The sequence below is a fragment of the Thunnus albacares genome, chromosome 22, assembly GCF_914725855.1.
Source record: "Thunnus albacares chromosome 22, fThuAlb1.1, whole genome shotgun sequence".
NCBI lineage: Eukaryota > Metazoa > Chordata > Actinopteri > Scombriformes > Scombridae > Thunnus > Thunnus albacares.
Window position 1 is genome coordinate 13207799 of NC_058127.1, and position 243793 is coordinate 13451591.

Here is a 243793-nt window from a genome sequence, read left to right on the forward strand (position 1 = left end):
TGTTTAAATGGGTAGTTATCTGTTCTAATTGTCACAAATAAAGCAAACACTTTAAGATGCCAGGTTTATGACCAAACCTTTAAGTCCTGCTTTACAATTAACCATCAAGGCTGCAATAAAAATAAAAGTAAGTAATTTGGTTATAAACATCACGCAATCCATTGGAGGTTCTTCCTGATCATTTATAAACAATTAATGAACTTGCCAGTAATAAGTGCCATACATTATTGAAGGGTGGTACCAATCATTTTAATGCTACCTGTTTAATCTGTGAAAACAAGAGAAAGAGTCATGCTGGCAGCTCTTTGATGCAGAACATAGGCACAGCAGGGCTTTGAGCTAAATGCTAACATCAGCATGCTAACATGCACACAATGAGAATGTTAATATGCTGATTTTTAATGTTAGTCACCATCTTAGTTTAATGTGTTAGCATGCTACCTTTTGCTGACGGAAGTGTCATTAATTTTGCAGGTATTTAGTCATAAGCCAAAGTATTCGACACATTAAAGATTTGACCTAGATGAAAAGTTAAGGGGTAGGCAAGATGATGCAATAGTTGTTGAAACAAGAAGAAAAGTCAGCGGTTCATCAAACTCAGTAGGATATATCCTTTTGGCACCATGAATGTGCAGTATGCATTCATCTAGGTAATTTCTTTACAATGGGAAGAGTTTTTTTGGCTTCATGAGCAACTTTCATAGGAATGAACAGAGCCCCGTCCCCAACGCTATATCCAGTTCTTATCGCACATCAATGGTTGCTCCCCACTTCAGCTCTCGCATACTAATCAATGCTGGTTGACGCAAGACGCGTCACCACCGGTGCACCATTGTGGGAATGTCACCGCAAACACCAGCTTTAAAAACTACGGTATACTGCGAAATATAGAGACATTTACCTGGCGTTGATAGGCTTAACCACCATTGTGTGTACTTATTTTGGCAATTTTCATGAAAATTCATACAATAGTTGACATATAAATGATGAACCAACTGACACTGTCATCAATAGAAGCAAAAATTAGAAAAAATCAGAAAAAAGAGCCGCACACTGTACTAGTAGCTCCCAGCAATTTTAATTGAGCAACATCCCGATCTACCAGAGATCTTTGTCAGGTATTGTCAAATCACCATCACAGAGCAAGACAAACAATATGTAGGCACAAACACATTCAGCACTCCGGTGATTGTGATCTGCATGATTGAGAGTCAATCTGCTCCCAAGCTGATCCAATCAGGGCAGAGCTGGACAACACTGTCTGATATTCCCACATGTGGAAGAGAACATGTCTCTATGTTCTGCTCCATGCTAGCATGGCTAAAAATGTCTAGTACAGGAACACTGAAACACCTACATATGATCATATTTTATCAAATATGAATTGCCTCCATGCTCTGTCCCTCCATGCTGCCCCCACACTGAACACATACCCATTGTAGACAGCCTCCCTCTATCTATACACAGTACCACTGCATCCACTCTCAATAAGATTACCTTCTAGATTGCCCCAGTTGAGGAAGATTTCCATCTCAAATTACATTTCCTCATCTCTTTGGGGCCACTCTATTCTAGAGGAGGATTAACATTCAGTGGGACTCAAATCACTAGTGCAATGACTTGGATGCATCAGAGGGTTCCCCCAATGTGCTGTATAAGCTCTGGCTATTTAACAAGATCCTCAGATTGTGAGTGACAGGTTGTTTACTGTTTTGGTACACTATGGACAAATGGGAATACTGCAACATTTTCTCCTAACCTTGCCTGCCTAATCCAGCTGGAGATTGGTCTACTCTTCAAATGCTGGAGTGAATCTCAGGGGAATATATATATTTTTTGTCTTCATTTTAATTCATCAGAAAATTTCAATTTTAATAGTTAATTCACTGCCTTCTTGAATGTTTAGCCCTCAGCAACCTATCAGCCCTTCAGCTCTGGGCCTCACTTTACCTCAAAGATTTGCATCAGCTATTGGTTGTCAGTAACTAATTCTATATTATAGCACTTATAAGCAGTGCACCATTGGCTTTTAGTTCTATAATGATCTGTATAACATAACGTCGGCCACACCAGCAGAATGTGCTTTACGGGGTGAAAACTGACACTATAGCACATGTCTTCATGTCATGAATGATGTTGCCATTTGTAAGCTGTATGTAAGGGTTTCCTCTTTTGATGTCCTCATCAGCCAGGCAACCAGAAAGACAAGTAAGGGTTTATATATGAAGGCCATGGCCACTATTTCAGGAAATACAGTATGCAAGCAACAGGATGCTGACTGCAGTTCACTTAAGGGCCACCGGTGTCACTAATGAGAAGGAATTTCTGAAACTCACATAGAGAACCTTTAATGAGCGTAGAGATTTATAGGATTATAATTCTACTGTTTGTTGGAGTTAACATAAACACATCTCTCTTGATTGTTCGCTTCTGGGGATGATGCCCTTAATCAATTTCTGTGTTTACATTGGGGCTGCCTAGAAATTTATGCAGCTAGTCTCCATTCATGCTGTTGGATGAGGGCTTAAATTGATCCTGGATTCTTATTACACTTTCTATTGATGTACACACAATAAAAGCTCTTGCTATTGCACCTGTGTCTGATTCTGTTCTGTTGACTGCATAATACTGGAAAGAAATTGATCTATCATATCAGAGTCTGGTATGCCTGAGTAATGTCCTGTGATGAGACAATAGCAAGCATGCAGCAGAAGTTTCAGATTATAATTATTGGGCTTTGTGTTTGTATCTCATGAATAATGTCACCACAACAATGTCTCGATGTACACGCTGCTAAATGGCAAATAAGGATAGAGAGGAATTATTACAAACTAGATACAGCAGCTGAGATGTGATATTTAGATGGCTAGAAGTAGTAGTTTTGCAGTGCATTTAAGTAAATGACTACAGAACTGATTAAGCTGTATGGAATGTATAACACTCTGGGCAGATTAAAGTTATCACAGCACACTGCTGAGATGAGGATCATTAAGACAACAATTTGGTCCACTGTAGTGCTAAATTTTGAGTTGTTGAGTCGGTGGCATGTAATTTTAGTTGTTTAGCACAATGTTGCTTCTCAATTTAGCTACACTCAGTGTAAGGGATGTCTGCAGTGATTGTTTCTTGATGCATCTTGTTGTTTGGACTGTGCCAGACTTCAGTTCTACTAGAGAGCTAACAGCTTTTTATGTTTACATTTTACTCACAATATATAGACACACTATATATAGATACACAGGTTATATAATGAGTTTGATTCACTGCACGGACATTAAAGCGTTTTTCTTCACTGTCCAGAATGATGTATGTGCTGAGTCTGATGCTTGAAGGCAGTTTTCACATTCATCTACTGAAAGTTGAAAGTTTCTCCGTTCTCACCTTACTTATTACTATTGTGTTTTGTTTTCAATGTCATACTGTAAAGCACTTAGAGCTGCATTTCATGCATAAAAGGTGCTAGATAGAAATAAAAAGTTATTATTATTATATGAGCAACAACTTCTAACAGGGTAATTGAGCTTTTCAATGGGCCAACCCTATCAGACACAAATTATTATGCAAAGCAGTGTTTTTATTTAAAATGTGTCTGGAGGGGGTCTTTAAGCATTTGAGTTTCCATCTGCGTAATCACTACTATATGCACTTTGACAACACTTGGGTGAATGCTGTCGCCTGTTACCTTGTGGTACCATCAAATGACACTAATAGTTTGGCATCATACTGTGCATGAAAGCAGGTTGACCTTAATGTATGTCTTGAATGCAAATATCACAACAAAATGCACCGTGAATCACACAGGAATCATACAGAAAGCAACCCACAGAAGTAAAGATTTTACACCATGCTAGTTTTATTTTTCTACCATCGTTACACTGTGCCATCAAAATGTATATTAAAAGGCACACAATACAACTGAACTACATTTTCTACAGAAAAGGGCTTTAAAGATGTGTGAGAGACCTTGTTCTTATTTCCAATTATCCATTTGGGAAATATGAGGGAAAACAGTGCATACACAAGCTAATAGGAACCACAGCCCTCTATGAAAAATCGAATCAATAAGCAATAGAAAAAAGTACATCCAGTCGTCACAAAGGATCAAAGTGTGCTGATATCAGTGACTCAGGTCCGATCCATTGCAGTGTCTGCGGTTAATGGGGTTCAATCACTCCAAACTTCCTAAGTAATTTAATGGAAAGGTTAGGCACTATTTTTCCGGCACACTCTTCGCCTGCAGTCTCCACAGCAAATGTTGAAAGCATTATCAGTAAAATACTAAAAGGCCAGGAGGTGCTGATGCAGTGCTGTTAGCAGACTAGTAAAACAATTAACGCAGAGCTATAAATACAAACTCAGCTGATTTGAGCTGAGTAAAAGTCTAATTTCAGTGTTACTGTCAGCTGCACTTTAGCTGAGGCTTCTGCTTTATCACATTAAAATTTGTTAAGCAATATCAGTTTACATCTTTGCTTAAGGTAAAGGCCTGAGTTTACAGGATTATGAAGCAAACTTTAAAAGTCATTTTTAAAAGTCAGACATTTTTAATGCATATCTACTTTTTTTGAGGGAAGAGGACAGGCTTAATGGATCATTATGTGTTTATTTGTTAGGCTTCAATGTTTTCTCCTTGATTCCTGCAAAACTACCCAATCTCCTGGACATGTAACCGCCTATCAGCGCTAATATTACTGGCGAAATGAATGCTCATTTCAAGTCAGGTAGCACCAAATTAGTGGTCATGATCGTGCATGTGTGGGATAATTTTAAATACATACTGGAAAGTGAAAAGTCCATACTCTTCCAGCAAGGCAGTCAGTGCGGTCAGAGCAGTTAACACAGTTAGAGACGAGAGGAGCAGCACTGCTCACATTATTTACTGAATCAATACCTACCAGATTATGTGAAATATCAACCATTAAAGGGTGCTGAGTGACTGAAAATTTAAAATGCCCACAAATGGTTTATCCTCACAGCTTATTTATTTACAATTTTAGGTGTGGAACTTGTGTCTCCCCCTTCTGGCAGTGAGAGTAATTACACAAACACTGTCTATGCGTGCTTATGACATATGTTTCCTAGCTGCCGTATTCTACTCCATCGCTACTGGCTGTAAAACAGTGGATACATTTTTTTGAACGTCACAACCTCTGCAAATTTACTCAAGTTTACAATCACAATTTGATCCATTCAGTCCAAGAACATTTGGAAAGCCTACAAAAGTCGCATGATTGAATAATTTTATCCCCATATAACTTAGCAGAGGGCTAAACCAGAAGTTAGTTGGCTCGGCCGGCGGAAGTCTCTGGTGCACATGCTCTACAGGTGTTTGAGCCCATACAGCATGGGCAGTATGCATTCATCTGGGTAATTTCTTTACAATGGGAAGTGGTTTTCTTGGCTTTATGTGCCACTGAGCAACTTTCATAGGAATGAACGGAGCCCCGTCTCTAATGCTGTATCCAGTTCTTATCATACATCCATGGTTGCTCCCCAATTCAGCTCTGGCGTACCAATCAATGCTGGTTGACATAAAATGCATCACCACCAGTGTGCCAGCACCGGCATGTTGCCACAAACACCTGATTTAAAAACTCCAGTATACTGTGAAATACAGAGAGATTTACGTGGCATTGATAGGCTTTATAACCATTGTGTGTACTCATTTGGCATGTCCCACAATCCAGCTTTTAGTTAAGTTTCTATGGTTTTCTAAAATTAAAACAGAAAGGTCAAGAAAAATACACCAAAGCTTAATTAAATCTGGACATTGTACAGAAATTAAACCCAATATGAAAAAGAAATCGGTAAAAAATGTGACACTAATGGCACTTTTGCTGTATATTAAGTTGTTTATAAAACTGTTTGTACCAACCACTAACTTATCTTGTTATTTTATGGCCATTTAAACACCAGAGCTGACACACAGAAATGTAGTGTAATTAAAACAACAAGCTTGCTCTATAATTTAACAGCCAAATTACAACAGCTGAATGTCAACTGGGCTGTTACATTTCAGAGGGGAATTTCAAATCTCCCTTATGAAAAGGCTAAACATGGCCGCATCCTTACCAAAATACCAAAGAAAGTCATCAAAGTCAACAAGGTCTTGTGAATATACAGCCTGCACACAGTGATTAAGCAGAAGCAGACTATTAAATAAAAACACTGAGCTAATAGGAAATGTGCCTCATAAGCAGACTTCAGTTAGAGCAAATTGTTTGGTGGGGCTGAGCAATTTATGGGGTACTTGACTTGTTGGTTCTCTCTAAGCACTGGGAGACCTGGTCAGTAAATCTGAGGGCTTTACTCTCGTCCAGAGATAAATAATTGTAAGAAAAAAAGGGCCTTTGCTGCACACAGTTTAATTAAGGGCTTCTGGGAATTATAATCAACGCTAAAAGAGATGCCATGGTGATGAAGCATAAATCCATAACTGTGGAGCAGACGGCACGTCCAATCTAATATTGCTCATCGGGTAAACAAGTGAGTGTGAGTGTGTTTGTGCAAGTGTGTGTGCGCATCTCTTAAACTTTCTGAAACTGCATAATGTTGTCTGCTTAATCCTGGTGTCTGTGAGCTGTCTTGTGTGTTGGTTTCTAAATTATTGTTATATGGTCCCTAATACTTCTTTCTGTTTCTCTTTGTGCTGTTTTTTAATTAGCCACACCAGCGGTGGATGGCATTGTTGGGTCTGTCGGTCATGACTGAAATATCTCAACATTTATGGTCCCCAGAAGATAAAGCCGTCTTGCTTTGGTGAAATGTCTTCACAGCTAGTAAATTGTGTTGCCATGAAATTTGGTGCAGACATTCATGCCCCCCCTCCTCCCTCCCTGAGGATTTATCATAATAACTTTGGTGATCCCCTGACTTTTCATTTAATGCCAGCAGAAGGTTAAAATTTTAACAATCCAATACTGGTTTATGAATGATTAAAGACAGAAAAAAATATATAAGATGATTGACAGTAAACACATTACACCTGCTAAATGTCAGCATGTTAGCATTGTCATTGTGAGAATGATAGCATGCTGACATTAGCATTTATTTCAAAACACTGCTGTGCCTAGGTACAGTTTTACAGATCTGCTAGCATGACTGCAGAGTCTTAGTCTTCTTCAGTATAAATGTGTGTAGTATACACAAGAAACAAATCCACCTCTGTTTACTTTTTATTTCAACGGTCATCATAAAGACATGTAAGTTCTTCTAAGGTACAAATGCATAGTGTGAAGCACATTCTAGTTGTGGTTATTCACATCTCAAGTCAAATGCCTCTTAGAAAATTACAAGTAGGCGACATTCAATTTTCTATATGCATACCAAAACCAGACACATCACCATTATTAATTGCATTTTTCTTTTTTGATTAAATTGCATTTTTAAGCAGTTGAAGAGGCTTAAAGTTACCCATCTGACACTAAAGCCTCTCTCAGGTTCCCAAATCCATGCTGACAGGAAGCAAGGCCAGCAGCCAAACCAGGGAGCCAAGGGTTTGTGTGTGGAACCACATTTCCTCATTCATTAAAATGGAGACTGGGCTGGAAATACAAAATACAAAGTGACAGGTATCAGAATTAGGTTGCATTCACTCTGATTCCTCAGGAGAGTCAGAAGTTTGGTGAGCCTGCTTAGCTTGCACAATATTCAGGTATATCAGGAGCAGTCCAATCACGGAAGTGAAGCCAGACTAAAGTGAAAGCTTTGTAGAGTTGCTGACCCAGCAGCATTTTTTAGAAAGGATGTGAGCTTGTTTGGGCTGTGTACTCTTCTGCCAGTAAGAAAGATAATGGTTAAGACAAAATGGACACAATCAATAATAACTTTATTTACCACACTCTCTACATTCACATATGGATTTACACATTTCTCATCAACTTTGTGATATTAATTTGTACAAAACTAAACCATCAACAAAGAACTGGACAAACACAACACACGAGTGAAGGCCAGTCTGCTTGTATTTCTTACCTGGACACATATTTAACATTTTGAATCCATTTATTATTAAGCCTCTACATGCATTGAACCTCATCACACTGATTTTATTCTGTAGATTTGTAGTTCAAGGTGTAGTGAAAATAGAGAGAAAATTATGTAATATAGTAAGTAATATGGTAAGCACTGCTACTCTCTATTCCACCAAATTAGTGTATACTATATATAGTATAAAAACAAACCACCATTGTGAATGAAACCATGTTTCCAGGATAACTACTGGCAGTTTAAAATACATCACAAGTAAAAAAAGGTTTACAGCTAAAGAGCCAGGAGCCAAATGGGCTTGAGTGCAATGGTGAAAAAATAAACATTATATATTAGATGGAAGCTCTTAGTGAGATCTGAAATGATGACCTACTACTGTAAATTTAACCAACACTGAAAGACCTCACAGTTAATGCAAAGCTTTGCTCGATGCAAAAAGGCCTTAAGTGCATTTGCGCACTCTTGGAAGGGGAGGAAAAGTATGGTCACACACTAAAATGAATGCTGTGTAACTACAGAGAAGGTTTTAATCAGCTGATGTAAGATGAACCAAATAACACATTGTACACTGCATACAATATTGATGCCAATCATTCATGAGGATGCTGGGACATATTGATTGCAATATTACCCGCAGTTGTGTTATGTTTACTGCCAGTGGATGTCTGGAGTGATTACTTTTATCATTCATCATTGATCAAGAAATATATATGAATTCCATATGCAAGAAAAACAGAATCATTTAGTTTGTATCATTGTAATGTAGAAAATAATTAAAAATGGTAAAAAAAAAAAACTTAATTATTTTCAGAGTGACTTTCATTGTAATCAGAAAGATTCTTTTCATTGTATATTACTTTGATATTCCATTGAACACCACCCAGAGAAAATATTGCCTTGAGCAAGTGTGATGTTAGTGCTGTTCTTTTTTTCCTCAGATGTCTCTAATCAACTCCTTCAGCATATATTGAATGCCGCCAGTGCTAAATATGAAGGAAAGAAATCATTTGTGGCCACAAATGGATTTACTAATGAAACAGTGAAGAAGCATACATACCTTCCCCAAGACAATTACTGCAGAGATTGAAATATTATTATGTTCTAAAGTTAGAAGACTGTTTCTTACATTTGCTGCATATTGTAAAATCACTGTGTATTAACTCTTCTCATGCATTAAGGGGTTTTTCAGTTACAGTATAAGACACATACGTAAGGTCTAATGCATAATGCCACTTGTGGTACAAATTCTCTAATCCAAGCTTATCAACATGGTTAAAAAAATAAAGACTTCAGTTGTGAAACTTGTTTTTTCTGTATAAATGATATGATGTTAAATTTTATTCTATATGAATTTTTATTCTCTATGATTAAAAGCCATGTACCTAATTCTAAAGGGCCGAAAAAGTTAGAGCCTGTATAGTTCATGGCTCTACTGAGGACACTTAATGAGCACACACTAAAGTGGTCCAGAATAGCTTGCAATTTACCTTGCTGTCCACACATGTTCTCTGCCTACTCGGGGAAACTTCACCAGTATTAAATCAGAATATGATCATTTTAATGGAATAATTCATTCCTTTAGTTGGTTATTTATGAACATCCTGGAACCACATGTCTAATCACTGATTTCTTGCTGATATACAGCCTGGAGCTGCTCCAGTGATGATTATTACCAGGGGATTGAACACATACAATATTATTTTGAACTTTACCATCCAGCTGGGTTCTTTATATTATCATAATTCATATACTCTTATCTCCATAAAATCACCCCGTGCACCATCACACCTATTCTGCCTCCCATTTTCTCCACTGCAATCTACATAATGGTGCAGCATCAGGTCAGGGGAGGGTAAAACTCATCATCTTTATTTGTGGATACAAGAGACAAAACTCTAACGCAGAGCTGATGCATGTAAAGGAATGAATTCTTGTTTCATGATCAGTGAGCCAGATTGTCTAAACTGGGCTTTTAATGTCACTTCCATGCTAGTTTGTGTGGGCAAGCCAGCATACTTAGCTTTCCTGCTGGTTCCTTGTGCCTCCGATGAAAGAACATGAAAAGAAAGACCAGCCAAGTACTGTGACACATGGCTTTGCCATTCTCTCAAATCAGTCTGTGAAACTTCAAGGTAAACCCAAGATATAATGGACTTTTTTTTTTTTCTTCAAAACAGCAACCTTCAACAAGTCAATATGTGTGTTAGCTTTACTCACAGAAGTTACTCCATTTTGGTTTACAATGGAAGAAAGAAGCATTGCATGGTTCTGATGACTCATATGACAGGTGGTCTTTAGTGGGGCAGGTGAAAATAGAAAAAACAAGATCCAGGAGGTCTTGCTTGATATTTGTCCTTAAGTGGTGCAGACAACCATGAAAAAAAAGAAAAAACTAAGACACACCGTCTTCAGATGGTTTAATCAATCAATTTTTAATTGGTCTTCAGACCAACGCATATCGACTCAATACACGTTGGTCTGCTTGGTTGCCTATATGCTTGAAGAATAAATTCACAATATTATTTCACCTGAAGATGGAGTGCCTTAGTTTTTTTTCCATGGTTGTCTGCACCACTTAAGGACAATTAATCCATTTTGCTCCGAATGTATCAGACATTTTCTCCTGTGCAAGAAATAAGCTGACAGAGCTCAAATGTGGTATCGAAAAAGTCTATACATTCTGGGGAATGTATTGTTCTCTGCACAGCTGTGAGAGATTGCACTAAAGCACAAAAGACTGATTCTAGTTTTCTTTTTTTTCTCTCTCCCTCCTGCAGCTGTACAAATGCACGTTTCCAGTTTGAAATAATCTCTCATTTTTCCATATGCATACAACAGGAGGAAATTATTTGTCAAAGTGAATGTCATCTCATTTAGTCCGGCGTAATCCTGCAGGCTGATACCATCTTCTCAGCTGGTCTGAGCTTCTGCCCAGATATATTGTTCAGCAGCTCCCCTTTTTAAGATCTCAATCTACAGAAAGCGCGTTGCCTTTTTTTCCCCACTCTCTTCCCTTCCACTGCATTTTATTACACTGAGGGCATCTGACTAATGCAATGCACTGTTGGCCTGCTGCCACATGCCAATTTATAACACGATAGCTTTGGCTGCTCCATGCATACCAAGTAATGCTGATTTGTTGTATTGGCTGTACTGCCTCTTACTCTGCTACTGTTTTTTTTCCATCCCTCCCTCACTTACCCCTTTCTAAAATGGTAATAAGTGTGGTAAAACACAGCACTTAGAAATGGTGGAGAGGTGATGAAGTGGATGATGGGTAGAAAACACTATAAACACAATGCAATCGTAGCACTTGAGTAAAATAGGAAGAAGCTGTTGATAGACGAATGCAATTGAGTCAATGTGGCATAAGTCTGAGTAAAAAAGGTTTGGGTTTATGTGTATGTAATGTGTAATATTATGGCTACAGTACAGTAAGTAATGTTTATTTTTATATATACGGTATAATGAAACAGAGTGGTTTCCTTTCAGATCTCATGCTAGCGTTTTTTTCCAGAACTTGCATATTGTAGCTTAGCTTGTTTTTTGTGTGTTCCTCACATGTACATGTGAATATGTCCATGTCGGCTAGCTTTTGGACAGCTAGAGGTGTATTCCTACTGGTTGTTGTTCTTGCTAATTTCAGTGTGGCTTGTACAATATTCCTTGGTTACTACTCTAGCGACATGTGCTATTAAATCTAAATGAACCTCGGAAAGTATGGTTTAGAATGCAACCCTAGTTCTATGAGTACATGCAGAACCCTCTTACATGTTCTCGCTCAAACACAGTGAAGATAATTTGATCTATTATGGCTAACAATCATACATTTGCATCAAAGATCTTTACAATATGCAACATACAACATATGATTGACTATCACCTCTGCAGAAAACTGCACTGCAAATTGCATGTCCTTGCTCAGCCAGTGAGGATGACTCTTGTCTTACAACAAATGCAACCAACAACAACAATACTATTCTGCTACTGTGGTATGGTGCAGTACAGTTAAAAGTTAGTGATAAGCCTGTGATAAAAGATCAGTATGAAACACAGGTTTTAAAATGTCACCCATTCTCGTTCGTTTGCATCTGCCTGAGCTATAGTGGTTCAATGAACGTCAAGCACCTATTTTTACATCGTCTGCTTTCTCTTCCTGTGAAAATGTCAGCAGCTCACAATGTGCCTTTTTGGAACACAACTGCCTCCTCTGAACAGATGCATTTAAATACCGGTCTATTAGTTAAATGGATCATCCACAAACGCAGCTGTCATGAGGCAAAAGGCATCTGGATTCGGAGCAAGCCAGGGAAAATTGCTGCATCACCAGGACTTTGCAGCAGGAACATCCACCTGACTGTTTTGCTCAGTACACTAGAAATGGTTTCTGGCTAATCTCTGTGTTACACTTTAAAGATCTGTGTAACGCTCAAAGATATGTAACTTACAATTTCTCAGATAACCATCACCAAAGAATGCTAAACTATGGTTAATAAGGATGCACTGCTCAAAATTTACAGTATCAGTCCTGTTGCACAAAATAATAATTAAGCATAGCATATCTTGCCATTTCTGAGGTCTTTTTTTTTTTGGACCTTAATGCATCACAGAATGATGCACCACTTCATGACTGCAGGTGCTGTTGTAAAGGTCCTTTAGACCTAGCTAAGCATGAAACATAGCATGATGAAAGGTAATTCACTCTTGAAGCTAGGCTTTGGCAGTCATATTCATTGGCCACCTGAAATGAGAATGTGGCCCCCGTCGGGTCAACAGTAGGGATTCTGAAGTGAAGAGTCGGCATAATTATCACTTCCAGTTCCAGACTAGAAGGGATGTGGCGATCTGGAGGCCACTCAGTGACAGAGCTGGAGAGAGAGTGCTTGGATGGGGGCCCAGTAACAAAAGGTTAGCCCACTATAAATAGCACTGATAGAGGTAGTGGTGATGGCAGGAATGGTTGGAAGAGGACCATGCTGGTTTGTCGCGGTGTTTAGTCGAGGAGTGCCCTGATTACTCTGTACTCAGCACTGTCTACAGCAGTGGTTCCCAAACTGTTTTAGACCACAGCACCCCTTCAAAGGAATTTTTTTGTCATGGCACCCTGAGCCACCCAAACCCCAATATAACCAATATAACATAGCCTGTATGTACACAAAAGCTTATTTTAACAATTTCATATATATTATATTAGGCTATAATATATCAATATTAAGTTAAGTAATATAGTCTCATTCTTAATCAGTCAGAAAAAGCCAACAGGTGCTGTGCATATTTACAGATAAGTAATTTTACTTAACAGTGAATACAATTAAATACAGTACCAGTTAAAAGTGTGGACACACCTTCCCATTCACTTCAATGAGAAAGTGAAAGTTAATATGTTTAATGTATTTCTTTCGGGGACAGTGATGGATATTGTTCTTCCACAAGCAGCTAAAACCTGTCTGTTTTTAAAAATCACAATAGATGAATAATGATATGATTAATCTTGTGACTCCCACTTTAGGAACCACAGCTCTGTATTGACTTTATTATTTTATTATTGCTATTTTCTAAACTGGGACCTGAGTTCCTAATTTTGTTCCCTTCATGTACCAACATGTTCTTGAATGACAATAAACTTCCTTGAATCCTTGAATCTAGAGTCCAGACTTGCTATTTCTGTTTGTTTTTGCCGTCTGTATATCAGTGTCTTACCTATCGACATTTGCTATTTGGTGTAATTGGCTGTCTTCGCGGTGAGGAAAAGTCTGCAAAAGATGACTAAATAATATAATGTTGGCACGTTGCCTTGATGTAAAAAATACTTTTTTGCAGTTTGAATTACATATCTAGGATGAATGTTTCTCAAACTCACTGGCAGCAAACTGAAAATATAGACAGAAAAGATTGTATGTGTGAAAGCTGAGAGTCCTTGAGCACTATATGCCTGTCTTCTCTAGGGGTAAAGAGATGATGGGTGCGCCTCACTCTTGAAAAGCACATCACAGTGTCAGTGTTTTTCTACTTCATATGCATAGATCTCTACATATAAGTTCTGCAGATACCTTAGTATCAATACAACATTGAAATATGCACGCAGTATCACTCAAAAATCATTCATTTTCTGTCTCAAACATAGTTATACTAAAACAAAAGTGTGTGTTTCCTTGAAGCCATTAAAGGACGGTCAAGGACAATGGTCAGATGCCCATATGAACACTGACACGTTTTTCCTGCTGTACTCATTCCTTCTTTTCATAATGACCAAATATGCAGTCCTCGCTTTGGGCAAAAATTTATTTAAAAGTTTATCTGAAGATAATATGAAGCTTCAGCAGTCTGAGTTAGTCAAATAAAGTGGATCTCTTCCACAATTACAGTCTTTTTAGTAAAAAAACTCCCTCTTTGTGTCTCGACAGACAGTGTTTTCCTGTTCAGCTGCAGTGAAAGGATTGTAACAAAAAGAGGGAATATGGGACTAAAAAGACTGTAACTGTGGAAGAGATTGAACAGATACATTGAAAGATATTGACTTGATTTGATTAATTTGGATGACTGAACCTTCATAATAGCTTCAAATAAATCTTTGAATACATTTTTGTATGGAAGGAGGGCTATGGATTTTGTCCCCTATCACTTGCATTGAAAGTGCATTATGAATGTATCTTTTAATGACCAGTATGAACAGGAGGAATGATTACAGCAAGAAAAACATGGGTGAATGTTCATTTTAGCACCTGACTGTTATTTTCGGACAGACTTGAAACATTGTGAATTTATCCAACAATTCCTCAGTTCTACCCAAAATAAAGACAGAATAGAGAGAATGACAATGTGTTACAGGTGAAATGCATTTTTAAAATATGCCATTATATGCAATACGAGAATATCTGGTGTAGGGCTGAGATTCAGTCATATTTTACCTTTATGTAGTTTGAACCGAAATAATCTCATTAGATTTTGCATGGCTCATTAGGGTGTCTACCCCTGATTACACCCACTGTTACCCATCAGGACTGTTTACTGCATCAGTTTGCTAATGTGAACATCACTGGCACAGACACACATGCACAAACACACAGGCAAAGGGAGCGAGAGAGCTATGAATCAGGAAATCTTGGATACCCTGACTGTAATGAACCTCCTATAAGGGCTCCTGGGTAATTCAATCTCCATTTAGAAACGTCTCTCTCTCTGCATAACGCGCATTTCATCTGGCTTGCATCAAGATCCGTCTCCCTGTCAGCGAATGAGCGGTCTCTGAAAGTGGCAGTAGCATTAGATATTGCACGGGCATTGGGCCTAACTGCGCGGATAACCTTTCAGCCATGCTAACACTGGGACTTTGGTGAGAGCATCCTAGCGTTAATTGGATGGTGAAGCAGACTTTATATCAAAAGTATGCCTCCTCAGTTTGGTAATTGTTACCATTATGACTTGAGAACACCACTCACTGCATTTCAAGTGATTCCAAGCCCTTGCTCAGTGGCATGAATATTCCACCTCGCTGTTCTCACCAAGCTGTCTCCAGAGAGCCAGTGCTCATCAGCCCTGAATGGGTGTGTGTGCTCAGCCATTGTAGCTGATGCCCATCATGCTGCAATGTGCAAGTGCTAAGCTTGAAACTGGGTAGATATTCCCTTAAAGAATAAACTGTTGTAGCATGAAAGAAGCTCTTTAAACCACCAGCACTGAGTGGCAAGAACTGCTTGTGGAAGGGTCACTTAAGTCTTGTCATTTTTATTTAATGTATAGTATTCAAGTATATGCAGCCCAAGCTAGGTGACATATTTTCCTTACTCAATGAATGCTTCATGAGGAACTATATATTCTGAGTCTATTAATAATTTCAAAATTAAATCAGCAGCCATAACTGACTTAAATATTAATTTATAATTACTTTGCACAAAAATAAATGTTTTATAGAGTCTTGTTAGATATAAGACTTGTAATGATAACGAATGTTAAACAATAAAATAATATTAAAAATATATACTTTTTAATTAACCACTTAAACCAACCAAACAGGCCATATTTTAATACCCTCCTCATAGGTTATGGTAACTGGAGGGGCACTGAAGTGATTTTAATCAACTGTTTATTACCATAGCATTAACATAATTCCAGCTTGTGTGCAATTACATGTACATGTGCACTTGATCACTGTGCATTCATGCATGTGCTTCTGTATTTACACTGTATTTATTGCACACATATTTGTTATGTGTGGTCACATTGCATGCTGTATGTAGTTTCTTGTGATGATGATGGTTCTCAACAGTTAAATTGCTTTATGTATGGAGAATTAAAGAACAAGAGAAATTGAGATGAAGAGGTGTTAAAAGTATGTATTTTCATCAAATTTTCCTCTCAGTTTTTGATATTTTTGTAAATCCACCTATTTTGGGGGCCCAACTAATGTTTTGTGAAGTGGAGTGACAGTTATCCAATGCCCACTCCATACCTTGACTTGGTTTTGATCTGTGCACTTCACTGTGCTCATGCGTGCAAGCTTAAGCAGCCTCCCGCAAGGTAATAAGCTAATGAGCTAATGAATAAGTAAAAATTCACATTCAGTACAGAGGAGTATTTTGTGCTTCTTTACTTATGCACTGAAAACCCTACAATATGTCTCGAGAGAAATGTTCATAAAGTCATACATCTCACATAAGCTGATAAGTTTTCGAAGCATGTTTTCAGAGGTGATTGTGAAACTGACTATAGCGCTATGTGTTAGCTCACAGAGGATGAAATAATTTAATCATTGCTAATTAGTGTCACGCCTGTTTACAAAAATAGTAAAAGACAACGAATTAATTTCCCAAGGCCAAATCACCAATTTATCTGGGTGCACCACTGATCTTGCCACAACTGAATTAAAGGTGGATGGGTTTTAAAGTTAAAAACACATGAAAAGGAGAAATGCCCTTGGCCTGGTTTTTTTCTCAACACCCAGTGGCAAGGACGTAGAAGGCAATTTGTGAATTTGCCTTTGATACTTGTCTTGTTTTTGAACAAAAAAATAGGAAAAACTTCATCCAGATCAGAAATAAATATATTTGCCATGACCTACATATTGTAATTCATGTGATATTGTTAATATATGAAAAATCCGTGGACAACATTTTAATAAATACATTACTCAAATCTACAAAAGATAAGTGAACAAGATAAGTGGGCATGAGAACATGGTTAAATTGATGGATTATAAATAAACAAGGCAGGTTTGTCAAGTGCCTCAAAACAAGCCTATAGGCGGTGATTCCAATTAGCAGTTATTGTGTAGGATATTGAGGTTTTTCATTGACTTACAGGGAATTCTGTACTTCTGACAGTTATGTTCCCTCTATGCCCTGCATGCTAATTGGCTTTTCCAACAACATCAGCTGAAGGAAATTATGCATTAGCTGACATTATAATACACAGCTCTAGCTTCAAACCAAGAGCTACAGAGAGTTGGCCGCATGAAGTACAGGTGAGTTAATGTGCTGCTTATTCTACAGAATTTATTATGTCGTAAAGTAGTTGCCACACTGTGAATTAAGCGCAAAATTTCATGTGCTGAGAGGGAAAGTTTCCTCAGGAAAATTAAACCTCATCCAGGATGCCGGAGATGCACTCTCTCTCACCTGCGTTAATAACAAGGTTTGAACCGTGCTCCCATGTCCACTAATGGCCCATCCATCTGCTGACGCGGGAGCACAAAGAGCACCATTTTCCCTGTTCTCTCTACTTGTTTCTAGAGCTCTCTCTCCTCTTTACACTGTGAATGATAGCACCCCAGTGGCATTGTGGGTGATAAATAAATCCTGCAGGAAATAGGAACTGGATCTTGAAGGGGAGGGTCCATGCAATGGGAAAAGAGATCAATGCGTCTTTTAATTATCAGTGTGGCTAAAGCGCACTATTGGGTTCAATGTCAGCTGCTACAGGCACTAGATCTATTACACCGACTTTACCAGCTAGATATTACAATGTACATTCAAGTGTATTCATTACAGCCCGGAAATGTGTTTTTCTGAGCTAGAAGCCATCAATTTCAAATTATTAGAGATGTCAACAGAATTTGCTGGTTATTCCAGTAATTCACAGTCGATGATATGTGAGTGGAATTTCAAATAAATTTAGGTCTTCTTTCCAGTTTTCACATGCTTGTCTTAAAGGGTATGTATCATACACATTTGCTGGTCTATATTTTTATTCTAGGACTGTAATGGAATATTTTTGCATGATTTACAGTTAAAAAAATCAATATTTATCTTATACTGGCCCTTTATGCAGCCCCTCAGTTCAGCCTCTGTCTGAAACAGGCTGTTTTAGCTCCTATCTCTTTAAGGAGCCCCTCCTGATGAGCCCACTCTGTTCTGATTGGTTAGCTCCAGAAAGCAAAGCTGTCTCTCGGGAGACTTCCGACAACTTGGGATACAACATGGAACTCATGGAACAACCTTAGCAACAACCTTAGCAACAAAGGCTAAGGAACAGACGTCCATTTATGGGCATGCACAATCTGATGTCATCACAAGGGGGAAGTAGAGGTACCTTTGCAAACAGAGCATTCAGAGCAGGTTGAAGCCTGGCTCTTGACATTCTGGGAGCATTTTACATATGTTCACCTCAAGTTTTGGACCTTTGACTATGTTTAACATAGACATTTGACATTATAACAGCAAAGAAATAACAGAAAACCACAAAAAGAGCTTGAAAACTTTTTTTATGTGACTCAAAGCTGTCTCACTATGACCGAAACATTGATTTTAACTGTTGTACATCCAACTGCTGAAGGGTCTAATAAAAAAGGCCAGTGTCAACTTTACATCTACTTAAATTAAGATGTTGATAAAACATACAAGGGCACAAATACTGTATGCATAAACACACGTTTATCAGATTGAGAGGATGTGAGGTGGTGGGTGAGGATTAGGAGGAGGCTGTAGATTAGCAGTGATGGGTAGCGAGGGAGGGATTTGGGCGCGTCTAACCCCTGACCATTAATCCCTACTGTAACTGAGTGAAGCAGATGGCAGCCAGCAAAATCTAGTGACACTGATGGAATCTCGGCTAATGATGCTCCCAATCCGCAAAGCAAGACAAACAGAGAGAGAGAGAGAGGATAGAAGGCCTGCATGCTCGCTCTGTCCCTAAGTGGAAGTGTCAACATCAGAAATCTTTACTTCCACTTTGTTAGTCCCTGTGTGTACACTGGGTCTTCACAAGTTTTCTCATCTCCCAGCGTGTCATTCGTTTGGAATGTGGCAAAATACAGAATGGCTCGATACGCCAGCTTGGAGACTCAGGAGGGAGAAGGTTGGTTTGGTTGATGACAAGCGACCGCAATTGGCTCTAATGTTTGGTCTAGTGTGTGGTGTGTAAACGTGGTGACTCCACCACTAGGATGAGAGACGTGGGACTGATCTAGAATCATCTAAACTCAAATGAAGCAATTACAGCATGTTGCTGCTGCAAAGTTTTATGGCAAGTCTGTCCTACCAATGACTGTATAATACACAAAACTGCTGCCTTCCACCTTCTCTAATCTAATCTAGTTTAATAGAGCAGATTACAGTTTAAAAGGTACCCTCCAGACATGTTTTAAGACATAAAATAAACTGAATAATGAAAAAAAAAAAAAAATTGATTAACTATTTAAAAAAAATCTTCATTACATCTTTTCTCCCTCAATGAAAAATGCAGAATCTATGAATATGCAAATATTTTTCATTTCAAGTTTAACTACCAGACGCAAGATGTCTCCTACTTCACTGAGGCTTCAAGTTTCCACATAAAACTTGTGTAAATTGAATACGGAACCAGGATTGGCTCCAACCTAGTTGTGATGTCACAAATCATGCTCGTAGGTACTCTGGTCACCTCTGATCAGGTATGACAGGTTTGCATCAACTAATAATTAATGTATGAAAATATCAGTTAATGATTCAAATGAATGAAAAACAGATTTTGTTCATAATTACTCGCCTTTTTGACAGTTTACAATACATTGTGATTCCACTGATGAGTATGTGTTTGTGTGTAAACACCTCATTATCATGTTGATTTTTCATTGGTTAACACCTTCTGGCTTGAAAATAATGTAATGCAATTTGATTGCTTTAATTACCACCATAAGGAATTTGTGAATCTGTGCCATGGTGTGATGATGCTGGATATAAACCTGTACGCTGATTGATATATTAACCTAAAGGCCCAGACATTTACAAAGTTTATCAAAGACGCATAATTAACCAGTGCATGGGTCAATACATTAAATCATTTGATCTTACGTAAGTATACAGTTCTGTCTTCCAGCATCATTGGCATCCTTTTTGTCAGATCCCTTCTTTCTCTTTCTGTCTCTGCAGCTCTCTCCATGTCTCTTACTCTCGCTGGCTCCGCGTGGCTCTTTCAGGGGGAGAGGAATCAGCTCATGTTAAGACCTCACAGTTATGATGAAAAGGGTAATCATCCTGTCACTGTGTGCAGCTAGACGAGCGCTTTTAGATTTTGAGAGTTACAGCTGACACCGCTGACAGGCCGAGTCACTGTGCTACTGTAGTCAGAAGAGGTGAGAGGAAAGATAAGAGAGGAGAGGAGGAGAGGGAAATGGAGTGGAGAGGGGAGGGAAAAGGAAAGGTGCAGGTAAGAGAAAGGAAAGAGAAAGAGTGGAGAGGAGGTTGGAGGAAATCTGTTTTTAGCCATAACAATGAAATGGAAGATCCAGATTTTTTTTTTTTTTCTTCAAGATATCACAATTTTCTCATGAAAAACATATTTCTAAGGATTTCTGAGTCAAACTTACGTATAACAAAGGTGTTACAGACCTGATGAGAGGATAGGATAGACCTTATTCACGGCAGAAATTTCGACTTGTCATGGCTGTTACTGATGACATTAAAGGGGACATATTATGCACATTTACATGGACTCTGGGGCTCCACAAGAATATCTTTGCATGATTAACAGTTCAGAAAACACCTTGACCCTTTACGCAACCCCTCGGTTCAGCCTCTGTCTGAAACCGTTTTAGCTACTGTTTCTTTAAGGTCCCCCTCCATATGGGCCCACTCTGTTCTGATTGGCCAGCTCTTGGAAGCTGCCCCTCGGCAGACATCTGCCAGCTGTGAAGGCTACATCAACAAACCATGCAACAAACTATAATAGTAGGATTTCACTACTTTTTCTTGTTGTTTACTCGAAATATCAACTTCTCAAATTCACCTGTACATGTACGAGCCGAAATCCAATCTGAAATACGCAAGTGGACAACATGAGAAACACATGGATAAACCTTAGTGACACCCTTAGCAACGAAGGCTACAAAACAGACGTTATGCGCGACGATGTGACGTCAGCTAATCGGCAAGGCAAAAAAAACATTGAGAAAGAAGCATTGAGGATGGATTGAAGCCCTGGCTTTTGACTTGCAGGGAGCATTTTCTACATACATTAACTTCAAGTTTTGGACCTATGATAATGTTTAGCATCCAACATCATAACAGTACATTAATAACAGAAAATTACAAAAAATCATTATTTGGCTCCTCTACGGGACTCAGCAGTTATTTTTTTCATTTGTCCTTTGTTGTCAATAAATGGCATTGTATTTCAGTGGCTAGGGGCAGAGTGATGTCACATCAAAGGGGCCCCCTCTGTCTCCAGGTGACAGAGCAAATGGGACGGGTCATTGGGCTGCACCCGGGGAGAGTGGCAGCTAACAGTGTATAGGACAAAATGCTATCAGCTCTCTCTACCGTACACTGATGGCATAAGGCACGGCTGGGCAAATCTCACGGTGTCACGAGGTACACGAGGGACTACGTTTTCCACCTGTGTGAATATTTGGGAGTGTGTGTGTATGTGTGGGAATGCACATGTGCTCACACAGCTGGGGTGAATGGGTCTACCAGTGACCGACTTTTCTCTCGGAGATCGCATCATTTCATTATGTTGCAAAACTTATCGTAAATTGCTCATTTGAACCTGACGAACACCACATGTGCATCAGTAGGAGCGAGTTCATGAGTTGTGATCATTAGCATAATCAGTGTCCTTAAATGACCATATAAGGATACCTGTTCTGCTCAAATTTTAGAATTTCACATAGAGTAGTGGAGCGGTGTCATGCTGTTGGAAATCAGTAGATAAAAACAGAAGTTTGACAGTGTCAATATTGTATTCGGGGACCCAAAACAATTTGAAAATATTAATACAGCTGTCATGAGAGCAGCGCTGTATTTTGACAGAAATAAAGGAGGAAATGCTCTATGTGCAGACAAATATTAATAAACTTGCTAAAGAGGTCCATGACCAGTAGAAGGTGTAGTTAAACCTCTCAGTTATTCATTTTAAAAATTTGATTTCAGCATCATATTTCAAATTAAAAGTCAAAAAGGTGTTTTTCTGTGAAGAAAGGCTGTATGTGACATGTAAGAGACGTGTAGCTACATAACATGTTAGATAGGTTTGGGCCATTTGTGAAATGTGCTGGTAACTAGGAGATAATTGCTAAATATGACAAGTTCTCTTAAGTCACTCATACATTCCAAGAACTAAACTGCTTGTACGAGTGGTTCTTGCATGAGGCCCATTGTTCTGATGCTTTATGCACAGATCACACTGAGAGCAATTTTCATAGGGACTATATATTCAGTAGAAAGTGGTTCCATTCACCTCCATTACATTTGGGTGACTGCAGAAATCTGGATGGATCTGGGCACATAAAACCAAAACTCTCTGGATAATTTGATACTAAAAAAAAAAAAGTAAGTGGTTGTGAACAGACCCTTTAATGCTCCGGCCCATTCATGCCAATTCAATATACTCTAAGAAAGTGTTACTGTATGTGAACTGAATGTTAGTTGGCAGAGCTGTTCTGAATTTTAGACAAAATTCCCTTACTCTGCTGTGGAACACCTTGCCTGAGGAGCTTGTACTTGCATTCAGTAGTATTTTTTTTTTTTTTTTAAATTGCCTCGTAATACTCACTTTTTAAATGTGGCTTTGTGTTTATTTTGTTTTATTTCAATTCGATATAGTTTCATTCCCTGCTCAGCACTTTGCCATTTTTATCTCTACCATCTGCTTTACGGTTGCTATATTTATGCCTTTATGCACTTTTCCAACTGTGCTTTGAAACAGGTGCAACGTGAATATAGTTTATTAATATTATTATGCTTGGTACGACTAGTGTAAATTGCAGTGCCGCTGTGGATACAAGCACACATGCTCATGCGCTATTTCAAACACGTATGAGCACAAGATGTGAGGGATGAGTGTGTAGACTGAGATTATAAACACTGCGCAACTTTGCGTCTTTATGTTTGACCCTGTCTACCACACTTCTGTGTGACAGCACTGCAATGCACGAAGAAACGACATTCACTATTGACTAATGAATACGCCATTGTATGCATATGTCTCCCCTCCTAGACTCCTTTCCAACAGCGCTCTTTGTTATTCATTGCGGGGGTAAAGACAATAATGCAAACGAATATTGAATATGCATACATCTCTGAAGAAATAGAGGAAATAAATTCAGCAAAGATGCGTTTTCCATGTCAAAGCTTGAGGTTAGCACTGATTAAAATGTATGCAATTCCCAGTGGGATATATTGCAATTATTTGTTTGTAAGGATAAGTCATAAACTTCAAAAATGAAATCCGCCCTAATGAAGAAAAATTGCTACAGCGGGGGAGAGGCAAGATTAGAGCGGATTTTTCCACCTTAATTGCACAATTCATAAGAAATGGTTTACACACATTTTAGGTTTTCTCTTGAGAAATCATGTTCATTAAAGAAAAAAAGAATAATAATACTCTCAACCAGAGCCCTATAAGTATTATGCCTATTTTTCACTTATTAGTTCATCAGTAAGGCTCGAAATAAAGCTTGTTTTAAGTTCAGACATGTATGTCTCATTCAAAATTTAAGAAGTTATGCCTTTGGAGTTTTTCGCTTACCTCCCACAAACCAATCCAAATCCAAGACTCTGAAATATGCAATCCTATCTAAATTACACCTGCCAGTGCCAAGAAACATCTACCTTGGAAAAGTGTGTGCACAGCAATGAATATCCTCTCTTCCCTCCATGTCTTTTTTTTTTTTTGTGTGTGTGTGTGTGAGTGTTTTTTTTTTTTTTTTTTCCTGGAGCACAGATGTGCTTTTTTGGCAGCAGCACCCTTCACTGCATCTGCCTGTACCTCAGTGCTCAAGGATTAACTGGGACAACTGAGAATAATTAACCATGCAAAAACCCACCCTGACTCTTCATCCACCTGCCTAACAGGATAGATAAATAAATTGATGACCCTGGCACGCATTAATATTCAAGCCTTTCCACGAGGCAACTGTAAACACTCTCTTCTCTGTTTTCAAAGGCTTTTCCTCTTGTCTGAGGAGCGGCACGCCACTCCTCTACTTTCACTGTCTATACTGAATGTGTAGGTGGAAAACTTCAATGGGGGACCTGTGCGCCTGGAAATGGTAAGTGTTACAACCCCCCCCTCTCCTCCTCCCTACTCCCACTCTACCCCCCGCCCCCCACACTCCTTTTTCTTGCCTTCTCTAAACATAAGCTCGGAGATGAAACGGGTGAAGTGCTGACGGAAGGCCTAATTTTGCAGAGTGACAAGAAATCCTGGCTCACTCGCGCTCTTCCCGTTTCCATCGATCAGTGTCGAATGAAGCCTCGCAAAAAAATTCAACCGCCGCATACAAATGATTGGATACGGCCTGTTGTGATGGAAAGATCTACTTGATTCGTCAGTCGGAGAAGAACCACAAAGGAATCTATCGGCGCTCTGAAGTTTTAAAGTTGCTTTTGAACTTTATCTCGCATGTGTAATCAATGGGGGGACTCAGAGCTACACTTTTTTTTTATTTTATAGGGATGGGAGCGAGAAAAAACACGCATTGATTGGCTGAGCGTGAGAGTTCAGTGCAGTGCATTTCTGCCACATGAAGGCGATGCCGTTAAGAGGATTACGTTCTAAAGATTTCACCATTTTCTTGGTGCAAATGGGATCACTGAAACTACAGTTCACAAGCGTTTGCGGAAGCTGGCGTTATATATGGCGGAGTAATAGGATCATGTTAAAGGTATTAGATGTCATTTAAGTTCACCTCCTCAGCCATTTATGGATGTGTGAAAATAAAAGTACAAGGCAGTTGTCAGGAGGCAGGGGGCGAGAGAGCTTTTTCCCTTAACCAAAAGGTCACACGATCGATTGGCACAAAGTGAGTGTCCATCCATGACAAAGTGTCCTTGAATAAGACACCTAGCTGCTGCAGAAGGGTTACATAAAATGACTCACATCAAAAAGTACAAATCCATGTATTTATTACAGAACATTTCTTACAGATTTACACTCCTTTGTTAGCATTCTAGTCACATATAAGCCCATTAATTAATAGTTATTATTTTCTGACTAAATAATGAAGTCGAGGAGAATACAATGCGCAGAAATGCCACCTAAGGGCCTCAGGGAAGGCAGAGCATTAGGTGCTGGTGAGACGGCTCGCCTTATAACGCCATTTTCAAATGACAAAATAATATGTTATGGATCATTTGACTCCTCTCTCATCCTCTCCCTCTCCCTTCCTCCTGCTCGCATTTCTTGAGACGAAGGCGTGTGTTGCTAGCAGGGTGAACAGCGGTGCCTCCTCCTCTAATGTGGCATCTGGCAACACTGAAATATCAGAGTGTGAGATGCAGCCGGGAGAGGGGGCAGATGTCTGGGGGAACGGGGTAGACGGGAGCCTACAGCCAAATAAAAGTGGCTTTCCGTGGGGTATATGCCATTCAGACCTTCTTCTCCCTGAAGCTGGGGGGGCCTTTAAAGAATCATCTCCTTCCTTTCTGTGGCTGGGAGCTAAAGAAGTGGTATTACAGAAGCTCAAGAGGCTCTGTCACAAAAAATCATTGCATTGTTTGTGCTGTGAGCATTGGGGAAAAAGAGAGTATGTGAGACTCGTCTTGCTGCTGTTTACCCTGACATTTGCCTGAGGTATTGCTACACTGACCTTTCCTATCTCGTTTTTAATTAGTATTTGTGCTAAGATGAAAATAGTAGCGGATTTACAGTTGAATAAAAGGAGAAATAAAGCGCACGTTTGATGTTCTTTCACTTCATTTATCCTCTCTCTGTTGTAACATTTGGTTATGACAGCCTTGTGACTGTCTGTCTACACATTTGAGGCGCCAAAGAAAGGGAGCGAAGCATAAAAAATTCAGACACAGTGGTAGAAAAAAAAGGAAGAAAGAAAGAGAGAAAGTGAGAGGCAAAACTGATAGTGGTGGGATGGGAGAAAAGAAAAAGAGGGAAATTTGCATTAGTAATGCATGCAATGATTAATATCAAGAGAAAAAGAAGAAAATGTACTGTGGCATGAATGGCACCCTGGCACATGTCTGGGATCTACTGTACTGTAGATGCCCAGGGCCATGATTACTCATCTCCTTTCTGCATTAGAACTACGTCTGTTAGCTTCGATAAATAATATACAAGCTTGGCATCTTTTGCTCAAGATACCAGACTAGCACATAATTGACACAAACACTTTTTTCCCCTCTTCCCTCTTTCCTCCCTTTCCTTTATCCTCACTTATTTGCTCACTGGCATTTCATCAAAATCACAGTAAATACATAAAACACTCAAACTAATTAATGATTATGGAAGACTGTAGGGTAATGAAAAGTATATAGATGGTGTAGGAGTGCTAAAACCCATTTAATTTCATTTAGAGACAGGAATTAATTAGGGGAAGGAAACCCAGCCAAAAAGTAGCAGATTTATAAAAGCAAAGGAGTTGAGCCAGTCATCTTTCACTCATTAGGGTGTGACAGTTGCTGGCATGAACAGGAAGTCATCCAAAGGCAGGGCGACACATACATTTTTCAGATGGGCTGTTACAAGTGACCTTTGTGACATGCAGTTCTTTATATCCCAAAATTGGCTTACCAACAATAAAATGTAAGTGAATTTTACAATCTAGGATGCAGTATTAAGGTCAAACTGAAATAAGACTGCTAAAAAAAACAGCATATGCAATATCTTCTGTTTGTTTTGACTTGTGCACCTTTTTTGACATAATTGCATTTACCAAAAAAGAATACATTTTAGCTTTATTGATTTTCTGTAGCGATAGTGCTCTTATTAGTGTTTCCCAGGTCGTATAAATTTGTGATAAATTTCTGACGATGTTTGTGCTGATCATTAATTGGTGCAATTTCTGTGTGGGCAGGGACCAGAAATAGTTTGTAATATCTCTTCAATTCAAACTTCCATACAGGCAGTTAACTAATTTGGGAGCTAATGTTGTTAGCGTTTGCTTTGTTCCAACTGTGGTTTGAGCAGTCACTACATTACTCCATGGCATGGCTTAAATCAAAGTGTAACGTGCAGACTGCTGAGGATAAAGGACTACTTAATAAGTAAAAAGTAACACAGTGGTAACCAGTGATAATGTTAGCAGGCTAGGCTAACTAGCTTCGACTTTTCGAATGGTTAGTTAGCCTAGCTTGCTAGCGTCTATTTTCTGAGTGAAATACAAAGTATGGGTCCCTCCAAATGTGGAATGTTTTAAAGACAGTTTAAATCACAGTATTTTCAGAGCAGGAGTGGGCTAACATTTTAATTAACCTAAGGTGCATTTCAAGGGAGGCATTCACAAGGTTAACACAGTTATTAATAGAGTATATTGGACCCTCACTAGACTTTATGAAGCCGAGATTAAAGATGATCCTACTTGCTGGAGATGTATAGAGGAGGCTCCATTATCCAGGAGATCCTCTATTATGCTCAGCAGATTGCCGGTGCAACAGTGGAAGTCAATGCACACTCCACTCACAATCCTTTCAGATTGGCATATATTGATTACGAGAGGGGCTGCATATGAAAATGTATCCTTTTCCTTGATGGGTAGATTAGACAAGTGCCATATACAATGGGGAACTTTTCTTAACTATGTTGACGGTTCATAAGGATATATTGATACTAAAGGTTTTTTAAATGTATTTGTTTGCTGATCAACCTCTCTAATGTGGGTTGAGAGCCAGGTCTACTGTAAAAACATGGCAGTGCAATATGGCAGGCTCCATAGAAGAGGACCTGCTCCCTATGTAAATATAAAGGGCTCATTCTAAGGTAACGAAAACACAATGATTCTTATTTTCAAGTGATTATACACCACTTAAAACATACTTATGAATATTATATTCCATTTCTGCCAAGTCGATTCCACTAGATACCACTAAATTCTATTCACTGCACCTTCAAATCATTAATGGTTGATAGCTAATCTTGTGCAGACTTGTTAAAAAAGGAGAAAACAATAATTTCTATTAATATTCGCAGCATATACTGTATGATTATGACATTCTCCAGTCAGTAGCACATCAGCATGTCTCCTGGCAACACCTTCTCTCAGATGTCAGTCAATGGCTGCCATGGGAAACATCCACCTTACATTTATAGTATAGTAATAAATACATAAAAGATACACATACAAAAAAATACAGACTTAGCCACTGAAAACTCAATATGCAGAAACAATAAAGTCTGCATCCTCAGATTCAATGTAGAACTCTGTTTGTGTCCAATGTAGCCATAAAGTTGCAAGAAGTCTCATTTTACAGTTTAGAGTTTTTGGACATCGGACACTGCAAAACCTGCAGGAGCCCCATTAGTGGTAGTTTTCTGGGGCTGCTATGTACCGGATATGTACCACTTAGAGTTGACAAGTGTAGGGTTACTTTGAGAGACTTTGAAATTTCTCAGCGCTTTGAGACAAGCGCTGACAACACTTTTTCTTGGGTGTAGTGAAAGTGACACCATTCTTGAGATGGGAGGGCGGTGAGAGAGAGGAGAAAATCAGAAAGAAGGGAGAGACAGAGAGAGAGAGAGAGAGAGAGAGAGAGCAGATTTGGAAGGAAACTTTGCTTTTGCATTTCATCTCTTGAGAGCGCTGACTTCAGCATGGATTAGGCAACGTGTTTGTTCTCACCGCTCTGTTCTCCTGTTCGGAGGAGGATACGAGAGAAACTGTGCTTCATGCGCTGTCAAGGTCAGCAAATGCCTTCAGATAATGATATTCCACTGTAATTTTACCTGTGTGTTGAAGCCAGCCGTCAGCGTGAATGGGTGAGGATCCAAAGTACACTGTGGATGCTACTGGAACAAACAGTCTGGGTGTGTTTTGGGGGTGTAGATGTTTTTAGTTCTGTGTGCTAAAATCCACCTCTGTGTCACTTTCTGCGTATAAATTTGCCTACAAACACATTCTGCTTGAGGGTACACACCAATTTAAAGCAGAGTGTCGATTTTGCTTATTTCCAGTGGTAACTTTCCCTTTAAGATAATGACAAAGTGCCTTGAGAATCTCCCCTGCCATTTGTTAAATGAGCCTAAAGAAGGCAAGCCAAGGCAAGGAAATCCCTTTTGAGTGAAAGATACAGGCAGTTGAATCATTGCCATGATAACTTTCCTCTGGTTCACAATGTGCCGGCTACTGGAGCTCGTGTCTCTATAATGAACCTCATGGGCTTTGCAGAAGACACTGAGCTGCCTGAGCTGTGTGCGGTAGCCCTTTCCCATAGCCTCTGGCAACCTAGCCCGCTAATGATGCTGTACTGGTTCAAAGTGTTCCACTGAGCACACTCTTGTGTGAGCAGGATAATGCACTCCTGTATGTGTGTGTGTGTGTGTGTGTGAGTGAGTATGCATGTATTGGTGCACTCACATTGCAGAGTATTCCAGTGAGTAGCCTCACAGAAGTTATATTGTGTTTTAAAACACACTGTGGATTAGGTTCTAATTAACAAAATTTTGCTTTGAAGGCTACCAAAATAGCTGACCGGCACTTGAAGGAGGAGCTGACCAAGGTACAAATAAGAAAGTCCAGATGCTGCACTGTCCCATGGTACCAAGTTATGAATGCCGTATCAACTGTTGCTGTAGTCATTACAGCCTGGAATAATTACATAACTACCAAGAGGGACGATCCCCTCGACTATACTGTGCCTCTATGCTCAGAAAAATAACATATGGTAGCAACCAGTTTGCTAAAATGTTTTGTTAGCATTTCTAAAGTTCCTTATCTGTTACCCATTATTGCTTTACTAGCTTTTTTTAGCATTTTTTTTTAGCATTTTGTACACATTAATCAGCCACTGCAGATGCACCATTTGAGATTGTTACAATCTTCCTTAGGGAGTGAATAGGAAATGCAAAACATACCCAGAAGAATTTGGATCCTTTACTCAAGAAAAAGGAGTAATACCAAAAAACCAAAAGTTTCACATTTTTACATGAGTAGAATTACAGTACATAAGTATTATTAGCACAATCAATTTAATGTATCATGAGTAAAAGTTGGGTCAGATAAATGTAGTGCAGCAAAAAAGTAAATATAAAATAAGGTGGGGAAAGAGTATACAAGTGCTTTAAAATTTGTAAGTACAGTACTTGAAAGTAAACTGTTAAGTTGCTTTCCGTTATTACAATTATTAGTCACTGATTAGCAATGAGGAAGAACTATAATCAATAAAATACATCAGTGTTTGAATTCATGGTTTCAGTTTGAGGCTGGATAGGTAATACAGCTGACTACATTGTCAAACTAAGAACACTTTCATCAGCAATTTCAGGGAAATGGATGAAAAAAACTTGAAAAATTGAGGGGCAGTCAGATAATAATCATGAAATACAAACACAAGGACAGACAATGCAAGTTTAACAATAGTTTCATCAAGGCTGTGTGAAGTCCATTATTACTTTTGGTGTTAACAATAACTCTTCTCTTTGGTCAGTAGTTTGATATTGGCAAGGACAGTTGACTGTGGAAGAATGGCTTTGATGAAGTCTTTCTTTTTTTTTTTGTCCAATTCAAAGCCATCTCACATGAGCAAAAACAAAAAGCCCACAGTTTTGTGGAGCCGAGCGTTTAAATAGACAGCTCTGTTACATGACTGGTATGTAGTTAGTCAAGGACATGCACAATGCTGCTTTGTCTTGCCCTAGGCTACGAAAACAGAGGGTATCATCTCTCACCAACCCAAATACCTTGCAAGGAGAAGTACAGTCAGATTTGCAAAGATACAGCTTTTGATTTTCTTTTTGTGTGCTCATTTCATTCAATTAATTTATCTTTAAGTGCTGAACCTCAGACTAATATACAGTCACATTAGCAATAAAACCTGACAAAATATCTTTAATATCTTCAAAAATCTTTATATCTCTTTTATAATCTCTTTATAAAATCTGTTATGCAGTCATGGCTAAACATAAGGGGACAAATCATGTACATTTCCAGGTTTATATTTATATTCTGGGGCTCCACTGGTATGTCCTTTTGTGATTTATAGTTTAAAAAACAAACTTACTTATCTCATACTAGTCCTTTGAGTTCAGTCTCTGTCTGAAACAGGCTGTTTTAGCTCAGGTCTCAAAGGGGCATATGTCCCCTTTTACGCTGACACAGTAATATGCTCAAAATATACTTTACTTGTATGATCCTTATATGATCATCCACGATCAACTCTATATGTTATTTACAGTATACTGTGTTTGAAAATAGCCATATAGTGATAATAATGCTATGTTTTGCTCTCAGCCTCCTGCACTTGCACAGTTGGTATCTAACCTTTTTATCTGGTGTGAAAAAGACAGTGTTGGAGCAGTGGAATTATCCCGACCTCTAAGGTCTGGGCTATACACTTAAGAACTTCTGCTGACGCACTCCTCGGCTAAAGGTCTTCATACCACGTCACCTAGCCCCCCTCCGATGCCAGCAGTTTCAGTTTCCTTAATGTCAAGCCACTTTTGTGCATTCAGCAGCAGCCTGTTCCTCAGAGGAAAAGGTTAAGATGCTGTGTTTGAGGGTTTTGGGCAGGATGCCTCCCATGCTTCCACCACAATAAAGTCCCACGGGGCGAGGCCACAGCTGAAACTAGCTGACAAGGCCGCTTTGCCAGTAGGTCATTGTGTAAATGTGAACCAATTAATTTTAGATGGAAGCAAACAACTCTACTGATCTTGATTTTAGACAGCAGTGGCTCACACAAACTGCCACACTGTGTGTTTGTGTCAGGGCAAAAATGCGCTGTGCCAAATGTTGCTGAGTGTCTTGCCCTCAGGGCTGTGGATTCCCAATGGCAGATCCCTAGGGTGACAGTTTGTGACTAACAAGTGGAGCTGCTGCTTTGTGCTGTTTGATCAATGTGAAGCCTATGGACTGTTAACCAAGGATTGCGCCCGATAGTGATGTGAATTTGTCTTGAATGACCAGCTAGAGACAGATTCAGTGTCTGTTTATCAAAATAATGGCTGGTCTTTTGAGAAATTATCCTGTGATTTTTAGAAAGTTTTATTTCCTGAGGGTGGTAAAGAATTTCCCACCCGACCACTTGGTTATATGCGGAGCAGCCCTGCTGCTTCTTTTCTGATCTTTTTGGCAAAATCACAAAAAAAGAAAAAAAAAAACATAACATACAGTATGAGAATTTCTTCTAATCAGGGAGCATGACTGAGGATTTACAGGAACAGAGTTACAAAAGCTCTATGCGCCACAAACAAACAAAACCATGAACAGTAAATTTGTTTCAATTTACCAAAGGAAGAGAGGCATGAATAATTCATTGTTTCTTTAGTTAGATTTTAACAGTAGATGATCCCCCATCTTCCTCCTTTGTGGAAAGTTGTGGCTAGAGATTAAAAAAATATATACTTTTTTGCCAGTGCAACAATTTTCTGAGGGATTCTGCACAAATCAGAACTCATTTTATCATTAGATTTATTTGTTGACTCTTGCCTACTCTGGCACTTTGTTTGATCTTGTCTTTCTAACTGTCTCTCAATGCCAGACCCAAAAAATGTATGATGATAAAAAAAAGAAAGAGATCAGTAAAACTTTGGACGTCCTGCTAGACTACTAAACTATGCAAAGAAATCTGATATGTCTCTTCCTCAATTACAGGGCAGTTTTTACTTGGTGGAATCAAGCAAACGTACTTTCCATTCTGGAGAAGATCAATGACAGACCTAGATGTGGCCCTGCCTTTAACTTTGTAAAGTTTAAAATCCCAGTCATATAATTGCCTCAGGAACCTTTTCAACACCATATGTGTTATATTATGACCTTCTGTCATAAAAGATTGAAGAAAGTTTGGGTAGACCAAGGTGGTCCGCCAACAAATATGTATGCATATATCTATTTTATCTGCTTGCCTTGGAGAGCAATTTACAGGTTTGTAGAAACTGAAGAATCGAGGTGGGAGGTAGAGATCAGAAATCTCCCACATGCCCCCTAAGGAAGGGGCCTCTGGCTGCCCCTGGACCAGCAATGCTTGCAGCAGGCCCTCAGCGCCAATTTTCCACACTCCTCATGTTGCTAGGATCTATACCGCACACCTTGCTGGGGTAAAACCCCCTGGACCCCTGCTGGCAAATAGTACAGTACATTCTGACCTGAAACTATCTATTTCATAACTAATTAATGCTGCATTTAGGCCCAATCTCCCAGTACAGCCTCTTTTATGTTTTTTTCTTACTGTACTTTATCATCACACTGACAGCAGGGATCTGCTTCCTCGAAATCAGCGAGCGCTGGCACACAGCAGGGAGGAGTTTTCAACAATTAATGGATGTATGACTTAAAATGCAACATGGTTGGTAGTGAAAATGAATGCGCTGTCAAGGTTGCTGTACCTCTTATTACTACTAGTCAGAATCCCAGAATCTCAGTTTAAAGCATGGGGACAGATATCCTGGTTTATCTGTGGAGGAGCAAGGCCAAGGGTAAAATTTAAGACACTCCAAATTGAAAAGGAAAATGGAAGCGTAACACTGCCAAATCTTAGCGAATGCTATTACGCTGCCAAATGAGATACACTGTCTATTGGTGCTCGCCATATCAAGCTAGATGGAAACACATTGAGATAAATTAGGGTCAGTCTCAACCTCAGGTTAGGCTAGGTGGTAACGAATATACAGACCAAAAGGGAGAAAATTCTATTTTAGAAGAATCACTGAAAATATGGAATGACATTGTCAAAAAAATACAAATTGGAAGGAGACAGTAAACTCCTGATTTGGCCCTCTCAGACCCCCAGGTTTAGATCTGGAGAGACAGATAATACATGAGTAAGACGGAGAGAAAAAGGAATAACAATTGTATGTACACTCAGAGAGGGAAAAACTTTTAAAACTTTTGAAAAACACAAAGGAGAATTTAATTTAGAAAATGGGGACCTGCTCAAATATATACAGCAAAGACATTTCTATGATACAGAAATTAAAAAAGGAATTTCAGCAGAAGGCAATGAAGTGATTGAAGTGTTGACAGGTGCATACAAAACAAACCCCCCTCAAAGATTGTTTCTAAACTGTACAGTAGTTTACAAAAATGAAACGGAAGAAATCCACCATACGTAAAATTGAAATGGGAACTAGAAATGAACATCAAACTGTCAAAGAGTGATTGGCATTCTGTGTGTAGAACGCAACCAACTTCCACTAGCTCTAAAAGATGGAGGGAATTCAGATGGAAGAATTGTTATTGCACCCCACATAAAAAATAAACAATTGGGTAAACAGCAGCAATGCTGGAGACAGTGCGGGCAGATGAATGCCAATCACTCACATATTTTCTGGTCATGTATAAAAATACAGACATTCTGGGAAAGGGTTATTAAGATTCTTGAGGAGATTTTATGCTACAAGATTTCCAGGGACCCCCAGATTGTGTACATAGAATTGATACCCAGTTACATAATTCAAAAGGAGACATATATCTCTTCAAAATCCTCATATTTGCATGTAAAAAGCCCAAGGAGATGGTGGAAATGTGACCCTCCAAGAACAGGACAGTGGCTGGACATTGTAGAGGAAATATACTTTATGGAAAAACTGACTCATTATCTAAGGACTAAAGCAGGGATCCATGAACAACTCTGGGGAAAATGGACTGCATACAAGGGAAAAGATGGATGCTGCTCTCCGCTGACCTGAAAAGAATGGATCAAAAGTTGTAAAGAGAGAGTATTGCCCCCTTTTGATCTTTATATTTATTTTTCTATTTTTGTCATTATAATGTCATTTTGTTGTGGCTTTTTTTCACTGCAAAATAAATAAATAAAAGGTTTTGTTTTGTTTTTGTTTTTTTAAAAAAAGCAACATAGCAACATGTGCCATCATATTAAAGAACTGATTGGTATGCAAGGTCTTCGTGGTCAAGGATTGATTGCTATTACAAGCTCAGCATGGAGTACGACGGACAACATGCTGAGAAGATAAAGACAAGAAATCAACAGCCGAACTGACAGAATGCTAAGGCAGGGTTACCTCCCTGCTTAAGTTAAAAGACAAGCAGGCACTTGAAGAGAGTTAATGACATGAACATAAACACATTTTTCTATTAAGCAAAACTGCATTGCTCAATACACATTAGTCTGACCTGACAATTAATTCTCACTATGTTCCAGACAGTATTTTCCTGAGTTATTGTTGCACTTGGACAAGTCAGAGCACTGAAGCCCAAATAGGCCAATAATATTAATTTGTGTAAATGATCTTAACACTGACAGCCAGTTCACGGGGTCATCGGCTGAGAGTGTTTTTCTCATTATTTGTCTTTTGTTTGATGAGTGACAAACAGCAAAAAAAGGACCCGAGTCACAGCAGCTGCTTGAAAGTGAAATGGAGAAATATGTTGCCTTTTGTGAGATGCAAATAGGGCATTTAGTCGCCTACTTCCATTTCATAGACTAGATAGTCATCATTATATGTCAGGTTGTTTTGAAGTGCTTGGTATTGGTATGTCTACAGGTTTGGCAGTGAATCAGACTAAAGGATGCTGTCAATGTTGTCTACAACTGTATTTATCCAGTATTAGAGGACCAAATATACTGCACATATGCTCTGCTCTAAAGTTACTACATACTCCTCCTACACATATTGAAGTTGATGTAAAATTTGTATGTATGTTTCAGACCATGCTACTACACAGTTGTATTTCATTTTATCCTGAAAAGAAGGTAGTATCTATGGGACAGTGCGAGTAAACTTGATGACATCGACCAGTCATACTGTGTGCAGTGTGAGGAGCAGCAAAGGGAGGATACTGGAGTGGTTCCGTACATCAGTTTTGGATTGGCCAAAGGTGTCAAGTCAGAGAAGTGGAACAGAGCGAGGAGAGGAAGGTTGTCTTCCTGGTGGCCTTAGATGATGCCTTTGTTCACAAGGAAAGTGAAGTGAGTCACAGCATGACTAAACCTTCTGTGGTTCTTCCCAGTCAGGCAGTGCACCACTCTTTTGATGGCAGCCAAGGTAAAGATGAAGATAAGATAGTCTTTAGCTGTGTCCCAATTCCACACTGCTTTATTAATTTATTTACTGTATTTTCATTGTTATTTCATGTGTCTGTAAACCACCTTGGTTAACATTTACTCTATAAATAAATTGACTTGACTACGTGTTAATTATAAGCAGGTTTTGAGTAGCTGGAAAATGGAAAATGACACAATTTATGTATAATCAAAAAAACTCAAGCACTAAAAAAAATGCTTGATTTTCGAGTGTGCTGTTGATGGACAATATTCTCCCACAACGCAATGCACACAAGTAAATTGAGGCACTTCACAGGGAATTAAAAATATAAATAGATAAAGAAATTGCAGGTGGTGGCAAAGCAGCTACAGACATATCTTGGAAAACATAAAAGGGTATTAAATCTATGGGAAAATATTTAGCTTCGTCATTTTGAAGTGTGCCAGACTTTTTTATGTCGGTTTGACAAGGGTGGGGTATAAGGACATTTTTTTCAAAAACTATGTTATTCTAAAGTTGTAGTGTGTCTGCCATTTCCCGTAGGTATAAAACAATGATGTATGTTGATTTCTTGCTTGTTAACTGCAAAAACAGTTAGAGATGGTATATTCTGTAAACAGTAGCTGGGGCACAGCTTTTGTCTTTGGTTGTCAAGCTACTGGCGCTGTCCATGGTGCTGAATTGTGGTGCAGCAGAGTTCTTATATTCAAAGGATGTGGGGCTTTTTTTTACATGTTATGTTATACAGTCTGTCCAGCTGTTACTCTGATATGTGATTTTTAGTCTGGTAAGCCTTAGTTAATGTTGTGTACTGCTTAACAAACTACAATACAAATCGGTTACATAACAATCCCTGAATTTTATGAGAATACAAGTTGTATATCTTGTTGTATTGTATTTATTGGGACAATGGACAGTTTTAAACATAAATGCTAACATTTGATGTACTGCACTAGAGTTAGCTTAAACTAATTTTCATCTGCAGTCCCTTACATTAAAACATATAACAGCACAATAACAAACAGTACAAAGCAAAAACACACAGGACACATTATACAAAACAATCACAATGTCAACTAGAAATTAATAATGTAAGATTGTCAAATTAAAAGCAAGATTATTTGCTTTCATGAGGAGATTTGTGTTAATGAAAAGAAGTTCTTGAAGCCCATATTTAGATTTTAGAAGATTTTGATATTGTACCTGCTTGCCTGCACTGGCAGAGCGGGACCTGAAAATTCACAGCATGACCAGAGTGTGTTTGTGCAAAGTTGTTGGGGGGGAAATGCCATTTGTTTTTCAAAACTGTGACAAGATCAACTTTTATGAAAGGTGTGTAGGTTGGCTGTGTGGGAGGTCCATCTGGCGCTATGGGATGCCCTTGTCATTGAGGGGGACACAGCATGGACATGCACAAGGAGCAAGGCGACAGATGCCAAAAAAGAAAAAAAAAAATTAACAACAAAAACAAAAGAAAAGTACACTCATCGACAGGCGCTGCAGCTGGCACCCGAGGGTGACGTATCCTTGACATGCACCCTCCGTTCCTTGATAAGGAAGTGAAAGACAAGAGTGTGAAAGCAAAGGAGAGTATATGTGAATGTGTGTTTTAGTGTTTGTGTGTGTGTGTGTGTGTGTGTGTGTGTGTGTATGTGTGTGGTAGACTTTTCCGCTGCCTCAGCTCCTTGGCGGTGTCTGTCTGTCGCCAAGGGGCCCCAGCTCTGGCCCCGAATCAGCCGCAGAGCTGTGTCCACTCAGCACTTCCCCTAGCCGCTGGTAAATTAGTCCCAGCAATATGCCACACCGCTCCTCACACCCCTCTCTCCTGTGTGCTATTGTTCATGCCCTTGAGGAAAGTAGGTGTGTGTATGTGTGTACACTCTGCTGATACCAATGTGTCTGAGTTCAGTGCTGCTGAAATGTTTAAGGACACTGGGTAATTCATACTTGCTTTCTATGGACATAAGCTAAACTACATGATACACAATTATATCTTATCTAATTTATAGATCCCATCAGCGATTTCTGTTATTATTACAGCATTTATCTTGATTGTTACAAAGCTAACAAAGATTGATGAACTTAAAACATCATTAGAAACAATGAGTGGATTCAAAATTTGCCACTGGGATTAATTTTTAATTGACAACATTTCAGTTTAAAAAGTTCTGACAGGCCAGTCTGCCTGCCTTTTCATTGTTCTGTTTGTGCATGGTTAGTTTGAAATTAGAAGTTTGAAAGAGTTTGAGTTTTTGAGTCAGTTGACAAAAAAAGGGGGTTATGGTAAGACATGGAGCAAGGCCTCTGGTGATGTGTACAAGAGAGTTTTGAAGAAACTGTGTATTGTCATTATGTTTGGCTGTGGTCTATCTGAGATTCTAAACCAAGGCTACAAAACCTTTGTTACCAAACAGATGAGAAGCTTTAACCTTCCCACCACATTAACTATGGACATTATTTAATTCGCCAACAAAAACCCACTACTGCAGTCATCTTACAAATTTGGTAACTGGCACACAATGGCAAGTTTAATTGACACAGCACTGGCACTGTAGCTTTTCAAAATACAACAGCTCAAAAATAAGCGTTTTCCACCGCACAATGATATAATCATTTTTTACCACAAGATGAGCTGTTCAGCTGGGTGAAGTGTGGATTGTATAAGTAAAGATATGAGATTTAAAGGGACCCACATTCCTGGCTGTAATGGCACAGAGTCACCCAGTGGGTGGTGGAATTAATGAGGCCACTGCTTCCCAAAGCACATGGGGGGCAACCCCTCTTGCCTACTGAGCCACTGCCAGGGCTGGGCTTGGCTGGCCATACAATCTTATCCACCAGCAGGCCGGAAAGAAACATGGATTCTGTGATCCATGACCCCCGATGGCGCATCAGATCACTGAAGTGGACCCCTAGCCTGAGGCTTCAGGCAGGTATACAGGTTACTGTTCTTACCCCTGTTCAAGGCAAAATCAGCCGGGGTTCATTTGCCACAGCTGGGGCCCTTGAGCTTTATAATGCTTGTGGATAATTACACTGCATTTACTTTAAAGATACAGTAGGTGTGCAGCAGAGGATAAATTTAGCACAACATGGCAAATCAGACTGAAAAATGTATTAGTATTTTTCATCAGCTTTAAATTTACCATTTCACATTTTTAATTTTCGTTTCATTTAGGGATAAACAAGTAGCTAATCACATTATGAGTACGTCATGACATACTGCAGTTTTGTGTCTTCTCTTAATTTTGAGTCATTGCCATATCTTAGATGTTTACTTATATATTCATAGATCATTTTCAAACTTGTAGACTTGTAGCTAAATCACCTTGTGTCACATAAAACACAAGCTTGAAGCTTTTTAGCCATGTTCACACAGTTTCCTTCATTGTTCTGATAAATGTTGCTTTACCATTGACAGGATTCGTATGATAATAACGCATGTAATAATACATGGCCCGCATTGCAAAGAACAATATGGTCAATGTGTGGTCTGGCATCTCCCTTTCCTCAACCACAAAGGAGGAAGAGATTGATCTCCAGATCAAAATTTGCAGCTACTGCAGTGGCAGCAAAGTCGAGCGTCTCTTAAGACATGGATGTAAAACTGATACGGATGTTTTCATGCATGTGTAAATACTGGTGGAGGCATCTGAATCCACCGATGCTGGAATCCAAATGCCCCCTCTCAGCTTTCAAGTGCACACATTAAAAACGGAAACGCAGCCTCCTTCCGAAAAGTGCTGAGTATCTCGAGGTTGTGCTATTGATATATGGCCTGGATCAATTGCCCTGGCTGTCCAACCTCCGCTTAAATCAGACAAAAGAAACATGTGTTAGACGGTAATTTTCTATTGATAGGGACTCTGTCAGGAAAGGTGGGGGCATGGAGGGGAAGTAACATTCAAGATCAAAAAGTGCATCCAATTTCTGGTAAGAACAAGAGGTGACAAAATGCTGCTCTTAGTCAGGCTACAATTTTAACTTGAGGCAATTCTTGCTGGTGTGTATTGGCTTAAATGCAAGAAACAGGTCTTTCTTACATCCAGTCTTCATTTCATTAACTCCCCCAGCACATGGTTGAGGCATAAATATTAGAATCCAAAGGGCATTCGTAGGAACTTGTAAGCGTAGTGAGAACATGCTCTGCTAGCTGTGGTTGCTATAGTCTGGGGAAATGTAATTTTACATTTGTATGCAAACTGCGGTGGAGCAGCCCCTGACGACAGCATGTAGATACTAAAGAGATGAAGTACTGATATCATAGGTTTTGTGGATTCTTGTTAGTTGCATTTGGCTTTATACAATTCCTATGCATGCCATGGCTTCCTTCACCTTTTTCTCTCTGTTACTGAATATTGTTGTTTTCTCAAATCCCTTTTATTCATATGCTGGAAAGCACCTGGCCAAGTTAATACCATTTATCAGGATCCTTTAGCATATCAAATGCCTTCTGTCAAGGGTCGTTTGCATATCCTCTTGTCTTTCTGGTGAGAGTGGTCTCCATTGATAAATGCAGGAATATTAAGGGCGTGTGCTGCATGCTTAAAGCAGAGAGTGTGTAGACGTTATGAACTTGGCCGATCAGTCGAGTCTCTTTGTCCTTGCTTCAATGGGGTTTCTGTACTTGAGCCATTAACCAAAGAGTGAGAGACATGTGAGAGAAATCAGAGTGCATGCCAAGGCGCCTGTCTCGCTGTTGTGCCCAAAGTTGATTCCACAGTGGCTCAGATGGCGATGACACCTCATTAGTGCTGCCCTGTGAATTCAGCTTAACTTTTCTTATTGTCAATAACTGCCATGGAATGTGAGCCGCACTACTATTTAGGCAGACGATCATTTTGCCACACACTGTGCTGATATCTTGTCTCAACCAATTAACTAATATTATGTAAAAAACACTACTATGTTTTACAGATTTCCATTCGAATGTGTGGGAACAGTGCAGACAGTGAAGTGAAGAAGGTAAGGCACTGCTACAGGAGCTGCTATTTTTATTAGGACCAGCTTTTTCATGCAGTAAGGCAGTTCTGCCAAGAGAACGGGTGACTTTTTCCTCTGTCCTATTTTCAGTGTTCATTTCCTTCATCCGCAAGTGGCCATTTTGTGCCATAATCCTGTCACTTTGGCTGCTCTGTTTGAGCTTGATATTTTAATTTACTCGTTGCGTGGCTTTATGGGGCTCGAAGCTTCCCTGCGCAGCTCACCACAAAGAACCCTTCAGATGAATTGTGGGAAGGGGGAGGGGGACAGCAAGGGAGAAAAGTGGAAAGAAGAAAGGTTTGATGCAAGTGCTGAAAATACCCAAACAAAGCGAATGGTGTATAAGGCAGAATGGGGAACAGGTGACACATGACTGCAGCGCAGTATACAGGCATCCTGCCGGGTGTACAGCTGCTTCTGGTGTGATAGCAGGACAGATTTCCCTTTGCAATATCAGCCCATCCTATTGATGTGATTGATAGTCATGTGTCAGTGGGCACGTGACAACATCATTGTTGCTGTAAACCCAATTTTCTAGAATCCTTTCTAAGGTGCTACAAACATTGTTGACTTTAGAAATATAAAATATTCATATGCGGCTTCACCAACCGGATGATAAAACTGCCATGTGACTGCAATCTTGCAGTGGAGGCATAATGTCTGAAATATACATTTGTAGGGTTTGATGACAGTAATAACAATGCCAGCAGAACTGCTAGTTCGGCAGGCACAACAGACGTCGCAGATTGCACTGTGCCATATATTTTATTTTTAATCATGCAAAGCCCTGAGTCTAACGACCAAAACAAAATGCTACATCAACGATAATGATAATGGCGCTCATGATTAAGAAAGCAAAGCGCTAGTAAAGTGTAAAAGAGTTTTGCAGTGACAGAAACCACATTTACTGTCCATATGGTAGCCTGTTGAACCCCATAACTCAGAACAAAGCATGGCAGAGAGAAACCTGGGAGGAACACTAAGCAAGCCAATAGGAGTCAGGAATAAATTAAAAAAAACACCCAAGCAAGGCTTACAATTACCCCTAAATAAATCAACGGAACAACATTCATTTCAAATCAAATATCAATCATAGAAGCACATCTTAGCAGTAAAAGCTGCAGTGCACTCAGAGAGTGATTAGTTCACTTGCAGTTTCACCACTGACAATACACAGAGACACTAAAATAGTATGTCACAAATTAGAGGTGATGATAATCTTTGTCGAAATGTGCTGAAGAGAGGAAAAGCAGGGCAGATGGCAGAGGCTTCATCATTGGCCTGTTCAGCGACAAACCAAGTTGCTTTGCCAGAGCAATATCAGCGCCCATCCCATATGACCAATTATCAGGGTTTCACCTTGGGCTTGGTGATGGTAATGGTGCTGAGGATGGGGGGGAGGGTGGCAATGACAGGAGCACCTGTTACTGAAGCACACAACATTCTATCGTTAGTTGTCTTGAAAAGGTTTCAATTCTCCTGTTACCTGTTAGGTGTTAAACAGCGGCTACAACACATGATTATTCAGCAAGCAGATAAATGAAGCATTAATGTGGGAGGATGGTTAGAGGTTGTTTGTAAAGGGGTTTGATCAGTAGATGCTCGGCCTTTGATGCCCATGGTTTCAACCATTCTTTAAATTCGTCATTTACACGTCCATTGTGTTTGCCCGTTGTTAGGCCTTTGCATGCCACATAAAACCAATTTCTGGCTGTGCTCAACAGGGAATCCCATCTTCAAGAGGCAGTGGGGAACTGTGTTTATTGGATTTGAGAACCTGGCCGGAGATAAGGTGAATTACCCTGTTGTATCATCCCCCAGGAGAGAAAGCGAGTGTAAAATACTTTTTGATTGAGGGAAAGGAAAGCAAATCACGATAGTAGATTAGTGTTTTAAATTGCAGGAATGTGTAAATGCCTCCAGGCATCCTGAAATATTTATCTCCTTACATCACTCAACATACCCAAAAATTACTTTTAATAATCAAAAATATATTCGTTCAAGATCAAATTCAGATTTAGAAAATAACTTACAGTCACCATTATCAATGAGGCAGTTTTATAGTCAGTGCCATATAGTATAGTGTCATGCCAGTGGTCCTCAAACTTGCTAATGTATGTTTTCATTGAAATAAAGTTTAGGTTGGTTTGGTCAACTTTGCATTTGTACTACTACTACTTGGAGAGGCAGAAGCAGCACATTTTAGCCACTTATCCATGGCTTTTAGCTATATTTAAACCTTTCATTACTTTTATCTAACTATTTTAACTGTTTAATACATCTAGAAAAGAATTTCAAACATATACCTGATACTATTTAACTATTTATCCTTTACTTGCAGCTTATTTTAACTGTCTGTCAATTTAGCCATCTATTCCAACCATTTATCTATTACTTTTAGCTAACAATTTCAACAGTTTAACACCTTTAGTGAAGTATTTCAACCATATAACTGAGATATTTGCTATTTCAACTATTTATCCTTTACATGTAGCTTGTCCATTAGTATTTGCCATCTTTATTTTAACCATTTATCCAGTATTTTATGCTATCTATTCCAACAATTTATCTATTACTTTTAGCTAACTATTTCAACCATGTATCCATTACTTTTGGCTAAGTATTTCAACAGGTTAATACTTTTAGCCAACTCTGATACATTTAACAATTTCATGTAGCTTTTCAACTCTGTATTTGTTAATTTCGCCATCTATTTTAACCATTTATCCATTACTTTTAGCTAGTTATTGCAACTGTTTATGCATTACTTTCAGCTAACTGTTTAGACCTTTATGCTCACTTGCTAACTAGTTTTCACTTGCTTTCAATTGCAATACATAGTGTTAAGGTATCAATGTGGATATTTCTCCTAAACAAAATGTAATATCTATATATTTTTAAATCATTTGGCTACTATACAATTTTACCATGTACCCCCTGGAGTATAAGTGCCTCTGGTTGAAAATCACTGGTCTACTGTACTTAGATGGCAACTCCCAAGCTTTTACAAGAAAATACTAAACTATGGAAGAATTGAGGACTCTCTCAAGAAACTGGGAGCTGAACGACCAAAATATTAATGTCCAACAGATAACATTAGTCACTCAGAAATGTAGAATGTTGTGTTCAAATGATGTGTCAGCAGTCAAGAGAATGACATACAGAATTTCTTTCATAAGTTGTATTCTAAGTGGATGTCTGACACTAGTGTCACCGCTCCACCTGGCTTGAACGTCTGCTGTCACCTTTAGGGAGTGAGTTTAGCTTTTGCCAGCGTGTCGATCAGCCAAACTGTCATTAGACCAGAGAATAGTTACGCACTGCCAACTTTATATTGCTGCCAAGACGGTTTTGTATGCAAGCATCTCCTTCACTTCAGCCGCTCCTGCTCCTCTTGCCTCTTTCTTCCGTCTTTCTCTTCTCACCTCCCTCCATCCTCCTCACCACCTGTCCTGCATCCGCTGAGATAGAGTGTGAAGTTTCTCACTTTTGTTACCAAGACAAGGGATTGTGAGTGTACGTGAGTTGTGTACGTGCAATGGCGGCCAATGTCACAGACTTGTGGGGTCTTCAAGCCTGCTGGACCTCCTATTTCCCCCAGCAGTCACCCTGTCGCAGTGCTGAAGTGGGGTCCATCTGCTGAGTGTCTGTGTGTCTGCCTTCCCAACCCACAGAAGGACCTCTCACTATGCCACAAGTTCAGCTAGAGTACAAACCAAATGGAACACATCTTGTGTTAGACAGATGGACTTCCTTCGTTAAAAAAAAATTAGGTTACGACTTATTGGAGTTACTACGTGATTTGGCTGAAGGAAATTTGTTAATGAATGCTCTGCATATAGATGCATGTTTGAATAGGTTTACAGATTTCTGACCTTTGTTCTGCACTGAAGATGTAGAACAAATTACAAGCCAAAAAGTGAACTGTGAAATGACAGACGGCGTTAGTCACCTTTTGCAGTTTAGTCATCTGTTCCAGCTAAACGTGGTGAGTCGTTCACCACGTATTGTGACCTGGAAACTTCGAGTCAGCCTCCATCCAAGTGTTACAGTAGGTGAGAGGTGGAGACAGACAAGGGGAGACCAGCATCTGAACACCATTAACTCTTTGTGTATTGTTATTCAGCACACAGTTTATTCTCTTGTGTCTGGTAGAGGAGCCTGGGGGGAGATAACCAGGAGTTATGTGACTGGACTTTTGATGAGCCCCGGCAGCATCCCCAAGTGAGTGTTTGGTATTAGTTTACTGAAGTCTGGAAAAGGAAAGAAAATAAAGGCTGTGTTATATATGCTACTCTCCACATCATCTGTATACCTGGGTGATAAACTCTGTAGAGTTGTTAAGATTAGTTATTCAAAAGGGAATGCTCTGAAGTTGGACAAAGGGAGGAATAATGCAGCAACTGCTGGTTTATTGTTGGATGGATTGTGTTTACCTAGCAAACAAACCATTAAACGTTTTGTAAAATCATGTCAGTCATGTAAAGTCAGGACAGGGTCAGAGCATCAGTTTTTTGAGTGCTTGAAGAATCTCATATCTGCACTAAATGATTTTTTTTGGCCACTTGGGGGCGGCTCAACAAGCTGTAAACACAACAGTGATGCATTATCACCTAATAAGGTTAATGAATGTGTTATTATAGTGGCTTATTTACACATCCAGCAGACATGGAACATTCATTAGCATTTATTTGGAGTCATGTCTCTGGCTTCCTGGAGAATGCAATGTTGAATATGTCGCTCTCCTTTTAGCTCTGTTTTGATCTCTACTAGCTCAAGAGGATAATATCTGACTCTTTAGCAGCTAAATGCTCCATGATGCTAAAGAGCAGGGAGGAACTGCAAACTGGGGTGGGAAATCTCTTTGAGTTTGTCACTATAAGCAACCCCTTTCACATACTTAGTCATTTGATCCATTGTTAATATAAAAACATTGAACATTGCACCGCAGTGCATTTCAGAAGCTTCCCAGAAGCAGCTCTCTGCTCTGCTCCACTAAAAATATGTGCCCAGTCTATTTTTGACGGAAGCTACATGAAGCTGCACAGAGCAGAGGCAATTGAGCCAGGCAAGAAGTCAGACACAGGAACAACATAGAGCATTCGGTCAATTTTCAAAATAAAACACCCTGTGCAGACTCCCAATCGTATGTCACATCAGTACATCAACATTTCGTTATAACTGTTGGCACCAGGTCAGAAGTTAATCGGTCAGAGGATATTTGTCACCATGGACGATGAGACGTTCATTTTGGAAGTGGAAAATCACAAGATATTATATGACTCCACTGCTGCCATGACTGCCCTCTCTGGTCCTTGGCTTTCTGTCCAGGTAGAGGAGTGGCTATCTTCTCTCTGGCGCTGCCAGAGCAAAACGCTCCACTTCTGAAATGCTTCCAGTAGGGTATGACGCTGTGCAGAGGACGGAACAAAACCACATCGCAGATGGAATGTGATGTAGCCATGCTCGGTGGAATCAAGGGGTAATTATCCTAGGGGTGACTTTGAAAAATAAATAACTGTCCCTTTAAAAGGATCTTAATGGTTATGAGTGGGAGCTTGTTTGGTTAATTCACAGTTGTCTCAAGTTATAACTCCCCATTATGGTTCCTGCTTTATTGCCTCAACTCCACTTCTCCAGTCCCCACCCTGTTGCTTAAATTTCTATCTCAAGGATCAAAACAACCATCAATATCACAGGAGTATGCAGTAAACTAAACTCCAGGCTTTAAAATGGCCCCCTCAGAAATCTCTGGTTATGTTGCAGTCATAACAGTATGTTGATTATTTTTCACCATTTATGACTGGCAAATCAACATAGAGGGACACATCAAATTCATTCAATACTTATATGCATGGAAACAATATTTGCTGCATTAAAGGACTCCACTTTGTTATAAATAATGACCAATGAGTCAAAAACAAGGAAATGGGAAAATGCTTACTGAGGTTTACTGAAGTTCAACCCAACACTCAGCAAAGTGGAAAACACATAAATAAAAGTCTAACTTAAAATACTCAACTGGCTCTATCTTGTGGAAAATGAGAATTACATTCTGTGTCTCAATCCAAAGGAGGGAGCTTGGTTTGCCTTCTCTTCCGCACCTTTTGTTTCCTTTTGAATCACATCAGTCTAAGTTTCAACCCTGAGCCGAACAAAGAAGACGACAATTAATTGAAGGCCTTTTATTAATCATGTTCAATTTCATATCAGTCTCCAGGGAGAGAGATGTTACGATCTCAATGTTTTGTCTCATTACGTTTCCCTCCCATATCTATTCAGCGCATTGGTTAATGTTTATTTATATACCTTGATATGGTCGACAATGGAGGTAATGTGAAGATGAGAATGCATGCTTGAGTGGAGGGATTTGCAAAGCAGGACCTGTCAATTTTGATTAGCGCTGCAGCAGTGAAGGCACCAACAGACAAAGAGAGAGAGGAAACTCAGGGGACTCTGTTTCTTTAACTCCCTAAACCCCCTTTGGAAGAAGTCCTTTGAAACATGGTGATGCAGGATTTATTTATTTATTTTGATGTGTGTTCGTGGATATGTGTGTGATTCAATTCGTCATGGTTTATACTTTTCACAAAATAGTCTAAAAAAAAAGTAACAAATGCTAACCTAAAACCAGTACTGAGCCAGTGAGAGTGTCCTTCTGTGATTACTGTGTGTAGTACCCAAAAAAAAAGCCCTCCAGTGAAAAACAAATGTCCAATTTCCTTCCCAGTTACATTTCTATTACACTTTCTAATAACCTTGAAATATTTTTTTGGTACAAAGATGCAATTATGTGGAAAATATATGGTGCGTTTTTACTGCAAGCTAGGAAACTTAGAACAAGAAATGGTCAGAACTAATGCAGCCGGATCCCCTGCCCCTTCAAGTATACCTATTAAGCTTGATGAATTGAAACTGGAATGACTGGAATCCCTGCAGTGAACGTGTAAATAAGCTTATCGCCAAGGGACAACAACAGAATGGGTTGGAGATTTATTGACAAGTCCAGGAGTGGGGGAACATTTTTGGAAACTAATTTTTAACCTTATGTTTTACAGGCGACTTTACCATACACAGTATGCTGGTGTATGGTATGTTTGAGTGTCTATTAATGAAAGGCAGGAATCTAAACGAAAATGTAATGTAATATTAAGTATTATTAGCCAAAACTGACTGCACTCATGTTATCCAGTTTACTGTGGTGCAACAGTAATTTATTGTTGAAAAAGGTATGTACTTTTTCATAGCACATTCTTTGAAATAATTAATCAATAAAACCTGGAAGAGAGTCAAAGCCCATTTTTTCTTAAATTAATCCCCTGGAGACAATGTTGTGACTGGCAGATTGTTGGATAGCATCACTTACTCTTGCTTAATGAACTGTGAGATGGTGATCAGTGCCCAGTTGCATAAAATATCATTTTACATACCTTGAGTCTCTGTCTTAAGTGTTTTGTTTTCTTCTCCTCAGGGATTCTTTTATGGGTGTCGCATACAGTTTCACAAATATAATCCCTTGCCAGGAGTTTTTCTTTTTTTTACACATTATGTTTCATGATAATTCGGGCCGTAATACTGCAGCTTGTTACTATGGGAACTGCTTGAGATCCAAAAGATTGTCAGCCACTTAATAAATATCCCAATTATTTTAGAACAGCTTAATAACTCATATTTAACATGTGCACGACTTGTTCGACTGATCAGCAGAAGAAGATTCCAGTCCATTGCAGCTTTAGTTAATCAATTACATTTACAAAGACATTTAATTGGGGATATTAGATCACTCTTTTGTACAGGCAATTCTACATTTAACTCAGGTAATGAGTTTGTGGACCTCTGCCACCAGCTGTTGGTCTCAAGTCTACAAAAGAGTTTCGTAAGACTTCCCAAGGTAATCCGACTTAGTTAAAATGCTGGGGACTTTGATTATGAAGAACAAAAAGGGAAAGGGACAGGTGGGGGGGCAGCATTGTTGCATGGTTCCCCTTCAATTAGATTTAGCTGTAATTGAACCCCTGGGGAAGCACTGATCATCACAATAAAGTGCAGCATTACCTCAAACCGGATTTAGTGGCAACATGATCCTCCACTGCTCTAGGTGAGACATTTAATTAAGTCCCATTGCTTTTGCAGAGCAGCCATATAACTGAATTAACAGTGAAGAGACCCACCAGGCATGAGTTCTCTCACTTCATTCAGTGTCCTCATATACAGTACTATCTTACTCTACCAAGCAATAACAACAATAGGATTTTTAAGCATGCATGTGTGTGTGAGAGAAAAGGGCAAAATACAACAACACAAACTTTTAATACAGTGTAATAAAAATGATTGCTCACAGTACATATGAGGTACTCTTACGCCTTAGCAACAATCTCCAACTGTGATTGTCACATCTGACACCTAGTCGAGTGAGTCTGCACCTTTTCTCCAATGTCTAGCCATATTGAAGTTTACTGAGTTTTACTCTTGCAGTAATGAAGGGAAGCTTTGGTTGGGGTTGGTGGCATTGGTGGTTCTGTGTGTGTTTGTTGGTGGGGTGCAAATCAGGGTATGCCTGAGAACACCGCGAGCCTCCGTCTCCTCATTACTGCCAGACAAATAAATGCTGCACATCTCCCTGGAACATTGGCCATGAAGAAGGACCCCAGGACTTCAGCCTGCAGGAGACTCACTCTGAGCTGGGCATTTACAGCTAAACACTGACTCACCAAACACACAAACACACACAAACTTTGTCACTAAGGAGAGGAGAGAGAAATCAGCAAATGTGAGAGCTGGAGATGGGCAATGCCAGCACAACTATATATAAATTTTGGCACAGACATAAAGTTATAAGGAACATCATTTTCCTTACTTAATTTCTTCTTTCTAAATAAGTGTAGACTGCAGTGCAGCGTCACTGTAGTTACAACAGTTATGCAGTAATACAATGGTCATAATGGTCTCTTCATCACATCAAGGTTACACATCATCAAGGCATTATTGTTCCAATGGGAAATTAGTTTTGCATTCAGATTGATACAAAAAAGCTTCATAAGTAGAGTACACCTTTTCTCATGGAAATGTCAATTATGGATTAAAATGTTTGAAAAGTTGAATTAGCAGCTTTTGACTGCAGAGTCTTTTTGGTGTGCCACCTTTGCCCCTCTAACAGCTTTACATGTAAGTGCTCTCTCTTAAAATCTGATTTCTTTTTTATGCTCTCCATTTATAGCTTTTGTCCAAGTTTCTGGTTGTAGAATAAGGCAACTTGGACATTTCCAGAATCCATAATAAACACAAATAGAAAATAGCAATCATGCAAACACTTTTATCTGCTGCCCCTTGGTGTGTGGCAGCTTCATATCCTCCAACCAGGGATATTTTGTTTCTCTTTCACTCCATGTGTGATGTCAGCATATCTAGATTACGAAAAAAGAATTGCATTGATTCATATTTTACCAAAGTCAAATGATTAAACTGCTCAATTCTCAGACAAGCCTTCTTCTCTGTTTATATATCCTTCCTTTTATTTTTGACTGGCTAAAAAAATGACATTTCAGTGTGCCACTAGACAACATCTGTCATAGTAGCCCCCAGGCTTACTCTGACTGAGTCTGTAGGGTCAATAGATCTAAACTGACCCAAATCTCACAGGGCGGCCCAGGCATACTGCAGCAAGGCGAAGATTGGGGCAAGACCGGAATTAGATTATTTTCTTCTATTTCAGGCAAGGGCACGGCCTCTTGCTCACTAGCCTGTCACACATAGATAGACAGATGAGACATGAGAAGTTAATGCCAGTAGAAGCAGACACAGAGTTAGGGTGCATGGGCCTACATACATTTTCACCCAACAATCTTTTCCCTTTGCCTCATTTAACATCACAAGATACCCATTCAAAGCCATTTCCATCAAGACACTTTCACTGGCCCAGTAATCTCCAAAAAGAAGCCTGTGCAAGGCCAGCTGGGGAGAGGCTTTGTGGCCGCTGAGTCTCCTTTTCAATCCCCTCTTAGGGCAGCCAAAGCTCCAGAGATCCCCTAACCAGTGGGCAGATCTGGCCAGTCCCATCCAAACAGGACCTATCGTGCCCCACACCGGATTACCTGCTGAGTCCCATAAGCACCAAATGTCTCCTCTCTAAAGATTTAACAAGACCCAAGGGGAAAACATCTAATTTGTTGGCTGTGTATTCAGTGGAGTTTCCTCTGGCTAATCTCCGGTCAGCACTACTGGGTCTATAGCTAATCTAGATGTCCACTGAGTTTGGATTTAGATCTGGTCCCGAGCCAGTCCTTGAGGTGTATACATGTGCCAGATGGTCATACCCTTTGAAAAAAAAAGAAGGAAAATAGAAATGATACAATGAAGGTTGATATTGGTATTCTGTGTTGTTTAGGTTATAGGAATGGCCTATAAATTACCTATCAGGCTGACATTTAGCTTCAGAGTGTAGAGGATACGCAGGGGAAAAAAGAGCCTGTGTTACTCTTACATAGCTCTCTCCTGACATGTTTCCTACAGCCCACTAAACCAAAGGAAACACATGAGAAACAAAGGATTCTTGTTCAAAGCTATACTGATTGATTTTTGGCCACTAGAGGGCAGGAGAACAGCCGAACAAGCTGACAGAAGTTGTTTTAGCTAACGTGGGGGCAAACATGCCTGCTTACTCATCTAGACAACACGGAGAAACATATCCCATTGGACTGTTTTTGTTTTGGCCTCCTGATCTGTAAATCCAATATTCCCTGTTCTTTGAGCTCTGGTTTAGTCACCACCATCTAAGGAAAAATATATGGCTTTTTAGCTGCTATATGTTCAACTTTAGCAGCTTGTCACAAAATTTACTGCCTGCCATTTGGTGCTGGGCGGGTAGCATATAGTGGTTTATCTGACATTATTTGCTAAAAGAACAGGATTGATAGAAATGTTGAGACTAAACCGTGGGTGCCGTAAAACCATTGAGCTAAATGAGGCTAAATTGTTACTGAATAATTGATCTTAACAAGCAAAACCCTTTGACGTTACACACACAGTAGTCATTCAATGGCAATATGATGGAGATTTAAGCATTCTCACTGAAATAATCCACACACGCTTGCAATGTTTTAAAGAAATGTCACAGTGGGTGCTATCACCTTATAAAGTATTCTCTATGACATAATGTCAGCCCAAGCAGGTCTTATAATGACAATCAAATGGTTCCCTGTCATCCTGAGTTCCAGCATTTGAAGTAGGAACTACATGTTATTACCCTTATTGACATTCACAGCATACATTCTACAGTTTCAAGAAAGACTGGGGCAATTGCCCTTGAGTATAACATTTGAATAAAATTTATATAACTTGCTGCTATTAAGATATCTTCCCACTGGATATATGAGATGTTATCTACAATACTGGTCAGAAGTTTGGACACACTTTCTCATTCAAGTTAATGGGAAGGTGTGTCCAAACCTTTGACTGTATCTGTAATAGATGTGTTATTTATGATCAGTCATGCTTTTAAGTCGGACCATAAACAAGTGACTGAACACAGGAAACAAAAGCGCAAAGGAGATCTCTAGATGCCCTCTGCATTACTGTGGAATTTAAAGGCCGGATTAATCACATAATAACACCCCATAGAATTATATCACCCTCATTATTACAGACAGTTAAAGCTAGAGGAAGATTTTCAAGAAAATGACAATACCTCAGTCCTCACTGCAAACAATGTTGTATTTGAATGGGAAGTTTTCACAAAACATTAAATCTGGATAATAGACTGGTGGTGTAATATCTGCACTGTACAGTGTGGTCATGTGTGGTGCAGAAATGTGCAAACACTAATCACAAGGTACATTGATTGTTATGTTGTGTGTGCCATTTTCATCTCCTAAGATGTAAGAAATAATTGGAATTTCCTCTCAGTTGTCATGCTAATAGCTTGCCTGGAGGTTAAAATCTCAAAAAGGGGGAGGAAAAAGGCCGGAAAGCGTGATCAAGACCCATACCGTAATTAATTGAAAATATTGTCATGAGATTTTTTGTGGGATTCATGTGTATGTGTGAATGTTATGGAGGGGATAAGAACAATTTTGTACACACATATTAGTATTTAATAATTTAAATTATTCAATTTGTGTGCACTAATACTGCGGGTGCTGCTTCTGAGTAGCCATAACAACCTGTACCGGAGGTTATGATATCGTAACCCTAACTCTATAAGCACAGGTGAAGCACCTCCACTGGACTCTATGGGTAATACTCTCGTCCAATCACACACGCACAATCGCCCACTGAAATTTGCATGTACATAGCTGGCTAATCAGGTCACGCCTACTGATTACGTGTGTCCTGCACACTATATAAGCACGCCGTTGGAGTTTCCTGTGTTTCAGCACCACCTCGACATGAAAACAAGCATCTTTTGGGTCTATGATAATTAACCAGTCACCTGGTTGAACCAGTTCCAGCAATCTCCTAATGGTTTGCATGGGGAATGTCTTTCTAGCAATGCACTGGTTCAGAATGCCGAGATCCAAAATGGGTCTGAAACTTCCCATCTTCTTGGGAACCAGGAAGTACGTAGAGTAAAACCCCTTCTGTCTGTTGTGAGTGGGAACAGTCAAGACAGCCTGTTTCAATAACAGGTCCTGGATAGAGAAAATTTATGTCCTCTTAGGAGGATAGATTTATCTCCTTGATGCCCAAGACTCAGTGTTTTGTCCATCCACTCCTATAACACGCAGGTTTGATGCCATTCCTGGTAAAACTGCATCAGAGGACGGGCAGTCAGCTAGGGGGCAGCAACCAGGAAGCTGTGATATTCCAATTTGGCCCACCAAACCTTCTATAAATGGAAGACTGGCCCATGGGCAGCTGGTTTTGAAAGGGCTGGGCTGACTGAGCAGTCTATGAACGCATCACCGTCAGCTGCCTAAACATAGTGTCAGATTTTGTGTTAGTGTGTCTGTCACCCTCCGTATTTCCCACAGAAATAACCAGAGGGGAGTGGAGCAGACTCACTGTCTCTTCTCCCTGGTCCGTGAGCAGGCTGGGGCATAACTGTCAAAGGAGGAAGTAAAACAGGTCCCAAGCAGCCACAATATTTTCTCAAAATAGTCCAACGTGTCTCTGTCCTTGATGGTTCAGGTCAAGGTTTTGGAGATGGGTTTGTCTTTGCTTAAATGTCTTGGCTGGTAACAGAGAACTGCTCGTTCAAAAATGTTTTTGTTCGTGCTACTAGGTTTTAGCTCCATCAAAAGTGGCACTGTATTCATCTAGTTGGCCTTGGTCCCACATGGTTTTTGGTCTGCCCTTTACCTCTTCTTATGCCAACTATAATCTTGTCTTCTCATTAATCTTAAAGATGCTTCCTCCAATACCAAGGTTGTGGACGTCTGAGGCTGGACAAGATGGTGAAACTCGTGGTATAGGTAGTCTTTCTGTGTCAGACATTGGTGGGAGGCGTACTTTGTTTATAGTATTGTGTACATTTTAACCGTTTGGCTAAAAGGGACTAAGAACTCATTGGCTCACTGTGGAATACCAGTTTTAACTGTATTAACCTTGTTTGTTCTAGTTAATTTATTTTTTAGTTATGTACAATAAATCTATTTTTAGTTACAACTCATGTGTTTTCTCCTCTCCTATGTCCAGCCCTGAGTCGGGTTGTGACAAAGGGCTTTGATGTTTTCATAGTCAAATAATTTGATGATATTTTATTCATTCAGTGTTATTAGAACTTCTGCTTCATTTCATGTGATTACCAACATTAACCAGGCCTACAGTCTGCAGTAAAATTACAGCAGTACAGAATTTAGATATGTTTTGCGGCCGAATTGGTCAGTATCAAGAAAATATAACTCGTGCCACAAGTTCCCCATGATATTTTTGAAAGTGTCCGATAGTATTTTGTATACTATCTGTGTTGATCTGTTGTTGCAGGAAGATTTGGACATGATTCTGCTAATACATGATATTTTGTAGCCCTGTGTGAAATAAAATGCTAAAATGCTACTGTGTTTGTTTCTTAGGTGGAAGCTTTATCCATACATTTTTGTGAGACATTTAAACCCTTTATTCCAAAAATTATTTCACTGTATTTTTAATTTTGAAAATGAGTCACAACATGACAGGACAATGGACTAATGTGATTTGTTTCTTTCAATTCATTTTTTTTGTTATTTCTTTAAAAGCACGCTATGATAATCTTACCCCCAAACTAAATCTTCACTTCTGTACATATTGTAAACAACGGTTGCCAGGGATACACTGAAGCATAAGATAATGTAAGTGCAAGATAAACGTTATAATGTGATCAAATGAGATGCTACATTCACTTATCGTAACACTTACCCCTTGGCTGCCCACTCACACAGCCCCTATGGACATTGTCAGTGTCTCTGTCACCAGTTGTATGCCCCCTAAATGTGTGTGCCTACGTTCACTCATGCACACACACACACACACACACACACACACACATTATGGATGGCAGGGAAAATGCGGAGAGAGTCATCCTGTCCGCCATCACTGCAGGGCTTCTGGAAGAGTGGACACCAATTACAGCCAACCAGACCGAGCCAAACACTGCTTCAGTCCACCAGCCACCCCTCCATCCGGCGGCCGCAACCCCCGACACCCCTTTCTCTCTGCCTGGCTCCGTTGCGTTCCCTTTGGTCATAGCTGTACGATGGCCAGTCATGTGTTACAAATGAGATAAACTGCAGCGGTTGGGTGATGTGCGTGTGGGTGGATGTGAGTGGGTAGCCATGGCAGCCAACAGCCAGGGCACGAAAGAGAGGGAAGCAAGGTTGTGGGTGTGAGAGGAAAATGGGTACAATTTTTGGCATGTATGAGAGTGTCTGTTTGCTTTTACCTACATACAGTGTGTGCATTTTGGTTTGTGGAAGTAGACATTTGACAGAAAATATGACTGCAGAGTAAACACCGGGTACACTAAACCTACCTACGCAGGGAAAGAAAGCAAAGCAAAACCGTGAGCCTCTAGTACCTTAAGTGCTCATCAGCCGCGTTTGTTTATCCACAAGGTTTCATTTATTCCCGTGGTCCGGGTGCACTTGGCAGGTGGAGGGGGTGAAAATGACTCGTGCTGGTGCGCGGTGCTGTGCAGCACTGCCAGTCCCTGCCTTGGAAGCACATGGCGGATCGGCAGGCGCACTGGGCCACCACATTGACCTGGCACTGACTGACACATGTCGGGAGAGGGAGGTGTGAGGAAGAGGGGAGGAGGGGTCACCGAGTCGCTCATCTCTGTCATCTAACGCTCCCTGTGGCCCCCCCGCCGGTCGGACAGGAAACATCTGCTACAACGCCCCCTCCCAACCCGAACCCCGCACTACCCCCTGAGGGCATGGCCAGCTTGAATGGCTGCCACTGCCGCACACAGTACAGCCTGTACAAACCTGGAGAACAAACTGAAAACAAACAGTACCGACCCCAGCACTGTTGCTCCCCTCTGGGCAACCCATCCTGTGACAAACAAGCTAAACTACCATTAACCACACCTGACCATTCAAATGATTGATGTGCAAACAAATACAAATCATGTCTGATGTGTACATCTGTTAAAAATCATGTTCATGACTCCAGACAGGGGCTGCAAGCTAGGGTAAACTTGAAACGCCAAATGGAGTCGCTCAAGCAAACGAGCTGCTTGATGAGATTTTGATCTGAATCCATTTGGATCTTTCATCATTTTGTTGTGATTAAAAATCCTCCCCAAACACCTTCCCAGATTCATGCCGAGACTCCATCAAACAATTGGACTGGAATGGAGTGCCTGATGTTGGAATAGGGTCGACTGGGAGGATTGATCTGCTTCGCAGTGATGACAGCTTGCTCATTTCTAGAAAGTGATTCAACTATGGATGCAGGGCTCTAATTAAGCCATCCATCAAGTTGCAGCCGATATTCTGCAGGGAAGTTGAGGCTAAAAAGGACCGATTGAGGCAAAAATCCTCATCCCCATGCATGCTGTTTATGTCAGACAGCACTGTGCGGAGATTAAACCACAACAGAAAATCTTATGTTTTGCATTCACAGCAGTAAAGGTGCTGATTGGTTTTCCATTAGCCATCTGAAATTTATGTTTATATGCAGTTTGTACCTAATTCTGTCCTTATACTAGCTGCATACACATTTACATTTAAACCTGGCATTTTGCTGACACTGTTATCTTGCTGTGAGTGGGCAGGTAGGGGTTTAGCATCTCACTCAGTAACCATTTGACAAGCCAAATAGGCCCTCGGTGGCTATACACTTTAGGTTGTGAGGATCAAGCCTGGATTGTAGGTTAAGATGAGCACTCCAAAGCTTTAAAGAGCGCACAGGCATACGAACAAGCGATGCATGAGGACAAAGTTTATTAGAAGCATTGATTTAATGATTTCCTGTGAACTGCTTGTCTCTCTTTTTGCTTGTTTTTAAATGAGAAAGTATAGTGTTATGCACATACTTGATGTGCCATGCACTGAAAAAGTATGCAACCAGAATAAGATGAGTAATTCCAAGAGAGAGCATGCTATACAAGTAGTCAGTATGTATCAACATTTGTGTCTCTATGCTACAAAATTCATTGTGATTCATAACGCAAACACTGACCGATGGGAGACCACACAACGAAATTCTTGCCTTTATTAGCATGAGAGCTTTCCTTACACCACATCTATTACCATTTAGGTCCTCTACTGCTCGCCCCCTCTCTCCTCATCTAAACCCGTTTTATATTTATGATGCTGATGATGACTTTTAGCCGTAATCTGTTATACTTCCCACAGTTTATGACTATGTATTTTGCTGATGTAGGTGTCTGACAATTTATGATGGGGCACAAACGACGCTTGAAAAAGACGGCAACACACTGAGTCGATGCTCCCATTACGTCTTCATGAGATAGGATTAAATGATATTAATGCAAACAGCTTTGTCGGTGCTGCATGGCTGAATGGTCATAGGGAATACATGAAGCTGCTGAAGTGATTGCAAATAGAAAATGTACTAATCTGTAGCACTAACGGCTTAATACTTATATTTACTAACAATTGAATAGTTATAGAAGAAATGCACTTTCAGTAAATCAATTATTTAAAAGACCTCTGTCTGACACAAAATATAACTTTTGCTACAGGGTATGTGCTTGACTGACCAGTGTGATGGCTCTTGTTCTACCCTCAACCTCTTGATCAGACAACAAACCAGATGCTAGCCTTAGGCAAAGCTCACTGATGTCCAACGTTTTATTGAGATGGCTGCCGATGCAGAGATATATAATCGGAAGGTTTGACATTGAAGGTAGCAGAAGAGCATTGTGTTCACAAAGTACAGAAAACTCAAGGTGGATAAAAACAGTGAACCTCCTCAATTTTCTTCTCACCTCATCTGGAAAGACTAAAATTCAAAACAGAGAGAATGAAAACAGGGATCATGATTTGCATCTTAACTCGGTTCCCATTTAGCTGTGAAGTAGTGAGCCAAATCAGCCTTTATCCTAATTGGTAAATGACAAATTAGACTTTGCCAATACTTAATTGAAATGCTGGGCTAAATGCACCCACGCTGTTGCTGCCGTGCTGTTGTGAGAGTAATTACCAAACTAGTCCACAAATGTACAGAGGGGGTAAGAATTATCATTTGTCTTCATTGCTGGAGTTGTGGGGATATTGCTCTTCGGGTCAAATTAATTCATACTGGCTATCCATGTGGTTAAAGGGTGGATTGTTACACTTGAATACTGATGAAAACCACAGTTTAAATTTTATTTCATTCAACCAATGTTCAAACAAGTCATTTTTTCACCAATTATGTAACCAGGACTTACAGTGACTAAGAAGAAAAGATTTAGATTTATTTTTATTTATTTATTTTAAAAAGGGCGGTGAGATAAAGCTGAAAAATTGCAGTATTATATCAATTTGTATGGTGGAGATGTTTCATAGTCTGTCCACCAGTTTATCAAGGTCCACCTATCTTGATGCCAGTGTGGTGCAATTTCATCATTTCTGTAAATAACGTATTTACTTGAGAGGCCTGAAATTTCTACCTGAGCCTGACATGGTTCTGGCTGCTAAATATTCACCCTGAAGCCAATATTTTAACATCAAAACATTTTCTCAGCCTCATACACACATGCACTGGTCTAGTCTGCTGGTATTAGTCTGTAGCATCCACTCTGTATTTTCCATTACATTAAGTACCAACCTCAACACGTCCATTCTCACACACATAATTTCTTTTTCATTCCCTCAACGCCTGAATATACCTTTACGGTCTGTGACATTGTTACAAAAGTTCCAAATTAAATTGAAATAGTCTTGGGTACTCATAGATTATAGATGGTCTGAACTTTAAAAAAAACATTTGTCTTTTATTTCTCTTTGTACTTCGAAGTTCTAGAACATATAATAAATCTCAAGATGATAAAACCTGGCATACTAATCTTGGTCTATCTCCATCTTCCACTTGAGAACTAAAAGGGTTTTGAGCCATAGGTAATGTTCCTTTCTATCTCCCCTGTTCATCCCTAACCTTTTGTGTTTCTCAGGGATAGCTATTGTCTGGAATATGCACAGGCCATTCCAGGACAAAAGAAGCAGCCTATAAGTGCAGCCCCTGCAGTACTTGAACTCAAAAAATATTGCAAAGTGGAAATCAGTTTTTCACAGTCTTCAGGACATATAATAATTGTTTAAGCTTTCTTGTTATTATTTTTAATTTTTTTTTGCTGCCTTCCTTGTTCTGGTTCAAGGTAGATACAAGGTTTGTATTTTATTGTTACTGACCGACTTCAAGCCCCTGTATTTTACTATAAAGCTTAATGTTCACATCCTCTCACCGCTGATTCCCATTTAGCTTATTACTAATGTTTAAATGTAGTGGTTGTGAGAGTTTACACGGCCTCATCTTGTTTGGAAAGCATCTACTAACTATCTTGGGAGAGCATGATGCATCATTTTTGAAGTATTTCAAGTTAAACTTTGTATCATGGAGAGGTTCTGTATATAAAATTTTTATAAGAGATGTTCTAGATGAAATTCTAACCATTTAACCCTTTTTCAACATGGAACTTGTTAGTAGGGGTTAAGGGCTACAAAAAACAATTTGACCTGACTTATCCAAACGTCAACTTGTCAGGATTAGCCATTGTCCTATATCCCAGCATCAACATGCATTAACACTACAGAAATGCATCAATTTTACAACAAGTATTACCTGTTCAATGAGAGAATACACTGTTTGTATTTTCCCCCAGAAAAACACACAAGTTTTTTTTCTTATCTGACACTCATATTGGCATGACAACATTTGTCAATGCCTGATATCATGTGTTCTGATCTGACAGCTATGGTCAAGGTATGGTTAGGTTTCAGCATTAAAATGACTTGGTTAGGGAAGAATCATGATTGGGGTTGAAATTATTAGTTGGTGAAGGTAATGGAACAATCGTGGTTGAAACCAACATTGACGGCCAATAGGAAATGTAAAGCAAATAGACCTTTTGTTGACCTATCAAACCAGCTTGACCCCTTGTCTGGGGAACACTATTTCCTCCTTTACTCCCCAGAGACCGGAGTCATAATATCTCCGCCACCTAAAGGCCTTTACTTGAGCAGTTACATATGTTGTTGTTAGGTATTTGATAATCAATCGACACACTTGATGCCAATGGGATGCTCCTTGATGTAGCTCCATTATGTGTTGCATTTAAGAGTTACAAGAATTACACCTATAACATACAAAAGGTTCTTCCAAGAGGACAAAGTAAAAAAAAACTGCATTCTGCTTTGAACTTACGTTTTTAAGACAATACTGATAGAGAAAGTGGAGAATGAATATGGTGGAGTGTCTTATTATAATTTCAGCTTCACTTATAGCACAGATGATGTAGGCTCTATATTAAGGAGTTTGTTATTGTTGGAGAGTACTTGAAGCCAAAGAGTGCTTCATGTAATTACTTGAGACACCAACAGTAAAGGCCTCAGTATGCTTTAAACAAAGTGCTTGTGGAATGGTCGAACAGTGCCTGAAACCCCCTGACCCAACACCTCGTTGGAATTTGGTAGGCTGTGTCCAACAATTTGATTGTAATTTTGCAAAACTGACAATCCAACAAGCACACTCACTTCATGCAGTGATTAGACGGGTGTGTGAGAAAGTAAATATGGCTTGAAATTTTCTCTAAACTTTCTTTTTTCATTATTCACACAGTTACTTTGTCACTTTTTGTATGTCAAACTACTTCAAGCAGAGACTGTGTGAAGAGATATATCGACAACACAATGTTTGAACTTATTCATTTCAAGCACAGCCCTGTCTTAACTTTCCCCTCTAGTGCCACTCTTTCATCTCTCCATATATCCATCCATCTGGGTGTGGGTGACTATTCATCAGAAGGTCATCCCTCTCCAATTGGTGAATTTTACTAACATGTGGACTTCACATAAATGTACTCTACATAAACAGCCAGAACGCAAATGTACTTAAACACATAAACAGACGGGCTTAACCACACATCCAACTGCTCATGTTCACTTGTGTCATTGCAGTCGCACTGTCAAAGCAGACCATCTGATGTTTTCTCAGCCTCCCATGCAGGAGGCACACACCAAAAGTTTTACCTCTTCATTTCGTCCTAGTGCCACTGCAGGTGTTTCTGTTGGTATGCCAACGATCTGGCCCACTTGGCCGCACAAATTGAGGAAGCACAAGAAAAGCACACAGTGAAATTATCCTCTTTCATTAATGTCTCCATGTTATTTCAATTTCCTCCTGTAAAGAGGTTATATAGGAATAATTATTGGGGCAAATAGTCCTGCCGATCTACGAGGAAATAATTGGCTTTTAGCTGCAGAAAGAGATTTCCTTGGCTGCCTGAACACAGAGACAGCTCTGGAGTTGCTTGGCGTGCTTACAGCATTAGCAGGGGACCGGCAGTGTGCAGAGGCCCCAATGACAGGGAGAAATAATTATGAACGGAAGCAATGTTCAAGCCAAGAAGCCAATTTGTAAATGTCTCTTGGTTGCTGCTGCTGCTGTTGGTGTGTGTGTCTATGTGCTCTCACGAGTGTTTGTTTATATCTAAGTGCATTTTTTTGTGGTTGTGTGTGTGAGTATGTCCATGTGGGTGTGTTTATTAGTGACCGCTGTTCAGGCAGATGCTGTGATGACTCTCCACTCGTCACCCCTTTCTATGACCTTCAGTCGATGAGCCTGTGCCTTATATACTGTAAACACTGAAGATGCTATGCTGAATTGGACAAACATTGCACGGCAAACATTTACTTGAAAAAAACAAAACAAAACAAAACAACAAAAAAAAAAAACAGTTTCTAAATGAAGACAATCTGAAATGAAATCCTCTGTGGGTGGTATGCTATATTCTATAGGCTTTGTAATGCATAGCAATTACCACAGGGTCTGCATTTTAGATGAAGAATAAATACATTCTGAGCAAGCAATCAAGCATCTTAGGATGAACCCTGTAGCAGTAAGAGAACTAATAAATAAGAGTTATATTTATAATAGCATTTGTTTTTTGGCTTTTTGCGTACCTTCACTAGCATCTGCTAAGGTTTTCAAAATGCTCCCCAAAAACAACTCCAGGATGCCCAGGAAATACTCACTCACCCTCTAGGTCCCCTTTCACACAAAGTCACCTCTCTCTCTCTCTCTCTTTCTCTCTCCATCTCTGTCTCTCTCTCTCTCTCTCAGCCTCAGGGCTCGCCTTGCCAGACATGGAGGTGTCACCTGGTATGGCAGACGGTGTCCCCCTGTCCCCACACCTGTCATATCTGCCACAGTGTCCTCTCACTCTAGTAATCAGCACTATCAGGGGGCCTCTTCTATAACAAGAAGCCTGCATGGAGGCAAGTAGCCTCCCCCCCCCCCCCATACCGGCTTGGCAAGTGATCAAAAATGTTGATATCACCTCCCCGGGTACTGAGTCTCTTTTAAAACAACAACAAAAAAAAGGTTTTTCTTGTCATCTAGTTGTACTTGAAAGCCGTTGACTTTACACTGCGTTGGTTCGACAGACTTGAGTCGCTGGAAGGATCTGCTAAAAATAAGGCAGATTTTATGGTGGAAGGGGATTGGGGGTTTCGGGGGTGGAGAGGTAGGTTGGGGAGAAAATGAATATGTATGTGCATATTTATCCGGAAAATGATTACTTGCTGGAGCATTCATTAATCGTATTTCATAATTCATTCTGTGCATATTCTCCTTTTTATTGAATTTAAACAAACCCATTAACGGGGATTAACTTCCCTGAATGAGACTTTGGTTCTCTTCCCAATTGCTTCCAAAAAGGGCCCCTTGTTCCGTCAAGTGGAATTACTTGCGAGTGTCTGCAATCTCCTCGGAAAAGAATTATAGAACACAAGGGTGTGCTACACCGTCCCTCCTTCCCCATTTTTGCCACTCTCCCTCAAGTCAATTTATAATCACTTTTCAAAGGATATACCCCCTCATTGTTCCTTTCTTTTTTTTTGCAGATGGGTGTGTGGAAATTTTTTGGTAATGAGAACATCATTGCATGTTGTTTTTAATAACTGGTCATTTGTGTTTGACCATCATCACCATCTATCCCATGGTTGTTGTCAAATTATTTTCTAGGTCTTTGTTGCTGCTTATTACATGGAACTAATTATAGCCTGAAGAGAATTGCTTTTCTGGACCCTGACCTATTCCTTCTACTTAAGGCCATGGAGAGGATAAAAAAAAAATGGGTGAGAAATGAATGAAAGAGCTAAAGGAGAGTATAGGGAGCTTTGTAGCTGATTAACCATAAGGCATATATTAATGATAATAGGATGAGAGGATGTGAGTGGAGCCATGAGCAAGAAATGCACTCTTTTTTTTTTTTTTTGCTGTACACTCAAGTTTCTGTTCATCACTGCTCTTTTTCCTCTTAAGAATTAAGGCGAGCCAACAAAGAGTGCCATCAAGTCTGGGTAGAGGATGTAACTACCTTGGGGGCAACACAGAAAGATTGCATTGTATCCCACTGTGTAATGCTGCCCCAGATCTGTAATTACAGCGCACATTGCTTATTACATCGTATAGGTCAATTCATTTGCATTTTCAGTTCAATTCAAAATATATTCTTCTTTTAGATAATAATGTGCATCTATTATAGTTTTGTTTGTATGGTGTGGTAATGTCTTTAGGTTAGAATATATGAATTTCTTGCAAATATGTGAATGCTCATTTTGCATGCTTCAGTGGTTCGATGAATGATCATAAATAAGGTAAAAACAAAAGCTTCAAAACTGAAGATATAACTGTTAGACTGAAAAACAAGATGCTTTTCCTCTGTTTCCACCGAGTAAGGAAAAGTCACCTATAGGAATTGAAGTATTTATAAATTTTGTATTCTTTAGCTGAGCTCAATGGATGTCTAAATGACAATTGCCACCCAAGTAGGGGATGTGTCGCCCAATGGTAAACATGGCCGCCAGCATTATTGCTCAGGGTGATGGGTCTCCCAAGCAGGTGCGCCTCTAGTCACAAAGCTCAAATGAGCACACCAATAAAGCCGCTCTGTGGCTGTACCAACCCAGAGAAACCCCACTCAGGTGCTTACTCACATGTGCGAAAGCACGCTCATTGTAAATAAGTACACGCATGCATAAACACACACATGCAGAACATGCAGTCATGGCTTTAGCTTCAAAGTGTTTACCGATTGTGTACCAGATGAGATTTGCTTGCCCTGTTGGCACAGCTTGAGAACAACATGTAAACGATGCCAGCCAAGCCAATTAGCTTTGATTCAGACATGAGACAGGAGGCCAAATATCAAACAGGATGGCTGGGCATTGCTGTGACAATTTCCAACATGGGTGTATCAAATGTTGTCCCAACTAAAAACAAGACAAACAAAAAGAAAAACATTTCACTGGCTATGTGGTGGAGAGAGAATGTTAGCTTGGCAGACAGGTAAAAAAAATGAGAAAATAAAGAGAAAAATATCTCTCTCGTGGTACAGAAGGGGTTTCTCTGCACCCATTTCTTCGTCACTCACTTCTGTACCTCCCTCCTCGCTCTTTCCATTCCCCCCAGAGCCCTTTGGTGAAAAAATGCCAAATGATCACGCTTCTGTGAGCACCATCTGGCAGCTCGTGCACTTATAGCACCCATCACATCTCTCACTTTCCTGCCAACCTACTACACTACAGTAGTACACTTAACCCTTTGTTCCACAGTCATCAGCAGCCACTCACAGTGGATCCTTTCTTCATTTGACCATGAAAACTTCAACCAAAGTTAATGTCCAGTGGAAATGGGTGACTAAATGAAATTGACAGGCATGTGAACATGTCTCAAATGTAAATGCACATGATGCATGTGACCGTGTGATACGGCCATATCAATTAAGACATGTTTGGTGCCAGATTAATGATGCTATCTTTAGCCTGCAACTTTAATTAGCTACAGAGATTTCACATAATATCTTCATTAATGTGCTAATTTTGAGACTCAGTACTGAAAATGGGAAAAAGTTGGAAAACCAGTAAGACAATCAATGGCGTACATGATGACACGAAAGCAGAAATATTCAGGAAACATCCAGTAGACTCAGCACAGAGGAAAGAAATTCAAATTATTTGGACAGTCTGAGTACAAACAGGCTATTGATTGGAGGCAAACAGTCAGTCAGTGTCACTTCAAACCAAACACACACACTCATTTCTAGCACTCTGTCTCCCATGTTCTACACGCGGTGGCAAATTCTGTATGTATACTTTTTCTTGTTAACAGGGTGTCACGGAATATGTACGTCACCCCATCAAGTGACCTACAAACTGCATGAAGATAAGGCGATGGCACTGCGTTTCCTGTCTGGAGATGGACTTGATTTTCACTGCATATTGTATCAGGCAAAGTGTGTTGTGAAGTTGATAATCTGGTTTTCCGTGGCGACCCATGCCAAAAGCAATTGGAACAAGGCCGAAATGGATCATGTTAGCAGACACAGATAAGATGAATAATTCTGTGGCAACATGGCCTCCAAATATTTATATAACATTGTGTATTAAACAGTTCAATTCTGCCTTGAATGCCTTTGTGGATACTGGACAACAAAAGAGCCAATAGAATGCATTTGGCAAACATTTCCACAGGGCTTTAGTTTATATGCAGCTGACAGGCCAACAGTGTTGTATACAGTAGGTCACATTTTCATCAGGGTTGTCAATTTTTTAATGGAAGTCAAGGGTACATCGTCTCTCATCTCGTCACCTCTAAATCCACCCTGAAATTACAATTTCATTTCTGTCACACTATTTGATGCAATGGCCTTTGACCAGTAGAATGTTTTGACTTTTTTTTTTTTTTCGAAATCTCATTTCCCATTTTCTTTGAGTTCTTTGAACTCATGGTGATGCTGCTATGGGTAAGAAAACAGATTGCGCTATAAACTTGAACATGGTTTTACACTTTGTACAAGGAAAACAATAACCTATGATCACTTTCCATGAAAGCTATGCGTTGTCCAAGTCACATAACTATTTCTTGCCTGCTGATTACATTTTAGGCATTTATCTAATGCTTTTATTCACAACAATTTGCAAAGTGCAAGGTTCAGTTTATATTGTGATGAGTTTATTCCACCAAGCACAACTGCTATTTAAACTACTGGTAACACCACTGAAAAGCAGGAGAAGAAATATATAAATAACGAAAGTGCTTTCTGACACAATTTTGGCAGTTGCAGAGGAATTTGCTCGGCTGACAGGTAGAAGTTGTGTAAGCAAAATCTGGAAAAATGAGAGATGGAAATGGTGGGTATGGATGTAGAAATGAATGGACGTGAGGCAGAGCGAGAAGCAGTGAGAGGCAGAAAAAGTGACAAGTGAGTGAGCGAGCGAGCGAGAGAAATGGAGGGAGAAAGTGAGAAAGAGAGTGCAGCAGACAGAGAAAAAAAGACAACACCTCTAGTTTTTGGACAAGTACCAAAAGACAGAGTTTAATGTTTACCCTGCTGCCATTCAATCGCAGATCATTTCTGGCCACCAGCAATATTCACAGATCAAGACTATAATTTGCATGATTCAGACTTGCTATGACTATTTTTAAAATTACAGATAAAATAATTTTGTACTATTTGTTTTGTTTATTCTTTGTATAACCTTTTTAGCACAGCGAATTATTAAAAATACAGGAACCATAGTAACCAGAAGGCAGGGAATGGAAGATCGAGTAATGGATAAATACAATTTCTTTATTTAAAGTGGCTATATTTTTTATTATTCAGTTTCTGTCATCTCTATGGTGTTTTGTAGCATTTTCAGCTCATTATGGTTACACTGCCAGCAACTCCTGTTATGGTTCACTCTATTCTCAATGGTGTTGTTTCCAGATGTAGCAAGTAGCTGTTTTAAGTGAAAAATCGCTAAAAAACCCCACTGTACAATACTTGCCCAGTACTAAACAGCAAAGAAAATTAGCAATTAACTGGTGAACACAGTAGCGTATTTAGCCGCTAAAGACCAAAATATACAGCTCAGGAAGTGGTGGCAAGCAAAACAGAGCTAAAGGGAGAGTGACTATTGGACATTTGCCAGGTGACCAGAAAAACAAATCGAATTGATTGTTTATGTTGATGCTCTGTGTCTATTGGATGTGTAAAGAAGCAATTGTTTGCTAACGTGTTCACTAACAATACGCCAATTTTGTGTTTACAACTTGTTTCTGCTGCCCCCAAGTGGCTAAAAACGTATTTGCTAAAAGCGCTTTACACCTTGGTCGCACAAAACAACAATGACGTTGAAACTTCTGCTGATGTTTCATTGAGACCACAAGCACTACCAGTTATGTTCAATGGAGACACTGAACAGGGGTGGAGGGCTGCATGGTGCAAGCTAACGTCACAACATGCCTCACAAGCTAGCAAATACCATCTGTTAGAGGAAGAACTTCAAGTTGCCATGAAGATACTTACTGACTGGTAAAATCAAAACATACGCCGAAGCACTATTTGAACAAAGGTAATGAGCCATAGCCAACACATCTGACATTACAGAAAGAACAGCAGTAGCATTAGCTCAAGGCTGCTGCTAAAATTAGCTAAAACACAGACCTGTCTGAATATATGTTCAGGAGTTTTATGAATTTGGAGGCAGAGGATTAGCTCATTGTTTTGCCTCTCATGATATTTTTTTGTTTTGCCTCTCATGATATTTTTTTGTTTTTTTTTGTGGAAGTGGAAGGCATGCTGTGACCAACACATGAACAACGTTGAACAATGTTCAATCTGTCTCAGCAATCCTTGAAAAATCTTTTTTTGTTCGTCAGTAGTTATCATCTAACCCAAGTCAAGCCTGAACTCATTTACCATCACGGCTGTACCACACACACACATCTATATCTACTTTAGGCACCCAGAACATTTACAGTGTATTGTCGCTGTCAAGTTAAAACCATTTATCTCTAAATTTGGACATGTTTAATTTTTCAGGCTAACTGAAGGATTAAGTTGTCCCTTGAGTTGAGAAAATTCCTCCTACTTCTGACAATTGGATTGTCTGAAAATCTGAAAGCTGAGAACGGGCAGTTTTTTCTTAGCTCATTAGAATCTAATGTTTTGGAGATACAGTACATGGTTTGCACAGGACATATGTAGAATATATTTATAGAATATTTATTTATTTACCTTTATTGCTGTAAAAGACATTGATGCATCGCAGTGAATTGATTTCAAAACTGCATCTGCTTCACATTTGAATCAATTAAAATTAATTATATTGCATGAAGGTGTTTCTTTGCATTTAAAGACTGACTGCAGTTTAGACACAAAAAATATACTATGACCCTCTTTTTTTTTTAGTGCTCTTTGCATTCCATGCATTGAATTTTGGGGTTCTCCTTTACCTTATTGATTGTAATCATGTAGTGAACATTAGAGATTAATGCCTAACTGACAAGTTACAGTCAATTCTCACTGCAAAATTATCAGTCCTCTCACAAGCACCCTTTTCCCTCCACAATCTCTATTCAGTGTAATTGATGGGAGCCTGGCTATTGAGTATTTTACTGGAGCTGTCTTCCCTGTAATTTCAATCAAGACTTTAGTGGGACAAATCAATAGGACAGGGTCTAAATGAAAGACTATAATGCTGACGCTGTTCCATATCTGTCACGTGTCCAATGTATTACACCCCAGCTCTTGGAGGCATTCTAATCAAGCAGGCGTGCATGCTCGTGAACACACATACACACAGGCATTGTCAATGACATCACGACTACTGTAGAGATTGAATATGATATTGAACACATAAGGTATAAAGATTTTGAATCGGAACCATGTTTACACACACACTAAAATGACTTTCTCTTAAGAAACATATTTAAATTATTGTTAACATACTTGTATTTATATGCTAATCACATAGAGATGAGACTGGCTGCTCTGCTGTAGACATACCTTTATGAAAAAAATCAAAATATTGGCCATCTAATTTCAGCAGTGTCTTTTTTTAATTTTATCAATGCCTTCATCTTCTTTTAGCATTTTAGTTTACAATTTCAGTGTTGTCGGTGAGCTCTCGGACCTGTGTAGACACGTCGTTAGTGAGAATTCCCTTGTCTTTGCCTCTGTTTGCAGTTTGTCTTTGCAGTTTGTGGACCAACGACACCAACAAGCCTGATGAGTCAGACTCAAGATTCTCTGGCGGTTGAACCCAAGTGGAACGTTGTTTGTCTGGGCCCGCAGCCAAGTCTTCCATTAGGCCTTTGGCCCAGGTGAACAGTAATTAAACAACGCTGCGCTGAGTCAGAACTCCACATCTCCAGTGCCTCTGCATTCACATTATTTTTGTTTATGTTGCTCCCCTGCGGAATTTTTCTCATTCGACGTCTCAGCCATATGTCTCTTTTTGCAAATATTCCACATGTGCGTGCATGGAAATTTCCTTTTAGATTCATAGTAAAGAAGGCTAAAAATAGTGATCGATAATGCATCAAGGATAGCACTGAGTAACAGCAGCTTTGCCCATCAAGTCATCCATGTTTAATAGACACAAATATTTCCACTTAGGGCAGAAAAAGGAAAATGTGCAGGGGGGAGAGAGCACACTAAAGCAGGGGTGGATGGAGAGATTAGGGGCTGAGTGCCAGCCTTTTTTGTTGTTGTTTGATTCTACCTCGCTCTCCTTCCTGTATGCTGGGAATCTGCAATCAATGGTGGGAGGGAGGGAAAGAGAGGTCTGAAGATGAGATAGAGAGAGGTATATGATAGAGACAGGAGTATTTCAACAGGGGAAGAGAGTGATAACAACCAAGAAAGCACATAAACAAACAATAAAGAGATGACAGACGGACACTGCAAAGAGAGAGAGGAAGAAGGTAGCGGGTGGGAGTGACGGCAGAAGATGCTTACCCACCGCCCCCTCTCCGCCGCATCCCCCTCTTTTCACTTATCCTGCTCTCCTCCACTCTCAGCCGCATGGCTATTGGTTAGCGAGCAGCTCCTGCCAGGAGACGGAGAGAAAGACAGAGAGAGACTTAGAGAGAGGGATAGTGCTGAGGCGGCATTCAGAGAAGATTACAGTGCAGGCTCGCTGATCAGGCTCTCCACCATTTTCTCTCCTCTGCGCAGAGATGAGCCTGTCTCCCTTTGATCACGCTCACAACCAATGGGATCACACAGGTAGAGAAAATAATGAAGACCCCCCCCCCCCCCCCCCCCCCCCCCACCTCCACCACACACACACCACTGTAACCAAGCCATACTTGGGAAATCAGATTGTATGTGTGCTGTGGAGGAGCTTAAGGGAGACAATATTCATATCTCATCTAGGGTTGCATGTGAGCGAGGGTGAAAGGAAAAGAGTGAAGATAGGACACCGCCATTGAACTTGAGTGGGTGTGTTTTTTTGTGTATGTGTGTAGCTCATGAGGAAACAGAGCAATATTCAAATCTCCTGATTCACTCCCAGCAGGGATGAGGATCGATAGCTCTTTATGAAGGGACTTAGTGGACTAATTAGGTAACTGAATGGCTGTGCATTTGAAATGAGTCGACCGTGTGCTCAATGAAAATTAAGTTGTTGATGTGCAACAGCAAACTAAAGGTTACCCAATTCATAAAATCACTTGTTACAATCACTCACACGTATTCGCACGACATGAGCTCAGGTGTAGGCGCACAGAGCCGTGTGCATCATCCAGCAAAGTCATTGTTACGTGCAGATGTTGTGCTTGTTAGGTTGATGATTTCTATCAGACTGGTTTATTTAGGACTGCTGCTGATGTGAGTAACAAGTTAAGCATGAAACATCAAAAACTAAAGGCTGGAAAATGGAAGCTAGGAGGTTATGAGACAGGAATTACAATTAAGGCTAATCTCAACATTACTTTCTGCACTCAAGGCAAAAACTGTTCCAGAGCATCTGTATTGTGTGTTCTGATCTCTACAGAGAGCAAAGAATATTTGCTTTCTCACATTTAATTTGTGAGCAAGGCTGTAGATTTGCTTCCTCATGCTTAAGTTTGATAATATAATGTTATATTCCTTGAGGTTTAGCGCTATTTTCATTTGATAAATGTTTTATGCAAATAGTTCCGGGGTGCATCACTCCTGTGCTCGACAATCATACAGCAGCAGGAGTGAGAGACTTTAGCTCCAGTGTTTGTTGTTTTCATAGAGTTTGCCCTTAACCTAACCAATGGTCTAAGCTTGGAGGGTGCTGTATGCTCAACAGATTGTGGGATATATACATAAAACTGATTTGACTGAAGAAGGGGTTAACATGTCATTGCAACACAAGATGAGCATATTGTATATGACCAGGTAGTATCATGCTTGAATTATATGGCCCATAGTAAGTCTTTATAAATTCTTTCATTCACTTTTCAATGCGAGTAACCGTGAAAAGGTTTGCTTCATCTCGTTATTGAATTAGAGGCTATCCATTGCAATCACTCTATTTACGTTCTGTTATTCACTGTGACAGAGAGCAGTGATTGTGGTAAACAGAAGGTTAGCAGTGGAAATGGCTTTGCTATATGTGGGTTAAGCAGCAGATTACTGAGCCTTTTTTTTTCCAATTTGCCTTGTGTTGTTTTCTTTATCAACAATCTCTGCCAGACTCAGGAACTTGTAGGAAAAACAAAAGAAGCCCAAGCTGACCAATCACAGTTCTTGTGGTCCCCATGTGGTGCACGTCACCTACACCATAGGCTCTGTAGCTAAGCTGTAACCCCTTGACTCAGAGCTATAAATTCAGCTTTATATGGTTTCTATGGTTTTTAACCTCCCATTCTTGTGGAGCCACATACTGAAAATTTGCATACGCACTTTCTGGCAGGCAGATAGGGCTGAGTCATTGATTATGAGTGCAATAAAGAAACAGGGTGTGCAATAATGGTGGCTTATGAAAACAATGTGCATGTTCTTTTTTTATTCGGGTGAACTGACCCTTTATGTTTCCATTGTGAAATGTGTAAGCAATTACTGTAGTCCATACAGTAAAACCATATCATCATAGGTTGAAATGCACACTATCTTCTTTGCTCGGAGTGCATCCTCCATCCATACTCCTAGTTGCATTAATTTAAGTTCTATTTCAAAAGCTGTATGTAGATTAGTATTGGAGGCAAAATGAGGCAATTTTCAAACTAAGACAAAATGTTTCCATTTGTCTAAGCAGCATAAGGAATTGGGTCTGAAGCCAAACCAGTGCACATAATGATCAATTTGTTGCCAGTAAAGCCCTACGATTTGGCCCACTGAACATGTGAATACCCTCAATGCACAAGTCGTAAGAATCATTTTAGCACCTTTTACTGAAGGATGATACAAACACAAGCTGATTTGCATTTAAGGCAGCAAATTGCCAAACTGGATGGGGTGTAGCCAGGGATAAATCAAATAATTTGTCAGTGAAAATGACCATTCTGTGGTGGAGCCGTCATTTTATTAAGGAATGTACAGCTGGGCATTCATCAGTGTCAGTTAGGGCTGTTTATGGCAACACTCATAAACTCTCTAAATGCACTGTTTACAGTAATTCCATCTCCCTGCCTGCTGCATTACATTTCCACAATGAGCTCTCCACCAAAGGGAGGCTGCAATTAGCGTTATACCTTGTGGCAGGCACACACTCGACATACTGTACTTATCCCTCTCCTCCACAGCTCAAGAAATGGCCAGTAATTATTGTCTGGAAAGGATATTAGAATGACTTTAGATGGGGTCCATTTCCTTAAAATAGTTAGGGCCTTATGGATCATGTATGCACAATTAAGCAAGAAATGGTCATCACATTGCTCAAGGCCTCTTAGCATAGGCTTCTTGGATCAGTGAAGTGCTATCCTATTTCACTAATTGTTAGTTGAAGAAAGTGAGAGCTGTTGAGTTCAAAAACACTGGCAATAACAAAACTCTCCAGCGTATCTGCATTTTAAGGTGTTAGAGATGGTGGTGGGTGGACTTTTGCTTGTAGAAATGACTCCTAATCTCAAAAGCCTCTAAATATCTGATTTTAAGATAAAGCTAACAAACCTGGCCTACTGTCTGCTATTGTTCTTGTATTTCAAGCATTCAAGTACATTATTCTCTTTTACAAATCCTAGATATGTATGTTTAATGAATATACAGTGCCATGGTGTTGTACGCTCATTTTGGAATAAGCAGTTCTGATGCCAGTTCTATAATAAGGCCTGACATGAAAATCTCCATGGTTAAAGCAAAATAAAAAGCCTTCCTGCAAAACAGAAATCCCTCGCAGCCGACTCCTATCATCAAGCTGTTGCAGAGAGATCGCGCAGATATGGAGTGATTGAAGGGTTCCAGTCGCTTGGCAGGATTACTGGTTTTGAGATGATAGCGAGATTTAATAGACCTCTGAAGCAAAAGGCAATTCACCCACTGAGAGAGAGAGAGAAAGCCTTTGCCCCTCCCATTGACCTGCTCATGCCCTCCTACAGACCTTTTCACCTTCATCTTGAATCGGCCACTTCTATGTCTCTCTGACTGAAAGCCCTCCCACCCATTTTTGAACCTATTGCCTTTTCATATTACATCTGAATCTTCAGGATCTCTCAAATTCCTCAACCCTACTGACCTCCAAAAACCTTTGCCCCATCAAGATTGAATATCGTCCTCATTCCAGAATCACCCCTTCAACCTTCTTTGAACCACTTCCACTCGGAAAAAACAATAAAAGTGTGTTGAAAAAAAGTGTTGTCTGCGTTAAATTTCAGTCAAATCATACTCATAAAGCCTCCATGTACCGTGTTCATAAATTATGCCAACTCTCACTCATCAGCTCATCCCTAGCAATTTACTCACTGAACCAATTCCCACCTTAACCCTTTAATTTAAGCCATCAATTTGAGCTTAATCTTCCCCTCTGACCTTAATCCCTTTAACCCCACCTCACTTCCCTTCAATCTTCCCATCCGTCCTCTCTTTTTTTGCCTTGGCATGTGTTATATATAGCCACAGTGCCCAATAAAAAAGGACAGCAGTCATACCCTCTCTTGACAAATATTTGGACTTGTCAGCTACGAGATTGACTGCTGCTCTCCTCAAGTGATACTAAAAAAATACACTTTTTGTCACACCTACAGTATATTGCACATAATTATCATACTTTTTAAGGTACATTAGCCTCAGTAGACATGATACAATTCCACCACACTGTGTTCCAATGGCTATACTCCCTTTTGTATTCTTATGACCCATTTTCCCTTCCACTGTTCCCCTCTCAGTCTCCTGCAGTCTTCTGCCGCTGTCTGCAGGGTAACAAGCTGTAACTTGTGCCACGACCGTCACACTAGGCAAATTGTTAAAACAGTGGCAGCAAAGCTCCCTGCCTGTATCTCCTGTGCATATCATATCTTAGTTTTCTTCTGCTCCGCCCCTGTCGATCTGTCTCCCACCGTTTCTCTCTCAGAATTTCCAGAGATCTTAGCCAGGCTCTTTTCAAGTCGAAATCTTCCTTAACGAGACCGCATTCATCCATTATTCTGAGTGACAACGGTCCATTTATGTTGAAAACACTGCAACTGCAACCAATCAGCCACACTGTTTGATCTCAGAGCACATCAAACCATAACTCATCATTCATAACTGATGCTTTTTGATGCTGTATTAAATGTCAGAATGCACTGTATTGTAAAAACTGTGGTCACCTCTAGTTACATTTTTATTTCCTCGCCCAACACACACACATACACACACATAGGATGGATGACATTTCCGGTATGGAAATTTGATGACATTTACAACCTCTGCGGTGTCTTATGAAATGTAAGTAATTGGATTGGGGTCAATATGATAATATAAAATTAGATGTGTGCTAAGGCAGCCACTTGAAACTGAGAGGAAATAATGATGATTTGGGGTCCAGGGCAACTGCTTAAATCTTACTTTTTTATACTCAACACAATATTGATCTATGTTTAAAGAACATTAAGAAACCAAGCTGGAGCACCTTATTTATTCCATTTTGTGTGAGCGTATGAATATATCTTCAATCCAGGATTCTTTATCCTTTTATCTATAGATATACATTTTTTAAAGATTTGTACTGTAAAAAATATATCTTACTGTGTCACCAGGAGTCTCCATTGACATCCTTAATAAGTTTATCAAAAAAAAAAGAAAGAAATTGTATTTTTGAAATCTGTACACGTCGTTTTTTCACTTCTCAAAAGCACTCTGTTACCTTCTCATCAGCAGTTTTTCTTTCACTAGATTTTTGTTGTTGTTGTTGATGTTAATACTTTGCCCAGATAAGAGAGTTGTCACAAATCCACAAAATAAAAAAAATAAAAAAAATCAGCTAAGGTCCTCTAATTACTAATCCATTTTAACGCCACATACCTGCAATTAGGGTGAGACTATGACAGCCAATTTCCAATGGCGTTAAGAAACACAGCCTGAAATTCATCTTCTTAATCAGATAAAACTTCAAAACATTAGAAGACTGCCATATCCTCTGGGGGAGGCAGAGATAGAGATCCAGCAAAGGTTTCACATCTCTCTCCCGAGAGAAAATATGTGCACAGCTAAATAAATAAATAAGAGCGGAAACAAATAAGTTTGCACTGCTGGGCAAAACAGGGTACATTCACAATGCGGTGCATGCTATCATCTCAGTTAATTAGCAGACTCATTAAATATGTGAACATGTTGATGTTGGATTCATAGCAGATAGAACCTTTTTTTTTTTTGTAAATTGTCTAAAATGGCAAGGGTGTGATATCTTATTAATTAATCTTATGCTCAGCAGTACCAAATACCCTCAAGCCAAATGCATCTGAATCAAAGTGAATAAGCTGTGTAGTTGATGAATTAGTTAAATTGTAAGATAAATATTTTTGATGAATGGTTTGATGTTTTTTTTTTTTTTCCATACATTCATGCAGACCTACAGAACAAAGGCGTGGGCCCACATACACACACACACACACACACACACACACACACACACACACACACACACACACACACACACACACACACACACACACAACAGCATTTCTAGGCCTTCAAAACTCATTGTTGACTTCAGAGATGTGTTCATATATGAGATCTTGACTTGCAGCAGCTAAACTAGTGTCCCTTTTGTTCATTTTCTGTTTCAGCATCATTCACAAGGACCAAAAACCATCTCCCAGTGAGGCCAGGGCAAAGCTGTAATTAGTCAAATCTTTTCACCTGAAGCTGTTGTAAACAAATCATTTGAAAACTGGCGGTGACCTCGTGGAATTTCAATTAACAAAATGAAAAGCGTGTAGCTTTTAAAGAAACACACTTTAGCAGTAATGGAATATTCACAAGGACGTATTCTTTGTAAAACAAACAATAAAAAATGTGATGCTGCAAAGCTATCTATCACTTAAAGGAACAGTGACATAATTGTCATGTGTGTGTGGACGATAATGTAGAGCATCATCAACTTTGACCAAGCATGTGCAGTAGATTGAAAACGAGTTGGTGCGTGTGCACCACTTGAACATTCATTTTAATCAGACTTGCTCATGAATAGATTGCTAGAGTTTCAGCAGTGCTAATCAGTAGTGATTTATATAATGACTGACAGGTGTGGATGATTAACGATCTGTCATCCATGACACTGAGAAGTGTCAAAAGATTCAGTATGAGCAGTGAGGATTGTTCGATGGTTTTCCCAGGACTAGACCACCAGCAGAAAAGCTGAAAAAGGTGACTCAAATGCAGTAAACTGTTCTTCAGGTACAACAAATGTGGATTTAAAGACTGAAGAGGAGGTGTTTCAGAAAGAGGCAGGTAAGAAAGATGCTTCTTAATACATTCTTGCCTGGTAAATCTTGATTGAAGTTTTCCCTTTTTTTTTGTTCTTTTACAAGTAGCCTTGGCTTTGGTTAAAAGGCTGTAAGTCCTCGGCTGTAAACTGGCTTAACACAACTGAATCACTTTAACAGTGTGAAATATTTTTCTTGCAAAGGTCTTTGTGTTGACTTGCTGTGAGGAAAGACCAGCTCTGCATACTATGGGATTAATTAAGGGGCCTTTATCAGTGTGCAGTAGCAGAAATGTGTTTACTTCATGTTCAGTTAAATCAAAGTATTTTAAATGTTTACTTCTATTTAGGAGAAAAATAGACCACATTATCTAATAACTGTTTACTATATGCATGTATGGTAGCCCCATAATAGGCAGTGCATTTGATTTTTTTTCAAAATTCAAGAAGAAAATACTCCCTATCCTCCTGTCACACCTCAATCCTACTTCCTCCAAAAGTACCGGTGCCCTCAATTCCCCTTTTTGCTAAAACAGAAGGCCCAAGCTCTTAATCCTTTATTGGCAAAGTGTCTTATTGGCACTACTTTATAACCCAGCTAGTCCTGTAGAAAAGCTCAGTGGAGGGTTAGTGTATTCCCATCACCATCAGTTCAGTCAGTAGAATGGTTTAAGGTTTTATGCATCCCAATAAGATTTTTCATATTGAACTTAACCTGATATAGTGCACATTTAGCATATGCACACACAGGCCTGTAACTTGGCATATTTACCAGTAGTAGTAGTATAGTTAGTATTTTTACACCCAAATCATGCCATCATCAACAAATGCTGAGATCTGCCTGCCTGGTATCAGAATATACTATTCAACCTATTTCTATCACCCAGTCACTGGTTTCTCTCTTTCTATCACACAAAAACACTTTTTCACAATTTCACAGTTTAATGGTATGTCACTTCCACATTTTTTTCACTGGTTGATTTGTTGTTAATGCTGGTATGAATACATTGTGTGGATAAAATAATTTTAAAAAACAACAACATGTCTGTTGTTGTATTGATTTTAATAACACCTGCATGGTGGAAATTCTGTTTTGTAGGTTTTAGTGGCTTCTACTAAATATAAAAATCAAACATTACTTGGACTCAGAGAAACCTAAACATCATTTTGAAGTAACAACTTTTGGTTTCTCACAAAACCTTTTTATTTGTTTTCTTAAATGTGATATTTAAGAGAAAAAAAGATATACTCCAGAAATTTCTTCACCAGGACAGTTATTCAGCTGTTGTCAAATCATCTGTGCGCAGGTAGCAGATTGCTAATTGCATTTTTGATTTCTGATATTTTCTCTGCTTCATTTAACTTTGGATAGTGACTTGGAAATTGATTTATCATGATACTACATGTATTGAAAAAAAAAAACATCACATTTCAGCAGATCAGATCTATTTTCACTGTAATAGAAACTCTCGCACAGACAGGCAAAATAATAAAGTCACAGCAGAAAGCTAATACAGTGTCATAAAGGTTTTAAAAAGATTTAAAAACACATTAATAATTAAATAATAAGGTGAAGACACTTTCATTTAAGGAAAACTTTTTTGGAGACTGTTCCTTTTGTTAGGTTTCAGCACCAAGGACAGCTCCATTCATGTTCACAGTAGGAGATAGTGCAAAGTAAAGTACTGGTTTTAGCCTTACATGCTAGCTCACTGACATACCAATATAGAGATATATTTTTACATTGACATTTATGGGTCTTTTTCTGCTAATTAGTGTCAGAAAAGCCACCTTAAATCTTCTTCGATTCAGTGTTGCAAGACAATACAACATGACAACTTTCAACTGGGTGAATACATTTCATAGGCACTGGATCTCCATTCCTCCCACATGCCTTCGACCTGCTGTCACATTGACAGCAGGTTGCTGGTTTGTGAGGCTACAAGTGCATCTTCATAAGCATTCAGGCAGGTTGACATGCAACTCTGGCATTGGAAAATATATAGTTGGCATTTAATGGTCACAGCAAGAACAAATACATTTGTTCTAGACCAATCTCAGACATCATTCCACTTTTTTTCTCTCTCTCTCTCTCTCTCTGCTGTGTCCAAGAGTACCCCTAAGCTGATGGCGCACCCATTTCGCTGACAAATAACCCATATGAAGTCAATGTCTGCAAAACACTGAGTTAGAGTGCCGGTGTCTGAAAATGTCAGGGATAGGTCAGAATTGAACCTGGATAGATTGTGCAGCGTTTTTGTTGACAGCTACCTGGTGGATTGAACTGTCAGCTGTTAAATGTTGCTCATTCTGTTCCACAGCTTCATCATAAAAGCAGACTTTTGCTGCAGGTTTACATGACCTATCATGGACAGATTTCCAATTCACTGCCTGTGAATCAGTGGAGTAAAATATAAGAATCCAGAAATATCTATTTCCAGTCCAAATTTCTGTACTACCAATATATATTTCTAATAATTTCTTGACTGTATCTTATTTTATTTATTTTCACAAGACACAGATTTTTGTGCTTCCTGTAATATTAACCCACATTAAACACTTGATTCATTCACACCATCTACTTTGGGTCCCATCGTTTGACTTATGAAAGGGAGGGGCAGTAAGGTAATTACGCCCATCATGAAACATAATAGGAACAAGCAAGGAGTATGATTTGATGTACTCAGCCTCCATCTCTTGTCCCCATTCACCTCGGAGAAATTAATGAAGTCGAATGGAAGCACTGCTCCAAATTAGCTTTTTTTTTTTTTTTTTGTGAAAAGTTATAGCATCCGGGGCACCTTCGATTAATATTTAAAAAAGGCTCTGGACCATGCAGTTTCAATTACCTAAGAGAATCAAAATGCTGAAAAGGCCTCAAATTGATTTTCTTTCACAGAGCCCCCTGCCTCAAAAATAAAATAGAGGTGGAGACCTTCAAAGATATATGAACATGCCTGTACGATTGGCATGGCGTTCCGTTTAGATACTTGTTCATTTTAAGTTTATTTTATGACCCCTCGGAGGGGTCTTGACCCTGAGGTAGGAAATGATCAGTGGTTTCAGGCCCTCCACAGGTGAATTAAAAGGATATTTCAGCCACACACAATTGTTGGGTTTTTTTTTTAGATCTACCCCTAATCTTTGCTTTTTAATGGTGACTTACTTGATGATTTAATCTCTTTAGACCTTAAAATGTATCCCAAACAAAAAATCACAACATACACATAGAATTAATGTCAAGTGTCATTTTGAGGGGCCACAAGTCAGAAACGCCAGAAACTCCTGACCTGTCATGTTTCAGATTATAAACTGACCATTTAAATTATAGATAGATATAAAATAAAGCACAGTTCAGCAACTGCTTCAGCTATATTGTATTTTCAGATTTTCTTCATGAGTTGTTTGTATCCTGAACCCTTGACAAGTTGTATAGTTATAAAACTTGTTTAGTTATAAAGCTAAGGCCAGTGACAGTCAAAATATAGTGTGTATCCATTCAGTATCCAATGCAGAACTGCTAGTTTTATTTTCTCTATCTTTTCATTCTTGGAAAAACTAACATAAGCCTTTCAGGAACTTATAAAAAAAATCAATCTGATTTGACTACTATGCATTTAGTGTGTCCAAATGTTTCACAAGCTCAAAAAGATGTGAAACTATTCTAATCGCACAGATCATGAAATCCTGCAATTGAACATGAAAATGAGCAAAATTGGAGTTCAGAAGTTTTTATTCCAACAGTGATGCATAAACATTTGGAACAGAACTCTTCTAATCTTAAATTCAAAACTGCATGACCTGAAGCTTTTCCCAGCAAATCTGCTGAATGAATGACCATGATGTCAGTCTCTTTCAGGCCTTTTTGCTTTCTAGTAACAGTGTTTGCTTACAAAAAGAAAATCAATTTATTGAGTCACATCCCTTTATTTTGTACTGCTAACACCAGATGTGCATGTCAATACGTGTGAATCATGGCACCACACATGCATGCCCACACACACACACACACACACACACACTAGACAGAGTCAGTGACTCGCCATAAGGTGGAGCGCAGATAATAGATTTAGGCAACTATAAGCAGATTTGGACGTGCGCCTTACTTAAAGGCAGATCATTCGGTGGCTGTAAACAGGCTTTGGAGAAATCAAACCGTTAAATGGAAAATACATTTATTAATTCAATCCGCTTAGTTCAGGTTCAGCTCCTTTCCCTCAAATTAAGTTTGCTGGATTTCACAGGATATTAGCAGGCAAGAAGAAAAGAGGGGCATCAGGATGGCTGCTGTGTCGCCGCAGTCATGTAGCCGCCTTGATGTCACTTTAACCTGTATCCCACAGCCTGAAAAACAGCAGTGATGACATAAAGAAAATAAAGCAAACTGCGGTGAGAAGATTGAATTTTCTGCAGCTGAGTGAATAGCCTGTATATACTGGATGTAGCAGCTACACTAGAGGCTTGTAGAGAGGGATGTTTTTCTATCACAGTATATAACGGTGGATCATGGCATCATTTACAGTGTAATGCAGACATAAGTCAAACTTACATTATTAAATCTTGGGGGAATTTACATTGTACAATACCTCACTGCGGTATTTTTAGACTAAGTATATTTAAATCTGATTACTACAATGTAAATAATGGATTCAGCATAGAATTGTAATTATGTGGGGAAATAAAATGGTAACGCTTTATTTTACAGGTGTGTAATTTCCTGATGATATCCTAAGCTTTTTTTCTGGAAATGACTGTGGAATTTAGCACAAATTACAAGGGGTTATTATTTCAGTTAGAGTTTTGTTACTTAAGTTTAGAAGCAATAGTCCTCCATTTAAAGTCTAGCAGATGAAGGTGAAAAACACCTCTGCACATACATCATTCTGCACAGTGAAGCTCAAACATCCAACTGAAGGAACAAGCAGAAAAGCACATTTTTGACTGGAGGGGGGACTTAAAATAAAAAAAAATTGCAGAAAATCAGAAGCCTTTGAATAAAAAAAATATAAATATAAGAATATAAGAAATATAAAAAATAAACATTGAGGTAGCTATTTGACTTCAACTGATGACCTCTAGATTAGTAAAATCCTTGCTACGGCCCTGCTTAATTATAAAATAGCTTCAGAAATGACTATGCAAGACAAGATCAGATCCCCGCAAGGAATCACATGGAAATACATCACCTGGACTCCTGATTTTACAAACCAAGAAAAATCCATCGAGCATGCATTGTCTTTTACAGACAAGTGCTACTACACATTCAAACAGCTGCACACATGCACAATAGATGCCAGAGGGAAAAGACTAGATGGTGTTTATCTTTCACTTCAGCTCCCCTGATAGTTGTATTATTGTTAAAGTCCCACCTCAGTTAAAGTCCCACCTGTCTATATGGCGTCATTAGTCTTTTAAATATTGTTCTTGATTTGCACATCGTTTCATTCTTCATCCAGCTGCAGTCATTTCTTATGCCTGAGTGATGGGAGAAAAAAAAAAAAAAAAAAAAAAAGAAAGATGAAAGAGCCTGCTGGTGGATTTAGTCAGCTCACAGCTGGTCTGGATGATGGACAATGGTGAGAAAGTTATCTACAAAAGCCAAGAGTGTGTGAAAATTTTCGCAACTCCTACTGAAAGTTTCAACGCACATCTTCGGAGCTCGCTGTCAGTGTGTGGAGGTCAAGCCTCGAGGCTGAACTTGAAACAGTTGAGGGCCTCATGAAACATGGAGGACACCTCTCCGTGGCTTGCCATTTCTCTTTGGCTGTCTCACTTTCACCCCTGCTGCTCGTCTTTTTGCCTAACATCCCTGTTCTATGACCTTCTCACGTCTCCCGAGTTATAGGGTCCAGCTCATGAAAGCAGTTTTGAAAGCTAACCTGCTTGAGCTTATGTGACAATGAAAAGATTTTTTTCTCTCTCTCTCCATTTGTTAAATGTGGTGTCAGGGACATTTTGTAATTGATAAAATCTGAACTATACAAGATGACAGTTAAAAACCCCAAAATGATTTATGTTGTTGAGTCTGCTAAACCACCCTCGAAAAATAATACATTACTTTTCCATTGGTACAGCTAATCGCTAGCCTAATGGAATGTGTGGCTGCCATATTGATCAGGAGTACAGCAATCACTCATAAACTTTCCCCGAATGATCCAGTGTATAAACACATGATCGGCCCCCCGTACCTGCTCATGACTGGCGATCAATATTCTCAGAAAGAAAAAGCAATTTCTCGAATCAGATGCTGAAAATGTTTTGGTAAGGTCAGAGTTGTGTTTGCAGGATTTCTACAATTTCTTGTTTCGAATTAATCTGTCTGTATTCTCCAAAAGAGTGCCTGACAGATGTTTTGTTTGCAGTTGGCCTCGTGTAGTGTTATCAAAACCAGAGAAAATAGATGAGAGGTGTCCAGAGCTCCAGATTTCAACCCTTAGTAATTCAATATTTATTTAAAAAAACACATTTTTTTGGTCAGCAAAGCTTTCAGCTTCACACCAACAGCTCTTGGACTGGTAGGAATCCAATGCCTTGATCAATGATCAGTCAGATGTTGCTTGGGGAATAAAGGCACCTGAACTCTGGGCCTCTAGAAAAAGGTGCTCTCTCTCCCCAAATACATTCTCGTGCAAATTCAATAGTGGGAGGGTTTAAATGCCCTTAGCTTTGTAGATGACAATGTACAAAGCCACATTAGAGAAACTGATATCTCTCAGATCCCATTTGATCTATTTAAAAACCGATTAAATCTAAATAGTGGTGCAACTGGAAGAAGAAAAAAATAAATAAAAATAAAAATATTATTCCTCACAGACAGAACCTGAAGTGCCCTCATGTTAGAAATAAATGGTTTCATCTACAGTCCCTTAATTGGGACAGAAGCTTGCATTTAAGAAATATTAATAGATTTAATTCATTCCTGTATGTCTCCTTAAAATATATCAACTCGTTCCAATTAAGTTATCAAAGTCAAACGGAAAAGCGGTCATTAAAAATTCAAACTTTGTGAAGGAGAGGTGAAAGCATATCAGCTTTAAACAATGAACGGGTGCATGCAGTATATTGATTGGTAATAAAATTCACACTGATGCAAGCCACAGTCTCAGAGAGGTCTAAAGGTATTTAAAAATGAAAAAGCACAGCAGCACATCTTGAATATAACTCTGGTTGTGTAAATCTCTGTAGCAGTTTAACGAAGCCAATTTAACCTTTTCAAACTCACTTACAGCAATTTGGAACTCAATTAGCACCAAGCATGTGTTAGTTTATTAGAGAAATTACCGGTTCGTTATCATTCAAAATGGCTTTCCTTCCTCTCTGTCTGCCTGGGTCTTTGGAAAAACCCCTCAAGAGTTGTTCAATACCATAATGTTGAGATAACATGAATCAACAAGCACAACAAAACATGCGGTTGTGGAGGCAGGTGTTGAAGGCTGACCTGCTAAACACACCCCGGTGGGTCCTGTGTACCCTGGAGAAGCAGATTAAAGCCCTTCTCAATACACGAAACAGTGCCAGGGGTACTAATGTCCTCCCACAGCAACCCACCACTTCATTAGCACCAGTAGTCCTATGCTGCATGTGCACATTCATTTGCATGTATTTAGATTGCTGCACATACAGTTAATTTATCCTCTGAATAGGCTGACTGTTTAAGAGAAGTCCTCACTTCTATACTTCTATATTTGGAAAGAATGGAAAGAACAGCACTTATAGCCACATATTGTAACGCTATGCAACTGCTCATGTCCTCTTCTCAGGTTGGCATTTTAAAACACACTTGGCAGAGGAAAAAAAGGTAAAAAAGGTCTTTGGTAATGAATACAAATGACCTGCTCAACAAAGCTAGATAAGTGCATGAATGGATAAATCTACAAACTTTTATCAGTGATCATCATACTGCAGTGTTTCTGAGCAACATCTGTTGTGTTCCTGTATTGGATCACATTACTGTTTTCAAATGGACATCTTTTTAAGTGCCTGGATTGGATATTTGATATTATTTTCATGTCAATGTGTGAGCAATATTGACTAAAAGTATTTAAAATCACATTAAAGCTGCATTAATCAACATTTTTTATATCAACAATGGCTTGAATTACTATGTGTAATGCTAAAGAGAACATATACACATTACAAGATCTACTAGAATATCTTTTCATGATTTACAGTTCAAAAAACTCCTTATTTATCTTATACTGGCTCTTTATGCAGCCCCTCAGTTCAACCTCTGTCTGAAAGAGGCCGTTTTAACTCCTGTCTTTTTAAGGCTCCCCTCCCGATGAGCCCACTGTGTTCTGATTGGTTAGCTCCCGGAAGCTGTCTTTCGGCAGATTTCCACCAGGTCAGGAAGGTATGTAAACAGACAGTAGTAATTGGATTTTGCTTCTTTTTCCCGTTGTTTACTGGAAATATAAACTTCTCAGATACATCCATACATATTCAAGCCTGAATTCAATCCGAAATATGCAAGTGGACAACGTGACCAAATGATCTGACATCAGTTTGACGGGGAAATAGAGGTAACTTTGTAAACAGAGCATTTAGAAGTGGCTGAAGTCCTGGCTATTGACTTGAAGCTTTTTTATATACACTCACCTCATGTTTTAGAACTTTGACCATGTTTAACAAAGACATCTGACATTATAACAGTATATAAATGACATAAAATCACAAAAAGAATGTTAAGAGTAACTCAAAGTGATGAACCCCCTGGGAATTATCAGTACTTTAGTGTCTTTCAGCTCAGTGATTTGGTAACATAGCCCACAACTTTAGTCATTTGTTTCAGAGTCTCATAGCTCTCATCAGTGTTGTTTTTAATAGCAGGTGGGCATTTTCAGCAAAAAAAGCTCTGATAAATCTACTGTGTACTATACCTGCCGGGCACCATGTTGAGACAGGCTAAGTTAGCGACTGGCTGTTGAATATCTTGAGGCTTTACGAACCAAATATTTTTCTCAGGAAATGGTGGATATCAAAACCATGCTAGAAGTTGAGTGAAGATCTGACTTAGACTTGTCAGGTAGCCAGAAACATGATTCCAAACGGATGCTAATGCTGCTTCATGTCTGCTAGATGTGTGAATAAGCAACTGTTTGCAATATCAAGTTTAAAATGTGATATGCCAATTTATAGCTTGTTCCATTGCCTCCTAGTGGCTCTAAAAGTTATTTTTATTCCATTTGGATGATTGTTTTATTATTTTCTTCTTCTTTTATTGTGATTTCCTCTGGTTTTTAAAAATGTATGTCCTTAGTCTAGATTTAACATCATATAAAAATGATGACTGTGTACCACCATATTTCAATATGAAATATAATTAACTTAAGGTCAAAATTAGCAAGGAAGAATAGTCTAGTCACTATGATGTGTCACTTGTAATGCACGTCTTCCTCCTCGTTTTTGTTTATCTCATTTACACTCCTCTTTTTCTACTCTGCAGTGAAATGAGAAGTGTACCATGTTATCCCAACAAAGCACTGATGCAGGTTAAGGAAGGTTAGCCTTCCAAATAGCACGCCTAATTAATACTCATTCCCTTGTTCTATCATCTGCATCACAGATGACAAGTGATCAGAGCATTTTGCTCATAATTATCATCTAGCTTTGAGTTGTTTTCCTGCTCTTCGTCTCATCTCACTTTTTTCTGCTCATCGCCATTCTGATTTCGCTCCTAATTGGCCTTTCATGGTTTTTGACACCTCTTTCCTGAGTTCTCACTCGTCCCTGTTTGACCCCGAGAATTTTAGATTGTTTATCTTCATTAAATCTGTCAGGATTAACTCATGGCTACATTTTATAAAACTCTATCTGACTGTCTTGAGGTTGATCTTTTGCTTTTATTCAACCATTTTTTTTTTCAGCTTTGCCCGCTCAGATGTTTGTCTGGATATGCCATCCCATGTTTGTATTCTGCCTCCACCATTTTATTTCCTCTCAACCTCATCCGTCTGCTTCTTTCACTTTTCTGGATAGTGCTGGAAGGCTTTACCAAAACAGAAATCTGTCAAGGCCATAGGTTACATTTTGCCATCTGCTGTAAAATTAAATTAGGGGAGGTTGTGTATTTCTCATTGTTTGGGCTGCCTATGCCCTCCACAATATTTCTTTTCACATCAGGCTTGACATGCTGTGAGAATGTAAGAGATGGAGGAAGAGAGGACAGAGAGGGAGAGATGACCTGGATGGCAACCAAAGTTGAGATGAGCTTTTGTTCTCTGTGTGGGTCTGGTAGTGAGATTAGTTGGCATCTCATCATGCCATTTTTATTTTTTTAACAGCGTCATTGGCGCTTTGGCAAAGTCACAAAAACACACCTCGCCACTGCCCTATTCCTACCTCAATTTGTTCCAACAATGAGTCCTTGGACAGTAAGTACAGTAGTTGCGCTGAGTGCTGGGGGAGTGTGAGGTATAGTGGGTTATTCCTCAGCCACCTCAGAGAGGCACCTAGCCAAATAAAAGCTCCAGGCTTCTGTAGTTTGCAGCTGAATGCTTTCCCAACATCCAGCCCATCAGTCAGACACAGAGACAGAGAGGGAGAGAGGGGGAGAGAGCACGACTGAATGAGAGAGGGAGATACTCCAATGCCCCACGGCAATGTCTGAGAGCAGGGCAGGCCTATTGCTCATAGAGACATACTTATTCCATACAAACCTCCTTACATGAATCGCTAATGCAAGCTGACACACAAACACATCGGGGACAACAAGCGTTGCTAACAAGCATCGCAAAATGGAAAAACAAACTACTCAAGTTTGACTCTCTGTTCTAAACTGGAGACCTTAAAAATTTCAAAAACAAAATCTGGAACATTGTGACTTTGACCTGTGAATCTGCATTGCATGATACAGTTCAACACACTTTACAAAACACTCTCAATTTTAAATAAAAATGTTCTTTAAATCTGTTTAAAGGATGAATCCACATGATGATATTTCAGAACAAAATCATTAATTCAGTAATGGGAGATGTGTTGTGTAACCGAGTCCTTAAACTTGAGCATTAAAAAAAAAAGAAAATGTTTGACTATACAATTATTCTACTGGAGTCTTTATATCAGGACTTCAACTGGTTCGGTTTTGTGGTTCTTACCTCCATGTTTGTGGGATAGTTAAGTTCAAAACAGGCATGTTTGCAGTCGTAGTGGTGTTTTGCGTTCCCACTCTTCATTATGGACACTGTTTCATTGTAAATCAAGCATAATGGTCTTGTTCTTCCCTCAGGCAAAATGAATGCATATTTCTCAGTCCAGTCATGCTGAAATGCATGTTTTTCACTGTCAACCTTTCTTTTTTTGTAACAGCATTTTACTGCGGCGACTAGTGAGCAGCAGAATTATGACAGCTGAGGTGAGGTGCAACAATGCGCCACTCAAAAGCGGTCCGGGTCAGGTTTTGATCCCAGTCTTAATTTTTTATTTGGTCAGGATCCAGACCAGAACCTGCCTAATGAGTATGTATGCTATAGGGTACCCTTAAAAGAGTATTGCAGTTATTCTTCCATAGAGTCAGCAGAGGCAGAGATATGGGTTCAGCTCCAAAAACACAGAGTTCTCATACTGCATACTTCCCACACATGTCTGTAAAACTCCACTCAACAAGTTTGTAATGCAGACTTTCTGTTAAAAATCCATAATATCTCAGATGATCAGTCAATAATTTTGTAACACTTGACAAAGCTGGAAAATGGGGGTGTCCCCCTGTGCATTCCATAAATGTTCCAAGCAAAATTCCTCCCACGTAAAAAACCAAAAAGTTCTCACCAAAATTCCTCCTCCTCCTGTTTGTTCTCGCTATACAGTAGAACAAACAGAAAAACTCTAAAACGCGGATATATGCAAGTAACTTTTCATATCACAGAATGAGAAGGTGAATGATTTCCCAGACAATGTCATCATGCTACTACTGGCATGGGCAAAGTCTGATCTCACACCATACGCTCATTTCAGCAGATGTGTAATGTGGCTCACCTGCTAAATGATGGGGAAACAGGCCTCTGTGAAATGGGCTGGCCAAATGGAGCTTGGACCTCTCCCTGTCTGTCCAGGCAATTAGGGAACAGATTAGCTCAACCACAGAGAACAATACAGTATTCGCTAATAGACCAACATCTCAGCTGCATATAATGACGACGATAAGGACATACGAGCAAGCAGACTAGATGCACATACCCACATACATGCAATGAATACATTTTAATACATGCATACATGAGGGTCAGTGAGACACAATAAAAGTAAGGAAGTCTCCCAATGCCGGAATTTATACTTGCATGAGCACACAATGGAGAGTAGAGATGAAGAGCGAGAGGGTCTGAAAGAGAGAGAGAGAGTGAGGCAGTAAAACCAGACACACACACACACACACACACACACACACAGAGCCCGGCCAACCCTTCCAGTGACATCTGGACAGCAGTAATAACACGGTGCAAAATGCCATCCCAGAGAAACTGCATATTAACACCCGACTAGTGGCATGCTAATGGCAGTTATCACAGGCGCTCTCCTCAGCTGTCCCTCTAACAGGCCAACAGAAAGGGAGAAATAAAGTGAGAGTGAGAGGCAGAACAAATTTATTACATGATAAAGGATACATACCATGGCCATGAGGCTTTTTTTTAGATGGAGGGATGAGTATTTTTTTTAAGCATTTCGAACTGGCTTCACTCTGGTATATATTAGCGAATGGAAAGCACTGTAAAAGCTGTGTTGGTGTTGAAACTCTACTTAGAACATTAAATATTTAACAATTGTGTAGCAATAATGCAACAATGCTTCCAACAGTAGTTCACACTTGACAGAAGCAGAGCAGATTGATGTGTTGATTCCCGCTCTTTTCTTTATTGTATTAATGTTACATGTTGACCCAGTGAGCAGGAACCCTGTGTCCTTCCTCACAGGTCTTTACACAGGTCAGTGCACCACGAGAAAGACATTGTTAAGTGTTACTGTATTTTCTTACTGCATCCAGAATGGCAGTATAAATCATCCTGGCAGAGGCCTGTGATTTTAGGGCGTAGCCCAATCCATCCCATTTCATTCAGGCTGAAACTTGAAGCAAAACAAGAACAAAATTCTGTAGTGTGCATTGTTATTGATATAGATTTTAAGTTTACATCACAATGCTGTGACCACATGATGCAACGCCAAAACTAAGTGCTTAGTTGAGATTGAAAGATAATTACAACAGTGGTTTGCACTTGACACACAGTAAATAGTGCAAAGTGATGTGTTGTTTCCCGCCCTTTTCTTTATTGTATCCATGTTTGCTACACAGCAGGGACACTGGATTTACAATCTTTCACCCTAGTTCGGCACACAGGTCAGTGCACCAGAAGAAAGCCACTGAAAAAATGTTACTTTATTTTCTAATGCATCCAGAGTAGGTTTCATCCTGGCTCATGAACCAGGGATCCTTGTGTGGCTGCACTGCACAGGCCTCTAATTATTGGACATAGCCAGATCTGATCCAATTCATTCATGCTGTAGCCTGGGCTGAAGCATGAGAATTTAATTATCAGCATGTGTTGCAATCCTTATATTATTCTATTATTATTTATACTATATCTACTTATTTATATCTACTATTATTATTCTTTCGCATATTGAAAGTAATATTTAATAGTGATATTTATATTTTAGCCCCAAACCTGTACTATGCACATAAAAATGGGTTCAAATCCAGCCCAGCAGTGTGTTCTGTTACTACCCTCAGGCAGAGTTGTGGACATCTACTTCTGTCTCCTACTGGGTCATTAATTATGATTAATTGAATTCACCTTGCAACCCAGGTGTATAATATACTCTGGAATGAAAATAATAGAAACAAGAGGAGCTGCAGGTCTTAAGGACTGGAACTGAAAACCAGTTTTACAGCAACAAATTTCATGAATAAGCTATTAGCAAGTTGTGAGAAAGAAATGGAAATTAGCATACGTTGGACAAAAATAAATATATAATTTTTTTTAAAAAAAGAGAGAGAAAGAGACAATGGTGTCATTCATATAAAAAAATCCTCTCCAGGCTTTATCTGAACAAAACAGAGAAAGTTAACTTTGTCTTTTTTAGTCTTTGAAATCCCGCTTATTTGTATTTTGGGAAATTAGCCTTTGAACAGCACATTTTTTTGAACTTCAAAAACTCCTTGTCTAGTTTAACATATCAGGAGAAGGGAGGGGGGAAAAAAGACGAGGAACAAAGTCTCCACAGAGGCGGAAAAATCTCTTAATACGCTACAAAGTCCATGTGTTTGATAGATGCATTTGAGGTGCTTATATCGAAATAGCGGCACCATGTCTCATTTCCATTCTTACAGTGTACGAATGTGTGTGTGTGTATCTTTTTTTTTTTTTTTTTTGCCAGACGTGATCGTTAGTGTGAATGGTGTGTGTATCAGTGTGTGTATCGTGAAAGCGGGTGTGGGGGCGTTTCCATTTCTCACGCACTACTGCCTGCTTTAATCTTCAGTTGGTAACAGCCAGGAAAACAGCAGCAGGCCTCCCTATCAACATGGGGTAAATAAATTTCAATCTAAACATGCACACACAGATACACCACATCTCAGCTGCATGCCGTACTGTACACAGTCATAAAGTCTGCATGTGTGTATGTTCACCAATGCACAGGAGGACAATGTCACTGTGGATAACAAGGTCTGCATACGTGATTGATCTCATCAAGCTGAAATGGACCTTATAAAGCACCAGAATGCACTGGTGGAGTAGTTTTACATGAGACCAGGATCAAATTAAACAGAGCCGGTTACTGAATGGTGTAGAAAAATACATTTTAAGCCATGGATTGCCATAAAATATGGTACAGACATCCATGTCCCCCACAGGATGAACTGTTATAACTTTGGTGATCCCTCAACTGACATTCCCAGCAGCCTCAGCTCTACTTTGTGGCTGCTTGTAGAGTGTTAGCATGCTAACATGCTAAACTAAGATGTTGACCATGGTAAATATTAAACCTGCTATACATGAGCATGTTATAATTCTCACTGCAATGATGCTAGTATGCTTGCATTAGCATTTATTGCGAAGCACCACTGTGCCTATGCAGCCTCACAGAGCTGCTAACATGGCTGTGGAATAAGTCTTGTTTTAGACTGTTAGCATAATTTACCATGCCACATGCTTCAACACATGTGAATCTTTAATGGTGACCTAAATCTTCACTCGGGTAGGTGTGAACATACAGTAAATACATTTAGACAGCAGAAAAAATACAAGTGTAAACGGTAAAATGAAGGAAGGCTGAATTCCATTTAGCTGCTTCAGATTCAGGGTCATGATATTGTACATGCTGCCCCACTGTCACTCAACCACAGTTTTCTGGGACACTTGAATAGAACAAAACCATCGTTAGTGTTGTAAGAAACACCTTTGCTTTTCCCACAATGACAAGTCAAAATATCTGTTGTGAAAAAGGCCAATCACACAGCTTTTCTCTCGTTAACTAATTGGTTAATTGGCAACTGATAACTATGTTCCACTGGTCACCATTTCAGTCCTGCTCACACCATCCAACACACTGTTTCAAAATGAACTGCATCATTTTAAAGAAGTAAAGAAGGCTCCTGCACTATATACTACTTCTAAACAAGTTGGGTATTTTTTGTGTTCACAAAAAATAATTGCAGCTGGTTGTGACAGAGTTCTGGAGAGAGGTTGGGAAACCAAAAACTAAAAAGTTTTATTGTAAATCTCGAGACACAAAAAAATTTGCTTTCTCTTCTCAAAACTTCAACTGGCCATGATGTTCTAAAGTCGCAGTTTGATTGATGACTGCGGTGCACATATTGTATCAGTTCCTGTCAGTGTAAGAAAACAACAGAATTCATTGTTTTGTACTAACTGCAAAAACAGAATATAATCAAAATAAGAATATAGTAAATGCTGTATACTATTAGTAGGGATCTGGGACACAGCTATAACTATGTAGGTGTGTATACATACTTATGTGTACCACATTTACTGAAATATACACCTTTAGTTCAGTTTCCTTCTACCTCTCTCCTTTCAAATGAGTTTTATATTCATTCATATTCCCCGTCATCATAGACACTCCATCTCCCAAAAGTCCACATGGAGATTACAATCAGAGGCTTGTCATGTTCAATTTTAGAAGCGATTTGTCCCAATTGCTATCTCTCCATTTCCTTCTCATTTCATTCTCTTATGTCACTGTGATCAAAGGCGTTCACCTTAGTTTCCTTGTTGCAGGGGAAAGGACAGGTATTTACACTGACGCTCACCATAAGGTTCCCCTGACAGGCTTATATCATCATAAACAAACATGTGGAAGAAGCAAAGTGCAAGGAGCAATATCGGACAATATTTCTGGTGTTGTTCTGAATCCTAATAATATTGGAAGTTTATTTATGGGATGGAGGCAAAGCAGGGAAAGGATATGTCTGATATGTCTGTATGATATATCTGGCTGTGAAATTATTAAGAGAAGAGTTCTGAGGTCGACTCAAGAAAGAAAGAAAGACAAAACGAGTCTTTGTTTGATATGTTTAGTGATCATACATTCAGACAAAAGGTCAGCGCATACAGTATATACAGTCCATCGACCCAGAGGCCGAACCTTTGGCTTCATTCAGTCATGTGAAAGGGCCTGAACTGTGATTAGAGATTTCTTGTTGAAACGTGTCTCTTAAGGCACAGCTGAAAGGGCAACGGGGCTCTTCTGGTCAACGGTTGCAGGCCAAGCTTCTGGAACAAATGAAATGTGAATGAATAAAAGAGTTTCTGTCTGGAATAAAATCTCTGAAGCAGTATCAAATGCTCTGTTGCAAATTGGGAAACCAAGAGGTACAAGAAGATATCCTAAGAGTACAAAGAGAGACAGAAATAGGGCAAAAGAGGAAAAGCAGATACAAAAGAGAGACAACTGTCTGAATGAGAAACTGAGATGCTGTTGTACAGATGTATAAAGTAATTTCAGTCAATTCTTGGTGACCTTGTTACTGATGTATTTCCTTATTCTTTGGGACATGCTCACGCTCTCTTAAATACACAGCATGACAAGCAGAACTGCACCAACTGCAGTTCTACTTTGCTGCACGTTGTCTAAACATTAACAAACCTGACGTGGTCACAGTCATAGCCGTGCCCTCTGTAACTGACCTTCTTAAAGAACAGTCGCTTCAAATTACATTTGCTATTGTTTGATTTGCATTTTTGTCATCGCTGCATAACCGCAAACAATTTTCCGTTTTTGTCTACTATCCACCTGTCTATCATCCACCCATCCATTCATCCATACAAGATTATATTAAGCAACTAGCAAGACTGTAAATCCACCCCAGTTCCATGCATACCCTGATGTGAAGTTTCTTTTAAAGCAAATCATTCTTTCTTATCTTTCCATTTTGCGCCAATACTGTATTTAAACAATGAGAGAAACCCATTATAGAAGAAACAATATCTTCATGGACAGAAGCTTCAATAGAACCCGATACACTGTGGCACATGAGGTGGTTCAATTGAAAGAAACAAACTTTCTTGGCAGAAAACTTCTCACTAACAAGGTCTTACCTCCTACAGCCATGAATGGCACATACTGTAGATAAAAGGTAATATGAGGTTATACGTTTTTCGAATTTCCCTTTAATAAACCCAATCCAATATGTTTAGAGCTGAAATTGACCATGAAGAGCACAATGTCACTTGAAGGGAGCACTTCGGTGCCTCCATGTCTCCCATTTCAATTACTTTTGACATATTCCACAATAAAATTCTTACTTGGCTGGCATTCTTTTCCAACTCTTGTTGGTTAAATACTGAAAATTAATATTTTCGTATCATACTAAATAATAATTAAATATGCAACATGAAAGCCTTCATTTTTGTAGCTGGGTAAATGTATGTTTTGGTCTCAGTGCAGTGACAACAGAATATCTCATCATAAAGCCAGAATCTCACTTTCTGCAGCAAGATTCAAGTGTGAAAAACATCCACTGAGAATCGATCGAGCGTCACTGGAGGAGTGTCTGGCCAACCAGGGAACAATGAGGACCGGTTTGATGTTGACATGACTCTCTGCCCTCACATAACTGCCAAGCCTCATAAACATCTGTTTAAACCAGGTGTTATAGATTTTGAAATAATGCATGATTTTGCAACTATAGTACAAAGCCTCTTTTACATCTCAGAAACTGATTCTGGCAGACAATAATGAAGAAATTGGAAGTGGCAAAATTATTTTCAAGTTTCAAAATGAAAAGCAAAGAGTAATCACCAGAGAGTGGTGCGTTTGTGCTGTCAGGTAAAAGAAGAGTTCATTCTGATGTCTGAGTGATGTGAAATTTTCAGCTGCTTTTGCAAGGCTATTCTGGTGTTTCTGTATTTCTGCTTAGTATAATTGCACCAACTCAATACCTCAAACCATGTCTATTGGAAATAAACATTTTATTCTGACTTGTTGCTACAAAAAAGAAACTTAAGTCAGACAGGCGGACAGATAACAGTGAGTGGAAACTCAATTTGTGTCGTCTCCTTTGAAAGTCCAGCAAAAGCTCATGCGGCGATAAGGTATTTTTGTCCCTGACCATTACCGATGTATAAATTTACCTCCCCCCAATGACTAAGACTTTGTTGATGCTCTCACTGGGAACATCAACAACAGATGAGGAGAGGAACAGATGCACATACTCACACTGACTCGCACTCATTTACCTACGCCGATAATAATTGCAATGCAAACAAGACGAAAAGCAAACATTGGCAGGAGAGAAAAGGCAAACAGTGGCATGTGCAAGGAATTAATTGCTTATATGACTGCAACAGCCAACATACAGAGTAGGTAGGGGGGCTCATATTTTTATTATTTCCGGCACTGTGTGGCTTTATAGGAAAAAAAATAAACCTGATCTGAAACAACACTAAAAACAATAACTGATTTGAAATGAATTTAAGACATTTAGAGCACAGGGATCATCTGTTCTGGACTGTTCAGCCCATCCACTAGTAGGGGAATTTGCTCTCACTGTGTTAACAACAAGGTGATTTTTCCATCATGTATACCCCGTAGTTAGTCCATGCAAAGATTGTCAGTGCTCTGGCCCACCTGTACTGATATGTTGACTCCATCTTTGCAGTTTATGGAACAGGAGACAAAAGGACAGATGACTTAAGAGTCAATCCTGCCAAGCTGTTAGTGACAACTGGCTGATTCATTATTTTCAAGTATTCTGTGCATTTTGAAAGTACGTTTGTGCAAGACTGTGTATCACACCCATGTGCACTGCAAATATGCATGTGTGTCCTCATGCACTCATAAAATTTGAAAAAAAATGGGGACCCATTCATCAAAACATTGCTCCATAGTGCTACTAGTGGTCAAAAGCACCACTGGGTATAATGACTTGGTACATAGTGTAATGGCAATTCTGCAAACATTTCTCTTCATTAGTTCCACTTTACAGATCTCACTACTACTAATCATGGCTATAATCATATAACAACTGGTTTAATGTATGCAGTTGGGTGATCTCATGAAGCCAACATAAACAGCACACACACTAGTTTCCTCAAACATATGTTCCAATAATAAACATATTGAGCAGGGAAACTTTTTTTTTTTCAATTTCAATGCAAATACAAATACAATGCAGCAAAGCACCAACTAGAAGAAACACCTAATGGAAATTTTTTCTTTCCAAAGAAAAAAAAAAAAAAAGGTGCTGAAAAATTTCCTGACACATGAAGTTAAGCTATTTATTCCTCAGTACAAACAACTGAGCTAAATCATAAGAACCTTCCAATTCCAATTAAATATTTTTGTGCATTATGTCCATTGGGTAAACCTGTCCATTTGAATAATAAATTATTTTAAAAAAGGCTCAACTGTATGACAGTTCTCATTAGTGACCATATGAACTTACATTAACCACATGTGGAAAGCAATTAGGGCCTTGTCATGAGACAACAGGCTCGAAGACCAGCTGGTTGCATTGATAAGCAGAAAATCAGGTAACAATTTCCAATTATATCCACAGAATGCTGCAATATGTGTTTGCAAACTAATAATTAGCCTTTTATGGGTTTGTATTATCTACTATAGGCAGTCAGCATTTAATGCAAAGAAAACTGACTGTTTAAAGACACAATATATTGTGAGACTGTTGAAGTCTGTACTGTTTTTGCAGTTTGACTTAGAGGGACATGCAGATAGTACATAATTGGCAGGGTTATCTCTGTTTTTGTCTCACTGTGGTCTTGGAAAAAAAGAGAAACCCTAAAATGCCCAGAGAAACAAATGGTGTTGGCACTAAGCTATGTGATCCACTGAAGCATGTCTTGGCAGATATATTAGTTGCACCTTTGCCTAATTTATTATTTGTTTGCCTCACTTTTGTCCACTGAGGCTAGCACCTAATTGGAAATAGACACCTAATGAAAAACTGATGAGAAAAGCTTCAGCCCAAGACATGACAAAAACACTGCAGAATACTTCTTCTTGGCCTCATGCAAACTAGCCACTTGAAATAAAAAAGGAAAAAACAACAACAGCAACAGCAAGAAAATATTGTGAGTTAACTGGTCATATCACTTGGCCCAATTAATTCAGTCAGTTTTTAATTTGTCAGTTATTACTGCAGTGATTCTGATGAATATCATTTTAAATAGTAATTAAACATGTTGGAAAATATGCTATTTACATTCTTGCTGATAGTGAATGAGAAGATTGATAGCACTCATGCAGGGATGCACAATAATATCGGCACATCATCGGTATTGTCTGATAAAGGCTTTAAAATGAAATATCGGCATTAGCCCGAATTGAACATTTCTGCCGATATGACAGGCCGATTTGTTGCCTTCTCCTCTGCCGCCTGGCTGTGGTTCCCGCCACGGACTGTTTCATCCTGACAGTCCCAGTGCTTCCTCCGCAGGCTCTACTTCACTCAGCTGCCCGACAGATCCGCTGCTTCTTCCCACTTTAACCTGAATATTAAACCGGGGGTCGGTGTTCCGGTTGGATCTGCACTGAGAGCTGGGGTTAGCTGAGAGACTAGCGGAGGCTAGCTGGCTGTGCTTCCCTCTGGCCATGCGGCAGCTAATGCCCCGCTAGCCTCAGAGCTAACCCCGGCTCTCCGTGTGGATCCAACTGGAGCACCAAGCCCTGACGCACCGGGACTGTCAGGGTGAAACAGTCCTGGAGGAGCTGCTGTGTTCAGCTGCACAGATAGGAAACACTGAAGCTGACAAGATGTACTCCTCTGTTTGAAAAAACTTCTTTTTGGTTTATAATAGTGGTTGAGAACTAGCGTATTAGGTGCAATACCACTTCTGCTTCAGCATGTGGACCAGAGATTAAATCCGACCCATTAATCCTGTCTGTATAATAAACTCAAAGAAAACTCTACTCCTTGTCACACTTGGCAGGTTCATTAAAGTTTTAATGCTGAGCTCCAGTCTTGCTTTGAGAACTCCAGTCTTCATAAGTTCTTCCTTCATATATTGTCTTTCTTGATCATACTTAGTACAATCTATGATTACATGTGTAATAGTCTCCTCAGCCAGGTGAAAAAAAATGTGTGCATATATCGGTATCGGCATCAGCAATCGGCAAAAATGAGATGGAAAATATCTGCATATCGGATATTGGCAAAAAATCCAATATCGCCATCCCTACACTCATGCTTTTATGGTAAACATGATACAGCCAACAGTTAGCTTGGCTTAGCACAAAGACTGGAAACAGAGGAAAATAGCTAGCATGGCTGCCGATTATAGCACCTCTAATGCTCACTATTAACACATATTGTATCTTGTTTGTTTAGTCCATATAAAAATAGAAGTGTAAGTGGTTCACAGTCAGTACTCGACAAGACTCAACAAGACAAACTTTTTTGTACAGATTAAACCAACAAGATATAACATGTTAATTAGTAAGCTTTAGAGTTGCTGGTAGGTGGACTTTATTACCTTTTAGACAGAGCTCGCTAGCTGTCCAACCCCCCCATCCCACCCCCGTCTCTATTATTAAGTTAATCATCTGCTTGTGCTAGCTTAATATTTATAGTACAATCATGAAATCTTCTCACTCTCAAGACAGCAAATACTCATATTTCCCTAAATAACAAACTATTCCTTTACACTCAACTTAAATCTAATTCTAATATTAATCCTAAAACTAACTCTTGTCCACAAAACAGCCCTTTAAAGAAGCAATGACCGACCAACATGTCAAAATGTCCTAACTCTCAAGATCTAAAACTCATATAGTTCCTCACAAAGATAGAAGTACAGGAGCACACACACTAGTATACACACTCACTGCCCTGTAACCAAAAACCACAACACAAACATTCTGCCCCCCCCCCCACCCCCCTCTTTTTCTTTTCTTTTTTGACGCCCCCAAGAAGGAAAGAAATAAAGAGGCAGAATGTGTAACATGAGTTGACACGCCATTCCTTCCAGCCACTCTTGGGTAGGTTTTTTCCTCTTTTACCAGAGTGCACTAATGAGTAGAAAACAAGCATTTGTTTGTTGACATGGCTGCTCTGTGGCTGTCTGAAGAATCTTGATCGGAGTGTTGTGAAGGAATCACCAGTGACTCCAGGGGCCTCGTCTCCACCAGTGAGCTGGCCATTTTGACACCTCCGCAGCCCTGCTTACACTACAACCATTACTCCCCCACTGCCACAACTGCCTGAGTAGAAACACTGTGACACGCTCTTGACCCAATTTCACGTTCTAATTCTGTAATGGGTTTCAGCCTAATTTAAGCAAGCTGGTACATATAATTACAAGAAAACAGAGTGTTACTTAATTGGAGTTCTTTCTTGAGGCATAGAGGCAGACAATGTTTTCTGACTAGTGTGGGAGATGAATGTTACAACACTTGTGGAACACACTCTAAGTTGAAGATTTCATTTCGAATATGCTCCCAAACAACATGAAAAAGGATGAATGTAGAATATACATGCACAGCACAGTGTAGAAAGTTGCAGAAAACATTTTGTGTTACTGTTGACATGAGATTCTTAGTCAAATAACATTTGTTCAAGGCTGCACCAATCAATATTGTGACAAACCCATTGAAAATGAATTTGTCTCAACTCTGCGGAGCATTTTAGCATCTTTCAGCTCATTATTTTGGTTTTTATGGCCCCAAAACTTAACTGTTTCAGCTCAGCTTTTATCAACCTCATTACCAATACAAGCAGGCAGCTGTTTTCAGTGAAAAAGCTCTGATAAACCCACTGTACACCTGCCCAGAACCAATGGCAGACAGATAGTTATTGAATAACTGGTGAACATAGTGCAGCATTTAGCAGCTAAAGGGCCTGATATTTCCCTCGAGAGTTGGTGAAAATCAAAACAGACCTAAAGGGAGATTGAATATTGGACTTTTATTTGTCATGTTATGGGAAACACAGGTCCAACTGAATGCTAATGTTGATTTGTTTCTCCTGGTTGTGGACAGTAAATAGACTACTCTTTGCAAACATGTTAGCTAAAACAACTAATGCCATTTTATGCCAAACATGTGTTTTTACCTTGTTGAGTTCTGCTCCCCAAGTGGCCAAAATAAAAACAAAACTGCTTTACAATATTAATGTCAATTTGTTTTGCTTACAGCCTCATGAAAAAAAAAACACATTTGTGTAAGACAGAATACTTAAAATGTTTTTGAGTCTGATCAGTAAAGTATTCCAACACAAAAGAAGCAAAATGCGAATTCACTGAGAATACATCTCCAACAGACCTATATGTTCAGCAGTGGTGTCCTTTGATCCATGTTATGTAACATTAATATTACTAACATTACTTCTTATCCAATATTGCTTGGTCATCTTTCTTGAAGTAATTACATTTTGATTAGTTTATATAATACATTACTTCTCCATTGATCCCCCCGAGCAGGGATTTGGACATGGACTGGACAAAATATATGAAAGACCAGACAGCAGAAAAAAAATGTTATGAAACATGCCTGGTTATCATCATGGTCACCATCATAATTTTTAAAAAAATAATTTCTATTTATTCTGCTTCATAAGTATTGAAGATCTGCAGTACTATATTGCAGCCAACAGGAATAAGAAGCCATAAAAGTGCTATGAATGGAATCCTAACAGCCACTTGGCTTGCATGCCAGTAACTGGACTTGATCCATTTACTCAAAATCTAATCAGATAACTGCCTTGAAAATATAATAAATATCCAAAAGGTTGAAATATGTGTGCTTCTGGATCATGGTTTGCATAATGCAATCTTAAATATTTTAAATGGACTGATAAAAAAGAAAGTAGTGAAAAAGCTTAAGTAGTGCATTGCTAACCAAGTACCCCTGTTTAAAGGTGTCAGTCAATCTTTTTAGATACAAGCTAAACAAATCTATAACAAACACTAAAGCCTTTTGAAACAGTAAGTTACATTATACAAATCACCATGACACATCCCATTCCTTAATTAATGTTTGACATAGTGTTGATACTGTATCTCCCCACCAGTCAAAGTTGCCTACTTCTGCTGTAAAACAGTGTGTGGACTGTCCATCTATTAATTAGTCTCCCGCTGTGCTATATCACCATGTGATGCATGCAGGAGGAAGTGTGCACATGCTGGTTTCATGAATATTGTAATTTGTTTAAAAAAGGACAAGAAATTTAAATTTTTAAGTGAGATTCTGTATTTTTAATGCTTGTATTTCATTATAACCCAACACTGCAAGTAACAGATGTATCACAGTAAACATTTACACTTTCTTTTACTGTACACGCTGTATACACTCTCCACACAGTCATTACTTGAACCATACTGTATATATCCACCTCATTTATGCCACAGTGCAGGCTACGGATCAGAAGCTTCCCACAGCTTAACGTGCCTGCTGCTGTCAGAAAGTAGATGTCTGCCGTTTGACCCCAGGATTCTTTTAGACCGTCGCAGTGGCACACCAATCTGTCAAAACAGTTTCCCCTTCCCCCATCACACAAACATCAGCCTCACCCCCACCCACCCCCGCTCCCAGAACTCCACACAGGCTATAAAGACACCAGACAGTTTCTCAGGTTAGAAGCTGAAAATCAGAAACACTTGGAACAGCATGAGAGAAAGGCAATGGGCTCAATAATGGACAGGAAATTGGTTATGTGTGGCAAAATGAGCAACATTTTATTCAAGAGATCTTGATGCAGCACGCTTGGAACTCAGGTGTATGTATGTCTGAGGGTAGAAAAGGGTTATACTGAATAAGCCAACTTGATGTTTTGGCATGTATTCGGACTACATTTTTGCCAAAGTCTTATGTAACTCAATGATAGAAATACTAAGTCACAAACCACAGAATGTAAGCAGTGTAAACAATCACCACACTATCTTGCGTATTCACTACCAGGCGCATTAGAATGAGAGTAACAGTGCGAATATGAAACCAAGTAAATTATTTAGTGGCAAAGATATACGCATTTCCTCCTTTCTTTTGTTTATGATAAACCATTCTAATGTGAGCGCATATCAGTAAGGAAGCTAACCCATTGGAGTAAACATACATTTATTTGGAATTTATTGCGGCTGCAGGCATAGATATACTGGATGATACGTTTCACATGGAAAACCAACTGCTCTAACTATTAGACAAATGCACCGGAGCTCAATATAGCAAATACACAATCTCTCCGAAACGTCTATTTCCCGTGTGAGCAGTTTGCTGCAGCTCCCCATACAATCACTGCCAGTTTGCAAACTATCACATTCTTCTGGTTTGTATCATCATAATCATCAAAATGGAATAACAAAAACAACAACTGCTATAGGGCATTTTCACCCCCGTAAAATAATTGAAAAACAGTGTGGCGCATTTGTCTGTGTTATGACCGCAGCTGGGCCGTAACACAGCATTTCTTTTGTTACATCATTAAGGGCATGTTTTCTGAGTCAGTGCTGACTAATTTGAATAACAGGGTGCCTTAGTTAATCTTTCCTGTTTTTTGGAAAATAGTGTCTGAACTTTGTTTGAATCTTTCATGCAGCCAATTAGTGATATAGTAATGAGGTCTGTCATTTTTGTTGCCTTTCTCCTGGGAACATTAAATACAGGGAAATATTCTGTGAAACACAAGTAAAGTAAAGTATCGATGCAGCATGACTTCTAAATATGTTGCCTACTAAGACGTTAAGGTCAATTCTGTCTCTTTTGATTTCAACCTAGCAGAGTGGGAAAAGATGCTATGCATATTGCAATTGAATAAATATATGCCGGTTACTTAAGGATCTCAAAAATATGTTTTATTGATAATAAATAAAAGTATACATTAGCCCACACTCTTGAAAAACTACAGCCAAAATCTGTTTTGAATGTACTGTGTTTCAGTCTCAGCAGCTCTTGAGACACCATTAAAATGGCACCATTTACATTTGTCATTTCAAGTGTATTATATCCAAATAAAAGCAATTTTGTTTACACTTATATGCATCTCAATTAATGGATCACAGGTCTGATAGCAATTAATCTTGGCTTTCTGTTTCTGACCTCTACCAACTCCCGAGGGAACTGTCTGACTCTGTAGCTGCTAAATGCTCCACTTTGTTCACCAGCTAGTCTCTCAGTGTGTCTGTTAGCTGTTTGGTGCTGAGTAGGTAGTGTACAGCGGGTTTTTAAAGCTGACTGTGGTCAAAAATTACACTAAACTACAAGCTGAAACTCACTATGAAGCTCCGTAAAGCTGAGAGGAGCTGCAGAGTCGCTGATAATTCTCTGTAGGTTCATCACTAAGAACAATGCCTCTCAAATTACACACTGTCATATTGTTATTATGGAAAATGGCTATTATAACTGCTTTAAGATCATAATCAAAATAATTGTCTTGGTTATCCATGTGTGTCTTCATCGTTTCATGACAGAATAAAAGCAAATGATACATTAAATGAGAGGACTGTACTCATTCTATAAAGCACACACTATAGACATGACATATGAAGGAGAGAAAAATAACAGTTTGGTTTTTGAGAGAACCTGGCACGGAACAAGAGACACATCAAAAACAAAGTTCTGCATTTGGGATGAATCTCGATGAGCCCTTCCCGGATAAAGCAATCAAACTGTTAATGCCCCACTTTGGTGGCAGTGCATTGTCCTGTTGTGGGCGGGCAAATGGGAAACAGAGTGCCTAAATGGATCAATAGCGATCTCCGCCTCATCATCAAATGGCAAGATTGGGATTTCTAGCTCTGGACTGCATTCACCAATCATAGCCTCTTTTATTAGCTCATCAAATTGCATTGTGCATCACAATCAGTCTATTTGTGCTACTAGACAAATAACAAGCCCAGCTCTGATGAACATTTGCAGGCAGGGAGACACCAATGTCATTTTAGCTGTATCCTGAAACATATAACACTTGAATCTCAGCAAATGCATAATTCTATATTTTGTGAACCTGTTAATCATAGCTAATGATCAGAGGTGGAACAAACAGCAGATTGTGGAAAGGAAAAATTACCAGCTAAATTGTGTTTTACTGACCCTGCTGCTCTCATTTTTCTATTTCTAATATCTTTCTTTGCCATCAAGATTGCTTTTCTTCCTGCTCTTTGGAGGATTGGGAACTTTGCCGGGAAAGCTGCCAACTCTCTGGAACTGATCATTCAATCTCCTACAACTCTTCTGCATCTCATAAGCCCTGCTTCCTGTCTGCCCCTCTCTGAAGGCAAGGGACCCTTCTCTATTATTTCCTCATCTGATCTCCCCTGATGCACTCCCGGTGCTCATCGCGGCTCAACCCCTCTTCTGTTAATCCTGCCTTTTATCTGGCGCTGGGGGACCTTTCAGCCTATGGTTCACTTATGATATCAATCAGTTGCGCAGCTACCAACATGGCCTTACACACACATACACACATGCAGGTGATCCCATGAGCTTTCCGCTGTTCCCAGATCATCACAAAGGCAAGCAATACCTTCAGAGAAGAACACTATCAGCTTTGACTTTTAAATTATCAGGATCTGGATGTACTGGAGTACACAGTGACATTACCTAAGGTCATTTCTGGTTTATATCTGTTAGCAGTACAAGGAGCCAATGGTAATACTGTTGAGAAGGCCTTCTGAAGACTCAACAAATTCAGACTTTTATAAATAGAAAAGCTGCAGGTTGTGTTTCTTGGTGGCATCACAGACTCAAGCCTGTTGGGATTGTTTATGCTCACAAATAATTCAATATTCACCATATTGAATATTCTCTGAGATCACTGGCATAACATGGACTTCTATTTGGGGTGGATCTTCACTTCAAATAAAGTATTTGTCATTTTGCAGTCAGTCACTCTGGAGTTTGCAGTGTGTCTCTGGATGGTATTTTCTTTTTATTGTTATTCCTACAGTACCACTGGCAAACAAAGCATTAGTGTGTGGCCATTTAAAATTCTCTTTCCCCTGCAAGAGCTACAAAACAGTGCAGTTGCTAGCATTTTAAAGCGTAAGCCCCAACATGGCTATGAAAGCTTGTCCTGTCATGTTTCATCAGGGCATTGTCTAACTGGTAAAGGCTAACAAGGGTGAATGCTGGGAGCATACAGAGCCATAACCCAACCCTCCCCCCTTAGCATGCTTCTGAGCCCCTTCCTACCACAGCCTTCACATGGCATGAATGTCATGTTGATAGTGGCTGGAATTGAAAGGTTTATCCTGTAGACAGTGGGAAGACAGGCAGTATAAAATATGAGTTGAGAGTGAGTGGTTTAGAGGATGGAGAGCAGTTTGGATAAAGCAGTAGAAGACAAGTACTGTATGCCAGAGTCATAGAAAGGATACCTTAAACCTCCAAAGGCATAATAATGGGTTAATTCCAAAGTTTACTGCAAATTAAAGCTTCACTAATGAATACTAAGTTACCCTCAGCTCTATTGTAACATCTTTTATCTTTTATTGATCTAGTTTTATGATCCACAACTTTGAGAAAGCTCTGATAAATCCACTGTATACTACCAGTACCAAAAAGTACTGTAAGTACCAAAAAGTTAGCAAGTAGCTGGTGAACATTTAGCAGCTAACAAGCTGGATATTTTACCTCTGCAGTTGATGGAGACCAAAACAAGACTAAAAGAAGAGCGAATATTGGACTTAATGGGAGTGCCACGACGCTCAGTTCTGGGGCCACTATTGTTCCATTTATACATCAATTAATAATCTCCCATTCATTTGTGAAGATGTGGATATTCAGATGTATGCTGATGACACAGTTGTATACACTTGTGCGAGGGATGCTGAACAAGTGGCCATCAAGCTATTATTAACACTTCATAAAGTTGCTAAGAGACTGAGTGACTCATGTCTTACCTTGAATATAAAGAAAGCAGTGATGATGTAGTTTGTTAATAAACAAAAACAAACTGTGTATCCCCAGCTTAGTGTTAATGGACAAATATCAAAAACTTAATGAGGTTAAATATTTAGGTATGATTTTAAAAAAGACATTAAAAAGATGAGTAAAAATTTGAAATATAACATCCTTAAATTTAGACATATTAGGAACTCATTAACAATAGAAGCATTGAAAATATTTTTGCATGCTATGATTTTTTCATATCTGATTTTTTCATATACAACCTCTGAAGTTTTGAAAATCTCATTTTGTTTTCAGAAGTTCGATTGATATTGGTATTGGTATTGGTAAGGTAATTCACAATGCTGCTCCTCCACCATTGAGGAGCTTTTTTCAGCTCTGCTCTGAGCAAATAAAAAGGAACTCTTGATGTGCTCTAAACTCAAATTTAAACATCCCTCTGCTTTTTCATTTACGGCCATCAAACATTGGAATGTGCTTCCAGCTGAGCTTAAAACTTGCACAGACTTTGATTGTTTTTCTCATGGTGCAAAAAAAATGGATATTGAGCCATCAGTCATGTCAACATTAATTTGACTGTGATTCAGATTTTTGATTGCAATGAATTGTAATTTTATAGTTGTACTGGATGAATGTGCTGGTATTTATATGTTGATGTGTGCTTGTAGATTTTTCTGTATAATTGTTAGTGTGATAGAGACTATGTAATGATGTTGCATGTAAATGAATATTCTATAGTGTCTGGTGATTGTTCTGTGTGTGCTTGCCCAGGGACTGCAGATGGAAATTAACTAATCTGGCTAAATCTGACATAAATCCTTTCTTCTCACTTAGAGATAAATGTTTTTTTTGTGTATGGTCCTTTTTTAAATAAAGATTTAAAAAATCTCTCAAGCTTTGATGAAGACAACATTAAGAGGAAAATCATAGTCTTTCAATAATACCCACACTGTAGTCCTTCAACCACTGCTCCAGTGCACACAGAATCAAACCTAAGAGCATCAAGCAGACAGTTCTGTACAAAGGGATGCTAATTCCTCTGGACTACATTCAGATACACCGTATCCCCTATGTGCATGCCTGGCACTGCCCATTAGCAAACCCCGGCTCCAAACAGAGGACAATACAGCCGGGCAAAGCTGAGATCTATTTGCTGCTCGGATTTAAGAGAGGACCTAAACAACTCCACTTTTGGCACAGACTGAAAACGCAGCCACAGGCTTGTGATAAAAGATTAATTGCATAAAAATGGTGTTTCAGTCAATTGGCGAGAACACAACAGCATGTGGGAGATGGGGGATTATAAGGTTAGAAAAATGTTACTGGAAAAGCCCAGCACATTGACCAGCCCCTATAGTTTAGGCCAACTTGGACTCACCTTCAAAGACTTGGCCTCCTTCCTAACAACGATACTAAGCTGGTTTGTGGTGTGTTTTTAGCTCTTTTTTTCACTTTTATTATATATTTGCCCAACCAGTTCGTAACTGACTCACTTTCTTCTAAGCTTTAAAGTTACACGAACAAGCATTTTCAAAGTGTTTTTTTTTTCTAATTTTTAGGCATCCCATTATGATGGATAAATACAATCTATCTAGGTTTGTTTAGCTGCTTGTGAAACTGATATGTGTTACTTATCCATCTATGCTAATGTTTCTAACACTGTTTTAAAGCTACACATCGTTAATTAGGAAACTGGGGTGAATTTAGAGGGAGAGGAAGACATTAGTTTTGGAGGGAAATCCAGAAAGGTCAGCCATTTTCTTTCGGTCAGTATGTCCTAATGAAGACAATCTCCCGCTGGTGCAGAGAGGAGTTGGGAATAGTGAAGACCATAATTATCTAGCACCCTCCGGTAAACACATGAGTTCATTATATCCAAATATCAAGTTGTAATAGCTGGAATTCAGAGGAACACTTTTCAGTGTTGGACTTGATTTGATGTCTACACTGCTGTTACAGACATAGTACACAGTTGTTACAGACATAGTTTACTGATTAGACAAGGTAAGGTAATCTCCCTAACATACAGATATTTCACCAAATTACAGACATAACCTGATTTCAGTGTGTTTTTCTTTCTTTGTACTGCTTTAAAATCTATAGCTTCTCTGGGAGGCGTCACATTCTGAATTGGTTTCTCACTTCTCTTCAGAGCAGCTGTCAGCATATATTGACAGAAGACAATGTAACACATTTCTATATTGCACACACTCTTTTGGCAGGAAAGAATGATGCCTGTGAACGTGACTATTTTCAAGCACATTGTCCTTGCAGTAACAGCTGGTATGAACATGTGTTGATTGATATGCTGCACCCAGGTAAAGTTAACTTCATTGTTATTGTTTTTCACATGAAAGCGATTGGTGTAGTGTAGTGCAGCAGTTAAGGCATTGTGGAGATTAATATGCACACTTAAAACAAGGTTTAGTTTTTCTTTCTGTGCCAGTCGCAGAAATATGGTTTTACTTGCTTGAGAAGAAACTTTTTTTTTCTTTCATTTTCATATTGTAGCGGTTTTTTCAAACATATTTGCAAACTCAAGGTAATGTTTTCTCCCATTGTGAATAAAGGAGAGGAAGAGTCGTATTTTGGCTAATGTGTTCTGAGTCTACCATCTGAAACAGGCAGAAATGAGGTGCGACAGTACATTCAGATTATGGTTTAATCCTGTGCTGTATGTTCTTTTTCCTCTGTGGTCCCGCAACCAAGCAGAAAGAAAATAAAAATCAACAACTGTTACAATTTTGTGCAATTTGAAAAGCCACTCACCCCACTCCCACGTCCCTCCCTAACTCTGTGCTGACACGTAGTAAACTTTCCTGACATACATCTGACACAAAGTATGCTTAGCATTAAAAATTGCACACCTCTGCACCTCTGCTCTTAAGGACACACAGCTTCAAACACATTCATCCTCACAAGACACACACACACATACACACACACAATTACACACCCCAACCTTTTGATGTGGTGAAACCAAGAGGCAGCTGTTAATTAAAAATTTGAAAGGATAATGTTGGTTTGAATGTATGTCTGTTAGACTTACAAAAGGCAACTAATTAAAATTTGAAATGAATCCTACTGCCCCTCTTTTCACGTCGCCTCATCCTGCAGAGAAATGAAGGAGATCGAAATTAAAGCAATAACACAAGCAGCGCTGTATTTCAAAGTCAATGAGCTGAAGTGGTGAGTGGTATCTTCCTCGCCTGCAGTGCAAGAGTTCAGCATGCGCTGATCAAGGCAGAGGGGTGCTCACAAGGGGCCCGCCATGTTGTAAAATAGGTGACTCTTCACATTTCCCCGAGAAACTTGCATTATCAGAGACCCTGTCATACTCTTTTCACTCAACAGACAGTTTGCTGTTCTGTGACTTTTAAGAGCTTTGGCTGTGTAATTGCCAAACAGTTTCAATGCCTCAAGGAGGGCTTTGACACATTCTATTCGAACAAAGCTTATCACTTTAACATTTAAAATTTACCATTGACTGCTTATAAAGTTTGAAGTCAAGATTGCTCTCTGAAATGAAGCAATATTTGAGTTCATTACTTTATGCAGCTCTGTAACTTTGAAATTAGAATCCCCTATTCCATCTAGAGATATCAAAAGATGTTTCTCAGACTCTCTAAATGCCACTTATTATTGATTTCTGTAATGTTGAACTAATTTTCTATTGTGTAAATAATTGTATTAAAACTATATTTTTTGTCTGTACTTGTATTCTGTATATATTTGTGGGCAAGTCTAACTGTATACATATCACCTTTTTATACATTAAAATATTTTTTTTGTCTTTAAAGTACCTGAAAACTTGGTTTAAGAGGTTTTATCATGGTATCTCCATACAACTGCCTTACTGTATTAAGATTCAAAGATTACATTAGATTGTGTATTAAATTCTGATAAATGAATAACATTTTAAAAGTGTGTGTTCATGTAAGACCACATTATCACAGTTAGGACCTTTAAAATGATGGATATTATACAGTAAAATAATAAAATGTTTATGAGTAATAATAGCACCCAAGGATTTACTGGAGTTAAAAAGTTTCCAGCATGGTGAATTTGAAAGTTTGTTTTCACAGCCGCATCCATGACATTTAAATAAAAACTGACAACTGTATTTCTCCATTGTCACACACTAACACTAACTTAAAAAAACAACACTTAGCCTTGCTATTCTTTCTCCTTCCAGTTGCTTCTTTATAAGGAAGTAGATGTTCCACAGAGTCGAAAGCTGATGCTACTCCTCATATTTACAAATCCGATTCATTGAATCAATATTGAACACTGCGGGTGCTGCTAAGAGCCCCATTTACTGTAAACATCTCATTTCCTCCGGATCTGAGCACTTGGAATTGGCGTTCCGTGAGTCTGAGCTTGTCACTAGCTTTGCAGTTCAAGCCCATCCACGGCGCCTAATACCTCAGCTCTGTCAATGGACCATTCAGATGTATTTATGTTGCTTGAGCAGGTGTCATTTACTCTGAGCAGATTGTGTTTAGAGGATGCGGATATTGTGAGATTGCACGACTGGGTCATGTCTGTGGATGCAAATGAGAATAAGGTGGATGTGATTTGTCTTTCTTGCATTATGACTCACAAAAAAGATCTAGAAATAGATTGCGCTTAGAGGACAGAGATATTGACAACATTGGGGCATAGTTTATTGTTGATTTATTAAGCAGCACAAGATGAACACTGACTGAAATGGAAATGCATCCCCCTGACACACACACACAGACCACTAGTACCCTTATATTGAAAATTTCTATTTCATCTTTAGATGAAAACAGGGGGAAAAAGATAAAACAATACAAGAGACCAGAGATATCTGAGTGTTACTGATATCTTTTGGATCGTTTAGAACGCTTTCAGTATAGTCAACCTTACAGTCAGGAAAAAGAATAAGTAATCCAAAGATATAAGGATGTCAAAGAACTCAACCCAGTTTTTTATGGCCGTACACAAACCCATTAAATACAATACAGTATTCCATAAAGCAAACAGATTGTCGTTGTCCTAGAGAAAAACTGCAATCAAATGACATCACGGGCTAGGACTGTATCATCTGTTTGTTTTTTTGCAGTACTACTATCTACTACTGTTTCTCAGTGACATAACAAATATGTTGTGAGAAACTCTTTGATGTAAGCAGGTATGGGGGTTTTGGTGGATAGCATTGCTGTAATTTAGTACTGTGGCAATTGGAAATAAACAGCAGGGAGTCCATGGTAATTATATTATTTTCAAAACCACTGTTCTGATTCTTGCTGATTCCTGCTCTATGTTACATATTGTCAGTGTATTTACACTAGTTCCGTTTAGATTTAATTAGATTCCTCTGCTTTATGTCTCCCTGTCATTTATTTGAAGACACTATGTCTATATACAGTTTTCCACCCACATAAAATATACATTCAGAACAGTTTGCATGAATTTATATTGAGTTTTGACCAAGCAGCAACATCCAGGGCTGAAAAATGAAGCCAGTGCGGAAGTGCCAAAAACTGCAGTTCCTCGAGTGGCCACTTGAGGCTGGCTCCAAAAGCAAGTCAACTCCCATAGACCCCCATGTTAAAATGCCCTACTTTACAGCAGAAATAAACATGTTTACAGCCAGGTACAAAAACCAGCTTTGGTCTCTATAGCTAATTTCCCCTTTCATGACAACTGTACAGGGGGTGAATTTTTATATAACTCACCCATTTAAATTTTATTAAAGCTTAAAGTTATGGCATAACCCCACATTCACAGAGTATAGCCATAGCCATCGCTATTTCAGTGTATTTTCAGTTCATGAAAGTTAATTATAACATTTTGGTCGCCTAAAAAAGTTTTGTTCAGCCTTTGGTTGTACTAAAAGACCCTCAAAGGAGTCAGATGTTCAGTTTTTTCCAGTAAGTGCATTTTGTTTTAATGGTTTTAAGCCTGTTTTTCTGTCACTAGCAAAAATTAGCATTATCACAGTTAACTATAGACTATAATTGCACAGTGCTAACCAAGCTAGCAGCTAGCATTAGGGTCAGCTCCACCTTCTCGTCCAAATATGGTCACTTCTGGCTCCAAAAATCCAAGATGGTGATGGTCAAAATGCCACCGAGGCTTCAAAACAGGAGTCCACAAACCAATGGGTGACGTCACAGTGGCTATATTCATTATTTTTTACAGTCTATGGGTTTGACAGAATTTTGACTGGGGAGTTAGGTAAAACAAAAAAAGTATAAGCTGGTAGTAACTCACTATACGGGGTATTTTGTCTTTCTCTTTATACCATGTCATCTCATCATAGTGCCATGCACCTCACATTCACCTTGCTTGTTTCTTGTTAAAACTAGCCCAAGGCAGCCAGCCAGTTCACACACTTTCATGAGCTCTTTGTGCAGTGTGTCCTTTGTGATATAATAGCTGCAAGATGGTCAATTTAAATACAATATTTGGATTTTTTCATTCACAGTCCATTTTGTAACTGCTTATTTGTATGAGGCAAACACGTTATGGAATTACATAAACTGTGTGTTTAAAGGCTGGCAGATTTCCTTCAAAGATAACCTGTATTTAGTCTCATGGCACCATACCACAGAGCATAATTAAAGCCTAATCAGCACTTACATAGATGTGGAATTAGATTTTTTTGTTGCTTCAAGCTTTCTGCATTCTGTCTTTATCATTCAACCTCCTTGAGCGCCCAGATCTGTAGCTCCAGGTCACACTCCCAGTAATTAATGGGGACCAATAACTCAATACTGCAGCTGGAGCGCAGGGGGGCTGTATAGAAACTTCAGATTACAGACACATTGATTTCTCCGAGGACACCGAGGTCCATCCACATGGGCCGTGGGGTTGGTGTTGCCATAGTTACAAGTACCATTTGCAAAAGATGTCTTTAATTGCTTGATTAGTCTTTGAAAGGGCAGTGATAACAGCATGATGTAGCATTATGAACACATGACTTGCCTGCCAAGAACACCAGTGATATTCAAAGTCAAGCTATATCAGTACTAATCTCCAACTTGAGGCCGTTGGCAGGCTACCAATTTACTTGCCATGTATGTTTGTCACGTTTGTCACGTCATGCATGTATGAATGTTCAGTGAACCAATTTTCTGCAAGAATGTAGAATTATGTGTGTGTGTGTGTGTGTGTGCACAGGGTGTGTGTGTGTGTTGGTTGTGTATGAAAAGTAGGACTTTGTAGCTGCTGTACCGTATGTAGGGGAATGGATATGCCTATTCCATATCTCCATAAGTTTGGAGATTCTGGTTTTGTACTCATTTTATATGATTCAGCCTTTCTTTTATCACTATTCAAATATATCAATACATTTTTTGAAATATTTATTGCCATCCTTTAAAAATTCAATTTAAATTCAATTCAAATTCAGTCAATGTTGCTCCTAAATTGGCATAACAGTCAGTCAGTTTGAATGTCTTCTTTGACTTTTTTCTTTCCCCTGCCCTAATCAGCACCCTCTCTATGTTCCACAACCTCCTGAAATACAACATTTTTAACATTTTGAACAAATGTTTTACCATCCTCTGCAAATGATGTTTGTCAACTAAATATTAATAATGCTTGGCCCTTGAATTGAAGTGAAATACTGTATGTACATATAAAACCCCCATATGTAGAATTTGAAAATCTCTGACTTTAACACCTCCTAGTGGTAGTATCTTTTATACAGTAAAAATACTGTAGCAAACAGCAAAGCATATCTAGTCTCAGGAATCTAATCTAGGGATGGTGAGGTAAAAGTACCAAAACCAAACACATATACAGCACCAATTAAAGATTGTCTTTTTTTTTCTACAAACAAAAACATATACAATCAGTGTAATTTGAAGTTTGAGAGATCACTAAAAGAAATTTGGAAACCTTCTTTAAACAATACACATAGTGGCTTTCACAAAAAGTGGAATGCACATATCTATTTGACTATATATAATTTGAAAGAAAAGAAATATATGGAAAAATGAAAACCATTCTCACTAACTAAGTTATCTCTTATGCGCCATTACTTTAAGATGAGGGCACCACTTTCTGGTTTTACCACTATTACTAATGGTTACAACATCGCCAACAAATACTGTAACTAGTATTGTTTTCATATGGCACTGTGAATGCAATACAATATCCTGCCTTCATTAGAAGTTTCAGACCCCACTTAAAGATAATAACTGTACCATTGTCCATCCATTGCTATTACATTATGTGCAGTTTTACTAAAGTTCTGCCTTTTAAAAATGATTTTGACCACTGACACCCCAAAGAAATCAGAACATGTATGAAGAATGAATAAACGGGTGAATAAAGTCTGAGAGACAGAAACAATATGTGTTTTTGGTTGTAATTCTTTTTCAGTTACACAGAATTGCAACATATGGTTCATTGTTCAGTTTGATAGAATCCAAGCCAAACATGGTGTAAGGTAATTTTACTAAATTTTAATTACTAATACTTTATACTAGTATTTCAGAAAGTTTGTTTATATCATAATACTGTTTGCTGTGATATTTTTGGCCATAATAATTCAGCATAAATGTCAGATAATTTAGAGTCACTGTAATGTTTTTCTCCCTTCAAAGATCTAAACAGACCACGCTTTTCATATACATTCGAAAATGTGTCTCGACCGAGAGACTGAGAATATAGTGGTTGCTGATCATGCAGGTTCTGTTGCATTACACTAACAGAGGCATGTGCGGATGCTCCCGAATCCCTTCCATCTTGACCGCTTTCAATAAATGACCTTCTTGCTGTAGCTCCTATACATCCCAGCGTTTGTCGAGAACAATGACGACGAGTCAGAGGGGAATAGGGGCTCCATTCAGCTGAGTGAATGCATCCCCACTGAGCTTTTGGCTGTGGAGACACAGCAAACCTGAAGTGGCTATAGCTCTACTGTAAATCATAATGCCTCCCAGTGCTCTCTGCCTCCCTCTATTGTGTCGGCTCTGTTCGCTCTGCTACCCATGTGTCAGAATGGCTCACGTCCCCGGCATGCAACATCTCTCCCCTGGCTGCTGCCTCTTCCTGTGAGCCTCACGTAGCTGTCTGTTTCGCTTCCTCTAACACCCCGCATCGCCTACTCCCCTCTTTCACTTTGTCTTTAGTTATCAGCCTCTCTCTCCCTCCTGCATCTCTCTTTTTTTCCCTCCTCTCTAGCCCTCTGCTCTCTTCCCATCTCCACCTCCACCTCCTAGTGATTTTCTGCCTGCTGAATATGCAGGGCAGAGTGACACGCCATTGTAATAATGTCTCATCACGCTGCACTGTCTGTCCAGACTTAAAATGAGACCAAAGAGCAGAGAGAGAGTCAGGGCTTAAACAGGAGAGAATAAAACCTGGGATGGATCGTTATGTGCAAGGAGCTGATCGATTGATTTTGAGTTGCAGATGCATCTCATACTATAGCCATTCTTGCAAAAGAAAGACAAAAATAAAAAGCAATGAATTTCACAAACAGTTTTGTGTATTTTTATACTATAATGAAGTAAAAATGAAATTCTTGTGTACTTATCTCCAGTCACATGGCACAAAAACAACATATCTGTCACAGTTTTTTCATGTTATTTACCCAGGACATTGCATATCCACTGTCACAGTCCCCCAAGTTTCTCTTTGCATCTCTCTCCCAGGAGATGACAACATGTTCCACACTGTCCTCTTTTGGAAGATTAGAAAACTGCACGCTCTGAGCAGAGCATTAAATCCCACGACAGTGTTGAAAGGAAGAAAATGAATACAAGAGAGATGGACAGAGCGATAGACAGAAAAACGGCAGATACGCCTTGCTCTCTCTGCCTTATAGATTCCCGAGAATATGTGTGAGCAGATAAACCGCACTGCAATGTCAGCATGTTTATTTGACTTCGACTATCAACATCAAATCAATTTTTCAGAATGCACTTTTCTCTCCCTCTCTGGCACGCGCGCACACACACACACACGCACGCACACACACACACAGGATATAAAAAGAATTGTTTGTGTATGTCTGCAGTCAGCACTAAACAGATGGGTTTTTGTAGCCTGGATTTCAACACTGTGACTGTCTCTGGTTCTGTAACTATAACAGACTGCTCCACAATATTGTTGCTCTGAATACACCCCTGCTGTCTTCTCCTCATTTTGTGTGTATATTTGACCATTTGTGGTCAAACACTCACAAGTGAATGCAACTGATAATCAGTGTCAGTAGCGATCACAGCAAAGGCTTCCTTTCAGGGCCGGTCTCTACCTTGCATCAAAGCCGCAAGCACTCTCTCTTGTCAGCTTGATAAATGGCTCTGCGGGGAATAAAAAAGTCACATCTGAAACAATTTCACCAGCTGCACCTAACGCACTGCACCTATACAGTATTGAGGTTTAGAGAAAACACACTTGTTGAAAGGAGTCAGTGTTGCATAAGACTGTTTGTTTGGTTAAGGCATTTTACATATTCTCACACCTGAATCATAATACTCTAAACTGTGCGAATATTAGGCAAGCATCTAAAACATCTGTTGTAGAAAAGCTGAACCTACAGTAGAGGTGAACCAATAAGCCAAAATAAACAAACCCGTGTGCAATCATTACATTGCCCAGCATGTTCCATGTCCATGTGCCCCTAGCTGGTAATAACCTTTAGCTAATTACTATTTTTCCCGCATCTTAATATCAGTTCATAAAGCAATGCAGCGCTAATTAGGGGAAAGAGAGTGAGATGATATCCAATTAGGGGCCCGTCTCTCGTCTCAAAACAAGTGAGCCGACCCAGTTCATCTTCACCTTGCATGCCCCACAGCTACATGGACGGAGGGCGAGTTTCTTTGAAAGGAGAGCCAGTGTTCCCTGATGGTTTACACTATTAGCCGGTAAAAACATGTCAGCCAAAACAAAGTCATGGTAATGATGAGGACAATACCGACGGGGGGATCAGCGGATGTTTTCTTTTGCAGACCTAGGCAGAGGTCTCACTTTTGGATGCTGAAAATCTAGCAAAGGCACTTGCTAGGCAAAGCAGCAGAAAAGCTTTTCAGTGAAAAGCTTGGATTTGCAAAAACTTAAATTGGAGGGAGAAACTTTCCCCACCTCAAAATAACAACACACACTTTACAGATTAATGTGGAACTCAACCAGCATACAAATGACCTTGTGGTCTTTCGGTTTGAAAAGACTCACTTCACTGACAATCCCACCCAGTTCTTGTCTTTTAGCATCCTTATACCAGACGAATTACTTCAAATAATAAGCACACTTTTATTAATATCTACTGAATCAATGCTGTGTACATTTAGTCAGAGAAAGAAAACAAAAAAATCAATCACTATATTTGCGGTTATTCATGAACTCATGGAGCAGAAAGGAAAATATTCATCAGGTTCCTCTGCAATACCTGCAAGCCATGCAAGAATAGCCTGGCCTGCTGGTCATTTCCTTTTATAGTAGAGACTGGTGGGCGCAAAACAGGCCCTTTACAGACTAGAATCAGATTAGTGTCATGGGGCCAGCTGCTGTGAATGGGAGTCATGTCGGTGGGTGTCGGAGAGGGGTCTGCCTGTCACCACCCTGTGTCATTTCAGCCTTGATGGCCTCGTCCCCGTAGACATCAGAGAGTAGCCGATGTAATCTGCAGTCATTCAGCAGTGACCTGGAGAAATGGAAACCAATGCTGCCCATGAGAGAGAGGGCCGAGACAGAAAGCGAGCGAGCGATCTGGTCAGCCTATGTATTTATCTACCTGACACTTTGAACTCTGCAGGACCAGCACAAAACTATCCCTTCCTCCGCCTTATTCAAATTGAATCTTAATGCAAACAAGCAGCAGCGGCGGTAAAGATGCAAGATCGAAGAGGACTTGGCTAATTGACTGAAATGATACATTAAGACATATGCTTACCTAATTGCAAGAGTTGCTCCTGCATTCTCTTAAATCGCAGCATAAACACTTGGGGTTCTGGTAAACAGTCAAACTGGCTTGGTCTGCTCCTGATCTGACTGATAATGAACTCATTTGAATATATTTCTACCCTAGTAATTACAATCTAATCGGATTGATGGATCATTTGGGCCCAACCTGCATGAAACATTCATTATTACAAGCCCCAACACATGGTCGGAGCATTTTCCACATCAAACAGCAGCGTTTATAACTTGGAACAGACTAATGAGGTGGACACACTATACAAATGCATGAAAGTAGCTGCTGAATGTGTATTTTGTGTATATGCATTGAGATCAAGCACATTCAGTACATCTATCCATGCATTTTAAATAGCCTGCACATTATGTGCTATTTTCTCAAAGCATACACTCACAAAATCACAAGTCAAGGACACGTGGGCAAAATATATACATATATTTAATATGTTAACTCAAAAACAGGTGTACAAAAAACACATATAATAGCCTGAAAGCTTGAATGGCCTATCTGCTTTGCCCTTCCAAACAAGACATGGCGAAAAAACATGTCCATCTATTGACATATTAATGTATTCAACTGCATTTTATTATTAGAACAAACATTAACATAATTCTCCACTTGGCGGCTGTCCAGCCATCTCCAGTATCTAGACTGATGGCAGCTTGGCTTGGTTTTCTCCACGTCCCTGACCTGCATTCTCAATGGCTTCCTAAAAAAAAAGAAAGAAAAAAAAAGGGCTTGGGGCCTCTCAGCGGCAGAGGGGATTAGCCATGCAAGCACTTCCTCCATTTTGGAGATTTTGTTATTGAGTTGCACTTTGCCAATGCTAATTGCCTGAGCCCACGCAGGGTCAGTGAGGGCCACCTCCCCATCGGGATGGATCTCTCCACTTCATCTGGACATTATATTACCTCCGGCCATGATTTGCATCAGCAGGCTTGAGTTTAATTCCCCTTAATCACATTCAGGCACCCTGGCAGAATCAATAAAGACACAACAGTCAGGGCCATCCTTTGTCCAACATTCCATTAAGGAGATAGAAGCCTCAGCGGGCTGCACCAGTGAACTTTACTGTTCATATGCTACATACATGATAGAAACCAACAATTGTTGAGATCACACATACTGCTGATTTCCTAATTAGTGAGTAATTAACACTGCAGCAAATATATATGAGTAAACAATCTCACCACAATGTGAATTTAGTGTCTGTTCTGGGGCTTCTGAGCATCAGATTATCAGCAGCTGGTGTCGTCATGAAATCGCAGAAGCACCAATGTACATTTTCGCTTCATCTGATGATTAAGATCATGTGATATGATGGAAATCTCCACAACAGCTACTAAATGGACCTTATGGTGAGATTGTTATGTCATGTCATACCCCTCACTCTACACGTATCCTCTCTCTGCACTTTCGACTGTCAAAGACAAAAAAATGTCCAAAAAATAAGAAAAAAAAAGGCAATTACTCACAACAAAACAGTACAATACTGTAGATTCCAATACAACATAGCATAAACATTTTCTATCAACTGAATTGTTCCCACCCTTTTTATGATGCACAACCTATTCGACATCCAAAAGGAACATCAGGTAAATTTTTAGGTTCAAGGTCAAGAATGAACTTTGAACCTCCACTTTTAAGTCAGCATGGAAGAGAAGTCCTTTACGTGCTCAGGAAAAGAAAAATGAAAATCTAATCATCAACAAGTACAATTCCATAACAAGTAACAAGTGCAAATGTGGTCTAGAATGAACAATTGAGCTGTCCAGGTTTTTTGTATGCAGCTTTCACCAAATGTGTGTTTGAACAGAATCAAGGGCCATGCAAAACTGAAGTGGTTTAGAAAATACATTATTATACAACTCTGTATAAAGTCATAAGAACACTGGATACTTCAGCACTACTTATCATACCATCACCTTGGTGACCTGAACTGGATCCGTCAGCCTGTATTAGCCACCAGAGAGGTAGCAGGTTACAGAGAGACATTTACAGGTCAAGTCGTGTGTGTGTGTGAGAGAGAGGATGTTTGCTGCACAATGCTGACAGACAACACAGCCGGATTTGTTTAATAAAAGCTACATTAGATAATTAACAACAGTGTTCCTGTAGAAATATCTGCTCAGGAAGTAATGCATCACTTTAAAAAAAAACAGTGTAATAATATTATTTTGTTATTTGCCATTTTGACAATTTAGCTCTCATGAGTTAAATGTTTTTGAGATTGTGATGACCCGTTGTGTCATCTTTGTTTGGCCTTGTGATTTACCTGTCTGCTTTGTCTCTGCAGGTGCTCGTTAGGGCAACCGGCGACACCTGAGGGCCCACAGGGTTGCCAGGTTATTAAAGTCCGGGCTGCAGCTGCAGCAGTCTCTCTCTCTCCTCTTACTACTTGCTGCTGCTTGCAGCTTTCTGCTTCTCCCTTTGAGCACCTGTTCTGGTTTGGTTTAGTTATGCTGCCTTAGTTATTTACTTTGCTTCCATGCACCTTGCAACACTCTCACACACACACACACATTTTCCACTCATGCATCACATACTGATACCACTGACTTCCATACTGTAAATATTTAGTTCATTATTTAATTTGGCTCAATTTGTTTAATAAATTTATCTTTTGTTACATCTTTATCATGGTGTCTCCCTTTTGTTGTGGCCACTTGAGTGAGGTCGTAACCTGGACTTTAATAACCTGGCAGCTAGTGATGTAACGGAAGGTAGTTGATCCATGATCCGTACAGATCGACCCCCACAGTTCGGCACACATGTGAACCGCTGATTAACTGCAAAATTTAATGTCTCATTGGAGACAAAGTAAACAAACTGCTGTAACTACAAGTAATGCACAGACAGCATGTTGCTAACAGCGATTTTGAAGAGCAACGACCAAGCCAGCGTCTAACGGGTCCGAAGTGACATCTGCAGGTTATGTTTACATGCTGTTTAATGTGCTGCAGCTGAGCAGCTAATTAGCTATGTAGCTGCTAACTGACGTTAACGGTGCACTTTTCCCCAGTGAATGTTTGTTTGGTGTCTCAACAAGTCAAGCTGCAGAACAAGATGTGTGTTCATGTTTGTAAGTTATCATCAAGTTTTGATGATGTGGACACAGGCTATTGTTTCATTCAACCCTGTGGATTGCCTGCAGATTGATTGCTCATGTCACTGTTCTGAATCAGTTTGAAGAAATGTATCTTAAATAAATAGGGCAGTTTTTGTCTTAAACCAAGAAAAAAGGAGTTTTGACAGACTGGAAGGAATACTGTTTGCTATAACACAGTGTTATAGCAAACAATAGCTTATTTAAATATCCAGCAGACACAGAGCAACATTATCAGTCATTTAGAGGTCTGTTTTTAGCCACCTGACAAAAGTGAGTTCAATATTCACTCTGCTTTTAACCGTTATGCTCTCCACCAACTAAATGCAGCTAAAAAGCATGCGATATATATGTGCTGTGGGTTTATTTTGCATGTGTCTGTACCAGAGTGGAGTCCATACATGTAAGAATGTGCTCCTAAGTGAGCATGGGTGGGTGATGTCTGTTCCAGAGACAGTATTTTCTTGTATTGATTCACAGTGGTGTCCCCACAGTTCACCAGTGTGGCCAACCAAGGACTAGAGCACACAGCATTTTAATCTGTCAAGATGTCACCAGCTCTGGATAAGAGGGAAAGAGAGATGGGGGGAGGAGGGAGGGGGTAAAGTTTGGATGGAAAGAGAGAGATGACACCCAACAGTCAATGTCTGTTGTGCCCGATCGTGAGAGCGCACACACACGCACCTGCACAAAAACACACATAAAGCCTGTCAGTCAGTCAATCAGTCAATGTCCACTTGGGGGACACGACTTCTGCCCTTTATATCCCCACAGACATCTCAACACAGCTCACTGAGTTGTATAACAGTGCATTGGCAGTGCTCTACTTCACAATCATACAGTACAACTGTGAGCTCGCGACCTCATTAATGGTGAACGGTAAAGGATAATGTACATGTGATTCGGTTTGTTTTTGGAGAACCATTAAGCAGAACCATGAATTTAGATTTAGTAACAGCCCCAAGTATTACTGCAATAACTTCAGGTGGTATGCTACTGTTGCGAATCATTCTGGATTTACTGTAACTTTAAAATTAAACTTGCCTGTTTCTATTTGTCAGTGTTGATGTTGCCAGCTGGGGGTTTTTGTGGTAACAGCTGATTCCCCAGACAGCTGCAGTGATGTAGCAGAATAAGCTCCTGAACAGCTTTTATAGGCAAACATGCTGAAAGGTAAGATGTTAAATTACAACATAGCTTTTAGGCTGTAAGTTGAACCTTGTGTACACAAGTACACAAAAGCACTGCAAACACAACACATAAGGATGTTTTCTCCTAGGAATACTGATGACGGTATTCCTGTGAGATAACATTTTTATTTCAAGTGAATGGGAATGAGGAAAGCTAAAACAACTCGGGCCTCTACTGTCAGCCTGGACTCACCAGATGGTGTATGAATGGACATGCCAGTTTCTTAATTTCTCATTTTACATGTTATCACTATGCATTTTTTTTGCTTTTTGCATGTCATTTCACGCCATTTAGGTTGTAAAGTTATGTTAGTTTAGGTCGTATTGTTACATTTGAGTGACAGGGGAAGTGACGCATTTCAGATGACAATATAGTGTGACTTTTCTTTTATGAGGTGATTTTGGCTTATTAGGAGGAGGCAGGTTGGCTGGATGACAAGATGGTTGGTGGCAAAAAGTTGCTAAAGTAGCAGGAGACCACTAACCAGATATTTTTCACGTTGAACATTTTACTGCCATTAAACCGGATATTTTTAACCATCATGTCAGGACATTTTTACCACATTTTACTGATCATTTTAACCCAAATTACGATCTTCCCCTAAGCAAGTGGTTTTTGTGCCTAAGTCTAACTAACACCATTAAAAAGCTTAAAATTCAGCTATATTGCTATACTTATGTACTTTTACCTGAAATTTTACATGCAAGCCTTTTACTTATAATTGAGTATTTATACATTGTTGAGAACAATTAGTTATTTTACTTATCATGTAGTTAAGTTCAACAATTAAATCAATACTGTATTGTATGTCCAAAGAATACAGATACATACCTCGGTCCCTGAACAACAGAAAAAATATGTTAATCACATAATTCACACTGTTTTGCTATAGTTTATTATTGGCTTTTGTAATGCTGGTTATGAAACATGCAATATTTTTTTCACACATTCTAATAAGCTACAGTAACAAACTAGTCAAGCACAGGTATGCTGCCTCATTATGAGAAAAAAAAAACTATATGGAACATTACACACACTTTCTTACTTTTTGCCTCTGCATTGGCTTTGCGCATTATTCCAAACAAAGGAACAACTCTGTGCTACTAATTAAGAGCCAACCTTTTGTTTCCTCAGGTAAAAGTGGAAGTGCCACAGTTATCTCATTGCCCTCCTGTGCAGCTCACTGCTTCCCAGGCAGTTAGTGCTGCCTGGAGAGGGAAACACTTAGATCCAACACTGGCCCCCATGCAGTGATAAATATATTACTTTTGAGGAGCAGTCAGCTTAATGGCTCACTAAGACATTAAATATAAAGCAAATACAGACAGTCTGGGAATATGTTGTAGGTGTGGTTAGGATGTGGTTTTTAAAGCAAAGAGGAGGCTTCGGCAGGGAGATTTGTGTGTGTGTGTGTGTGTGTCTCTGTGTCTACTTTGTTGGGGGCTCATCTATAATGTACAAAGACGATTAAGTTTGAGCAGCAGCTGGGGCAGATAGACAGTCAGTTGAGTGGTGAGGTGCAGATAAGAATGAATGCAAATATACAGCAAGAGTGACAGATTAACCTTGGACAAGGTTGAGCGTTAATGCTGTGAGCAGGCAGGGAGCACTGCGGTGCGTGCCGAGGTAAAAACACACACACACGCACGCACGCACAAAGACAAAGACGTTTTACACACACACACACACACACACACACACTGTTTAAAGACAAAGGTGTGGGCATGCATACAATAAGGCAGCTACACACAGTTGTGCATATTAGTTGTGTACACGATTGATAATTGATTATTCATCAATCACAATGTTCAATGCCCAAATCATGGACTACATACTGTTTTAAAAGACAATTTAAAGCTGCTCCAAGCAAAAATCCCTCCAGCCAAGCTCCACAAGGAAGAGATAGTAAATTCTTAAAGCCACACTGATTACAGGTATGGTTGTATTGCTTTTTGTCTAAATTTAACAGCCATCTAAGTGCTGTTTGCACTCTCACACTGTGTTAAATTTCTTGCTTGAATGCATCGTGAATGTGGGAACAAACACACTCTTAAAGATAAGAGTCAGGATTGATACTGCCAGTCACATTTAGACATTTTTTCTTGGTCCATTACAGTGGAATGTTTTTATTACTATCATCGCTGATGGTTTATTAAAATCATGATAGTCAATTGAGAGAATTACTTGAAATCAGCATCCCTACACTATAAAATTTAACTTGTTGTTTCAACTTAAATATAAAGGAGTGCACAACGTCACCAAAAGTTATCTTGACTAAAGACTGCATGCTGTATAATATATGCTAACCTTCATTGTGGTTTGCATTGTTTTTATTGTTATGAAAAGAAACATCCATGATTTATTTTAACATGTATTAAAGACACACATGTCATGTGACATGTCATGTCTTTAAACTACAAAAAAAGAAGTATTTCTGAAGAGTTTTAACTCTCAAACAATGCATGCTGGGAAGTCAGCTGACATGTTTCTTTAGAAACTTAATGAGCTGAGTGAATCATTTCAAATCAGAAAACATCAAGCCAGAAAAACTCATGTTTATAAGTTCGTACACTGTATTGAAATAAAACTAAAATTCCTGTATGATGTTTTACAGTGTAGTGACATTCAAAACAAAACAAAATCACACATCACCATAAAATACATGGGTGCAACATACTGTAAAGGTTGAGAAAACGTAATGCAAAACAGTGTGTTACCATTAAACTTTGCTGTCATGGAGACACATGAGATTTAAGGGTCATGTTAAATGATTTCACCAACATAGATCATGTTCTTACACAACCATAGATCCCATTAGAGACCAACACACTTAACTTGGAACACGTTGCTTCCCCTTACCCTTCATAATGAGTCAAGTTCTAGCAGCATGCCTCGCTCTGCTATTAAATACTGATTACTTTCCTGGAGGATGACAGCAAAGAGCTAACTAGCCTACACTGTAGATGAATGATAACAGCTCTCTCCATCTCTGTCTCTTCCTCTCCCTTCCTTGACGTCACATGCAGGGAGACGGTATCTAGGTGCAGGTAAAAATAGTGCGGCAGAGGTTGGAGACATCAGGTTACGATGTGCTGAGCGGATGGAGAGAGGAAATGGTGAATATCAATAAAGCAGATGTATTTGTCCAAGGTGGATCTTACTGTACTGTATTTGTCATGTTGCTCTGTGCTGAGTTCTTTCGAGGCCCCCAGGATATTAAAACCTGGGCTGCTCTGTAGAAATGAGGATGGAAGTGGTGAAGCTGCCGGCTCCTGTTAGGTGACTTAATCTTGCACTCAGTGCTGGGTTGTTATTTTTGTCACAGCAAGTGAAAACATGCTATCAGTGATTGATTGCAACAACAGGATATGAGTCAGCAAGCTGTTTCTATGTATCAAATACCGTCGCAACATCATCTCAATTCAATGTCAGTGTTGTTTGAAATTACTGTTAAAAAGATAAATGCCGTGTTGTATGACTGATGCTTTTCAGAGTGCAGCAGAGTCATCTATGTGTATATTACCAAAGAAAATACACAATACATGCTGTCCAGTAGTTCTGCAAGAAGCTGCAGTTAGTCTATACTGGATGAATACTGTATGTAATTAAAAAAAATGAACTTAGCTAAAATATTTATTTATATAATGTATAGTGAAATCAAATTAGATTAACTGGAAAGTTGAGTTTACTTCCCAAATGTTTTACATTCAGCTTTGCTTCTTTGCCACCTTAACATACAACAAAAGACAGACAAGTGTCACAAGTCTCAACTTTATAACATCCAAAACTCAGGTGATGTATCTTAATACAACACCTCCAGCACCAGAGAAGTACAAAGAAAGACAGGATTTGAAAGCCACGGGTGTGTTTTCCCAACTCTGCAAGTCCAAGCAAAACAGCCTGACAACATCCAGTTCCATCTATACAACTACAAAGCCAAGTCCATCTTAATGTATGGGTCTGAATGCACTCTACAATAGATGACAACCTTGGAATTATACAGAAAAACCAAAAGCAGGAGCTTGTTTTCTCAGAGTCACGACACTCAGTTCATCCACCGGGCCCACTGTGTAGACCCTTAGAACCAATTAGAGAACATTTCTCTCTCAACATTTCTCAGATCACTCCAGTCCAATTTGCCTTGAAAAGACACCACCCTAATAGGCAGTAATGAAGGAAAACAGAGTTTTCCACCGATTCACCGTCTAGCTTAAAGATTCTCCTTACTGCTGATAAGGTGCTCACTGTACGTGAAGTTAATAATAAGAAAGCAGCACAGCGAGGTAAAGAATAGAAGAGAATCAGGAGGGGTACATCCTCAAAAACAAGAGGAAAAAAGTCATAATTCATGTTCACCAATCCAGTCACACACCATATCACGTATGACACACGTAGAACACATACTGACACACAAACACACACCACCGAGTAAGAAAACAATAATTGGGATGACAGAGACTGAGCTTCGCTGACATTCATTTCATGTAGTTTAATGGATGAAAACTGTGATAAGAAGCTTTTGGAAAGGAGCTGCTAATGGGTAAACAAGACGGGATGATTAATACATTAATACTTAAAAACCAAATTGAGTTGTGACTGCTGAGGAGAGGAAAATCAAACTAAAAGTGGCTGTTGGGTTGCCATGGGTCTTACGTCATGTCACATTTAGCCAGAGGCAATGGTACCAGGAAAATCAACAATGTGGACTTGGTGACAGGCCATTATCCACTAATAAAGTGGGTATTAGAATAGTACCACCAATGATGTGCGTGTTTGCAAACATGGATATCTTGCCTGTAGGTTGGAAACATTTGTGTCCTTTGGTACATGACTGATATATATATATATATATATATATACAGAATAATATATTTTGAATGCTGTCTACTCATTTTAATTAAAACGAAAGTGAATGATGCATCACTCTGTCATCGCAGATTTCAAATTTATGAATACTAAATGCAAAATTCTCATGAAACAGAGCCGAGTAAAGCTCAAATGCAAAGAAAACAGGGTGGCACGGGATGGTTCTCAGTGATATAATAACTATAACAGCAGGAGAGCAGGAAAAGAACAAACACCAATGCCAGCAGACTAACTAGACTCACTGTCACACAAACAGTGGGGAAAATAATACGGCAGTGAAGGCATACTATACTTACACTAAATAGGGCTTGCAAAATTACTACACTGCTGATACAAAACAAACAGAGGAAGCGACTGGCGTTATCTTATGCCGTGTTCCAAGATTCACACATCCAAAAAAACTGAGGCAAGACACACAACTATATAACGCAGCTAGCAGTTGGATAATTGGCAGGCTAATTTCTAATGTGTGCCGCATTCTCACATATTGCCAGTCAGGGATGAAAAGAGGAGTAAACGCCAAGAACACAGGCAGGATCAGCACCACGGGCAGCAGCCGGATGAACTTAGCAGTGCTGAGCAGAATCAGCACCATGGACAGAGGTTTTGACAGCACCTTCACTGTACTGTGCAGCACATGTTTGAGTTTCAGAGTTTGACCTTGTAAACAAACAGCAGTTGACAAAACAATTTCAGTTCAAGGTCCATTTAGTGGCTGCTAGAACTTTCAATCATATAAATAAAAAGGACCTTGAAGTGAACTGCTGTTTCCAAAGTGTAAGTATAAACTTTGACACTCAACTTTTAAGCCAAAATTCTTAAAAATTGTTAGAAAATAAATGGATATTTAAAAATCTACCTTCTCATTCAATTAAGTTTTGTGCTTTTTTTAAATTGTTCTGGTGTACATTTGTCTCTAAATCCATTTTTAACATCCTACATTTTGTCAGTCGCTATATAAATATAAATATAAATAAAATTTCATTAATTGATTGATTTCCATGACAACTGGGCAAACCCCATTGGCCAATGCAGGTCATGTGATACGACCATAAGCTCAAAAACATCTACTGGGCTACATAAAATGACCTTTGTCTTACTTATCATGTGTTACTCTATTAACACCTTGATATATTAAAGAGAGGGTATTTCTAGAGAACTTTTGACACTTTTTGAAAACCGACTGGTCATTTTATATAAAGCTAAAAAAAAAGCATCTGACAGTAAGAACTTTAGCTACTAAGCAATATTTAATGAGATAAACTACTAGAGAACTCTATTTTAAGAAACTGCACTTCGGGTTCATGTGTGACTTTTCTTGATTTTTCTTAACGAGTTATTTTATGGGGCTCTCATCATTTGCTATGCGCTGCGAATGGTGTCATCACTTCAACTTGGCTTAACTTTTGAAAGGCTCAAGAAATAACTTGTGAAGTTTTAGTTTAGTCTATATCACAGAGGCATTTTTATTACCTGGACAATTTGATTTGGAGCGATTTGTTTATGCCAGAGCAGCATAGGGTCTTTTTTAATAATCACAGGATACATCAGCGGTTCTCAGGTACGCTCCACTTTAAACTCCGAGCTTGTGTGTATGTATCTCTGTGTTTGGGCAAACTGTGTAGGTGTGTATAATTATATGACTCACAGAAGAGAAGTGCTAGAGATAGCGCTGCAGACAATATTATTCTCTCTCCAATGCTCCCATTCCCCTTCGGCTGCTTGAGCGAGAGGAGGAGAGAGGGAAAGGTTACACCAGCAAGGGTGGGTATTGAAATTCAAGACCACTTCACCTAGCCCAGGAGTGGCTGTCTGAAGATTAATGAGCTATTTGGGGAGAGTTCAGCTATTTCACATGCACAGGGTCCACATTAGTGATATAATTAATTTTACAACACTGGGGTGTTGTCACCCCTCAGTAGTGTGCCATGTGCCTATGATAAGCATTCTCTAATTAAACAACACCAAAAAAAAAAAAGAAAAAAAAAAGGGTTTGACATTCAGAGTCTTGGGAGGAAAAACAAGCTCTAGCTAGAGTCAAGCCACAGCCAGATCCTTCCTTCCCTCACAGGGCACCTTTGCATGAGTTTTACATACTTCAGAATCAAGTAATTGGATGGATATTGATTTCTGTGTCTACTTCGCATCTTAGAGAAATTCCAAGTCCAAGCCAAGTATTTGCGATAGCAGAGGTTTTGACCCCCACACACATGAACACACACGTACCTCCCTCTTAACAGTTTAACTAGTAAACCAGCCTAAACCGTTAATACACACACACACACACCTTCTCCTCCCCCTCATAACCTCCTTTCTCAGGTGTCCTAACATCCCCGTTCAAACCTTCACAACATCGAGGAAATAAAAACCTTCCCTTTAAGAAATGAGTGGGTTTTATGCTAATCGTTTGCCACATGTATGGCCCTTGCAGCTTGACTGTTATGTGCATTAATATGTGTCGGCTGTACCTGTGAATCATGTGGTCAGAGAGATTAGCTGTTTTCATTTAAAAGCTGGCTCGTGACACAAAAAGAAAACATTTAATACTTCAAGCTGCATGCACACAGTCAAGTGATTTGCATAAACCTGACGGTTTGTTAACCGGAGTTTAGGAATTGTAAACAACTAATAGAAGGCAAATGGTCAACACAAGCCCTGAGAGGTGTAGTCTTTTCCAATAATAATAATAAAAAAAGCCACAGTACCTCTACAGCCTTAAAATGCCATGTGCAGCAAGGTCCAAATAGAAAACAGAATTATTTATATTCTGCAGGATTTCAGCTTAATGGAAGCGTGTAGTGGCTGCCCCAGAGGGAAAAAATGTGGTAATGAAGAATTAATTTGTGTGGATAAAATGCCATGGTGATTGTATGATTTATGTTCCTACGCATTAGATGCAAAATGGAATAACCACATAGTTTACAAGCAAGCTGGTAATCAAACCCTGGGTGAGGTTCAAACCAGACTAATAGAGAAACCATAAAATATACGTAATCTCTAGCTGGCTGTACAGCTGGTTATTGAGACTCAGGTCATGGTCTCATACTGAGTTTTCTGTCAGAGAAAGACTATAGTTATAATTATCTTATGAAACAAGCACAATTCACATACGTCCCTCATCCAACCATGCTCCATGCACTCTTATTATGATTTAGGAGGACTGAAACATACCAACAAAAGCTTTAATATTTGCTGTGCATTTACACTAAGGGCAATTTTGAGTCTTTGGGAAGAAACCAAAGCACATAAAGGATACCTCTTGCAAAAGCTTGCATATAAGGATAGTAAGAATAAGGATAAATCTGGTGGTATCATTTTCTTATTGTCAACATGTCTCATGAAAAAGACCAAAATCAACAATGAATTCATCATACAAAACAACAAAACAATCCTGTGTAGTGAAAGCCTGATAAGCTTATTCATATGTGCCATACCTCCATTGTTGTCCAAAAACTATTTAAAACACATTAATGAGCCACAACATTACATGGGTTGCATGTTCCTTCATTATAACGAATAACCCCTAAAAATGTGCAATTTTCTGCTGTTTGAGTAACATTTGATAAACACTACAGCACCCAGCTGTTTTAGTAAGAATATTTAGCCTCTTTAAAAGTGAAAGTATATATATTTTTAACCAATTTTTAGAGATTCATGTACTGAGTGACAGAATAACATATTGTTGGTTTTGTTCTTTCATTGGACAAAATGATAGACAAGCTTTATCCGTTAACCCCACCTTCTGGTGCAGTTGGTTACATATCAAATATTGAACTGCTTCTTCTCCAATTTTGCATTTTTAATAATGATGACAAAGCAGCATACTGTTGTTTGTATGCTGCATCCCACTTGGTTGAAAATCTAGGCTACACTGTGTGTGTGTGTGTTTGTGTATACCTGTCCTTCGATGATGCATTGATTACAATAGAAAGGGCTTAGATTTCCCAACAACACCAAGATGTATGAATAATGTTCAGCAGTTGCCACTCAAGGCTCCACTAATCACACTGTGTCCAAGTTTATTAATGCGTGCTGGAGTTCTTCTGGGTACAGAGCTTGATCTTATGATCAATCCAAACAATGCATTCAAGGCGTTGGCATATTTCAGTTTGGTTGAGGATATACAAGCACATACACACACACATACACACAAATAGAAGCAAATACTCTTTTTCATTTACTTACTAGAGATTCTTTATATTTTTCAGTCTGCTACTTACCTCTAAAGTTGCATGATGTGTCCTTTTAGTTTTGAAGGTTTCAACTAGATAAAAATTCTCACTGTTGTGTGAATTTCTATGTGTGTAAAACCATCAAATGTACGTGTTAACAAGCTGGCACCCCTCTAAAAAGAGCAAAGCCTTACACACACACACACACACACACAGTATCTCCTTGCAATAGATGCCCAGTGCAAACATGAAACCAGGATTTTTGTCGGGAGGACATCCCTCCAGCAGGCCGAGGCAGAGGTACTGACAAAATGCTGCAGAGGTTTGCAGTGAATCAATTTCACGGGCTTTTGCAACATTTCACGCTAGGGAGTTTTGGGCGGAGTCTATATTTATGTATTCAGTCGCTTTGAGACTGGTTGCTCTCAAGTTGTACTTGTCAAATCTGTAGCTGCAATGGCTGTGGGGGGGGGAAAAAATGACACCGACTTTGAAATGATCTTTTTTTTCTTTTTTTTTTTTTGCATCAAACATCATGAATAATTTTGCATTTGGAGCTATAGTTACATTGATGTTATTTCATGTGCAAAGCAGGCTAAATGGAAATTATAGACTCTTTCTCTCCTTTGTTTTGTCTTTGTCATGCTTTTGCAGTTGTATTAACACAAACTATTTCCTTATGTGTGTATGCATATTCATATCAGTCTGTAAAATGTGGCCTCTGTACAGTTATATTCATGACCATGAATGCAATCATGCAGCAGAACTATGTGTATCCATCGGAAAAAAAAAAACCTTTATCACTGACCCTCAGAGCTAAACAAGCCTCCCCCTGACAGCAAACCCCAACATCCCTCCAAGTTTGTCGCTTTCCCTCACCAGCTTGCCTGATAGGTAACACAGTCAAAATGGGCAGAAGTAATGGGAGACAACACAGGCGGAGGCAGTGCCAACAGCTCGCGGGTCCTGCATGCAGAGAGCTGTGCCCATGCGACAGATGGATGTAGTCTCTGGACTGATTAATGTGCTCACTGGCTTGTGCTTCAGTGGCCGCAGCAATGAAGGAGTTCACAAAAGTGGGCTGGATATTTGTTCTGTCTCCAAAACAGGTGTTATACTTGTTTGGTCCCCTCATTCTGCCGCAGTTTGTATAGCTAGATGATCCAACCAAGCATATCTGACACGAAGGTCAACCAGACATTATTCTCTACCAGAATACATAAATGAATCTAAGTCAAACCTTGCGTGTGCATAAATTCATCACGATTGTGAAACATAATGGATTACCACGATGGGGTAGAATATGCGGGAAAATGCAGTCAAAGTCGAGGTCAAACGTATTTATAGAGCCTTTCAACAAAACACATCAGTGAGTGCTTTACAAAGCAACAAATGACATAAACAGTGGCTTAAATTATGCAGTCTACACATGTGGTTTTAACAAATCACAAACATGTCCTCGCTGCTCAGTGTAGCGCAAACCCCAACTTGAATTTATTTCATGGTCCTACTTATCTGTTTTTTCCTGGTTTACATGCCACACTGCTTTAGTATTTGCTCAGTAGAAGAGCCTAGGGAGCCCCTCTATTAGGGCGCCATATATAAAAACAGGAAAAATCAATATGCATCCCTTACTCCCGGGCCGGCCGAACACCGATCCTCGATCACAGCATGGTGACACGGGGAGCTTGCCGGAGAGCCAACCAGGACGCCAGGACTAATAGTCGTCAAAGCCAAGTGACAGTGAGGCTTATCTGTGGTGAGCCATATTTCCTCTGCCTCCCCAAAGATCTGGCTGGACAGTGTGTGTTATCCCTCCCTCCTGATAAACCTCATCTCCCACACACACACACAGAACCTGTACTGTATGTCATGTCCAGGCTATAAGCTGCAAGCACTCCGCCGTCCCCTAATAGCAACCATGACAGCCATCCTCTCGACTGGGAAAACAACTGTAGTTTTTGTTCCATAGCCCACCTAATACTCTGCTGACACACATTCCCTCCTCCACTCCCGCTCCTCAACACTTGTTCATACATTTTATCCCGTCTTTAAAGATCCCTTCTTCCCCCTTTGAGATTAGTGATGGGTAAAGATGAAAAATTGCGTTTTCAGCACTGTGACATCTAATCTGTTTGGCGAGCTTTAATTTCCCTCGACGATGTAAGTGCTGGTGGGCCACAAGCTCACGACAGACATACTTTTGTCAAAGGACAAGGATGACACCATAGGAGAACATTGCAGACTTTTTTTTTCTATCTTTCATTCCATTTTCTTACCCCAGAATGCTTGTTCCCGTTTCGATTTTATCCATGTTTGAAAATAAAGAGCATTTTTGAATCCCTAATTTTCTATAATAAATGACTAGAAATACCTGTTACAAGTGTTTATGCCATTTCTTCATGTTCTTAAAAGATCTGCAGCTCAAATTAGCAAAGCACCATTCTCATCCATTTGGTATGGTATTGTATCAATATTGACACAAATACTGACCATATTAAATGGATCAATTATCAGCCAAACGTGACCGATCCCCAAACCAATTAAGTTTTCTGGTTTGCTCCAAATATTCGCTGAGTGCTGATAGTATGTCATCACTAAAAATGGCAATAATCCTCTGGACTATTGTGATCCCCTGACTTTTCCTCTAGTGCCACCATGAGGTTAACATTTATGGCTTTGAGTGAAATGTCTCAACATACTTTGGTTCCATCCTTTTTCCTTACTTTTCATCTAGCGGCAACATCAGGTCACAGTTTTAATTCATTCAATACTTCTTGATTCTTCTTGATTCTTCAATGATTCTCCCATTAGCCTCAGGTGTACTTTGTGTTTAGTGCCAATTAACAGGTTTCTAACAGATCGCTAACTGCCAAAACTAAGATGGCGAACATGATAAACATTACACCTCTTTCACTGTCACTGTGAGCATGTTAGCAGCTAAAATACCACCAAGTACAGACTCACAAAGCCGCTTGTGTTGCTTTAAACTCAATCAACAACTAAGAGTCAGAGATTTTGTGCTCTTTTGCTCCTGCAATCATTTTGAAACATTGCATGAAGAAAATATTGTATGTTTAACAAAGCTTGGTAAAGAAGAGCAGCTCAGAAAATGAGCAACTGGAACAATTAGCAACTTAAATATAAAAAAGGGAACTTTGGAGAGCTATGTTCCAGCAGGTCAGTACTGTCTGTGAGATCTGTATTTGTACATAACACCATTTACATGTATTACACAAATCGGAATTGATGGTGTGTTTTTATATTATTAAGTTGCTGCACTGTAATGACACAATTTCATAAACTTTCTAAACAATATGATTACATTTTGCACAAGCTTGCACAAGGTTTTTGGAACATCACCATCTCCACTTAGAGTCAAGATTTATAGTTACAGCTTTTACACCTACAGGAATGATATTAATCAATTCCTCACACGAATGTTTACAGATTTTCAATTTGACAAAAAAAGGTATCGGATCAGCATCCTGGCACCCTGAGTTTGAGTATCGATATTGATGGGAAAAGTTGGATCAGTGCATTCCTTGTTAAAATGGAATTATCAGACGACAGCTTCTCTTGAAATGTAAGCGTAAGCCAGGATGGGGAATGTTTCTTTTCCCTAAAATGAGAATCATTACTTTCCAGGCTTCTCTTATTGAGTAGCATATTAGTGTAGCAATGAAGAGACTGTAGCTGTGAGGTTACTATTTGTCTACACAAAATAGAGGCTATTTTTCATCCTGACAGGTGTAATGTGGCCATGATATTGGCATAATGTGCAAGTAAGATGAGTAACACAGGAGTTTTTTATTGGCCTCAACTACCTCATGCAAAAGGCTGTCACTTAGGTTTAAATTAAATTAGTGTGCTTGACACTTTGACACGGCAGTTCAGTCCCTCGTCCCCATCTGCCCCCGGGAGTAATCTTTCAATTCCACCAAATAAGAATTACGTTGTCAAATTGCTGCCTTGTCTCAAGATCCATCGCTCTCTCCTTCATGTGGCAAGTGCCCACTGCACCTCTGTGGAGAGACAGACTGAGTAATAGATTGATCTCAGGGAAAAAAAAAGAGGGATGGAGGGAAAGAGAGAGGGAGGGAGGAATAGAGATGGGGGCGAGGGGTAACCGGAGAGGTAGTTGAGTGAATCAGTTCTTCATTTTCTACCTGTTTGACATGTGTCACAGTGGAGCCCTCTGCGATTACATAAAAACGAGGACCCACAGTGTTCACAGTCGGGCGTCTGCAATATCTGCCTGATAAATATACTCGGGGGGCTTCAAGGCACGCATACAACAAGCCACGTTAAAGGCCAGTGTCACATCAAGTGGTCACAAAGCGTTATCAGCTCAGCATGTCATGGGTAATTACGAGACAGTGCCAAGCACAGAATGTTACATGTTCCAAATTCCCTGACATTTTAAATATATATCTGATCACTATTAACACTCATCTACTGGAAAAATTTTAACGCCAATTAGGCTGGGAAATAGGCAAACCAATTCTACATGGAAATGTGCTCTATACTACTGTAGCAGTAATATGTTTTGATAGTTTGACACCATGCTCCATGGTTAGACAGGGATGTTATTTAATTTCAGCAGAACATAGCAACACAATGCCGCCACAGATAAACAAAAGTCAAACTCGTCTATATTTTGACTTAAAGGTGCGTAGTGTAATGTTTAGGGGGATCTATTGGCAGAAATGGAATATAATATTCATAAGTATGTTTTAATTAGTGTATAATTGCATGAAAATAAGTGTTTCCGTCACCTTAGAATGAACCCTTTATATCTACATATAGGGAGCAGGTTCTCTTCCATGGAGGCCGCCATGTTGCACCGCCATGTTTCTACAGTAGCCCAGAACAGACAAACCAAACACTGGCTCTAGAAAGGGCTTTTCGCGTTTTTTAGTTTAGTAGCCATTGTAAGTTCTCCCACACGCTTGGAAGCGGTGGGTGAGGGGTATTCAGTTGGTTGCAATCTGCAACCTACCACTAGATGCCACTAAATCCTACACACTGCATCTTTAAAAGAGAATATTCAACTATCATGACAAGCTGTCCCATAAATCATGTAAGTATGGTAAATAAGAAACTACCCCCAGCTGTAAGTTAGCTTAGTTTAGCATAGAGACAGGAAACAGGAAAATACAGACTATTGCAGACTATTCCAGACTATTTCTTGGCTGGGTTAGTTCTTGGAGTGTTGTCATCGCCATGAGGTTGCCAGGCAACTAGGAGAAAAAAACTAACCAGCTATTGTCGAAAGCCTTGTATTTGCCATCCAGATATAATCTTCTCATCTAGTTCTCAGTAAGAAGGCGAATAAGAATATTTTCCAATATCAAACTATTCCTTTAATAAAGTCAAAATCTCCTTATAGTAGAAAATAGCTCTGACTCATTTTAATACAGGACCATAGTTTTTAGAGACCATTTACTTAAAGCCCAGTAGAGTTTTAAATCTCTATGCAATATTAAGATAGTGCTTGAGGTTATAGTAGGATCTGAATGATCCAACCTAACTTCGGAATTCCTCCAGTGAAAAGTCTTGGATATATCATGAAGGTGAGAGTGGTGTAATCGCATCATATTTGATAGGACAACTCTTCACAATCTCTGCCTGTCTGTCAGCCAGGTGGAGAGTGATGGCTGGTCTCTGATGTGGTGCAGAGCATTAACCATGTCATGCATTTGCACAGAACGGTCCTCCATCACCTCCCTGAGCGTTTAGCTTGGGCGGTGGGGGGAGACCCGGCTCATCCCACCCCTGACGGCTGAGGCTATTAGAGTGATGCACGGCGGCCCATTCCTCATCCTACACAGGGAGGGTGATGGATCCACTCCAGCCCCAGGCTCAAAATGGGCCTCCCCGTTTGGAGCAGAAGGGTGGGGGGGGGAGGCGTTGGCACAGTTGTGGATGTATGATGGAGAGTTATGAGGTTGAGCCATGTGTAAAGGGTACAGGGTTCTTCCCTGCTGACTGCCGGGGTCACGGGTTCAGCTCCTAGCAAAAGGACAGCTAAATTTCATATTTATGAGCCATGGCGGTAAGAGATCCATTTTTCACGGTCAACATTCGGAGTAATAGATGTTGCAATAAAGGCACCATTCATTTTAGATAAAGACTCTTCTTTACATTTTATGATGATGTGGAATTAAGCCATGTGACATACTGTAGAAGAAAAAGAGGGTAAAGTGAATGGTAGAAAGTCAAGTAAAAAGCAGACACCAACTGAATAAAGAACACTCCAATGGGACATTTTTAGAATTTAAATGAAAGAAATGTTACTTATGCTATTAGATCTCTTCTGCATAGATAAAAATTCAATTAATTTGACTTGCTTAACCTATTCACTTGCTACTTTTGGCTTTTAAACTGAAATCTACAACAGTAAGCATACTGTTTTGTTGATGGTTAATCACCAAGGTGAAAATGAAAAAAAAAAAAAAGAAAGAAATTACAGACTGTTAAACAACCTTGTTAACAGCAAAAGATGCCCCTTTCAGCACAATTCCTCTCTCTGATAATGAAATATAAAATACTGCTTACTGTACATACACACCGGCCAACACGCATTTTCATAAATATGTACACACACACACACACACACACACACTGAATGCAGTATAATGAATAATCACAAAGTCATAATTACCTTCTAACAACCTTTTTCTCACTACAGTGCATCTTTGTGATTGAAGTCCACCCACATTGAGTTAATTGCATTTATTCCCTGATGCCGCAAATATGCAATTAAAATGCAGGCATTACACACAGCCCTGCAAAATCATCAATACAGTACAAAGTTAAAAATAGTGCCAGTGTTTGCCTCCTCGAGTGCAACCTAAAATTTGTTTCTGGAGGACTGAGGGCAGTGAAAGATGTGGCACAGTATTTAGACCCCACAGTACATTACACCTGGTTAATTTTGGCAACTAAAAGGGAGGGGAAAAAAAATAATATTTCCAGACTTTCAGGAATGCCTCTGAATTTTAAGCTGAATAGAATAAATAATATTGACTCTAGCTGGTAGCATTACATCACAACCTGCCTCATGTTTTATTTGAGGAATATCAGCTTTTGCACATTTACATTTTCAGAGCACAATCATTCATCAACCTGCTGTTAAAACGAGAAAATGGGCTCTCAGTTGGACATTAGTAGTGTCTAATTAGCTGGTAAACTGGACATTTTGGTTAAAACTGTTTTTAAGGCTAGTGTTATATGGATCCTCAAACTATTGCCAGAAATACTGCTGATGTTAGGAGATTATGTAATATAATCTACTGTGCTGTAACAACTAAAATGAAACACACTGCAGTTTTATATAAAAATGACTTTTATCCTATAATTTCAGAGAAATCAACAGCTAATAAAGTGTAATCTAATTTAAGTTGTTCCCAAACTTTCTTTTGCATGTGACCCCTTAATATGAAGCAATGTCAACTAGTGAGACATCATCATGGGGTACATAACTATTAGTTGTGATTTACCTTTATCAGTTTAATTTGGATGAAGTTTAGATACCTGATGAAGTAAAACTACACAGTACTTCACAAGACAGAGAAAGTAGATTGTGTTGTAGAATTTTTATTTTCTCATATCCCAGCCTGGTAATCATCTCATGACCCCTCTGATTCATCCTGAAACATCTTGTGGGGACCCCCAGTTTGGAAATCACTGATCTAATCAATTCTAATATTTTGTACGTAGCCATCAACTATGGCTACTAGGGGTGTGCCCGAATACAAATTCGGCAAAGCACAAATAGTGGGGGGGGGTTTACGAATATTTGTTTCATACAAATATTTCAAAAATTATTTGTTTTCAGGAAAAAATGGTGTGCTGTCTGTGTTATGGGTGTATAAATAGATAGAGGTCTGTCTGCACTGAGGCGATGAGTAAAGTTTTAGCTCAGTCGTCAGCGCAGTCATCTATGATCTGGGAGACTCCAGTTCGAGACCTGGTTTGGGGACCTCCTTCATAAGGTAGTTTATTCATGAACACTTTTGTAACACTTTAATTTTCTAAAATTAAAAACATAAAAAAAAACAAAAACAGGATTTTTAAGCCACTTTCCACTTTTATTCGAATACAAATACAAATAATTTTGCTGCCTCAACAAATAAAAATACAGATACAAATACAAATACTGGGCTCTCTGCACATCCCTAATGGCTACATACTTTGAAAACCATTATAACTATCGTTTACATAATCGCAAGTACAAATTCCTATGGGAGAGAGGCAGAGGCCTACACATAACTGATCATCTCTTCCACCGAAACCCACTCAATGTTTATATTGATCCGAACCAGCCTGAGGGCATGTACATGTGTGTGCAGGAGAATTAGGCTGACAAAGATTTTGTGTATACATGTACAGTATGATTCAGTGTGTGTCTGCATCTGTGTACATACTGTACTATATGTGAGAGAGCAAGTACAGTAGACACGTTGAGTGCAGTGGCAGAAACTCTTAATAATGCAGCTCGTTGAGCAGGTTGGCCTCTTCTCCATTTGCTCAGGCAGGTTGGGAGAAATGCTGATGATGCAATGTGCTGACCCAAATACACTACCTGCTCCCAGCAGACTGCGCCAGCTGGGGCAATCTCTGTCTCTCTCCCTTTCTCCCTGTCTCTTTCATAAACCCTTACTGCTCATTTCATTTCCTTCTCTGATTGTTAAAAAAAAAGGGTCTCAAAGGGATCAAAAGTTCTTTCCTTATTGTCCTGCTTTTGCCCTTCTCTCTCCATCACTGTTAAAAGTGCATCATCATGTTCAACATGTTCATACTCACAAATCTTGTTTTCAGGTCTCATTTTTCTCACAATACCCTCTGAAGCCTGGTCTGAAAAAAATGTCTATTGAGTGAGCGATACACCATTGAGTTAGCCAGGAATCAAAAGCAAAGATGCTCACTTGTGTAGTGCCAAAGTGCTGGAGACATAAAGGCTGATGAAACCGCTCACCACTCGCTGACAGGGGGGAAAATTGTGCAGAAAATGTATCACAGATAAAATACGAGCAGCCTTTTGATCAGCTACACAAGATAACGCCGACCAACACGCTGCTCGACCGTGCTCTCACGCTGGTTAACTACAAACGTACCAGATGACCAATTTCTCGCTCGTTGCTCTCACTAGACAGACAGATCAAAAAAAGCCACTACAAAACACTCAGGCCTTTTATATCACTACTGGGTACCCAGGGGAACTGCTGTATGGAGCTGGAGCTGTATCCACATGTACACAGACAATGCAATACCTGCAGTGTCACAGCACATGACAGCCATTATACCAGTGGTGGTGATACTGTTTAGAGAAGCAGACTTACAACCAGAAGGTCCTTTGTTATAATCTCTGCCAGTAAAAATGTGGGTAGAAACAGAGTTTTTAATTCGTTTAGGGCAAGTCCAAGTCCAGAAGGTCAAGATAACTCCAAGTCAATTGACAAGCCGATCAACATAGTCCAAGTCAAGGCATCAAGTCCGTTGACACCATGTCCATGTCAAGTGATAATTTAGCAGAGAAGTCCAAAAGTCAAGTGATGAATCAGTGAACACAAGTCCAAGTCAAAGTCTCAAGTAAGTTGAGACAATCAAGACAAGTCCAAGTCAGGTGACAATTAACCAAGAGAAGTCCAAAATCAAGTGACGGATCAGGGAAGTGTCAAGTTATCAAGATAAGTCCAAGTCAAGTGATAAGTCAGTCATGACAAATCCAAGTCAAATGATGAGCAAGTGAACACAAATCCAAGTCAAGTGACACTTCAGTCAAGGCAGGTCCAGGTCAAGTATCAAGTCAGTGAACACAAGTCCAGGTTATGTGACAAGTAAATCAAGACATGTCATAGTCAAGTGGCAATTCAACTGAAAGAAGTCCAAAATTCAAGTGATGAATTAGTGAAAACAAGTCCAAGTCAAGTGTCAAGTTCAGGTCAAGTTCATTGAGATAAGTTCAACTCAAGTGAAAGGTCCGTCAAGACAAGTCCAAGTCAGTAAACGCAAGCCAAAGTCAAGTGAAAAACCAGTTAAGACAAGTCCACTTGAACGTTGTCAGGACTCAAGTAAGTCATGTCTCAGATAGAGCAGATATGGTGAAATGCCTCGCTTAGGCAGTAACAGTAGAAAACTAGTGCTGTACTAGGCATTTTTAATGGTACGAATATAAGGCAATGAGTTATTTAAAAAAAAAGGGCAAGTGTAACTGTGTTCAATCATCTTTTTTTGATTAAAAATGAGAAAAACCTCATCTGAAGATTGGGATGAAGGAAAAGGACAGGTAATGTTTCATCTACTGCCTGTTCTGACTGTATTTTCATAATGAACATTGGTTGCACCGCATTATAAAATCAAGTGATGTAACAGTGATCACGTCCCACAGTGGAAAGTCAGAGAGTACAGAAAACTTATCCCTGTCAGAATATCAAAAATCAAACTATATAGCAGAGATAATTCTGTGCAACTATAGCGGTTCTGAAACTTGAATCCTTTTTTGTGGCTGGATCACTGTGGTTTTTAGCGAGGGGGCTTATGCGTATAATTACATAGACACACTTATTTTCTGCATGACAGCCTTCCTGCCATAATAGCTTCTGTTTTCAGGGGGAAAAAGAAGAATGAGTATCAGGTAAATTGGAATTCTCTCATCATGTTTTTTCACTAAGCATGTGTCCAAAATTACTTTTTTCTCTTCCTTTTCTGAAAAGAATGATTGTATAACCAAAATGGAGAAGGCTAAAAGGACAAGTTAATATGTGCTTTCCATGTAAATTTTCATGTTAGATGTCTTCCTGATGAATTCAGCCTCTTCCCAGAGTGTCTACAGTAGCACTATCAACAACTGGGTTATAACAATGAATTATTCCAACATGATGCACTTAATAACTCCATTTGCATATTTAATAGAACTGGTAATCTCTAGGTACCTCAAATATCGACTCAGTTATGATTTCCATACTTTATCTTTCTCCATGAAGACATTCAAAGACAATGACTTTGACCACAACACTTTGTGAGGTGTTAATGAAAAAAAAAGGTCACTGACAACACAACAACTCTCTGTGCTTGGCCCTCATGTATCCTATAACTAGACTGGCAGAGGGCAATATTAACACATTCATTAAGAGGTCGTGGTTTACGCTTATTATTCCATTATCGACCTTGATGTGAAATTTGCATGATGCTTTATTCTTTATTCAGTGGTAATCAATGTGTGCTAGCCTGTTGAGTTTTAAAACCCATGATTGACAGTGATAAATGGAGGTGCCAGTACAACACAGAACACAAAAACTGAGCAGAAGAGACAACTATAGAGCTGCGCAGGGACACATTAGGGGAAAAAAAATCATTGAGGGACTAAAATCATTAAACTTGAGAGGGAAATGTGGTGATGGCCAACATTTTACTGGAAAAGGAAGGAAGAAAATAGAGGATCCAAGTCTGTGGAGGAAGAACAAAGCCCGGCTCTCAGGTTGATGTGCAGACACCCAGTCAGACAGCCCTTCATCCCTTAACCCCCAGAGTAGTGAGATGAGAGGAGAAAGGAGGAGGGGGAGGAATCAGCTTTAGAAGTGCTGAAGCTGTTTTTTTGTTGGTTTTTTTTTTTTTTTTTTTTTTTTTTTTGAGAAAGAAATATAGAAAGAGGGAATGGGAGGAGTTTGAAGGCACAAGAGCTAATCTTCTAAAACAGGGAAAAGGCATGAGTCAGTCAGATGTGAGCAGGTAGAAATGCAGAGCTAAAACAATGTGGGTTTTTTTTCCTCTGCACTCAAGTTTTCGTGCCTGTGATACAAAGCTTTAAAGATTCAGGCTAGAGGATCTCAACACCATACCATGTGCCAAGTAATGAAGATTTCACTCCTATAATTCAGTTGCATGGCTTGAGTTAGTTTGAATTCGCAGAGGAATATGAAGGTCAGGTGCTGTGCTATGTACACGCTCAATCTCCATGGCCATTAGTGCTTACTTATAAAGCCATTAATGTCCATTATCATAATTACCTTTGCTAACTCACAGAAGCCATTGCCACTGAATGAAATCTGCAGAAGTTTCAGCGAGTGTACGCCCTAAGAATTCTCTCTGCCAGCCATTAGTGTTTTTCCTGCCTCGCCACCATCCGTCGTCTTCCGCTCTTCCACCTGACTGCCCTCACCTTCTTCCTGTTTTTTAAAAATACAACCCGGAGCCGCCTCATGCATATGTTCACTTGCCACGAAAAGGTGCGCCATTAATATGCAAGTGCATTTCATGAATTAGTAATGCAGCCCCCCTTGCCAGTGTGGTGTATGTCAAGTTCACTAAGAACGTAGCAGAAGGAGGACGTTTGGCGGGTTGTACCAATGTACCTTCCTGCCGACCGTTGAACAAGCAGGGCTGTCGTTCCCCTTAAGGGGGCAATATGTCCCCATTCCATACCTGCAACTCAGCTCCCAAAGGGATGCAGTTTCCTACACAGCACAATTCTTCCCCTGTAGAGAAGCTATGGAGAACTCACAAATAGAACTTTTCAAGATCTTACTGTTGTCGGGACAAATGTGAACTGTATAGGTTGTGCTTTTTTTTTTTCTCCTTGCTTATGCTGCTGAGTGCAAACGAATCTCCCTCTCTACATTCAATCCCTTGTAGACCTCATTAGTGAATGGTCTTCTAGTGACAGCGCATTTCACTTTTCTTGCCCACAACAGACATCCAGCAGCACTATTTTTCTTTCCCTTGAGTGAGTTTTCTTTTTCCCAGCTGCTGAATTCACCAAGCGCTGTGGTACTTAGGGTCAAAGGTTGATAACGGCCAACAATCCAATTTCACAGCGCCTGCCTCTGACAGACACCGTGTGATCTTGGGTAGGACCCCTCCCGACCCCCCTCTCTGCATATCCTCAAGAACACTCTGAACTTAATCAAACTTTAATTAGCCCTCTGCTTTGGTGATAATTGGCAGTCGAGGCAGGGCCAGAACTTTGCTCCTGCAAGATGTGGTCTCTGAACGTATCCACGGCTAATCATGGAGAGAGAGATGTGGAGCCATTGGCTATAATCTGTTCAAAACCTGATGAGCCCTCTGTGTGAATGTTTGCATGTGTGTAACAGTATGTCAGTCTGTCTTAAATTACATTTAGAGGAGGAAAACGCGTTTACAAATGCACATAAACATTGGTGTTAATGCAAGATTGCTCTGACTTCTCGCAAAGAAGAAAAGAAGGGCTAAATCAATTTTTATTTACCTAACTCCATTCCTTTCTCCTTCCCATTTCCCCCTCATGGATTGAGTGCATGAGGTGTTTTACCAAGTGATTAGCAGGCATGCCAACAGACATGCCGAAGTCTTGAATGTTAACCCTAATCCTAACCCTACCCTTATTGTACCCTACACAACTTCCCGCAAATCAGTGCTGTGTAACTTATGGCCAACTGGGCAGAACCATCTGGGTGAACATGCCATTATTTTTTCCTGACTTTTGGATTACATAATGAAGCATGACAGGAAGCAGAAAGGTAAAAGAAATATGAGTGGAATGAGTGATGATCACTTGATATGGTCAAAGCCTGTCAGTGTGGTAAGAAGCTTGCACCTAGTGCTTTGAAGCCAAAAGGTCTTAATTTCACATATGATGTCTACCTTGGCTAAACAAAAGGCCAGTAAAAAAAAATAACATTTCAGTGGGCAGCTCCATCATACTTTGTACATTAAGGTTCATGGCTAATCGAATAGAGAGTTTCACAATATAAGACAGCAGCAAAGGAATCGCATGGGAAAAATTGACCTATGTCGGTGATGTGTGCACGATATCGAGCAGTAGTCAGAAATATGATACATGAGTATGTTTTTAGAGCCAAAAAGTAATAAAAAACAATTATGGTCTAAGCCTTTTTGACCTGATGGAGAAAATCCATGCCAACCCAATCTTGTTGTAGGTGCTATGATCTACTGAATCGAATGCCCTGTGAAATGAAATCAATGGAGTTACTCACTCCAGAGCCACATCAATCTGCTGCAATTGTGGTGCATGTGGATTTAGAGGCCTACTGTACCCCCTAAGAAGCCTCAGGTCAATAGCATTAATGTGAAAAGTTTGAGGATAGCAACAGGGCACACTCCCCCCTCAGGCTACAGTACATTTCAAGTCGACGTTTGGTGTTTAACATTGGCAGTGGTGGGCGGCGGAATGCAGTAGCTGCCTTTGAGAGAAAAGCAGCTCAACAAAATTATTCCAGGATGACAACACTTTATTCAGGTTTTTCCTGAAGGTTGAAGTCTGTGTTGAAAAAGTGATTGTTCCCTAAGACAGAGATAGAAATAAGAGAACACAAATGTCGCTGCGGCAGAAATCACAACAAAAAGCAATCAATATCTTTGAGATAAGCTGGCTGAAATTCATTTTGCAGAATGGATCCCATTCTATTTTGTTGTGTTTATTTACCCCCCCACCCCCCAGGCTGTGTCTTGTTGCTGTTCATAAAAGACCAACAGAGTGGCATGTCATGGCAATGATCTAGGTGATCAGCTCATATCAATTTCAGACAGATAGCTTAGCAGTTGTGTAAATGACAGGCGGGTAGAGTATTCAGAACCTGCCAGATAAAGTTTTGAGCATATCATATCATTGTTTTAAAGCTCTGAATTTAGACATCCACAAGTCAGAGCTGTGAAGCAGCTCATCCCGTCCGTCTGTGGGGCTAACACTAACGTAAACTTCACTAGCTTCATTGCAGAGCTGTCAACAGTAGCATTAGATGTCAGCAATTCAACAGAAACATTGTCAGACATGACCTACCAGCAGTTTCACATAATTACCATTTTGTGTAGCTGTTATCAATAAGTATAATGTCACTCTTTAATATCACATTTGAATATAACTTAGGAAATATACCACTGCTGTAATAGCTGAATAAATGTAAGCTAAACTGGTCAGTTTTCTAAAGAAAAAGAAAAGACTTCTCCACTCTATAGCTGACTAGTGAAGTGTTCCTCTAAGTTCTTGCATCAGTCTTGCCTTCAGTGTTACATCTGACTTCTCATTCAGGATTATTGCTGAATTTTATCTGAACATGTTCAAGTCCATTCAGCTCCAACTCTGATAATGCTTCGCTAATGTTAAGAAGTTTTAAAGGCTCAAACTCTCCCTGTGCCTTTGGCTTATCCTCTTTCTCTTAGATTTATCCTTTCTTCAGTTGTCACATGAGGACGAAAAAAGAAAAAGAAGAAAAAAAACCCCCACACAATTCCATTTTGTCCACAGCGAGTGTCGGTAACTGAGCTGTCTTGCTTGTTACTTTGTAGCGATGAAAATATGTATCAAGCACAGTGAATTTGATTAATTAAACTAAATGTCATGCATTAAACCCTCTCTTTGATGATGAGGCTTTGAAGATTTTCAAGCTTGTATTCCATTTCTTGTGACATGCTCCATCAATGTGACCATGGCAAAAGGTCTTGCTCAATGACATATCCACAAGGTGAATGGGACAAAGAGAAACCAGGTGGAAGGACTCTGGAGAGTGTGTATCTTAACTGAATTCCTGCTGATGCCGCCCTTGTAAGCAAAGCACTCAGACCACGAGGACAAACAATGGATATTTAGCTGTAGACATGTGTAGCACTTTGAATGGCTCTCATTGATTATAAGTCTTGATGTTGACAGACTATGTGTGTATGGGCACTGGTATGTCTGCTCTTGTATGTATTTTGTGTGTGTGCTTAACCAAACTGCATAAGGTCCAATACTCCAGGGATCCGTCTATACACTGATTGTGATAGGATTTTGAAGTTCCCTTGTAGAGCACAACAAAGTTACCTCCCAAGGACGTAGCATTAGCATTCAAGAATACCAGTTTGACACAGACTGGGCAGACTTGTCTCCCTGCTGAGCTGTTAAAAAACAAACGGGAATAAAGGGACCACCAACACCAGCTAGACTACCAATATCAGCAAGGGTCAATAGCAGCTATTGACTCGTCAATAGCTGGTCAATAGCTGGTATTGACCCTTCCTGTTTTTATTTAATGTGGTTCCCATTCCTATGGCTTGATGTGCTGGATACTCATTGCTATGCTAGCTGTGCTGCAGCATGCTGTCATACTGCTGATGCCAAGTGTTTCCGCATTGATTACACCTCTGGGATTAGCTCAAATGCAAATGCAAGTGTGTGTCTTTGAGCGTGTATGTATGTGTGTGTATTAAGACTGAGTAAAGGATATCATAGCCATACAGAGACTTATACACTTGTGATTGTTTGCACACGTGTAAGGCGTTTATTGTACTATATATATTAAACAATGTATGCTTTTGAACAAGCTGTTTGTGCTTACAACACATATGCACAGAAACAACCGAAAAGGCTATGTATGTCTAAGTCTATTCATGTTCAGACAAAGTCTACTAATATAGCATCTCAACAGATTCCCCTCCCCCACATATGCTCTTAAAAAACAATGGAAAAAAATGCTTCCAAACCATGCAAGCATACTGTATGGGAAACACTAACATCTGTGAGAATCTCGCTTCCTTGAAAAGCCTGGGAAACATTACATGGAAAGAAACAACATTAGGCGGAGCGGGATTAACATGCACCAAAGGAAAAGTCCCCTGTCTTATAATTACACTGTGGATTAAAATGTGATCAGCCATTCTGGATTGATCTTCATGAAAGCATCAGCAGCAGGCTGCCATGTCCTTGCGCGTTTATGGTGTGCCGTAACTGTACACACAAGCATTTTACCTTATTAAATAAATCCAATTTTGACTGCGTGAAGACGCATGTTCACAGATGTGAAGGTCAGTGCAAAACAGCAGGCTGATTTAATCATTCTGCCCCGTGTGTTTGATTTGTTTTAGAAATCATCATCTTTTCTGCAAAAGTGATGCCCCATTTGTGGGTTGTGTGAAAGATTTAGCAAATATTTGTTGCCTGTTAGGCAGGTAGAAATTAGAGGCAAATTTTATGACCTCCTTTTCCCCTTTTTAACAGCTTGATGTGTCAGTTGTAGGATTTGAATTGACATTTTCTCAATCTAGCTTTTTTAAAATGATAAACTATTTGCCAACTCTGTCAGTATTTTTTTTTTTAAAATGAAATAAAAAATGTCATAAATATGAATGATGATACACATGAAGACAGATGTATACAGCATTTTCAGCATTACACAGAAATACTGGATATCATTTTGCTAACAAACCTGGCTCCACTCTAGGCTTGAAACTCAGGGATTGACACTGCAGCATTTTCTGTGATTTTTTTCACCAGAACAGGCTACCAGCAGTAACCATTTTTAGAATTTTTAGCACATGTATCTGTCTGTGGGTGTGTTAACGTTCGCATGTGTTGAAGACAACTGTGTGCACTGAAATAAAGCTGTCAAAATGTCATAAATACTGAAGTGCAACACTGTTATTTTAATGAAGTTGGCTCAACTTTTTAGCCTGCAGCTGTTTCTTCCAATTACTTTTAATGCTACAGTCGTGGCTTTCAGTGTTGCTGGAATGAATGGAACAAAAAAGTAAATATGCACTTGATTTAACAACTGGTTGATCATACATGCAAAGCCTCTATCGTCAAAATACAAGAAAAAATATAAAATAGAATGTGGTTTTTATATCCAAAAAAGTGGAGAAAAATTTATGTTTTCTAGTAAAAAATGCTTGAAATGGACAAGAAATCATTCAGCCAAACTCCACAGCACCCTCTGACTCGCTGACAACCTTTTGCCACTTCATCTTCCAGCATAGGGCCAAAGGGAAATAGACACTGTCCACAGACTGTAGTCATCTTTATCTCATATGCTGCCAAATAATGTTTTTAAAAATGACATTCCCCTTACTGAGAAAGTTTCAGACTGCAGCTTCGCCTCACACATGCACACCAACATGATTTTCTTGTCTGGAAATAGCAAACTGAGAGCCCTTTGGCTTCCCAAGGGAATCGTATCGAGCTGAGATGCCATATGGAGGTGGGTGTACCATGTCTGGTGGGAGAATGTGGTGGAACTACAGAAACAATCCAGGTATGGAGGAGGTCACCCTTAAGCGTAACCCTCCCGGGGGACGGGGCATGATGGGAGTTGCGGTTCGGCGTCTCTCGCTCAATTCCATTCACACTGCTGTCACAGCTGCTTGCCTTGGATGACAGGTGGGGGACATTGTAGAAAGAGATGGAGAGGCATGCCAGAGAATTGTTTCATAATCTGCCAGTGTAAAGTGTGAACATCTGTTCCCAATGAAATATGGACAAAGAATCAAACTACAAATCATCCGTTCAGGTTTTACAATTTGTGCCAAATCATACCTGAACATGAACTGGAACCTTCCCGACAGCTATTAAAACACTTTCTGATATTAAACTCTGTTGCTAAATTGTCTGAAATATTTAATATTATCTGTTCTTTCAGTCTCTTATTTACCTATTTACAGTGTAGAAGTCTTGTAAGGGCATTTATGAACACATTTATCAACTTTGCACAATTGACCAGTTGCAAACTGTCTTAACACTGTTGACCTCTGAGGGAGTGGTCACACTGCAGAGTCAAAAATGGCAGAAACTTTGAACTCTAAAAACAACTGCAATGCCAAAACCCATGATACAGTATTGAGTAGATGGAATAACTGTGTGTCCTTAAATATGCGTTTTGTTGTTCAGTCAGGAGAGACTCAATTAAAGGAAAGGCTTAAAAAGTAATTAAATTAAATTTATTTGACAAAGTTTGCACAATAGGGAAGGTTGAAGAAATATGTGCAGGAATATTCCCCGATGGAGATTAGACACTGATGCTGGTTTTGAAGGAGTGAGAGCAGTGGTTGTATATCTGGATGGATGAGATGTAGAGCAGGACTCTGATGAGTGGAAAGACCTATGGATGCTGGATCTGATGAACACTGGAGGTGAATGGGGTGGGGAAGGGTTGCATCGATCTGACACTGAAATGACAGCTGATAGCAGCAGAGAGAGGAATGGTTTTAAACGTTTGACAGCAACAAGACGATTGGTTCACGTGGCAAAATCTGATTGGTTTACCTGACAGCATGAATGCCCTCAGGCAGCTGATTAAGACCATGTCCCCGCTAAGCTGTCTAAATTCATAGATGCATCTTTTTCTCTCTGTTTTGGCTCTCCGTCCAGACTAAACACTGTTTTTTGCATTGTGCTGTGACAAAAGTTAAGCCAGGTTGCCTTTCTTCACGCAGTGCTATTGTCTGTCAGAGCACAATCTTATTAATGTTAAGATAAGAATAAAGATAATAAATGTGTTTTTATTTTATGCCAGCTGAACTTTTGCCATCACAGGAAAATAATGCACACATGAGCTTCCATAGCTCATTCACACCTTTTAGCAGACACAACAAGCAGGAGAAACAAAGACAGGGTGGTTATGATTGGTAAGGAGTCTATCATGGAAAAAAATAATGAGGTAAGGACAATTTTTTAAATTACCATTACCACTTAAAAGTGTTGATCTATTAGGAGGAGCTCTGTAATTGTGGTTATCATGCGGTGATAATGGTGAGTGTGGTATCCTCTGATGAATATGGAAAACAAGGGCCAAACCTACTATATGCTGGTCATTGTGGTTTGGTATTCATATTTTGTTATTCCAGCAAGACCCAAAGCTAAGCAAGTGGGTGTTTGTGCTGTGTGGTGAAAGCACAGCTAATGAAAACCTCATGTCCCATGGCTGTTGGTTTATGTGTCTGTTCTGTAGGCCCAGCTCCAGCTGTCACATCAGATGCAATAGTATTCTGCTGACATTCTGCAGTACACACCAGGTTGGCACAAGATAGCATTGTTTATGATGACTGTCTTGTTAGCACCTGTGTTGTGCAATATGTTCCAGGCACTATGGTTTTCAGGAATTTCATTTTTTTTTACTCTCCTCTAACCTGTTGGATCTCTGTATTCTGAGACCTCATTTACAAATTAAGCACTGAGCTTATTGTCATTATTAGGGTTATTCTGTCTCATCCTCAATTGTTTAAATGATGAAAATTATAAACATTAACATTTCACAGGTTTATTTTCACATTGTCCAGCTGACTATCCACAAATGGCAAGCAAGCATCCAGGGTACTGTGGCGTATCATGGAAGTCAGGCAGAGTTCGGAGCTCTGCCTGATCAAGTGAGTATTGGGATCAACGGTACTCTGGGGCACAAGCAGGTGGTTGTGTGTGGGACAAATGACTGCCGGCTCTTTTCCTATCAACAGAGTACCAGTGGAGCCAGTGGTATATGAGACGATAGAGAGTACAAGCCAGCCGGCGAGGATCTGAACACACAGCATAAGGCCAACATCACCGGAGAACATTGGAGTAGGCCAGCTTGTCAATCCCCCCTCCTGAGAATCCCACAGTACTGAGGACAGACTCCAAAATGCCTCGGAGCCTCTCCAGCATAGGCCTGTTTGGATGGAACACACTTCTGCTGCCACTGAAGTCAATCAACCTGGGCTACAGACAGGAGAAGGCAAGGCTCATGTTAGAGCTGAGAGCATCGTCAGAGCCGTCTGTACAGAACACCAAGGCCAGGGAGGGCTGGCCTAGGGTGGGGAACATCTCCCAAGATGTGGTCCAAAGCCACAAGGAAGGAGAGGATGGAACTGGTGATTTCAGAGGTGGTCAGGATGGAGGAGGAGCAATATAAGATCAGAGCGCTCAGTCAGCGGCAGCAAGGAGGCTGGACAACCTGGGAGGGAGTGGTCAACAGGACCATAAGTTGGCCTGACATATGGAGGTTACCTCAAGCCACATTGAGCTTCCTTATTAAGTCCACTTATGACACTCTCCCAAGCCCAAGCAACCTCTGTCTGTGGTATGGCTTAAATGAAAACTGCCAACTCTGCTATGCCCCGAACCCAAACCTGCAGCACATCCCATCCAGTTGTAAAACAGCATTGGCTCAGGGTCGGTACGGGTGGCGCCACGACCAAGTCCTGTGGAAGCTGGCTGAAGTCCTGGAGACATGCGGGCTGGAAGCAACCAGAGAAAACCCATCAACACCATAGCGGCTGATCTACTTCATTGGACAAGGAGGTGGGTCACAGAACATCACCTGGAGGGAGAGATCAGTTCTAACACATGGGTGTGAATGGAACTTAAGAGTGGACCTCAATCAGTAGCTTAAGTTCCCGACAGAGATCACCACAACCTCTCTGCATCCAGATATCAACCTATGGTCCGTCTCAGCCCGGACAGCAATAATGGCAGAGCTCACTGACCTGTGGTAGGGAGGGATGGAGACACCCTTCTAGAGGCAAAAGAACAAGTACACGGAGCTGACAGCTGAGTGCAGAGAAGCAGGGTGGTCAGCTATCACCTACCCTGTGGAAGTCGGCTGCAGAGGGTTCGTTGGAACATCCACCCAGTGCTTCTTGAGGAGTGTGGGAGTGACCAGTCCCAAACTGAAGAAAATACTCACGGATCTGGCCAAGCAGGCACAAAAGTTGGAGCTTCTGGCTTTGGCTAATAAGGAAGGACAAGGCATGGGGAAGGCAAGGGTCCTAGGATCGATGCCGTTGTTCCACCACCGTGAGATGTTCCAGGACTAATGGAGTGAAATATCAATGAAGGGTGGCTCCCGGCTCATGACCCTGCAGCTGCCCTGATGGCACCATTGGAGATGTGACAGGCAGCAATGCCCAGCAGGTAGCCCTCTACCTGTGCTTCTATCTTCAGACTTTTTAATTACTTTTAGATTAGACCCTCTTAACCTTTATTTATTTTTTGCCTACATTTTATACAGATTTTTTATATAATTTGTGTTTATTTAAGGGACATTTTAGCACACTTGCACATTTTATGTTGCCTTTTACTTGTTTTATGGTAGTATTACCTGGGTTATAGTAGTTTCTGACATATTGTATTTAGCACTCTTACACATTTTATGTTGCCTTTTACTTGATGTTGTTTTATGGTAGTATTACCTGGGTTTTAGTAGTTTCTGACATATTGTATTTTTATTTTTAAAGGTTTGTAATAAACAATTCTTTTACTCACCTTTAGGTGTCTGGCTCCTTGGTTGCCCAGTGCTGCTCTCTGCCCAATCTAAAGAACCCTTAAGATCCAGTTCCCTTTCCCTTTATACATGTGTCTATATGGTGTTATGTGCACTTGTGTGTGCTTTTTGCCTATTTGTGTTTGGCTGAGAGACTGCAAACTGTGGATATTTTGTGCCTATTCACACATATCTGAGAGGGTATGTGTGTAGACATGCTCGCACTGTATATGCATACGTGTGTGTGTTTGTGTGAGCATGCACGGGTGTATGCTGAGCGAGCCTGATAACCAGAATGTGCGGTCACCTTGCCTCATGATTAAAGGTTTGTGCTCTTTAGCTGCTTAAAAGCTGCTTTTGTCCTCAAAAGGGAGAAAGGAACACAGCAAGAAAAAAGCGTGTTTTTATCAGTCACAGCCAGAACTCAATATTTTGCTATGTTTCCTCAGATTAGGCTTATTCACAAGGTCCTATAGGTGAAATGCCTTCAAAGATAATAAAGAGATTAAGATCACATTGAAAAATCCCTACCAGGGAGGGAGGAAAGCTTTTGAAATAAACAAAGCAGTCCAACTTTCTACAATTTCACACTTTTTTTTTTTCCTTCCCCATGTCGCGGACTGCTTTGGATTTGGCTTATGCTTAACTTCTTAAACGTTCACTTTAAGATCCTCTGATGCGTTCATAGACATTTTTTTCTCCTAGGTCAGCTATGATAGTGGGATAAAACCAAGAAACCAAAACCACAGCAGACTGAATGAAAAGAGGAAAAAAAAAACTTGGAAAACATTTTCAGTAAAAAGATTCCTGATTCAACGCATGCCGGAAAAATAATGCATTCATTTGAAAGAATCAAATGGGAGCTGAAATTACAAATAATGTTTCTGAACCAGAAGCTGAAATGCCTGATTATTCCATCGCCCATCCAATCAAAGCCATGTGTGGTTACACTCTCTTTCCAAGCTGTCATCCATTGTCTTGCAGTTACAGAATTTGGAGGGACACAGTGTGGCCCCAGGTGTCAGTTTAGACTTGAAAATGACAATGTCACACTGCCAATGTCCCCCTTCCCTGCTCGCTCAATGATATCATAAGTAGCAGGCAAATGGATCCAGATGAATTGGCCTTCACACACTTATTAATCAAATCCCAAACTTCAAAAGCCATTTTCACGCCAAAGTTAGATATTTCTAGGACACAGGATGCAGGCACTAACAATGACAAGGACCTAAAACCATCAAGTTAATATATTAGACACTCTACTGTCGTTCACTGAGACAATTCTCACCATTCCCCTTTCGTCCTTTATTAAATTTTCTCCTTGTTCTTTTCATCCATTCGTTCATTGAGGTCAATTTAGAAAGGTGAGTGGTGTTGTCAGTGTATGCAGCATGCCCTCCTGTAGTCGCAGAGTCGTTGAAATGACCCTTTCGCACAACCACTAATCAGGATTGTCACAAGGGAGGTCCGGCCCCCATTGACACATCGACAACCGTTGGTCCAGAGCCAGAGCAAGAGTCACATTTACATACGTTGACAGTTACACAGTGCTGGGGCCCCGCCCACCCTGCAAGGACTCCACATACACACTGATTTGTTGGGCTTACAGTAAGTAAAAATATATGGTTACTCTGTTTTTTAATGCATATGGAGCCCCTTTATTATTTACGAAACAATCCATCATTAATGTTTTTAATTTATCACACTGGATTAGAAGATCATGCTTGATCTTCTCTGTGCTGCATGCTTATGTGACAGTCCATGTCGTACAGTATTACACAGGATTAAACTGAACATTAACAATAACAATTATCACAACATGCAAAATGACAGACTGTCTACAGCCACATAAACACACAAGAAATCATACTTAAAAGAAAAAAAGGATCAGGCAGAAGCTACAATTAAAGTTGTCACTGAAAGGCGTTTTTTTGCACTTTATTATTTTATGCCTTAAAATAATTTTAATCATCTCGGGGTCACAGGAACACACATTATTCAGAAGATGTGAGTTGTTACCAGCAGACTAAGAAAGGAAAATACAAATTCAGAAAGCCAATCAAAACATAAAAATAAAAGGACCAAATACACAGAATCAGTAGTTTTAATATGACTGGAGCAGAGAGATGTTTTTCAAATCTGGAGCTTTAGTTGTTAATATAATTCTGTTAACTTTAATTATGCCCACAGTAACATAAAATGGCTTTATTAATACATATTTGAGGTTGTCAAAGCAGTTGTTATCCAAACCATATTCTAAAAACCTTAAAGACTTGTGACTTACCTTATTATTTATCAGTTTGAGTCTTAATGATGTATGACAGTATATGCAATAACTTGTATAATCCTCCCGTTTTTTCCCATATTTACCACACAATTTTCACCATATTTTCTATATTCTGCTATTTTCCATGTTCAAATTATTTTCCCAGATCCCTCCAACATTATATTTTCACATTGGAAGAAGCATTACTTATGAAATCATTGGTTAGCTTGTAAAATTGTGAACATTTCCAGAGGTAATGACAATTAAATTATAATGGTCATCAGCATTTCAGCATTTCAGAACTTAGCCGTTGTACCAGTGGCAGCTGGTGGAAAATTTTCTGGGTCGGGCTGTGCCACATCCAGTCAATTTCAGTAAACATCCCAGTATGATTTAATACAACAAAAATGAAGGCATCAAAAATGCATTACTACTTTGCTGCTAAATATCAGCAATTATTTTATTCCAACATGAAATAAAATAGTGAATAACGCCTTGACAAACACATCAGGACATCTCATTTTTGTCATGAACACAGGCGAATTCAGAATAATATAAAACATGCAATAGAAAACGTTAATTTATTGAGACACCCCTGCAGACCTTGTTTTGTTGGGGAAACCAATAGAGAGGTAAAGATCAGGATAAGTAAACATGAACTAATTAGGAATAATGGTGTTAAGTCCTTGCTATTCAGACACTTGAATGGACATAAGCATGAGAGTCAAGTGCTCTGAGGTGTAGAGATAGAAAACTCCAGCAAAAATAAGCTGCTCATGACGAATGAAAAATACATCACAGGATCAAAAACTAGACAGTCTTGAGGCACACTTACATGGAGCAGGGAGTTTACTTAAAAGCCTTAATTTCACACGCATTTCAATTTATTTAAATGCCAAATATTAATTAGATAAACTGAAATGCCTGTGAAATAAAGGATTTTAAGGAAATTCCCTGCTCTGTGTGAGCATGCCTGAAGACTGTCGAGTTTTTGGTCATAAGCATGGAATTATTTGAGATTTGTTTTAAAATGTCAACCATGCACACAGCACACAAACACCACACTGGGGCTGAATATGAACAAATGTACACTATCGGTCAAAGTTTGAATACATCTGCTTGATATCTGGTTATTCACTAAAGCAGCTATGAGGAGTTTTTACTGTTAATTTTGCAGTCTCAATTAAATTTTGATGCCTCCATGACCAATTTAAGCAAATGAGACTGCAGACAACTATGTACAAGAAAAATCAATGTGGTGAGAAAACCTGCATTTTTGTCTGACAGCTTATCTGTAAAGGAATTTTGATCTTCTCTCCTTCTGAACGGCAAACCTCTCATTGACCTTCTTACTGAATTCAGGAATGTCCCTGACGAGATTGTTCTCTATGGACAGCATAGCAGGAGCATTAAGACGATCCTTTGTCGTGGTGTTTCTCAAGAAGGTCTTGATCCTCTTCAAAGTAGAGAATCACCTCTTGGATTGAGCTGTTAACATGGGTGTGGTGATGAGAATCTTGAGAAGACCTACAGTCTCTGTGAAAGTGCTCTGAAGGTTGTTCTCAATGAAAAATTGGTACAGAGGCACTGTACCACTGCAAGCCTTGAGCTCACTGCTCTCATTGATGAGGGACAGTTCTGTTTTGAGCTTGGCCTTGTTCAACATGGGGTAAGCTTCCACTGTTATTTCAACGCTTGGAAACACTTGAAAAGGTCACCCATGTGCTTGTACACAGTAGGGATGTGCAGAGAGCCCAGTATTTGTATTTGTACCCGTATTTGTTAATTTGTTAAATTATTTGTATTTCAATAAATAGGTGTAACAATCCTGTTTTTGTTTTTATTATACCTCTAATTTTAGGATATTAAAGTGTTAAAATAAGGGTTTTTCAATAAACTATTATGCAGTAGGGTTCCCACGCTGAGTCTCAAACCCTGATCTCCCAGACCACAGACAACTGTGTTGACCACTCAGCCAAATCTCAGCTCCACCAGACACACAGATCTGCAGCTATTTATACATATATGATGTTGTAACCTCGCTACGCTACGAGTCTCGACCAGCGCGTTGTTATTTGACATGTTTTTTTTCTTCCCAAAAAATAATTTTTAAAGTATTTGTATGAAATGAATATTCATAAAAAAACATTATTTGTGCTTCTCTTATTCTGCTCCACTCCTGGTACACAGCGTTTACAGTGCAACTGTGGAAGTTCCATCGTGTTGTAGAGGCTCTGGGGAGTCTATGCACAACCACTTGGTCAAGCAAGGTGGTTCGCTTGGGTGACCTCAAGAAGGAGGCAGAAAATCCACCAAGGTCAGAAAAAAAAGTGAAGATCCTGGGGATGTGTGATGTTGAAAATATATATAAATAAATAAGCAATGGCGAAACTGCTACACAGACCTGCTTCCTGTGGGCTATTTCTCCACCGCCCCAGAGCTGTTGAGAGATGCAGACAGTTAGAGAGGACGTGCAGGAAACTAAGCATATACTTTGCACAGATGATTTTCTATCATATTTTATGCATATTACTGGGTGGATTCCATGTTTCAAAGACACAAATATTGAAAATTTGTATAATTTATTTTTTTTTCTATTTATTTTTTGTGGCTCAAGGAGGGCGGTGCTCTAGCGCCCTGTATTGGCCAGCCACCTCTGAGTTGTACAGTCTCTTATCTGCAAGCGTTTCTAGATGTCTTTTTCCCTCTCAGGTCAAACTGGTCAATTATTATTTCCACAGGGCATGACCATGCCATCTTTTTATAGATCTCCAATGGTATATGCAGTATGCCATTAGAAAACTGCTTCCAAAACAGTTTTTTTTTTTTCAATGCAAACTTAAGAATTGTGTCACAATGAAGAACATTTTTCCACAATGACAGTGTGTACATTCTCTGATTTGGGGTCCAGTGTGAGAATGGGCTTTAGCATGTTGTCAAAATTCTGGTATAGTTATTTGTAGGTTTGATTGGTGGACATAAATTTAATTCATTTTTTTTTCTAATCAGATCTGTCATCTGCAATGTTTCAATATCTTGCTATTTTAGTGATTTAAAATAATATAAGTGATATAATAAAAGGGGCACATGGCCTCAACTTCATTTCTCTTCAGAGGTACACATCTCAAATCTTTAATTCTCTGACTTTTGACCCTCCCACCAAAAATGCTTAATAGAATTGTTCATTCCTTCTGAATATGGTATTGAAAGATGCATGCATTATGTTTAGATTACTGGACTTGAGTTAACATAATTTTTTTAAATGCAAATTTTTTCTTACAATATAGATTGGCGCAATAGACATGTATTTACACACAACCTGAAACAGTCTAATTCCAATTATATTAGGATAAGAAAAAACTTTTCAGGCAGCTGAATTTGGAAAATAAAAGTCACCCTGATCATTTCAAATGTAACTGTGCAGGTGTGGCCGGAAGGTCAACGGGTCTGGCACCTCTGCCAAATTATCATTCGCATAGAGGAATAATTTATGTTCCATGTTACCCATCTCAACACCTTTAATGCCAGCATTCGCCCTGATGCTTCAATGCAATTTTTACGATCCAATCACACAAGGTCACACACTGTCAGATCTAGGTGTCACATACGATTTAAGATTGTGGAACAAGATTCCACGCAGGTTTTGTGTAATTTATGTCACTGAGATACTCCGGTTTTGTTTATGTACTGCATCTCTACATCTGGGAACATTATATGAGAGAGGTGTGGGTGTAAGGATGCCCAATAATTGAAGCAATGTTGATGTTTTTCACTGTCAAATTTTCAATGTCCATCAAAGTGTTTTTTTTTTTCTTTTTTTCATCTCATTACCTGTCTAACTGAAAGAGATACCACAAACATGTTAACGTGCACTAATAAGCTTGGTCATCCAACGCACTCGACAGTTGTCTCTACAGGAAAGATACATTTTCAAGAGAAAAAGGTGTTGCAGGACATAACTGTCACCATCACACTTTGGTTGATCAAAGACTGTCACACAATGTGACTGAATAGCCATTGTGATACTTGCAACCTCTTCAAGAAAGGGCACATTTTATTTCTGTTTATTTCTGTCCCCAGTCATGAGCGACAGTAGAGCATTCTTGTCAGAGCTGACAGGGTGGAAGAAGTACAATGACTCTGTCAAACATAATATCTGCTATTATGGTTAATGTTACTGAGATATAAATATGTGGTGAGGTGTAACATACCATCTTTGGTTGAGAGACAGCGACATGTATGGAGAGTGTCAAACGTTAAACAAATGAATCAAGCCAAGACAATATGAAAGAGTCATGAAAGACCGCCATTGTCTGTATACTAAGTTTTTAAAGTTGTTGGGGTAGAGGGGTTCCAGTACTAGCATCTTGGTTGAGGGTTGGGAGCAGATGGCGGGGGGATTTGGGCAATAAAGACAAATCCTTTGATTTGTCTGCAGCATCTCATTCACTAGAGACATCTGCAACTATGCGCAAAAGCTGTCTTCTGAGTACACATGGGAAGTGGCTACAAATAGGAACTGGGAGAAGTGAAGAGAGATTAGATAGCTTCCCTTGGTTTTAACAATACTTAAACAGCAGGGGATCTCTGGTTGAGGTTAGGGAAGGATTGTGGTCTTGTTTTAACACAGAAAAAGACCACAGTGACTTGAAGCACAAGACACAACATGTTTACTATGGACTAGGATGAGAACCCCAGTCTCCAGTGTCAAAGTCCTGCACTCTGCATGCCCACCATCCACCCCTACGACATACAGAAATGTAGCACTTCCTTTCAATTATTCTTTCCAACTGCAATAATTGGGAGAACAAACTAGTATTACACAGTAATATAATTTCTAGGGGATAGGGTTGCTAGAGTGGCAGGACAAAAGTACAGATATACTTCAAGCTAGATATACTTACACAGATGCAGTAAATATTATCAAAATTAGAGACATAAGTCCTTTACTTGACAGACTATTAAGATTAACTCTTCATCATCACATTGTTTATTGAGGACATATTAAAAGAGTATCCTCCTATATTCATAAAGACTTACAGTCTCGATTTAATGCTATACAAATACAATAAAATGTGTATTTCAGAATTAACTGGGAAATGCAAATGTCATGCCTATTTCTCAACCTAATAGCAGGCCCAGCAATAAATTCTATGCGTTCCCCATCTCCCTTAAGAAGCTCATTCCATAATTCAAAATATATTATAATTGGCACAGCCATAAAATATGGGTTTCTCTGTAAATACTGATGGAGGCTAGGTAATTCAATTCACCATACATGGGAAATTTACACTGCTGCACATCAGTAGCCAATTTCCTTGGGGAAATTAATCTCTGCAGGGTCTAGGATGAACACTGACCACTGTCTACTGTGTAAATATTGACAGTATAGGAGAATGAGGCAGCTATAACTAGCTCATACATGTGACAGCTAAATTATGTCTACACAGAGGCTTACATTCATAGTATGTCTAGTATTTATAAGATCCATAGTTGAACTAAAATTAATTAGTTGGGGTGTGAGATACTTGTGTGTGAGAGACTTGGTGAGGAGAGGGTCAAGTGCATGAGCTTAAGAGGTTTTAGTGGTGACTTTATTTTATGGAGTTAACACAGATTTTGTAGGCTTGACCATTCAGCTCCACAGATATGTGTGAAGAAATTCAAATGTGAATTCACAGTCGGTCAAAATAGGCCAGGTGAAACTTATGTCACTGGCCAATAGTATCATCACTACAGTGACGGTGCAGTCATTTCTGAAACAGGAAACCATGGATTGACGGATCCTTCTGCACTGCTTTGAACAGGCGTGTCACTGCATATGTGGAGGAATATAAGGTGGTGTCCTACAAGCTGAGACTTGGGGTTAAAGTTGCTAAGCAAACCCTATTCTAATTATTTTTGTTGCATACTAACCTGTTAGCCCATTCTTAAGTATGGATATGCCATCCCCACATTTCACTGTACATATTGAGAAATACAGTATGTGACAAATACATTCTCAAGTAAGTGAACAATGGCTTTGTCCCTCAATGCTGTGTGGCTCTGCCCTTCCAGCTCCAGTATAGACTCATCACTGTGGATTCCCACAAATCACACTACAGCTGCCTTGGATTGGAGCTCGCCATGCTTGGCATGGAAAACTCCGTTGGCGTGCAGAGACTGCTGGGCTATATCAGTGGCCTGTTGGTGCCAGTGAGGCCCTATCTCTCTATCTTTTTAGCCATGCATTCTCACTTGTGCAGGGGTATGCCCCCCCCTTACCATTTCCTGGACCTCTGCCAAAGAGTAATTGTCTCCTGAAGAAAGCCTACAAGCTAGCAAAGGCAGACATATCTGACTCAATTCCACCATGTATCAACAAAGTGTGAGAGTTTGTGGGCACAGCATGGTCAGGGCCCCTGCAGGCTGAGGCCACCATCTGTGGCTTCATTGATTTTACTCTCCGTGTTAAGACCAAAGATCGTTGGCTGGATTATATGTTAGCCTTCTTCTACATCTCTGCCTCTGTCCTGGTCCAAGAGAAGAAATAAGAAACCTCCCCCAATTGTGCTTTTTCTTTCGGGGTGTCTTGAGCTTTATCCACCAATTAAAGAAAGAAACTGTTTCGACTCTGAACTTGCAGGGTGGTGGAAAGCAAAGTTTGGTGCTCCAACAGTGATTGCATGTGTTGCCATGGCATCAAATGCTGATAGCTGAGGGCAGATAGGGACAATTATGTAGATGAGGAAGATGATGACAAGCATCAAAACATGGTGATTGATTCTGAGAATATGACTATCTTCTCAGTCAGCAGAGATAAACGCCAGTGTTCGTGGAACTGTAATCCTTGCCATGTAACCATAGACATTGCATAAGTAGCTATTTAGAGTAACTGATCCTCAAACTGAAGGGAGTGCACAGAAAGTATAGTCAGGGTTAGGACTTGCCCCTAGTTGCAAGGCAATTTTTCACTCCAATTGTCTATTTCATTTTTCTTTTTGTAGAGAGTTGAGTCCGTGCACGTACTTGAGTTCCAAACAAAAGAAAATAATACCAAAGTCTTACAACAGCCTGTAGGAGTAGGAAGAGGGGAGTTTTAGAGTTACCTCCCATACAGATGGGAAAAAGGTCTTAATGGTGTCACAGACTATGTTCAAGGGTTGATTGATATGACATGCAGAAAGGCTCTCTGTGGAGTGTCCCCCTTGATATACCAGTTCTTTCTTAAAACAAAATATACTAAAAAGATTACAGAGAACCCTGATCTACACAAATTGCTATTCCTGTATGATGAATTTCAAAGCAATGGTTAAACACAGCAACAGTGACTGAAACAGTAATGACTTACAAACTCTTATTTGATAAGCCTTGTAAGATCAGTCTGTAAAATTGATCTTGACTTCCAAAAAATTTGAGTTTCCACAGCCATTCCCCAGAGACATTCATTGCTTTTGCCCCTTTCTATCTATTCCCCGACGTTTCCCCACTCATAACAATACCATTAAGCACTCAGGATTTTCCCTGCACAACACCTGCCACATTATGTGATGACGTGAACCATCCTACCATCCCAGTTCCCATCTGGCAGCTGCCAACATTATAACTGTTCACTAACACGGGGGTTAATGAAACCCCTGTGTTAGCAAACGCACCTCAGCGTTCAGGGCTCAAGCTGCTTGGAGATCCACATGCAGCCCTGAAGGATTGGCTCCATTATGGATGCCAGCACGGGGCTACACACACTTCCTGAATAAAATAATGCTCACACCTGCTACCTGGGCTCAGCTGTTGCCATGCAACGCAGAGATGATGCATTCTGCTATGTATTCTCATGCTGTGTGCACAATGTCTGCAATTACAATACAATTAGTGGACTTACAAAAGTGTTAACTTCTATGTACAAGGACCATTGTTTTTTCTGATATCCAACATTTACCTCCTGATTTTACATATTCATAACTTAGGCAGTTCTGGAAACATCTTTTTTCCTTTAACAAGACTAGGTCAAAACTATAGACTGTAAAAAATATGGACGTAGTCACCGTGACATCACCCATTGGTATGTGGACTGCTATCATGAGTTTAGCGATTTGACAGTCGCCATCTTTGTTTTTTGGAGCCATAAGTGACCATATTAGGACGAGAGAGTGGAGCTGACCCTAGCGCTAGCTGCTAGCTTGGTTGGTTGGCACGGTGCATTTACAATATATGATTAACTGTGATAATGCTAATGCTAATTTCTCTAAAACCATTAAAACTAAATGCACTTACTGGAAAAACGGAACAGCTGATTCCTTAGGGGTCTTTTAGTACAACCAAACACTAAACAAGACTTTTTTTAGGGGACCAACATGTTACAATTAACTTTCATGAACTGAAAACGTGAAATAGCAGCAACTACGCCTATACTCTGTGAATCTGGGGTTACACCGCGGTTACATTACATTATCAATGTTGTTGCTGTGGTAGCATTTTGTCAATCACAATCTCCTGCTAGGCTAACAGTGTGTCAGCTGTGTGACCGTATGTCCGTGCCATGACATCTTTCTGAGCACACAAACACTGTAAACACACCTGTCACCTGCCAAGCACTGTGCTGTTAAACTGGAAACACTGCGGCTAAACCTTATTATTATACAGTCTATGGACTACACACAGCATGGCACAGCTATGCTAACAATGCGAGCCATGCTAACTAGCTGCTAGCCACCACACAGGCTGGTAAAATGGATCCGTGACTTCTCTATCAGGTTGGTGCTCCTGTCAGTGTCAAAGCCTTCATGTGAGACACTCTTCGGTAGGTAAATGTGTGTTTTAAACTTATTTGTTGTTAACTTATTTCATGGCTGCACTTAGGGGCTCTGCTGTAAACGCCTCCAGAGGATGTAACTGAAACTTCACGCCAATTCATTTTGAAAGAGCAATGGCCAATGGGGAAACTCCAACACTAGGCTGATCAACCAATGGTGTGACTTCATCACTCAGTGAGTAAGTGAGTAAATCAGTCAGTCAGTCAGTGACAGGGCTAGTCTGTGGCCGGTCCAGCCAAAAAAGGAATACCAAAGACCCAAATTCAGGTAGGATCTAAGGAAATCTTATCATAAAGCACTGTTTTTATAGTTTATTTGAGAGAACTTCTCTGCACCTTATTGAAGTCCTAGTTGATTAATGTTCTTTTTACAAGCACCGTTTGTGATGTTCAAGTTAGGTAGAGCCTATCAATGTAGAATACTGGAAGAACAGGTGTATAAAAATCTGTGTACATACACGCTGCGTATGCCTGGTTCTGTTTAATAAATCTCAATCATTGTGAAACACAGTGCACAGCCTGACTTTCTCATTAGTCATAGATGGATGTAGACATGTCCTTTATCACTAGTTTGCATATCAATACTTCTGCCTGCTCAACCAGTCTGTCAATGAAAAGAACAGCAAGAGAATTAAGGCAATTTCAGGTGTCACTGTGTGTTACTACTACGCACGACTGTGGCTATATGTAGCACCATCATGTACCTGTAAACCATCATCTACAGCGATAACTAAATCATTATGCATCAGAAAGAGGTAATAAATGATTTAGTTTACTGCGCTCATAATGCAACAGACTTTAAAAAGAAAATGATAACACAGAAGTGATTAATTCACCTTTTATTGGCATTTTATGGATTGCTCTGTGTAGGCTGCAAAAGATTCAAGCAATCATTGAAATTGGTTAACAACCTTCCATTTCTTACCTTTTTTTTCATTTCCACGTTGTCATAGTTTCATCCTTGGATAACTCTAGAAAAACATGTATATTTGATTTGAAGTATGCGTGTCATGCACACATTCTCACAACACGATCTGTTTTTGTAAATGCCAGTTTATGTATAGGAAGTAGTGTAAACATTGTTTTTGTGCATACACATTATTTATTCATCTGACCTCAGGAACAAACCATACATTTTGAGTCTGATTATGACGAACAGCTAAATACCTGTTGTCAGGTGCAAGATGATAGTAATGAAAGTAATTGCAAGACAAGAAAATAATTGCAGTAATTAATCTAACATTCCAAGATCAGTTTGGTGCTGTCTGTCAAAATCAGAGATTTTGGTAAACAGCAGATTCCTCAGACACAGTTAGAGTGAGATTCTGAAATCAAGCACACTATTTTCACAGGGGTGGGTTCGGCATTTCTTATTTGCATATTCACAGAACAATGACTTATCTACAGTACAATAGTGAAGCTGCACACATGTTGCAAAGCCATTTTCAGCCGTGTTTGAAACAGTATTGGGGTAAAACCATTTTAAATTCACGTTTAATACAGAATCATTTTAAAGGGTCGAAAATGTATCTTGAGAGAAGGTTTAACAGATACTTAAGCCCAAATTCCTGCCACTTTGACATCTGTTACAAGGCAAGTTGGTGTTTCATTTCAAACAGCGGCTTGCTGAATAACCCGTTTTGCCGCTTAACGAGGCTTTGCTGAGAGGCTTGAACACGCAGGCACTCAAGAGGGAGCCTGACCATTTGCCTCTGGCTTCATGGGGGATGGGGTGGGGGGCATTTCTACTCCATCGCCATCGATACCGATGTATGCTCTCTCACACCTTTTTCTTTCTCTATACACTTAGTGAATGCCAGATGAAAGATCCAGACCTTTCCTCTCTGGCTTTTAAAAACCCTTTGAGGATGCAACCCGACATTTATCGCAGGCAATGTCTTTGAAACAACATGAAAAGACTAAGTTTCCAATATAAGGGGGGGTGGGGGTGGGGGGTTCTCAAAAGGGCTTACTTTCATATTTTCAGGTATACGCAGATGTAGCAGATCGAAAGATGACAACTTGTTTGCTTCCAAATTTGTTCTTTATCCTCACAACAAGCTTTGCTAGAACATACAGGGCATCATAACACACTCTTAAGTTGCATATGTATATATATGAGAATGTTCTGAAGTTCATTTGCTAAACAGTTATTGCTATTAGTACATTTAGATGCTGGTATCTATTGTTGTTCCAACAGCCAGGCAGGTTGCCAGCTATAATTCATAACCAATCACAGTTCCTTTCACAACAATCTCTGCTTCAGATGGGAGAAAAACAAGTATGATTTCTTTTCAAATGTGTTCAATGACACAAGGTTTGAAAGGCTGGTTTACAGGTAGAAGTGGCTTTCTTTATATTGTGTAAGATATTCTGTCTGTGGCTTTTTATAGAGTTGCCTGCCTGAAATGAACTATGTGGGAGGATTCACAATCGCATGAGCACACTTGCACACACGGGTGCCCTCTCACCCACCATCTTCATCTCCTTTCACTCTCTCTGCCATTATACAGATGGTACACACTAATCAATCTCACTCTCCGAAATGTGGCTTTTCTGTGGTAGGAAAAAAACAAAAAAACAAAGCACTTCTCCAAGGAGAATCAAGGTGTAGGAGCATTCACTGTATGTAGCTGTGAAGTAGTTTAAGTGTATGTAAAACAGGTGTGTGAGGAGTCAATAAACATAGACAAGGACCTGGGGAATTATACCAGCTCCTTTTGATAAGTGATTTAAGAGTCCAAGCGAGAGCAGAAGAGTCAGTGATGCAGATGATGGTCTGATGCAAAGGGCTTTTATCTATAATTACAGGTCACTTACATGGACATGAGCTCATTTACCAAGAGGAGCTACTGCTTCTGTTCCACACTCAACCTTTCTCAACAACCCATTCCCCAGTTTGTCTTTGTCTTTGCTGATTGGAATCCAGGGGTGAACTTGAGTTACCGTCATGGAATTCTATGATTATCAATCAAACACCCTCAGAAATTATGGCAGTCAGTTCATGGAAGATATGATCAGGTACCTAACTTATGTTGTACATGTTGGCTGGTGGTTCAAAATATGGGGAGGAAAACCAACCCATGATGTCATGTTATTTTACACTAGTTGGCAGGGTAGTGCAGAGACCTTTAGAGGAGCAGGTGCTCAAAGTTAAATTTTATATGCCAATAAAACAAAAGCTGCTTCTTTAAAGACATTTAGCATATACATATTGTTTCGAAACAAAGTGCTCATTTTAGCCCTGGAGTTAGCAAAGCTAACTTCAAATTTATATCATTGCTCTAATGTGACAACAGATTTATGTTTCCATCAAAAACAGACAACATATCACATGATTTACACGTGTTTCATGTATTTTCTTAGTATACAGTAATATATGAAGTACCACAAAGCTTATAATCTGATACAGGTACAGATCAGTGCTCAATACTAGAGAGACTGAACACTAAAAACATTCACAGATCTAAAAGTGTAGGGTCACATCAAAAAGTATTAATGCATGTATCATGCAAAAATCTTAATTCTATAGTTACTTTAAGCTTATTACTCAATATACGACTCAGCTTAAAAATGAACAAGAATGAAGAAATTCTCACAAGCAAGCAGCCAGACCTCCTGTACAGTCATTCACATATCACACATCAACAGGTGACTGAACAACCACTCAGTTAAGAACTGGATAAATTCCAAATGAATCAGACTCTTTCCATATGAGTCCAAACAGCTCACTGTAACTCCTCAACAGCCTCTGTGTCCAGGCAAATTACCTACAGCACATTATATGATCTCTTTGCTGCATTCTTGTTGAGGAGATAAATTCACACAAAAGCCACAGAGAGACATTTAACCATCAGAGAAGAAATTAGCGACCAAAGGGACAGAGAGAGAGAAGTTGTATCTGACTGTTATCTGATGTCTTCTTTCTTTCATGGAGATGAAGTATCCATGTCATAACATCCCACTGCATTTGTGGTCATTTTGTTTGTTTTTTAACAGAACTTTGTTGCTGCTGGTTACCCAGTCTGACATCATTAGCAAAAATGACAAACCAGCTAACTCTGCTGTTGTTTCATTTAAATTATGTTATTAACTTGCTATTGTTGATGAGGGGAGTTCACTTCAGAGCAGCAGCATGTTGGGCCGCCGCCGCACACCACCGTAGTCCCGCTGTGTGTCCAGCCCAGACAGCTGAGACAGCAAGGCCCAAGGCTGCGCAAGCAGAACAGAGCTCCCCATCTGCTCCCCGGCAGCGTCCTGCTGCTTCTGTGCCCCCCCAGTCCATATCCATTCTCACTGTTAGCTTAACAACAGTCTTAAACAGTCCTTCAGGGCTGCTACAACAAGCTAACTGTTGCGTCGGCTAATGCAAGTAGCTATCTACTGCTCAATATAAAAATGGAAACAAATCTGAACAAAGAAATTTGGACTCTGTTGAAAAGGTACAAATAAATAAAAAAATGTCATTTTTTTAGTGATGTATTTAAAAGTAGTTCACGTTAAAATTTCTATTCCAATATGCTACTGTATAAATCTATCTATCACTTCACCGCATACAGTGGTAAAGATTTGAAAATGAAATTTGGAAACTGTCATTGGCCCAACGTGATGTCAATATTGTATTCTGGTTGTTGATTGGTTGGGGAGGACATTCTCCCTTGGAGCGTCATTTTATTTGTTTTGGCCAATTACAGATTAGCATGAAAAAAGAAATGAAGTACATTAAATTGATATAAGAGATCCCGCCCTAAGGAGGACAGCAGGAGCCTGTCCTCCTCTGCTCTCCTCTCACCACTTTTCACCAACTGTCCTTTCTCTCCCCGCCTGCAGGTGTCACTGTTGAAGCATTTTAATCAGAATTTCAATAATAAAATTATTTTATAAATGATACTGGTAATGGTTTGTTTCAAAAAGTTACTCTTTTTTTTTATATTTTGATCATCTCCCTCTTGCCTCTCAAAAATAGAGGATCAACCTCCTCTGCCTCTATGGACAAGCCTCCTCTGCTGTATACAAATATGCAGGAATGTACTCTAAAGACTGAAAGATACAAACTCCACTTTCAAGTTGACCATCCAGCTTTGAGGCATGGTGTACCACTTTGGTCCAGACTAAAATATTGCAAGTGGATGAATTTCCATTGAATTTTGTACAGACATTCTTGGTCCCCAGAGGATGAAGCCCAATGACATTGATGACCTCCTTACTTTTCCTCTAGTGCTAACACCAGTAAAATATCTCTACATCTACAAGATGGTTTGGCACAAATTTCGGTACAGACAGAGAATTAATCCTAATGACTAATCCCCATTATTTTTCCTCTAGTGCCAACAGCAGGTTGACATTTGGGATCGGAGTGAAATGTCTGTTGGGTAGATCATCATTAGGATTACCAAATTGGTAATAATCTTTGTGATTTTTTGGTGCATTCATCTAGTGCCATCATCAAAATGTTCAAATTGTCCAGTACCTACAAGTTTATCTGTGCATGCATGTAGCTGATTGGGATCCAGAGGTGAACTTGACTTACTATCATGGATTTTTATGATCATCAATCAAAGACTCTCAGAGACAGTTCATGGAAGGTACAATCAGACTTCTAGAACATATGTGTATGCATACTGTAAAGACAGAAAGACAGATACCCTTTCATTTATTTTGTTTTACAGTGTCCTCCATCTTTCAATGGAAATTTTGTTGTCTATGTGTGTGGAATGACAGAGGTGTGTGATTGATACATGATGATATACGCTCTGATGTGCCTGACGTTGTCCTGTCTAACCAGTTAAGCATCTACCCATGTCTGGAATCTTAACACTCATCTCATTTATTACTTACATTACTTTCAACTTTGTGAGACCCCGCCACTTGATTACTGCAGAAAACTTAAGTACATATAGATGAAAGTGTTGACTTAGTGCAAGGGCAGTTGTCATTGATATCTTTGTAATTTGATTTATCCTGACTAGTCACTCAACAGATTGGATATGACAGCCATGACCTTAAAATCTTTCTTTATGTAGATGACTTTGCATTCAAAAAGCCTTCAAGGTCACAATGTTAACTCCACTCAAGCGCTATTATTTTTTTTAGCTGATGATGTGTTGATTAAGGTAAGCTTTCAATATTAAACACTTGTCACTCAATTTTTTAACATCAATTTCCCTTGGCAATGACAAAGTGTTTGATTTGCTAATTTGCCTTTGAATTGCAAATGGCTTCTCCTTGGAGCTTTCCGTGTGCCACCGCTCAATTTACTTCCTTTTTGTATGACTTTTGGAGAGGTCAGTGCCAACAATACAGTCTTTCCTCAGTGGAATCCTCTGACCCGATAAGACATAGAACATAAAACCCAACAGAACACTATCAGCAGTGACATGCATGGTGAAAGCCCGGGAAGCGTGGTATGAAAGGATAAGCAGAGGAGGGAGCTTGGGCATGGTCAAAACTCCCACATATGAGAATGTTTTGATTCGTTTGCATATGCAACAATCTGGAAATATTGTACAATACAATAGGGAGAATTAGCAGGGAACAGGCTTTTTTACTTTCCATGCTCTCCTATTGTAATATTTTATTTCTTCTTAGGCACTTGGGAGGTGAAATGCTTCAAAGAGTGAATACCTAAATCAGTTAATTTACAACTAAAAAGCACAATAAATGACTAGGCTCCTAAATTCAACTGCAGTTCCTGTAACTGCCCTGTTTACATCTCTATTCTATGTAAAGCAAAAGATTCTTTTCCCCCTCCCCAGCATCCTGTTAATGACTATCACACAAGTGCATAAGTGCTCCAGCAGACATGGCCAATTACCTTTACTCATTAAAAAGCTTGAGAGGAAGCTAATCTAAGTTCAGCGTCTTGACCTGGCAATAAATAACGTCACGTAATAACACATGCCATTCAGCTGCTACACGCCTGCACTCATGAATACACAGTAAAGAAGCTGAACCATGTAATTATATCAGCAGATCATCAAGGCATTTTTTAATCCAGCTACATCATCAACAGATGGCTTGGAATGGTTTAAAAATGTCGACAGTAAAATAATACAGCAGTGACAACCACATCTACTGTGATATAGAGATATGACGTTAATTTGTTTTTGATGGCAGCACCTGCCCCTTTTTGATCAAGCCATTGTAAGTGATGTTGCCTTTATGGACCAGTTATGGCACAGCTGAAACTTGTTGACCTGATTGTTTTTCTCACTACCTCGATTCACTTTACAAAGCCACTGGCTTCTGTTAGAGACTTGAATTACCTTGTGTTAAAGGACAACCTATATTTTTGTTGTGAGCCCTTTAAGGTACCCTCTCCTTGCAACCTTGGTCTAACACAAACCATGTGTGTTGGGGCTCCCAGCAGAAGGACACACCTGTTTCATCCAGGTGTTTAATGCTTTCTTGCCTTGGCTGGTTTGGCCCATTCTCTTTCAGTCACATCTCTTGTGGGCTCCAATCAGCTGCTAACAAGGAACATCAAACAAAAAGGTCAGTGTACTAGTGACCCCATGCAACCTCATGTAACAGCCACCTATCGCGATAGTTTTTTTCCCTTGTTGCTAATATATTTGGCAGTGTCTTCCCTGTGCATCAAAAATCAATTTCAATAGCACAGCAATGAACATTACCTGGCCCTGAATGCGATATGATTACTGCGTCAATTACCAGTTGTGTTTGCCGCTGCCCTTGGTCATATTGACATTCTTAAATTGAGCTGTATGAGGATGAAGGACTCAACTGCTACCGCCGGAATGTATTCTGAAGGAGTAGCCGGCCTCACCGCAGAGTGTAGCTCTGTCAGTGCGTTCAGCAAGGGATCTGCATGTCATAATGGGATATCATTACTTCACTACCCTCATTACAAGGTCCTCATCTGCCGGAGCTTGAGTGTAATGTTAATTATTACAGAGGAGTAAGACTGTAAGGGGCATTGTAACTCAAAATGCCATTTTGATTGAATTTTGCTCCCTTTCATCTCATTAAGAACTCAATAATGGCTTGTTTGGATGTCAACAAGAAAATGTAGAGACAAGCAACATTTATATATATGCGTCTTCTAACATATTTATATCCCTTGTTCTGGCAATGTTTCTGAAGGCAAATACTGTGCATAAAGTAGTAGGGGAGGTGTGTGTATTAGTGGTTCTGGCTGCTCAGGGAGGACACTGCTTTTACAAGGTTTTGGGGAAATTATTATGTATGTGTGAAGGTGTGGTTATGTCTTGCCCTCTGACAAACCTTTGAGGAGAACCAGAGGGGTACAAAAAGGCCAGTAAGGCATATCTGCTGCATGGTAGAGGTGTTCTGAATAAAAATGAGCAAATCTTGGGAGTGCTCTGGTAGTCAAATGGTTACTGTGCATGCCACACAACTGAAAAGTCCCTGGTTTGTTTCCAGCTGGAGACCTTTGTTGTATGTCATATCCATCTCCCCTCCCTTATTTCTTGTCTGTCATTTCACTGTTGACTTAAAAAAATTAAAAACTAACCTTTAAGAATCCTCAAGCTGAGCTGCCCATAGTTAGGAGCTTTTTGCATTGGAGCTCCCCTTGCCGGGTTTAACTGTAATATACAGATGTTACCTCCTTAAAAACCTAACATTTGAAAAAAAATGCATTTCATTAACAAATTGTTCTGACTGAAAGACAGTGAAATCTACAGAAACAATCATGTTGTTATAACTGTGTTGCAGATGGGTAATTGCCTTATAAACAGAACTGAAATACTGTTGGTCTAGTTTCATTCTGAACCGAAATGAAACAGTTTGAAACAACAACAGACTGAACTTACTTTCAATCCAAGGCTGAAGACAGACAGAAGCACGACGTTATATATAAATAATCAGATTGCTTTGGGATGTGCATACTGATATGTATTTGAAAGGTGGTGTAATTCCTTAACCTAAAAACAAGCTAAAGCTAACTGTCAGTGACTACAAATATTTGAACTGAATAAAGTCATTCAACCAAATTTTAGACTTGGGTCATTTGATTTCATGTTAGAGCGGAGTTGTGATGCCTGATCAATTGCCACGTCCGTCACGCATTACTTAAAATAGATTTAAAAAAATATACAAAGAAATGCATAAATAATAAAAAAAATATATATATGCAAAGAAATTAACAATTACCCTTTTTAATACTCTAGTGCATTGCCTGAATTGTTTATTCTTTAGTCAAGAATTACTAGAGCCCAATGTGATCAAAATGCCATTAATGTGCATTCAACATAAGCCAATAATCACAACTGAAAAACTAGAAGGTTTTTTTTTTTTCTGCCAAGCCAGCAGTCCAAAATGTACATGCGCTCAGTTTGCAGTGATATGAAAAAAGGCAACTGCAATGAGTAAATTTCAACAAATGTTTGGCAGTTTTGGTTGATGGATGACAAACATCTTAAAAAAAGATCAATATTTTACGCTCAGAAATATTTTCTCTAGCCAGCAATCCAATATACTAAATGTTCAGTTTATAGTGACATAACATAAATATCAGCAAATCCTAACAAATGAGAAACACCATTCTGTCTCCCGACATCTTTGTGTCGAGCAAGCAGTCCAAAATGCCCAGTTTGCAGTGATATGTCAACAGGCAGCAGCAAGCAATAACAAATTACAAACAGCAAATATTTGGCAGTTTTGGTTGAGGGATGACAAATATCATATCCATCAATATACTGTCTTTAGATATCTTCTTTTGTCTAGAAAGCAGTCCAAAATCTGAAGATGTTCAGTTTGCTGTGACAAAACATCAGCAAATGCTCAAAACTGGAAACAAATGTCACAACTGCAGAAATTGCTTTTTTTGGTCGAACGAAGAGTCCAAAGATACTCAGTTCACAATTGTTCACTGAACCTAACCCAAGTAGTAACAGGTCTTGCTAGACCCTGTCTGAAAAAGTGCCCAGCTGATATAACAGTAAGAAATAGGATTGCAAAAATTCCAAAGACATGTCTGAGCTGCAGGCAGCGAACAAGAATAAACATTTGCAAAGAGGCAAGAGCACTTTGACAGCAGCACACACCTAATTCCAAAAGCTGACATTTCAGCACACCTACAGTTATTCAAGACTTATCATGTAGTAGAGCAAACCTCCTTGCGAGTGTGAGCACAGAAGCTACACATGATGTTTGAGCTACTTTAGAAAAAAAAATGATATGTACAAGATTACTTAGATTGTCAACCAGAAAACACAAACAAGTTAATTTTCACATTGTAAAATGTCCTATTCAGTACATATCTATGTTATCATGATTCTTATCAAAAATGTTTGATTAGGCTATGGTTCATACTCTATGATACAACTTACCAAGTACTCCTTTATGAGGATGTCAGGCTTTTCATTGATTTTGCAGCAAAGCCCATTTAGTACACATTCCCCACGATTTTCAATGCTTGGACTCTTGGAGATAAACAAACCTCATTTGGAGATGAACAAACCTTCACAATCTACACACAATTACACAGACTATATCATGTTCACATTACAGATTTTATTCAGTCTAAATTTCAGGGACCGATCACAAGGGACCATATTATTAAGTTGCTGAGTTGCAGTGTCGCTGACTGTAGTTTCCAAAGAAATGGACGCTTAGCTCTGTGGCTCATCTGCAACTTAACTTAGTACATGAAGAATGAACTGGGGCTAAGCTAATGTTAGCTAATACATTCACCAATCACTTTATTAGGAACACCTGTGCAATCTAATGCAATCCAATATAACAGCTCTGCCATACATTCTACTTTCATGAAGCTTATACATTTTCAGTTTTTGTTGACATTGTCAGTGTTGGTATCTGATGGTAGCTAGCTAGCTCATTCGCCAAGGCAAGACTTGAAAGCTATGGATATAAGAAGCTTTTTCAAAAAGAAAAAGGATGAAGGCAACGAGGTGCAGGTGAGGTTAGAGAAGGTGGAGGAAGAGTTATCTGTTGCTGTAGCAGTAGATGAGTCAGGACGTGATAGTGCCACTGACTCATCTATAACCCCAGTTGGGTGAAGAAGAGGGCGATTTAGCTAACTAGCTAGTCTAGCTCAGTGGTTCTCAAATAAAGACATGACAAGGAAGGGCAGAGACACCAACAGATAACAAAGGAGTGAAAAGATACAGAGAAGACAGACCAACAATGTTAACAGATATAGTACAAAAGAGAGAACTTGAAAGAGCAACAAGAGCACAACACAGACAGGGAAGAGGCCATGAAGATAGATGTTATCAGGTGGAGAGAGCACAGAACCACTGATTGCACTGCAGTAAGTAATAAATATAGAATGCTGATTGATGTGCATCTGTTGCTGCATAGAATATTGGCTTGTAGGTGGCTTTCTATAGTGTTGCGGTATTGTGCCTGTCAGCTCATATGGAATAATCAGCATTGATGAATATTTAGCTCCTATGGGGTGGAATACTGCATTAATGGTTTGCTTTTGTATAATCTGATATTGGTTGGTGTTTTCAAATAACTGGTTAAGTCTCTGTATAAAATAAATTGATAAATAGCATGTATTATAATCTAATCACATCAAAACATGAGAGATTTGGTTAGATTTTGCTTGGCATATGCTGACTGTAACCTTTTTATGACCTGGACAGGAGAGAGGAGAAGAGAACAGGAGGAGAGAGCAGAGGAGGTGAGGAGTGTGACAGACAGATGAGACACCAAAAGAGCTACTGGAGAGATGAAGAAGAGTAGAATATCAGATAGACAGATAAGACACAGAGTTAACACAGTTTGTCACAGTTCAAATTTGTCACAGTTCAAAAGAAGTCCTTGTTACACAAAAGAAGCAGAAGCTATGAGACCAGGGTTGGTCAATTTTAAAACTGAACAAAGCATTAGCAATACACAATCTTGCGTATGACTGCTTCATAAACGTCAAGGCTCTTATTTGTTCTGAGGGTTTTACTCCTGCTGCTGAAAATAAAAATAATAATGAAGGTGAATGAGAACTCAGATTGCACTCACTTTGTTTATTTTGATTTCAGCCTACACAGCTGACTGGAACCTTTTGGTAGATCACAGTGTCTCACATCTTATATTTATTTAACTATGAAATAACTTGAAAATGGTGCAATTATCGAGTGAAAATCTGAGGATTTCTGGGCTGGGCCAAGCCCCCAGTGTCTCAATATCCTAACAACAGTTCTGGGGAAACATCATTTAATAGTGAGAATTAAGCTAGTGACAACAGGCTTTTCAAATCTAACATTAAAGTATATGACCGATCACAAAGTCCAAAACTTGCATTGCCTGTTGTTAATGTACCGATTAATTATATTGTTGAAATAATTCACATACTTACCAACAAAATCACTGGATGGATGTTGATTGCAATAAAACTTTTAACCAGCTGTTGCTGGGAACACATGGTCCAGTTGCTGACCTGCACAAACTGCACGTGTGCGTAGAAGTATGGAAAGTCCATTGGGACACTCTTTATTAAGTCCAATGCCTGAAGTACATTTTAAAGGGCCAGTTTGAAGGATTTAGTGGCATGTAGTGGGTGAGGCTACAGATTGCATCCAACTGAACACTGCCCATGTAGTAATGGTGAAATAAAACATGTAGTTTGGGTTAACGCAATATACAAGATAAATAAAATTACACCGTCTCTGTCCAGCTAAAAAAGATTAGTCTTAGCGTGGGTCCACATTCTTACATACCCACATAATTGCACAATAAACATACACCTTTTAAGAGAGCCATGCATATTAATGCTTCATATGAATGAAATGAGTACCTCTACTATACAGAAATATCTACTATATCTATATAACACCTTTTCTCATCTTGGCCATTTTTAACCGCTAGCTTTAAAGTGAACACATGACCAAAGACGTGGTATGTAGAAAGAAGCAAACACAAGAAATGATTACCAAAGAGAGGAAGTTTCAAGAAAAGTGCTTTGGAAAATAATGGATTTTTAGCATGAAACCACACCATTTTTTTTATTACAGTCTTGTACATAACTGCTGTCATTGTACATGACAGCAGTTATGCATGTGGGACTGCAGCTGAAAAGATTAACCCATGACAGCAGTCTGGTATGAATGGCTCAGACTGAATGTGCGTCCTGTGTCGAACACAAGGTTTGTGTGTGCGAATAGCATCACGCTGTCAGTAGCATCCCTTGGGGCTACTTTTCTCTTGTCTTCCTCTTGTCTTTGTCATTTCACCCGTTTGGGGCACTCCACACCTGACCCCATGCACTTTCGAAAGAGTATGTGTATGAGGGTGTTTTCCTTTATGGCTTTCATGTGTGCTTGTCACACTACCACACATCAGGTCTGAATTTATATGTTCAGCTCTCCCACTCACTCACTCACACTCTCTCTTTATCTCTCTCTCTCTCTCCCTCTCTCTCAGCCTAACACACAAACACACAATCAGGTCAGGGTCTTTGAATGGGAGAACCCACAGGCAGGCTCGTATCCAGGCTTCTCTTGCCATTTGAGCTCAGCTGTCTTAGTCTCGTCTGCCTTTGAAGTGGATACAGACAGTTGGATGTTGGAGGAGCTGTGTGCTCCTTTGGCCGAGGAGAAAGCTCAGAGAAACATCAATGGGCTGAGGCTTGACATGGTCATGCAAGCGCAAGAACACACACACACACACACACACACACACACACACACACACATATATACTGTAAATACAGGCTTGCTGAGTTGCAGGGTTGGAAAAGGACAGAAAAAAACTTTCCAACAGAGGAGAATAAACCCAAAACTCTCAGTATAAACAAAAAACACACGTGCCAGAGATACTACCCGGTGGAGGTCTTGACCTTATCAGTCAAGGAAAGCCCTCAGGTGTAGGAATAGCAGTGGTTTCCATTAGGTCCAGACAGCTGAAGCCCAGCAGAACTAGCTTCAAGAGCCTGAAGGTTGGAGTAAATAACAGGTACAGGAGTAAAAGTGTTTTCAGGTGACTGCTGTGGTGGCATGGGGGTGGGGGTGGGGGGGTGTTTGAGGGGTCGAGGAGAAGAAGTAGGAGGAGATGGATATATACACAGGGAAGAGTGTAAGTCCCTTAGAGCTGTGATCAAATCCCAGGTTATAGAAGCTTTGAATGGCTTCTTCAGTAGGAATGAAGAAGCTATTCTTCTATGATCATGGCCTGTGCAGCCCCACAAATACACCAAAAAAATACAGCACACTGACCTGAGGTATTAACAGATGTTTGATTTGTTTGTTCTCTGCTTTAATTGCATCTGGTGTGAAGCTTGGCAGAAGTATCCAGCAAAAATCTAAATTTTAGTCCTAAAAACATCATTTTTGCAGTCCTTGATATCCACATCAGAAATACAAACCATCTGCTATTTTGTTTTGTCTTCAGCTTTCAATCAGCTCTGAAATTCATTCTTAATAAGACCTGACAGTATGGAGCAGTGTGAGGCAACACTGTTTCCACTTTGTTGTATTATGAAGCAGATCTGACTTTTCTGTAAGGATAAAAAAAAATACAGTCACATTATTTGATCAGTGTACAGCACTATAGTCGCATTATGCTCAAGGCAGTGTGAACCAATATACAGTGGGGGAAATAAGTATTCAACATGTCAACATTTTTTTCATTAAACATATTTCCATTGCAGCTATTCATATGAAATTAAGACCAGACATTATGATAAACCTTTTAGATCTTGGTTGTTTTTAACTATATCTTTTAACCAGATGAAGGATTCCAGTCATCGGACATCTGGATCTTAAGTTATCAGAGGAACAAGCTGAGCAAACGTTAGCAGCAGCTCGGCTAGCAGCCCCTCCCGGAAGTCCGGTGCTCACCGAACATCATTGGAGAAACATTGATTTTTTACATGAAATAGCTTTATTTAGTATTTTTATGGTTTTAATACCTATGTACATTTGTTTTTGGAGAGGAGGAGACCTCTGTGGATAATTCGGCTTGCGGTAAAAATCTGCTGAGCATCTGGATCTTAAGTTATCAGAGAAACAGGCTGAGCAAACATTAGCAGCAGCTTGACTCGCAGCCCCTACTGGAAGTCCTGTGCCCGCTGAACCGTGTCAGATAAACACTGATTTTTGATGTGAAACTGCTCTATTCAGTGTTTTTATCTGTTTTAATCACCAGGTCCTTTTGTTTTGAAGAGGAGGAGACCTCTGCAGATAATTTGGCTCCCGGTCAAAACATCCTTAACGATGAACACTGGAGTAATCCTAACCTGAAGAAGCTGGTTGTTTAACAATGAAGACAACAGCTCCCATGATCCCCCGCTACTTCACACCATCATCACACTCCATCTTCACTTCGACAGGAAAACGATGCATGCATGTAATCCAGCACAATTTTATCTCATTGATAACAGCCTGTTTACTCACTTTACACCATATCAGCACTGTATTCAATTGCTGCTAATGCAAAAAGAACATACTGCTGCCACTGCTTCACATTAAAGAGGTACTGCACACTTAAACATGTTTTTTGAGTTGTAAATTAAATTAGATGACTGATGAAACACGTCAGTGCTGGTGCTAATATTGACATTGACACCAAAATTATATATATAAAAAAAAAAAAGCATTTCATGTGTTGAAAATGGCTCAACATGTCATCTGCTTTTTAAAATCAGCCCTGAAAAAGCAAGGCCAATGCTAACATATAGTCAACCTTTTAGGACTTCTCTTTGTCATGAAATTTATCACTACGTTATGAAATTTATATAAATGGTAGAATGTTAACGTCCACTTCCCGCAACCCACATCATTCACAGTTTCTGGCAACAGAGAGCTGAAAGGAAGACAAACAGCACAACGACATTTAAACAAGCCAGAAGTCATTTTTAAATAAACCTGTCTGTGTTTAACTTGGTTTATTTTCACCAACTGAACTGCTGGGGGAAATCTCTCTGTCTCTGTCATGGGAGGAAAAGCTGCTGGCGGCACAAAAACAACAGAAATCCTCTTCGCATTTCGTCCTGTAGCTCTTTAACTCTCCAGTTGTCTGTTCCTGTAGAAAACCTTGTTTTAAAACATTAAATAGTGGTGTAACCAGAACTCTGCTGACGCTGTTAATGAGCATATCTGCAGCAGCGGGTGTGATGGAAGCTACAGACTCTGCTACTGTTACTGTCCTGAAACTAAAACTGTCTTTGTGTTAAACTAGGTAAGTTAAACTCGGACAGGTTTATTTGAAAATGACTTTTGGCTCATTTAAATGTCGTCTTGCTGTTTGTCTTCCTCTCAGCACTGTGTTGGCTGAAGCTCCAGTTAGCCACCGAGGCTAGTCAGTTAGCCAGGTTTATCATGGCTTCAGACAGCTGCAGCTTGTAGCATGCTAGTTAGCGCTCTGTGTGTCTGTGTGTGATATGGCTCTGGACCACCACAGTCCTCCATCACACTGATGTCTGCTTCAGGGGATTCTGGAGGGGAATAGTCCTCCACCTCAAAAGAGCCCTCTGTGGAACAGGTGCCTTGCAATTCTGTGTTGCAACACTTGGCTGCCCTCCTGCCTCACGCATCCCCGCCCCCCCCAGCCTCTTGTCCACTTTTTAATATTTTGCAAACCTATGCAGAGGGTGGAGTTAGGCTCAGACTTGAGAGTGAAGTTACACTTTAAAAAGTTTCAACTGATATAACACAGGATTGCTTTCATTTCAATTTCACTCAGGAGACACAATGTATTTGTCGGAAAATGTGTCCAAAAAGCAAGACAACAATCATTTTCTGTATTTTTCTGACAGCAGATCATTTTTGATTTTTGCAAGGGAGTAATGGAACAAGAAGGAATAGCCACAGTGAGCTGTTGCAATTATATTTGAATGACTTCTTTATAAAAAACAAAACAAGTTTGTTTGGCTGTACACCAGTTGCTCTTCTGTTGTATTTCTGACATAGTTACTACCGTCAAGTGTTTGCTGTATTATTCATCTGCACTTGATGTTACCACGGTAACCACGAATGTCACTAAATCAACCAGCACTGACATACTCTCATGTCAGAGTTCAAACTTTTTTTGTAAAGGGAACTCAACCAATTTTACAAAGTCTGTTTACAACTTGAGGAATACAACAGCAGATGTGGAAAAAGTTTTATAAAGCAGTTTGTGGCTTCAGAGGGAGCTGCACAAAATCTGACAATTGGTTGGGGCTGAAAACTTACAAGAAAAAATTTGGGGGTGTGGAGTTAGAAAGAAGTGAGGTTTCTTTAGTCTGCCCCTCATGTCTGCTTGAGGCTAGCAGCTCGAGGCTATGTTAGCCGCAACACTCACAAATCTCCGACCAAACTGTTGGCAGTCGAGTTTAGCAGCATGTTTTCAGAAGTAAGAAGAATGTGTGTAATGAAAAAGACTATATGTCCATTGACTTAGATGACAATTGTGAGTGTGACAATGTTATAGAGATGCAATGCTAAATCAGTAGAAAACTCTAACTCCTCAAAATGATCATGTGAGAGGCTACAAGAAATGTAAAACTGTAACAGAGTCTGTATAATGTACAATTCTAATGTACTTGCCTTCTATCCAGTAGTGTAGGTGAGGTGTCAGCCCCAATATCCCCTAAAAATGAAGTTAATAGTGAAAGAAGTACAAACATATGCATACCCTGTAGCTGAAATGGCTGTGAGCCAATATGGTAACATTGTGCAAGCAACTAATACTTACTCACATTATCTCCTACAAGTGGTAATCAAGACATATTGCATTAAAATCTATAAAAAACTAACTAGTTATCCATTTAATTATCTCTTAAACTTATTATCCTGTCGACATAGGCTAATTATCCAAAACAGACTGTAGGGTATGTCTGCAGTCATGAGTCATCAATGGCACTGATACAAGCTGCTCTTACAATGTGGATAGTAACACTGCTGCTAGTATACACTATGCATGATCTGGTATTTTTAAAATAGGTCCAGATCAGTTGTAAAAATGACACAGGCAATATACTACTAAAACAGTATTTCTGCCTGGAAGTTAACAAGGCAAATTGACCACAATAATTTTGCATTGTGGTTTAAAATTATGGCTTGGAGGAATAGTGGGAAGAGTAATTTACTTACTGAAGCACCATTGACCTCCACCAAGCATTTATGTGATCACTTCTATCTGTCTGCCTGGCTGTTTGTTTGACTGTGACCATCAAATCCAGACAACTGACATTTCCTCTATTCATGTTACCAAGAGGAAGAACGCTATCGATTTTGGTGACCTCCAGACCTTTTCTTAAGCAGTGCCAGAACAAACCTTTCACTGCAATCGCCTGACCCCTTACTCATTCTGATACATTTGCTGCGCACCCATTTGCTCCCAGGTTGATTTCAGAGACCTTGTGATCTTTGTTGTAGCACCATTACTGGGCTAAACTTTCAAATTTTAAAGTACAGTCTATCTACTGTGCCTGTAGTCATAAATATTTGATGTGTGCACCCAATTTAAAGAACTCTATGAGACCCAACATAAGAAATGTATTATTAACCACTTATTGGAAATGTTTAAACACATTTTGGTGGGGGGCCTAAATGGGAAAAGTGCGAATATTATCAGACTTCATATTCAGAGTATTTCTATTTTTTAAAGGTGAATACTTTTGTTTGAACCTTGAAGATCATATGACAAAAATATAATAGATGAGAAGTCCTCAAAGTGCTCAGAAAAAAATAGATATTTGAACATTCACAATTCCATGACAACTGGGCAAACTCCATGTGCTTATGAAGACCTTGTGATAGGATTAAATACTCCAGAATGACCATGGACCAGAAACTGATGAAAATAATTCAGTATGACTGAGAGATCAAGAAAAGCTACACACTAAAAATCACTAGGTTACAATTTTACCCAATTTGGGTCAATATAGTACAGATACAATACTGGGTTAATGTTATCCAGAAAGCCATTCAAGAGAAGGGGTTGTTTTTTGGGTTATTTACCAAAACTAAAGCCTATCATAATCTGCTCTACTCATTTTAAACTTACATGTAAGAGTTTGTTATTGATTGTTAATAACTTGTGGATCTTTTGAATATCATATGTATACAGTTTGGACAAGAAACAATAGATTTGTGACAGTTTTTAGCTAAAGCTTGTTATGTGTAACACTGGGTCAAAGGAATAGATTGCTAGTGGGTACTGGTGAGACTGTGTTCGCAAAAGATTATAATGTAATTAAATGTAAATTGCTCATTTTAGCCCATGGAAATTGAAAAATCTTAATTTTGATTGAAAAGGATCAATGATTACACTACCAAGGTAAACTCAAAGTAAATTCAATGGATTTTACATTAAAATGTCTACCTTCAGCCTTACATCTCTATTTGCTGCAAAGTGATTGGTTAAAATGAGTGCCTCACCCACTCCACCCTCCACATGTCAAGTCAATCACATGCTCGACGCTTGTGACATGCTCAGTGTGTGCCATGGCTGTTCAGCTCTAATGAAGACATTCACTGCATCAAAAAATTAGTCCTTGCACCCAATAAGTAATAATTACAGAAAAACTGCAGCATGCTTCAGTTTCCCTCTGGGCTTAATTAGCCGTGGGTTTTTGATCGACACTTAGGATAATACTTCATCAGACAGGAGTGTAATTTGAAAACATGAAATCACCTCTAAGCCAATCAAAATCAAGTCGACTATTCAAGGATATGTTTTTTTTTTGTCTGACATCTCTCAAATGTAACATTATTCATTGGTAAATATTTAATCTGCAGGCTATCAGAAATGCTGCTTTTTCAGCTACTTTTATTCAGCTTTTATCTGGCTTTTATCCATCCATTTTATAAGAGCTGATGTCTTTACTTACATGGTGGGCATTTTGTCTTGGCACGAAGCTCGCTTTGTTCAGTTTGTTCTTTTGTTGATAAAATTTCTGAAAGTAGTGCGGAAAATTGCTTCTTCTAATCCACCGGTGAGTTCCTGTGGTTTTATCTCCATTTATACGTGTACTAGCTCTTTTGCTCTCTACTGAAGTGGGCCGGCTCTGCTCTCTTTTTTTTTTTCCTCCATGACCACTAACAGAAAATAGCCTTTTGAGGCCATACATGAGAGGGGACACCATTAGAGAGGTTGATAATTGCACAGCACTCTAGCTCTTCTACAGCATGTGGTCCTTGGAAAAGCACTGCTAAAAACCTTAATAGGACTCAATGATGGAGCAAGACAGAGGAAGGAAAAATCAGAAGTAAAAAACAAAATGCTACAAAGACTTGATTTTTTCATTTGGCTAACCATAAGATTGAGTTGTACACATGTAAAGCCTGACAGGATACTGAGAGAGGAAGTGAGAGGCTGGCTTGAAGTTAAGTTAATAGGCCATAATTTTAGCATTGAAGGACAGATTCACAATTTCTCAAGTCTGTCTTATAATATTAGTCAGTTGCCCAAATGAACTTTGAAACGGGGTTTTCTTGCTGTAATCTTTTCTCCTGTCCCTACTGGCCATTAGAAGATCTCTTCATAATGCACTTTCGATGTAAGTGATGGGGGCAAAATCCACAAGCTCCTTCTGTGCAAAACTGTATTTATAAGTTCATCTGATGATAATATGAGGCTTCCAAATAAGGCTGTCCAAATTACTCAAATCAAGTAGATATATTTTAACATTAATGTTTTTAGCGCCAAAGTCCCTCTTTTTGTTACTATACTTCACAGACTTGAAAAAATGTGAACATATCCTTTAAATAGCCGACACAAGAGGTAGACATGTAAACTGCAAAGGTTATGACTGGCCAGAAATGCACGTTGACTATCAGGAGCAACATTGAAATTCTTACTTTAAAGGTCCCCTCCAGACATGTATTAAGACATAAAAATACTTTACTAGGAATAATAATGTGTATTTGATATGGTTTTTCCACAAAAAAAGTTGAATTATCTTGTTAAAATCCTTAAAATTGCATCTACTCCTTCTCCCTCATTTAAAATTCCAGATTCTATGAATATGTAAATATATTTCATTTCAAAAGTTTAACTGGAGGCTTCAAGTTTCCATATCACACTTATGTAAGTTCAATATTGGACCAGGATTGGCTTCCAAACTAGTTGTGATGTCAAAAATCATGCTCATAGACCTGCCCCTTAAAATCAGTGCAGGGAGACTTTAACTAAAAATCACATATGAATAGTGTTCCCCCTTACTTATTTTATTATTATACTCTGTGCTATTACATTGGTATTTAATTATATTTAACCAATACCCATGTGTCAAAAGTCTTTTGTCATTATAACTCATGTTCAGATAGTATTCAAGTAGTACTCAGTATTTTTAGAAGACTTCTGATGCTCACACATTTGCTAACATGGCATGGTGTGAGGCCATCAGCGGAGGGAAATAATTAGCTAATTACCATCCGTCTGTATAATAATGGGGCTCATTTGGAAGGCCCAGATTAAGAACTACGGGGAATACATCTCATTCTAAACATAAGAAAGATAGCCCCTTCAAAAGCACTAGCTACAGCTAATGCAACAATATCATATCCTGTATTACTACAAAGTGGGGTTTATGTATGAGAGAAAGCAAACACAGTAAAATCATAATTTTATGCATGTTCAGTAGTTGTAAAGAGCCAGGAAATTTTTTCCCTGGCTGGGATGTCACAGTATATGTTAACCTTGATGGCTATTAAGGTGAAGTGGTAAATGTTTTTGACTCTATGTTTGTGTATGTGTGTGTGAGAGAGGGGAGGAGAGCTAGACATATTGACAGAAAGACTGAAAGTGCTCCCCATGCTACAGTAGCTCTGTCAGCATGCTTTCCTTCACTTCACACACACACTCTCTCTCCTTCTCCTGCTCCTCCCCTCTGCCTTTCTCTTCTCTCTTTGCCTGGCACCATTACCTCACTGCAGTTTTTCAGCCCTTACACGCTGAACGTATTCCATCTGTGATTTAAGAGGGTAAAATTTCAATGCTACGGGTAGCAGGGAAAGTTGGCTTCTGTGTAATTTCAACGGGGCAAAGTCCAAGCTCTCATAAAACAAAGTGGGAGTCACCTGGATAAGATTGCGATCGCCCATGCGGAGTTCATATCATTGCACAATAGCTCCGTGTCCCTCCAGTATTCAGCGCATCATCCCCTCTCTCTTTTCTTCACGCTCATCCTCTGCGTCTCTTGTTCGTTTCATTTCCTTTGTCTCCCTCTCTCATTTCCTCTTTGTCTCTCCCTCTCGGGCTCTCTCCTCTTATTCCCCGTTTGCTGAGGCATTAACCAGACCATTAATGTGGCGGCAATCTACATATAAAATGTAATTTGCAAGAAATTAATTTCTACCCTCCATCTGTACATTTTCTCTCGTCCTTAATTTGTTTTGGAGGAACGATTCCATTGGTCACCATCTGGGTGTTTGGAAAAAAGGAATAGAGATGTATTAATTTAATGTTAATGGCATATGTGAATAGCTCCATGTAAAAATAAACTAAAGAAATAACAACAATGACACTGAAGGAACGCAGATGTCATATTAAAGATTTAAAGAGGGGTGAATGGAAGTGTCCCATTAACAGCACAAACAGCACTCCAAACCAGAAAAAAACATTCTGTGACAACAGATGCGCAACATAATATCAGGTTTAGCAAACTCATTTTGGGGGTGATAGAGAAGGCTGCTAACTCATAATGCACTGCTCCCACTTTAAAATCATCACAGTTGGTGTCTGCACCAATGGCTCCCCTCAGATACAGGCTGGTGTTTACCAGTTTGCTGCGCCAACCTCGCAAACGAGAAAACATTCTCTGCTGTCCCACTATTGTGGCCCTGGCAGCCAGGGTCTGGAAGCAGGAGCAAGTGTGGGGATGGGAGAACAGAGGAGGCACAGAGCAAAGCAGAGCGGCGCTGGACTGGTAATCTGGCATACCGGGCTTTTTGCACATCTGACTAACGGAATTCCAACAATTCTGGATCTGAATTTATAATCATGTTAATACTCCGCCCAATTAATTGTAATCATCTCTCCCTCTCTCCTTATGTCATTGTCTAGTCGAGCCAGGTTGTTGAGGTAGCAGTTGAGGAGAGAGACGAGGAGGAACAAGTAGCTGTAGACTACTTTGCCTGTCCAGAGCCTGCTTTTGTGTACTCCACAACCACCTTTGATCACCAGGGAGTCAGTCAAGAGTGAGTACACTGGTCTACTTGCACTGGTACGTTTGCCCACAGCACTCACTACTCAGCTTTGTAGTGGTTTGGGGGAATAGTACAGTATGCATATTTAAAGTGACCGCAAGGATGGTTTACTGGTGGGTGGTGTTTGTCCGATTGTGGGGGGATGGTCTGGGCCAAAAATGCCAGGGTTGATTCTTTTGTCCTGGTCCAGCCCCGGAGCAGAGGCACGTCTGGCTTGTATCATCCAAAACCAAATTAAAGCATTTCAATCAGCCACTAGGCAGCATTCAGGCTGCAGTGGAGCCAAGTAAGTCTGAGAGAGAAGACTTCAGAGAGGAGGGAGGATGACCAGAAAAAGGGCTGCAGAACAACAAGAAATGTAAACAAGATAGTTAAAATGCAAGGTCTGGTACAGAGTAATCTGGGAAGTGGCAAGTATGAGCTACAGAGTGTGATTCAGCTGTGCATAATATTAGCGTATATAGATTACTGAATATGGAAAATGCATGAGGCAATATATAAAACCACCAACTCACCACTATCAGACGTTTTCAAAATGATTATGTTTTTCTGGCTTTAAAGAAAACAAACAGTTGTAACAAATCCGAAGCTCAAACACAAATAACAGGAAAGGAATAATGTAAAATAAAATGTACATTTTTACTGGCACAGTGATCAGGAACTGGAACCAGCAGCAATATAAACTGACTAGGAAATAAGTAAATCCATAGACTAAAGACACAAAAAGGCTGTGTTCTTGAGGCCACGCCACGTCCATCTGTTTGGCAACCATGAACACCCAGGACCTATGGGAAAGCACTGGAGACTATGGTGGGAAAACAGAGGAAGAGAAATATAGGTGTATTGGGAGGCAGAGACAGGTGCAGCCACAGCCTTGAAAAAACATTTATGATTGAAGTCTTGAAGGATAAATGCATTTGAGATATGTTGCTACAGGAGGATGCTCAAGATCAGCTGGAGAAGATTCATGTCAGATGATAAGGTTCTGGGACTGGCAGGAGAAGACAGCTATTTTATGAAGAAGATTGCAGAGAGAAAGTTTGGAGTTTGGGGGGCACTTTCTGAGAGGGTCCAATGGGAGGCTGATGACAAGGGATTTGGAAGGGATGACTGAAGGGAAACGAGGAGTAGGAAGACAACGCATAATGTGGCTTGATGACATAAGGAAGTGGAGCGGAGAAAGAAGATATGAATGACTCAAAGGCTGAGAATGAAAGCAAACCTTCAGATTGATGACAGCACAAATGATTGATTGATTGATTGATTGATTGATTGATTTAAATCTGTAATTTCAGTGTCTATGTAGTTACAGCACACAGAATATTATGGTTTGATCTATGTGAGTTGAAGAGCAACTTAACAACCTCCTAAAAGTCTTGTTTTTGCTAACTTACAGTGGTTTAGTTTCTCACCTTGCTGCAGTGATGTAGAAGTGTACTCCAGGGTGTGGTCAGTGCAGCATGACATCACAGGTGGGTGTGGTCAGATGTGACTTGAAACTTTAAACCAGAGAGGGCAGTGATACACAGCCTTTTACAGCCTGGTGTTATATTACTCTATGTGAGGAAATGGGAAGAGTTACACGAGCAACAAAACCCAGCAAGAGAAAGCACTTCTCGCTACTGAAAATGGATCTGCATTTGAAAAAAACTTCCCTCAAAGAAAGTGCGTTAATAAGTTAGGCCAAAGTTAACTGTAAAGTTGCTGTAAATGTCAAGTTCCTTAAAATCTAACCAAATAAAGCAGACACATGTCCAATTATGTTAGTTTCCATGCCTCTAACATGTTCAATCTTGTCAAGAAAAGAAGTATGGATGACCAAGATTTGCAAAAATCACACAAATGAAATCAATACAGAAACATGAGAAGAAAACCTGCTATTGAAGCTTTGATTAGCTGTTCTGTTTTTATGTTCATTTCTTCCTTTTAATCATATGAAAGGTAACATTTTGGTAAGTACAACATCAATGCTTTACAAGGATGAATACAGAGCATATTTTTGCTCTATGAGATATAATAAAGTATCATGGGTTTGTTCACTATAAGGACAATTTGGGTGAATTCATAATGTGTCACCAAAACACAGCAGCATCACAAAAAATAGCACAGTGAGTGCTGTTTCCCAGAATTACAGATAAAAAGTTTAATGTTCACAAAAATCAGCTAAAGTATCCCAAGCACCACCGGGATCACAGAGGTTAATTCTGTTCCAGGGTGGATTTTTGCTTCAGGGTTAGGGCAGCGGAAACAGCACTAAGGGAGGGATTGAAATATTGTCTGCAGTTCTTTTCTTCTTTATTTATTCCCTTTCTTTTTCTTTATATACTCACTACATCAGCATGCTCATCCAGAATGTGCGAATTTGCATCTCCTCTGGCCTCTTGGGAGTTACGTTCGGAAAGGCCCCACAGGGGAAGCAAGTGAGAGAGCAGCAGCAAAAGGTAGGTAGACGTGAGGGAGGGGAGGAGGAGGATGCAACAGTGAGGCATACATACTCACGTGCACCTGCAGTGTTTGATGAACGACGAGGATAATGACTGATGATATCTAGGAGGCCTGGGGGAGAACACCTGAGTGGTTCTATCAAACACACACACACACAGCAGAGACACTCTCACGCACATGCACAGCCCTGTGGCTTAGACGTGGTCACTGCCTTGATAAGACAGTGTAAAGAGTTACATGGACCTGATTGTAATACTGGCTCTGTTTATCAATCCCAATAACTGAACAATTACACTCCCAGGTGCTACGATATTTGGTTTTCTGCATTCGTTTTCTGGTTCCGTCTGTGCTTTGGAAACATAAATACCTTGCATAAATACCTGGCATTTCAAGATGCCCTCATACTCCCCATCCTACTCATTTATTCAACAATGAAGGCAGGTGCTACAAGCAAACCTTTAGGACTGCATGTTTAGCAGTTCTCCACTTCGTCAACCGTGGTGCTGGCTAATTAAGTGCATGCATTTAATTGCATGTGTTGGCTTTGAAAGGGTCTGAAAGCCTTGTTAAATGAAACTTTGTTTTTTTTACCATTGTGAACTTTCTAATGAAAAAGAATAAATAATAATGATGATTTAAAAAAAAAAATTCAAATGTGTCTGGATGAACATTTTAAAAAGCTAGTTTTGTTCAAGGGCATGTACATGTCCTTTGAAAGGGGACATGTTTTATGTAATTTGCATGCTTATCCTCTCACTGACACTAAAATCAAAGGTGATTGATGTTTGATTAAAAAGATAGATCATTTAAATTGGAATGTACAAAAGTGCGCAAAAGTTATTTACATTTGTGAATTAAGTAACTTGGTTCCAAGCTGCAATATTTTGTCAATGAGTCACCCTGCTGATGGTAAAGGGCATGTTGAGAATCTATTTATTGATCATTTGGAGAACAGTGTAGCTACAGTTAATAGTATAAAGAAACAAGTAAAATAATGCGTCTTCTTGTTGTTTTCAGTGAGACATAATTGCTGCTTCTCAGTACTGCTTGGTATCTAACATTTTTTGTCCAGTGCAGCTATAGTCACTTTTTGTGCACATATTGGTGAAGAGAAAGAGCCAGCTGTTAAATGATTTTGTGCATAGAATAAAAAAGCTCAGCGTGACTTTATGTGCTAAATGCTGACCAGAGAGTTATTCAAGTGTGAGTTATTTAAATTGCTTTACATGTAGTGGAAGTACTGCAGTGTACGGTAAATGCCTTTCAGATCGGCTTTAAAACTTTTATCTAAATAGCTCCTCAGATGACCAGTGTTAAGATTGGCTGCATTAGACACAAGGATAAGGACATTTGCCTCCACTGTACCCCCAACCAATCCCTCCATGCTGTTCCAAACTACAGCTCATATTTGCACATAGATAGCATACATATTACCTCATCACCAGGCATTTATATTCAGTTTTTTGTGCTTTACTTTGGGAATACACTACCTCCCTTAACTCATTTGGAGTGACACAGAATCAGCAAGCATTCACAGCCTTAAATTTACAGTAGAACAACTCAGTATTGACCGTTTACACACTGTTTATTTTCTGCCTTTTCGGAATAGATCGACTGGTGCAGTTTTGTGTTGCATTTTTTGGAAACTATATATGATTGTCATGAGTGTTTCAGAACAATCTGCTTGTTTGAGGAAAGTGCAAACGACAAAATTAACCGAGCATAAACAAGCATAAAATGCTTTTAATGCTCAATTAAATGGTTATTTTCAAAGTTGTTATTAAAGTTATTTTAAAAAGTTTATTTGCATTTGAGTTTGCTCAAGTAGGCTACAGCCTATTTGCATTTATGTGCATTTCACTGGTTTATATCTTGATTGCTTTCACATCAATTTTCTTTGTGTTTTAACTGTAATTAGAACTATAACAATCTTGGGTTTAGTACATTATATACACAGTATGCCGTACACTGCCGTACAGATGAACTGAATTTTTACATGTTGTTGCAATTAAACCATGTGTGCCTTAAAGTTGGTTTACAGTCATAGAATCAGTGTGAAATGAACCATTTTATTTGCCATCATAACCCCACAAACACCACAACTTCCTTAACTCTACTGTGCTTTTTTATGTTTAAAGTTCTTCCAGTTCTACAGGAGAATCAAGTTTGAAAAGCTTTTGCATATGACAGTTAATGTAAGTGCAACTGTGTCTGTGATTAAGCGAAAGCACGGTGGCACACTCAGATAATATTAAAACTAAACATCCCAGAAGTGTGTGTGTGTGTGTGTGTGTGTGTGTGTGTGTGTGTGTGTGTGTGTGTGTCTTACAATAGCAATAACATTCAAATTGCAGATTGGAGGCAATAAAGAAAAACAGCAATCTTGACATCCTGGGGTTTCATGCATTTAAAGCACATGCTTACACCACCCCTGACCCCTTATCTAGCCTGCACTGCACCATCATTACAATCAGTATAATCCAGTGTCTCATCTGACTGCAGGCAATGCACCGAAGACAATTAATTCCAGTTAGCGTAAAGTATGTTTCATGACATATGCGTCTGGATAAAAGCACATGCAGGAATGTGGGGAAATTTGCATTGAATTTTGTTCATTAACTGCTTGCCTCTGTGCAGTTATATTACGCCAGCATATGAGTTGCTTTGCATTTGCATTTTTTGATTGTATCCTCAGGAGGGAGAAAGCCTTTGATATGGTTTTGATTATAATTTGCTGAGTACACACTAAACAATTCATGATTTACAGAAGTCCTCTTTCAGCCGTTTCTTTGCATCCAAAGCCGCTGCGGATGTTTGTTTGATATACATTTATTTATTTGATATGCATTTATTTATTTGATCAAATGCTTTCTTTTTATTACAGAGCAATTTCATTTACAGTAAATCCTGCCATTTCAACATTTTTATCCAAAGAGTAATGTTTTCTTCCTGCTCTCTCACCAGGCAGTGATGAATATTACTGATTGTTACTGCTGTTGTTGTTTTTTTTTTTTTTTTTTTCAATTCTGATAAAGACTGAAGTTTTGAGGTTGTGATCCAAAACCTGCAATCGTTGACTTAAATGTATAGTATGTAGTATGTCTAGTATGTCTTAAATGACAAGTAAAATGTTTCCACAGAACCATCAGGATGGAGCTGACAAAAGACCAACTACAAAAATGTGCCTGCTTTTTGAGCAAAACTTGCTTAGACTTTCTGTTGATTAATTGATATTAATGATACTGCTTTGCTGGAGTACTCCTCATCACTTACGTCTATTTTACTATCAGGAAAGCTGTTTGATAGCACAGATACACCTCTGGTTCAAACAGTTTAGTTGCAGTTTATACAGCCCAGTATACATACATACAACGTTCTCTATTGGATGAATCTGCCAATAACAACATTCAGTTACAGGAAGTAGTGTTCTCTTTATGCATCAAAGCGTAAGTGGTGGATGGTCATATAGTGCATCCAAGTTTGGTGCAAGAGTTCACATCTCTTCATAGACCAACGATTGTTTCTTTCTTAAATCGTAACCACAATCATTACCTAAACACTCAGTTGCCTAACTATAACCTTAACCATACTTTAACTGTAGTTTGTTTACCATAACCTCGATATTTTTCTAATCTCTACTGTACCATGGTTGCCATGCACAAGATTTTATAAAGTAGTATTGGTTAAAATGTTGACATAAGACCTAAAACTTTATCATAATTTGGGATTTTACAGAATCATCCAAAGTATTTTTCAAACCCTAAGGAGACTAAAAGCAACAAGCTGCAGCAAGTAGAAGCCATATCCTGACATAGCTTATGCATATGCCAGAACTGGAGTTCTATTGTTGTCTGAAAACTATTACAAACACATATAAAGAGCCGTACGGTGATATTAGGTGACATATTCCTATATGTGTCGTGTAATTCTGCAGCTGCATTTTTAATGTCTGGACAGTAGCTCCACACTGAGCATGCTCAGGCACTAGTTTGACAAGCTGAGGAGAATACTGTCACAACTGCTGCTATGATCTGCATTATCTGTCAACGTAGCCTTAGCCTATCTCCACCCGGTGGCTATTAGGAGGCATGGCAGCGTCTACAATCAACCCACTGAACCAGGGTCCTTCTCTTGCTACCGCTCTGCACTACTGCTGAACTGTGTCTGTAGCTTTGTGTCTTGGTCCTTGTTATCGCTAAAGCCACATGTGAATTCACCTCCTATCATCCTAGGAAAGAAAAAGAACTGTCACAGCACAATTGGATATACTGTATAGAAAACAATGAATAATCAATAGCCACAGCACTTTTGTTACTCCAAGTTCACTTTGAGACGGAAAACAAAATGAATTACAGAGAATTTGCACAGGCATCCACTTCACACGGTGGAAAATAATGAAAACACTCTAGGCTCCCGGTGACACAAGTAACTAAGTTAAAACTTGAAGTGGGTAAACCTTGAGCTGCTATTATCTCCTGGGTGTTCAGGTGAGATTGCTTTATCTCCATTCGTCAGGTCAGAATTCCAAGAATTCCTAAATTAAATTTGGTGTCTGTGCAGTGCGATATACTGACTTTATTTTTTTGTGAGCACACTTTTATCATGATGGATTTAGCTGCAGGCTGGGTAGCGGTGGGGGAGCTGGAATCATGTAAAGGGAATGGGGATTTACTAGCATGATTTGTACGTTTGTTTGGTTCCTCCCTGGAAAGTAATTAAGGCCTGACATGAGCACACAGAAAATCTCAGCCAATCACTACTGCGTGTGTGATGTGATGTGTGTCACCCGTGCTTACATTCCTAATTACACTTTAACTGTGTCTCTTTTGGAATATAATAAAAGCAAAACACTTTTGGTGCCACTCAGCCGCCGTCTGCAGCAGCCGACGTGCTGGCAGGAACAACCTCGCTGATGGACGTCTTTAATTAGCAAGCCCTGACACTGGGAGAGTTTTTCCACCATTTCATTCATTCTGAACTGCTGCTGATTGGGTCAACTCTATTTCAGTGCTGTCCCAAATCTGCAAAAGGCCCGTTTAATGTTCTTGGATTAAAGTCACGCAATATATCAGTCTCCAAGAGCGTGACAGTGAAAAATGTATGATGAGCTTACAACACGGAGGAAAGGGAGCTTTTGTTCATCTGGTTCAACATTTTGACTTTATTCTGATTTCATCTGACTTCAAGGATTTCCTAGTCAGAACAATTATTGCTTTTTAACATTCATTTCTTACTCTAAATGGCTTTCAGTTCAAAGAGAATATGTCTTTCTAGTTTGGTGCTGCTTTACTTCATTACGTTCGTGTACATACAGACAGTGAGCGAGTCCATCTAAAATATAACTACAAGCAACAACTCCTTGCGCTGCTCTCATCCTGCCAGCATTGACAACTCATTAGACAGAGGGATTTTCACAGAACAGCGCTTAAATTCCTGGGTTTTCCTGGTCCCCCTTATCCCCACATGTCTGCAAATTTGGCACGGGTAAGGGGGAAGGAAATGGCAAGTTTAGGGGGAAAAAATCTTATTAAACAAATTCTCTAAAGCATTGAGACCAACTGTTGTGGAGTGCGCTGATAACAGCTGGCCATTTTGGAGTGTCACCTCGCTTGGCAGCTGCACCAGCAGGGAGAGGGAGAGGGAGAAAATGTTTTAATGGCTCTGGCCCACAGATTTGAACACTGTTATTTTGGCAACTTTTTAATTATCTCCAAATGAATGGATTGATAGGAGCGGTTGTAACGAGACAGAGATAGGGGGAACATTCTGTTGTGGCAGTGTTTTCCCCATTTTGGTCCTCTCACACGCAAAGATATTTCAGTAAGATGGCCTCTAGACTAAATTGTTTGAAAGTTTCGAGGGCAGCTTCACTAATGAGAATTTTAATCGCACAGTTTTGGGGAATTTTAGCTTCATATGATGGACAAAACTTGAGACCAAAGACAGAAATGGAGTTTTATCAATCACAAATGCTGAGTATATACCCTACCTTCTCTTGAGAAATAGCAATTACCTGGAAATGATTTGGAAGGTGCATTTTGTTTAGAAATACTAATGGATTTTCAATCAAGTACCAGGGCTTCCATTCAAATGTAAAATGACTGAAATTCAATTTGTACAAACTAAAATCAGGTCAGGATGACATCCTGCCGACACCACATCTCACCACAATCCCCACATTCAAACATGACAGATTTTGTAAGATATCAGGGTTTGTATTTCCTCAGATGTAGAATCTTTGAAACTGGAAAGCGCAAGTAATATGTTATGGACAGAACATTTGAAAGCTAAGATCAGGCTTTTTTTCCCAAGATCCATTGTAGTAGGAAATTCAAGTGTGTACTTTTGCTACAATTCAAAGAAACATCCAAAACCAAAAAAAAACATCCAAAGGCTTCTATTACAAGATGTCCAGCAGATATATCAGTCAGAAATTGAAACAGAAATCCACTCCAACTTCTAGAAACTGAAGAAATGGAACCAGAAACCGTCATAGATAAAAGTGGGGCTAATCAAAGGAAGACGACTGGCACCAGCATGTGAGCGTGAAAGTCTCGCCAGATCCGTCTGTTGTATCAGCGATGTTCATTGTGTGATCATTACTGAAACGGACATGATACCGCGTGGGCGAACGAGGGGAGCTCGCTTCCATTGCAAAACGTTTGGACGGCAACAAAGCAACTTAACGAAGCCCACCAAGTTCCAGCCAAGTGCTAGTGAAGACATTGCATTGACATTTTGAGAGATAGCACAGTTGGTCAAGTCTGTATGAGATTTCTGTTTTCCTTCATTACCAGTCCAAATCTTGCAGGGCTTCTGGTTCTTTAAAACAATGTGACATGGCTGGTTGTTGATTTTGAGCCTCAGCTATGTGTGTGTCATGAGAATAAGGTAATGGCTGCTTTATGTCAAGGTATGTGCACAAAACTAAACATCATCTTTAGGCATTTAACTAAAGAATTGAGCACAATTACAGTGTGACTGTGAAAAGAAAGATAATGTCAAGAAGTTTCAATTGAAGACTAACTGGCTTGGGGCTACCATTTGTTTGCCAATAGAACTGCCAACATGTTCAAGCTTGTCAGTGGTTTGGTGCACTAAGGCCAGCATTCCCACAAACTTTAGTTTTAGCATCTTGAAGTCATGGGAAAACAAGTTCTTGCTGATTTTGTTCTTTTGTACTGTCCAGTATGAGTCATATCACAGCTGCAAATAGCTGCACTGCCTGAATGCAAAAGTAAAATATGCAACATATTCACTCATCCACTTATAGTGTTGTGACCGTTTCTTATGTGCAATGTTTTGTCATCTTTTGTCCTTTGTCATCTATCATTATGTAGTGAGAGAATGCTCATAACTTTTTCTCTTTCCTTCACTCAGAGCCCTGCAGTCTACATATGCTCAGTCTTATCATAGAAACCCCTAGTTGTGAGTTTTTTTTAGGCCCCCTTTCTTATTAATTCTTTTCTCTCTTTTTTCCTTTTTCTCTATGCATGTAACATGTATATATATTTTTCTCTGATGTAGTGATATGTACTGTATAAGTGTTCTTATTGGACAAATATATAAATGTCTTATTGTTCAATACCTGACATATATTGGTTTAGAAAATAATAAAAATTATACCGCCAAAAAAAGATAAAACTATAATGTTGCATTTAATTTCTGATATGTGATTTACTCATATGTAAATGGTAAAATAGGTTGTTTGTCAGAGCCATACAAAACAACCCATGTGACTGTTACGAAACTGATTCATATCTGCTATGTCTATGATTAATATTTGGTTAAATTTAGAGAATGTAAGCTACTTTTAAGGAGTTAAAGTAAGAGCTATTTGGTTATTGAGAAAAAAAACTGATCGCAACATGAGACAGTATGCAAACCGCTGTCTCTGATGCCAGAGTCACATCATCCAACTCAACCTCCTCCCTAAGGCAGTTTGTGGCACTATAACAACATTCTGCCTTAGCCTCTGAGATTATTATTGGCATGACTGCAAAAGGTCGCTTGTCAGAAAAATGTAAACAAAAAGGTCATTTGAAGCATTTAAATAAATGACAGATTCTGTCATTATTCCAGGTGAGGACAATCTCCATCCTACCCATTCAACTCTGCATGAAGATTTTTTTTTAAGTTTACTACTTACTTAATAGAGTAGGTTCTCTATAAAGTTGCACCGTGATTCCACATTTAAAACCCTGATTCAATTATTAAGACTATTATTAAATGCAGAAAAGAAAGAAAGCGTGGGTCCCTAATTCACTACATACTGTGCATGCATTGCTGCAGGTTCCAACAAAAAGAATAAAATGCCTTTTGCTTATTCCTCTCTTAGGCAATGCTTATTTCTATTTATCATGTAATGAAGCTCTCCCATTTATCTGTAATCCATGGCCTTTGTTATTACAAAAAGCACTTTGTGATGAACCCATTTATTAAAGCACTCTATAAATACATTTGTCTGGATTTATGAAGCAGAAATGTCACAACTGCAACCAAAGTTAATGAGCCAATTCACTGTCAGCTCAAGTGTCATAGCGAAAAACTTTTCTCACCATAAGTCAAGTGTCTCATGACGTGAAGTAACAGGCCAAAAATGAAAATGTCATTGTGGTATCTCTTTACAGCTGACAGGTCCATCCGTAGACCTGAGCACTGGGCTTTTCAACGCTCAATATATTCTGGAAAATCTTCTGTATATTGAGATACCCTGTCCTCTTTGCCAAAGTTTAGAATATGCTGACAATATATTGTCATGGTGAGGTTATAAAACAGACAGGTTATATAATTCAATTAAAAATATTCTACAATTATTTGTCAAATGTGTCTAATGATGCCATTAACATCTAAGCAGGCAGTAAAATCTTCTTCACCTTTTGAATGTAGATTCATTTTTGATTATCAAATATTCTTAAGAAGTTCAGTCTTTGGCTTTCAACTTTGTGAGTTTCTTCTAAGTCTTGTATCCCTTTGTACCGAATCTTTTGTATGTATTTGTGTGTGTGATTGTTCCTTTGTTAGATCATACAACAGAGACCTTAATGCACACAGAAAACTTGATTCTTCAGAGACCTTGTAAGAGCGATGCATTTTCAAACTCTGTGGTCATGAATCACCTCACTAGAATGATGTGCCTAGTAGACACGTACAAATAATTGAGTTTACATAAAATGCAGTGTCAATACTCTTTCACTATAAGCCAAAATGATAAAGATTCTACTGTATAATCACAATGAAAGTGGGCAAAATTAAGATTGTTGCATGAAAAGAGAACCCAAGGTCACAGTAATTTTATATTCATCATATTCATATTCGACATATTTTCACAGCATTTTATCTCAACAGGAATAATGGTTCAGTGGAGAAAATGTTCAGAATACTCCATCATTCAAAAAAGTTGGCCAGAGCAAACGATACGCACTACTAAGTATGAATCTTAAATTTTTATCATGTTCTTTGTACTCTTTCTATCATTCTCACAGGCTTTGACAAAGGAGCAGGGGGAAAGCTCATGGAGTCAATCAAAAGGGTTTGTCCCCTGGGGAGCATTCATTTGCTCAGTAAAACACATGACAGTTTGCCGACAAGATTATCTTATTATCTTATGTGCAAAGGTGGCATTTTATCCTAATTATTGGCACTGCAGGAAAGCCCATGTAGTGGGAAGTATCCAACCCATGGCAACCCATTCTCCATAAAGGCAGGGACACACATGACAACTGTTGAGCTGATGATGAATATGATTTGGGGCGTAACGACTACTCATATCAAGTTGGACCAGGTCTGTTCCAGTCTGGCTCAGCTGGTGCTGACACTCACTGCCAGTCGTTCTGTTTGATATTTGTGACTGGCAAACCGGTAAATAAAAGAAGTGGAAAATGGCGAGCAAAACTAGTTTTGATATGGTGTGAGAGTGCACTGGAAATCTGAAATGGAGCACATTCTGACCGAACTGTGGCAAGAGAATGAATGCCTCTACACTATCCAGTTGAAAATCTACCATAGCCTAGCATTAACCAGTTCATATTACTATACCTCTCCATCCAGGATCGCACATAACTCTTTTTTTCTTCCTTTTTTGCCTTTTTAAGTGCAAATGTTACTGCATATAAACAGTGCAAGCAGCTGGTTGCTGTCCAAGTTTGTTTTGATATAAGAACATGCAATAACTGGATAATTCTTGCTCGGTATGCAGGGTCATCAACCGCCAGAACTCCTTTCTTTCAGTCTTTCATTGTGTTGTCTAATGTAATTACTCGGGCATAAAGTTAATGCTCCTTCCTGACTGTCAAAGACTGAAAATATGTGCAGGTTAGTGGAAACAATGTTTATGTGTGTTTTCGTCAACTAGTCTTCAGGTTTGTCCCATGTACTTTCATATTAGTGATTCTGCAGTACAGAAATTTTACATGCAGTATTTAAACATGTTGATCTAAACTATGCCAGATGAAGTTGTTTTTGCATACCTTAACCATACCAAAGTGGCCATGTGGGGATATTGTAAAATGAATCACAAAACATTGCCATTGAATATTCAAAAGCATTGTCACTAAATGTAGGCTGTGGTAGGGCTGTCATCTTAGGATATGTCTCAATGGTGGTACTAGAAGAAATGTCAGAAGAACAACAAAAACAGTGGTTATTCATCTGCTGAGAGCAATAAATATCCCCGGCCAATGCCATAGCACTCTGGCCAATAGTCTTGTCAATAACTTTCTCTGTAACAGGTTGGTCGTCAACAGGTTGGACAGATGAATCAATCGACCAGCATGCGCTGCTTCTGGCGGAGTAAAAACTGCAATCACACTTGGCCATGAAACATTGAATGTGAAAAACAGCTTAATTATGTTTGCTTTTTCACAAATAGTTGAATGGTAATGTGTTCCCCGACCAGCCCAGGATGGAATTTATAAATAAAACATGAATAAATAAATCATCTTAAGAGAACATTTTCTTCCAGACTGTAAACCTCATAAAATGTAATGTCCACGCTGTTAACAGTCAACAGTCAACATGACAAGAAAGAATCATTTTCATTTTAACAGTGTGGTCACAACTGATTGACAACAAGCTTTTTGAAGCTTACCCTTGCTATCCCATGCCCTTTATCCCCCCTCCTTACAAATCCATTTCTGCCTGGGACCCACTTCAATCCTGTAGCCTCAATGTCCATCATGCTATCCCCATTCATCCCCTCTTCTAAGGCCCCAGCTAAGAACACTTGAGCATCATGTGTCCAGGCTACAAAGGCTCTCTCAAGTACAAAGTAGAGTAGAGAGTGTAAAAGGTCCAGAGATAAACCACAACACCTTTCATCACATTTATTCGGACCACATATAAATGCGGGGGAACACATACAGTTATGCGCACATGCAGACAGACAAAAAAACACAAATCTTTCTTTTGTCTCTTCCTGACAGAGTAATCAGCTAAAACGCTTTAATCGTTAAAACAACAGAGCCACGGACTCCCTTAGTTACTTACCTAAGATTAGTCCAATCACTGTACTTTCTGATATTCCACTAGAGGACTAAAACCATTTCATAGTGAAATCACAAAAGCAACTGCACTGTCAGATTTCTTCAACTTTACAATGACATTGCTGTGGGTTGTGAAAGGAGACTTTTGATGAATTTCTCAAAGAGCTAATGGTTTGTTTTCCCCAGTGAGACACACTGCCTTTTTCGTCATCGCAAGGCTTGGTTTGATGTGGCTTTGCTCCTACGGTGAGCCATCACAAGTCACACAGAGATTTTCAGAGATTATCACAATACTGTATGTCCAAAGGCACGTAATGTGTTTGAAACCGAGACACACAGAGGACTGTATCATTGAAAGGCCTCAGAGTAGAAACTGATAGAAGTCTTTCATAAAAGGAAAATCCACCCTGAGATAGATTTTACACCGAACCAATCTAGTGATCTTGGATAGTAGGATCAGTATCTACAAACAGAGACAGTTGTCTCTATAAGCTGGAGTTCAGAGCATTGAGACTTAACTAGATGATGCCATCAGGTGACACTTTTTGGGGTTGGCCCATTCACTCTGAATTAGTACCTGAATCCATGGACTCACAGAACATGAGTTATATTTTAATATGAGCTCAGAAAATACATCAATATCAAAAGTGTCCTACAACTTTTCCCATTATTCTCTGTCTGTGGGGCACCTCCAGGATTTGTCTCTATATCCTTGCTTCATTCTGCCTTTCTGCTGTTCGGCTTAAAGCCACCCTGTGGAGTTTTCACTATGATCAAACACAGTTTTGTTTTGTTTATCACCAAATTTTGTTTACCACTGTACCCTTAGGGCTCAAAAAAAAAAAAAACATGTTGAATGCCTTTCATACCGCATATAAGATTTGCAAAGTCTTTGTTTGGAACATATTGAGATTATGACCCCTTTCCATTGTTAACATTGGCTTGTGGTCTTCTTCCTGTTCATCAAAACATTGCTCATTGGCGCCACTATTGATCAAAAACTCCAAACAGGGTACCTTTAAGTGTTCACAAATTTAAACAGTTTACTAATATCAAAAAGCATGTAATTTCAATATTTGACAGAAATAACCAGCAGTTAAACAAATAGACATTCTTAACAATGCTGGCCACTCATGCAGTTGGAAATGATACACATACAATGGCTCTCAGTGAGTCGTCTTCTAAGAGGACACAGCTACAAAACAAACAGCAAGCCGTATAGAGGAGGACCATACTAAATGTTGCATGGAGGAAAATCAATGTCAAACTGAACTTTGTGACTTTAAAGCTTTAAGACTTTATACTTAGCCTGGTTCCAGACCTTTGAAATGCCACCCACATTTCCAATTTGTTCTGCAAGAAGTATGTGTTGTGTTTTGCCCATTGATGGTGGTTTCCCACACTTGAAGAAACAGCTGGCCCATGAAAAATAGCAAACACATCTGGATGTACAGTATCAACACAGGATGCTAAAGTCAGCTTTCAGAAATAACAATCACTAAATCTGCATTTTTGTTCTGATCCTTCTTCTTTAGATTTTTGAATGTGTATTCAAGTTAACCCATAGTTTGGTCCATTTCAACTTTCACCAGTGAGAGTAGTAATCGGGCGTCATGCTGTCAAGTTTTTTGAGTTCACAATCCATATGTTAATGGTCACACCAAACCAAGTTGTTACCAGTAATTATCTGCTTTGGCTTCTATGTTTATGAACTAACCACCCTAGAATATAATTGAATGACACTTTTAACACTATATTGCATTTAACAGCAATATTTAACAATGTTCACGAAAAGGCTTTAAGCTCAGGGGTGGTGTTAGCCGGTTAGCTAGCCAGCACTGTTGACTATTTAACATTAAGTTAAGCTGACTATTTAGCTCTTGACTCTTCTCTCCTAGTGCCTATCTGCTGTTTTCAGTGCTACAAATTTGTTTTGACAAAAACAATGACTTAGCTACTAATAATAGCAAAGAACAACAAGTTAACACTAATATTACTGATGCTGAAGTCACTTTAAATAAGGAAGTTATGAAGCTCTAAGTAGTTTACAAACACATTCAGGCCATACCATTTTATGGTGTGAGCTGAAAATGTGGTTATTCAGGCCTCACACTGCAGTTAAGACAAGTGCAATTTGCAACAATTCTTCACACCTTCCACAGCCGCGCAGCTGAGTGGCTCTACTAGCTCCTATGATACTATTTAGTGCTTTCTAGCTGGGAGGAACCAAGTAGCCTAAAAAGAACGGAGGGGTCTGTGTGTAGCAGCAGGAGAGTTAAACATAAAACCATACACAAAATCGACTTTTGTTTTTATACTCTCTATTAATAAGGCTAATTAAAAACACTTACTGTGGAAATATAATTAAGCAATTTCAAAAGCTGTCCAATTTCAAATATTCAAGGGGGGACATGCCCCCCAATAGGGTCTTGTGCCAGCCAATCAGAAATGAGTATTCCTTTGTGGCTATGGTATAATCATTATATAATATTAATGAATAACCAAATAAATGAACCCTTCTACTTGTGTTCCCTGATCAGGCTGATAGAAAAAATAAAGGTGTGTGCAATCATGCACCATGATGAAAAATACACAGACAGAAATGAGAAAATTAGATATGAATTCACTTCTTCAGGCATTCCAGTAAGTCTAAGTCAGTACAGGAGACAAAAGGATGTACAATGCACAGGAATGGAAAACGCACAGCAGCTATTAAGGAGGGAGTTCTGTAAAATTGCCCTCTAATGATGATCTAAGTGCTCAGCTTTTTTGGGCCCAACCTGAAAAATAGCATGTCGTTCTGTCAGACGCTGAAAAATTGATGCACTTTAGGTGCTTTGTATTTTCTTTGCTCTGTTTCGTGTCGGGAGGACGACGCACCCCATGCCCGACACCCTCCGCTGCCAATGGCTTCCTGTCCCCTCTATTACACATCAACCTCCGCTCCCTCACTTTTCAAAATGGCTGTGCATAATTTCCAGCCCCCTCACTGAAAAGTTTGACTAAATGACAGGTTATTCAGTCACAAGCTATTAACAGTGTCACACATTAAAGTTGTTTTGCAATTAAGGAGTGAATTAGAAGTGTTCTCTCGCGGCATATTTCTTCACAAAGTGCAAAGATATAAAAAGAGAAAGCGAGAGAGGGAGAGACAGACAGGGAGCAAAGGCACACAAACACAAAAGGTCCCTGGAAGTCAGTGAATGCAGAAATGTACAGTAAATCTCACTTGACATGATTCATGGCTTGGTATTTCTATATAAAGTACATCTGAACATTTGCAAAGAAACAAAGGACTCTGGAAACACAGAAGAGAAATAAAAAGTCTTTGGGTGAGATTTAGGTTACTTTTTTAACAGTTTTCAAAAATACAACAGTGCGGTCCCAAGGGAAATTCGGTTTACCAGGGCAGAAAAAGAAAAAGAGAACAACATATCTAACAGCGGACCACATGCAAACAATTCCAGCACATTTCTGTGCCCATCTTGTGAGAAATGTGTCAAATATGATATGCTGTGGGCAAAGAGAAGCGCAGATACAAACATAGCCCCTAAAAGTTTACACAGGCAGATAGACCGGCTTCTTCCTTCATTGTTTAATAGTTCAAAAAATGAAAACGGATCAGAGGACAAGAAACAACAACCCACCTGGAGGTTTGTTCCACACATGCGACTCGGCCCCATTACACATTTCTCTTGTATAGTGCACCTAGAAAACAAATGCATAAGTCAAACATCTTTCCGAGAGACAGACATGACTCAGTATATAAAACTAAAGGGGTGAGGTTGGAGGATGTCTGCCGTTTGTTTGAGCTGGGGAAAAGTACGGCCAGCAGAGGCAGAGGGAAAAGTTTTTGGGGGGGGAAGCATAGTTATACATGATTCATGGCACTGCTTGGAGAGTGGCTTACTGTTGTGTGAAATTTGACATTAAGCATCTTTTATGTTATTCCTCTTTTTTAGTCTGGGAAACCCAAGGGCAAAGAATATGCAATGTGTAATTTTGTTCTGAGACGGCGGGGTGAATGGAAAAGGGTTCACAACAGTGTTTGAGCTTATTTGAATGAGCGACATTGTGATGGCGGAATACAAATCAGCCACCGGTTGTGACATGCAGAGCTGAGGCTAAACGTAAGTTGTTGTTTTTTTTCTCAGTGTATACAATCTACAGTAATTCATTCCATTAGAATTGGCTCTTTTAGTACAGACATATGCTATATTTACAGATAAGCATTATCACCTGTGACCAGAGAAGCATTTTAATTTACACTGAATGCATCTTTTATGACCTCTCTGTAGTGTGTCTGTGAGTGACCTTTGACTTACAAACTGCAATCTTTCTGTGCTGACATTTATTGTGCATGTTTGTTTATGTGTTTGTGTGAGACTTTATAACCTTAGAGATACAGTATGCCTCGCACATACTTAATGTTATTCTTGCTTTATAAGTCTTGAAGGCTAAATCTAGGACTAATGAGTTGTGAGGATGGATTTTCTTTTTTTGCATCTAAGTGACTGACAGACGCTAAAATATTTTTTTCTTCATGCAAGACTGAAATGTTGTCTTAGTGAATGTTTTGGAATTTCATCACTGTATTAATGTCTTTTTCTATGCCAGCGTCAGTACATTTTTTGTTTTTGTGATGTTGCTGATTTTAAACAAATCCCTCTGCTGAACTGGACCTTTTAATCTCTCCTTCACTCGCAGAATGTGTCTAGAAGGCAGTGAGTCACTGATTAGCTGTTGCTTTAGCAAATCAGATATTAAATTCATGGAAATTGCAAGCACAGACACAAATGTAATATGCATATTTGCAAAAATAAAAAAGTAATACTCTGAAAAATCGTTTATTTTTAATGTATCTTTGCTCATCCCTACTTACAAAACTGATATATTAAAGAGGTGGATGCTGAAATTTAATCTGATTTTTTTTTTTTTAATACTGTTCCCCCTCTTGAGCAAGTGGTATCTCATGGGTGGAATTAAATGCAGTGATATGGAGTGAATTTTCACTGTATCAACTACAGTAAGGTGCATGTCATCAACGTCACATATCTTCCTGGGTAAAAGCACACCAGCTCCGATCGCAGTGTGCTCAACATCTTACAAGAGCTTCGGTCCCCTCTCATTAATGCAATTTAATGTGTTGTCTTTGCCATTAGATTCACAATTGCAGTTACCATGGTGACATGCATACAAAACATCTCGGAGCAGCTTGTTATTGCTTTATTACAACCACGTTTGAAGTTTTTTTTTGTTGTTGTTGTTCTTTTTTGCAGGAACCTTGGGTGGGAGATAAGCAGACCGTGACTCCATCAAAGGATGTCCTCCCCTGCAAGCAATTATCCCTCCAGGATAAGCTCCTGTTATTCCCTTTACAAGCAGTGCCGATTCCAGTTTACCCAAACCAATGGGGCAAGCGTATACTTAAGACTTCAGTGGGCATCATGATGAGTGAATCGCAGTTTTGTGTGGCGCAAAAGTTGATGAATGTCTTTTTTTTTCATGAAATAATCAACAATCATGATGAATGTTTCTGGCAAATTTTGATCCAGACTTATGAAGACATTAATTTTATTTCTATGGACAATCAGGGCTTCCTTTAAGGAAATATTTCCAAGAAATGTTGGACAATGATGGACAATGATGGTGCATAGAAACCACGTATACTTAATATTGCCAGGACTTCAGAGATTATTTTCATTAAATTAATCTGCATATTATTTTCTCAATTAATTTATTAATTTGTTTATGTTAATTTATACTGATTAATTTTCAGCAATTAATGTACTCATTTTTTCATTAAATTTAATGTATCATTTAATTATTACCGCACCAACCATTTTTCAAGACATTTAATGTGTTTTTAGACTGGTCCTTCACATTTCAGACAAATATTTCTATCGATTTATATTAGTACATTATGAAAATCTTAAGTTTTGTTTGTCAAAATGACATCACCAGATGCAGGGCTTTGTTCCAAATCCAGAAGGTGGTGCATTAAAGGAAACTGAAAGAAGAAGAGAGAAAGAATTGATAGCTGGCTGCCAAAAAGCACTGCACTGATGGCTATAACACAAGTTTGAGGAATAACTAGAGGCAACAACTCGTTCACTTTGATGGATTACTGATCTCAGGCAAGTGTCAAGTTTCTGTATGCTCATAGTGTCATGAAGTAAATGAACAAGCCAGGCTGCCACAAAGGAATCAATCAATAGTTCAGAAAAGCAATCAGTGGTTTTGGCAATTATTGTTGATTGGCTACAAGGTGCACAGCCAACTGTATGATCTTTGACCTTATTTATACACTCCACTTACAGTTCTTAAAAAGTATGTTATTCCACTGTCATGGAAATGTTTGCATTGTTCACTCAAGAAGCATGCAGACATAAAGAGCACTGGCAGGTCTGAAGGAGTGTAATCAAAATACAGTACATTATATTGTGATGAGAGAGACATACCCACACAACTGGGGCAATCACCGCCTTTCTGAGCAATGACAGATTAAGGCAAAATAATCAGATAATCAGATATACAATTTCTTGTATATCTGGAGAGAAAAGTCATCCCCATTGCAGCCCTTTTCTCTGGGGAGTGCAGACACAGCCTTACAGCTTTATACCTTTCGACAGAAGCAAGGTTAAGTCGGATCCCTAAAAGGACATTTCACAAGCTGTCATGTCTTTTTTTCAAAACAGATATGATCCCAGGGATGATCTCACAAAGGCCTCCAAACAAAGACATAGTTTGAATTTAGCTCGTATATGTAGGTGACTGTTATCAGGCTTCAGGAGTAAACAATAAAATACCTCATGTCCACACAGTCTCTAAAATATGTCAGATTAACACAGTGTAAGAGAGAAATTAGGGATGCAATGAAAAAAATTCATTGTTTAGTATGTATCTCGGTTATGGAGTCACAGTTTGGTATGATTTTGGTACAGCAGGAAAAAAGACAGAAAATAATATTTTGGTCCTTCATTTTGAAAAATGTAAACATCCAACAATGGCTCATTGGCCAAAACTATTACTTGAAACAGTTTAGTTGTGCTGCAGTGGAAACTATTACTGAAACAGTTTAGTTGCCACAGTGGAAAAAGAAAACAACCTTTCTATTTCTTGCAGGGAGTCAGGACACCTGCTGCAGCTGTTTTATGCTGATTTATGGTCTAACTGTATATAAAGCAGTTGAAACTAGCTCCACCTCCAGCAGCTACAACAGTAACATGCTGCGCTAACACTGATGCTTCAGTATTAATAATCTAATAATAACAATAATAACAATAATAATAATAATAAGAAGAAGAAGAAGAAGAAGAACAACAACAACAACAACAACAACAATATTAATAATAATCTCATATATAGTAATATATATAATATATGGAAACATTTAAAGTCGTGCTAAAAGTCCATGTAACTGAGAATTGCAACTGCCTTATTTGAGCTGGATTTAGTCTCTTGTTTGTGTGTTTGATGTATTTATTCCCTATCTGTTGTGTTTTATATCTACTTTAACTGTAACTGGTGTGCTGACTTGGCCAGGTCTCCCTCAGAAAAGAGATTTCAATCTCGAGGGACTTCCTGGTTCAATAAAGATTAAATTTAAAAAAAAGAAAAAAAATCAGTCAGAGGGATCAAATTACTACTTTTACTTTCATAGGTTTTCACTACATTTTTCTCTCTCAGAACTGGTTCTTACAACAGGCTGTCTGACTACGTCAGAAATCAAATGTGTTTATCGTTGTTCTGAACGGCTTCACTCTAAGGCGGAGTGAAAAGCCAACCGTCACAGAGAGGGGAGGGGGTATTATTTCACTACGGTGAGATAACGGAACATATTTTAATAATAGTGTTGCACTTGGTCAGTGGTATGGGTCTCTTGTTTGTCATTCTAATGGCAGCGACACTACAGGTAAACCAGACTAACCAGGCTAACTTGGCTAAGCCAGCTAGCACACACCCATGAGCATGCTACAGCTAAGTGATGCACTGCCAAAACGTTCCGGGTGGAACTCGTGTTCTAGAATTATTGTTCCGCATGTTGGACTAAGTGGATTATTAAACTATTTTGACAGTAATTGCTCAGGTCACAGAGCATATTCTTCATACGACTGCATGTACTGAACCGTAACGTCCATACTGTGACATTCAGGACAAATACACGTACCGTTACACAGAAATATAGTGATTTGTCTCAACCACAGTCAATCCAAAAGGTCAGTCATCAAGCCTCAGATAGGTGATATAGATATATGTGGACCAAACACTGAAGAATAAAGTGACATTGGGTGAAAACAAACAACACTCATGACTTCATCTTCAAACAGAACGGTATAGAATGACCATTACTAAATCATTTTTACACCACAAAAATCTTATTTAACAAACCACAGTTTAATAATTGTTATTATCTAATAATAATTGTTCTGAAACACTGTTGACCAGACGTCTGGCCCTGAACAGACAGAATAGCTATAATTGAATTTATTTATTTTATTGTATTCAGCCAAGATGAACAATTTATGACTCAGGCCACTGTGGAACATTTTCCAATTGTTCAACTTAGAAAACAACCCAAGTGGCTCCACTTATCATGTCAAAAGGTTATTGGAGAGAAAGAAACATGTTTTCCACAAATTGGAAAAATAAGTAGAACTAAAAATCTAAAGTGAGTGAATACAAGGCTGTTTTTGACCATTTAAATTCATCTTGGAGGGGTGATGCTAAAACTTGACTAAAAACACACACACTTACAACATACCTTTGGTGCAACAGAGGGAGGGAGAGTGGAAGACAGCACTTTAGTACTTTAAATGACTTGACTTCGTAAACCTTTAACAGTTTTATTCTGATGACAAAGCTGTAAATTGCCAAAGCGTAAACATACAATTTCACTGAACACAACACAGTTTGCTGCCACTAAACCGAGATGAGACCAGGGGGCAATGACTGCTGTGGGGAACTTAATGAAAATGACATTTAAAGACAAAGTCAAAGGTAGTGGTTACATACACACACTGGATTGATTATCCCATCTATATAATGTAGCACAACTAAGTTGTATGGGTCTAGTCCACCCACCCAAGTAGATTATCCACTGAGTTTGATTGGATTGGAATGTTAAACATACCGATGCAGTATTTCAAGATGACTGCAAAACAATAAAGTCAGTAACAAACAATTAAGGACAAAATAATACCATGGCTCCTGGCATCATGGATGTGCTGTATTTATCAGGTATAATGTTTACCATGTTCATTATCTTAGTTTAGCATGTTAGCATACTAACATTTGCTAATTGGCACAAAATACAGGCTAAGGCTCATGGGAATGTTACTAGTTTTGCAGGTCATAAATTATTGGACAAACAGAAATTTTGACCTGTTGATGGCACTAGATGAAAAGTCAGTGGATAACCAAAGGGATTGAAATAATAAAATAAATGCTGTCATGACATGACAGGGGACATGAATGTCTGAACCAAAGTTCATTGCAATCTGTCCAATAGTTTTTGAGACATTTTATTCAAAAACACAAATGTGAACCTCATGGTGCCACTAGAGAAAAAGTTAGGGGATCCCCAAAGTCATTAGAATACATTGTCTTGGAACCATGAATATCTGTACAAAAGTTTGTGCCAAACCACTTAGTAATCTTTGAATTATTTTACAGGATACAGTAAATGAAAACTTTGACCAGCTGATGGTGCTACAGGGAAAGTCAGGTGACCAACATCAAAGTTATTAGGAGTAATCATCTGGGGATCATGAATGTGTACAAAATTTCATGGCAATCCACCAGTTGTTGAGATATTTTGGTCTGGAACAAAGAGGAAGACAAAATTGCCAACCACTAGTATGGCTAAAAAGTGGTTAGCATTGTTATTTAGTATTGGTTAATACAATTATTATTCATGACAAGTAGACCAGTGGTGCCTGAGGTAGCGTTTTCGGTCACACATCTTTGAAGGGGATTAGAGTTTTCAACTTTAAAAGAAGCATGCTTTCATATTTAAAAAATAATTCATAATAAGACAATGCATGACTTTAGATGGTAATATCACTGTCTGTTATCACCACCACCTTCATTACATAAAGCTAAATCATGCTGTTAAATAATCAAACAAGACAGTAAAGTCCTCCAAGAAACCGTCCAGGAAAATGTGTGAACGAAATGTCAAATTGATTGAAATTCTCTAAAGCAGTGCTTCTGGAATGAAATATGTGTATTACAGTAACGTTTCCTTCCTCTCCTTTTAGCTTAGATATAGTTATACTGTAAATCAGGACTCTGAGGGGAGTCATCTTTTCAAGCCCTGGACTTCTACCTTTGCCTACCTAATTATATACCTCATTACTTTTAAACCTTTTAGCTGTGCTTTATATGCAAGCCTCCCACTTGATCCCAGCTCTAAAAAAAAGCCAGAGCAGCTGGAAAACTGTAATTTATGTATCCATTTCTCCATCATATGGCAGTGAAAATCATGTTGTTGATTAAGCTGATTGTTTTAATTTGTCCTTTTCTGTTCTTGCACCAGCTTCTGAGAAAACACCAGTTAAGTAATTTTCCAAATTGGTGTTTTACTTTTTTGGTGCACAGAATGTTCAGTATAGCCAGTGGTGCATTCCCCAAGCATTTCTAACAGCAGGTTGAGTTATTCCAGCAGCACTGAATCAGGCTATTATGTCACAAAATTTCTGTCATTTTGACATCACAAGTAGAGTCTTCTAGATGTATTAACTGCCACAGTGGATGGAAAAAACTGTGCTCCGAAGCAAACTTTCTCAGTCGGTAAAAATGTTTTAAACACTTGAGGGAAAAAGTGCAGATTATTCCTCTGTGAACATGGAGCAGTCTATATCCTGAGCCTCATGTTGTATCATGTAGTCATGCTGTAGAAACACAAAAGTTTGGGCATCACAGTAGATGTACAACAGATCCCCTAAACACTCACTTGGATGTGTTGTCTTCTTTGTCATCTCACTACAGCGTGTGCATTAAAAAAAAATGGCAGTGAATCATTTCACCCAGTGGCATTATGACATCAGAGATTGCCTAAGACAGATCGGAAATTCGTAGACTTATGTGCATCTCGATGCATGACAGATGAGACAAAGACACATGGCATGAGAGCCATGTAGAGTAAAGGACCTCTGTGAGACATGCAAATAAATCATTGTTGTCAATTCCCTCTGGAGATGCATTTTCTATGTTTCAGAATAGACAATTATTGCATTTTACAGTGACACGTGTTTCAAGGACATACTATATACTTCACTGTACTGTAACCATCTGTCAACTCATCTACCTGCTGCAGTGCCGCATGTCTTCCTATGCAATGCTTTCATCACAGCCCTCAAACACAGCTGTCTATACATTTGACAGTTACTCTCAATTTATCTGTTTTCCCGCTCCAGACTGCAGCCATTGCAGTTTATTATTATATTCTCAAAGGAAGTCACAGGATGGGTCCTTTACTGTCTAGTCCAGCATTCTTCCGAACTGTAAGTGATGGATGGATGACTGGGGTAGTGAGTTAATTTCCTTCAATCAAGCCCCTGAGGTAAACAGCAGCTATCACTACCTTTAACCTGACCCATGCAATCCTGATCCTAGTGGTCCAGCTTCTACAAAACCCTCTACAGATGGTGGGACATCTGTGCACATCGACATGGAAATACTGGACCACTGACAGGAGGTTGGGTTGTTTGATTTCAGCTGGAAACAGGAAACCCCCCCCCCCCCCTTTTCTCATTCTCGCTCCATCTTGCTGAAATATTTACTGAGTATACACCCATTCATCTGCGGTGATAACAGGGCTGATGGTTTCTTTGTTGGGTTTGCTTGGCGGTTTGCCGGGGGACGCACAATCAAAGCGAAAATCAAAGCGAGAAACAATTACAGTGGCTTGTGTGTAGGTGAATGGCGGCAATGAAAAGCTCATTGTCAGCTTTGTACGCCAGCTGTGGCACAGGCAAAAGATTTAAAAGGCTGGAGAGGATAAGGAGGCGGATACAGAGGTGTAAGGACACAGAGGAGGGCATCTCCTCTCATCCTGCCCTCCCTTGGTAGCTTTTCCCCAGGCCAGAGAAATCAGTAGCATTATATTGCCAGGGTGGAAATTTTCTTGGCCCATACCCTCCCATCCTCTTTCTAAATGTGCATGTAGTGGACATGGACACTATAGGGGTATATACTGGACTGAATGAATGACTGGCTGCTTCCCTGTTAACCTCTTCCCAATGCAAGCTCTTGACAGTGGGAAGAAAAGGAAGTCAAGTCTCTGAAGTGATCCTGCCCCTCTGCATCATCCTCCCCATCCATCCCTCCACCCATTTCTACACTCACATCCCTGTTTATTCCCTGCCATCACCATAATACCAGTCATTTGTGTGATGCCGAGCTTGAAACCTGTAATTTTCAGGAAGTCAGCCTGTTGTGAGTGTGACTTGAAAAGGATTTCTTCCAATGCATGTTTTTCATGGAGCCTATACCACATGAGCAGCCCCGTGAGGATGTCGTGCTCATTACACACTGCAAAATGAAATTGTTGGATGGATAGAAAATAGATTCTTAGTGGCACACTTTGTAAAGTTTCACCTTAGGGTGGCAACAGACACAAAAAATAGTAACATGTAACTTGGGTTATCACCTAAAACAATAGTTTATCCTCTGGACGCTGGCTATTTAGGACAAATCAAATTCAGCTTGTCAGGTTCAGCTAAATTTTCAGACTTCATGTATCTTTCATTAGTTTAAGGTGTAGCCTACTTTCTCAGATTCAGCTGGACTCATGATGTGTTTGTGTTATATTGTTCAGAACTTCTTTCTATCTGGTTTCACTTTTTTGCATTTTCACAAATATGTAATGAATTGAAATAGCTCATTTAGACTATACTGTATGGTGTGACTACAAAGCTAACAATGGGGTAACCATCGTAGAGCATTGCATGCATGGAAGTCGGACAAATGGGAGGTTTTCCTTCTCTTCCTGTTCTGCCGATATTGTGTGAATGCAGCATTAAACTGAGCAGGGCTTTAAGATGAATGATATTGTTATCATAACTGCTGGATGTTAATAAATATCAGATGTAGAAGATAGGACTTTAGCATGCTAACATTTGCTGGCTAACATCTTAATACACATAGCGTATTATGCACTGACGGCACAGGAACATGGAAGGCTTTAGCATCTTCGTGTAACACACTAATGTTTAGGATATCATGTTAGCATGTTAATGTTAGCATGTTTGTTGAAATGAATCCACATTACCACAGCCGACGACAGTAAACACACACAAGCTTATGACGCACATCACAAGACTTCAAATGTAAACCCCATGCAAGTGGCATCTTGATGCACACCATCACAGGTTGACACACGTTGAAACGTCAGGATAGTCTACCATCCTATTTCCCAGCACTGACAACAAATGTCACAATTTCATCACGTTTGCTCCACCAAATCAGCCCATCCCGCCCAGTGTACCTTGAATAATTCTTCTGCCGGAATGGTGCGTCTGATGCCATCAAATGACGCATGTCATTATTTTGAGAGGTATTTTTCTCAGTAAAGTGGCACGTTTGAGCTATTTTTGGGATCACTAAAGCACTGCCAAATTTCACACTCAAAAAGCATCTAATAGGTGGACAACAGACCAGTTGACCTTGCCATCCTGAATCATGATTCTTGCCACACACATGGATGAACGTGGACACACATTCCAAGTCTTGGCATGATTGTAATTTATGTAGCTCCTCTGAGACACCTCTCTTCTGTGATGCTTATCTTGTTTTATATGAATGTATTTCATTCTTTTTCCCTTAATTTCATGTTTGTCTCCCTCCACCCTGGAGCGATTAATCAAGGTTTGTGCTTTGCTCTTAGTTGTGACTCCTCCGCATCACTGCTTTATTTATTCACCTTCAGGTGGGGCTCACATACATCTGTATGTTGAGAGGGAATTTTAATTTCCTGTAATTTTCCTGCGCAGAAGTGTATGAGAGTGAAGTGAGGCAAGCAGCAGAACACAGATGTGGATTCTATAGGGTGACAAATGAAGAATGAGTGTGAAATTGACACCCGCGTTCACTATTTTTTATGTTGCATATTTCCCCTCAAATGTCAAGTCCCTTACATATCTGGAGGACACAATGTACCCACTGAAGAATCAGAGTTATCTGTTTTTCATTTTGTGACTGGAATTGGAGTCGTAGTTGATGATATGAGCTACAATTGAACAGAGTAATGATAGGAAGGTGGAAAGTAGGGAGGCCTGCTAGGGAGTTGAAGTGGACTTAGAGATTTAGAGCTTTGGACTTGTGGGTTCTGTAACCCTGCTGTGCATTACTACTCAAGCTACTTACTGTCTCTGCCTCAAAATCATCTTCCTCTATTACCCAACCTTAGACCATTATTCTCCATAATGTCCAATCGTTTTGGCCTCTTTGGGAAAAGTTTCTTCTTGAGAAGTGGCCCCTTCCCCAGAATTCAGGATAACATAAAAATGTTTCCATTTCTCCCCTTATTTCAGCTGTCCAGACATTTTCCCAGAATATACCTGCAATTTATTCAAAAATACTGCAGAAGCACAGTGTTGCTGTAACTAGATTTACTGAATACAGTATAGCACACAAGCTAATTCACTTCTATGTCCCTAAAAGGTGTATAAGCCCACTGTATTTCCCCATTGCAAAGCTGCAATGCATTTGCACGACCTAAAGAGCACCATCATAACTTTTCTGAAATTATTGATAAATCTAAAAGTCACAAATATTTAGCCTACACATGATGTTATTGAAAGCTGCATTAACTGTCACCAGTGGAGCAGAAAGGCTACAGAATACTGTACATTCACGAAATGAGGAGTGCTATCACACCTAATCTGCTTCGTTGGGTTAAAATTAACTCTGGTGTGTTTTCCTGTTCCGTAGGATTCGTTTGGGCTGGTGTGAAAAGGTGTTTTCAAATCTGCATTGTTTAATCTGGATAAATTTGTTTTCCCCCTTGATACAATTCATTTGGGCAGATCTGAATACAGCAATCGTATTCAGGTGCGGACCAAAAACGACCTCACCAAGACACTTTAGCGGAAGTGGGCTCAGTCCTGTCACAAACAGTCTGGAGCGGTTCATTTGCAGTGGGAACGTGATCCGACCTTGATGTGATCCAACTACAAGGCGTGCTCTGCAAGGTTAAGCAAAACAGTTCCTGTAGCCGGATGTGCATTAATGAGCAAAATCAACAGTTGCTAGCAGCTCATCAGAGAATTAACCAAGATCCAGTCTGAACTAGCAATGAAGTACATTCCCTTTTTGATATTCGGGCAGATAGGACCTTCTTCCTGTATTTAAATTCTGGCTAGATGTGTCTGGGGTGGAATGGTTAGATGTGTTAGATGCATTTTGAGTTCATCTGAATAACAAGTTTACCAACTCGTACACTGTTTTGGACCAGAGAAAACGAACAGTAGATTTGAAAACGCTCAAAGATGTCAATTGACCTCTGGTGCGGAACTGAAATGGTGGGCCTGCTTTGAAACACCAGTGCAGCGTGTTTGTGGTGTGAAAGCCAACAGACCAACTATAGTATTTTATGATAGTATATGTGTGATTTTAGCATGATTTCAAAAGCTGAACTACTATTTAATCCATCTGCTCTTTGTGAACTGTTCAGGATGTGATCTGTAAGTCACCACCACATTTCATTGTCTGGGTTGAAGCTGCTGCTTTAACATCACAGTTGCATAAATTAAGAGTTCTAAAGTAAAAGTTCAGTCATTGTAGAAAATGTTCTTTGTGGCACAGGAATAACACTAAAAACATGTCTGTGAATGTGTCTGCTGCGCACGGATGTGCATGCAAAATATACAGCAGCAGTTATCCTTGTGGTTCCCAGTCTCATGGAGCACACCATGCATGAATACACCCACTCCCACTCGCCTTTCCTTTCACACCTTCATCCATTATTCACAGACGGTGGACAACACACTCATATCGACTACACATACTTTTAAAAAAAGCACACTGCTTCACTATGCAGATAATACCTGCTTGACTGGAAGAAACACAGTTGCATTAAAATATGTCAATATCCAAAAGCTCACAATCTTTCATGCTCTGTAACTTTTTTTTTTCTGCCAACCCTGCAGGGTAGGGAGGAGGAATAGAGATGTTCCAGTTGCCTCAAGGGAATATTTTCTGCTTCTATCACTTCTGTTGACAACAATGTGTGCAGCTTTTTCCTCTCATTTCCCCACTGGGCAAGGTCACCTGCGTCATTTGCATTTCATGGAATTGTCTCTGAGGAGAAGATTCTGATTTGTATTAATGTGCATGTACATGCCACTTTGTTTTTTTGGCATGCCCAGAATATTCAGCACCATCCAGGGGTAAAGTCAATAAATTCATTGAGATTACATGAGAATGGATATGGAATGGCTTAAGCCATGGAAATGATTGTCCTGGGGTGAATGATATTACAAACTTATTACAAATCCACAAGTTGTTGTCCTTGAGGCAAGTTTGTTAGACTTTTCTGGGCATGTTGTGTTCTGGATATGTGTATGCTTGCACACACATTTTACATGCTGTCAATGGCTCAAGGAAAACTTAATCAATGCCAGTTTCTGTGGTGACATATTGAATTTGATGAACATGATAAATATATCACGGGTTTTATTCAGAGCATTACCAAAAACACCAGACAGAGAAATAAGTTCTTGCATTATCCCTGGAAAATCTCCCATTTCTTTCCACCTACAGCAATCCCAGCCGAAAATGACACTACCAGCTTCAATTTCATATCCCTGGCTTGAGAGAAACCTTTTCACTCACAACACTGACCCTTCTCTCCAAGTTCCTTGCATCATCAGAAAGTGAGCCCATGGCAAACTCTGCCCCGGTCACTATGCCAGAGCGAATGGATCCCCTGGCACAACTCACTCTGCATGGCCCTGCTGGCCATGACATGCTAGTAATCGTCATACGCCACTAATCAGCAGAGTAGTGGGTGAGACGCCAGAGATGGACCCAGGGGCCATATGATGCCCTCTGGTGAAGTTGAATCATTTTTTACATGGCAGCATTCTAAATGCTTTAGCGACAGATACTGTAGGTGAACCTGTGCCGCCACAATATAGATATTTTTATTCAGAGATACTTAGTGAGACTTGTTGCTTTACAAACAACTACAGGTTTACTGGTGAATAAAACTTAATATCACCGTTTTCACATAATTTTCTTTTTTACTCACTTTAACTGAGTATAATGAAATTCATTATATTCTGCAAAAAAACAATGACTTGAACAGTTACCATGACCAATAGGATTGACCAGAGTTGTAACCACCATTGAGGACACCAAGGTCCTGTTGTCTGCATTTATTTTATATGCTCATTTCTCACACAAAGGAGCAATTCATTTAAAAGATCAATGAATGGTCTTTAATATCTTCTCAAAAGCCCACTTTACGGGTGTTTCTGTACACCAATTACACACCAGAATGTTCCGCAATTACTGTAAATGACCAAATAAAAAGGTGAAAAATAAGTACCTTGGCTCAACTACCCTATTTCCACTTGCTCTTTCTACCTGCAAGGAGAACTAATTCAACAAGCTAGGAAAATATTATTGGAACATCTGTTACGCATAAAACATCATCTGTATTAAAATGTTTGTAAAGTGAATGCAGTTAGTTAATTTTTCTTGATTGTTTAAACACAAAAACTGGTTCCTGTAGCACAAAAACATATACCCTCACCTCACTCCTAAAAACACACACATACACAATAACTGTAAACACTATTATAAATCATTCATTGCACTATAGTATAGGTCCAGTGTGTAAAATTTAGTGGCATCTAGCGGACCTGACTTGGCAGAAATGGGATGTAATATTCATAAGTATGTTTTAATTAGTGTATAATCCCATGAAAATAAAAATTGTTGTGTTTTTGTTACCTTAGAATGAGCCCTCTACATCCACAGAGAGCGGGCCCCCTTCCATGGAGGCTGTCATGTTGCACTTCCAGGTTTCTACAGTAGCCCAGAACAGGCAAACCAAACACTGGCTCTAGAGAGGGCCTTTCACGTTTTGTGCAAGTTTAATGGCCACCGTGTAGGTTCACCTACCTGCTTGGAAGGGAAGGGTGAGGGGTATTCAGTTGTATGCAATATTCAACCTCACCACTAGATGCCACTAAATCTTACAAACTGGTCCTTTAACTCAAGTCATCACAACCCAAACTCAAAGACCACACCTTTCTCCAGGTGCAAACACTAAGCCTCAAATTGTTAACACACCAATCAGAATTTCAGGGTCAATAAATAGGACCTAATGGCATGTCCATGTGCTTTGGAACAATGGATCCTAACAATGACAAAGTTGCTAGACAACAGAGGAAGAGGACAACAACAACAAAGACAAGTAATCTCAGATTAAATCAGTGCCACCATAGTTCATCTTATGCTCATACATGGGAGGACTATGAGAGAAGCTGGACAGCTAGTGCAACCCAACCTAAGCCGTTACACAGTTGATTCCATTGTCCGTACTTTCAGAAGGGAGAACAGGTAATTTGTCTTGTTGTTACTGTGATACATTTAATGTTGTAGTGCATATAGACTGAATCTCCACTTTGTTCTCAATGTAGTTTTTACTGTACCACAGTAATGGATAACCATAGGTCAGTAATGGTCAAATTTCATTTTAGCAGAACTGAGAGGCGGCCATCTGTTGGAGGTAGGCGGAGACTTCTCATAGCTGGGCAGAAGATTGCCCTAGTGAATATGGTGATTGCCAATAATGCCATCCGTTTGAGGGAAATTGGAAAACTCAAATAGTTGAAGACCAGGTAGTCTTCCAAGTAACAAGATCGCTCAGAGGAACCACATAAGGACAATGCAGCTGTACCATGTGCCTTTTGAAAGGAATTCAAACAGAGTTAAGGAGCAATGATTTCAATATGTGCAGGTAATTGCTATACTGTACAGAATATTTACAGTATGTAGAGTATGGCCCATCTCTCCAGCATATCAATACAGAACTGTATAGTACTGTAATGTAGTACTGCAATAACTGCAATAAGGCTTATCTGGACAGTCAGTGCTGTGATTTCACAAAGTTCCAAATAAAACCTATTCTAATGAAGACTGATAGTGTGTAGATGAGGTAGAGTAAGAAGTGTCACTCCTTTATAACTAAGGCAATTCGCGGGCCAGTTCAGAGCCTGTGGCTAATCTCAAAACAGTTTTTCGTATTTCGACAGCCAAAGAACCAGCTTTCAGCCAGGAAAACTGGTTCCAGACTGGCACCAACACTTTGCTGGTCTAGAAGAAAGAACTTTTGAATACCTTATTCTGCATGACCACATTCTACAACTACTAGGCCATTAACTAAGAGTTTACCCTCAATAACCTCTTAATTACTGCTTATTGATAGTAAGTAAGGAAGTTTTTGTACATGAATTACGATCTTAATATGCTTTGCTCAGTATGGGCCTTATAAGGTGGTAGTACCACAAGAAAAGTCATTCTCCCTTAATAACACTGAATAAATATTATGTAACAAAACACAAAACTACAAGTGTTAAAAGTGCCCAAGTAACTCCAAATTAGGTCTTTCTAACTCAGAATATGTTCCAAATTCTAAAGTGAGGTCTTGCTCATAACTAATTCACCAGTAGTTTGACACTTATTAACCCACACAGGTTCCCTATTCTAAAGTCGCCTCCTCTTCACACTTCCATTATAGCACACAACTACTGCAATTAACAGACCCTATTCGTAAGAGATGGGTTAAACCTTGAAAAAGATGGAGGTCTATTGAGATGCACAGGTTCTATTTCCATTCAGTGGTGCAAGAACAAAGTCAGCACAAGTAGAAATATCTCCTTTATTAATGGATCACTTCAGAGATTTTCAAACATATCTATTAAATGATTTTTTTTGAGTTTCTTCAAGGCTAAGAACAAATGTACTGCCTAAAATTGCTGTATAATTTTCAGCTGACAGTTTTTTGGTGTATAAAGGATCACACAGATTTTCAACCATATCTCTATGTATTTGTTATCATACTGTATGACATGCTTATATAAATACTGACACTTGTCAATATTCTATTTCTCAGAAACAGGCTTCATTTAGCACCCTAAATCCCACATCTGATGACAGGCCAGGCAGCAGCACCAGAGGCTACAATATCAGTTTTCTGCCTAGCCTGAATCATCAGGCGTAGGATTTGGGATGGTAAACAGTTAGTTACTGACAAGACTAAAAGTGTACATAATCATGACATACAATAAATACAATTGAAAACTGGCAATCATACTTAGAGTACCAATACAACTTCACAAATATATAACTGCACAAAGATAAAACCTACACAGGTCAATATGAATTTGCTGTTTAGTAGCTAAACTACATTTGTCAAGGCTAAGAACAACTGCAGTTAGTATAAAACTGTACAAAGATCAGCTTAAACTTGCTCTATAATTTCCAGTTGACAGAGCTTTTTGCTGTGTACTAAAGGATCACAAAGATAAAACATAAAACCTACACAGGTCAATATGAACTTGCTCTTTTGTAGTTAAACTCGCATTTTCAATATTTCACGCTTCCAGTACACCAAAACAGACCTTAAACTGAACAAAGGAGCAACTAGCAAAGTAGTAACTAGCATTTTAATACTTAATCAACAAAGGAAGGAGTTGGCTGGATTTCATGTCCTTTACAATAATATTTTTCTCATGGGTAATGTAGGTTGCACAGTTCTTAGCAAAGGACAGCAGGGTTTCAGTTGCAGGATCAAACTGCTCTTGACGGTTTCAGGGTCCACAGTCTTCAGCTCTGCAATTGGAGCAGTCATCTTGATGGTACCCTGATCCACACCATTGATCATAAAGGTTTTAGTCATAGTGTGAACACAGATGAACAAGCTTTTCAGTAGTTTTTGAGATCTGCAAATAACCTCAGCTGGCCCTTGACTGAAAAGAAAAATAAATCATATTATATATATATATATATATATATATATACATATATGAGTACAGACCAAGGCTTATGCTCAGCTGTAATTGCTCAGACTGGCCTCAACAACTTCCATTTCTCTTTTAAGAAAAGTATAAAGCCTATTGTAGGGATGGGACAATCTCCTTATCTCCTAATTTGATTCAATACACGATATGCAGGTCAGGATTTAATACAACCACGATACGATTATAAGTAAAAGTTCAGTTAGTGACAAAGTCTTACTGTTCAGAATTATGTTTATTTCTGAGAGAGAAATCTTACCAAACCACTTAAATCAACACTGAAAGTCCACAAACATAGTCACTATGTTATCATTATTATTACTATTTAATTAATTAAATAGCTCTATATGCAGCTGTTTTACAATCTCAGAAAAATGTGGGTTTGTATTTATCATAGGAAATTATTGCAGCCAATCATAGTTGTTGTCAGGACCATAGAAACAGTGTAATATTATGAGCAAGGTAGCTTTGAATCTAATATTATTTCAGAGATTTTAATAAATATGGTGTAGCATTGAGTTTTTGAGCCAGATACATTTTAGACAGTGCCCCAAGGAAAACCATAAGCTCAACAGGTGGTTAATGAAAATGGTCTACTTCAAAAATCAATGAAATGCCCCTCTTGCTCTCATGTTATGAAGTTGAATCTGCCCTATGGCAAAGGGGAGGCAGCATGGTGAGTAGAACAACTAAGCCTGTGCCTCATTTATTAATTTTGCATATCTCATATAGCTCTCACCAGAACCCACCCCAACTGGCAACTGCAATTGAATCAAACGGGCAGTGCTGTTGTCATGTTGTATTGGTAAGCATGAGGAAGTGCAGCATGCAGACATCCAGTTATATTTCCTGTTTTGTACAAATGCAAGGTTTGGGTTGCGGTATAGCTAAATTGTCAGTGCTATGAAATCAAATCTGCATTATTCGAACACTGTACTCCCACGAGCTGACGAGTTTAACCACCCAAATCAGCATTTACAGGTCATTTATACTATGGTTAGCATTCAATTAGAACCTGCATTCAAGTTGTTTTAAATGGAGTGGTTAGTGTTAGCTCAGGCTTGACGAAGGAGGAGTTATCTGCTACAACGAAGTGCAGAATTGTATATTTTACAACAAAAATCCTTATTTAAGCAGCTGCGTAGTCTAAACAGAGAATATGTTGGTACAATAATATATTAATATCTAGAAAGTCACAAAACAAATCACACACAGCTGTTAATTTTAATTTTTAAGTAGGCTACTTTTTATGTGGTAGACACTACTGAATTTACTCAAATGCCCCTACCAATTCAAGTTGTAACCGTTGTAGATGATAATCTTCTTGTCAAGAAGGCCTAGAAATGCGGCTCTTCTGGTGTGCGTGGGGGAAGGGAATTATATAGAGGATTCACAGGACTACGAGTGAATTGCACCTTGATTTAGTTGTCTCAATGCCTAAAATTCTGTCTCCCATAATGTTTTCTTTGTATACTCTCACTGTACTATTGGATGGGACAGGTCCTATCAGCACCAGTGTTTACAACACATGAGTTTATGGGAAGAGCTCTGAATATTGGTAGAATTTGTCAAGTCTGTATATTGTATAACTACTGGGCTCTGAGGAGTCCCAAAATAGTACAAATATCTTGTGGATTTTTAGGTCTTAGGTGGTTCATGGAAATTGTCTCTAAAGAACCCAGGCTCTTTGTGTGCATGCATGTTGGGTGGGGCTTTCATTGGCCTACATATGTAAGATCATGAATGCTTTATTGCCGCGTCTCCAAATGGGAAATTTTGGCTATCATGTCGCATTGTCATTGTCATTGGATTCAACCCCCTCTGCTAAATTATATACAGATTTGCCGAAGGCCTTCGATTGCGACAAGTGAACACGCTGCAGGAAGGGATTACTCCAAGCTCTGCAACTCTGAGTAAACTTGCAGACAAGCTGCGAAGGGTTTGCAAATCTGCGATGAAAAGAATGAGAGAAAGAGGCAAGCAGACTGTTGAAAGAAATTGTTCTGATACATAAAAGCAAATTTGGTCATAAAAGAAAGGTATGTAAATTACTTAAACACTTAAAGATTGTTACCTTGATGTCTAATACATAATTTTATGTCTAGAAAAAGTGTAGATGACGTGGCATAAGCCTGTGCTAAACACAACTACTGAATGTAGAGAAAACATGCATACATTTAATACATAAAAAGGTTCAATTCAGTTTCACAGTTTCTCCTGTCCAGTTGTCCATGTTTTAATCTAGACTGTCTGCATCCCACATGAATGTAAATTCCCACTTTTGAAATATGACATGGTTTACCCATCCCACTGTATGTAGCTTGGGTAATTCTCTCCATTATTGGCCATACTATCTGTGGCTACAGGATGCATTGAAATACCCCTTTTTTTCTCTCTCTCATGCTCCACACTTCACTTATCCATGAGGCAAAGAGAAGGATTCTGGTGTGTAAAATCACAAAGTGGTACTTTTGGAAAGTTGTTTCAGTATCATTATCCGTGAGGAGTAACTGCTGCATTTTGGAGTAAGATACATTGTAGTTCATTTATGCCATAAAAGGGAATGTCAGTTTTAAGAATTCATTTTATTCCTGCACCCCAGGACAGTTCAATATTTGTAAACCTGCACTGCTCCTCCTAAAGCTAGAGAGAACTCTCTCCTATTTTCCACCATGATTGCAGAAACATTTTATTATGGGTGTCATTGTCCTCATTTTAATACTTTTGCCTCTTGTGAATTTCAATACAACAGAGGACAGGCAAGTAACAAGAGGATGACAGGAGGAGACCCGTTTTTAAGATTGTGCACAGCCGTTCAGCCAGGTATCTCATACCCCTTATAAAGAAGCACATTCAGCAGGGAAACTCAATCATTTCAGATGAATGGAAGTCTTACCGCCATCTTCAGGATGAAGGTTACACTCACTTGACTGTCAACCATCAAGAAGTTTTTGTTGACACTGTTACAGGTGCAAAAACGGAACCTGGAGAGAATTTGGGGTGCTTGCAAGTCAATTATCTGGAGACTAAGAGGGAAACAGGAAAAAATATCCAGTATGACACTTGTGTGAAATGATATTTGCAAATATTGGGGATAGTAAGTTGATATTTATACTATCAAAAGTTTCGACACACTGAATGTACTGTTTTTCATCCTCTTAAAAGCCATTTAGATTTTAAGTCTTTTGCTTAAATGCTTGAAATGTGTTTCTTAGACAAATATAAATAGTGAAATTGATCCCATGTATGAATTTCTTTCCAAAATATAAGATAGTTTTGATTTGTGTAGCAGTTTTTTTGGTCACTACATAATTCCATTTGTGTTATTTCCCAGTTTTGATGTATATACTGTTCTAAAATGTGGAAATAGCAAAAATGAAGAAAATTGCAGCATCTCAAAACTTTGGACTGGTAGTAAACCTGTAAAGAGTTTATCTATTTTCAGTTAAATTTATTATACATTATTTATTATTATTTCAACCTTAGAGAGCCTGAAGTTTGATCCTAGAACTGTGCAACTCACATTACGCCTGAGAAAAAAAAACTATTATAGAGGACATGAAATCCTTGTTGATGAAATATTAAAGGGCCAGTTAGATTATTTGTTCAGTCAAAATTCTTTTGAGTTATGTTGGTTAGTTATGAAATCCAGCCAACTCCTTCCCTTGTTGATTAAGTATTAAAATGCTAGTTATTACTTTGTTAGTTGCTACTTTGTTCAGTTTAAGGTCTGTTTTGGTGTACTGGAAGCATGAAATATTGAAAATGCGAGTTCAGCTACAAAAGCAAGTTCATGTTGACCTGTGTAGGTTTTATGTTTTATCTTTGTGATTTAGTAAACAGCAAAACACTCTGTCACCAGGAAATTATAGAGCAAGTTTAAGCTGTGAAAGTTCTTGCAAAGTTTTATACTAATTGCATTAAAATTACATTACAGTACAGTTGCTCTTAGCCTTGACAATGTAGTTTATGTGATAAAGAGCAAGTTCATATTGATCTGCGTGGGTTTTATCTTTGTGCAGTTATATTTTTGTGAAGTTGTATTGGTACTCTAAGTATGATTGCAAGTTTTCAATTGTATTTATTGTACAGCATGATTATATACACTTTTAGTCTTGTCAGTAACTAACTGTTTACCATCCCAAATCCTACGCCTGATGATGCAGGCTAGGCAGAAAACTGATGTTGTAGCCTCTGGTGCTGCTGCCTGGCCTGTCATCAGATGTGGGATTTAGGGTGCTAAATGAAGCCTGTCTCTGAGAAATAGAATATTGACAAGTGTCAGTATTTATATAAGCATGTCATACAGTATGATAACAAATACATAGAGACATGGTTGAAAATCTGTGTGATCCTCTACACACCAAAAAACTCTGTCAGCTGAAAATTATACAGCAATTTTAGGCAGTACATTTGTTCTTAGCCTTGAAGAAACTCAAAAAAATCATTTAATAGATATGTTTGAAAATCTCTGAAGTGATCCATTAATAAAGGAGATATTTCTACTTGTGCTGACTTTGTTCCTCCACCACTGAATGGAAATAGAACCTGTGCATCTCAACAGACCTCCATTTTTATCAAGGTTTAACCCATCTCTTAAGAATAGGGTCTGTTAAGTGCAGTAGTTGTGTGCTATAATGGAAGAGGAGGCAACTTTAGAATAGGGAACCTGTCAATAAGTGTCAAACTACTAGTGGATTAGTTATGAGCATTAGTTAATGGCCTAGTAGTTGTAGAATATGGTCATGCAGCATAAGGCATTAATAAGTGCATTTATAATGACTAATAAAGAGCCAATATTCTACTAATAAGAATGCAAATAAGCAACCAGTTAATGGTGAATATGTGTACCTTAATATTAAGTGTTACCATTTTAGGACATTGCCTAGAATGAATGTGGCATCTGCAAGTTTTTTAGACTGTCAAGAGAGTTTTTTCACCAAGCTCTGTTTGTGAAAGCAAGAGACAAGCATTATTAACTCCAAACTATAATCCCTGCCACAGACATGAGCAAAAATACATCTTAAAAACATCCATAAGCTCATTATCTTTTGAGTGTCAATGGGAATTGAAAATCACCTGGATGAGCTGCAGGTTCACACCCCGGCGATGTAATGTTTGACGCTGATGTGCCACAGATATCTATTTTCTGTGCAGCAGCAGTCTCCATTTCAGCTCACAAGATATTCTTTTTTTTCTTTTTTTTTTTGAAGATTTATCTTTCGCTTCCCTTTTTTTCCCATCTCATATCTAACGCTAATCGGCCCCTCCGCCACACTTCCTAAAAAAAAATAAAAAAATAAAAATCTTCTTTGAGTCATACTGCTGAAGCAAAGGCTTCTGGATAACTTGTACTTCTTTATCAAGTGAAAATAATAATTGGATGGGAAAACAACAGTGTAAATGTAAACAAACGGCTTATACGCCTCAAGGTTCAACACAATGTGTGCATACTATTTTTGCCCAAAGTTTACTTCAAGTTCAATTATTAAACAGTAAGAACTGTTTGACACAAACTACTGCAAAGTGCTTGGACACCTGATTCATATGACAGTTGGAGTAACACAAGCAATTAAAGTATTGTCCAGTGAACTACATAGTCTGGGGTCACATTGCAATGAAAGCTTTTCAATTTGCACCTCACTTGGAGAGTGTAATGCATGTTCATTCATCACTAAAGGACATTAGTGGATACTCTCTGAACGTGTTGCTCATGAGGCCACAGATTTTAGATGCTTGAACTGTTCTTTTATTGACTAGCTTATTTTCAACTTGCAGGTGAACTTATGGAAAACACTTGAAGTGCTGAAGGAGCCTGAACTACTCTGACAAAAGAGGAACTGTAAGAAATGTTCCCAAGTCAGAACAAGAATAGAAAAACAAAACAAAACAAAAAAAACTTCTCAGCATTGCCAAAAGCCAAAAAATCTTTCCAAATGCTCTGGCAGCACTTCTCAGAAATTTGATTGAATTAATTCTTGTTTATTTAATTGTCAGTGTGCAGTGTTCCCCCTATAATTGTACAGGCCTGGCAAGCCGCCAGGCCAAAAAGTACCACTGCCAGGCCAAAAAAATATTTTCTTAAATGCCAAAAATAATTTCAAATATCCAATCATTCAGAAATCATTTCCATTTGGGAGTCTCTGTGCTGCGCTGTTCCGAAACATGAGCCAATCTCTGTGTCGTTGCCTGGGAAACTCTGGTAGCATAGCTCTTTTTAGGGAACAGGGTGGTGCGTAATGTGTGTGCGTAGCGACGTAGTGATAGTGAATGCAAGCAGAGCAGTGGAAAAGGTTATCAGTAAGTTGTCAATCTGACAATAAATGTACAATACAGACTACAGTGTGTCAGTTAATAAATGCTTCAGCTTCTGAAGACAAAGAAAAGTCACATCTGTTGTTTCCCCAACTGCTGGAAAAATGAAGGGAGTTAGCCTCAAAGTTAGCAACAATTGGTTAGCCTAACCTGATGAAGCTAAACAGAGAACAGAGGACTGTGCTGCTACTGAGTCTCTCCAGAGATCTGATCAGCGCATTGCCCCCACAACCCCCGAGGCCGCCGCCATTACCCCAAAGCAGGTAATGGAAATACACAAAAAAAAGTTCAATTCTTTCCTTGTTAAAAATTCCTAAAATTACATCAACTGCATCTCCCTCATTTGAGATCAAGAATATAATATACAAATAGTGTTCAATTCAAATATTTAGTTCAAGCGGCAACAACCGAAACTTAAAGCTGAAGCCAATGTGGAAATACCTTAAAGTACAATGTCTTCAACAGCTGCTAAATGCTGGCTACAGAAAGTACCTGAATGAACTTCTCTCTAGAAATACTACATTACGTACTAATACTAAGTCTTTATGGTCTTAATCGCTAAATTCGGGCCCTCTAATAAGTGTGCTGGTGGTCATTTTGGAGATTATTGCTCCATGAATAAGATTGGAAGAATCTAATGTTAGCCCAAGAGTGCACCGCGCTGTGTTCCCAGTAAGCTAGCGTTCACTTTGGTCTTGGCCTCAGACCAAAGCAAACTCCTTATTTGGAAGGTCCCGGCTCCTAACAAAAAAGATGACGCCAACCATAAACAGCAACTCTGGGCTTCAAACCAGCTCCAATGCAAACCAGTGGGTGACCTCACATCTCGCTACATCCATTTATGATTTAACTACTAGACACAAGATGTCTCCCACGTTACTGAAAAGTCCATTCTCAGTGTATGTGTGCTGGAGGTTTCAAGTTTTTTTATGACATGTTTTGCATAAAACATTGTTAAGTGCTTGGTATATGCAGCTATTCATCCAATTTGCCAACATCCATTTACATTGTTCCATTTGCATTAAGTAGCTGTAACACAATGCAATCATTACAGCTCTGATACGACAGCAAAGAAAAGCAGATAAGAAAAAATGGGCCTCATGCAAGAACCACTTGTATGAACAGATTTGTTCTTCAGATGCACATAGGAATGATTTAAGAACATTTATAACATTCATCAATTTTCTCATACTTAGAATTTTCTCTTAGGTACAAATGAAATTTATGAGTGGTCCAGACCTGTCGTATGTCATGAATAGATCATCTCTGCCAGGAGAAACACTTGTTTGACTTACAATTATAATGTCCTAATCTGAATTAATTTGGAGTGTAAATATATAACTAAACCTAATGCAAAATTTATATTCTGTTTACCGTACTTTCATCATCATGGCTGCCAGTTTACTGAAAGGCTTTTTAGATTTTATGATTTTTATTGACATTTTTTGGTGCAGCAACGTCTACATTTCAGTAGTTTCTAGGAAACTTCTTTCACTCTGACAGCTGCCTCTGTGTCTCTCTGCAGGTCTCTGTCCAGTATCATCATCTGTTGCAGCTGACAGTGTAACATCACCTGCAGACTATAATATTCTCTCCTGTTATATCTCTGTGACTGTCACATCCCTTGACCGCCTCCCCTCACATAGCGCTTTGCTTTAGAAAGACATTTTTTAACATCTAACTTCACATCAAAGCATTCCCTCTTTATTTCTGTCACAGTGCAGAGCTGCTCTGATGACACATCAGCAGGATTCACAATTTCTAATTGTGTTGGATCTCCTACTGTCACTCCTAAATTTGTTATGTGTTTGTCTTCTGATTTCTGACAGCAGGTCTTGAAGCTGCACTGTGTGAAACTCGCACACAAACGGAGCGGAACGTGGAGCCTTATATGGCAATTTTAGGGGCGTGGATTATGCTAATGATCACATTTTGTGAACGCACACCTCCTCATGAACAGGTGACATTCATCAGGCAGAAACAAGCCATTTATGTCAAATTCAGGCAGTTAAGAGTGTTTGTTGAACACTTGTACGAGCAAACCTCACAGAGAAAAGTAAGTTTCGGGATAAAAATACGAAAATGTTCTTGCATGAGGCCTAGTGAGTTTTCAGACTGCTCGATTAAAGTAAGAACATGGACGTAGGAGTGAAACAAAACAAACCACAGCTACTTCCACATGACACTGTACACCTTGGCTACAAAACCACTGAGACAGTCTCTAAAAGATTTTTCTCTCTAATTAAACTGAAAGCTAATTACTTTATCATGACAACACCACCAAGTTGAGGTCAGAGGCCATTATGATGTTGTAGGTCAACACTGCTGCACTTCAATCCGCTGTGCTTTGCAAACACACGCCATCAATTGTCTTAAATTCCTCCAGTCAATGAATCCTTACTGAAACGTGCTTTTTGAAAATGTCTTTGTTGAATAAAAGTGTAGGGAAAAGCTTTGTGTTGCATCAATTGTGAGAACCAATTGCAGGGAATAGGGGATGTTAATTACAACCTTCGCCTAATGTTTGTAAAATACAAGCCAGTGTTCCATTTGTCTGCCAGTTATTAGATAACACTGCGAGGTGCACATATACACGAGACCCCAGCTCACTGTTTGGAATGCTTAATGAGTTAAACATCACATCAGGCACAAAAGAACTGTGCTCATACAATTACTAATTCATGAATTTCTTTGCTCAGGGTGTAAAGTTATTATTTGTTGTGAATACCCTTTGTTTGGTTGTGACAAAACAAAAGTGTTGCGCATACTTGCTTCCAATGTAGCTATACAGGGGTGGATTTCGTGTGATTTCTTAGACATTTCTAAATAGTAAAAGCCACAGAATTCTAATCACCAGGCTTTTCAAAAATTGTGCCACCAACAATGTAGCCATGGTAACACTGGCAAAGCGGCAGGAACTCAAAGTAAGTGTCAATATGAATGATTAGGCCTAATTTCTGGTGACTGACTTTTTTTTTTTTCCACAAATCATGAATACATATAAATGCATTTAAACCATGTTAGTACGTGCGAGTGTAATACAATCCAATACAGCAGCCCTGTAATACATTTTTATGTAATACATTTTTATGAGGCTCATAATGTTTAGTTTTCTTGACACTGTGTCAGAGAGGTGTTGAATCAACTGTTGGTAATTTGAGACACTGATAAGTGGTGGTGTTACACTGGGTTGCATTGTATTCAGAGGTGTTTCTAATCTTCTGTTCACTTTTGTAAACACAGGTGGTCAAAGTATTAGAAATGCCTTTCAAGTGTCCATGTCTAAATGGTGACAACATATTTTTTCTAGTGTTTGGAACACTAGTTTTTGGAAGAAACTTTTTTTGCATTGTCTACTCTTGCATGGCTGCTTTGTGCCGACCATCTTCTGTCTGCAGCTTGTCATGCTCAATTTGTGCGACTCCCATGTAGTTAAGTGAGCATGTCACTGCCACTGTCTGTAACATCTTTCCTCAGGGCACACGGACACACACATGGACCGATAGCATTGTGAACAAAGCTAAAAAGACAAAACAGACATACACACACACAAGGCAACGGATCCACACAGAAATAAAATTTCAAAACATCACAACAAACCACCCATATGGACACGCACACATGCTTTTACACTCAACTCGGTGGTGCATTTTACATTCACTGGAAAATATAAACTGTTTTACGCTTGGGCACAGCTAATTATAATGCAAATATATGACAGTGCTGGTTGAACGTTTGCCCATAGGTTGACAAGAACAAACGCGATATGGAGATTCTCCCTCATTCTGCTTCACCTAGAAAGCCAAGGGCAAATGAAAATGGTTTAGTGAGGCGGATCGGCCCCAACATAACCCTGGCAGGGAACTTTGGTCTCCTCTTTAATTAATGAGTGCCAGTGTTTTGGAATGTAAATACGCAACTAAGCAGACAGACTGTGCAGTGAAGTGAAAAAGCCTGACTGCGGGAATATGCATACATTTGACTGTCTATTAAGTTTGAGTTTTCAGTCATTCAGCGCATGATGTCATTCATTCTTGATCAAGTGACACAATATATGAGGCAGATTCACCACTCAGAATTCTTAGTAAGTTATAAACATTGGGTTCTTGATTTCAGACAGAAGTAGAAAAAAGCAAGCCTCTCATTTATTGCTGGCAACCGCCGATTTTGCCTGCTGAAATGATGATTGTTGCAGATTTTATCAGTTGTAGCTAGCAAGTTAAGTAAGCAAACACTGGCTCCCTGAGTTGATTCAAAACGCTGTCTCCTGCTGACTTGTTTTAAAACCAGAATCTTCTGAAGCAGGTGCTAGATATGCACTGGATGGCCACATATGTACATGATGTTGTGCTAAAGGCTAAAACTACATCTCCCAGGCAAAAAGTCAGTATTCTCGCCATCTAATATAGGAGACATGGAAATAAAGAAACAGCTTTGTCCCTGTACTGCAGTGTCCTAGTAAAGGATTGGTCTGTTATTTTGTTGTAAAATAATCCTATTTGGACTAATTGATGTGTCTGATAAATGCAAACACTATTTCCCAAAATCCAATAGGGCAGGAAAACACTACACAGTGGAATCATGAAATTGGCTTTTTATTGGTAATAACTAGCCTGTTATTATTATTATTATTATCATTGTTATTATTATTATTATTAGAGGTAATTATTTATATGCTCTTGGCCTCAGAAGTAATGCTCAGTTACAACTGTATATAGTAAGCTCAAGTTCAAGTTTACTTTTATTGTCATTTAAATCACACACACATACTGACACACATACTGTATATATCAAAGTGAAAAGACATTTCAAGGTTAGACAGATGAAAAAGAATAAATGGCAAGAAATCCATGAGTGTTTAAAAAAACAAAACAATACTAGCTTAAAAAAGGTATTAAACGGTATGCTACACTACTGTTGAGTGAACGGAACTGAATTAACCAGCTATGCTACTGATTGTAGTATGTCAGAGTGCATAAACACACTGTTTAAGCGATTCCTTAGATTTACACTCCAGGATTTTTGGTTTTGGAAAGCTAAAAAAACACCCTCACTTTATTCCCTTGCACAATGCTTTGCCTTGTGGAGAAATCAAAAGCTTGACAGGCTTGCCTGCCTAGTTACAGTTGCTAAGTCATGATTGGACTATTGTGGTTCAGGGGAGGGGTTTATGAAACAGTAGGACTTAATGATATAAATAGGTAAATACAATAACCTGGTAGCAGAGGTCACTATTGCCAGACACAGTGTATGATAGCAGTAGTTAACCACTGTAATGAGATAAATCTCAATCTCCCTTCTCACCTGTGAGGTTTTATTGGTTGTTGCATAAAATAAAAGCATGAGTAATATCCAGTACATTATTCTGCAGGTTTATGAGTGATGATGACTTCCCCTTGGGGGCTTGTATGGATCACTGTCCGCAGATGGGAGTTGACTGGGTGCATTAAGATTGTTTAAGAAATATAATCTCAACAAGCTGCTGATGAAGACTTTCCCTCCCCTGTTGGGTCAGCAGAAATCAAAATGTGGGCCCTGAATGTAATGTGTCAAAATGAGACTGAATTATGGATCATCAGTACCAAAGGCTTTTAATACACTGTAGCATGAGCCAAATGAAACGTGATCTTTTCGCTAAGGGACTCCTTACTGTATTTATAGACTTAAAAAAAACGTTGTTAGTGGTCCTATGGAGTCAACTTAATTTTTAAACAAAGTGTGAGTTGGCCCAGGGGTGAAAACTGCTTTTACAGTACAGTCAGTAGTGATCATAGTGTTGTTTTCCATGGTAAAACAGAAGTATAGGCTCAAAATGATGACCTTTATTCAAAATTTGTAGGTTATTTGTGTGTGTGTGTGTTCAAGTAACCCAATTCTGCCTCTAGGACATTTCTGTGAAAAATACGGCTCTTTATTATCGCATATAAATAAGCAGAATGCATTCTGTAGAGGCAATAATATTTGCTGAATATCTACAAAAACAACAATAGTCCCTTGTGCCACATCCCTGTGAAACACATTTATTTATAAAATGATGATAATACAACTGTGAAGACAGCAAGCCAGAAGCCTATATCCTTTACAGAAAATGACCCTAAGTGGTCAAACAGGCAAACTGAAGAGGTCAATTGCTCTCTTGGAGTTTTAAAACGGGATTCAAGAAGGGAAAAATTAAAAAGTGGAGAGAAAGGTGTTTCTACAAGTCAGCAAGTCCCCCAGCTTCACCCCAGGACTCAAGGGCCTGACACACACACCACAAGAAGCTCACTAATGAGGCAAAATCCCCCTATCCCAGAAAAGCCCCCCTAAAAATTTGCAAGCTAGCAATCTTCAATTGTTTTTTTTTTCTTTTTCTTTTTCTTCTTCTTCTTAAAAAGGCTATTCCAGCATTGATTCCCCTTTCCTATGTTCTCATTTGGCCTAGCAAACAAAGCTAACTTTAATGAGGTTTTATATGGTTGACCTTTTTTTTGTCTTTTTAGACATACAATAGGTCCTAATATCATGCTGCTCAAATTTCTTAAGTAAGCAGTGCAGCATTGTCCTCACTGACATTGTCATTACATCGCAAATTTCACTGACAGATGGGGGGAGAGAGCTATTCTTAGGTTGTACAATGACAGTGAGTGACATTTAGTTATAACCAATCAGATCATTTCCGTAAAATGTCTCCCTAATGATTAATCAGAGTCAAAAAAAATGTTTTAAAAAACATAGCGGAAACACACCCCAACAAAAACCTTCTCCTCCAATCAATATTGTCGCAAGTAACAAGATGTCAATTGGATCACTCCATCTGGCAGCAGTGAGGAGGACATATTCCAGCGTGCCTGTTGGCACATACGTCCTCTGAATGACAACTAGGTTCAGATTGCTGCGACTGGGTGATCAACTCATTAGATACAGTATAATGGACACATTCTTTGCTACGATGGTGATGGCCGAGACACAAGCCGTCTACATGTGCCAATCAAGTCTGTGTTTTTCCTCCACACAATCTTTACTTTTCCCATGTGTAAATTTAGTACTTCTAGACATTAGTTATATATTGTCTGTGTGGGTAACTTTTTCTTCAACTATGGTCACACTTCTCTTGTATTGATTATTATTGTAGCTTGACTAAAACAGAAATGATATATCATGTAAACAGAATGCAAAAATGTCAGGTATTTTCTCCTCTATGATGTTTAAAAGCAAAAATAATGATACATTCAGAAGAATCCATCCTATTTTTTTTGTGTGTGTGTGCGTTTGGCTGATTTTGAAAATTGGTGAAAATATGGTTGAAAACTGAGAGACAATACCACAACAGATAGGGCCATGAAATCTGAATTCTCCTGGGAAAATGGAGGTGGATGCTAAAGTAAGGTCACCCCAACCTTTACACATTCACCTGCAGACCCTGTTGTTGTCCTTCCAACTTCCACTGCACCTTTCAAGACAATTTTACAAACAAACTCCGTGTGCACCGGTAAACTGAACTGACAGTGTTCATGAACTTATTTCACCACAGTCAAAGAAGGGCAATTTTATTTCACAAAGCTAAGTTCTTATTGGTTTTAGACTCAGCTGAGATGCAGTAGCAGCAACAGTGCATCTAATAATAACAGGGCCTAAAAATACACAGGTAAATCTTTCCTCGGTAACCGCAGGGACCCGGCTTCACCGTCCACCGAGGGAGCTCGCTGACTAATGAAGTTGGGAAGCTTAGAGCAATTAGACACATCAAAGCTCGAATCTGAAAATTAATTAGGCTCTCCTCTCTTTCGGAAGCAGCATCCGCTCATGCAGCAGCTAATTAGCATACCGCCATCAAAACACGCAGGTGCCCGTGTTGTTGCTGCTCGGACCACTTTCAGAAACCTGTGCTTATCATGTTTTCAGACAATTAGGAGAGGGAAATGATCAAAACAGACTAAACAGGAGCCGATCAGAGAGTGATGGATGAAGTTGACATTTATGGAAATCTCAGTCGTGGCAAAACAGGTACAGTGGCATTAGGTTCGATTATTCAAGCCTCCTGTGGTTTGACTCACTCACCATAGTACGCGTTAAAAATTTTAATGTACCATGAGGGTCCCGGTCAGCCTTGAAGTATTAAGTATGGCCATTTAGAGTCTGTGTGGGATCTACTTACTTGCAGATAATGCACAGTGTGCAATTCTCGTATTCCAGTTTGTTCAACTGCGTATCAAAAGCTTCCTTAATCTTGGGTGTGTCACATCAAAGGGACTTAGGGTCTCTTGTTAACTCTTAATGTCAAAAGAAGCACCGACACTCACTGAACTCGACCGTCGTTTTTTCCGAACGTCATTAGCCACCCCGATCCGGTTTTGCCGTGTGAAGTCACATCAAAGCCTGGGCAATCACATGCTCATTCACACTAATGAAGAGCTCCTTCAAACACAAGTGCTCATTATTAACGACACCTGATTTTAAAAGCGAGATGTATTATGTAAATTACACCCCCCATCCAACCCCCCCCATTTCCAGTCCTATGCTAGACGATTGTGTAAATTGTGGAAAAAGCTATATTTATCTATTTATTTAAGATCTGTTGAAGGAGAGAGGGGAATATATTGAATATTTTGTATATTCAATTGTTCTAGCTCATTTTAGGATGACAAAATAGGTAAGTAATACATAACTTCTCATTGATCTGTTATATGACAGTAATCAGGGCTTCTTAACCTGTTTCCTCATGGTAATATATTAATCATTTCCCTCAGCCACTCTGCTGTGAAAATTAATGTAGCCCAGTATGTTTTCCCTTTAGGCTGCACTTTGATTAATGAGCCTGGTTCATAGTATGCTCCTCTGCTTCAACAAGAAAAAAATGCATCCCAATAAAAGTTGCAAAAGTTCACAAACTACCCACGTCTGTCAATTCTGCACAAGTCGATTGCGGTGCGGATACCGCCGTCAAACAGACTTTGTTTGTGAAATACAGGAGACGGAGAGAGACGGCATTCAAACAGTTGAGATAATCTTTTTGAGGTGATAATGATTCAAACTCAGTAGGCAACAGGAACTGAGACACAACTCAGGTTTTACAAGTCAACACACTGGAGGCCCCCAGGAAAACAAAGTTCAGACGCAGGGTGGGAGATAAATCCTAGCTGTAGACAAAGCCTATATTTCTGTGTCCCTGCAGTTTTGCTCTAATCTGTCTCTCTCAGCCCTGTAAGCTATTAAAGGCCAGACAAAGGCAGTCCAGAGCTAAGCACCCTGTGGGGAGATCTTATTTACAGTGTAACTGCCACTTTGACTGCCTGCCACCTCTGTCTTGCTCCTGTGCTTCCTCGTCTTTCCCTTCGTCTACTTTTTTTTTCTCTCTCTTTCTCCTCTCATTCTTTTCCACTTCCATCTGCTGCGGATGGCTTTTAATCTCAAGCAGCTGAAATTCCATCTTTCAGCTTGGCTTGCCAGTTTGAAAGGCTCAGCGTTCAACTTCTTGTTTCTGACTTGGCGTTTAATGGAACTATTGTTCAGTTTGAGGCATATCCCATTAGGTAAGGCTGAGAGTGGAGAGAATATAAGTAATAGGAGTCCGCTCTCACCATTTCTTTCAGACTCACCACCATTAAGAAGGTATTTTCACCCAGCTATACATCTTCACAGCACATAGCAACATGCTGAGATTTGGTGCGACCTGATTGAAATCACTCAATCAGGTGGTCCACATTCATTAAAGTTCTCTTGCATTTATCAGCTACATCCTGATAAAGTTTTACTTTACACTGACTGGACGTGGAACAGGCTGCAAGTATTCACTTAAGAAATATTTCCAAAGTCCTATGCTTCAAGATATAGTACATATGTGGAGGAAAAATGGTTCCAACCAAGGCCAGAAGCAAAGAAAATCAATATTGTGACACTCAGCTTTTCGCCAAACTGTCAGCAAGAAAATATACCTCAGGAAGAATTCATCATTTGCATAGTGTGGTACCTTAAAACGGCCTGACACAAGTAATAAAAATGTATTAGCTTGCATGGACATGGGGGGCTATGTTGTGCTGAGTGTGTTGCCTTGCAGTGCTGAATAAGCTAAGGCTACAAAACTTCCTCCTGGGTTCATGACATGAGCCTACCAGGAATTGATCTTATAATTGTGAGACTGACATCTCGTGCGAGGTGTTATTGAAAACACATCCTCCCACCCAGGCAGGCTTTGTCAGCTTGAAAATGTTTTGTTGTGCTGTTGTGGGCCTAAGGCTACAAACTCTCTATCGGTAAACATTCCCATTCAATTATTACTGAAAAAACAAGCTTGTCATTGCGAGATGGTGTCACAGTAGCAGTACTGACAGGTAGGAATGTTTAAGCAATTTTGGGGTAAAGTGTTTAATGTATTTAGCATCAACCTGAGCAGTTCCCACAGGCAATGTATTAGCACCGATAATAATCACCACTTAAGCCTAGTCCTCCAACATGCTCATTATCAGTGGATGTAAATAAGTCAATTAGCATTCAGACTATTGACTTGCAGCTATGGCCCAGCTGAAAAAAAGATTCATTATTTTTCATTTTTATTGTTATTCCAATAATAACAACTAATAAACAGGTTTCTCACAGCAGTTTTAGTTATTCATGGGGCCACTGAACTGATTCAGAAGAATGCGTGCTTTAACTTTTCTTGCCTCAATTGTGTCGAATTATTAAAAATGTTAGACAAGGTCATCAAATTTATAGAAATCATTTCCTTTACAATTCCGCAATGACATGTCAATAATTGACAACAAGTGCACATTATTACTTAGAATTAAAAGTTAAACCATCAAGTTTTGTTGACACTTAAAATTAGATTATTAGAAATTAAAATTATACGACTAAGTTATAAATGACTAATGATAAAATACTTGTTGAATACTAATTAAAATAATTATAATATAAAATAATTTATTCATAATCATGATTTCCACTGAATCATATGCGGTAATGACTATACCCACTTCTGACAAGCAAGAGCCACAGGCAACATTATATTATAGCAAAAACACCTAGGGACAGCTGCAAGCTGTTTACTGATAGGCTTTTGGTGAAGAGACATGTCAACAAATCAAACAAAGGCTCAGATGAAGAACCTCAGAAAACAGCTGTGACAAACAGCATCTCTCCAGGCTCAGCCAAAGATTCAGCACACAGCTACAGGTTAAACACAACTAAATGGCCTGGCCTGAAGACATAATGACAACATAGAGCCGAAACATAAATCACGGTTGAGCTGCTTTTTAAAAATTTACCTCCTCACTAGTTTACTTTCCGTCAAAGCCAGAGACATCCACGGTGGGCAAGGTCAGTCATTGTTCAAACATCAATTGCTCAAAGACTGGCAGCTAAGTGCTCCTCCTCACCCTTATTCTCGTATTTATGACAAAGAGTCCACAAAGGGGTCTGAGATGATGAGGGCAAGACATGTAGGACGGACCACATACTGGGTGATGTGCGAAGAGGTCAATTGCTTAGATCGAAGCACTTGCTCTTTTGAAAGCCAGGTTTTACTCAAATAAAACCTTTGATGATAAAAAAACATTTTTTACCACCAATATAACTTCAGTGATGCCAAGCTCTGATGATAACAGGATGGTGACCAGCACAAAACACACTTGACGGTGAACAAAATACACCAAACAAATATGTGAGTATGTACAACATGCATTTTATCCTTCCATCCTGCTTTGTCATAATAATTTAAAGGCAAAATATAAGCAGCCCTATATTCATTTCCAAAAATATCACAGACTACATTCCATGGAGTGAATAAAGTAGGACAATGCCACAGTCTCAAACCACTTTGAAATGAAACAAGCAGTATAGGTTGGAAGTGTGAATAATAACTTGCAAACTGACTAAAATTACAACAGAAAGTATTCCATATCATAACTGGCCTTTTTTCCAATTACAGAACCTCCCAATAAATTTGTTGAACAAAGTCACAATCTTTTACTCCCAGTGATGCAAAGGCAGCCAGGACAACACAAATATCATATGTAAAAGGCAGCATTTCCTATGCTTACTGTAAAGACTACAGACTGAAGAGAGTTTGTTCATATGCTTCCATCTTGGTTAATAAGTACTCATTGCAGCTGTGAGACAGTGACCTGCATAATCACAAATGGTTCAGCTGCCATCTAAATGCAGCTGCGCCGACACACATAGGTCCCGTCATTGCACGGCGGCAAAAACAAGGCCCGGTCATGGCACGATGGCCAAGAAACAACACAGCAACATCAAGAAAATAAAAATGACACTTACTGGTTGTAGATCTACCTGGGGGGAAAAAAAGCCATTGCACCATATATATCCAGACAGCTGGCTAGCTAGCCACACACATTGGAGCAGTCTGGCAGGGTAGCATCTCATATACAGATGTACCTGCACATGAATAAAGATGTGTACAGACTGAATGTGAAGCTAATTTTAGAGGTGGAATAACTGTGTACAAAGTTATTGGAAAGACACAAGCAGATATTAAAAGTGGGTAGCCCTCGGCGGTGCAAATTGAGGCATAGATGTGTGAATACCAGCTGAAAATGATTTAAATAGGCAATACCAGAAAAAAATGAGGTCAGTCTGAGTCTGAGCTGTCACATACACAGTCAGTTTGTCTTGTTAGCTAGTTAATGTTTCATCTGTTTAGTCGATGGCTGCTGGTAGTGAATTAGCACAGACTGTAAAAACACTCCAATATTCTAATTTATGTTAATAAAGGAAGGCAGAAATTTGCTTCATGCTCAGTTTGAACACACCTTAAGAGGTAAAAACAAGCATGACTAAGTCCTGGCACGGCGGCCGAGAAACAACACAAACTGAAGAAAAATAAGAATGACACTTACCTTTCGTTGGTCTACCTGAAAAACAACAAGCCAGCATGCAAGGCATATAGATACAGACAGAAAGAGGAACTGTGAAAAGATAGATACAGTACAGCAGATATATGCATGAACCCACTGCAGCAGTTTGGCACAGCAGCCAATTCAATTCAGCACACACCAACATATTTTTTTTTAGAGTTCACAACAAACTTAAGTCTAGTCACGTCACGGTGGCCAAGAAACAATACAAACTTAAACAAACGTGACGCCTGTTTGGTTTTTTTTCGGTCAACCTGAAAAATGCCAAGACCAAATCTTGATCTAAAACAGATACATTTGTAAACAGGTAGATAGAGCACATAGCAGTTTGGCTAAGCAGTCATTTAAATACAGCTGCACCAACACAAGTTTAAGTATATCACAAAAATAAGCAAAGGCACGGCGGCCGAGATAATTAAAGCCCAGTGATGGCATGGCATGGCAGCCAACATGATACAAACAAAAGGCAAACAAAAAGCCAGGGTGTGTAGACTCACTTTAAAGACCCAAGCAGACTGGTGAGTAGAGGCCCAGTCATGGCGGCCAAGATTATTAAGGCCTAGTAATGGCAGGCAGCCAAGAAAACACAACCAACACAACATAAGACAAACTTAACAAAAAAATAATGACTTACTGTTTGTTGCTCTAGTTGTAAAGAAGTCCATGCACCAGCCTCTCTACATGAAGATGTCTCTTGCCTTGTTGAGGGTCATTTTCTGTTTCACCAGAGACTTGACGGCCAGAGCTGAAATGTACTTCTTGATGGTTCCAACTGTGTATTTGTTTCAGTTTTAAAGTCAAAAAGATCTCCAGTGATCACAATGTAAGTCTTTGTTTCTCATGTTGTTGCTGGTTGAAAGCAGTAAACAAGGTCAACAGAGACAGTCTGTCTGTAACAGTGGTGTAAAACTTTGCAAAATTCTCCATTTCCTTGAAAATTTATCACAGAAAACTTTCAGGAGGATGGCTAGTTCAGCGATTTAGTGTGTCCTTCACTACTATTTTTGTGCAAATAAGAGGGAACAGGATTGTGACAACTGTTTGGCATGTGAGAAAGACTTGGGGACTTTAAATTCCTGGTTACTCCTTGAAATAATCTTCTTCTTCTTTCACTTCTTCTTCTTCTTCTTCTTCATTGGCAGTTGGCAACCAGCTTATAGGTTCATTACTGCCACCTACTGGACTGTAAAGTTGGTCAGTTGATGGACAGAAAAAGAAAAGGAAAAAAGAAACTGCTAACTTTTATTCCTTATGCCCATCTCTTTTAGGTATTTAATTAAAATACACTAAGCCTAAAGGTTGGATTATGAACTTCAGCCAACAAAGCCAATACAAACTTTTCAGCAATGCCCCGTCCATCTGCTGCTCCTATAGAATAAAAGCCTCCTGCACCTAATTATCCCATTGCTTTACATGTCACATCCCAACAACCTGAATGAAAAGGAAATACGTCACATTAAGGAAGCAATTTGGG

General features: G+C 39.3%; 3 long non-coding RNA genes across 3 annotated transcripts; all 3 read right to left on the bottom strand.

Annotated features, from left to right (window-relative positions):
• Window positions 1-7162: 7162 nt before the first annotated feature.
• LOC122974050 lies at window positions 7163-20407 on the bottom strand. Its single transcript, XR_006400227.1, has 2 exons — window positions 20256-20407; window positions 7163-7544 (listed from the first exon to the last, which is right to left on the bottom strand). It is a non-coding gene; the product is annotated as an uncharacterized LOC122974050 (long non-coding RNA).
• A 73612-nt stretch (window positions 20408-94019) lies between these two features.
• LOC122974405 lies at window positions 94020-243453 on the bottom strand. The gene is made up of 2 exons (XR_006400384.1): window positions 242954-243453; window positions 94020-94234 (listed from the first exon to the last, which is right to left on the bottom strand). It is a non-coding gene; the product is annotated as an uncharacterized LOC122974405 (long non-coding RNA).
• LOC122974406 lies at window positions 119146-121341 on the bottom strand. Its single transcript, XR_006400385.1, has 3 exons — window positions 121001-121341; window positions 119637-119698; window positions 119146-119434 (listed from the first exon to the last, which is right to left on the bottom strand). It is a non-coding gene; the product is annotated as an uncharacterized LOC122974406 (long non-coding RNA).
• Window positions 243454-243793: the final 340 nt, after the last annotated feature.